At 39.4% G+C, this 207416-nt stretch overlaps 2 protein-coding genes across 2 annotated transcripts; both read left to right on the top strand.

Annotated features, from left to right (window-relative positions):
- The first annotated feature begins 4497 nt into the window (after positions 1-4497).
- Positions 4498-164452, top strand: CHN2 (chimerin 2). The gene is made up of 13 exons (XM_071561008.1): positions 4498-4636; positions 70683-70721; positions 78050-78105; positions 93188-93219; positions 96331-96444; positions 97953-98238; positions 140632-140709; positions 146804-146888; positions 149231-149404; positions 151251-151328; positions 158013-158150; positions 159116-159221; positions 162615-164452. Exons 1-13 carry the CDS (start codon positions 4588-4590, stop codon positions 162784-162786), a joined length of 1407 nt encoding a protein of 468 aa, XP_071417109.1. The 5' UTR covers positions 4498-4587; the 3' UTR covers positions 162787-164452.
- An 8247-nt stretch (positions 164453-172699) lies between these two features.
- On the top strand, positions 172700-176933 carry PRR15 (proline rich 15). Its single transcript, XM_071561009.1, has 2 exons — positions 172700-172970; positions 173282-176933. The coding sequence occupies exon 2, from the start codon at positions 173291-173293 to the stop codon at positions 173654-173656; it is 366 nt and encodes a 121-aa protein (XP_071417110.1). The 5' UTR covers positions 172700-172970; positions 173282-173290; the 3' UTR covers positions 173657-176933.
- The last annotated feature ends 30483 nt before the right edge of the window (positions 176934-207416 follow it).

Here is a 207416-nt window from a genome sequence, read left to right on the forward strand (position 1 = left end):
TATGTCTAAAGTTGAATGAGAGGAAACCAGGACGTTAAATGTGTGGATACTTAGCTATGCATTCAACCATTTGGTCAATAGGGGAAAATCTGTCTTCTTGAAGGAAAGAAGTGCAGTTCTGCCTGCTTTCCTTTATTTGTTATTTTTTGGTTTTCGTGGTGCTGTCCAGGGAAAGGGTGACTTTCTGCTTGCTTTTATCACACGGGAACATTAAAAACTATTCATAAGCTAGGACTTGCCTTCACACAGTTATTACAAGTTAGCTATAATATTAATGAACATGCAGCAGGCAGGTGGCCTACCTAATCTACAGAGCCTTTGTGTTGAAATAAGGACACAAACCAGTACATACCAGTTTTTTGGGGAACCAAGGTTCTTCCAGAGGCCACGCCATAACACAAAAGCAGCACAGTCACCTCATCAGCTGTCAAAGTCACTGTGTTTTGCACTGATGGCTCTCCAAATGCAGGTCTCATCCTGCTTACACTTATAATTTTACCAAAATACATTGTTCCAGCTGAGTTTGTGTGATAATGAAATTGTGCATGTACCTACATGTCAACAAATTCAGACTTACACTGTGAAGGAAAGTTACTTCCAAAGGTAATTATACTTATTTTTGTGTCAGGTTTGCTAGTTCTTGGGCTGCAACATTTATTATATGAAGTAATTCCATGATATTTACTCATTTTCAGTTACTGGAGAACAAAATGTGTGTAACCTCTAGCTTGAACAGGAGTTCTACCATGCAGAAGTATGAGAGTGGGTAATTAGGGTATAGAAATGACCTTTTAGAGTGGAGGCCAGTTCTGTGCACGCTGTGCCTCACCGAAAAAATCTGCTGCACAGGCTTGAAGGGTTCACCCACGTGGGTAGAGCCCTTCCCAAAAATTTTTATTCATGAAGCCTAGCCATGCTGAGCTGGGCTTTCACGTTAGGCAGGCATTCACTTCTTTGCAATTTAGGTATATGCTGAGGACTAGCTTGTTAAATCTTTGGTCTTTGACAAACTTCTTAATCTTTTAATTAAAAAAAGGCAAAGAAACAGCCTCAAAAAAACCCCAAATATTGAACCTCTGACATTAAAAACTGCATTGAACCAATCTAGAAGCAAATAAATCTTCAAGGAATCTTCCCCAGGAATGAAAAACAGAAAACCTTTCAGATCTTTCTCATAAGTAATGCAAAGCATACAGTTTGGTATTTTTTCTTTTCAAGTCACTGTTAATGTCAAATGCAGTGTTCTAAGTTCAAACAGAGGGAAATGTGGTTTTTCTGAGTTCCTCAAAACTTTTAGAAGCTGGGACTTCTCATCAAAATGCAGATGTCCTGGAAGTATTTGGTTCTATATGGAGTGTAAAGTGGAAGACTTTTATCAGATTTATATGAGCAGACACTTGTGGAAAGCCCAGGAGCAGTTTACATCACAATATCTAGTTTATAATTTAAAGTTTATTCTTGACATCTGGGTATTTCTGCCATTACTAAGGGATAAATCTGGGCTCTGTACAAATTAGACTAGGACAAGATCCATTCACAGTTTCTACAAAATTGCACTGTCTTTACTTTGCACTTTTTAGACATAACAAGGCTTTTTTTGTGTCCCTTAAATTTGCTTCCCCTTTGATCTTGTAATTTCCCCTCTAATTTCATGGCTTTTATGTTCTTTGCTCCTAACAAGAAAAAGGCATTCTGTCTTCAAATGTGAAAGAATTTTTTTTAATCTACAGTACATTTCACTTAAATCTATTAATTGACCTTTGTTGTAGAAATCGAGGTTACACAACCTTATACCTGCAGTTACCACAAAATTATAAACAGTTGCCTGTCCTTCAAAGGTACACACATTCAAAACCAGACATGTACAGACTCACTAGCTTTGAACAGAAAATATTCCATTTACAATTATTGGAATACTCGGAGCAGTCACTCTTTGAAGAAATTCCTCTCTTGATTTATCCAGATTTATGGCTGGAAAGATAATTTATAATTAATTATGAAATTTTTTCTGTGTGCAGAGTCTCAGCAGAGTAAGGAGGTTTTCTCTCTTTCAGGTTATTTGCCCCTTTCGCTGCAGATGCTGCCAGTGTTGCTAATACCACCATGTTTCACCAATCACATGAGACATGTTTCTGACAGTCGCTGGAGAGACATGAGGGCTAGACAGAGACAGATTATTGAGGGAGAAATGAAGACATAATGGACTACAAGGAGGCGAAAGAAAAAAAGAAAGAAAAGAAAAGAAAAGAAAAGAAAAGAAAGAAAGAAAGAAAGAAAGAAAGAAAGAAAGAAAGAAAGAAAGAAAGAAAGAAAGAAAGAAAGAAAGAAAGAAAGAAAGAAAGAAAGAAAGAAAGAAAGAAAGAAAGAAAGAAAGAAAGAAAGAAAGAAAGAAAGAAAGAAAGAAAGAAAGAAAGAAAGAAAGAAAGAAAGAAAGAAAGAAAGAAAGAAAGAAAGAAAGAAAGAAAGAAAGAAAGAAAGAAAGAAAGAAAGAAAGAAAGAAAGAAAGAAAGAAAGAAAGAAAGAAAGAAAGAAAGAAAGAAAGAAAGAAAGAAAAGGGAGGAGGAGCAGAAAAAATGACCATGTAAGAGACAACTGTTCAAAACATCACAAGCACTGTGAGTTAACAATTTGCTACTACAGTCCTGATGTTTACCATATTAATATTTTCCTACATCCTAGGTATCAACCTAGCTTTATGACCCACCTGCCTTTCTCATTTTGTCCTCAATATTCAAGCTTGAAAACGCATGGCACAAAATATTTGGCCAAAGACCAAAAAGCAGTGACATGCCTGTCCTGTTTTTATCCCTATACGGGGCAATTTACAGATTAATAGTGCTAAAGCCTGGTTTGAAGCTCGTTCCTTCTCACACGGAACAAGGTGTCATGACAAAACCGAACCTGGGAAACCAAGCTGGCCGCAGCCGCGTTCCCAGCACGCCGGCAGGAACCCCGCGGGGGTGCGGGACCGACGCCCCGCTGCCTCGGCGACAGGATCGCTGCTGGCGGTGTCCCTACCGCTAGAGGGGGTTCGCGATCTGTTTTCCCAAGCTAAAAATGCGAACGGACTGCAAGATCTGGGAAGCTCGGGCTGTGTTTTGGCTGCGAAAGAAAAGGGAAGCGGCTGGGCGCGGGTCAGAGAGCGGGCAGGCGGTTTCCATGCGCCTCTGAGACGCGGTGTAGCTGGGTGGGTGAGGCTTAGATTGCCAAAGAAACTTTAATGCGCTTCCTCGCTCCCGAAGTAACTTTGTGTTACAGACTCCCTGTTACGAAACATGGAAGGCTTTCATAAATCAGCGTCATGGCAAATAGGTTGTAAGCTTCTTACAGATCCCGTGCCAGCAAGCCTGTGCCATGCCACGCCACTCCAGTGCCCACCTTCCTGTAGTCCTCGCACCCTCATTTTACAAAGTGAGACGGAAGCTTTGGCTGGAGATAAAGCACTGCAAAGGGAACAAGAAGGGTAGTCAACAGGAGGAAGCCTCCAAGCGATGCTTTCTTGGCTTTTTCTCTTTCCCACTGGCACACTAAGACACAGGCAGTGGCCCAGGCTGGTTGGCCGCAGACTCGACACGTATCCCCGTTGGATGCCTGGCCCCAGCCCCCCGCGTACCCCCAGAGCTGCCGGGACAGCGACCGCTCGGCAGTGATGGGGAGGGACAGATCTTAACTGTGACCGGCCCGGGACCCCGCAGTACCCGCTGTGCACCTGGCGGGGAAAATCCGATGTCGGTCTGGGATTTTTGTCCCTAAGAAAACGGATGCCAGGAGGGAGGAAAAAAATAAAATAAAAAGGGAAAAAAGTGAGAGTGGGAGCGTGCCAAGTGGAAGGGGTAGAGCCGCGAGAACAGAGGTTAGCCCGCGGGGGAAAGAGGCGGACGAAGGGCGGCGGGGGCGAGCGCCAGGGGTGGGGGCGCGGAGCCCACACTGCGGCATCGCCGAGTTGGGCGCGGGCCGAGGCACTCAACAGGCGCTGCCGCCCCGCCGGGACGGGCGCCGGCACATGGCACGAGCCGCGCTCGCCGCCAGCCCCGTGCCAGGCGGCGGCGGCGGCCAAGAAGGGGCTTGGCTGCCGCTTGCCGGGGCTGCCGCGCCGCCGGGGCTCGCCCGCCCGGGACCCACCCTGCCCGCTCAGCCGGGCCAGGCAGCCCGGCCGGCAGCGCCGCCGCTTTCTTTGTGTGCGCGAGGGGAGTGCGGCGGGTCCCCGCGGCAGGCTGTCAGCGCTGCCCGCGAGGAGGCGGGGAAGGGAAGGGACGGGAAGGGAAGGGAGGAGGCGAGGGAAGGCGCTGGCAGGGCGGCCCTCCCGTCCCCGTCACAAGGTAAGCCCTGCTCCCCAGGGCGGAGAGAGGCGCTGCAAGCGCCGCGGGGCCCTTTCCCTGACCTGCCGAGCGGCTTCGCCCAGCCCCGGAGAGCGGCCGGCAGCGCCCCGGCGTGTCACCGCCGCCTCCTGCTCCCCGGCGGCGCGGGGAGTCGAGCGCGGGCTGCGGCGGCGGCTCCGGCACTTTGCGATGGGCAGGCGGCAGCGGCTGCCGGACAGCAGCGGGGGTCGACGCGGGGCTCGCAGCTAAGGGGCACGGAGGAGCGACCATGGCCGCATCCAGCAACTCCAGTTTGTCCGGCTCGTCTGTTTCCTCCGGTAAGTTTCTCCGGCGAGCGCCGCATTTCTCCGCTCCCTCCATTTTAGCAGGGAGCTACCTGTCTGAAGAGCGCCTCCCGTACCGCCCGCCCCGAGCGCCCCCGGCCCCGCGGTGCTCCGCGAACGCCGGGCGGGCGCTGACCCCGGGAGCGGCGATACCTCTGCCCGGGGTCGCATCTTCCTTCAGGCGGCGCCGAGAGGGGAAGCCAGGACAGGCGGGGCGCGGCGCGACCCGTCTCGCCTCCCCGCCCTGTCTTTGTGTGGGGCGAGGGACAGGGGAACCCCACGCCCGGCTCCCTCGCCGGGGGAGCCGCATCCCTCCTATGTCGGGAAGGGGCGCGCCCGCGGCCCCCCGCGCCTCCACACGTTACCGCGAGCTCCCGCCTCTGGGTTTGAGTGGGCAAGGGTATTCAAAGACCACCGCGCCCCGCTGACGGGCATCCTCTGCCGTGGTCCCCGCGGGGCGGGACCGGGCCCGTATCGCGCCCCAGCCCGTGATGGTGCACGAGGTCGGGCGGGTCGGCGCTTCCAGACGTGCCCCTTGGCGGTCATCGTGGCACACCTTATGTTTTGAGTACTTTTACAAGGCCACGAACAGTTAAATTCCCGATACCGATAAAAATGCTCCAGGTGGCGGATCGCCCCAGGGTTTCGGCCGCGGGGCCGTGCCGCGGGTGTGAGGAGCCTTGTGGCTACTCTGCGTTTTAGGGTGCTGCGGCGGCGCGGTGTGGCTCGGCTCGGCTCGGCTCGCTGCCCCGCGGACCGGCAGGGCTCGCTCAGCTGAAGACCCGCAGGAAGGCAGAAAAGTTACGATGCGTTTTTAAGCGAAGCAACCTGAAATTGAAAGTAGTGGTATAACAATACCACTGCCTGCAGCTTAGCTCACGAGCTGTTCATATGTAAGTTACAAGAAACTGGCTGAGAGTAGCATCCTGGCGTTTTAGTGAGCTGAAGAAGTAAAGAGAAGCATGAACAACTTTAGGGTTCAAAGGACTTGTGACTCAGTGTTTTATTTGTGGTGCCAGATTGAGAATTTGAAAGAGTGCTTCTTAAACCTAGCAATATGTGCTGTGAAAAACAGGCAAGCTCCTTTGACTATCAGTACAACTCTAGGAAAATATAAATAAATCCAAAAGGCAACTATGTTTTTTTTAAAAGAAAGATGATGTATGTAACCTACACAACATATTCTATATTACTGTTCCAGCCTGCAACACTTTCAGCCAGCTCCCAAGAAAGAACTAGGTCCTAAAAATAAATATTTATTCCAACACTTTTAACAAAAACCCACAAATACTGCAAGCCCTGATTACCTTAACTAGAAAGCACCTGAAAGAAATTGGCAGGAGAAATTCTGCCTTGTGTTCACTTCCGCAATGCAAGAGTTGCAAGAGCAGAATGAAAATGAGCAAGAGTCAAGCCAACTTCATAGTTTGTTAGTTAAAATATTTATTTGGACAATGTGATTTTATACAGAATTTGTATATTTTTACATCTAAGTTATGTGATAAAACCAGAAACAACTTTAAAAGCCCACATTGGAACCTGTGAACCTCTTTCTTGATTCTTAAACCAAAAAACTGCGGAAGGGTGTCCCCAGCCTGGAACAAGTGTGTAGCTTCCTTACTTCATGAATCTCAAGGTCTGTCTTGCATACTGTAAGGATGCTGAGTGCATACCTCTGGGTCCCCTCTGGCTTTACTGATTCTAGGCTCCAGGACCTGTCTCATGAATTGAGAGATGGGTCTCCCTTGCAGTCTTGGTTTGAATGCCTCAACTGCAGGGAAGAGTGGGAGTTCAGCCACATCCTTGGTCTGAGCAGTTGAAGTCGTCCAACTCCAGGTGGCCTGCTGCTCAGCAGGTAAATCTAGCAGCAGCTTAGCATCTAGCCAAGGAACTGAGCTCTGGGTTTTGGATGTAGATCACTAAAAGTCAGCAGGTTTGACACTTTACAGTACCCTGCTTTTGTATGAACTCCCAGCTATGGTCTACAACAATTTATGGTTTATATTTTGTTTTGTATTTTTACAAGGATGAGCACAGCTGAGCCTTGGCCCATGCTTGGGGCTCTTAGATGCCACAGTAGTGCAACTAATAAATACTGTGAAATACTCCATAAAATAACTGAGTACCTTGGCTTTCATAACTTACGACCTTGGAGTGATTTTTGGTTTTTTTTCAGTAGATTCGGTCTGTATTTCTTCTGTGCATATATTAATCAGTAGTTAAATTTGCTGCTGCATGATAAAGTTTCCAGTATTAGCAGACAAACCATATCTGACTGCATGCAGCTGTATTTTGGCTTTCTGTGGTTTCAGTTCTCAGAACTCAGCAAGTCTTACAGCATACTGTTTACATGATCTAACCAAACAGTCTTGCTTTAAAATTTAATTTGGTAGAATTTATATGTATATTTAACTTGGCAATATGAAGATTTACAAACAGTATCATTATTTCTATCCACAGAGGAGGGAAGGTTATACTACCACAATGTATTTTGCTAATAGAAAAACGAAGTGAAGTTTGAGGTTGATAGCAGAATACCATGCTGCAGAACTCACCTGTACTGCTGACTTGATGCTTGGCCTTGATCAAACCGTGTAATGCATTGCCATCTTTAAGAACAGCTCAGTATTTGTCCATCTCATAGGGAACTTCTGAAGCCAAATAAAAGCATAACTGATATAATTCTTCCAGATCTTTAAATAATCTAGAAATGATTAACATATTTGCAAATCATTTTTAGTTTCAGCAAAAAATGACTGGTTTTTTTCAGAAATAAACCTGCTTGTGTACAAACATTCTGACAACTAATAAACCTGTTCATCTTGAGACCATACAAATAATTCAAGTTTGAGATCACTGTTAGGTTTTGCTGGTTTTTTGAGGTAGCAACAGAAATTATGCCTCATTTCTATCCTTATATTAGTGTCTATAACATCCAAATATGTGGTTAGGTTTGAGCACTAGGATCTGGTACTTGAAAAGTTATAGGTGTTTGTTTTAAGAACTTCTGGGGTTAATAGCTGACCTCTGTATGCATGAGTTAAAGTTGAATTGGTTGACAGCCAGATTCTGGCCCATCTGAACACAGTGCAACTCAGAGCACCTCCAGATTCCTTCCCTAGTCTCATCAAGCATTGGGTCAACTTCTGTTGCCTATATGAAAAGAGGGAAGGGCTAGCTAGAATCTGTCTTAATAGGAATAAAAAAATTATTGTCTGGATGCTAGTAGTGGAAATTACAGTTGAGTGGCAGGTGGCAATTCTCATTCACTTTTTAAAAGGGGTAATTTTCTCTGTCTTCAACCCACCTCTTAAAATACAGATGGTTCTTCTTTAGCCAGTGGCTATCTCTAATATTCTTTGTAGGTGAGCACAGATGTGTTGTAGGAACAAAGTAGTCACAGTAGGCCTGGGGAGGGAGGAAGTTCACCTGTGAATGCTGACTGCCAAAACCTGAGAATGTGTTACTCCATTTATGATGTAACATTTCTGCTTCAATACCTACCAATTCATGTCAATGAGAAAAAAAAAGTTTATCTAATGTGAGAAAGCTGCCCAAAAAATTCGTGGTGTAGATATTCCACTTACCTACTTAATGTTTCCATAAATGTGCAAGGGGGATTTATAGTCTTCACTTGAACTTCTGTCTACAGATTTTGGTTCTGTTCTGGAGTGGTCATTTATGAGCACTGCCTACACAGTGGCATGACAGGGTGGTTAGCTATAGCTCTTGTACAGCTTCAGAGCTAATATGCATGGAGAGCTATTATTTCAGCTATCAACTAATGGTAAAGCAAGTATTTTTACGTTAGGAGTATATTGCTCTTTTGATTTCACAGCTGGAGGACCAGTCCCTCCTTCAAAGCTCATGTCTGTGGTCTGTATGCTTGTCTCAACAGCCACTGTGAGGCTGCTAATTATAGGTTCAGTGGTATTAGGTTCTTGTCACAGACCCCATCTGAGAGAAGCCTATGAACTTTTTCAGTAAGCTATCATTCACTGGTAACAAAATCTACAGGAGAGCCATGGGTATTTGTATTGTATTTCTTCAAATACTGCTCTTTGCTTTTGGTAACAGAACTTAAGCTGCTTTGGCTATCAACAGTCATGTCTGAAGGTGTCTGGCGGAGAAAGAGATGTAATATACGGAGGGAAGGAAGTGGGCATGATATGCAATTAAACTAAGTATTCTTCTTTGGACCTTGGGTAAATCTGCACACCACAAGCTGAAATTAATTACTTGCACTGGGAATTCCACTTTACTTTCCTGTAATCTCTTCTTTAGCACATGCCCAGGTGATCTATGAGCTGTATTCTTTGCAAACCCCTAAGTTTTGCTCTTTTCCCTAGGTGGAGTGGTGATTTAACCACAAGCAGCATCTTTTCTTTGTCTCCTATCCTCTAAGGAGAAATGTCCATGTTTCTATGCTTTCTTTCGTGCTGTGATCTCCTTAAAATAGACATTTTCTTGCCATTCCCCGTCTTACTATTGGCCTTTACTCTCATTCATCTCAACTTTTTTTTTTGTTTTTGAAACTTTTCAGCTTTTTCCTGGTGAACAATTCACTTCTCCCGCTTTGTCACCAGCTGCCTCCAGTTTCCTCCACCCAGTAGCCAAATACTGATTGTACACGATTGATGAACTTGAGACTCAAATTTCTGAAATGTAAATAGAAGCTTGAGTGAAGAGACCTTTGTGGCTGAGCCTGCTCTGCTTCTCAAATAAGCAACAAATCCAGCATAATTCCTACCTAGGCTCCATGCAGTGGTATTCCTAAGCATTAGACATCTTGGCCTTTGCACAGTTGTGCCATCCAAAGGTAGTAAGTATGAAGTTGCTGTAAGTCCCAGCTGCCTTTAAGGCTTCAGTTTTGCTTGAAAAGTCTTATGCCAGATACCCTCCCTGTAACAGGTGGCTAGGTTAAATTGCTTGAGCTATCTGTCAGGTAAGGGTCCACACTGAAGGTGAATGAAAATACAAGTCTGCTAAATGATAGTGTGTGTTCACACTTCCTCTGACAGCAGGACTCAGACTGTGCCAAAATCTGTACCTGAGTCTGAGCCTGTCTGCGAGACTGGTGACACTGCAAGAATTTGGATGATGACCCAGACCCAAGGCAAATATGTAAATGTATGTGCCAATGTACCTATTATTTTGGGTTTTTTCTGTGAGCTCCAAAGACAAATTTGCAGGTGTTAGGCTGGCAGACTATTTCAGCACCTTTCTGCTTCCCAGCTGAATTGACACTTCTTCCTGTGCTGTAAGCATTTTCAGTAATACCTGTCGTCAGACCAGGTGGTCGAGTTGCAATAAACAGGCAAGCTTTCTGCTACAGGCTTGGAGAAGGGGTTGTGTGTTTTGTTGGGGTGTTTTTACTTTTCAGCTGTGTCTGCTGCTTTAATAAAAGACAGCTTCTTCTCCCCTTAACCCCCTGCTTTTGTAAATTCAGATACCTGTGTAGAAGGCTGCTTTAAAGTCTCTTAAAATCACCAATTATTGTTTTGGGGGGTTTTAATTGAAAATCGAATACTTTTTTTGTCTTGAAGCTCGGAGTTTCGCTTTTAAGTGTCCTCAATTAATACTGAAGTTTATGGTTCATAAACTAATACTTGTAAGAAATTGAAAGGCAACAAATTAGTTTGGTTTTTTTAATAAATGAACATATGTTGTTTAAAGGAAACATAGTTCTCAACTCTGTATTTTCACACACACTCTACATTTTAAGAGGTTTACAAAATTGCATAACAAGGGAAGAAGAAAAATCTTTGATGGTTCCAGTAACTTAATGAGGTCAAAATAAAATATTAAAGGCTCTCGGGGTCATGAAGGTGCTATGATGTGAAATAGGCAGATATATTATAAAAATGAAAGTCAACATAGACTGATTTTAATTAAGATGCAAGCAAGTGAGAAGAAATGAAATTACTATTGTAAAGAGATTCAGAGAGATTCTAATTGGGGAAAAAAGATTAGTAAATGAAAATAGATGTTTATTCTCAATCATTTAATAGAAATAGTGTTGTGAAAATGGCACATGAAAGCTATTTAAATAATGCTGTCATTATGCTGATAAGGTACTACTTTTGATTTTTAAAAGGGCAGTAAGAGTTCTTTTTATTTCTATTCCTTGTGCCAGGCTTCTGCTAGCCAGGGTGTTCTTGCTCTAAATTAAAACTGAAGTCTTTTGTATTTGATGCTTATAAAGGGCTCACCATTCTTATTAAAAATTATAAAAATTCAAAAGGGAAAAATGCCAACGTACCCCATTCTGATGTAGTGATTGGTTCAACAGTTAGTTTCTGAATGTATAGTCTCTGATTACTGAGAGTAAAATAGCCTGGAAACTGGTACAATGCATGTCTTCTTCACAATTAAGATTATATTGGTACACTGTAAAGCAAAAGTCTTATTCTTTGTAGAGATCTGCTTGTCTCAAAGACATATGTGGGGCATCAGGCAAACAGTCTTTCATGCTGTCATGCTGATGACCTTTTTGGATATCTGTTGTGTTGATGAGCGACTTCTTGCCTTCTGTTTGATGGTTCTAAGGAGGCTTAGTTATGCCAAATGCTGAGTGATTGTAGTCAGAATATTTTACATTAGTGAGTGTTACACTGAGTACTTGTATCCCTATGCCTGCAATGTTGTATCCCTATGCCTGCAATGTTTTACATGTTTGAGGGGATAATAATTTGGCTATTATGGTGCACAGATAAGTCTTAAACCTGGTATTTTAGACAAATAATATATTTTTTCTGTTACTTTTTTATATACATACCTTTGGCTAAAGGGCAGGAGTGGCTGGATTGGCTTTGCTTGCAACATTGAATGCTGGCAGAAGGTGTTCCCATGCTGGGGAGCCAGTCTGTTGTCCCTTGTTATTCTCTTCTACAAAAGGAGAAGATACTTAGGAGATTAAATATTTTGAAAATTTTGTCTTAGGGAATGACACATTAATATTGCATAAAAAGGCTTTTGTTACAGGGAAATGTAGCAGGATTTATACAACCTATAAACCTGTAATTCTGTATATGTCACATTTTTTACAGGTGTAGTCACAGTTCATCTAAGAATTACATACAGTATCTAGTGTAAATGTATATTTTTTAACTGCTATGAATAATGACCCCTTCTTGCTGCCTTTTTCTGACCTTTGATTATGAGAATGTAATTTGGAATTTTGCATTTGGAGGTGGTTATTACCAGCAATGAATCATGCAGAATTCAGCAACAATAGTTTCATCACTCTGTTTTACTCAGCAGTAGTCCAAATCCCAGGGCTGGAGGGTGAGTGTATCCTAGCAGAAGGAAACTGATGTTGCGATAATGTTCTTGTAACATTAACGATCTTTAAAGTTTGTGGATGAAACTTGACAGCACAAGCTGATGTGTATGGTAACGTAGAGGAGAGGTTAGAAGGTTCTTAAAATGCAGAAGAGTACACGAGTGTCACACGCCTTACTTCTGGTGTTATTGATCAAGGTCATCACAAAAGAATTAGATCAGTAAACAAGACATCTGTTCTGAGGATATCTTTATCAGGCAGTCCAGAGACAAAGTGTTTCCAGTATGGTGTTATTACTGACAGTGTAGGAAGTACTAGGTGGGCCCTTTCTTATCATCAGTGTCACCTGCTGTGACCTGTGTGTCAAGTCAGATTTCTCAGTTTCTTCTTACAAGCTTGTCATATAGCCGTTCCTCTCCTTCCTTTTCACCTTCTTCACTGTTTAAACATTACTTGTAGCTTTTGGAAAAAAGCATTATGAAGTGCATTTGTGGTGTTACACTGTTTATTAAATCAAAGAAGAAAAATGAATGTTAGAAGGAAGATGGAGATCTCAGTTTGTAAATGAGGCTTAGTTGTTGAGCAGATGATTAATTGTTAATTTTTTTTTTATCTTGACACATTGATTGGTTAAATGTTTGGCTTTGTGTATGGCAAAGAAGTAAAATGGCAAGTACACCTAATGTACAGGTATACTGGGCACAACCACTGCAAAGGCAGGCAGAAGTTCCTGTGAGAAGGTAGCTCTTCTCCAGCAATGTGCTGTGTGTCAGAGGACCTATGCAACCTATGCTGTGGTCAAAAGAAGTGTAAGAGCTCTTTCAAGATTAGGTCTGCCATCAAAAGTCGTGGAGTATCTGTTGTAATATTTTTCTGCTGTGTGATGCTGCACTGATTCCACCTTAATTCTGTAATAAACCGGATAAGAGTGCCCCAAAGGAGAGAGAAAAGGATGAGGGGATCATGAGAAACCCAGAAAAATTCTCAATTTTCAGCTTTTCCAAAACATCTGTGTGGTTGCTTTTAAAGTCAGTTGTGTGGGGTTTTTTTGTGTGGCTGAACCCTGCCTTTCTGTGCATGTAGCACTGTAATATTTTGGCATGTGGCCCCACAGACCATGCCGGCCCTGTATCTTCCGCTTTTAAGCAGTTACATTGCATATATGCATGTGTAGCTTAATAGCAAACCATACCCTGCCCTGGCTAGGAGCTCAGAGTTAAGTACTTCCTAGCACAGAGACATACATAAACTGTATATCTCTTTGGCATGGAAAATTAGAGATCCTAGTGGCTGACCTGGGCTGTTAGCACATTTAGATAACTTTACAGAAGAAAGATCCATCTACTGCTGTTAAACACAATGATAATACCTCTGCCTAAAGTCCCTGAGCTGTAATTAAGCAGGGAAACTGGTGAAATATATATGCTATATAGCTACTGTATCCTTTAACACCTCCTTATGCATCCACTGATTGTCACTGTGGGAGATACACTGATCTGACCTGTTGTTGCCATTCTTACGTATATAGCTGGTAGTTGGCTGAGTCAGCAAACCTTCTATGTCCTGCTTTCTAAAGCCAAGAGCTTCTAAAAGAGAGGAAAAATTCAGGGTGAGTTTGAAATAGGAGATATTTACATTCTATATTGCAGGTTAAGAACAAAACCAAAACCTGCACCTATGTTACAAGTAGATCTGATAGGAAAATTTTGCTAATAGTGTGCTGTATTGAGCAGTATATAAATTTGTCTCAACCCCCCTTTTTTCCTGTGATTGAAAAGCTTTTTCCCTTTTATCTTTTGCATTATGGATACAAGACCCAGCTGGATTTATTATCTAGCTACAGCTGGATCACATTTCATTCTTTTTGATTCTAGTGTTAAGGCTAGCAATTAATGAACTTTCAAGAGCTAGAACAGAATTTTTGATATAAGGTTCCTCAAAGCTCCAAGATTAGGGCTTTACAAAAAGCCTGAATGTTGTATTCAAATTTCTGTAGTGCACAGAAGTGTCATAAAGCTGAATTACTGATTTATAAAATATTTTTGGGTGTTTAAATGAAAACCTCTTTATGAACACAAGGTGTAAGTCGTGGCCCTTCAAGGTGCCTGGTACCTTCTGTTCCCATTACACTGAGTTAGGAAATCAGCAGCTACTGGACTGGGTAGTTGCTTATCTGAGTATTTTTATGCAGTTTCCATTAAAGAAGCATCTGCTGTTATGATGGGGCAAATTATTATAAGCTATGCAGTAAACTTCTCCTCCTACAAGTACATAACACATTTAATATTCAGTGGACTTACATCATATATACATTAGAACATGTCAGTTCACTGGTGATGAATTTCCAAGGATTCTATACAAGATTTAAATTATGTGTAATTTGTATAAATACCTGTTTCTTGAGAGCACATACTCTCCAGAACTCCTGATCTCCTGCCAGGCAGGCCAAGATGATGGACGGCTTTTAGCATCATGCTGTGATAGCTCTCTATTTGTTTTATTTTGCAATCTGAAGCATGTAGTTAGAATGTTCCATGTTGACAAACTTATTTTCTGAAAGAATATCGAACCCTTTGATGTCTTAAAAAAAATGGATAGACAAATTTCAATTCTAGGCTTCCTCATACTCATTTGTGTCCGAAATACTGGTGGATGTTAGAAATTTTGCTTAAGTTTAGAGAATAATAGTAAATAATGAAATATAACAGGCTGTTGTGGGTGAAACCTATGGCTGGAAGATAAATTAAACCATGGAAATAGTGATTGACAAGCATGGGGGGTTTTTTCCTGTTCCATTCTGACACTAAAAACAGGATTAAATAAGTAAGTCATTGATAAATAAAGTTAACAGGAGGATGGAGGTAAGCAGATGTCAGCTTGATGATAATTTACAAAGTGATGTAGACAAAAAAACCCCAGATGTTTTTATTTAGGTTGTACAGAGAGAAGAATCAGGATCCTGAACTCTTCTCACAAAGCATGTTGCTGTATCAGACCATGTTATTTAACAGGGGGAGAATTTTGTAGATTTTTAATGTCAAACGTCTGGTCATTTTGGTAGTAGATATGTACATCTAAGAATGGGAAAGAGAAAAGGCTTAGATCTGATACAGAATGTTGAACATTGTGTTCAGGCCTTGTCTGGTGTTTCGGAGGGAATACATGAGCAGACAAGCTCTATGTCACTGGCCATAAGAAATTAAGTTATAACCCCTTTTCTTACAATTGAACCAACAGATGACTGTCAAAGTGGAGAATCATCCTATGCTGCAGTAGCATTTGAGGTATGGATGTGATACAATAGGATTTCTAGGATAGGAAGTTTCAGGGGTTTATGGAACTCTCCAAGAGCTGTTTCCATTGATGCAGTGCCTGGTGTGACCACTGCAGTGGCTTTCCATATTGCAGTTTGAGTGATTTCTCCTGCAATTTGAAAAAGTATTGAATATAAGAGGTTTGCTGGGCATGCTGGTAGGTAACATGGCTGTGTAGTGCTATTGCACATTGCTAAACAGTTGTTTTATTTCCTTTCAGAATTGATGGATTAGCTCATTCAGTAAGCCCCAAGGGAGAAAACACAAAAGAAAGAAAGAAATTCTCTCAAATCCATTAAATTGCCTTATACCATTGATTTTAAAAATAAGCCTAAAATAATGATGTGCAAGTGCAAAACTAGATTGAAGTTTATTATTTTTAATTATTAATGTAACAGTTATTCTTTAAGCACTACAACTTAAAAAATCAACACATAATGTGTGATTTCTTCTAGGACTACAAAATACAGTGGATGTTTATAGGTTATATATTGCTGTGTTTGCACATAAAAAATATTTCAAAAAAAGGTTGTTAGAGTTGTAATGAAAAAAAATGTTCATGGAAATATTATGGAATAGTTATTCTGGAACAGCTATTCCTGTTCAGTTAAATTACAGTTAAGTAGATCATTGACTTGAAAGGGTAGAAATACAGCATTAATTGTACTCATTTGTCGAGTAACACTAACCTTTTCTTTTTTCTTTTTCATTTCTGCTGGATGTATTCTTGAAAGTTGATTGCTGGTTTTTTTCAGAGACAGAATATGTTCTTGACATCAGAAATTTAAAACTGAACCTATATTTTTCAAGTTTTTTGCCTTCTTTTATTTAGTTTTGTGTTGTTTAGGCCAGGAGCTGAACACATGATGGTTTAAGTATAAGAGGATAAAATGATGTGAAGATAAAGATGACTAATTTCAGAGTAAAATTTTGTTAAACAAAACAGGTCATTAGTAGTTAGAAATGTTCATATCATACATGTGAGAGATGCAGTCAGGACTGGAGGTCTACTTTGCTGAATGTTGTTGAACAGGATATTATAATTACTTCTGTATCATTTATCCTGACAATAGATTTATAGAGAGATTGGGTGAAAAGGCCACAGGGAATTTGGTAGCTGTATAAATATGGAGTACATGACAACTGGGTGCCCAAAATCTTGTAACTTGAAAAATGCTAAAAGCATGAGAGTAGTGGGAGTAAACTACAGTAGAAATGGTGAGGAATTGGCACACTATTGCTAATTGCATGTATCAGAATGTGTGTATATGTTTGAGAAAATAAAAGGAATGAGAATGTTTAGGAAAATAACAGGAATTTGGTCCCCACCCCAATGAGCTGTTTCTTCTTTAAAATCTGTTAACTATGAAGAAGGAGACACATTGTCTTTAAAGAATCACTGCAGAGGGCTTTGCTCTTGAAAACCTTTTTTGTCTTGTATTTGTTTTAGATCCTTTCATCTCTGTTGATTTGATGAGTATGTGTCATCACTTGGTATTAAAATTGTTTCTTCTTGCTTAGATATGACAGTAATAAATATATTCACTGAAATGTGCAATTTAAAATTTGTATTAATCACAGTGATTGCCAAGTACTGTAGCCTTAATGGTGAAAATGAGGGAGAGTCTGGTTCAGGTTGATCTTTTTAAAAATAACTTATTTGGCTTATCAGTATGCATAATAAGCTTGTGAAAATAGACTTTTCAAAAATTAAAAAAGAAAACACTCAATATAAAATGATTGTAAGTGTAATTGAGTAGTGTAATTTACTTTCACTTTACAGGAAAAGGCTTTCAGCTCCACCTTTTAAGCACTTTAGAAAACTGCACACTGACTCCTGGCAGTAGTGTATTGATTGAAAGGGTCCAAAGCATCTAGAAAGCATAAGTGTACATAAATTTATTTGAAAGAGATGTATTTTATAGAAAGAAACTCTATCACTGTGTAGGGTTTGTAAGAAATATATTAACTTCAAAAGTACCAGATACGCTATAATATATAATAAAAACCTTAAAAATAGCAGGATTTCTTTAAAAACTCTGTTTTTCATCACCCTGTAAATACTTAACTAATCTTCACAGCACCTCTTTCACAACTGGGAAGAAATTATGCAGAAAAATGGAACCACTCAGCTACTGTCATAGAATAAAATTAAAATCAACATGGAATAAAATAGAAGATTTTTCAGGAAACATTCTCAGTTCATTAGAGAATTCATTAGAGAATGAATTGAGATTCCCCCCTAGGACCTCAGTGGAAACTTTGGCTCATATAAGGGATGTATTTCTGCCCCCCCTTGGTATAGTTTACCTTAACTTATTGTAGTTTTGTGTAATAGTGTGTCACGAATTTGTCTGATACATTTTTGATTCTTTTTATTAAATCAGTTTAGGACATGCTTTGTCTCAGTAAAGTTTAGATATATTTCTTTTTGTTTATCCCTCCTTTATCTTATGTACTCTCCCTCCAAATGTGAAGCTTTACTATGCTTAGGCTTCAGGTTATGTAGACTTAATGCTTAAACCAGTTAAATAACTGCAGGAAATGTCAATTACATGAACAGTGTTATCCTGGATTTATGTTCTAATGGTTACTTAGTCTGATACTGACTTTCCCCATCCTTGATGATCAGATTGTTCTCTAGTAAACATTTCAGAACAGATTTATTCACTGCTATGTACTTAAAGAATTTGGTGCTGTTCATTTCTGAGGCTGTGGAGCACCATTTGGAACAGCAGCTGCTGAGGTAACGATTTGGATGTGTCCCCTACCATCCTTGAAAGGAGAAACATTGTGGGCGTACAAAACCTTTCCAAAATATCAACGACATGCAAGTCTGAAAGCATTTGCATATTTTATTTTAACAGATTTTATCCTACCCTGAATACATTTATCTTGCTTGCAGATACTGCGTGTAATTGTGTGATGTCAAGCAGGAATGACTTCAGGTCTTTTTTGTATATCTAAGGCTCCCATAAGCCCATGAACAAGGGCATTTTCTTTCTGATTACCTGCCAGGTTGTGACAAACTTAAAGAAATACGGTTTTATGGGTAAGACTCAGTAGTCAGCTCAGTTTACTGTATCCTGTGATTTACTAGAGCCTGCAGTCCATGTAATGGGGGATGCCAGATCTCATTTGAGGGAACTCTAGGAAGGAATGAGAAGCCTCCTTTCAGGCCCAGACCAGCTTTTAAAATACTGAGAAAAAAGAGAGCTTTGTAGTGAGATTATTAGTTGAAACCAAACCAAATTTTAGGCCATTCTGTCTTTGTCCCACTGCTCCTCTCAAAACAACCCAAACCTTTACCTTTCTACCTAGTGAACACACCAGTCTTTAATCTGTAATCCTAAGGAATGAAAGTTTAGGGAAATTCAGCTGAGTCCTACCATCAGAAAATCTGTACGTTTTCTATGAGAAGTTAATTCTAGGGCTAGCTGACCTGTGAGCAATGTAAAGTTCACATAAGTACAGATGTGCTACTAAATGTCTGAATCTGTGGTACTGTTGTTGGGTTCAGATTTGCAGGGATTTTTCCTTGGACGGGCTTAGTAAGAGGAATATTAAAATCAGCTTTACAATGACACAAGTATGAGGAGACTATCTCCAACTCTTCACACCACTTTGTCAAAATGTCTTGCTTATGATGGTCTCTTCCACTCCTTGCCTTTGGAAATAGAATAAATGTAGCAGAAGGTTGGTGAGCTGAAAAAGTATGAAATCTGTGGCTTGGGAACTTCCTGAGACAAAGAACTGGACTTTTAAATTTAGTATAATCCTTTTATTCTTATATTGGATTCCATGAATTTGGTAAGTTGTTCTGTGGACCCATGTAAACTTTGGACATCCTGTATGGAAGAGCTCCAGACTTTGAATGTGTTATGCAAAGAGATGCCTTTTTCAGTTGCTTCTGAACTTCTCATCAGCCCTACCTCTTTTGTTGGAATAAACAGTGAAAATCAAGTTTTTACGTGTGTGGAATCTGAAGTGGCATAAAGCCCTTTATCATTCTGCCAGTCAACTCTTTTTCAGCCTGAAGAGTCAGAGAGTAGTTGGCCAATCCTTATATGGAATAGCCTACCTGTCTTCAGTCATTCACATTGTCTTTTATTACTCTTTTCCAGTCCTCTGGTAGTCTTATGAAAATGGACCAGAAATCAAAACAGTTGTCAAGGGATGGATACATTTTATATTTATTTCAGTGAAATTAGTAGGTGTTCTCAATTCCTTAATACTTGTTTTTCATTCATGGTATTTTCATGCTTTTCTGAGAGTTGTGTTGACTCACCCAATATAACATTATCGTATGTCTGCCAATGTAGTTCTTTTTAATAGTTTCTACCAATTTGCCTAGTGCAGATATCAGACTACCTGAATTTTTTTGGCTTTCTCCTAGAGACCTTTATAAAACTGGTGTGGTGTAAGCCATTTTGCAGTCCTGTGATTCTGAGGCGGTTTTAAGAGACAGTTACTCATACTGCTGTTTCATCCATGAGTTCTTTAAGAATGCTTTCATAGTATCTTTGACCTGTGCAAATTGTTATTGTTCATGTGTTCGTTCTGTAGCTTCTTCTACTGAAATCTCCATTTGAAATGGATGATCCAACCAGTACCTCATAAAGAGATGGCAGGTTCTCCAGGTTCTGGGTCCTCTCTTTGCAGAGCTCAAAATACTTGATTATTTTCTGCTGTGAGTCTATTGGCCAGACTGGCAGGCGTTGCATTCATGTGAAAAAGGGGCTGTGGTTAGTTCTGGTGTCTTCTGATAGTCATTTCTAAGGCTGTCTATTGGCTTGTCTAATTGAGGTTTGTTTGCTTTCATTTTGTGTTGCCTTTTTTTTTTAACTTATTTAACCCACATCTTATGACTCTTTCTACTTCCTTCATTTTTGGACATGGCTCCAGCTTTCAGAGGGATGTTTTCTTGATTCTTAAGGCCTTTCTACCCTGTTGTTCAGCTATACTGGCTTTCTTTTCCTTTTTCTTAAGTCTTTGCTCTGTGTCATGTATTTGCACTCAGCCTCCACCATGGTATCTCTGTTTACCATATTGCCTGGGAAGGCTTAATTTCTTCTAGCTTTCCCATGTAGCTAGTTTCCTTTTAGCAAGATTTAATGTATCCTCCAGGATGACTTAAAAATCAGATTTTGAAGGTTTTATCAGCCCTGTCAAAATTTCCTTGTATGTGTATATCAACACTACCTACAGTTACAAACCCATTAGAAAAGATCAAACTGTAAAAACTGAAAGTGAATGTATAAGCATGTGTGTCTGTTCGTCATAGATAGGGAGCAGATAATCATTTCTGACAAGAAGAATAATTGTTAAGTGTAGAATCTAGGCAGTCAAAGCTGGTTTTTGTTTGCTTTTATCAGGCTCTAAACTAGCAGAAACTGTCCCTTTAGATGTGATGCTGCTGGCTCCACCACCTGTGGCTGCCTGAGGGTCAGCCAAGCTGCCTTTACACCCAGTGAGTCTGGGAAATGAGGTCTCAGGTTTGAGTTGCTGCAGTTTGGAATTTGGATGGAGATGTTTTAGCAAGACAACTTGTATAATTAGACTTTTTTTTTTTTTTTTTGGAACCAAAGTGGGAAAACTTAATTCCTGGAAAGATCTGGAGCACTCCTCTAAAATGGCATGTATTTGGCACAGCTGACTGTGATAGATCCAGCCGAGGAGTCAGTAAGTGTTAGTGAAGGGCTTTAGTAAGTGCGGACTGATGTGGTCTACACAAGCTTAGTAAAGTCCTGTCACTTATCTGTGTTGTTGTTTTTAATGAAAACGATTTTTAGAGAGTCAAAAATGTAATGGTAATTGGATTGCATCATGAGACATCACTGACACACTGCTGCTCAAAGAAAAGAAAAACTGTGCAGGATTAGTGACTTGTAAACATTTTAATAAAAGAAGGTAGAAGAATTTCAGAAAATATGAAACAATGAGCAGACATTCTGTCTTTAAACCAAAATTATGCAGTTCATTTAAATTTAATAGCAGACTACATATACATGTACTCAGAAAATGTCACATTACCCAACCATTAATCTTGATCTGACCTGTTCCAGACAAGAAATGCTTGTTCTGTGAACTTTTTTCTTTACACTTCAAATGTGAGCTCTCTTTATTATAATATAGTATTTTCCATGTTGTCTTTCTGAGCCATCCCCTATTGTTTGAAATTTACAACATTGAGATCTGTCTGAAAGTGAATTTATTTTTAGATCTTTCAAGAGAATAGTTCAAGTGTGTAAGGAACATACAGAGACTGAACAGCCTGGAAATATCTCTCTTTGAGAACCACCTCTTCTCAGCAGGTCACACTTGCTTTCAGTTTGCTGATGACATGAATAACTATATGGTATATGCCAAAGTACTTATTTGGTTTCAGGTTGCTTATTTATAGTTTATTAATATTTTTTCATATGATTTTAAGGAGTGGGGCTCTATGTTAATTAAGGAAAAGCTTATACTGAGAAGTGCTCCTGTTAATGGCTAGAGAAGTCTGTTCGAGAAGCAACACAGGTACCACGCCAGAGGCTTTCATCTGGCTGGATGATGTGTCCTCACCTCTCCCTTTCCAGAGGTAACTCTCTGGGGATTGTGTTCATCCTGAGGGCACCTGCCCTACTTTGTGTGGCTCCCCTTCTCCTTAACAAGCCCTGTGCCCTTGCTCCCTATTTTTACTTTGATTTTGGTAAATCTTTTCACCTTGCTCAGAGTAATCCCTAGTGCTAGAGAAGATGTGTAGGAAAACAGAGGGGGGTGGTTTAAGCCTAATTTAGAGTGGAGTCACAGTGTGAAGATCCAGGAGGCAGCTTGAACAGACTGAACATCTTGATGCTGCCATAGAGAGGGGGTGTCCCAGCCTGCTGCCTGCTCCTGGTATCTGCTCTTCCTGCTGCCATGCAAGGCTCTGGCACTCGTCTTGTCCTTCTGTGAGCTGGCAGCCAGTGCCGTTTCAGAAGCAGGGCTGACAGTGAAAAGCAGAACTCTCGCTCTAGCATTTGCTTAGCAATGGTCTCCTCTCCTTAAATATGCTTTTTTCTTTCTCTTCATACACTTTATGTGGCGTGTTGATAATTTCTAACAGCTTTACTTTTCAGAGGCTTTCCAAAATGCCCATGCCTTTCTCTTCACTTCCTCCCTTGCCCCTCCTCCTCACCTCTGCCCCTCATTCATAACTGTAAAATCTTTTGGTACCTGTATCATTCCTTTCATGTAAGAAGCAATATTAACCTTATTAATTGTACATGGATTTTGCCAATTCCTTAATATCTGAGCCAATTCTGGATTTTAATAGAGCATCTTTGGATATTTTTTTGAATTTTGCCACAGCTGATCCTACTGGGAGCTTCCTGAGGGAAAAAAAAGGAAAATATTCTGTATTACAGAGCAGAAATGATGCTAAGGAAATAATGGTAAGCCATAAAATTCCAAAGCTGAGAGTCTAGGTGCACATTTTCATGGGCTACTGTCAACATCAATATTAAAATGTAATTATCAACCATATGATGTAATGCTACTTTGCAAAAAATAAAATACACAGTTTGTGCTTGGAATATTGCCACATCTCTGAAACACTGCATTTTATTAGGTGGGTGAGCTGGAACTCAAGAAAACTATTTAAATGAAGTGTGCTTATTAAACAGAGATAGGAGTACTCCTATAGCACCAAAGGATTAAAAAAAAAAAAAAGGAAAGAAGGGAGAAGTGTACTCTCATATGAACATTTTAGAGTCATGTTTTGCTGTCTACATGAAAAGACTTACTTTTTTTTCTTCTTCTAAGGATGCAATCTTTTTTTCTATCATTTTTCCCCTGTTCCTTTGAAATAATGAACTGGAAACAATGATGTTCTGTGACCTATTGTATTAACTTAGGCTAGTGCCAGGAAAACTTTTCTGCCTGGAGAAATAGTGCCAATTTTCAGGTTCAATATTTCATACTACCTGCGTGATAAAAATACTGTGAATTTCTGTGCAGCTGACAGTTTTTCTTTCCAATTCAATAAAGCTGTTACTAGCAACTGGTTAATTATTAATCATTGCATCATTGCTTTCTTTTTTTAACCCAGACTTTCTCTTGAGCAGCTTTAGGTAAATAACATGGGGGTAAATAAATAGGGGTATATTTTGCTCTAAGATTTTTTTAAACTGCAGATTTTAAATGCTGAATGAATAACTTCTTTCATACATAAAACACTTCACAACTGAGACTTAGATTAGTTTAAAAGCAGAGAGAATATCAGAGTCATGTAATGTTAGGAAACAGGTTTCTCTAACTTAAACACATTCTATAAACTTTTTTTTTAATCTGTCAGTAACAGAATCATAGAATATGGTGAGTTGGAAGAGACCCATTGGGATCATCAAGTCCAACTCCTGGCCCTGTGCAGGACACTCCAAGGATCACACCATGTGCCTGAGAGAATTGTCCAAGTGCTTGTTGAACTCAGACAGGCATGGTGCTTCTTTCCAGCCTCTCATTCCCCAGTCTGTACACACAACCAGGGTTGCCCCAGCCCAGGTGCAGAATCCAGCCCTTTCCCTTGTTAAGCTTCATATAGTTGGTGATTGCCCATCTCTGTAATTTGTTGAGGTCTCTCTGCCCTCAAGGGAGTCAACAGCTCCTCCCAATTTAGTGTCATTGGCAAACTTACTTTGTATTCCTTTGAGTCCATTGTCCCAAGTTGTTAATGAAGATGTTGAACAGGGCTGGGCCGAGAATGGAACCCCGTGGAATCCCAGTAGTGACCAGATGCCAGTCTGATGTCTCCCCATTCACTATAGCTCTTTGTGCCCAACCTGAAAGCCAGTTGCTCACCCATCATGTAACTTGGTAAGTTTCAATTTTTAGATGCACAATGATCTTAGGTGACATGATAATAAAATATGGAACATAAAATCTTTATTTACATGTAACAATTTTGTCCCATTGAATCTTGGGAAACAACTCATTATACATCAAATAAACTATGTAGGGAATTTGAGAGATGATGCAGATGTTAAACTTTTGGAAAATAGTTTGAAAAAAACATAAAACTTCTAAATTTGTTCAAAAGGGACTAAGTGCCACTTAGAGTTAAATCTCTGAAATATCTTCAGTGAAGCAGTAGAAATGCTTTGGAGAGCAGTGAAAGTGGAATTGGCTCCATTGTTCTGAATATTAGAACCCTGCAAATGCTCAATAACAGATAATGAGGATATGTGAAAAATTCAAGCAGGAGTGTAAAGAGAGGCTCGTTCTTGCAATGAGCTCCATATGGCTACACATTTCTGCCTTTGCAGAACATCACTTTAATCAGCAGGTCTCCACATAATACATGGATCAACTGTGTAGAGCTGGTTGCATCATCAAAATGAAGTGACAGTGTGTCTCAACTGGTCAGCTAAATGCTGTGTGATATTCTTGATCATGGGGATAAAACCTGTGATTATTTTTTTCCCTTAACTGTTTCAATAGTGTGTTTCATCCATTTATTCTTGCAGTCTTTGTTTACTGTCTGGGGTAACACAGGCCTAGGCTTTAATTTGGGTTGAAACTGTTTAGTCCTAACAGCAATTTCTGGGGAATTTCTAGAGAGCAACTTGGGGAATGGGGGCTAAAATAAGGAATTATGTGAATAGATGAGCATCTTAACCCTCCTTATCCCAAGTCCTCTAAACTACCCACTGCCATGACACTAGGTCCCATTTAGATACTATGTGAGACTCCAGCTGTAACACTCCAGGCACTATCCCTATATGCCTTCCCGTCACTTGTACTCATCTTTTCCCCTCCATTCATCTCCCTACAGCTGTTGCTGGTTTCTTCCACCTTCTACTAAATCTGTAAGCTCCTTCTTGCAGTACCCTCTATATTTTTGAGTTTGGTTCAGCAAAAGTCACCCTGTCCTTTTGTTAGTCTCTAGTTATACATGTACTTAATCATCAGGAAATGTGTGCTTACCCATCAGGTGAGCAGCAAAGGGGTTGTCTGTCTGCAGAATGATGTCCCCAGTGGGGTTCTGCCCTCTAACACTATCAGTGGTGTTGAAGTGTTTGAGTTCTCCCATCTTCTGCAGAATCGCTGTCCAGGTGTCATTAAACCTACAGACACTACATGTCTTGAAGATCTGTCACTCTCTTTTAAATTGAGTAGTAACTGGGTGATGAGTTACAGTGAGTGAGTAAGTCTCATTTGCTTGTGGGAAAAACAGGGACTGTAATTTTGGAAGTGATATTAAGTCGAAACTAACTTTCTAGAGAAATGAAAGCTGGTTCATTGTGTCTGTACGAGTGACTGAATATGATTCCTTTCAGTCTGATTAGTTACATACATTAAAAAAGGAAAAATGCATTTGGTACAGTTTGAAATCTGGATGAAACAATATCAGTATTAATAAACCTTGTGATTAATTAAAACACTGAGAAACTTTAGTTTTCTGTGACTTCAAATCAGAATTTTTTTCCTTTCATCTTGTGACTTACCCTAGCAATAATATTAGATAGATCTAAATTAAAGTATCTATCATTCAAATGATCTGTAAATTGTATCTATTTAGAAAAGTGATTTGTTGTCCACGAGAGTGCCAATTTTGGGGTCAGGTAAGACACTATCAGCTGGTTTCATTGATGATGCTGATACATTATGTTCATGGAAGACATTTAATCAGTTGGGAAATTAAAGTACTTCACTTCCTCTTTCAATAGAAGAAGCATTTGGGGTTTAACTGCTGCCATAGTCTTCCAGCACAGCAAAGTTAACAGGTTAGTGGTGGAAGTTAAAAAGCATCTGCTGCTGCAGAAGAGTTTGCAGGGCAGTGGACTGCAAGCATCCCAAAGGGGAACTTAGCACCAATACTGAAGTCATTGCCACCGCATGAAACAAACAATTCAGTGTGTTGGTTTGTCTCTAAAAACTGACACTGCAGGCAACACATGTTGTACATGTAGTTTGTGCTGGGAGATCAGGCCACTGCAAATCCAAAGGATGACATTGTCATCACCTTCAGACTGAAGACACAGACTTGGCACTTCCCACTCCAGATGTTTCATAAGCAGCTGTGATTATCATCAAAGTATATCACACAGTAGTAACATTTTAAGATGTAAGAATGCACTGACTTAAACAGCAGAAGTAGAATCTGCCACGTTTTTCTGTCTAGACGTGCTTTTAGCTGCAGCATCTTGAAATAAGAGCACACAGATTTGTAAGAATTGAAATACAGGAGACAGTGTCTTGATATCATGATTGGAAGGCACTGCATAACCATTTGATCATAATGGGAGACACATCAAAACAGAACAGTCCTGGCTCTCTGGGGAGGTCCCAGATGATTGGAGGTTGGCCAATGTCACCCCAATCCACAAAAAGGTCTGCAAGCAGGACCCTGGCAACTACAGGCCTGTCAGCCTGACCTCTGTGCCTGGCAGGGTTATGGAGCAGTTCATCCTGAGTGCAATTACACAGCACCTTCAGGGTGGACAAGGGATTAGACCCAGCCAGCATGGATTTAGGAGGGGCAGGTCCTGTCTGACCAACCTGATCTCTTTTTATGATCTGGTGGATGAGGGGAAGGCTGTGGATGTGGTCTGTCTGGACTTCAGCAAGGCCTTTGACACTGTCTCCCATAATATACTCCTGGAAAAGCTGGTAGCCCATGGCCTGGACAAGTGTACCCTCTCCTGGATTAAGAGCTGGCTGGAGGGTCGGGCCCAGAGAGTGCTGGTGAACGGAGCTGCATCCAGCTGGTGGACAGTCACCAGTGGTGTTCCCCAGGGGTCTGTATTGGGTCCAGTCCTGTTTAACACCTTTATTGATGATTTAGATGATGGGATTGAGTCCATCATCAGCAATTTTGCTGATGACACCAAGCTGGGAGGGAGTGTCGATCTGCTGGAAGGCAGGAGGGCTCTGCAGAGGATCTGGATAGACTTGAGAGATGGGCTGATTCCAATGGGATGAAGTTCAATAAGGCCAAGTGCCGGGTCCTGCACTTTGGCCACAACAACCCCCTGCAGCGCTACAGGCTGGGCACAGAGTGGCTGGAGAGCAGCCAGGCAGAAAGGGACCTTGGAGTACTAATTGACAGAAAGCTCAGCATGAGCCAACAGTGTGCCCAGGTGGCCAAGAAGGCCAATGGGATCCTGTCCTGTATCAAAAATAGCGTCGCCAGCAGGACCAAGGAAGTGATCCTTCCCCTGTACTCTGTGTTGGTGAGGCCACACCTTGAGTACTGTGTTCAGTTCTGGGCCTCTCAGTTCAGAAAGGATATTGAGGTGCTGGAGCGAGTCCAGAGAAGAGCAACAAGGCTGGTGAAGGGACTGGAGCACAAGCCCTATGGGGAGAGGCTGAGGGAGCTGGAGTTGTTTAGCCTGGAGAAGAGGAGGCTCAGAGGTGACCTCAGCACTGTCTATACCTACCTGAAGGGAAGTTCTAGCCAGGTAGGGGCTGGTCTCTTCTCCCAGGCACTCAGCAATGGGACAAGGGGACACGGGCTTAAGCTCTGCCAGGGGAAATTTAAGTTGGATATCAGAAAAAAATTCTTTACAGAGAGAGTAATCAGGCATTGGAATGGGCTGCCCAGAGAGGTGGTGGATTCACCATCCCTGGAGATTTTTAAACGCAGATTGGATGTGGCGCTGAGTGCCATGATCTAGTAAATGGACTAGAGTTGGACCAAGGGTTGGACTCGATGATCTTGGAGGTCTTTTCCAACCCAATCAATTCTATGATTCTATGATTCTGTGTTAGTGCATGGGCCGGCACCTTTTTTCTGTACAGCAAAACTATGCTTTTACTTCTTGTTGAATGATAAATGCTGTTACTGAAGCTCCTGGTTACTTTTTGACATAGATTTCTGAACTCTTTCTTAATAGTTGACAAACACATTCAAAGCATGAAGGGTGATTTATAAACTGGTAGCCTTTGACCATTGTAAAATCCAAATTCAAAACAAATAACATTCAGTTTCCAAGCTAAATAAGATATAAAGGAATGATAGCTGCATTGCACTACAAAGTTTATTTGCACTCCATTGCAGTGATTGTTGCAAGGCTGAGGTAGTTCTCTATTTTAGTTTTTCCTGCAAATAATGCAACTGTTGAGGGCACCATATCTGACAAGCACAGGTTCAAACTGGTAATAACTGCATTCAGTCTTGAGGAAGAACATCTGTCATGAACCAGGATTCCTACAAATTCTGGGTGAGACACTCTTGAGGCTTTTGCACTGGAGATGTTAGAATCAAAGTGTGATCAGACAGTAGGGAGATAAATCCTTTCAAGGGATGAAAATTGTCATTATCTTTTCATAAGGAACAAATAATAGGACAAGTGGAAATGGTCTCAAGTTGCACCAGGGATGGTTTAGATGGGATATCAGGAAAAGTTTCTTCACTGAAGGGGTTGTCAAGCCATGGAACAGGCTGTCCAGGAAAGTGGTAGAGTCACCATCTGTGGAGGTATTAAAAACATTTGCAGTTCTGTCACTTAAGTTGACCTGGCAGTGCTGGGTTAATGGTTGGACTTGATGATCCTAGGTGTCTTTTTCAAACTAAACAATTCTATGATTTTATGTAATATATTCCAGAGAAATATTATTTATTCTGAAAGGAATTTGGCACACATTAGGATTTTTCCTTCCTTTTTTCCCACCCCTAGTTTCTGTAAAGCACTCTGGAAGTTTTCACTAACAACTTCTGTCTTCTTAACTGACATATGGAGAAGCCACAATGTTGGCATGAAGTTATCTCCTGGTAACAGTGCCAGGAGAGTGCTATTTTGCGGCATTGTTTAATACAGGAAACTGCTTTGCCTTTTGTCTGTAATTTCAGTTTTTATGAGTGTTTGTTTTTATATTCATAATGTTAATATTGACAGCTTCTTCTGCATTTTGAAATGTCTAATAAAAGGGATAATAGTATCAGGAAATACTTTTGTTGATCTTGTATTTCTTTTTTATTTCCCTCTCCTTTATGTGTCTTTAATGAGTTTGCTGGGGCAGATATTGAAGAATAGCTGTTCTAGGAAAAATTGCAATATAGAAATGCCAACTTTTAATGTCTGAAAACCTTCTCAGTGCTAACATTAAGATCCATCTTAGCTGTGTAACAATGAACTGGGTGCTTTGCTGTTAACACAGAAGGCAAAACTGTCAGTTCAGGTCAAATCCTGATTCTTTGCTCATGGCAGCAATAGGCAAGTCAGGAAGGTGGGAGTGGGTTTTCCACATTCCTGCTTGTTTCCTGACCTACAGACTGAGCAATTTTGATTTGGAAAGTAACTGAGACTAAGTATAAAGGCTTCAAAGTCCTTTTAAATAATAATAGCCAACATTTTTGAGAGCAAATTTCAGATAAAAATCCTGACCCTGTTGAATTCAGCATTAAAAAGTCACACTGGCTTAAGCAGAGCTGGATTTCACATGCAGTGTTTGAAGCACCGTGAGGACATTGATTGATTCTCTCTTGCCCTGTCGAGGAGGTGGGTTGCATTTCATTTGCAGACCAACATAGTAAGGTGAAATAACTTGGTCCTTCCTTCACAGAGAGTCGGTAAGTTCCAGGATAGGAATTTGGAGTTTCCTTGACCTCAGCAGTCAGTTCATGTCTGACACCATCTTTTTTGGAGCATTTTTGCATGGTATTCCTGTGTATTACGTTGATATTCAATTTTTTGACCTTGTTTTTACTTGACCATCTTTTTACTGACCATTTCATTTATCATGTGCTTCTCTGGTGTTTTTTTTCCCCTAGTTAATTTACAGTGGTTCTATTTCTGGCCATTAGATTTCCTCTCCTCCTTTTATGGTTATAACACAGCACACATGTAAATCATCCTTCAGCCTGCACGCACTGGCTGCCTTCTTGCTGCAAAATATGAGCAACTTTACCCTGCTCTACCCTGTCACAGTTATGCACTGACATGTAGCAGATGTATTACCCTTGTTCCAAAAGTAGTATTTTCTTACCATTTTGAAATGATAAGAAAATAATTTTACTAGCCTTCAGTCTCTCTTCATGAACTTAATAGATGCGTTCTAAAATGTGCAAATACTAGTTGAAGTAGTTGGAAGTATTCTGTACAAGTTTCATTTTTATACTGCTGCCAGTTGCAGACTATTCAGCTGGGTGATGTGAAATTCATTTATCTGTCCTGGTTGTACATTGTATTCTACACAAAATCTGAAATTACTTTCATAACAAAGACATCATGTGAACAATGGTGGACATGCCTGCTGTATCCAACATCTTATGCTGTGCTTCTGGGAACAACTAATACATCATCTTTTTAAATTTCCTATTCATTTCCCCAGTCCATTCCTTGTTGTACTTGTTCTTAGTTCAATGTTGGCTTCTTTCCTCTATCAGATGAGATCTTTTGGAGTACCTTGGCATGTATTGTGATTTAATAGTCATTAACTGGGTTTTCTCTATGGACAAAGAAAGGCAGGCACAGCCAGAACTCCCTGGGTCCCTCCCTCCTTTCTTTTCTACCCTGGAGCCTTGAGCTCAAGCTTGTTAACAGCTGAGGTCTTGCCTGTGTTCCTTGGTATTTGACATGATGGTTCATCGCTTGGTAAAAGACAGTACTCAGTTTTTTAAGAGTTGTGATCAATGATTTTGTAAGTGTCAGATGGTTCAGAGTAAGTGAGCTGAGTCTGAGTGTGAACACAAATTTTCTATGGTTGATAGTCCTTATACTTTTGTTTTTCACTTGCAGAGTAAAGTCGTGCTGAAATTTGCAAGTTTAATTCTTTATAGCAAATGTTGAAATGTGGCAGCTTGGTAATTGATTTGCCACTTGCTTTTGGCTAAGTATTATAATCATATTTGGCTCCAAACTGAAACCTGTTCTCAAGTACTTCTACATTTTGATCTGGGACAAATCCAAAATCTACCGAATATTTCTCTCTTGGTTCTGGTTGGGAAGGCATCAGGCTTTGCCAAGAGCAGTGATTTTTACCAGATCTCAATGTAAGAAGGAATGATGTCTTTATAACAAATAATTCTGTGACATTTCTGGTAATTTGGTGTAGCTATTTTTGACTTACTGCCTATTTTTGACTTACTGCTTTTTCCATCACCTTGGCTTGCTTTTGCTGCTAAAGCAGTTGCTTGATCTGGGCCTAAACTCTAGTGTAAAACCCACCGAAGTCTATCCAAACTGGTGCTTGTCAGTATACCTTTGTCTCTGTTACCACAACATTATTGATACAATATATTTCCAAAGTGGAAATGGGGAAAGGACAGAGGAGAAACTGCCATCTGTGTGACCAGCTTCATTCATTATATGCTCATAATGCATTCTGTGACTGTAGTGGCCTATTCATTTTAAATGGTATTATTGCTGTTCATGGAGGCATAGCTGAAATGCTAGCATGAGCATTAGATCATGTATATATTTAAATGTTAACAGTTGTAAAAAATGGTGGGCACTTCCTAGTTGTGTAATTTTTTACTGAAATGTTCATATGGATTGGTACTATTTTCTTATGTGTTTGAATAATCCATAGGTTGCTTTGACTCAAAAATAGGAATATATATTTGTATGTATATACCTGAATATGCCAAGGAGAATGCAAGTCATGTATTTCTCTAGAAATTTTGGAAATCCATCCAGATAGATACAAACTCTAATATTCAGTGACTCTTCAGGTCCCTGAAATATTGACTGATATGTAACAGAAGATGATAGCAGGGTTCATTCAAAAATTTTTGAGTATTCATTGACATCTAGGAGTGCTTGATTCTGTAATTATTGAAATACAAGTGTACTTGCTTTTTATGGAGGAATTCAGTATTACTGAAAATCCATTTACATCAGCACTCACTCTTCCTGCGTTGTGCCTGCATTGTGAACAGGCCAGATGGTGCTTTGCTGCATGTGAGCACAGTAATAATTGCAGTTCTCAAAGTGAATGACTACGTTTTGCAGCATGACACCAATTTCAGATGAAAATGAGGCCTGGTGTATTGACAGGCACAAGCAGAGTGAAGCCATGGCCCACAGAGGGGGAGTGGACTTGCTTTCTGGCTATTCCCCTCCTGTTATTCCTTATGTACATTAACAAATGTCTATGTTAAATTAGGGCTATTTGAAGATGTGTTTGAGTGGGGGGAAGTTTCAGAAATTATTCCTTGTCTTCCCCAAGGCTGTATGTTTCAGGATCCTGACAAATTTCTTACAATGTTCTTTAAAGGAATTAAGTATTTTGAAATCAAAGATTTGATTGGTAGAGCTGGTGAATATTTTGCTGCCAGTCGCGTATTATCTATCACCTACTCAAATCCATTTGTTTCTTAACTCCACACCAAGGTTTTTTCAGTCTTCAAATAATTTGACCAACTTAACTGACAAGTGCATTTTTACTCTCCTATTCTGCCTGAAGTGTCATCAGTAGGCTCCTGGTCTGCTCAGAAACTAGTAAGCATCCATCCTCGCCTCCTGTTCCTGCTCTTCTCTTTTCACATTATCCCTCCTGCCAGGACACCTTTTCTCCTCTTTCCCTTCTGTTTGAAGCTGCAGTGTTCAGCTACATTGGCCTTCTGCTTCCAATATCCTCTTTTGAGGTCTCAGCCTGGTCTTTTGGAGTGGGAGGGGAGGAGATGCTGGAGGCAAGTTGTCAGCTTCAGCAGGTCTTAATAGGAGAGAGGGGTGGGGAACTGGGGAGGGGAGGGGGGGTGGGGTGTGGGAAGGTTGCTAGGGATTAGGTTTCCATCTGCCAGTCTCTCATCTGTCCTTACCCTGGTCCTGGACTGCCAGAACTCCCCTCCTTTGCTGCTGTTGAAAAGAAGCAAGAAAGCATGGGCTTTTGTTTGATTAAAAGCATAAAAGAAAGAGGGAATTAAGCTCATTAGTCCTTCCTTATTAGTCACCATTGAATGCAGAGAGTAAGCTTGAGTAAATGCAGGCTTGAAAAAGTGGTGTAAAATCATTCAATAGCAGCAGTTAAGGGGAAGCTGAAAGTCTTTTTTTTTCCCCTGAAAATCTGAAAAATACTTAAAGTAGATGATTTTACATCAGAGTACAAAAATGAAATTCTGACATATGAACAATTATTTGTATCACCAGTTGCTTGTTTCCCTCTTTTGATTGTCAAAAGAATCTAAATACTTTTAAAGCAAGAATTTTAATTCATACTGCGATTGTCTCTGCAGTACATGCTGTAAACTTGGATTGTGTATTGCTGTATGAATTCTAAGCAAATTTTTTACTTTAAATGAGTGCTCTGAGGTAATGTATGTGGACACATATGTCTAAAGTACATGAATATTCTCAGGTAACTATTTGTGCTTAGTAGGATGTTGTTTTACTTGCAAGACAAGTTTTGGTTTTCCTGCTCTTGGCTTTATCTTTGATCGATGCTGTGCTAGAAAATAGACCAAATTTTCTGTTATCTCCTCTGATAAAAATTGTTTTCTTGATTTTAATCATTGGAAGAGAATTCCTGTTGACAAGTTACTGGGTTTACGGTAATCAGATATTGGCTGGGTGCTGAGAGAGTGCTCAGTTAACTTTATGATACGGAATGTCAAAATGTGGGATGCAAGTAATATGCTAAGATATTTTGAATGTACCAAATAGTCAGCATTTGACAGTGAAATAGTACAAATTTGCAGGAAAATGTAAAAGTCAGGTGTTGGTAGCCTAAAAATTCACAAGTAAACTCCTAATGCCTGTTACTGCTGCTACTGAAAGTATTAACAGAAAAATTATCTTGGGAAAGTAGTAATTAGTCCATTCTTAGCACATTTACATGTTTGATGAGCAGAAGTGGTGTAGCAACCAGAGTGATGTATTATTAGTATTACTAGTGGCTTAGTACTATGCCCCCCTTTGCCCCTCAGCATGGCCACATGCTCTTGCAGAGAGCAAGAAGCCCTGGAGCTTTTGGAGTGGTAGGACCACCTTCTTCAAACCACAACCAATCTCTTTGCACGTTAGATTAGGAAAGCAATTGTGCAACTTCAGTGAAGTGCTGTGTGCTTGTAGCTTCAGCAGTGTCACTGCCCTGGGGCTTTAGCACCTGTGTAGGCCTGATGTGATGAACAGTGAGTACAAGAGCTGGGATGCTGGGTCATCATCTTGGAGAGTTCCAGTGCTGCCATTCCATGTCTGAGGGTGTCTTCCAAGCTGCTGACAAGGTTTTTCTCTGGTGTGTGCGTAGGGGAATCCAGTTTACATCAAAAATTCTGTGAGCTTTAGATGGCGGTGATCTCTGGTAAGTAGGACATGTAGAAAAGAAAAATGGGCACTATATTTCACCTCATAGACAGAACTACTATTTTCCTCTTGTTTTGTTTTGAAAACAGTCACTTTTAAAGATTCAGTATAAATGCGGTAGTTGCTCCTGACGTTCTTTGAAATTCTGAGCGTGTGTGGGTCATTCTCCATGAGCTACATCTCCATTGTATTTTACATGATTTGTGTGCTCTTGAAGGAACCAATTTCAATGAAAACATTTTCACACAGGGCTCTAAGACAATAAGAGAAAACAGACGGCTGTTTACAGAACTTTTAGCAACACCTTCATTGATGTGTCTTATTTTTTAGTATCCTTTTATCTCCATGTCTAAAATTAAATTAGGTCTCCATTACTAAAATTAGAAGAGTCATTGGATTAGGAGTGCTTTCTTTCTGATCTTTAACTGAATGAAAGGAGCTACTTTTGATAAAACCATAATACAATTAAATGCTCTACATCTCATGTCCTGAAATCTTATGGATGGAGTATTAAGTTTATTATATCCATCAGACTAAAAACACCTTAAAAGGTGGGACAGAACTCTCTGATCAGGGAAATAAGGTTTATGTGGGTAAGAGAGATTAGTCATTTAGCCCCACTATTATCCTTACATACCGGGTTGTTGTTCAGAGTAGCCTTTCTACCTTGCACAAACAGAACTCCTGTTGTATTCAGTGTAAGTTTGCTTGTTTGAGGCAGCATGCTTTTCATAAACTTCATTGCATTACACTGATGCTTAATGCGAAACTTGTGCATAAATATTTGATTATATGATTAAGTATTTGCATGTTTCTAAAATACTTTCTTTTCCACTTCATCCATAGCTGAATCCCAACCAGGTTCTTTTCTGCTAAAGTTTGTGGCTCAGAGGCATTGAGTGGATCTTCAGTAAAAGTGGTGTAAAGGAAGAGCAACAATCCTAAAAGCATCTATGCCTTTAACAGGTCTGAGCTTGAGGACTGAATGGAAACATAAGAAAATAGGTTCCAAACTTCACATTTCTCAATGAGGTATGTCCTGTTAGCTGACTGGAAATTATTCTAGTATTAAAAGCCAGTATTATCTTTCAATGCATGGCTACATTTTTCCATGATTTAATAGTAGCAAGATCAAACACCTCCAGAGCAGTTTAGCATGGCTTGCCTTTAGGGAGATGTGATCCTTCAAGGTTTTTTGGGGACTGTGGGTTTCTTTGGTGTGAAATGGTCTCTGGACAAGTACCTGCTGCCTAGAGGCCCCCAGCGGATGAGACTGAGGTGAATGATTGAAAACTGACCTTCTTTCAAGGACTTTGACTCACAATCTTTGCCAGTCCCACACTGAGGTTATTGGTGAGCTGAGATGGTGCAGCAGGATATAGGATAGGAAAGAGTTCTCTTTGTAAACAGTCTAGTTCCTTACCTATGGGAAATGGCATGGGACCACTGTTGGGCCCAGCTAAGTTTCACCTGGACAAGGTATTTTCAAGAGGTGCCTGAGTTCTCCACAGTTTTGCAAACAGTACTGTAGTGGAGTGAAAAGTCTCATTTCAAAACTTTAAAGAAAATAAAAAGCTATTTTGTTGACACTATTTCAATTGTTGAATGTTTGTTGGGGTGTGAAATTTATATATCTTTGAATTTATCAATGAACTTGGCTTTGAGATATATGAGCATAATCAGCATTTGCTCTTCTTCTTACAAACTAAGTGGCATGGGAGGGAAAGCTGATGTTTAAATTTCTTTCCTGTAATTGGGTCATTCTCCATGAAGAAATTTTCTTACTGCATATATATTATTTTAGTATGATGCAATGTATTCTGTAACGTGAGCGAGTCTCTTTCATGTCTGATGTGTCACTTTTATGAACAAAACTGTAGAGGAGTATCTTTGAAAATTGCTAAGGCAATATTTGCAGTTTCTGTGACCTTCTTTAATTAGTACCTGTTCAAGCTGATACATCTTTCATGTGAGCAGTTCCCAAACTTGTCTGCTTTGGACTCTTTCCTGCCTTCCAGCCTTGAAACACCATTCCAGATGCAAGTTGCACTGCTTTTCTGTAGTTGAGACATCGCTTGAAACCCTGTTTCTGTGTGTTGGGGTCCCACCTGAGCTTGTGGACCCACATTCAGACCTGACACTTTGTTCTGTAGTGTTAAAGCCTGGCTCGCCTTGCTTTTAAGCTGCTGTGACAGACTGTTGCATTTGTCACAACAGGTGAGAAATGTGAGATTTATCCAGCAGGAGAAGGCCCAGGCCTCCATGAAGAAGGCACTTAGTTGTCATTAAGAGAAAAACTAGGAATCCACTAGGAAGAGCAAGAACCTCTAAGGAAAGGTGCATTGGGAGGTCCTGACTGTGGAATGGTGTCAGCTTCACAGTTCACATAAAGAGTTTATTCAGACGAGTTGGTAAGAACATACTTATGGTGGGAAATGTGCTTAATAAGAAAAGCAGGCAGACCTAAACATAGGTTGAGCAAGTGTAGTGCCCAGGTTATGTAAGTGTAGTCTTAGACTGAGTCTATCTCATTCTAATTTTACTTTTGGTTTTAAGAAATAATGTCGGTTAGGGCTTAAATCTTAGGCATACTGCTAATTAGAGAAAGTGAACTTGCGCCTATTGTTTCTTTTCAGGTTGGAAGAATCTTGAAGTGGTAAAGGCTAGTCAAGTTCACAGAGGGGCAGGATGTAACTGGAAACATTTCCTTGTGTACAGTGAAGCACTGATCTGAAGAGGAAGTGTTTGAAGGGTGGATAAATGCCTGTGTGTATATTTAGTCAAAACCTCTGTGACAAAGGGCAGCCGGGACTGGAAGGATTGCCAGGACCTTGGTGTGCAGCAATGGTGGTGGAGGAGCCAACTATCTGGAACAGGCAGCTCCCAACCTTCTGTCCAGGCTAGGTGCTGGCAGCAGGATCTAACCTCTCAAAATTTCTCTTACATGCCCAATATAATTTCATCATCAATATAAAATAACAGTTTAAAGAGTACTATCCTTTTACATATATTTCAGTGAAAGCTGTGAAAAACTTTGGAAATACAACATCTTAACTAATTTGCAAAATCTGTAAGGTGTGTACCAATATACCTGCTTTACTGAGTTGCTGAGAGAAACAATTGTTTTGATGTTGTGATCAATTTTTTGAAGAAAATGAGTGTTGCAACTGCAGGAGGATCTAAAAATCCAAATTCAGTTTTGTTAATTCAGATGTATAAATAGGTCATTGCAAGACAAAGGGGTTGAAAAAGATAGTCTGTGAAATAAAAACTCTGTTTACACATATAATGTTTATTATATATGAAATATATATTTTAAAAAAACTTTCCGGCTTGGGGATTGTTTATTTGAGGGGAGGAAAGCTAACTCCTTAACTTTTTAGAAAATGCAGTGTTTTCTGGAATGCTTGGTTCAGCAAATATAAAACTATGTTTTGAGAAATTTATTCCACTTAGCTCCATTAAAAGAAACCTGAGCATCTGGCAGTGTAATAATAAAATCTGCACTGTGTTTGTCTTCAAAATGCAGCTGAATGCAATCTTCCCTCTGATATTTCTGATGAGTATGTGGTATCTATATCAGCTATTTCTATGTTACTTATTTTGACAGATTAACATTTTGATGGGAATTTTCTGTGAAGTGAATCTTTTTGTAAACATGTACTTAATAAATTAGAAGTTGACTAAGAGGCAGTGATGGCTAAATTATAAGGTAGGAACTATTAATATGACAAAAATTCAGGTATTTTAAGAATTATTTGAGTTTGTGGTCTATTTGCATATGTTGCTGTTAGCAGCAAACTAGTCAAAGAACAAACAATCCATCCGGTCGGTATATTTTTTGTAGTTTCCTGAATATTGTGAGGTAAAAAACTGCACACTTTTCTAAAAGCAGCTTTGCCATCCCATAGGAAAATAAAAATTGGAAAAATTCTCATTTAATGTAATTGATATATCACAAAAGACCAACAGAAAAGTTATAACCATCAGTATTTCTGCCAGTTCTTCTATTTGGGTCTTTAGTCTTTTGTTCATTTTCACGTATCATTTTCCCATATATAGATCATTTCTCCTCTTAGAGCACCAAGAACATACATATGCTGAAGGCAATATTTGACATATGAAAGTCATATAACAATAAAAGCCTTAGGAAATTAAACTAAGGACCAAAAGTGCTAAGATGTGATAAGATGTTGCATTGCACTTCAAAAAGGAAAGAGGTTGGTGTTGGGGTTTTTTTAATAATTAGCATATGTTGGACAAGGCATTTTTCCTGTTAAAATGCATAGTTGGATTAGCAGAAAAGTTGGTGCCATATACTAATTTCTGAACATTTGAAGTTTATTCCTTTTTCCTTCTGATATGCCTTCTCCGTTGATGAGTAATAAAGCACTTTTAACCCAGCGCACAGGGGATTATGGGACAGAAGAAAATGCAAGGATGACAGGCTCATTTACTGGCTTAGCACACAAACATGTTGGGCATATTGCCATTACTCATGTTGAGTTTGGAGTTCAGTTCAAAGAGATGCTTGTGAATGCATTTCCAAAAGGATATATCATTTCCATAATGATGCTGGTGGTGACTGCACGCTCAGTAGAAGCTGTGAAGAAACTGGAACTTCCTCTTCGTTCTTGTTTTGACATGGCATGTCTGGTTTATACAAACTAGGTTATAGGGTATTAAAATTAATGAATAATTGTACATTGTTTTCTGGCTAGAAGAAAGTTGAACGTACACTTTTCAGAACACCAAGCTTTGCCCACACTTTGTCTGGTATATTACCAAGGAGAACATGCCCAGATTTGTTGGGTGGATAGCCCTCATCCAAATGGACTTTCTGAGGCCACAGTTGGTCAGAATACACTGAGGAAACAAGGATGCCGACAAAGCCCTCGTAGGTGCCACAGGCCCTGTCATGTCTGTCCACCATCCTTTTGGCTCTCCTGTTAAAAGAAAGGAAATGTCGATAAACTGTCATTGAATGATGGCTCTAAGGAACTTTGGGTGACAGCTCCAGAGAGGTTCTAAAAGAAGTTTAAAAATATATGTAAATGCATGTCATAGGGAAAAATAATTAAACTCCAGAAAATTAGTTTTATCCCATGCCCCTCTAAGGAGAAAGTTTTCTAACTTCTTTTCTGTCCTGCTTGCCAGCATAAGGTGTTCTGGTCAACCCTGCAGGAGAATTTTTAAAGAGTTGTTATGCTCAGTGTCAGGATATGGTGATGCCATCAGAAAATCTTTAGTACATATTTCTTCAGGAAGAAATTACAGCTTTAATTTCTCAGACAAAACATTACTTGCCAGGCAAAAGGAAGATGTAGCTATAGACTGAGGGAAAATTCTTATAAAATCTTCACTGTGTTTTGTTAAAGGACATTTTGACAGGTCTGATTCAGCACCTTCTCAGTGGCCATAATGCTTACCCGAAGTTTAGGTGTGGAGCCCTGAGTATTGCCATGATTTAGAATGGAGCAGGCCTATCTATGCACTTTACCTGACCCATGTAGCATAGATTATACTGTAAAAGTTTTATTGTACTTGCAAAAAAATCTTCCTAAATGACTTAAACTTTCTAATACTTTTTCAAATGTATAAAGTGAATCAAACTCCTTTAGCTAAAATTTTATGTATACAAAATCTTTCTTCCAAAGTGTTTGAAAAAATTCTGACTTCTTCTAATCTTCATATTTAATAGTTTGTATTTATCCCTTTGCATCTAAGTTAATTTGTTTTGACATGAACATTTTAGTACCTACCACTGAGCCCACAAACATCTATAACTTCCCAAACAAAATTAATTTTTCTATTAACAAAAAGGGTGGGGTTTTTTTCCATGTAGAAGCACATAATCAAAAAACTGATTATACCAAACCAACAAAACATTTCCATGGGAGCCTGAATGTGAAGAATTCCCAATACAGAGAATAGAAACAAAGTGCAGCTAGATCAATGTGACTCCTGTTCATAGATTCTTACAAATAACAGGAACTAGGCTATGCTAATAAGCAAGTCAGCCTTTGAAGTACAAAGCATATGCAAATGTGTTAGCCAAAATTTCAAGTTTGGAATGTAATTAAGTGAGCAGAAGAAACACTGAGGGTGCAGAAAAGTTACAGGACTATGGCCCACTTTGCAAGTGTAATTTTCTGAATTTTGTGAAGTTTTTCATCATGTTCCAAATACTTTTCATTCTTCTAATTGTAATTTCAGGTGATAAGTAATATTGTAAGCTGTTGCAGTTTGTGCATACATGTTTTGTAGTTCATGTTCATACATTCTTCCTGCTGTTTATGTAAATAAGGGATTTGCGCATTTACCTTTGCATTACTTAGATCTTAGCAAGCACAAGCATTTTTGAGAATGCTCAGATTTAGGTATTTTTGCTCCTTAATTTCTTTTAGCTTCATTCCCGCAGCAGCATTGACCTGATATGCTCACCAACTCAAAGGGAAATTTAAAGGGAAAGGCTGGCCCAGGTCTAGGGGAATGAATAGAAAGGTGAAATACGAACATATGGAGTTTGAATATCAGGAGAATGAACAAACTTTACTTGTGAATGGTTATAACTACTTGCAAAGAAAAAGAATAGAGAGATTATAGAAAAAGGAGAAATAGCAGGTCAATGAACACTTGAATAGTTGTAGAAAGGAGTAAATGAATGTAAAGAAGGAACTTACCATGTTATTGATAGGAAGCTGGTGTACACTTTCAGAGCAGCCCACTGCCTCCTTAAAGGCATTTCCTATTTCTGATTGTTGATTAGTGTGGGTCACAGAAGTAGCTGGTGAAGCCCAACACGTCATGTGCAGCCCCACACGCTTTCACTCGCTTTTTGAAATGATTGTATCCTGTTTTTTAAACAGGTAATGATTAAATGTCTCACAGAGAAAACACAACTTGGAAGGTGGTAGGTGGTGTATTTTAGCTTTGTTTAAAAATATTTTAACACACATGTCTCTTTTCTGGGACTGGCAAAGGTTTTGACTAGCCATGTTTATAGTTTGGTGTTTTGTTGCTATACTGCCCCATAATGTTCAAGCTGAGATTCGGAACCTTATGGGATAATCACTGCATGAAACACCATTTACTACTTCAGGAAACCTTATTCTTTGTCTATGTCTTATATAGCACAGAATACTTTTGTTGGCAGAAGTGATGGTCAAGCTTCAGAATGTTATAACACCATCTTTAAAGATTATGCTTTTTATGAAATTTCTTATTCCCATTTGCCCTCTGCTCAGCAAAAACACCTGGGCATCAACTGTACAATATGACTTCAGAATCATAATTTTTCTGCTGAGGAGAGAGATTATTTACCAAATGCTTTCGGCTTTTCAAGAATGTGAGTGAAACCAAAGAATAGGTTGAGATTTCTGTTCAGATGAACAAACTGTGTGTTATTTTCCCATGGAAAATATGATTTTTTTGTGCTATAAATATTATTTAGAAATGGCTCCTGTGTTGCCTGTACTCCAGGAGTAACTGTGAGTGGCAGCATGAGGTTTGGGAGTGCAAGGAATACACATCAAAACTATTCTGCACAGATCTTATTACAAACCAAGTACATATAACATTGAATCAGATCTCCACTGAGACAAAACACGTTGAAGGTCTGTGGAAAGCTGCCGTCATCCTCACTGTCCTCAGAATTAGAATGAGGTTGGAGATCTACTGGCTTAGGCAAGCTGTCTAGTCCACATGAATGGTATTTAGGTTCTGGACTTAGCATTTTTTGACAAATTTACTTTGGGGAAAAATCGTAGATGGGCCTGTTGTAATTAGGTGATTTCTGAGAACTTTTATCCAACAGCAAGTTTACATGCTGTTAGAAGTCAAAAGAAGTTGATATGACTGTCCAGCCAGAGGTTCTTAGAGACCCCAGGGCACTTCAGAAATCTTTATGCTGAAGCAGCCTTCCCTCATATGGTCTAGGTAGACCAATATCTATTGTTGAATAGATCAGCAATCCAAACAGGATCTGGTGGTGTCTGAAGGACAATTTTTGTCTTATTTTGGAAAGGAAATAACTCTAGAGATGTTGTGAAGAAGTAGCACTGCTTGAACACTGCTTGGAGAGGAAAAAACAGAAAGTGCCTCCAACTTTTTGAACTTAATTGATAGAGTGGTGGGTTACACCAGGAAATGGCAAAAGGTATAGAGCAGAAAGAGTTTCAAATATAAAGGAGTTTTACATTTTAAAATTGAAAGGTCCTTTCTGAAGATTAGTTGTCTTTTAGTGCCTATTAGAACTGGCTGCATTAGACTATCTTTCTTTTAACAAAATAAGGCCTGAATATTTTATACCATAGCATACATTTGCATGCTGTGGAAAGTGATTTTTATGTTAAATGTATTTATTGTATGAGTTCAGACAAATTCCTTAAGGAATTAAGTAGGTATAATCTACTTAAATATTTTAAAAATTTCATCAGGGAGAGTTACTGCAAGCTTAAAATTAAAATTTTGAACTTTATTAAGAATTCAGAATTCATTGCATGTCTCATACTGTAAATGTTGCTTGAAAGATACTTCATATATACTGTTGTACTTAAAAATTGCACAGAAAGGAATCAGTGGTTTCCCATCTCTGGGCATAAGGCTCAGCACCACTCCCATTTTAATCAAGTATTCCAGATTCAATGGCCCAGCTCAAAATAGTTTGGCACAGCCACATCCTGTGTTCAGGGATGATTTATTGAAGGACTCGCTTGCTATTTTGGGGTAGTTTGTGAAGCCACAACAGTATGACTACCATGAGTCTCTTGCACAAGGTGACAAGCTCATGACAAATCCCCAAGTTTTCTTAAGTAATTTTCTTTTTTGGACATGAGGAGATGCTTCATTCTTTGTTTAAAATCTGGGTAATCTATATAATAATAATAATAATACACTGAATATTTGGTCCCGCAAATTCTGGTTTCCTCCTTTATTTGGTGTTAAGGGAATAGTGAAATTTTTGTTTCCCACCCTACTTGCAACGCAGTCAGGAGAACACTTTTTGTAACAGACTAACTTCTAGTTCCATGACCCAATGCTCATTTCATTTACCTGTAAGTCTATAATTTGTTCTTTAATGTCTCTTATAAGGAAGCAAAACAGGACTAGATGCCTTTGAGAAATCAGATGTGTAAAGTGTTGTGAAATAACCAACCCAGAACTATTAATTGCATTTTTTAATATAATGCTTCATATATTTTTTGTACACATGAGAATATTTAACAGGAGGTATGATTCTGAAAGCCATGGAGTGTATCAACAATGAAATAATTGTTTTAAGAGACACCGTAAAGCTGATAATCCCAAATTTTACCTACATGTTTCTTGTTTACTTTATGGGCTTGATGCTGGTCTAGACCTGCCAGTAATGCTGCCAGCTTCAAAGCTTCTTTAGTACAAAAGGAGCCTCCCTCTGCCTTTTTTACCTCCGGCAGTGCGGTTGTTTGAAGCTGGTTTTTGTTTTCAGTCTGCACATTGTAATGTTAGTCTGCATATAACACAGGCATTGAAATTCTTTCCATTCTGTGTAGTAATCAGGTTTATAAGAATGTTGTTAGGGTTGCAGTCAAAATCTTCATTGACAGTATAAAAGCATGTTGTTACCTTACCTGTAACTTTCAAATCACCTCACTGCAAGAGAGTGACCCCAGTAATTAAAAATTACTGAAATACTAAGTTAAAAAGAGTCAAAGCCAAATAAAGAATACATTTTGAAGACTGTAAGTATACTTTTGTGGAGCCTCCTGGGTGAGGCAGTTGGCAAGCCTGTAGTCATTCTGTTGCATGAGTATTTAGAATAACTAAGCAGTTGAACTTTTACGGTCATAAGCATGCAACAGAGAACTTCAGTCCTAAGTATTGAATATACATGGAGATTTTCCCTTGACAAAAAGGAGGTGAAAATTTGACATTAGGCAGTGACTTCAGTAACAACTGATGATTAGTGTATGCAAATTTTAGGTGAGCAGTTTGGTAGTCTGACAGCAGCTGGTTGAAAGTTTCTAAGGCTGAATCTCTTGAAAACAGGGCCAATGTCCCAGGTAACCTCAAATCTGCAGTGCTAAGTTCTTAGTATTTGAAAAGTATGAGCAGTTGGCATTGTGCTGAGTCTGATAGAAAGACAGACTTGAAGAAGACCTCATTTTTGATACTTGGTACCTGAAAACAAATATTTACATGTATTTTGCTAAGTAAATATTCTTTGTAACACAGACTTCTTGGTGATAGATGTGCGTGTTGTTTTTCCTTTTATTTGGTTCCAATGTTTAATATGTCCTTAAATGTCTTTTAGTATCTGATTCAGATATGATGTTCTCACAGGATGTTGATTTTGTATCCGAGTGTGGAAGGAGTCATTTTCTCCTTCTAATCCGGTGTAGGCTAGAGAGTATATAGAATACCATTTAAATTCATATGTATTTGCTGTTATCTTCATTGCTCAAACAAAAATAAATAATTAATCAGAAAGGAACCTGGCAATTTCTACCCATGAGTTAACATGGTTGGCAGGTTAATTGCAGGCTTAGGCATGAATATGCAAAGGCAGCAATGATTCACAATTGCAGGAATTAAAGGACAACAAATGAAGTCTTTGGCTAGATGTGTGGTTGTGCCTGGCACTAGAGAGTATGAATATAATATTTCCTCAATTGGGCAATCATCATAATCAAGTTGTTCCATGAACAGAACAGCAATGAAACCTGGTTTCCTATGGGTTCATAACATACCCACTGCACTGCATGACTTCACCTTCTCACCCTGTGCTTCACCACCAAATCAGCAGCTGCAGTTATCATGGTCTTCAGTGCTCCCTTTCCTCAAAGTAGTCCCCTGTACTCTTTCCCTGGTCATATTTTCTCCTCCCCTCATTCTCCCTTGACTTGTCAGCTATGCAGCTATGCATTCTTTTAAATTTAACAAACCAAACTCTTAAATCCCTGCTGTGGCCATTCTTGCGTTGGTAAGTCACAAATTTTAAGCTTTGTTTTTTGAGAATGCAGCTGATAAAATGTAAGCCTTAAGACACCTGTAGCCTTAAGATACTATTTAGTTGGGAAAGACAAATTTGAGATGTTCAAAGTCTGAAATTCTGTTGAACTGTGGGGTCGCAGAGGCTTTTAAAAATCTCTAGTCCTTAACATGCAGAGAAGAACTTACCTAACTCCTAATTAACTCTCACCAACTTAAGTCATACATTTGTTTATGGGCTTAAAAGTTTTGCCACTTCTTTGGTAACTTGTTTCCTGTACTACACATTGGATTAGAAAAGTTCTTTTAATATGCATGTGTTGGATTATATGAGTGATGCACTCTTGTGGCTTTGTGACCATAAGGATGTGCAAAATGCTCCTTTGCAAGGTGAAAGAATACTAAGATGAATCTGGACAGTCTTTCCACACAAACATGCTTTTAGCTGCAGTAACACTTAACAGTTAATCTATCATGAAGGCTATGGCACTGGCAGTTTTAGCTGTTGTTTCGGTGCACCACGGATGAATTTCTCTTCCCCCTGGTTTTGTTTTATGCCCTGTGACAGTTGATACACTTGGTGAATGTCCATGACCTCTGCTTTTTTTTGTTTTTCAAATAGGCCGAGTTATGAAAAGAGCTGGAATGAAACAGGACGTTGACCCTATCTATGCTTCCTTTCTTATTTTCTGACGAATTTTTTCACTGTCATTTCAGTGTGAAACAGAAGGCAGTGGGATCATCCAAATAGGTTAGAAAAGTAACCTGACATTTACCAGAAAGTATTTGGAAGAAATAAAAACTGAATTGGGTTTGTGACTGTTTGGTTTGTAGAGGAATGCAGCTTTGATCAATAGTCTTTAAGTACACAAAATTGCTGCTGATGTCTTTAGTGGATGGAGATAATAGAAGGAGAACAAGGTGGTTGTATGGAACAGTATGATGATCGGGACAAGCTGAGCCAATCCAAATAAACCCTAATATAGTTTCTGCTTTACAGAGTGACATCCGTTTGATTATGTCAGAATGGGGCTATAGTGTCCCAGCGAGCAGAGTGGTATTTTTTTGAAGAGTGATAGTGAAAACATAACTTGAGAGAAGCTGTGACAAAGTGATCTCATAATCTCTGAAAACATGTAAGTAGGGCAGTAACTATCAGAAGCAAACTGATGACTTACTGTATGCATGTCACTGGTGCAACTGGTACTAGATTACTGAGTCAGTCCTCCTCATCTCCTTCCAAAAGGAAGTTGTAAAAGTTAACAGCAAACAAGACAAACACCAGATATAGGGCCTGAGTAATGAATGAGTCTTTTACAATAAATGTGAAAAATACATCAGGCTCATGTTTTCATAAAGGAGTTTGAGGGATAGCTAGATTACAGCATACAAAGTCCTCCACAGAGGAGATAGGGCATGCTAAAGGCTTTTTTAATTTAGTGGAAAATGAGTCATAGTCATAAATAGAAACCAGATAAAGTTGAAGTAGAAATTAGGTACTCGATTAAACATGGGAAAGGATGAATGAGTGAGGGAGATGGTGCAGTGTCTGTCCCTTGATTTCTTCCAGTCAACACTGAACACTTTTCAAGAAAACATCACTAAAAATAAGGGCATGATATATAGGACATTATATAGTCTCAGGCCTGGTGTTCTATGAAACTTAATAAAATGACCAGATCACTTTGACTAAAGGTAGTAATATAGCAGTTAATCCACAAGAAGTCTCTGCTCAATTAAAGTAATCCGGCCTGTTCTACACACTGACCTGTTTCAGTGCTCAAGTACTTCAGTGCTTCAGTTCACGGTGAGAATTAATCACAAACTTATTTCAGTCTAACAATTTCTAACACTTTAATTTGTTAAGCAACATTACTACTTAGTATACACATGATACTGAAAGCGCTGGTAGGCAAACAGTGCTGAAAAGCCAAGAGAGGAAAGGTAAAAGATTGTTTTATTTGCAATTCACAATAATTACTTACTTTTCTGAAATTGAATGAATGGCAGTGTCCTTGTGGATGCAACGCAAAGTACATCATGCCATTTTTCTAAAAGTTTATGGCTTTCGAAGTATCTGAGGATTGGAGAAGGGGAAGCAGGAGTGAGATGGGCTTTTTCAAAGCATTAGACAAAAATGTTTCAAGAGACATTTGAAGGTTAGATGATTATAGAATTAATACTGATAGTTGTTAGAGCAACTGCAAGAACTTTTTAAAATATTTTTTCTGAGTTCATTTTCTTCTGAATGAGGCTTTTAGGAAAGATTATAAGGCTTTAAGGTGTAAATTCATAAAATATACTGCACTAATTTTAGGAGTGAGGAAGAATTCAGTAGCAGTGCAACAGATTTTTAAAATATAATTCGATGTTTGGTTATTGTTATGAGGGGTTTTTTTTCTTGGCTCTATGGCCTTTTCATTTCTTTAAAAGTAGCTGCAAGGAAAGGTCAGTTGGGGGAGTACAGCTGATGGCTGCTGGGAGAGGGACATAGCTTGAAGTACAAAATACCTGGTCATTAGCTCCCTCCCTAGAAGGATTTGAGTGCTGTGGTTAAAAGCACTGCTATATTTTTGTATTCAGATTCAATTTTGGTAAGTGCTAAGTACCCTGAATTTAAATGTACTGATTTGAAAATGGTCAGTTGCAGGAGCTATTCATGATCTTAAACATTCTGTGCCTTGTCACTCTTTGTGACATCAACCCTGCATGTTGACCTCTACCCCTTGCACACTGATCTCTACAAAAAGAAGAATAGAAGACTGTTATATTTAACAGAAAGGGCATAGCAAGAAACACTAGATGGGTCTGGAAGAAGAGAGCTGTCTGTAATACATGGGATTTGATTCCAGATCAGGTACAGTACTCTAGTATTTTATTTTCTGTATTTCTTTCTTGCTCCAGAAGTTGTACTGTGTTAAGTGCCAAGTGAAGCAGCAAGTCATTGTTCTATTTTTGCCATCCTAACCATTTAAATCTAAGTTTGGGTCATGAATTAGAATAATCTTCTCTTTCCTTCCCTATCGTTAGCAGGGCTTTGAGTGCTGGAATGGCTTTTTAGGAGAGTTATGCATTTCCTTTTATTTTCCTCCCTGGCAGAGTGGACTAAGCTACAGGTGGGTGACTTTTATTTCACTGAAGCATTCCTCTTGAAAAATAAAATGAAAACTGTGCCAAAAATCCAGCCCCGAGTATCCAGTCTGGGGCAAGGCCAACATTTGGTAATTACTTTATGGCTTCTACTGGGTTGTGTGACAGTTCCTATTTGCTAGAGCCACCTTTGTAAAGGAAGCCCAACCTTCTGTAGACCTGGGAATGGGGAGGAGAGCATCTTCAGTAAATGAGTATCCCATGAGAGGGGAAAGTAAAACTTCATTATTGTCACTGTTCAGTTCATTTGAGGGAAAAACATGTTCTGATATCAAACTTAGTGTTGATAATTGTCATTTGTTGTCACAGTTTTCCAAGTTCTTTGTTGAAGCATGTGCCCACTGAAAAATGAGTAAAGGTTCCTCATGAGGGAAACTCCTTAAACTCAGGATTTAGAAACTAAAACAGTGATTTCCTGTCTCTCTGTCAGAAGAAATAATTTTAATTATTTACAATTCTGTTCCCATTTCCTATCTTTGTTTTAAAAATGGTCAAAAGAATTCTTAGGTGAAATAAGTACAGATAGAGATAATTTTTTAAGCAGAGCTGCACAGCAGCCAACATCTAATTTTAAAATACAGATAGTGGGTCTGAGCTGCAGGAGGCATTTGAGGAGTCTTCTTTCCATTGAGTACATTCAGTTTCTTTGGCATGTTTTCTAGAGGTCCTAATGTTAATAGGAACTTTGACTACATAGCAACAGCAGAATATGAAGCAAAAATTTATATTATGGATTGGAAATTATTTTCCTGTGGTGGTTTCACATAAATTAAAACTCTTGAGGGGCAAACTTTACGCTCCCTGAAATCAGTAAGTGTATATGTATTCATCCAGGGATTGGAACTCATCTCATGAGATCTTTTCTCTATCAGCATTCTCTTAATTCACGTGGACAACAGCATTTCAGTTCAACAACTGAAAGCACAACCTTGCTCAGAGCTATATAAGGTCATGCATACACATGTGTGTGTTGTGCATATCTTTTATGCATGGACATGTTCAGGATCTCTTCATAAGCTTGGATGAGAAATTCTTGACTACAGAATAATTGCCCTTTCAAAAGTCTGAATTTAGTTAAACAATATTTTTGTTTAGTATTTATCTTTTATCTTCTCTTCCAGCATGCAGTCACATAAGCAGGTTCTGTACAGTAGAGGTAGAATTAAAATCCTCTCAAAACCCCCCCCATGATGGACCACTGTCATAGTGTTCTGAAATGGCGTCTCCCTGTGGCAGAAGGGAGGAGATGTAGCTGCCTTGGTGGGAGGAGAAGGGAGCGAAGAAGTGATTTATTCCATCCATCCGGGACTCAAACATACCTGGAAGCTTCTCTCTAGACTGATATGACTAGCCTAAATGACTAGCTGAGACCTAGATGCACAACTTCTACATAGCTAAGTTGAGAAAAACCCCTAGAAATATTTTGCTATGCTCACTCTGTTCAGACATAGTCTTTGGGCAATCTGAGGCCTGACAGAGGGACCAAACCAGTTTGTCTCTGCAGCTTATTAGTAACTAGTGGGTTTGTGTCCAGGTGTCTCAATGCACAGGTATGTCTTAAGTGTGACAGGGAGTAGATCAGATTAATCTGTTTTCAGTAAGTACAAATGACATGCCAGTCAGACCCATCATTTCATTGGCAGATTCAGGCAAAAGGTAATGTTGATTTTATCTTCTTTGGAAAGAGTATACCAAGCACAGCATCCCTATGTTGTTCCTGACTTATTTGTGACTTTTGACAGGGTTTCAGCCACTGGATTATCTCTGCCAGTGCCGCACCATCAGAAGCTATTAGCTAAAGTTCCAGCTGTTCTTACTCTTCATCCACTATCATGACACTGATTTACTAGCTTTGCAGTCTGTATACCTATGTGCATTGGATCTTGACTAATCAGCTAAATGGATTGTGTTAATCATCTTTTAAACTGCTTTTATTGAAGACCTTTGGGTGAGATGTTGAGACAGTGTCAGCATGGTTGGCATTTCTGCTTGGATGTAGCATAATAAATTTTAAATTCCAGATCTAATTAGTTTCACTATTTGAGTGAGCTGAGCCTGCCTCTTTGGTTGGAAATCAGGAAAAAAGAGAACACAACATGAAAGTTCTGTTTGTAGAGCCACTGCTGGGTGATAAGGAAGGTACAGAATTCTTGGTGTATAGAGAGCAGTCCTGGCAGAAGCTAAGAAGTGTACAGCTACTTACATAGCAGCTGTTGACAACTCTGAAACATCTATGATTCTATATTGTAGCTTTTTTCCCAACTCATCCTCAATTGCTTATGGTGGCTGTAGTGCTCTAAGTAACTGTTTTCTCAGATTTTCCCAAAGATATGCTTATTTAAGATGTTTCCTAACCTTGTTCGATCCAAAACAAGCTTGGTTAATTTATGCAGCCTGGAAAAACGTGGCTTTGTTTAATGCTACCTGCTGCACTTTCATGAGCTGAGACATCTCAAGTTGGACTTGATGATCTTGGAGGTCTTTCTAACCTTCATACTTCTATGATTGTATGGTCTGGCAGGAGCGCTGTGCGAGGGAGTTTGCCACAGTATTTTCATTGAATCAGAGAAAAGCTGGTTTGGAAGGGGCCTTTGGAGGTCTTGAATCAAAACCATTTCCAGCACTACATCTGTTGAACCTGGGCTTTGTCCATCTTAGTCTTGAAAACCTCCAAGAATAGATGTTGCACCATCTCACTGGACAACTTGTTCCACTGCTGCCCAGAATTTTGTTAATCGCATTTTATCAAATCTGAAGCATCTAAGCTGTAGTTTGTGATTTTGCCACTTGTTGCATTGTCTGCTACTACCGAAGTGAGTTTGTCTGCACTCCAGATGCTCTTTAAACCATTGTGGGCTGCTGTTAGATTGCCTCCTGACCTCCCTTTTACCACTCTAATGAAGCCCAGCTGCCTTAACCTTTTGTTGTGGGAAATATGCCTTGTGTATGGTGTTTGTATTATTTCTGAAGAAAGTGCACTGTTGGTTCGTATTCTGTTTGGAGTGCACCATGACCTCCAGGTCATTTCAGCAAGGCTGCTATGCAAGCAGTCAATTCCCAGCCTTCAGTGATGTATGGAGTTAGTCTGCTTGGAGATGGAACTTTGCACTTCTAGTTGAATATGATGAAGTTTCTGTTGTCCCAGTCCTCAGTTTAAGGAGCACTGGGAACTCATTGGATTCTCCACTTAATCTTGCAGGGAGAGATTAAGCTAAAAAGTCATTGACTATTGTCCACAAATTTATTGAGGGATCTGTTTTATCACTCGAGTAGTTGAGGAAGATACTGAACAATATCAGCTTGCTATTGATATTACTCTGCTGATTACCAGCTGCAGAGCAGTTGTAAAATCCCTTCAGTACTGTCAGTCCAACCAGTTTTCAACAAACCTAAGAGTCTAGTCTTCTAGACGTTCTAGCCCTTACTTCCTCAACACCAAAATGAGTATGGAAGAGTCACAGTGTCAAAAACCTTAATAAGTCAATGTATATTGCATCTACCTCTCCTCATCTGCAGGGCAGGTAATTTTTATTACAGAAATAAGTTAGCTCGATGAAGCATGGTCTGCCAGTGTTGAATGTTTTTGATTGCCTTATTCTCTTTAATATGCCTGGAGGTAGACTCCAAGGAACATGTTCCCTGCCCTGTCCAGGGACTGAGGTGAGGCTGACCAGCCTGTTGTTCTCTTGGTCCTCCTTTTTGCCTTTCTTAAAATAGGCATATCAGCATTTTCTAATGCTGGGGGCTGTGATCATGGGCTTTTTCTCAGACATAGTGGCCACACAATCACATCAGCCAACTCTTTTGCAACCTTGGATGAATCCTATTCAGTTCCAGATATTTGAATAAATACAACAAAATTGGTGATGAGTCCCTAACCAGTTACTTCCCCACCATCAACTGCCCAAAGTTCCCCAAACTGAAGGGGTCTGGAAGCAAGCTTTTCCATATTGCTTTTCTGTTCCATTTATACCTCCATTTTCCCTGGACTTCCTTTTGCTGCTGGTGTTGCTTGAGGAAGCCCTTCTAGTTTCCCTTTGCCTAGCTGGCTAATACAGCTGTAGCTGGCCTCTGACCTTCCTGATGTTACCTCCTAGTGACCGAGTACTGTGTTTATACTCCTATTTTAACCAGCAGAAATCCTTCTTGGAGAGGATGTGTGTCTGCAGCTTGAGTGTTCGTTAAATCACAGGGAAACTGTGAGTGCACAGACGGTGTTCTGTCGCTCTCCCTCCAGGGCAGAAGAGTGCTTGCTAAGTATATCATCTTAATATTTACATCATTTCAGTCATTTGCTTTTGTACACATGTAACAGGTCATGAGAAGCTATTACTTTTCATATCCCTGATGGCTATTTGCAGTATGCCTAATTTATCTCAGCAGGCACTCTATTATAAATACGTATTATATTAGGATACTGGTGTAAATGGCCGTGTTGTTCAGAGGAATTGCTCTGGTTCAACATAATACTTTTAGAATTACACTACAGTGTTACTGGTTTTGAATTCAGTGCAGTTAAAGTGTCATAAAATTGAAATATAGAAGTGAACTTGTCTACAGTTTGCGTATTTTTTACTTCAGAGACCAAATAATGGGATCTGGCTAAAATCCATATTTTATAGTTGAGATAAAGTAACGCATACATAAAACTTTGCCCGTGTTTTTTCTGTATGTATAATGATGTCTGCCATGGAATTGTTTATGTCCAAAGCACTTCAGAGTGAGTGGGTATGGGGTAGCTGTGATGGTGTCATGTGGGGAGGAACCTCCTTCAGTTTGGTTGTCCTGCTCTCAAATTCTGTTGGATGAGAGGGGGATTTTGTCTTCCCTTGGTATTGCCAATTTTTACTTCTCATGAGCTTTATGTATTGATACTTTTAACTTTCTCCTATATGTATTTAGTTCAAGGGAATGTGTTTTCTAGTACATTTTATTAGTAACTAAAATTTGTCAGTAGGATGGATAAATAAATAATGTTGTGAAAGCTCTTCATGTCAAACTTCCAGTGCATGTGTTTATTTTGTTACACATTAATGGCAGCACAAATATCTGCCATTTCACTAATTGTATTCTTATTCAAGCTGAAATTACTAATTCCTGGGTTAGTTTCTAGTACCAGAGTAAGAAAATAACAGTTGACTTTGACCTTAATTAAGTTTACTCAGTGAGACATAAGTGTGCAAGGTCAGTTGCACAATTATGTTTCAAAATTATGTTTCTTTTAAGAAGACATGTCAAAGGTCACAAGAGACACTTCTCCAGAGATTTTCAAATAACAGCTTGTTTGCAAGATGAAATGCCAAATCTGTAAATGAATAATCACTTGAGTTGGAATTGGATATATAGCAATAACTTTTAGAAATGGGTAAGGTAAATATGGCTTTGTCTAGGTTAAACGGGGTGGGGGGGAAGTACATGACTTGAAAGAAAAGACATATGAGCTATACAGCTATTTGAGATTTTTTTTTCCTGGATAATTCTGTCTGTCCCACCATACTTGGGTTTTCTTTTTTTTTGTTTGTTTGGTGACAACTTTTGTCTCAGTACTTCACTTACTTCCTGCACTTCACTGCTTTTTCATAGAATTAGGCAGGCCTTTGTTATTCATAAGGAACTAAATCAATCATCACTTTCTCATGTCATCTTGCATTGCATCAGCTTCCTTTTTTGAGATGAAATGGATGGGTGTAGCTCCTATGGAGTTTAGCAGTGCAGTTTGCTGGCTTGGTTTTGGGTAGGGGTTACTCAATAATAGCCTAAGCATTTAAACATTGCAGTTAATTTATGTTTATCCATGCCAGTGCAAGGCTTGGAGTTTAAGTACAATTCAGGTAAATAGGCATTTTTACTGCAATAATGTTATACCATTATCCCTACACTCATAATTGTAAAGATTTGCATTTTCAGTGGAAGTGGGTAAGGATTAAGAGCACAAGCAGGAGAGAGGTGGGTTGTAGAGATATAACAGAGTATAATTTGTCCTGCCAGCATCCCATAATTGCTAATGATGCCTTAGAAGAAATAAAAGAACTTGGGAATGTTGTTTGCAAGATTGCCAATTAATTTGTTTACTGGGGTTTGATGGAATATTTTATGGGGTATGAGAGCTGCCAGGTAACAAAAATTATCTTATCATTTCAAGTTTACTTTTCAGTCTGGAATTGCATTTAGGTTTGAATAGAATTGAAATTCTATTGAAACAGAGAAACTGAGATTTTCTTCAGTGCATTGTATGGTCTGCTCCACTCTGATTTAGTTTCCTGATGGCATAAGACTCTGCTGCCTAAGTTATTACATTAATATTCATTGGATGGATCATTATTGCACTGTTGGACCCAATAAATTTTGGTTTAGTTTAAAATCAGAGATGATATTTTATACATTATGTTAGCATACAATTTTTATTAGCATATCAGACTGTGGAAGAGTGATGCATTGCAGTAAAAAGCCAAGAATTGCAAGTTAATTGCTGTTCTATTAAGTAGAAATGGTGGTTTCATCTTAAAAGAGTGTAGAGAAATGTTTGGCTAATGAATGGAGTGCTCAGAGTGATAACTATTTGATGTAGTGAAGCTGCTGGCTGAATATACTCCCCTCAGTGGTCAGAACTGAAGGCTGTCAGAAGAAAATGGTGAGATTGGACTAATCCAGCGTGTAGAAGCACTTATGGGATGAGCCCAAGAAGCTGCAGTACCCACCAAACCCCCATCGTGCTACTAAAAATAAATAAAGAAATAAAGAGCTGCCAAGATAAACATTCAGAAGCAAGTTTGTCTGACTTGACCTCCTTTTTTTTGTCCAGAACAAGTTGTGTGAGAGTCTAAGCCACATTAAAGCACTTGGTTAGAGGGTAGCTGGTAGATGAAGGCATTATCCAGCAAATTCTTCTTCATCATACGGTGCTGGTGCACTGCCAGCCCACAAAGCCAAGCAGCTCCTCTTGCATGGCCACAGTGAGGGGAGGGAATGAAGGCAGGTGGTTTGCTTAACCACTTTCCTTCTGTCCTGATCACCCTCCTGCTGTACTTTGGGCAGATGTGGAGCCTCACTTTTTGGGATGTTTCCAGTCATTGGCAGCTCCCGGCCAGTCCTTCCTCGTTTACACACTGGGCATGATGTTCTGTTGCATAGAATATTCCTTTGGCCAGTTCATGTCAGCTGGTCTGACCCTGCTCCCTTCCAGCTCGAGTGTCTCCTCACTGGCAGAGCATGAGACACTGAAAAGTCCTTGACTTGGAGTAAGCACTGTGTAGCAACAACTAAAACATCGGTGTGTTACCAGCATTATTCTCATGCTGAATCCAAAACACAGCACTGTACAAAGCTAATAAGGAAGAAAATTAGCTCTATCCCAGCTCAAGCTTGTTCTTCGTTTCCTTCCACATCCACACCCTACAGCTTCTTACTTCCTCTACCATGGCAGGGCGGGGTTGCAGCTAAAACCAGAGTGGAGGGAGGACATTCAGCTTTTGCTGTCTGCTATGAAGATCTCTGTTTGGAAATGGGACACATTTTGACTCAGCATGCAACAGCAGTTTCCTTCCCTGTACCTCTCTTCAGTGATGCTCTCAACAGCTACCATGGGTATCTGTGCCCCAGCTGAAGCACTGCAGCACCACCAGACTGGTTTTGTCCGATTAGAAACATTCAATCCACTGAACTTTGCATTGAAGACTAGATTTGTTTACTTCAACCTTCCTCTGTAGAGCTGCTTGTTTTTGAAACATGCCCTGTTATTTGAGGCAGCAGGTGTATTGGTGGCTCATTTTATGATGATGTCTAAAGGCCAGATTTGAACAGGGATTCTGTTGCTGCATAAGGCTTGGGGTAAAGGGGTTCCATCCCCAGGAAAGCACAGAGAGGTAGTTTTTCTCTCTCTTATAGGGATGGAGCATAACTCAGAGCATTTGGAAGAGTTAGAAATTAAACTCAATATCTGAAGATTCAGGACTGTCCTTTAATTGCAAATCCATTCCTTATAATTTCTAGATGTCAGGGTGTGTCATCCTGTTATGTCTCTGAGCTGTGTCACTGGTTTGTCTTTTATCTAGCTGGACCTGTGAAATCTGAATAAAAAATTGGCAAAACCACCAAATTTATTTTGGAATTCAGTGCAAAGAGGAAAGAAAACTGTGTGATTGTTCCATATATTAAGAAAAAATCCACTGAAGCCATAAGAATCAAGATATATCGAGAAAAAAATTGGACTTTGATAAACTTTTTCCAATTAGCATACAGTAATTGGAATGCATCCAGTTTTAAATCTGATTGGACAGTACTGGTGCTTGGTCAGGACTCTGTAATTTACTTTGGTTATAGGTAAAGATTCATCTTTCAGGCCTAAAATCAGGTTATCTTCCCAATATGTAAGGAAGAAGGAATTGGATTTAATTAAATTTGAATTAAAAAGTGATACTGCTTCTATTTTGGGATTGTTTTAGTTTCACTTTTAAAGAGTTTAGTTTTTAAATTTTTTTTTATCAGGCTAGATACTACTTTCAGTGATCAGCAGAATCTGTATTCATGCCGTGGATAGTTTGAAGAACATGCTTCTGTGGTTCCATATGTCATTTTAATCTTCACGGCTTTGGTGGATCATGCAAATTCCATCATAGAAGAGCACTTTTGTAGATGTGGACATGGATGCAAAGTCAAGTGCCCTTTCAGTGGCAAAAATTCTGGACTGTAAGGGATAAATTAGAGAGTAACAGGTTCTTGTTAGTATATTGTACATGAATAAAATTATTATAATTGATAAACGTAAGTTCTTGGTACTTCAGTGTGAAGCAGGATACGGATACATTGCAGCCACTGGTACTGAGCTTACTGAGAAGACTGTGAGAACCATCTACAGTTACAACTACTGAGATTTCTGAGCTCGCAATTCTTATATATAACTCTAGACAGCTCTTTGGCTGAAATAAATCACTCTCACTCTATTGAAATCAATGGAGAAGTTGTAGGTTTTATAAATCAAAGTTTGATGATCTCTTATGTAAACATTTTTACTGAGTTGAAACATCATGTGAGTCTCAGTTGTAGTCTGCATTAATTTTTGACCTCCTAGGAGATGTTTCTTTAGTACCAATTATGCTACTTTATTCTCAATTAAATTCACTTTTTGATAAAATAAAAGATAATACATATTTTTGGCACTTTTTAATTAAAATATAGTAAAGATAATCAGGTGCAGAGTAGGTAGTGTAGCAATGTAATGCACTGGTCTAGGATATACAAAAAATAGTGTGCTTGCTAGGCTGATGCTTCTGTACAGCAGCAGGAGCAGGCATGGCACAGCTCTGGAATCCTGTTGCAACTAATACAAAAGACATTTGTACTTTGAAGGACATTGCAACTTAAAGTTGAATCTTGTAAAAGAAATCATAAAATCTGCAAAGCCTTTCTTCAGAGATGGCATCAAACCATTTTGGCACCTAATCAGTTGTTCGTTTCATTGTTACTGAAATACTGAAGCATTTTCAAGTGCATATTTTGAGATTAGCATTTGTACAAGGCTCTCCTGCTGCTCTCCATTAAAAGTGCCTGCAATGTGTTTCTTGGGGAGGTGTGATTTGCAGCTAATGATCATGAAGCACCACTGCATGTTAATATTCCTCTAGTACTTTTGCACACAACCAGTGGGTTGTTAGATGGAAGCTCACATTTCCTGACTCCTTTCATCCAAGGGTTATGTCATCGCAAATTGCCTGTGGCAGAACTTGGCGTTCTCCTGAATTTCACTGTCTAATGGCACCAATCGGGTGCCTCCTGGACCTCATCAGTTATACATGACTGCTCTCAAATCTGGCCTCCTCATTCCGCCGGGGACTGAGTTTTGGACCCTAATGAGTGAGACGCTGGGAGGAAATGTAGTTCTTCTAGACAATAAATTACGCTCAGAAAAGAAGCATTTATCTGTTGAAAATGTTTACTATTTGGGGACTCTAGATCAGACTTTGCACTGCAGCAGTGTAAGTAAATTGACTGGCATCAGATTAAATTCTGCACTGAAATCAAACTGCTGAGCAATAGGCGTATCTTTGAAAATACAATGCAGTCTACTGCTGTTCTCTGATGCACCTTAAGCAGGGAAAGATGAGCTGCAGTTTGCTTTGAAATAATTCATTCTTCACTAGAAATAAATTATTATAAACCCTCGATCCAGAATAATTTTATTATTTATGTGATATGTCACTTCAGTAAAAATATAACATAAATGTATTGAGGTTGTTTTTTCTTATGCTCTCAGAAGGAACCAGATCTCCACCATTTTTCTTAACATTTATAAGCAAACCTCCCTCATACAATAACAAAACAGCTTATCCTAAGTTATCCCTAGTGTATTTATATGATGCTTTGTGCTGCTTAATGAATTTTTTAATGCCACCTTCTTTTGTTTTCTAGTTACCTTTTCCTTGCATTCAGATGAAACTATTCTTGTAATAGTTAGGGGAGGATGCCGTGACTGGTACTCACGATTCTGACATGGATAGCAGTCTTGTTGCTCTATTCCTTTTTCCTCTCTTTTCCTTTTTTCTGTTGGATGCTTTCCACGCACTGTAATCACAAGCACTTTCAGGTCAGCAACTGCTGTGCTTTATTTTTAAACTATACTTGTTCGCAGTTGGACATAACACCAAATCTGATTTTGGGTTCCAAATGCTGCCATAGTGAGAATATTTAATGATAATAAAAAGCTTTGCTTCTCTCTCATTTAGAGAGTTCCACCTAATCTGACTAAGCAATCAGCAGTTAGTAGACAGATCTAAATGAAATATTATTACTCTATAAAGCTGTTTAAATTTGAATGACCTTTTATTTAAGATGCATAAGCATTTTTCCAGCATTTGGACTGCTAAGCAAAGTAAATGCTGTAAAAAAGAAGCATTTATTGCTTGCTTGTAAAAATAAAATACAATATTGGTAAGTTAGCTGGAAGCTTGCAGATATCCTGAAAAGATGACAAGGTAAGATAAGCAGTAGAGCTAAGCCAAAATTGCTTTGGAGGTCTTTCTGAATAGCTGTCAGTTTTATGTTCTCCTAGCACAATAATGGGCACTCCCAGGAGGTGGGAGTCTCATGGGATAATTATTCTTCTGAGGTTTAGACTGGTTTTGCTATGTCTTTTCCACAGATTGGTAAGACTGCCTTATAATTATTCCTGTCCTCTTTCCCTAGATTTTTCTAATGTAGAAATTAATAGAATTAATTTTGTATACATGCACTGTACTTACATTACCTATCCTATTAATGAATTTCAAGCAATATTGAATGCTATCAGATGGCAGTAGTAAGTGGTCTGGTTAGCTTTTATCTTGTAAATTGGATTTAAGTCTCACTGCCCTTGCCTCTTGAGATGTGTTTCTTTTTAATATTCAGGTCTATTTTCTGCTGTCATAAGCAGGCATATTTACTCTCTCACACTGGTTTACCTTTAACTATCCTTGAAAATAACAAGAACAAGAAATAAAAGTTTAAAATAAATGTATATCTTATAGCTGTTGAATATTTTTATAGTTCCTGTTGCACAAAGCTGACACAGTTACTATCTCTCTGTGAGCATCAAATAATGTTGACAAAATGAAGCAAAAACCTGGTGAAACTTCAGTTTCATTTAGGGTAGCTTGTAGGGCAGCACACTGTCTCAGTCCATAGTTACAAACCTTGCATATTGCCAATAAACCCACAGAGAACTAGCAACCTCAGCCTCTGGATTCTCAAGTAAATCTGTATTTTTGGAGGTTTTGCTACTAGGATGATCTAACAAGCTCTGACAGGCTTTCCTGTGTGATAAAGCAAACATATAGGCAAAACAGGAAAAACCTTTTTTAAAATACTATGACACATGGATTGGTGTCTTTACAAGTTGAAATACCCATTCCAGCTGTGGTGGTGTTGGACACGAGTGAATTATATAATCTTTTTACCCAGCTTTCCCATCTCCCAGGATGAGAGCAGAACTGCAAAGTTGTGGTTGTTACTCAGACTTGCAGTTCTTGCTTGGCACCAACCCTTCCCCTTAGCTTAAAAAACTTGCATCATTTTGCCTTGGAGATTTGCCAGATCTTCCCAAACCAAGGGCTTGAATTCGTTTTGTTCTCCCCTCTCTGTGCTCCAGAACAACATTAGTCAGTTCTGAGTCTCTGAGCGTGTAGACACATGTTTGTCCTTTGGGAATAACAAAATGCTTGAACATGAATCTTGTTTTGTTTGATGAAGGTCTGTATGTTCTCAGAACAAAGCTCTCCTTGGTTTCATTCCCAGGAAGCAATTGTTGGAAAACATCTTTTTTGTGTCGATAGCTATTGATCTGCCAAAGTACTGGTACCTCCATTTGAGCCCTGGGAGCTTAAACACAGGGATGAAACAGCTCCTGAAATTCTGCCTTGGCGTTTAGCCAGGTTTCATCATCACGGCTGTGGTTATGTTATGGCATTTAAAGAATTCTGACTCATTTGATGTTTAAAGGGAACACTGGGCTGGATCATATAGATCAGCTGCTGATTTTGGCCAACAGAAAAAAAAATGAGGCTATCTGATGTCTAAACTTTACCCTTCAGAATATAAATCATAGAAAGTGTACTTGCTTAATGGTATTGTATTGAATATTGTTTATGATTTAGCTGCTGGAAGCTTACAGCAAATACATTTGCAAAACTTCTGATGACTGTTGCTTCTTTTCCCTGCACCACTGCCATGAAATTAAATTTTATTGTGCCAAAGCCATAAGCTTATTCATAATTAAGTGCCCCTGCACAAAGTGTTTCAGTGGGATGAGTTAGAGGGTTTGTTCAAAATTGTGGTACTTGGGTGTACGTTTAAAAATAAGAGGCAAGAAAAGTGTATTTTTTTTCTTACTGGTTGATTTTATTACCAAAGCTATGATGGATGTGCTTTTTAAGAACTAGCTTGACTGTCTTCTCAGTCTTTCTGAAAGATAAGTGGGATAAGAAACAAATGTTATTTCTTTGTTATTTTTGCAAGGGTGGAGAACAATTCCAGAAATGTTACTGAGAAAAATTGTGCTTTCTCCTTCCTTTGTAATTTTTTATGAAAAAATAACCAGCCTATCTCTCATTACGCAAAAGCAAAATCCATTTTTAAATGGGAATTGCTGTTACTGAAGTATATAATATACTTACGACACATAAAGAAACTTTATATATTCTAAGACACTTAGCTACAGTATTCTTATGTTCTATGCATCTTTAAAATTTGCAAAGTAGGAAACTGGGCTATTAGCAGGCTTCAGTTGTGTTTTCCTTTATACATTTATGGGTGGCTGAATTCTGTCCTCCGTGCGACTGGAGGCACTCGGACAGCTCTCTCATGAGCACCAGTTCGGAATTGCTTTGACAACGAAAATGTTAGAGAGACATGGGGTTGACCTCATACAACATGCCATTAGCCAGTGTTTCTCTAGGGAAAATTCTGTCAACACTGCAAGTTGCAAAGAAAAACGCCCAAGCATCAGTATATTTTGCACAGCTCTGTTGATTAGTTTGATAACACTTGTGGAAGGCCTAAGTGTATTTAAAATTTCATACTGTTTCATATGAGGTATTTTGTAAATATATGATACATAAGAACTCATTATCAACTGTAAAAGTGCCAGGCTGTAGTAAAAAGCTCTTAGAAGAATTATAGACTTTCACAAGGTAATTAAAATTTCTCACAAATAAGGAAACAATACATAGACCATATTCTTCTGAGGGGATATAATTCATGATAGCTTTCTGGCATTTTGAAATACTGGTAGTCATTCTTTTATGGCTAAGATTGCTAGGAGGAAAGTGTAGTTACATAGATCTTTCTGAGCCATAAGACTGTTGTCAGCATAAACATATTATGGAACTGAATTTTAAGAAAATTAACATTTCTCTAGTATTTAGATTCAAGTAGTAAGTGGAGAAACAGCTGTACTGGGAGAGCAGTTAAATGGTGGATGATGATATAAGAGAACAGACTTGGGAAGTGCCCATTTGTACAACAAACTTTAAGAGAGCATACTTTAATAGCTGACATTTACCCAAGTTATTTTTAGAAGAGATAAATTAAAGATTCAGAGACTAACTTCACATAAAGTAATAATTCAATTGACCTTGAATGTGTAGTTGACACACTTAGATAAAACTGTCCACCAAAGAATGCAAGTAAAAGAAAAAGAAAACTTTTGTAACAGGTGAAGTAGACAGCTATAGTGTTGCTTCTTATCCAAGGAGCCCTGATTATTTAGTTTTATCCAAGAGCAGTGGGAATGATAAATATGCTTTGCAGGTGATTATCTGGTTCTGATTTTTAGCCAGGAACTAACTGGTCATTAGTTAGAAGCTAAAGTATATTGTATAAGATAGGAGGTCTGCTAATGTGATGTGATTTAATTTATGTGTTTATTCCTACCAACTATTGTCCAATCTCTCAGCCAGGCAGAGCCCTGATTGTTCCATTTTAATGTCTTGATCGCTCTGGTTTACAGGTTAAAAGTGTGAAAATGTGAAAATAATTGTGTTATATCTTAATTACATTGGCCTCAGTGTTAAAACAGAGAATGGTAACAATGATTGGGGTGTAACTTTTAGTGACCAGATTAAATTTAATGGCAGATGATAACTTAAACAGATTTTTTTATGATGGAAGGATGGAGATATTTTGTGATTTTTTTTAATTGTCTGTCTTTCTAGTTTCTGGACACAAACTTTTAATGACTTGCATAAAGAAATTCTTCATTGTTGTTCTGTGAAAAAAAATAAACATGCATTTCAGAGCACTTAAATCATGGAGGCTCTTAAATGCTATCCAAGGGCAAATAGATCCAGTGTGATTCAGCATTAAAAAGGAGCTACCTGAAAAAGTTAGGCAGTGTGAATACCCCTCTACACTTTTAAATCTTGCACAATTCCCAGGAAATATTTAAAGCATTGGGAATATTTTCATTAGTTTCCTAAGAACCCTGTCAAGTTGTTGGATTTGCACTCTGGAAAAACCTGTTGAATTCTATTTCTTGGGCTATAAGAAAGACTAGTCTCCTAAAGACAGTTACAAAACTAGAACTGTACAAGTACCCTTCCTTTTTACACATCTCCTGTTACTGTTGAGAACTCTGGTTATTCTTTCTCTCAATTTCCAAATTTAAAATTATATTTTCAGTGCTTTTAATTATCTTTAAATCTGTGCAGAATAGAAAAGCAGATTTTTTAATTAAATGGGATATTGCTCCAATCTGATGGTCATAGCTGGCTGAACACCATTCACCAACTGCAGAACATGGCTCCTTATGCTTTTGTTCTACAAGTTTAGCTGTGCTTTCGAAAAATTTGAATCTCCTGTGATCTATTGGAGTAGGTGCCTAATAATTCACTTACTTCACAGTCTGATACTTGATAACTCTTCTAAATTATTAAATTTTCATGATCTTCCATCTGCATTTTAGTAAAACAGATATGCACATTAAACAAAATTAACCATGAACCGACCACCTGTCTATTAGTGGAAAGATATTGTTTTGAAATCCGAAGCAAAAGCAGAAAAGAGCACAATTTGGAATGACCCTGATTCGTAGATCGGGCTGAATGAGCTACCTTTACAGTAGTGGCTTCTAATAGCAAGTTTGTGGTAGGCAAAAGGAAAAGATACAAAATAGCTGTCAATTTATATCGTGGTTATTAAAAGCTTACTGTTTCCGCCTAATTGCTCTGAAAGACAGAACTCCACCCCTTTTGTGAGCATTTTTTGACATTTAAATTACACACTATCGCAGGTTTTTTTTGTTTTGTTTTTTTTTTAAGAGAGAACAGCGCAGTGGGAAGCTCCCATCATCTGAATTAATACACCAATTATAAACTGTGTTGCAAGTAAACAATTTGATCATTTCTGTGCCTTTATGCTGAAAGCTGAAGTGCCTCATTAAGACAAGAGCTGAAGCTTCATTCCATATTTCAGCTGTCCGGGTACTGATGATGAGAAAGTTCATCGATAAAGCTGGCAACTGCTCGCTCCTCCACCAGCAACTGTGCATTCTGAATGAAACATTAAACAGAGTTTTTGACATACTGAAATGTTTCAACAGCTACATCTCTAATTATTAACTTCAACAGAGTTAATTTTGCTCTTCAAAGGAGCAGTGACTTTTCAGGAGGTAAAAAGCGAGACTCATTTGAGAGTACGATTATTTGCAGCTTAAAAAATAAGAATGTTCTTTCTCAAAGTATAATCAGATGTGCCTACAAGGGCAGTTACTGTGTGTAATAGAAGTAATCATAATGCCCAAAGTATATGCCAAATGACTGCAATCAAACAGAAAAAAGTGCCAATTTAAAATAATTTGTCAGATTACTTCAATGTGACATAGTTCTATAGTTCATAGTTCTATAGTGTATATATTAATCGGTGAGAGGGCAAAATAAATGAAAGTAGCCCTTCACCAGCCACAAGATTAGCCATTAGGGGATCAGGTAAGATGAAAATGAGCTTCTACAACTGATATTTTTTAATCACAGAGTGGAACTTAAATAATGCACTGATGTTTTACATATAGAAGAACTGACTGTACCAAAGAAGCCCCTTACTATTCTTTCACTTCAGTTTCCATCCACCAATATATGCAGAGGACTAGCCAGCTAAAGAGCAGCTTGATGGAAAACAACCTGAGGGTCCTGGTGAGAACCAAGTAGAAAATGAACCAGCAAGGAATCCTTCCCTTGAAAAAGAAGATTGGATGCTGAGTTGCATTAGGAAGATTATTACTAGCAGGTTGAAGGAGAGGTGATTGTTCCCCTCTGCTCAGCACTGGTGAGGCCACACCTGGAGTGCTCTGTCCAGTGCACGGTGTCCTGGTATGAGAGAGATACGGACATGCTGGAGAGATTCCTACAAAGAGCCACAAAGGCAATGCAGGACTGGAGGATCTCTCCTATGAGCAAAGGCTGAGAGAGCTGGGACTGTTCAGCCTGGAGGAGAGAAGGCTCAGAGGAATCTTACTAAACTGTATAAATGTCTAAAGGGAGGATGCCAGGAGGACAAACTGAGCTCTTTTCAGTGGTGCCCAGTGACATTACCAATGGCAACGGGCACAAAAGTGAAACACAGGAGGCTCTGTCAGAGTATCAGGAAACACCTTTTCACTGTGAGGGTGACCGAACGTTGGTACAGGTTGCCCAGGGAGGCTGTGGGGTCTCCATCTTTAGGGACCCTCAGAAACTGTCTGGACATGATAGTAGGTGACTGTGCTTGAGATGGACCACATGACCTCCACAGGTACCTTCCAACCTCAAACATTCTGTGATTCTGTCATGGCCATCTGCATTACAGTTAACTGAATAATATAGTCTTGTCTGTATGAAGGAAAAAAATACATATTTAAAAGCATAAATAGTGCAAACACTGTTTATCGTATTTTTATATATTACATATATATGTATATTAATTATATATTGCATATATAAAAATAAGAAAAATGTATTTAACAATATATGCTAACTTATTGTTTTGGAAACAAAGCAATAAATATGAAAGTGTACATGGTAAACTTGTGAAAAAACTCTTTAAAGAAAATACACAAAGGGCATTGAAATACTAATAACTATTAGTCTTGATCCTAAAATAACAATAGAAGATTAAAAAAATACGTAACTAGACTTGTTTGTTCAGGGAATTATTTATCTGCACACTGCCAGTAAGACAGTGGTTTCCAGTTTGGCTCTTCCTCACACACAAGTGTCTTTCCTTGCACATGCAGGTCATAGTTTTAAAATTAGTTGTTACTGGAAAGGAAGTCCAAAATTCAGACAATGGTGGCAGAAAATCTAGGCTGAGAAAGTTCTTCCAAGGTGAACTGCAAAATACTTTTTATAATCCTTTAGTAAGGACAAAGGAAAGAAAATCTTCCCTACTTTTTCATACTGACTATGAAGAAATGAGCAAATAATGATAATTCCCCTTTGGTAACTGTCCTGCTTCTAGTCTGCAAAATTCTTTACTGTCATAGGATTCATTAATACTTTTTAGCATATCTAGAACTGGGCATGGCATATAAATACAGTATGGGTATTTGTTACTGCTCTCCTTAGGATTAGAAATGCAAGTCAGAAATACTTGATTCATGACCCATAATTTGTGGTCTTTCCTACTAAAGAATTTACTCTTTCCAATGCACTTACCAGTCTTGGTAGTCAGAAGAATCGGTTTGAACTTAGTTTCTTATTTGACCTGCTTTAGCCAAGTCACGGCCAGTGCTCATAGCACAGAACCACATATTTTGGCATTACATCATCACCTTCAGAAAGTACAAGGAAGTAGTAAAAAGCAATTCACTTATTCCAGTGTCTTTCACAATTACATCTAGAAAGGTGTCACTTTGGTACAGAGCCAGGCTCAGTGAAGAACAAGGGCTGAAGTCCATGGATAACTTTACTTACTATGTAATTACCGTAAGCTCATTTCCCAGAAATTGCTTAAGAATACCTCTGAGTAATGTATTAACCCTTTACTGCCCATTATTGGCAGTAATACTGTATTCTGATATCATGTTTATTTGAAAAAAGAAATCTTGTCTGGTTTTACTTTGTCTGCTTAAAGCTTTGCCAGCTTTGCAGTACTCCCTTTACTGTAGTCTTTGTACACTTACTCAGCTGTAAGTGTTCCATCAGCTTTATGAAATTACTTTATTCCTAAGATCCTTTTCATCCTCTCTGCTCTGTGAAGAGGAAAGCAAATAAAGTGGAGAACTAACCTGTTTTACCTTACTCCCACCTTCCAATTCCACAGTATCATTTTAGGTTTGACAGTTTTCTCCCGTATCTTTTTTGTATCAATTATGCATTATGAGAAATATTCTTGTAGCTGTAACATTTCTCAAGAGTCAGCATTCAGCATTCCTTTTTCCCTTCTGTTTAGTATACAACTAACTTCTAGTACTTTTTAAGGTCTAATAAATATTAACTTTCTCAACTGGTACGTTTCAAAATTTTAATTAACAATATTGCCTGTAATCATGGAAATCTCTCATGCTTTTTTGCCAGTTCTAGTCTTTCCAGTGAGTACTCAGGTTTTCTGGTTTTGCCAAGGTCATTTATGACACAGTTTTGGTAAGATTCAAAATAATTTTAAAAATACCTAAATGAGACATTCTGTAACTCTTTTACAGTGAGTCTCTTTTATAGTGAGAGTCAGAAAGGTGAGTCACAGCTGACCCTGGGACATTTTGTTGAGTTTTTCAGAACTGATACTCATCTTGTGATCTGAGTTTCCTCTGTGACAACTGCTTTCAGCCTTATCTGGTGCAGTTGCTGAATCTAGACAAGAAGTCACTACTGAAAATATGAACCTTTCAAGAAAACAGACCCTGTCTTATCACCTGATAGTACCTCAGTGAACCCTTTTTCGAGTGCTGCCAGTCACAGTTCTGATAAGCATTAAGATCAAAGTTCATATTAGGAATATCATTTATTGAGAGATCAGTGTAGGACATTTGTCATTTGTGCCAAGTCTGATTGATTGATTAATAGACTTTTGCTAAGTGGCTCAACACTGAGGTCTGTTGTCCTTGCTGAGACCATTACCCTGTGCAGAACTGAAAGAAGAAGCTGTGTTGAGTTGAAATGTCATATAGTAACTGAGTTGAGCACTCAAACTAGTATTGACAATTTCTGTGAACCAGAACTGCTATATTAAATCTAGTGATGGAGAGTGGAGAACGATTTAATGAGCAGAGCTTCTGTTTAATAAACAGGACTAATAAAAATAGCAGAACAGAAATTTCAAAAAGGGCAAATGGTAGTAATCAAATTTGCTCCAGCAGGATTTGCCTCATTTGGCCCCTGACTTAAGAAGGCTTGAAGTTGAGTCTGATCCTGCCAACCAGGATGGGAGTCCTAAGATGTTATTCGTGCAAGGATGAGAGCATGAACAGGCCCAGCAGACTCTCCACAAAGGGAGTGAGAGGTTTCTATCTGGGTTTCATTAACCATCTCCCAGATCCTCAACCATGACCCTTGCCTCCAGATTGTATTTAAGCTATTTGGTTTTTATTTCCCTACAAATGGATGCCATCAAATGCATGATAGCTTGACAATAAGCTCTTTTCATACTATCACCTCTGGCATTTTGTTCTCTGTGATTTAGGGACGTGCTTTCAGCTGAAGGGATCACAGAGGTTGTTGCAGTACCTCATAAGGGTGAATGTGGAACTGGTGACATGTGGTTTTCCTCCAAGTGCACTTAAGAATTATTTTAGCTATTGAGGAGTGGTGCTGCCCACTCTTTCCTGGGCAGACAGATTCATAACTGTGACAAATCAAATGTAATCATTGAGGCTTCTGTTTTATGACTCTATCTCCTGGATGATGGCTCTCCACCTGGGCTGCAGTGTTTCCTCACCATCAGTCTGTCTCCAGCTAATGAAGCACTTTACAGCCACTTGTAGATCAGCTTTCACTGCTGAGTTTACGGTGCGCTTTCTAATTAATTTGAAAAACTAAAGCAACAACTGATACTTGTTGGTTTTTCATTATCTCTCCCCCTACTGTTTCCTTATCTGAAGTCACAGGTATAGTTAATAAGATACTTGCATTATCTCAATGTTTTTTCTACTGGAAAAGTACAGTTAGTGAAGAAGGAAATTCAGAAATTCTCTTGTAGTGCAGAAGTATGACAGAGGAATTTAATACACAAAATTATGGTGTTATGGTAAACTATATGTGAAACAACAGATGTATAGGAAAAAAAGGAGTGATATATTACTAGTATAATGTGAGAAGAGAAAAAATTAGTCAGCTCTTATATAATAATTTTCACTGGTCTCATGAATAGCTTCATACAATTCAAAATAAGTCGTCTGCATAATGAACTTGCAAGCTGATTATTCTTGGATTGCCACAGCATGGTGTAACTCTGTCAGTCTGGGAGCATTTTGAATTTTGCCAAATTTGTGGGGGGGGATACATTCAAAACTGAGACTGAATGGGTTTCCCGACCAATATATCTACAAATTGTTGCAGGTTATTATTCCAGGGAGTAACTGTGATCATTGCTAGATTTATCCTCTTTTAAAACAATGGCGTTAAAAGCGGCAGATGGTAGTTAATGATTAACATTCCTAGTAAACAGACTTTTGCAGGGATATATTTAAAGTGGTTGTGTGAATGTAAATAGACAAGGAGCATGAGCTATGCAACTATAATTGAATTATATTAGCATAACTTAAGTAGAAGTTTAGTAAATAACAAACACATTAATTAAGTTGCATGGTACTGGGAGGTTAATGACATATCGTCAGTAAATGACTCTTCAAAGTGTTTGGCAACATGACAGGTCAAAGCCAAACCAGTACGCCATGCCCTACCCTCTGTGGCTGGTGTATGGTAACTTGCTTAACTCCTACTATGAAGCTTGGCCTTGGTTGAGATTTCTGGAAGTTACAGCAAATTGCTTTCTTACAGAGAGCTGGAAACCTCCCTATGGAGTGGGACCATACACTTATGCTGGAAACTTTCCTATGGAGTGGGCATTAAGAGTAGATACCAACTCTTCATGCCCCTTCAGTCAGTAAGGTTAATAATTGTCTGCTTTTTCTATATTTTGCTTATTAGTTTTGTTGATGCTGTTTCTGGAAAATACACCAAGTGCATATTCTGGTGGGTTCAAGAAGTGTAATTGAATCTCATTGAAACTATCAGATCTGTGCATCTTTGTAGCCCAGATGTGTGTTACTCATTGATGCTCATTCTCAAATGTTACTTAGTGGGGTTAGAAGCTTGATTGAAAACTGATAATGATTTGTCTGTTTATCATGCCAAGTAAAGTAAATAAATTAGTTACCAGTCTAGTTAATTATTTTTAAAATACCGTTGAGTCAGGAAATTATATGCAAATTAGTAAAAAATTAATTTCGGTTGCATTTGAATAAGTTGGAAAAGCACATTGGATTCACAAGTGGTGGAAATTTATATTCTTCTCTCACATAGGAAACTGTATTGTAAATAGGCCAGCATCTCTCTGGGGAAAGAAATGTGAATTTTGCTGACAAGTAGAGGTCTCTCAGCAGAAAAATGCATGCTGACAGTTTGACTCAGTGGCCAATTGACTGATATCTTTTCTCCTTTTTGTTTCTATTTTAGATGCTGAAGAATACCAGCCTCCAATATGGAAATCATACTGTGAGTATTCAAGAAATTTGAATAATCTTAGTACCTTAGCAAAGTGTTAGTCACTGTTAAGTCTTTTCCTTGTCTTTGTTTAGAAGAAAGATGTAAATGTACTAGATGCTTGTAGAAATTACTGTATGGGACAGGAGCAAAACCTGAACTTCTTTGGATATCCATGGAGCAAGGACAGCAGGACTATGCATGCCAGACTCCCTGGGTTGCCTGACAAGTGTGCAAATCCTGGGTTTCATTGTTTCTCTGCTGAGATTTTCAGGAAGGATTTCAGAGGTAGAGGTTAATGCTTCGTGGGTTTACTAAAGGTCAGGCTTGAGTATACTTGTCTTTTTATATGGGTCACCAAATCACTTTAAGATAATAATATTTTTGATCCTTAGCAACAGGCGCTAATTTTTGAAGTGGTGGTTTAGAAGTTGGAAACAGCACTATCATTTCTTTGAACCTTTCTGTCTGCCTTTAGAAAAATCATTTACATAGAAAGCAGAAGTGCATATTTTATGCTCTTTTGCTTTGTTCCAAATGTACTTTCTAATAGAGTAGCACAGATCTAAAACAAAATACTGTCTTTTAAATCCCTTGTGAAAGATGATCTTTAAATTTAATATTTTTTATTTTAAACCCTTCCTAGAACTTTAATAAAGTGTAGCTTTGAGTCTAGAGGGTTGTTTTATTCTTTTGTTTTCAGATACTGAACTATCCTAAGTCGTCTCTTTTATTGTGGCAACTTTAAATTCAGCACAGTGCCATTACCAAAATGGAACTATAAAAGACAAGAATCACAGTAGTTACATGCTTGCACATGTATAATTTTAAAGACTGAAATAAACTTGCTAACTTCACTTATATTCACATTAAAGTACCTTGCTGACTTTAAAGACATCACCTCTATGTTATATGAGAATGACATTCTCCCCCAGAATGGACTGGGATTTTTTCAACCAAAGTTTGAATATGCCATTAAATTACAAAAATCACTTCTCAGAACACTGTTTTCTAGAGACTCTATTGTTGTAATGTTTTGTATGTATGAGAGAAACCTCCTAAAAAGTCATCAAGAGTTTATCTATTTGAGTTAGACCATTCCAGGATACTTTGCTGAGTACTTGGAAACAAGCAGACAGTTGAGTGATTCTTTTTAAAAGACGTACCTGGCTTACTCAAAATCAATGAAAAAGCTCCCATTGACTCTGACAAGACCAGCATTTGAAATGACAGATGTTTCCTATCTAGCAGGAAGTTTTAATTAAAAAGTCAGGATATAAGCATATACCTTTACTTATCCACTCTTAGTTGCTCTAATATTACCTGTAGCAGAAAGATCACTGCATTCAGTGAAAAAGATTCATTACTTTTACCTGATAGTTTACACACAGTCAAAGGGAACGTAAGAAAGAAAGAAAGAAAGAAAGAAAGAAAGAAAGAAAGAAAGAAAGAAAGAAAGAAAGAAAGAAAGAAAGAAAGAAAGAAAGAAAGAAAGAAAGAAAGAAAGAAAGAAAGAAAGAAAGAAAGAAAGAAAGAAAAGAAGTCATAGTCTGTGAATATATAATTTCCTATTCTGTTATATGTATGATGCCAATATTGTGATAATGACAAAGTCAAGGCCTCAGTATCTGAACTCCATGCATGAATGACTTCGAAAAAAGTTACACAGCTACAAAATGCAGAAAATAGTTTAAGGTTACACAGATTTACTGCTGGGACTGCTTAGCCACAGATACACATTTTTCATTGCAATATTAGGTTATGTATGCTTCTTTACTCAGCTAGAAAAATTCTTCCCTGATAAATGAATTATAGAGGTTATGTCCAGCAATAGTGTAAGTCTATGAATCAATCTACTGTCCTGTCTCATCACAGTTTTTTTAATTTAGTGTATGTATTCATGCTTAGCATTTGGTGTTTACTGCCTTTTTAACAATTATTTTTGCTCTGTATAGCTAGTAACTTTTAAAGTTTGCTAACATACTAGTAAGATACTTTGCATACAGTTTTTATTTCTAAGTACTGGATAAATTTAGGTGCATTGTGTTGCCTTTTATTGACATCATGTTCAAGGCTTCAATCTTTTAGCTTCTCAACAAAGGCAGATTTTCCTGTTTATGCAGACAAAGTAATGAATAAACAGTATTGCACGTGTCTGTGAACAAATTCTGATCAAAGTGGAACAGTTTTCAGAATTCAAACCTTCTTGTTTTGACATAATGTACGAGTTTGTTTCAGCTGTAATTGGAAAAGATGAATCCTTCTAATGCAGAAGATCCTCACTTATTTATGAATAATTTTTAGAATTTCACATAGATTTCACAGGTTACAAAGTTTTTCAGGCTTTTTCTGATAGCCCTGGGACACAGAGAATAAAAGAAATGGCAAGAATAATTTCATAATACCAGGAAGGGACTTGAGGAAAAAAACCTGGAAAGTTTCTAGCAGCCAGCAGGCTCTAGGCAGTGGATTTGATTGCATTTATACCTGAGTAGCAGATCAGCAATAAATATCAGATAACATATTTCTTTTTGTAGTCTGTTGTGTGTTAGGAATATTATAAGAAATGGCATTTTGCATCTTTGCCATCATTGAGGTAGTAAAGAAAGGAAGATAAGAATCACAGAATATGGGTTGAAAGGGCTTCTGGAATGAGTTGATCCAGCTTCCCACTAAAAGCATGACTCTTGTCAGTTCTGGAGCAGAACAGCCATGACTTTACCTAACTGAGTCCTGTAAACCTTCAGAGATGGAACCTCTGCCACCTTTGTGGGTAACCTGCTCCAGTGCTGCACTGTCCTCTTAGAGCAGGACCAGTGATCTTACCTGCTTCATGGGATGAGTAGGCAATTTGACTGTTGAAACAGGGTAATCATTGTTGGTTTCCAGCTACAGCATGTATGTGCTTGAATTTTGAAGAGATACAAAACCACTCTTTTTCTCCTTTTACCATAACTGAGATTGACATGTGCTAAATCAGTCATGTCAATGCCACTTCAGTGTCTATTTACATTACATAAGATCGGTATGCTGGTGTGAACCAGTGTGGCACAGCACAGAGCATCAGCTGATGCTGTGCTTCAGCTCCTCACGAAGTTTCCCTGCCTTCTGCCCTTCATCAAATAATAAGCACAGTGTCCGAGACTCATTTTTGCTAGAAATTAAGTCTTTGTTTCAGCCAAGCACTTAGGTTCCTAATTAAGCATGTGAGTAATCCTGCAGAAATAGGACAGCTCATATTGTTCAAGCTCAGCCCATGGATAAATGCCTGACTGAGATGAGGCCGAGGAGGTAAAACTAAGGAACTCTGCGAAACATTTTCACACAGAAGGCAGTATGTTTCCTTGCTGCTTTATAAAAATGATGATAAGAAATTTTCCTCTCCGCTGGAGTATCACTGAACACTCGTCATAGGTGAGTTAAAGGAGAAAACTTGAGGTCCTGACACACTGCAGAATGAAAAAAATACATGAAGAAATTGGTGATAGATCTTCCTTCATAGCAGAAAAGGAGTAAGTGTTGGGGGGATTGTGCCATTCCTTTGTTTCCTAGATTGGATTTTGGAATTAGACAGTTCTTCCTAAAACATATTGTAGAATTTCCCTTTTTCATCCCCTGAGACAACTTGTGCTGTATCAGGAACAAAAGAGAGAAGGATTTATTCTAACCAGCTACTTTACATCTCAAAGAAATGTTCCTGTAGAAATTCAATAATTAATTAGAGTTTTGTTAACACTGTAAGTTTGGACGCGATTATGATACTAGGAATGCTTTCAAACTATCTGAAGAATGGAACTGATAAAGATGTTCAAGGGTCAGTTAAAAGCTACTGCATTTTTCTGTTGCAGTGCTGCATTTTTGTCTAATATTTAGTGTGTATTATTACTGTACGTTTCATTTGCATCTGATGCTGAATAAAAAGCCACTCCCAGTCTGATGCTCTTCTCTGAGCAGTAATAATACATTTTCTTTTTGCATGAAATTGACTTTTTAGAAGATTGATTTTCTCAGGGCTGAAATAATAATACATCACTATGTTCCAGTATCATCTTTTTTTATGATCACAGTGAGTTTGTCTATAACCTGCCTGTCAGTTCCAAATGCTGGAATAGACTGGGTCAGATGTCAATCACTGCTTACCCCTGTATTAAATAAGTGTGTTTTTTCTGTTATTTCAGTTAACCATATTCTTGTACACTGGTTTCTGTTTTTAAGATTTTCAGATGGGGAGATGGGAAAATGAGGCTGAAAGACAAGGCTTGTTTGGCATGTGCCTTGTGAACCTCTGACCATCCCCTGGACTGTGCTGGGGTCTCAGCACTGTCAGCTGCAGTGTGAGTGCCCAGCACTTTGGAAAATGTTTATAATGAAATCGGGCAGAGCTGCAGGATGTTCAGCACTTCTGAAAATGAGGTCACTTAATGAGGTGCCTGTGCTCATTGGAACTTAGCTGTAGGGCACGTTTTTCTCGAGTCACCTTAGCCATAATATTGCACTTGTATTCAAAGCCCATTAGGATGCTTTCACATAGCAATCATTTGAAGCAGAAACGGAAGAGAACTTTACTAAAAGAGAACACAGCTTTTGGTAGGGTCACACTGGCTTTGCTCCTTAATACCTTAGTCTGTGAGAAACTGCCTTTCCTTGTTTTCCACTTAACTGAACTTCCACTGTTATTTTACCTTCTCCACCCTTGCCTTGCTATGTGTCTTTTCTGAGCATCCTTGGCAGCTCTGTGTCTGTCTGTGTCTCTCTGGTGTTTGTCTCCCACTGAACTGCTTGGTGTCCCTTACCATAATGCCATTGGTGGTTCTCAGTTCCTGCTTCATTCCTGATGTCTATTCTCCCTCCATCTAATGGTTCTATATTTCTCTCCTGTTGTTCCACTGGTTTGTCTTCCTGTCAGTTTAATGTCTATCAATTTAAAGCTAATATGGCCAAATCTGAATTCTTTATCCTTCACATTAAACCACTTCCCATTCATGACATTTTCAGTGATTACCCCCATTCACAATCTCAATCGTGCTTGGGCCATTTTCTTATCTTGCACATTTAGTGTATAATTTCTTATTATTTATTTGTATAGTCATAATCTTACCACCTTTTCTTCTGATGTATTTCTATATCAGATATATTTCTCAGTTCATATTATTGTGCAGATTAATTACCCATGCCTCTGAGAATGACAGCAACCTTTTCCAATCTATTCAAAATATAGTTGTTAAGATGATTTGTCTTCCTTGCGTTCATCATGAATCCCTGCACTGATTCATCCCACAACATCCAATCAGCATCCAGTTTTTTGTGTTTGCTTTCAAGATTTTCATGTATCTGCCTTTTCCTGTTAATCATTCCTTCCTTTGTTTTATGAAATGGTGAGTCTTCTCCTCACCATTGCTTCTCCAGTGTTATCAGCCTCAGAGATCCTTTTGGTTATTTTAGAGAACTCTGGTTTTTTCATTTTTCTTACAAATGCAGCACTTCACAAGATGGGCTTCCTATGTGTTCTTCAGACCAACTTGTTTTTCACCACTGTTACCAAATTGTCTTAGAAACAGTTCCACTAGCTTAGTTTTCTGTGTGAGTTAATATTTAACAGATTAGATTATTGAAAATGGGATTTTTATGAAGTATGATTTTTCAGTTAAAATTCAAATTAATTAATTGGGGAAAGAGATAATTTACTTTAAATGAGAAGCAATCGTATTCTTGCAATGTTTTGAGTCCTTAGAATTCCTTCTCTCTGCTTAAAATGTATGAGGGAAGGAAAAAGTTGCTATTTACCTCTTGGATATGTTTAATATTAAGCATCAGTAACTTGCTGCAGTGCTGATTTCAGACATTCAGAAATTAGCTCTAAAATTGGGCTTGAGAATAATCAGTTTTAAAAAATGATGCATGATTTTTGAACAAACTTTTCACGCTTTCTTTGACAGTTTATTTGGATACACAAGTAATTTGATCACAAAAGAGTAGAAGTAAGTCTTTGAATCTTAGTCACATAATTGCAGGAAGTAAGAAAGACCAGAAGTTATCAAGAATCATGTGCAAAAGTAGTGGAAGATCTGACAGTGCTGAATGATGCAGGGTATGTCCAAAGCCTGAGCGCAAATTCTGAGCTAGATCACATAATGGGTAGGGAATATGAGAAATCATGAACTCTCTTTCTGTGCCCTTCCAAGGAACCAGGGACGAAGGTTGAGTTGGGAAAAGAAGGGGTTAGGGGTTTTTCCACTTTGACATGAGCAGAAAGCAGAAGCCCTCAAAGATTTCACATCCCCTGTGTGACAAACTTGGGTGCAAGCTGAACGAAGTCTCCACTTTACAACTTTCATCACTTCTAGCCTCATTTCAGGAGAAGGTGCGTAAGATGAGAAAAGGTGCTGAGGGCCAACACCTACCATTGCCATTCACTTTCTGCGACAGCGCTTCTGTGTATCAAACTTACAGGCATTTCTATTCCTCCCATAATATACCACCTTTCAGGGCATAATTCTGAGCTTCACTAACACTATGAAGAAACCCGTCCTAGAAACTCAGTCTTTTAAAAAAATTCATAGGCACGACATGATCTTTCCAAATACAAGGAGGTCAGCATACAGAAAGTTTCTCAAGGGAGAGAATACAGACCTCTGGGATTTTTACTGCAGTTATGGAGAGACAGTCTGTCTGTGCAGGAATTGATTACTGTCATTGCATGTCAGCTTCTTCTCACGACTCCAGAGTGGAAGGGAGGGAGAGGATCTCATTAAATACATGCAGTAGAGAGGCTGGGGCCAGGCAGCAACTAGCCCTACCCTCAGGTCTCCCTCCTCCAGCCCTCAGAAGATTTGCAAAATTGATCCAGGGCCATTTGAATAGGGCATAATGTCTCTGAAAGAAATGTTTGCTTGCTCTTCAGTAATTGCCAGCAAATCTTTAAATAAACTATGAGATTGTGATGAACCCTTTCAAAGGCACTATACTTTTTCTTGGCCTATCCAAAAAACCACCATTGTTACTGGTTAGCAGTCTGTTCTTGGTATATGCAAAAGTGGGATTCTGTCCTGAGATACACCTAATAAGTCTTTCTGACCAGTCTTCCCTGTATAAAAATATAAAAAAAAAATACAAAAGGAGATAATATTCTAAAATTTAAAGCACTAATCACTTTAGTTAGTTTGCAGGTCAACAACTGATTTTCATATAAATTACTTAGACGCACTGAAATACCTCATTTTGCTGTCATTTTCTTTACATTTGCATTTTTCTCTGCAGCCTCTGGCTAAAAAGACTCATCTGAATAAAAGTTTGTGTATGTTGCCATCTTCTAATGATCTGTACATTTTTGTGTTTGACAGTGTATCAATTGCAACAAGAGGCACCACGTCCCAAGAGAATCATCTGTCCTCGGGAGGTCGGTTTTTTTTGCTCTATCTTGTATCTGATGAATTGTCAGCAGCATATGATTCCCAAAAAGTGTTTTTTATAGTCTGTGGGTAGTATTTCCTTTAATTTTTCTATGTCATTCTTGTATATAATAATTTTTCTTAAGGTTGAGAAATTAAAGCAGATTAATATTTGCTAATTAGCCATGGCAGCCTCATTCTACCACTGGAAGCATCTTCATTAGACAAATACTTATTAATTATTGCATAGTGTGTTTCTCTGTATACTACCTGAAGCTTTGTGTTTTCTTGTCAAAGTGAAGATGTGTTTTTCTTCCTGCATCTACATAATAACATCTGTCTGATATGTTTCCAGATGATACAAGTAGCTTTAGTTTGCTAAATGCTTCCTGCCAAGTGTTATGTTCAAGTTAAAATACTGAAGTGATAGCTAGAGAGCTCTATTCTGTCACAGAAACTTTAAAGATTATAAGATATTTAGAAATCTGCAGCACTGCAGGTTTGGTTCAGTCATCTTGTGCCCCTATTTTATTTTTTTATATTTCTCCATATCTACTTGCTTTAATATGTCTGTTCCTGAACCCGCATGGTAATGCGCAATAGTAGCGGAACACACATCTAGATGTCTCTGCTCAATCAATAAGGCAGTGATAGCTTTATCTTCTGTAATCTCAGGGATTAATTTTGTGCAAATAGACATGTAATACTAGTAACAGAAATATTAAATGTGTGAAGTGATTGCACAAGGTATAAAAGATGACTTGCAAAAAGACAGAAACTGCGTCTCCTTGGCATTCTACATAGGTCTTCTTCCCAACAGCATCCAGAGCTCTGTCCTGCTTCCCACACTGTGTAGCCATGAAAGTAGAGTCCTAACATATGTTAATATTAAGATACTGTCTCAAAACACTTTTGCGTGGGGCAGGAGGCTTTGTATCAAGGCACAGGTACTTGCCTGGGTTTGTGAAGAAAATCCACTGCAAAGCCAGGAATTAAGTACAGTCCCATCTACTAGTTTCAGGGCAGGGAGAGCAGGGTCATGGCCTCAGTCTGAAAGTCTTCAAGCCCTGTCAGTCTGGGCAACATATACACAGGGTGCTAAGAAGGGCGAGCAAAACATCAGACTGGGTGAACCCTCATATCATCCTTTTTTCCCTGTAAAAGACAAGGCTTGAGGAGCAGGAACACGTACTGGCACTGTGGGACTTCAGTGCACATGTGCTGAAGAGTTTTATCAAGACCTCCCCCCCTGATGAAATCCTTATGCAAACCAAAAGCAAATTAGATCTCTGTGGCTGGTATTCTTTAAAGGAAAGGGCATTAGGGATTTTACTGAATGAATATCATATAACAGATATCAAACTAGTTGTATTATAGTTGAAATTATTTCAGGTGAACTATTTGTTTACTTCTGGCATCTATTTCATACTGGAACTACTTTGAGAAAGAACTTTGCTCAATGAAATCTGATTAAAAATTGTGGGGCTACAAGTTAATCTGAGTAAGTTTAATCCAAAATTTATTACACTACGCATTGTCTAGTTTGCCTCCATGAGTTAAAATTTGAATCAAGGTAAAATAGTCTTTTAAAGTGGAATATCAATTGTATTCTTGTTCTAGAAACAAGATTATCTACACAAGTGGAGTAAAGGTGCAGCAGTGAACTCTTGACCAGTGTGCTACATTGAACTCATTTCCTTGAACTCAAGAACATGTTATGTACAACTGAAGTCATTCTTTTGCCTGATGTTTAAAGACCATATACATATCTAATACTTCTTCAGGTCACTTCCAGAGATTTGCAGAAAGAAGCTAAGATCATAATAATTAATATATCATTGACAAAGCAGTACATAACAAAATAAGTAAAAAATGTCTGTTTCAGATGATCTGATTTTGGTTCTGACTAATGAGCCATTTTTAGCAGCTCACTTCATGGACTGCAGAGTTCTATTTTGAGTTGTTTTGATTTTTTTTTTAAATTTAGTCAGCTGAAAATACAGAGATTCTATTTAGGGATAGGTATATAAAGCAGTGTGAATTCCCACAAAGGTGATCTTTGGTTCCTCTTACTTAGATTTTGAATCTTTGTGTAGCTCAACTGTAGGTGTTCACAGACGGATTGCTAGAAACACAGATTCTCTGACCCAAGAGCCAAAAAGTCACTACAACACTGCTGATGTGCTTTACTTTTGCATATAGTTGGAGAATTAGGACAAATGGCATGTCCTGATACTTAGATTGCTCCTTATGGTTCATATTACCAGTTTATTAGAAAGTAGAACTACATAATGGTTTTATAGAGCATCACAGATTATTTTAGAGAGACAATTTGGTACTATGTTCCTGTGGCACCTAATAGTTTTTTCTTAGCATACAGTCTATAAAGTGGGTGCTTTGGGGTTGTTTTTCTTGATTCTAGTTTGACTTCAGTGTAATCTGATGCTTGTAAAGGCTTGCGTCACTGAAGATGATATCTTATTGATCCTGAATTTCTCAGTTACACAGAAAGATCTCAAAATCTAATTTTGTGCTGTGTGTGAAAATATATTAAATGAAAATATGGTAGTTATTTAGTATGCAACGTGGCGCTCATCCAACATCTGAGAGCAGGTGTCAGCAGGATATGTGACTGATGGGAAAGATTTATCTCTTCATGTGCCTGTCATAGGAACTGGACCTTGTTGAGGGTGTTCTCTTGTGTAATTTAGTATTCATACTGCTTTAGACAAATCTAAAATTTGCAAATAATTTCAAATCCTTCATTCTTATGGAAGGATGTCCTTCCTTAATAATTGCTAAATTCAACACTGTTTGCAGGGAAATTGAAGCATCTGCTGCAAACAAAATCTGTAACACCAACACATAAACAAGGGTTGGAGGGGTTTTTCTCTTACTACTTGGCATTTTCATTATTCCTTCTCCTTTCCCGTTGCCATCTTTCACATTCTTTGCATTTATTTGCTCTTCCATTACCTCTCTATTGCTCTATAGTCACAGGGATTTTTAGGCTCAGATCTCTGCAGTTCTATCATCTACTTTGCGTAGATTTCTTGATTAAGTATCCTACGGAGACAGAAATCACCTCTCCTGATATGCAAACCACTAGACTAAAAGCTGGGACTGTAAATAAAACATGAACATTTATATCTTTGGGTCTTTGAGCTTTGCTATCATGACTTTCCTCTATTGTTTTTTTGGGTTTTTTTGCTTGCATAAATATCTTGTCAGCAAAAGCAGGTCATTCCTGCAGTGGGAATCCTACTGAATTAACTGTTTGGGCTTCAGGTATCTAATGCCTTTTAATTAATCACCACTGGAAGTGGGACTGGTGTGAAAATCCTACCTTCCCAATAATATTGCATTTCTGCTAATATCCTCATTTGTAACCATATTCCTTCCAGCAGTGTTTTAGTGATTTATCTTTTAAGTAGAAAAAGTTCAGTTTAAAAGCTCTATTCAGGTGAAGGAGTAGCTTTTAAATACAGAGCAACTGTGATGGTAAGCACCAAAAAATCAGATTTGCATTGTGAGGAAGTTGTATTATAAAGCATCTTTTAGGTTTTATTCTGCAGAAATCCTGGTGAAAATTTATATTCTCGGAAAATGACTAAAGCATTCAACTTCCTTGTTTCATTCAAAAGGAACATTTCAAATAATTATTAATTTTAATAAGGCTTCAATAAAGTAAAAGAATTAGGGATGGTGACATCACTTTGGACTATTTTTGTTTAAACCATGGGCACATTACAGATTTTCTTCAAAGAGGGAATGAGTCTTACCAGTGAATTTTTGGATTATTTGTGTAGAAATATTCATACATGTGAATGCTTTTCCCATTCTATTCCAAGAAAGCCTTAATTGCTGCCAGCAATTTTTGAGGCTGGTGAATTTGTCTGCATTAGACCTTCCACATTCCTAACAGTGTCTTGGCCAAGCCAGTGTCAGCAACACTGAGAAAGTCGTCTAAATTTCCCTAGTGTAGACAAAGCCTTAGAGCCCTAACTTATATTATTATGTAGAAAAATGTCAGTTAATTGCCTTCCTCATCATTCTGAATTCCAAATAGGTTGTGTCAGAAGCGGTAGAAATTATTATCTCTGCCTTTAAAATACAAAAATTATGGTTTCTTGACTGAAAGCAAATATGATTACAAAAGGGAGAATTTTAACTGGAAAAAATCCCTTTTTCTTTTTGCTTAAGTGATTGTAAGAGATGAAAGTAATGATGGCATATTAGACTTCACTGCTGGGAGTTTTTCCCTCTAACCATCCGGAGGGTCTGGAACTGTTTTGACCCTCTGGGTATCCATTACCTAGATTTATCAAAACAAGTGTATAGATAGTGGCATTTCATAGAGCATAACTGTTGAAATTGTCACTAGCAGGTTTATAATGCTATTGCCACCTCATACATTACTAGCTGCAAGTATGCAGGATTATGGCACATGTCCAAAACTAAACTGCTGCAAGTTAGTCTTTTCTCGGTTATCCTCAAAGTTTCTTCTGAAGCATGGGTTTCAAGTTAAGAATAATGCAATTAGAAGAGTATAATTTAAACAACAGCAATATTTAAAAACACTAGTTACTTTTGACATTCCTTCTTTCAGATACAATAATATTTTACATTTGTATGTACGAAAAAGCTTGTGATTAGGTAAGCTTGAGCAAGGTTGTTAGAATTCAGCCTTAGTGAAATGTTTGCATAGTATATCTGACTGGATAATAAGTATTTAATCATTGTAATAAGTCTTCCATGAATTCCCTTATTCTGTTCCCTTACTGACCTTTACAAGCTGAATATTTCCTCTTTCCCTCTGTCCTTGTCTTTCTAAGAGCAATGTCTATACGGTAGTAAAGTACCAGAGAGCTGTAATAGGGCATGGAAATTGGCCATAAAATTGGTGGTAAATAATGGGAGTAAATGCACATTTTCATGACACTTGTTCAAATCACTCTACTGCAAAAAGTCAGACACTGCCATGAAGTATCTCTTACTGTCAATCCAGAGAGCTTATCTGATATAATTCAGAATTATTATATTATCTCTCCCTTAGAAAGAAACCTCAGAACACACACAGTGACACACCAAGAGATCCCATTAGCCAGCAATTAAGTGAAAATGAGCCAAATTGTGCTGGAAACTATTTTCATTAATGAAAATGTTTGCACATGTAAGACTTAATGGAGCCTATATTTTCAAATTCTTATAATATTGCTGATGCTTTAATTGTGTTTTTATAATCCTCTTTATGATAGAAACAAAAACAAACCGGGAGGACACAGCAGTAGTCTGTTGGTTGCAAATGAAGCTAAAGAGCAATTTTGAATAGACATTGACAAAAAGCGGAAAATTCTTGAACTGAAATTCATCGCAAAATTAGAAAGCCTGGCTGCACTAGTGGTGGGTGAGAGCAACTGAAAGCCAGGGAGTATTTTCAGGTAAAGTGGTGCAGAGGACCCATGGAATGAATGCCAAAATGTATGGTATGCAGCATCCCTCTAAACCGACTACATGCAAGTTTTCCTATATAAATTTAAAATGTGGTACCTAATGTCATTTTTCTGTAGTATCTCCATAGTCAATTTTGTCCTGCAAAACACCTGCAATTTGCAGCAGTGGAGAAAAGAAAGAAGGAAGGCTGGAAAATTGCTTGCCAAAAATTTCCCTGTATTTGTTATGTCAGAGAAATTTGCTGGTATTTTTATCCAAGGTACTTTAATGACTGACAGGAAATCTCATCTCTCCTAGTCTCTGTCTTTCAGTCTCACTCCCGCAATAGTAAAATGGTGGAGTGCTGAAATAAAGCCACATCATTCTCAGTTTAACGGCCCATTGACTACTGAACGGAGGAGAAAGCTTTCTAATTATTCTGCAGATGTGATAGTAAATATTTAAGTAGTTACAGCTAAGCAAAACTAGAAGAGGTTTGTCTGTTTCACTTGAATTTCCTCAGATTTGATTTGTCAGGTTTGACAAATGTTAAGATTTGCAAATTAGATGAGTGCTCATCTTCATCAGAGGAAGACGATATGAACCTGTCAGTGTGCTTATTGATCACTGTAAAATGGAAAAGTTAAAGCCATCTTTTTGGAAGATAGGATGGCAAGCTCTGAGTTTTTTGATAGTTTGATGAGTACAAACTGTAGGTAGTTGTCTTTATGGACTGATGAACTTGCTAATTATCCCTCTGTCTTTGCTTGAAATCTTTGCAAAGTTTCACCCTTACTTCCATCTCTCCTCGGAAGTGGATGATGTGTGTATGTGTGTCTGGTTTTGTGATTTTGTTATTCCCTAGTTTCCTTTTATCCTTGTTACATACCTCTCTCTTCATCTAGTTCTTTTTATTTAGACCTGGCATTTAATGTAAGCAGTTTTCAAGCCAAAATAAATGAAAGCCTCTTTCATATCTCCACCTAGATAAAGTTTATCTTTAAGACTACGTGTAGGTAAAGTGCTATGTGCTTGTACATATGTGCATACCTGTTCCCATTCAGGCCAGTATTCCTTGTGTCTGGTTAAATAATATATAGAATGGGATCTCTGTGTCTTTCCTCCCTGACTGATACTTCCTATATGGTATCTTTTTTCAAGTTTCAAGATGAGGAACTGTTGTGGTTTAACTACAGCCATCAGCCAAGTGCCATGCAGCCACTGTCACTCTCCCATCTGCAGGATCGGGGAGAGAATTGGAGTGGTAAAAGGTAGAAAGCTCATGGGTTGAGATAAAGACAGTTTAATAGGGGCAGCAAAAGCCACACACGTAAGCAAAGCAAAACAGGACTTTGTTCACTGCTTCCCATGGGCAGACAGGTGTTCATCCATCCCCAGAAGAGCAGGGCCCCATCACATGTAATGGTTACTTGGGAAGGCAAATGGCATCACTCCAAATGTCCCTCCGTTCCTCATTCTTCTGCCTCAGCTTTATATAATGAGCATGATGTCATATGGTATAGAATAGCCCTTTGGCTAGTTTGGATCACTTGTCCCAGCTGTCTCCTCCCAACCTCCCATGCACCCTGAACTTCTCGCCAGTGTGGCCGTACAAAAAGCAGAAGGCCTTGCCTCTGTGTAAGCCCTGCTCAGCAATAACAAACACATTTCTGTATTATCAGATCTGTGTTCAGCACAGATCCAAAACATAGCTTCATATTAGCAACTGCAAAGAAAATTAACTCTTCCCTACACAGAAACAGCACAGGAACACAAGAGTACTGAGCACTTGATGAATTTGTATTTCCTAATATGGATAAATATAGAAACATTACACATCTCTCTATTGTCCTTCCTCTACTTCCTGTACATGTATGTATATAGCTACACACACAAAATTATCAAATCAGCCAGTTACACACATCTTTTTGGAACTGTGGACTGTTGTGTTCTGTCATAGGAATGTTTTAGTGTTTCTCACTTGTTACAGAAGAATTCAGAGCATTAATGTGGCTTACCGCATTTATCTGCTGCTGGAGGGATTTTTCCTCCTATTTAACAACTCAACACATCAGTCTTCTTAAAAGGAGAACAGTTTAAATGCTATATTCAGATTTTCATCTTGTATTCAGGGTAACAAATATTTCTTTTACATTTAGTGATGCCCTTACTGTGTGAATGAAGGCTTCATAACAAAATAGATGACTCCCACTTTCGCTGTTGAAATTGTCTGAACCTGATTCTGTCTCCTCCGACTGTTTAGCAGCAGCCTTCTTGATTAAGATTTATTTCAGTTTATTTTAGCTCATGTTCAGGAGCCCTTTATTTTCCTTAGTAGGTGAGAAAATACTTGGATTTTCTTCTCTTGTTCAATCTTGCTGTTTTCAGTTAGAGGTAACTATATACAGAAATATATTTTGGTTTTGTAGCAATAGCAGATGTCCATATTGGGGAAGATTTTTGTTACCTTCTGGTGTTTATGGTGTTTTGTCTGGTATATTGATTACTGGCTGCTGGACAGTTTGCTTAAGGTCATAGAAAGGAAATAAACCAGAGTTAAAAATACCCTTATAAAGGATGGCTTAAAGCAGCTTGTTTGCAAGTTTGGTATAAGTAAGCAAATAAGCACAGTAAGTTATTTTAAAATTATCCGTGTTTAAAAATGACAGAAATAACCTTCACTGGGTGGAAATCATCCTGCAGTAAGTGCCACAGTAACAGTCAGAGTTGCTGAGCTCCCTGTGTTTCTTTGTAACGCATTATCCTTCTGTAAAAGGGTCATTATACATTTTATTTTTTCCATATGTTACAGCATGTCACCAAAGCAGACAAGTTGTGCAGCTTTGAACAGCAGTTAATAAAAGCATTCTTTGTGTTCTTCCCTTTTGTCTTATATTCATTTACATTCTTCCTAGTGGTGAAGAACACTCCTACCTTCTCCCTGGCACTCTGAATTTTTCCACAGAGTATTTTGTTAAAAGATACCAAAAAGGATTTGGTACTTTGTTATGCTGATGGATTTAAACCGAAATTTGTCATTTAATTAAGTGGTGATAAGTTTATCACTTGAAAGTTTGGCTTTCTCCTCTCGAACAGTTAACTCAGTCCACTGCCTTCCTGGTGCTCTCCTGAGAGCGTCATAAAGGTGGGCAGAGTATTATTGTGGTTTTACAGGTGATTTATATGGCCTATTCAAGTCTGCTCACTGCTAATCCTTATCTCCTGAGAGCAGTCCAGGCAGATGTGAGGAATGGGCTGGACTGTAGTATCTCGGGACCAGAAGAAACAAGAGGTTGTCATTTCTGTGTCAAGAAGAGGTGTTTGCGTATCCACTTCTTAAAGCCTTGAAAAAGGCTTCATGAAGATTTCTTGACTGCCTCTGCTTATTTATTTACTGTTTAATTATTTGTAAAATTTTTCTAAGTTCTATCTCCTTTTTTGCAGTTCAAGCCTATTTTTTCTTGTCATGTCTAGTAGGTGCACAGAGAACAAATTTATTTCCTCTGGAAAGCAACCTTTTTAATACCTGTCTGATACAGCCCCTCTCTGTGTTCATTTCTTGAGGCCAATCTCTTTTCATGTCTTTTCATGGTTGCTAAGGCCCTGCTCGCCCCAGTTGTTTGCTCCAGTCCTGCTCGAGATGTGATGCCCCAACCCACAGTCAGTATTACATCTAGAGGCTTTCTGAGCGAACATTGCAAGGAGAGGATTACTCTAAGGTGTCTTCTTGGCTTGCATTCTTGGATTTATATCTCAGTATGACATTCTGGTTTGGGCAGGTTTTGATACAGACAGCATCAGTGATCCAGGTTCATTTATTGATCTGTAACAATGACAGGATCTTTTTGTGCAGAGACCTATCTAGTCATTGCCCCTCGGGTATTTTGAATGATTTTAACATCTTGCCCCCAGCTACTTTCTTGGAGGCACTATAATCCCTCACTGAATGTTCATCCCTTGAGTGGCCATAACTCTGGCATTTCCATGGCTCTGTGACTGAATGACAAAAGGAGATGCACAATTCCAAAACTATTGATGTCACCTTTCACTCTGGATAGCCTCTGAAAAATGGGCAGAGCAGGTGGATTATGTTGTGGAGACTTGGGCATTGAAAGATCAGGAACACACTTAAGTTACATGTGCTGGATAGGCTTGTTATATGAAGCCTGTCGGATCAGTCATGCTGAATGCCATTGACTGAAAATCTTAGGGGAGAAGATCATCTTTTCATTATGTATGTACATAGTAAGTGCCTATAATTGGCCTGTCCTTGGCTGAGGACTAGAGATGTTGCTTTGCTGCTCTTCCTTCTAACAAAATTAGCAACAGACTTTATGATGTGACATACTTTGCAAAACCAAGAGTTGTTTCTCTTTGAAAATACTGGTGCCAGAGAGTCTGATAAGGTAATAGAAAGAAAGTGGTAAAGAGGTAAAGAAAGGTAGATAAATATTTCCTATGGAAAAGAATGTCCTCCCCGTTTAAATTGCTTAAGAGTCATTGATGTGAAATAATTTGTCCTATTTGGAGGAAATGTTAGACATGCTAATAGATCTAAGTAGAATTTTCTTCAAGGAAAATTTGGAGGCAAAAAAAATGTTTTACAGAAATAATGAAATACAGTGTAGTTTTTCTTCATTCCATTTAATGGGGGCTTATAACTTCTCTTAATCCTTTTTGGTTGTTTATTGTAAGTGTAAAGTTTGCAGTGGGCTTATGGTAAGTCTGCTAGAAGTTGAACAATACAGAAAATAAGCTCCTTTTCTCTACAGTTTGTTTTTACTGGGCTTGTCTTGAAAGCTTCACTTCCAACTCTTCTATTTCTCTTTATGTCAAACTGAGCTGAAAAACGTATTTATATCCAGTCAACCAGAGTTACTGAAAAATAATTAGGATTGTTCCAAACAGAAAATATATCAGATTAAAATTCCTTTGGGAAAATGCCTCACTGCCTGGTCTGAGTAAACACATCACCATTATTAACTTGTGGATCTTGTTTCTCTGTTCTTTCTGTGTATTGAAGAACAGAGAGCCAGGTGAAGCTTCCCACCTTATTGTTTCCCTTCTCCTTTTATATTTTTGTCATGGATGTATTAAGGCAGTGGCTGCAATAGGTCCACAGTACACAATGTTATGCTGTGCTGGCCCTTCTGAATTAGAGACAGATTTCTGTCCTGGAGGGATTTCTAAATTTTCATTCCAGCATTTCTAGATTTCAGCTTTGGCCACTGAATAAGGAAATATGTCTTGTGCAGTGAAGCTGAAGAGAAATGAAATTTTTCTCAAATAAGGGTTATCCTATTTCTGTGGTAGTACTTTTACGCAAAAAGAGTTTTCCAGGGTATCTTCAAATCTTCAGTGCAGTGTGGCTTTGATGTCAATGCTGGCAACAAAAATCTGTCACGTTAGGGGATGGTCAGCTCCTTCCTGCATAATTCCCTGCAGTTTTGTGATGAGTTATTTTACAGAGTGGTATAGACTTCTAATACAATAATTTGTATATTAGCAGAAGTATGTCATGCCAGGGCTAAACCATTCTGGCCAAAACAAAAGCCACAAGTCCCAGTGCATTAAAATTCAATAAACTTCAAAATTATGTAAACATAGTATATTGAATTAGCTCAGATAGCTAGTTTATTAAGACTTATTTTCTTCTTGGTGTTGACATCAAACTGAAGTACAACTAACTCCACACCTTGAAAAATATGCTATAACATTGTAAAAAATCTTGTAAAACTAGACTAAAGAGTACAAGTAAGGGTTTTTATTTTGGAGTTGGGAGAGGCAATCAGGTTTGGCAGGCTGGGAGTTAAGGCTGGAGTATGCAATGTCTCAAACATGAGCTTCCAAAGGCCTTTGTAGTGTCAGGAGGGTTGTGCTGGGTTTTGTTACTCTTTGAGCGTGCATCAGGATTAGATGTCATTGAAAGTTGCTGGCTTTGTAAGATTACTGGATTAGTAGTGATTTAGGTTGTTTTACCATATGTCTTATTTCCTGATCAATGTAACTTTAAACAATTTTGGCATTCACTGCTATTTCACTATTTATGCAACTATGAATTTCAGTAGTGATTTTCAGCATTTTCCCTGTGGTTTCTGGAACAACATGCAGAAATGCCTGCTCTGCAACAACATTTTTGGTTTGAAATTGGCAATAATACCTTTTTCTAAGCCAGAAAATTACCATTTTAGTCGAGAGGGAGAAACCATTTAATTTATCCTCAGTGTGGGAGAAGTAAAGGCAAGTCCTGTAGTGTTCTTTAAGGCAAAATATATTTTCGCTAGTGAAGACCTGTAATTTGCCTTATGCAATTTTCCTTACTTTTGTACTTTGGTTTTTTCTGTTAGCGTAAGAGTCCAAAGTGACTCAAATTGTCTGACCTCTCCCCTTGCTCAGTGTCTAGGAAGATGGGCCAGTGATGCATAAAACCAACTTGTCACCTGGGAAAGGTGGCTCTTTTTTCAGCAAGGAAATAGTGAGGGCTATATCGAAAATGATGAAAGTGTTCTTCATAGGCATTACCTATGCAAAAAAACCCCAAGTGTGTGTCCTCAGAGTAAGTGTGATTGTTCTGGGCTCCTACGACCAGGAAACAATCATTTTCCTACCTATGGATTTTCTTTCCAGCAGTAAGAATTCTCTTAGGTGGATCTGTTTGACTTTGTGTGTGCAAACCCATTTATAGCAGGAGAGGGAAAGTTAATCCCTACTGAATTTCAGTTACCTTTGCCTTCTGGAATATATAGAACTTTCCTTGAAGTTTTTACAGAGTCTGCAGTGGGCGCAAAACAGACCTACTGGCTCCTTTGATATTTTTAAGCCACTGCTTTATCAATTGTGCAGGCTTTTGGTTTATGTCCAAGTTCAGTCCAACATTCTGGTTTTGATCTAGAGACCCTGGTGGTATTTTTGATCTTTTATTGTGCTTTAACTTTGTTTCCTTGTGTTTTCCTAGTGGCAAAGTTGGTTAGGAGAGAAATTATTTTTCAGGTTGCATTGAGAACACAGGGGGATTATTAGTTTCTGGGGCACTTGGATGGTCTCACAGATCTGGAGCTTCATTTCAGGAAATACTACAGTATCTTTCCTATTCAAAGACAGATACTGAAGTTGTGGCTGTTGTAGACATATGGATGCTAAAATATATTGGAGCGAAGGTTCCTGTTTTATGGAATAGGAGGAAGAATAGAGGAGTAAATGGACTCTGTGTGGATTCTTGGAGAGCAAATGTTTTAGCTCATAAACAGCAAGAGAAGTGGAAATCAAATTATGGTGGGTGGTTCAGTCAGTTGCTAGTTAAATTATAAAAATTTCACAGATAAATTTGTTTTTATATAAATGATATGAGAAAGATAAAAAATGTGTCTCCATTTGTTCAAGGACTTATTTCTAGATTCCTTTTATACTTTATGTATATAGCAATTTATATGTATATTTATATTGGGGGGGAATTTGTGCTTAAAGCTAATTTTGGGATTGGGTGTTAGTACTGTTAATTCATTTTTCTGAAGTAGATTGAAACTCTTGGGGTGTATTCTGTATATAAATGCAGTCAAGGCAAATCTGTATTTTTAAATAGAAGCAGATTCTGACTACTATATGAAAGTCATGCTTTATCTTCTGTAGTCTAAAGGTTTTATCTGGCTTTCTGTGTGAATGAAAGAACAATGTGTTTGTTCCTTGTCACATATTTCAGCGTACTGAGTGGCCTTTGTTTCCATGAAAGAGGAGATTGCATGTGGTGGTTTTACCTAACCCAGCTTCTGATACTCATTTTTTAATTGAGTTGCCAGCTAAATATATGCTTTCAAGGGTTATTAAGGTCCATGAGGATGACAGGAAAGCTGCACATTTCCAAGATAATAAAGTCATATAGTGCTATTGAAGATGAACATACAAAACACCTCCTTTCAGAGGTAGTATGTCTTTTTCTTGATACTATTTTTTACTTACAAAAATAGAAAGTTAAAAAAAATGAATTCATACACTTTCTCCTCTGAGTTCCCACATATGCACATAGAAACACAGCACCTGCACTTGGCAATTCCTTTGATTTTGCTCTCTCTTCACTTCTGTGTTTGCTTCTCCCTCTTATGCCTGCCCCTCAGAGCTCAAAAATGTTTGCATCAAGGTATTATTCCTAGGCAGGTGTTTCAAGGGTATGATACTGCTATTGTTAGTGCCATGCTAGAAAAGAAATGCCGAGCTGGGAAAGAAGCACAGTGAGGACTTGATTGAATTCCCATAAGTCTTCCATTGAAGATTCTCATTATCTTGTACAGACTTTTGTTCATCTTGTGCTGTGTTGTAGCCTTAGTGACTGCAGGGTGGAAATTCAGCTACTTCACTTTAGTGTGTGGCGTGTAGATTTATTGAATCAAAAATGTGACAGTTATGGATTTGCTATTCAGGGGAAAGAATTTAAAGGGATCAATTTTATAAGTGAAATAATGAGATATCATGAAAACAAGAGCAACAGATCTTGTTTCCAGTCAGATAAAATAGGGGGAAATCACCTAAACACGTTTTATGCTAAAAGATGAAATAGTCTTGAAACCAAAATTTATCTAGGTGTGTGTTAACACACATGAAGTAGTAGTTACATTGATATGGACTTCTTTAGGGAGATACACAGGCACTCAGATAATATTTTTTAATAATTTGGAGAATTTATGTGTATCTTCTGTGAAGTTCTGTCATGCTTGTAGAATAAAAGCACTGACTGAGCTGCAGCACGGTGAGATGGCACTGTTGGTAGGTGCTATAGCTGGAGAGGGAGCAGCTCTTCATAAGGGCACTAATATGTGAATACGCCTGAAATCTCCCCCACCCCCCACCCCCGCCACTTAATTAGCGCTGGCCGGGTGTGTGTTAATTGGCCGGGCCCGCGCGAAGGTGGGGGAGCGGCGCCCCCTGCCGGCCCCGCCCGCCGCGGGGACCCGGCCATGAATGGGAGCACAGGGAGCTGCTTTTGGGAGCGACTCCCAGTGCCAGGCCTGCCCAGAGCTGCTGGGGGAGGACGTGGCACTCTTACTATTGCTCCAAAGATCTTTGAAATAACTGTGATTCTTTCCAGGAACTTTGACTTTACTTAGGGCCTTGCCCGCAAATTGCGGAGACTTCAAGGAATTTGAGACTTAGGGTCTTAAATCCAGAAAACTTGTTTTCCCCAGGAATATTAAACTTTTTATCTCTGTCTGTTGCCATATATGGGCAAAAAATTACACGAAGGGCATATAAAAGTATATCAATGCATATAGTATATGTACATAATGTATATATAATGGATAAAAAATATATAAATATATACAAAGGGTATATAACAAAAATAGTTTTACTTTATATTTTAAATGCTAGATTGGCAAAACTGCAGTAAAATATTCTTTATATGCTTGGTCAAATTTTATACAATTATGTGTAGTTCTATTTTTTTACCACTGATACATCTCCCAGAATTCCATCAATAAACCCATCTCTTCTGTTTTCATTTTTGTCTTCTTTGTAGTTGTGTTCCAGTCACAGTTTTGAAACTGCAGAATTTCCTCACTTAGATGGGTCTAGTAGTCCTCATTAATAATCCAGCATAATTTATTTTTGTGTAGCTTATTTAAAATTGAGTATGTTTTTAATACATTTTTCCTTTCTTTCAAAATTTAGGTGGAGAACAGGCCAAAGTATTATGGAAGAGAGTAAGTATTTTCCTCTGAGGTGTATTGTTTTACAACTGAAAAAGAAAGACACAGTGGAGGTCTAATGAAATATTTTAACTTTCACTTCAACTAGGAGCCAAATATATTGAAAGCCTACTAATTTAGCTATGTTACAATCTAGTACTGCTGCTTACAATCCATGAATTATGCTGCTGTGTGAGCCTGCATGTTTATTTTGCTTTTCTCATGAGAGTTTGGGGGAAAAATTACTGTCTGGAGTACATCTTCCTTTTTTTTTTTTGGTTGTCACTTTTACGCCCCAGTGGTCCTGCAGTGGCTTAGGGAGGAGAGAAGCAGCTTATCTCTCTTACTGCCTTTTTGTGTGTGTTCCTGTGCTTTCACCACCCTACATGGCTGTGTGTACCTTTATCCTACTGCATGTGTAATTTCTGTTCTCCCTGCTGGAGTTACGGGGTTTGAATTACCCAACGAAGAGGTGTATTTTTGTTGTATGGAAAATACCAAACCACTAGAGTATATCATTCCTTTGAGCTCAGTGGTCTTCTTGCTGATAAGTAGCTTGGAAGGGGCTGGATTGTGCATTGGCATGGAGATTTGGGCATATTAAGTTGAAGGTATAGCCACTGTAGCAGCCACCCAGACCTGGCATTTGCCCTTTCCTCTAGAGTGATTTGCTGAGACCCCCAGCCCTTATCACTAGCTAAATTACTTAGTTCCCATGTTCTGTTTTTTCTTCCATCCTAGAGAGACCATCTGTGTCTAATGATCCTTTTCTACCATCAGAAGCCTCAAGAGCCAGTAGCTATATCCCTAATTACTGAAGTTGCATTTTTTAAATATTATCTTTGACAACAAGGAATTCAGATCCAACTGCTAGAGTACAATAGAGCTGAAGACTGTACCTGGTTGAGTAACACATCACACTTCCTACATCAAGACTTGTAAAACCATTGCTACAGTCTTGTATCCAGGGATCTACCTGGGTTTGTGGAGCAGCAGGGCTGGCACAAACTGTAAGATGTCACCTTGGTGAACCTACCCAGGCAAGATCACATTAATTATTATTATGCAGAAAGAAGACTTCAGAAGCACTGGGGAAGTCCTATAAATCAATTGACTCAGTGTTCATTGGTACTGGAAAGAGAAACAGGAATTTTTATGTAAAGAAACTGAAAAAAAAAACTTATTACTATATAAATCTGTGATGTGGCTGCATTTTAAATAGGGCACAAAGTTCTGGTCCCTCTCTACCCCTTTCTCATCCATCCTTTTTACAAAGGTTGTAGAATAAGTGGAAGTTGCGGCAAAGGGCAACAATGGTGGTAAGTAAAGGGATGCAAGTAAGGATGCAGCTCCTACCACAGTATAAAAATGAACTGGTCTTCCTCAGTGGCTGTCCAGGAGAGGGGCACATGCAGTGTTCTTCATGGGCAGCTTGAGAGCCCAAAAGGACCAAGATTTTAAAGGGCTTACAACTGAGATTCTCAAATTCATGAAGGGTAAGGTCACAACTGATCAGACGCAATTGTGGCTAAACCAGTGATGGATGGACAGGGATGTGAAGTGAAAGAAATATGTCACTGGTTCCTGTACCCTTTCTGTAAGCATTTCTTGTCAGCTACTGTCAGAAGCAGACATCGGAATTCAGGGGAACTTGTACCATGTACAGGCTGTTTTCATGCTATTATATAAATGTACTAAAATACCCATGAGAAAGCTTGGATTACACAGTGCTTGCCACCCATGAACAAAGCAATTTCACAGGTGCTCCGAGTATCCCAGTGATTTGTTAAATTGATCACAGGGAGAGTTTTTGTTCTAATATCTAACCTATAGCCTGCTATGTTTTATGATACATTCTTTTGGGGGGTAGCTTATGCTCATTATTTGTAACTAGATTTATGAATTGCCCTGAGTTTACTTGTGAAGTCATGCATAAATTGTGTCATTTAGGGGATGCTCATTTCAGTTTGGATAGAGCAATAAGTTAGCATGTTGCCCACCTGTACAGACAGAAAAGATTAATCCATTTTCATTACTTTTATTAAAAAGTCACCCTGGAAAGGTCACCTAAACCTAATATTTTCAACATACATTAGTTATGAAAGGACAACATAAAGAGAATGGAACAACAATTGCATTTGCATCCAATGTGTTTTTCTTCTCTTTCACTTCCTACCCAGAGGCAGTGTTAGGGATGTGCCACTTCATATGTATTGTCAGAAAAGAGAAAATGCTGAAGGCCAGTACATTTTAGTGCCTTTTTTTCAAACAGAAGCAAAAAATAGAAACTTTTAAAACCTCTGAAGAGACCCTCAGAGACTTATCAGCTAGCAAAATGTGTGTAGGAGTTAAGACTCAAACTGCTGTCAAGACTGGATTTGTACTTACAGAGAAATCACTGCTATATGTTGATTATCATCAGGTTAATTGTGCATCCTAGGCCCTCTTTCTTTCTTAAAATAGCAATGACAAAAGAATAAGAGAAGTATTGCTTTTTTCCACCCCTGAATGAGGAACTCATTGAAATGAAGAAAACAGTATTTTTCTCAAGACTATTCTGTACCTTCCTCCTCTTTAATGTATGCAAAATAGAATTTTGAATAATTGTTTTCATTTCTTGTCTCAGTTTCCCTTGCAAATATGAGGAAGCAATGTTAATATAAAAATGAAACAAACTGATAATAAGGAAGACCTACCATTTTAATTATATTTAAATATGTATGTATGTATGTATATATTTAAATAACTACATACTTTAATATAATAATTCAAAATGCCTTTGTGCCTAGTTTTCAATTCTGTTGTAAGGCCTCTAGAGAGGAAACAAGTCATAGGGTTACAGAGTCATAGAAGAGAAAAGTTGTGAAGAGGCAGGGCATTAACAGACAATAATCTTTGGCTGCCATTGATTGTTAACTGTCTGAAACTGCATTTACAGTGTAATTTTTGTTCTGTCTCTATGCTGCACTTGTCTGGGCTGGATGACTGTTAGGATGCTTGGACACTCTCCTGATGGCTTGGACCACAATGCTCTAGAGTGCTGAAGTTTTCAAATGGTTTCTGGGGTTCAGGAGAAGGTGTTTCTGCTTGGATTGTTGTGTAAGTCACTGAAATGTCTTCCCTTAGGTTTCATGGGATCATTTCTCGGGAGCAAGCAGATGAAATACTTGCTGGCATAGAAGGAGCATATATCCTTAGAGAAAGCCAGCGGCAACCCGGCTGCTATACTCTTGCTCTCAGGTAAGTGCTGTTTTAATTAAGGCTTATAGTTCAAATGTAAATGTATTTAATGGAGGGGATTATATCAGCTTGTTGTAGAAATACATTGTGAAGCATGGGATGCTGCTGCCCAAAGGAGTAAGAGTCTTCTCTTCAACTGAATGAAAAATTAAGTGGAAACCCAATCTACAAACTCACTGCCCCTCACAGATGTGTTTCCTTGAAAACACATCCACTCCTGGCTTAGCTGTGTCATTCAAAACCTGCCCACACGAATCTTAAAGACGCTGTGGGTTAGTGGCAAGAGGACAAGATACTCAGTTGGGTTTTGACAAATCAAACTCCTTGCCAATACCTTAAAATTTTTATAGCGTTTTTACTTCTGTGAGACACGCACAAACTAAAAGTCTGCACTTTTACACTTCTGCTGGTAAACCAGGAGGAAATATCCTATAAGGAGTTACCCCAAGTAGCTGTGATACAGTGCTGAAATCGTGCTTAGAATTTGTATTCATGTACAGATGGTAAAGCTGGAAAAGTGTGTGAGTCATGCCAACTAAAAAGTGGTGTAAATTAAAACCAACTTCTGTCAGCTGAAAAAGAACAAACACAATTTTTTAGGGTTTTGGAGAAAGATTTCAAAGTAAAGTATTAAAAAATTACTAAAGGATGAGAATGATGGCAAAATGCCTATTGTTTTGATGCAACAACACGATTTCTGAATCCATCTGGATAATTATTTGTAGAATCAAAAGCTGAATTTGATTATAAATTGGGAATTCATATGAAAAATGTGGGTGAAAAATAATAGGGTTAAACACTTTGATTTGAATGCCTAATAAAGTATGCAATTTTGATGCAATATAAGGACTATTTAACCTGATATAGTAGCTTTCAACCCTTTAGTCAATAGTAGGATTTTAACCTCAGTGTTGCAAACTGAATGTGCTTTTGTGCTACTACAGCACTTTGATTTTTAAAACACTTTTAAAAAACCCAGTAGATTACACCTGCCATAAGTGAGATCAGAGTTTTTCCATATGACTTTGGGTATTTAATTGGGACCTGAATTAGGAGCCTGATCTCCCTAGTTTCCTAACAGAGCATGATTCAGGCCCTTAGGATTTGAATTATTTGCTAGAGATCCCCATCTCTCTTCGTTGACTGTAAATATGCTCATAGGCATTAAGCACCTGCTTTCCACACCTCAAATATGCTTCAGGGTGGAAGAGCCTTTTACACAGTTCTGAGTCCCAGTATAAAGCCTTGTCAATGTAAACATGCCTTTCCAATTGCTGTGCTAGTTCCTTTAGTATTTAGATATAAACCTCATACAGTGGGTTGCATAGCTTGTTGTAGAGACTTTGCCTCAATTCTGTCATCCAGTACATGTGATGCAGTCAAGTTTGAGTTCAAACTTGGATTGGTATCTCCAAAGAGGTCCAGTTGCAGCTGGTGAAATTACTGTCTGGGTGTTTTGTCAGTCTGAATTCCTCTCTTCTCTCCCTCCATTTTTCTGGTGTTTGCAGATTTGGTAATCAGACCCTAAACTACAGGTTGTTCTATGATGGGAAGCACTTCGTTGGGGAGAAAAGGTTCGAATCAATCCATGATCTGGTTACAGATGGCTTGATAACATTGTATATAGAAACAAAGGCTTCTGAGTATATTTCCAAAATGACAACAAACCCCATATATGAGCACATTGGATATGCCACTTTGCTTAGAGAAAAAGTGTCCCGGAGACTGAGCAGAACGAAAAATGAATCGAGAAAAGCAAGTGTAACAAGTGAAGAAAATACTCCAGTTGAAAAGGTAAGTATTCAGTTCAAAAATCAGATAATTAATATCAGTCTTTATATCAGATCTGAGAGGAATACTTTAATAAGTATTGCTACCCCACTGAAAATTTCGCATTCTGTTAATCTGATACTGGCTCCAAACTAATATTTGATTGGAGCTCGTGGTACCACTTACCTTTGGTACTAATAAGGACCAAATGCAAATGCCTTCACTGTGTAAATATATACCATTTAACTGAGGAACTGCATCTAAAATTGGTCACCAGTTGTATTTGTCCATGTATACTCATGCATTTTCCGCAGTAGGATTGTGAATCTGGTTCCCACTGACCCTTCACCACAGCTCAAGTTTGGTATCTTTCTGTATAAGGTCCAAAGCTCCTCTTCTCTGCCAAGCCTTTGGTGGATGGGTCTCAAATTGGAATATTGTGTGTTTCTTCCCTTTCTTCTCATGGATCTGAAATTGGGATGTTGTCTGCCTCCATTTCTTCTGGCTCTTCTCATTTGAAGTGGGCTTTCCTTGATCTTCTCTCATGCACCTGTATCCCATAGCATTATATGGACAAGGACTTACTTATATGATTATAAATTGAGAACTTTGCACGGTTAGCAACCATCTGAAGATGTAGAATTAGAAATTATTTTACACTTGAGAAGCAGTCTTGTACACAGTGACATGTGGATATTTTCATTTGCCAGGTGGTAAGGCCGTAAGAACTGTCAAACAAAACTTTTGAGTCTGGTCCTTGTGCTAAATTGACTTACTGACTTTTGTTTAGTGCACTTCTGCAGCATGACTGTTGATTTTAGTGTTCAGTATGCCGGCTAGCTAGTTGGGAACTAGAGCCAGTTTGTATTTGGGAAGCAGGGAGTCAATTTACTGTCATACAGTCCGGATGAACATGAAAAGCAATCAGGTTTTTTGTATGTATCCTTGTCTCTCTTGGATATTTCTAGCAGAATTATCTGTTGGGTTCACATATCTGCATCGGCTCATTATATGCTGGTTTGGATTTCTCAGTAATAATAATTGCTTGAATAACTGACCTGACATGTAAGCCTATTCATCATCTATAACAAGTTCGGTCCATTAACAATACATTTTTAGGGAAGGTGTCCTGACACAGGGAAGGCCTCTGAAGAATGGTACAAGAAGTTCTCCATTCAGGTTTTATTTCAAAATTAATCTACTGATGACAATAGTTTTTGGTTCAATTGAATGGTATTTTGGTATCTAGGAGTAGTAGGTGCTGTTGAGATAACCAATACTCCCTCAGTTGATTCCTGTGATTGGACACTGGTTGATTTTGAATTCTGTAACAGGCATAAGAAAGTAAATTTTATTTAAGGCAAAGTAAGAAACAGACAATAGTGCAGTGTGCCAAACTGTGTTTGTGTAAATGTTTTTGTGTAAGAGAATGGTCCAGAGGGTGTTCTGGAAGTGGACCATCACTGGGATGATTGTAAACATTATTACATTACTGCACTGTAATAAAGCAATCATGGCAGTTGAAGATCATGCTACATTCTCTAGGAAATCAGGAGAATTTCTTTAGTGCAAGGAAAAGTACAGTTTCAAAACTGTGCCAGGTTTTACTTACAGTTCTTGCAATTGAGGGGCAAGTCTTGTAATTCTCAAAGTGCTCTCAAAGGCTTCAGAGGGGTCTGCTATAGTACCATATATTTCTCAACAGATTGTATTTTCTGTTGTCCTTGGGGTTGGATGTCATTCTTAAGGCTGAGCAGTTTAGAGTAGATAGTGTAAAAACTCTTTTAGACCAACAGAAGGCAAACTGTTGCAGAAGAGACCTTTGCCCTCTCTCCTTCACCAGTGCCTTTTTGCTGACCTACGGTTTTATGCATCTACACAATAGGTGACACTAGAAACGGCTCCAGATTAAAATTGATTCAGACAGAAGAAAAAAATGCATTAATTTTCAGCCAGATCTGCTAACTGATCCACCTCATACGAGTGGAAATGCAGCACAGAGTAGAGTGCAAGACTGTTCTCTGATGACAACTCAGAAAATTATTATATTGGCTTAAAGTGAGTAGAGTGCTGCATTCTTAGTTCCATGTACCTGTGCTTTAAATGTTTGGATATGTACCACACTGTCAATACTGAAAACACACCTCTGGACCTCATTAGTCATTGTATTAAGTCTTCTTTTGTATTGCAGCTGAATGAAATTAAAGTATTTAGAGCATTATTTACCTCCAAGATGGTTCATGATGTGAAATGCAGTACCGCAGGTCCTTACCCTACAAAGGCTGGTGCTCATCTAGATTCTGTACCTGCAGGCAGTAGCAGTGTACAAGGCTGGACTCTGTGACTGTGCTGCCACGTAAAAATTACTGTCTTCAGCCATTGTTGGCAACACTCTGTGCCTTCTTCCCACTGAGAGGTAGAGTAGAAGGAGGAACAGGAGCTGTCTTTAACATATTTTCCTTGCCAGGAGAACTAGAAGCAATCACAACTCTAAGAGGAGTGGCCTAAATAGGCAAGGGGATCTGCTCAGAAGCTGAAGACCTGATGCAACAGCTGAAACCTCAGTATTGGTGATTAAAACTCCGAATGGTCTTCTCTACTGCTACCAGTAATTTTCCATCATCTCATGCAAATCCATGTGAAAAAAGATCGCATCAACTAAATTATTAGCAACTGAAGTTATTAGGTAACAGAAGTCTGTATGGCAAAGCCTACCACGGCTGCTTTTGATTTATATGTTCCTGGGGAAGCTCAGGAGAGGTTTGATAGCAGACTCAGGAGTCTTCTTCCCATTTGTTCTTCACTGTAGCCTCAGATAAAGTATGGACAGGACTTTGAAATAAATCGGTGAATTATTGAGCATTTGTCAGTACTAACATATAGGGACAAAGGAGAATAAAGAGAATGTAATTTTTTTTTATATAAACTTTAGAAGTCATCTAAGGCACAAGAATATTATGAGGAAGTAGTATTTCAGTGAGAGCTGTATCAGACGTTTTGCTTGAGGCTACCATGTGTTCTGCAGCATTTTAGACAAAGGCCATGGTTTGCCCGCAAATCACAACCTTCATTCACTTCAATTACTGCGATAAATTTCAGACCCCTCGAAATAAGTGAATGAATATTCAGTATGACATTCTTCTGCAAAGTAAATTCTTTGCTGCATGTGTGAAAATTCATTGTTTGTTTGGGGTTTTTTTGCTGGCCAGATGAACAGATAAAATGTTATTTTTTTTATTGCTAACCAGATTTATTTGAAAGTGCTGCCTAAAGTATTTTGAATGTTTCAGAAACGGGAGAAAGCCATATATGCAGAACAGAAACTTTCATTATTTCTCAGGTAGATGAAAATTCAGTGCTCTAAGATTAAGCATCAGTACTCCTTTTACAGATTAGGCTCTTTACAAGTGAGATTTTGTTTTATACTGAAACCGATTCCAGAGTGTGAAAGTGCAGCTAAAGGCATTCGTCTCCTTAATCGGTTTGTTAGTGCAGTCCGGGGAGTCTGTTTGTTCTGTCGCCTCCCTCGTTGACAGTGGAGATTATTCGATGTCTCAGTCACTCCAGCACCACCACTCCCTGTGGGGTAGGTCGGTGGAGGGGAGGTCACCAAGGCACAGGCTGGCAGGAGGAGCCAGCATTCAGATGAAATGTCTTGGTACTGTCTGGGGTACCTGTCTGTTCCCATAATGATAATTTCTTTGAGGTTGTAATTAGTGGAGTCATACCTATTCCAGGAGGGTGATGTGATAATTGGGCTGGATTAAGCTGTTCATGTCTTTTTATCCAACACTTTTTGTAACAGGCCTAAGAAAATATTTATGCTTTAAGGTACTTAATGTGGGTGTTTCATCCAAAAGTTATTTCTGTCTGACTTTGAGGAGCTGCTTGATTTTTAGACACAGATTCCAAATTTTGGTCTGAATAGTTTAACAGATCTTCGATCTGAAAGGAGCTGTGATGATTTTTAAGAATGAAGTGTTGTGGGAGAACAGCATGCTGCAAATAGTTTTTTGCTGTTGTAGACAACTGTCATTTTAATGGGATCCAGATTCAATGAGTATTTTGGATAGAGAAACAGGTTTTTTGTACAAAGAACATTTGAAGATCACATGTTGTCTGTTTAGAGTTATGATTTAAACTTGGGGAAGTTGTGATCACATGCTTTATGTTTGCTCTGCTTATGGAATGCTGTACTTCAGGCAAATGAACACATACTAGAAGATGGAGGGCAGATAAGTACCTGGTACTGGTACACACTGTAATTAATTGCCAGTAGTTCAAGTGAATGGTGAATGTAGGAGAAGGGTAACTTGCTGCAAGCAATTAATCTTCATATTTAGGAGAGAAAAAATTGCAGTAGACTGTCCGTAAAATATGTAGTTCTGAAACATTTATCACTATTGTATTTTCCTGCTGCTCTTACTGTGTCAGCGGTCTTTATGTCCCAGACAAGGGGGAAAAAATCTTCCTTTCTAATCCTACCTCAGCAAGTGTAATTTGGGAAAATATATTCAAATAATTGAAACACTTGAAGTAAATGCAAGCTGGAGTTTTATGAATGCTCTGATCAGGTAAAATCTGTTGCAGTTACTGCTGAGAAACCTGCCTGATTCCCTGCTCTTGCACTTTCAATCCCACTCCTGTGACCTGCCCTGTGCACTACCACTGCAGCCAACCCCGTGCCTTGGGTGGGAGCAGGACACTGGCACAGGCTGTGCCCCACACCTTGTTTCTTTGCTATGCTGGTCTGATGAGAACACCAGGCTGGAGTTAAAGAAAACCTTTGCCAGCATTTGAACTTAAAGTGTTTGCAGAAAGAATGATCTTAACCTATCTGACAGAAGACAAACTCTTGGTAAATGCAGTAGAGATTAAGGAAGGTTTTTTCAGTGCCAGGTCTTTACTTACGTGGATCCTGGCAATGCTCCCATCAACTTCTCTCCTAGTCAGATCTGGCTCAGTCAGTTCAAACATACTGGTTGTACATGAAATAGGAGTTTGCGTGGAGCCTGGTCTGGAGTGCTTGTTCTGCTCTCTGATTGCAAGTACATGCCAGAAGCAGCATGAGGCATTTAATGATGATGGTCTGTACAGAACAATGAAGCAGTTTGAGTTAAACCAAGAGCAAGCTGTATGTGGAATTTATACTTGACAGCAGGACAGTGCATAAAACTGTGTTGCTGTTTGACATGGTAACCTCTCTATATCTGTTATGCTGGAACTCATAACTGGACATTGAAGTGCCAATGACAAAGCCCATAATTAATACTGCAGCTAGAACTAAAGAGCTGAAGTGATAAGCATATTTTCCTTGCCAGAAAATCCCACACCACTAATAGAAAAATAATAAAGCTATTTCTATTAAGGCAAAGGTGACAGAAAAGGAAAAATAACTTTGCTAGAAGTTGTAGTTGATATTACTGTCCTCATTAGTTATGTTGCTCACACACAGTTTCCCACCGAAGAAAATGCAAGACTTCCAGGAAAGACTGTTTTCAAGAAACATCCCTTAATTGGAGGTGTAATCTGGTTTTGGAACTATTTTTTTAGGGGCAGTGCAGGTTTTCTTACATGAAAACTGCACAAGAGACAGTCAATTTTAAGACAACTTCTGGTTTCATTCAATTTTTGTAAGTATTTGCACTTCTACATTGTTATTCACACCATGTCTCTTTCTGAGCAGTTTTTAGCCTTATACTTGCCACTCCAATTTTGTCTCTTCATTGAATTTTCTACAGGTACTGCTGTTAGCCAATAATAAAGAAATCTTTTCAGTCTTCCATTTATTCATTATTCTTCCCATTCTTCAGCTCCTCTAAACCTCTACAGGTTGCTAGATAGTATTCAATTCTCTGCTGGGATGTCTATCCAGATGTTGAGCATTTCCTTCCACAGGGGGTCTGCAGGGTACTGTGCTGTCCCAGCAGCACATCCTGGGGTTAAGGAGATAATGAGCAGAAACATCTGTTCCTGTAGACTCTGGGCTAGAAACACAGTGATAATTTGACATAGTGTGTTTTACATTGCCTTCAACTCCCTGCTTTTTGCAGTGTGCTTGGTCAGAACAAATTAAAATGCTCAGTTCTGCATGATCATTAACAATGCATCATCATCTTTTATTAGAGGCTACAGTCTCACTCCTACATGCATAGTTACAGAATTCACAAGGGACTTCTCCTTGGTAGTACTGCTTTTGCTTAGAAGATGCTCAGACACCACACTGATAAAAAGCAACATAAAGCGTATACACAAAGGTGGCCTTTATCTGCAGAGTTAAGTAATACATGCAGTGATAAAAGACATGTCATTTTTGCTGCTAGAAACAACAAACTAATACATCAAAATGACTTTGGGGGTAATGAGTCCTATCATCAGTCACTCAGGCTTGTCCTGCAAGAGTAGTATTCTATTCACAGGTTACTTACATGTACATACTTAATTGTAGCGTGCCCTGACATGAGTACTTAACTGCATACCTGACTATCTTCTAGCAATTCAGTAGTGATTCTATCCAGAATATTCTTTGTTACTATACCACAGCGAGGAGGAGTGTATATTATTACAGGAGATCTACTAGCATATGTATTTTAGTAAACAGTTTTGTATTTCAAATGACAGATGTCATCATACTGAAAATATAGTCAGCTGATCATTTTCTTTGCCCTTCAGTAGTGGCCTTCCTTTGTATTTTCCAGCTGTGTCTCTTTACAGCTTTTTGTTTGTTTAAAGCATCATAAATATAAAATAGGTAATGTATAGGAAATAAAAATAAGAAAGCTACCAAAGTAAAATCATGGAAAGTGTCTTTCAATTCCTTCCCTCTAGCTGTCTATGTTTCTACACAGTATAAGGAACACTGCTTTGTAGTTGACTGTGGCACTCCTAACTATTACCTAATATTTTGCCTCATTAAGCAAGGTTTTTTGAAAGGAACAATTTGGATTAATTTTAACAGTAGTGGAAATTGAGGGAATCAAGAGAGAGGTTCCATTGCAACGTATTTGCTTACTTTGCTTCCCTGAACTGTTAACATCTCTCCAGGTTCCTGGTTTATGTTATATTATTACTGTCAGCTTAGAATTCATTTTTGCCTTAAGCATAAAAGTGATATAATTATGCCTGAAGAGAGCTTGTAAGTTGGAGGCAATACTGATTTACTCAAATGACATGATGCAATGGGTATAATCTGATCCAAATGTTACTGAATTAAGGGGAAGACCCCCAAGGATTTCACTGAGTCTTGGAGCAGTTCAGGGTGTTGCTAAGCATATGGTACAAAGGTAAATATGAAGTTTTTTGCCACCAAAGTGCTTTCCAATTCAGAGTTTTTGAAAGGCAGCCAAATGGAAGTGATGTGAAACCTTAGTATCCTTGAATACCACAACTGTAGATTGAAATTTTCTAAAATGAGAATGTCAGTTTAGTACTAAAAATTATTTGATAAACCGGAAGTGCTGATAGTAGTCCTAAGGCAAATGCCACTAGACTCTTCAAGTACAATACTATATCAGCAGCTAGACTCTGCTGAATACATAAATTAATCCTTTTCTCTTGGGTAATTTCATGTTATACGCATGTTCATAATTCTACCACAGCTAAATGTTTGTTGTATAAAAACCATGCTGAGTTCACTGTATTAAAAATAAAACCTTACATGAGGGTATTCTATTTTGGCTTTTATACTCTTTACACAGTTTGATGGCATTAAATTCATATAAACAAACTTCCATAGGGATTGGTATGGAGCCTTTAGAATAAACATTTCATTTGTCTAGCCACTGGAAAATGAAAAGGCATTTTTTAAGTAAAAATCTATACTTGATTATCTTGCATGAATCTTGAGACACTGTATAGAATTAGACACTAAAATTTTTCAAGCACCTTTAAACTGTCATGTTTTGATCTTTGAAGGCAAGTGTTCCACTCTTAAGTATAAGAGAGACATCAGTTTCTGTTACTGGAGGACTTGAAATTCATGTCAAAAGAAAAGTATTTAAATAGTGACTAGTATTTTTTCTTTACATTTTGATTAGAAAATTTTTAGTGATGTGATGTTTAGGTCATGCTTGGCTATTTATAAGGAAAAAAAAGCCCTGTTCTCTATGTTCATGTGGGACATGACAAGATACAATAGAACTAAAATACAGTGATGAACACTGCAAGTTAGCTGTTAAGGGGGGAAAAAAAAACAGTGAAATGCTGAGATAGAGTGCTTGGTGGGAGGGTCACAAAATCTCCCTCATCATAAGGCATAGAGAAATGTTAGAGAACATCTGGGTGAAATGGCCTGGATAACAGGCAGGCAGGAGAAAAACTTCCTACAGTGCCTTCTAGTCCTTTTTTCTGTGGTTTTCTGGGTCTAAAAGTATAATATTTAGACTCTTATTCATCTTGGCTAAATGAAGACATCTTACTAATGTAGCCAAGGAGCAGTTATTTGATTCCTCCCAATGCAAGGAGGGTACATTCCACCTTCAATTCAGAATTGCCACTGCACTAGAGGGGAATTAACTGCAGCCATGATCCTAATGTCCAAGGCTTCCATAAAATACTTAATGCTAGCCATCATACACTTAAGTTCTTTGTCATCTGTATCCTCTGCGGACCTGCCAAGAAATGCCTGGGGGTTTTGGGCCTTATCGGCTGACCAGCACTTGTTCTGTCATGCTCTTGATATTTTCTGACCATGAAATGTGTATGTCATATCCACTGAGTGTCTTCTTCCATATCCCAGGTGCAGTAGGTTTCACCCCTGAGGCATGTGGCCACTTTATTGAAGTCAGGTGCAGAGTCCCAGAAGATGCCCTCTTTTCATCTGGGCACTCAGCACAGAGAGCCAGGTTAGCAGCCTGTACCCACAGCGTGCAGTTGGGATACTGGGATTCCAGGTGCAGGTATCTCCCGGGTTGCCTTTGGGCTGGGTCAGCAGCTGTCAGTTGGGCACAGTCTCAGCTAGTAGAGCTTGACAGCACTGCCACGCTGGAGAAGGCAGCAGCCTGGGCAGAATGACAGCTGGTACTGGCCACAGTGAAGCACGTGCTGTTGACTGTTCTCAGCTGACTTTTGGCTACAAAGGTCAGGAACCAGTAGTTTTTATAACTGCTTGTATTTGGAAAAGAGAACGCTGTTGTAGTCTCTTTCTTGTACTGTGTTCTCAGCCCTGGAGAACAGTGGGACTGCACACAGTTATCCCCATGGGTTATGAATACTGCCAGTTGAGCTTGATTGCCTTTTTGGTAGATTTACAAAAGTACTGAATGAAAAGAATACAGCAGATGCAGAATAATTGGATTTGTAGCAAAGGACTACAAATCACACTCTTGACATTAATTCAAATTGGTTGGCTCATGAACGTGGTTTCATGGACCAAAAATAGGTAGAGGAATTTCAAGCAAAGAATAGACAGCAACTTGATAAGCTGGGGAAAGGTGGCTGATGAAGTACTGCAGGGACAGGAGTTTCATTTAAGATTTGTATTGATCTGGAAAAAGTGCAAACAAGACATTACCAAAACTTAGGATGGTTTCGGCTCTGATATCACTTAATAGAAGAATTTAATCCCTGGGAACATAATGAGCATCTATGACAGAAAGATCAAGAGAATCTCAATTAGAATTTCTAAGACAACAATTTAGCATGTTTTGAACACATAGAAAGGAGCCAAGCCACCTATCTGCAGTAGTGCCTCTTTGGGGAGGGTTGTTTGTATTTAAGCCAGGTTTGCCACTGTTAATGCAGGAGCTGGAGGTGACAAAGGAGAATATGGCCGTAGCTTCAGGAGGAATTGTCTTCACTGCTTGTGGAGATGTTAGACTTTGAAAGCCTGTGTCCCTGATTTTCTGCTTATTCATCCATCAATCAAAACAGTACCTATGGCTGTCATAACTCATCCCCTTTGGCAAGCTGTAAGTCATAAACAGTATTTCACCTGTCCAGATAATTTGTGCTCAGTACTGGTAGGCAGGAAGATGTGGAAGGTCCAGGCCAGGTACCATTTGGCTGGTGGTACAAGATGGCTTTTTTGAAGTCTTGTTTGAGACTCAACAGCAGGGGTTACTCTCCAAGGTCAGTTTCCAGTTCCTTCTGCATTTCTCATGGCAGTCTGAGCTGTGGGCTGCTCAAAAAAGAGAGATGGGCTGGGAGTGTAGCTTGGCCCTTTGTCAGAGTCCATCAGGAGCAAAATATTACCTCAAGAAGAAGTTGAGATGGGGCTCTTGGGGAGAGGAGTGAGGGGACAAATCAGGAGAAGACATCTTCAGAGAGCTTCTAAACTCTATACAACCTAGACTTGCAGGGAACAGCTTGGAAGGAATCAATCGAGATGATTTATGAATGAAAATGTCCCAGTTAAACACTAGGTGGCATGTTTACTTAAGAGTTTCTGGGGACTGAATTAGGATATCTACACTGCTGACACCCATTTGTTCTTGTGCAATGAGTGGTTTCATGGGAACATGACTGCCTGATGCCATTTTTAACAGCAAGCATTCATCTTGTTCTTAAAAAATGTGACACAAAGACACCATTTCTTGCTTCAGCCTTAGAATTAGTCTTTAGGTTCTCAAAGTCACTTTTGTTTTAAAAGACAGATTATGAATTGTGTGGTAGGCAATAGGTGTGTACATGGCAACATTCTGACAGAAGGGTCCAGTCTGAAAGGGCTTGTGTAAACAGTGAGAAGTGTTAATATGCAAAGACATAGGATGATTTACTTGTTTGGCTTGTCTGAAAGGCTGAGTGTAAGAATATATAACACATTTAAAAACTCAAATGAAGGAAACCTAACATTTATCCTTATGTGAATAAAAAGCACAGGTTTTGGCAGAATATTTTATTTTGTGTGTCTGTATGTCTGTGTGACACTTGCTACATCAGCCAGGCTGCAATTTTATGTATACTGTTGCCCCTCTATTGGTGAAAGAATAAATGCAACTATATTTTGTTGTGTTAAGAAATGCCTTTTCACACAGTTCATTCTTGAGCAAAGCCAGTACCACAGCCATCACCGGGACACAGAGCACTTAAACTCTACCAAAAAAATCCCATGTTTAGTATGTCTGCTCTAAAAATTGTTATTTTTTGCTGTCTATATTTTAAGAAGACAAATAGATTCTTTGGACTAACTGCAGATAGTGTGAAGATAAACTTCCTTAGTGCAGGAGATAGTCATATTGCTGGTTGCACTCTCTGGAATGGAGTTGTTGTCACTGACCCACATCCCCCATCAGCTGTAATTCTGGGATGAATCCTGCTGTCTGTCAGTCTGCTCTGCCATAACTCATGTATGGACCTCTGAGCTGACAGAACTAGTTATAGCTGTTCAGTGTGAGCTCCTGCACAGTTGACCATGTAAAGGGAACTAAATATATAGGTCTGAACTGGGGTGTGCTCATTATGCCAGTAGTGAGGAGTTGTTTTGGTTTGAAACCTTGGCAAAATGCCAAGTGTTCAGCCAAAACAGTGTAGCCTTCTTTTTCCCCTCACCAATGGAAAAGGGAAAAAAACCCAGAAAACTTAGACTTGAAACAGAAACTGGGTTATATATTTACACAAAAAAGGAAAACTTAAAAGCAATATAATACACATATACAAAGGTAAAAGGAAGCAAGAATAACTCTACACCTAGTTGCTCACTCAATAATACAGATTTCACCACTCCATCAACAAAACACCCTAAAAGACACTTCCCAAGGGAGACTTGGCAAGAGAGGAGGAAAAACCGACAATAAAAATGTTTACTTCCTGAACCAAAGCAGCTGCGAAGCAGTGGCAAGGCTTATTGCTCCCAGCACAGTGATGGCATGTCCACTCAGCACCCAGCCATGAAGGAAAAGGGCAGGGACACCTCCCTCACTTGCTTTTATACTTGTTTTGACATCAGAAGATAGGAAATATCTCTTTGGTTGCTTAAGTCAGGTGATATATGTCCTTTCTAATCTACGTAAAACTATCTGGGCTTGTTAAAACTGAGGCTTACTAAAATTAAGGCCTCATCTAGGCTTAGCTAAACCTAAGGCCAAAACTGCCACAGGAGCGTAGAAAATAGATGTTACCATGAGAACAGGATTAGGGGGATAGATCATTTCCTTGCCAACACTAGTTGTGCCCCAGACATGCCTGTCCTCTTCAAAGGAAAATTTTTTCCATCCTCTCCTCACCGACAATGAGCAGTCTGTAGCTATTGCAGTATGTGATGGCAGGGAATTGGTAGGCAAAATCTGGACCTGACTGCAGCCTCCCGATACCTGAAGAGAGCCTCCAAGAAAGATGGAGAGAGACTATTTATTTACAAGGGCACGTAGTGACAAGACAAGGGGGAATGGCAGAAAGAAAGTAGGGTTAGATTAGATTAGATATTAGGAAGAAATTCTTTACTGTGAGGGTGTTGAGACACTGATAGAGGTTGCCAAGAGTTGTGGCTGCTGCATGCCTTGAAGTGTTTGAGGCCAGGTTGGATGCAGCTCTCTGAGCAACATGGACTAGATGTCCCTGCCCATGGCAGGGGGCTTGGAACTAGATGGTTTTTAAGGTCCCCTCCAACCCAAACCAGTCTATGATTCTGTGATTCTATGATTTAAACAGCTTGCCGTAGGACATCAAAACTGTGTCCAAATCATCTGTGCTCTGGCATTAGGAGAGTCTGGTCAGGTTTGTACCACCGCAAAGATGAATTTATGCCTGTTTTAATTTTCAGTAGTTTTGATGCCCATACTCTCTAAGGTTTTTACGCCCATTACTTTTGCAGCTCTTAGAAAAATACTAGTAAACCAGCACATAGTTTGGACAGTGAACAGCTGCCCTGCATGCAGGTGCTGAATCCCTGGTTGCTGCAGTCACAGAGATGTGATTTACAACCTAAGTACATGGAGAGACACCTGGGGAAGTCTTTCAAGTAAATTAACTCTATTTATTGATATATTTTAGGAAGTACAGGAAAAAACATTTTCCTTTATTTCCCTCTTTCCCTCTCTTTAATTTCATCAGTCCAATCAGTGCACTATCCTAAATCCATCTGGTCTATAATGCATTGCCAAATGTGAGGCCAAGTGAATTTACTGACAGAGCTTAAGGCCCTTCCAGAATGGCTGAAAATGAAGTATACTGCCAAAAATTGGACTAAAGAGAGTGTATTTTGAAGGACATTGTTCATATGATTTGGTTTCTTTTAGACCTCAAAGTACTAAGAATTAAGGGTAAAGTCTGAATTGTGGTTTCTTTATGGGCTGGCAGAATCCCAGTTGAATGAAGTCAAGTCATCATGTGATATAACTTGCTTTTTATGAGACACTGCATGCAATGCAGTGTTTCATATAAATTCAACATGATACTTTGTAGGGAATTTTTCCATGTGTGGTTTTTTAATGAGCTCTCAGTTTAGTGGCTTGTTTCCTTCTCCACACTGCAAGCGTGCACAAGCTCTGTATCATCCACCTACAGACAATGAGTTTTGTGAGAAAATACAAAACCTTCTGTAATTTCCTTTGTTCTATTTCTCACAAAATTTTATGTTGCAAATTTTAAAAAGAAAAAAGGTAACTAGGGTACATGTAGCATTTTGTTCCTTTGCAGGTCACATGTATGCTCTCCAACAAAGGTGTGATACTTTCCCAGCTGAAATGAGAGCAAGCTGCATTGCTATGGGTCATGGCCCATTGCTGTCCCATCAGAGCTGCCCAGAACTAGAAATGTGGACAAGTATGTTGTGATATAGATCCACAGAGTCCAGTGCCATGGGGCTGTGGTGACAACCAGCTGAGCAGCTACAGTGTAGGCAGCTCCTACAGCCGTTCCAGGCAGCTTGTTCAATACGTCAGCTCAAGTGCAGTTCACAGAGCACCTGGGTTAGTGCTTTGACCAGGTTACCTGAAGATCTTGGCACATGCATTTTACTGGATGACAGTAATGGAGAGATTAAAGCAATGCACATGAGAGCAGTGATAGAGTTCAGACATCTACCTTCTGAGTGTCTTTTAAGTAGAATTTTGTAATGGGAATAAATCAGTCCATTTAGTTGAATTTAGTAGTTAGAGTTTCTACTATACAAGCAGAACATCTCACTTGCTGCAAAATTCAAGACTGAACTTGGGAATGAACTACTGATTCCGCTAGTGCCTGAACTATGGAGTAATAAATACTTATATCTTTTCAAACTCAGAAGAAACCTCTTTGGTGCTAACAGATGGAGATGGTGAGCCTGATTCTTCTGCACATTATATTTGAGGTAGAAGACTGCAGATAAAGGGACAGTGACTGAAATGTTAATAATTTTCCATTTTATTGCCTATTTTCCTTTTAAAACATGAGTTCAAATACTTTAATAAAGGTAAGAATCATGACATAAGAAAGTGAAGGTTAAAAATTTCAGCCATCAACAGCCTTTCTGAGTGTATGTAAATTGAGTTAACAGTTGTGGAGGTTTGCACTCAATAACAACACCACAACCTCGTACTTTATCTTGTCAGGTGCTGCTGAGAATAATTTCATTTTTTAAATAGTTGTATTTTTAGAGATGTGTGCGAGAATCCAGGAAATGTCCTTGAATATTTAATATTCAAATAAACAGATGAAAAAACAAGTAAATTCAGTATCTGATAGCACTGAATCATAATATACTCAGAGCTAATTCAGAAAAGTATATATTCCTATAGATTTTTGATAATTTTGTCTTTGATAAAATTTTAGCAGATGAACTTGTGCATAGAAAATAAGACCTGATATTCTAATCTTCATATTACTTTAAAGAATGCAAGTTCTTCATCATCTTCAGGAAAAAAAAGACAAATACGGTAGAAATCAGTACAGTAGAACTGATTATTTATTGCAACAGGGAAGATGTATTTTTCACAAGACTTTAGAAAGGTCCAAGGAAATGGTGTGGGGGGGAAGTTACTTGTCTCCCTGCAAGAGAGAAATTAGCAAATAGGAAACAGTTCTATAATAACTCATGTGGGACTGTGGAGCATTTTGGGTTAGCTATGCACCACAGGTAATACTGGTTTATCTTTTTATTATTGTTGTTCTGTTCACAATTCATTGTATTTCAAGATACTATCCATGGCTTTCTGGGGTGTAATTACATTTTTCACTTGATCTGTAGTTTAGTAGCTGGAACAAGAAGACAAAAGTTTATTTGGAATCAGACCTGACAGCCAGGAGGCCGAAGTGCTGACATTAGTCTGCCATCTGACAGGTATATGCCTCATGTTTTGCCTATGTGTATATTGGCAATATATTTGAAAAGCATGAGACTTAGTACAGAGGATTCGCAGCCCACACATAGGTGCAGGCAAAACACACAATAACGAGCATTGAACTCTCTGGTTTGTTTTCAGCAAGATACCATTTTTTTTATGGCTTGCTTTCCCTGAACCTAATAAAAATAACTGTCACACAGGGCATCCGAGGATGCTTTTTTTCTTCCACTACATAGTGGTACATATTCTTTTGAACTTGAATCCATATTATTGAGCTTGTTGTCTGCCTCACCATTTTTTATAAAGCCTAGTTGGTCCATCAGTGGTCCTGTTGCTTGGTGTTTTGAAAATCTATTGTGTTCTTCATTTGCTGGGCAAAATAGTGGAAGTTCTTTACTATCTGCCCTTCACCACTGTCGGGTCAAATGCTGTACCCAGATGGATTCATGTTTTTATCTCAGCAGTTGGTGAGATCCCTACTTCTGGCTTCCACTGAGTTCTCATCTGCCATTGCACAAATGGCTTCACATGTGGACACTCTTTAGTTCACAGAAAGGAAGGCAAAGATGCACCAACAGTGACTTTAGGACAGAAATGCGGATCTGTCTTGTTCGAGAGTGATGTGTCAGTGGCTGTGGCAATTAGGGTTGTTTTGTAAATGTGGTCTCATGATGGCTTATCTGAAATAGTAATATTGATGCACAATGTATTTTGTATACCTGACTGCCCTCAGAAGTCAGCTTGTAGAGGAGGGGGCTTGGTGGGAGGATGTTAAGGAGGCACAATTGTGCTAGTGGAACTGTCACTGAAGGTCAAGGTTGTGCCCAAGCATGACAAGATAAGACCAGGTAAGATCAGGCCCATTTTGGCATAGTAGTCAGGGCCAGTGAGGTGTTGCAGCCAAAGCTTGGGATAAATCCCAACAGAAAAATACAATTTCCAGCAGATTTTCCTTTAATTAACATCTCTTTATTGATCTCAGTGGCAAACACAGAAAAGACAGCTATTGGGAAGAAACTACACAGCCATGAGAGATAGAAACAATAGCAGAAATGGCATTTAAAAGCTTTGAAAAAATTGCTTACTATTCTTCATCATCAGCCTTTTTTGCTTGAATATTCTTCTGTGGCACAATGTCAAAGTCAAAACATTTTTCCTTAATTACAGTTTTATAGAGGTCTTCACAGTTGAGACTTCTGGATCGAAAACCTACAGGATTTTTAAAACATCTGTATAGGTAGGAGTAAAACAAATACAGAAAAGATAGTGCTGGACATTTCATCAGATGTAGTTGCCAAAACCTAAATTTCCAGTTTCCCTTGACTTCTATGAATCTTCATTAATTAATAATGAAGTAGATCAGTATGTAATTTGCATCTAAATGTAGCAACACAGGGATGTGGTGAGCCATTGACTGTGGACGGTGAGATAGAAGCAAAGCATAGGCTTGAACGTAGCAGCTTTTGTCTCTTAGTTGATCCCTTGATTCAACAGGTCCTGCTACCTCAGCTTTGCAACTCTGAGTAGGATTTCACAGTGTGTGCTTAGGAGGGACTTATTAAGTAAAGTGTACTTATCTAGTTACATATTTTGCATCTTTCTCATCTATGACTTTGCAAAGGCCTTATGGGTGTATCTCTGGCAATGGTTCTTTGAGCTTTACCTTCCTTAGCTTTGGGCCCTTCTGTTCAGTCTAATTACTTGCTTTTACAGGGCTTTACCTTTTTCTCTCAAAATCAAGCTTGAGAACTTCTGGTGGTGTAATAAAGGAGTCCAGGGAACTTGTTCTGGCAAAGGAGACTGTCCAAGCCAGAAGCTGGGGAGTGGTTTTGAAATACAGTCTTTAAAACAAAATGAAAAACAAGAATGTCATTAGGTTCCACATCTTTTGAAGGAGACTCTTCAAAACAAGGAACTATTGTTGAATCTGAACATGTGGTCCCACCTCAGTAATCAATTTTTTTCTACTTTAAATTTTCTTGAAAATGCAAGTGCTGTACTCTCGCTTCAGAGGAAGTTCTGCTGCTCTGTAACCAGCCTGTCTGCACTCCTGAGCTGATGAGCAACAGGAATATTAAACAATTGAGTTTTTAGGAAGCGCCATATACTAACTGCTACAGTCACCATCAGTTTGCCCCAGGATACGGGATATTAAGTTACTTCCATTGCCACCCTTTTGTGATGAGGAAGCTCCAGCAATTGGCCATTGCTGATAGAAATAAAAATTCACGTATTTGGACCTTGGGAAGAGGCAACACAGAGCTCTGACATACTGTCCCATCCTTTGCTTGGCCATGGGATGACCGAACTTGATAAAAATCATGGCTGTGATGTGGTGTCTAGCCTAACCCCACAGAAGTAAGAGGGTGTTGCACCAGCTCTTACTTATCCCTCTTTCCATTGGATATTTTCAAATCTTTCTCACTGTTAAGGTAGTACCATGAAGGGCGGGAAGTCACCCTCAGTCTGTCTTCTGCAACGTGAACATCACATGGGATGAAATGACACATAAGTTTGGCATGAATGGGACTTGAGGTTTATCCAGTTTCTGTTGCAAACAGAAGCACATGATCAGAAATGTGACTTCCTGTTGCTGCTACTAAGGAACAGAGCATTAATAATTTCTTCTGACAAGTGACATCACTTCCAGAGAAGCAATGAGAGAAAAAGTAAACATCAGAAATATGAAATAAATATCTGGCCATTGGCAGATCTTAGTATCCATTGACTTTTCTGTTTGTTTAAACAAAGTAGTCACATTTCTAAACAAACCATCAAGGAACAAGTGTGAATTATGGGTGGATTTACAGAAATTGCCTTCTTATCTGTCTTTAGTCTTAAGTGATATTGAAGGCACAGCAAAAAATGGAAAGAAGTCTTCCAAATTCAAAAGAAAATGGCCTTATTTTACAGATATATATATATATAAAACATATAATAAGGGTTGGATCCAGCTAATATGTAATACTAGGCTACAGTATTTATTTTCAGGAGCAGCCCTTTAAAATATCTGGGAATGCTGATAAATGCTGTGCTTACCATCATTTAAAGAAACAAGATTATTAAGAAATAAAACTAATTTTGGCCCCAAATATATACCACAATTATTATGTGTATATTGAATATCACTAATATGTGAATGTGAAAATTATTGGAAGCAAAAGAAATTGAAGCTTGTTCTCCAACAGCTTCCATCAGCTAGTGGCTGGTGTATGATTTGCCTGGCAAAAACAGACATTCTAGAATTGGAAGCGTTATTTTTTGTGGTATATATACAATTATTTTTACTTCTTACAATAACTTTTAAGGAGTTCTACGTCCATAACATTTCCCTTTTTTCTAGAAAAACAACACTTTTTTTTTTTACTCTGTGTGTTCATGTACACAAATAGGGAAAAAGGCATTGGCACTGGCATCACTGCCCCTTTTTAACTTCCTTAACAAGGTTACCCAGCCTCATTGTGGAAAACCCTCACTGGGGAGTATTTTAATATCTTACATTAGGTGTGTGGCAATCTCAGCTTTTCCCTTATTAACCAAGGGAATTATGGGCATGACAATGTGTTGGTCATAGCAGGATTAATCAGAGCAACATCAGAACAGATAGTCTCTGCAAGGTTGCTCAGCCCTTGCTGCCTTGTTTCAGAAGTCAAAGTGGAAATGGGGGCACTCCTGAGAATACAGAGAGAAGGATGCCCGGGAAAGGCACATGAAAGGCTTTTTAGCACAGTACATCACTGAGTCTCCCTTCCTGAAGCAGATGCTTATGAAGAGGCATGATCTTTTATGTGTAACTTTTTTGGAAGAGAATCATGGAAAGGAGAGGAGAAAGACTGGTGACAGCACGGATCCAGCAGGCAAATCAGAGCTGCTTCATGTAAAAAAAAATGCACCTTTTCTTTGGGAGCTGAAAAAAATCAGAGAGTGACTGAAAATACAAATTTTTTTGTGTTTTCTCTCTTCACTCACTGACAACAAGCAAACATGTTGAGCCTCAAGATTTCAGGTCTTGGATTGGGATTCTGTGCTGGGATGGTGTTGCTCTGAGTAATCTTGGAGTAAATTACATTGAAGACAACTTTTGCCCCAGTCATGTGATAAAGTGCAGCAAAGTTTGCAAATTAAATTTCAATATAAAATTGTCTCTCGAAAGCATCCCCCAGTAGGGATTTTGCCTTCACACTCTAAGAATTTAAAAACAGAGATTTTCTTGGTAAAAATGTCACTTGAGAAACCAACAGGCTTGTCTCCAATCTGAGGCACTGAAATGTCTCTCCCCTTATCTTGTAGATTTTCCTTTGATCATTTTTATTTTTTTTTATTTAAGCTATCACCATAAAAACCACTCTATACCACCTTTAGTTTTCCTCATTATTTCCCCTCTTGCCTTCCCAGGACAAGAAAAAGTCTTTCTTTTGGCTTTTTCCCACTTTATGCTTCAGAAACCCCAACACAGATACCCTGACTTCTACCTATGGAGCACCGGCACAACAAAGGAAAACAGTCACCTTCTGCCGCAGCACAGAAGATGCAAGAAGAACCAGCAGCAAAGGGGTTAAAGGGAGTCCCATAGCAAAGATATGCAATGCTTTGAAATTTTAAACACTAAAATCTATAAATACAGAAAAGAATAAATCTCTAAAATTCCAGATATTTCTGGTTGACACAAAACACTTGGAGCCAGTTATATAGACAGTTTTTTCTGTGAGCCCTGGAATTGGTGGTGCCTAGTTCCCTATTCACTTGCGCTCTGACTTTCTGCACAGCTTACTCTCACTTCAGTAAGCCCAGCCGTCCTTCCAGACCTTTCACATATCAATCCCTCACCTCCATTTCTCCTCCTTTAGCCTCTTCTCCCCTTATTTCCTTTTCACTACCTGCAAAGGAGGCAGAAGACATTGCTGCGAAACTGGTGAGGGGAGAGAGAGAAAAGCAGCTCAGACTGCATCTCTCACCTCAGTCCAGCTACCAAATTTCATGGTACTTAACACTTTTGCTCCATCAATTTCAGCTAGAGTCAGCCAGCAGGTTCAAAAGATAGAGCAAGTAGCAAGAGAGATTGACATACACTGCAATTACACTTCTAAGGCAACCTGGCTAATTTGAGGCTGATACTACTTTTTAGTTTTAATAGTAATTTTTTAAGCACCACAGGTACAGTTTCCAGGCATATTTTTTACTTTCCTGAAAGTAAAAATTGTAGTCATAGAATACACCTCTACCTCTTTTCCCGCCCTATCTTTGTAAACATACTCCTATCTGCAAAGTACCTGGCTGCAGGGGCTCCACTGGTTTCTACGAGTGCCACACAGCCTGCTTCTGGGTGTTTGTGACTTGCCAAGTTATTGTATCCCACAAATTGGCTTCAGATGGCTTAAAAAGAAAAAAAATCCAAATTTTGCCTTTCCCTTAATACCACAGCCATAGCTGACTGCAGTTTTCACTACTTGATAGCTGCAGAGAGAAAATGTGCCTGCTGGTGAGCTGAGCACTTCACCAGCTGACTGAGACCTGCTCATTTGAAATTGTGAGGTGGGTGATTCCTTCTTCTCCAAAAAGTGGCTGGCGATTTTATATGAGATAGAGAGAAAAAAAGAGTTTTATATCTTAGCTGTTCTTCATACTGTTGGGTAATATCAGGCTCCCAGACTCCACCTCTCTTTGCTGGTGGATCATATGAAAGAGAACAATTGCTCTTGTCTTTAGCACCTGGGAATAGCAGCTTGGGAAGGGACAAAGAGCCCTTCTGTTTAGCAACAGAAAATAAAATGGAGGGAATCTCTTTCCTTTTCCTTCTCTACCAGAGATCTCTGAGAAACTTCTCATTTTTACCTCCCTCCCTCAAAGTGGAGGCTCTGGGTAGAAGAGGCATCACCCTTCTGTGATGGAGTTAGGTCACTAGCTAAGGAGCACACAGTGCATCCTTCTAACAATGGTAAGAAGAGGCTCCAGAGTAGGACTTGTCTTTGTACCTGAGTAGACACTAACATTCAGGACAATCTGTTCTGAAGCAGTTTGCAACATCGGGTTCCCCTAATTGTGCTTGGAATTCCATGTGCTCAGTGATACAAAAAAAAGTCTCTCACAAAAATATGTGTCAAGTGCTTCTAGGTTGGTTTGATTTAAATTTCCAATTAGGCAGCTTCTAAAACTTGTTTTCCATTTTTCTGACTGCTCTGATTCCAAGATAGATTGAGCTTCCTCCTCTTCTTTAATGAGACTGTTCTCCCAGTCAGTTACCATCTTGGTTGTGCAGAGAAATAAATGCTTGATTTTCTCCATTTGAAAAATGCTTCTGCTCAGCCTCAGCCATTTGGCTGGGTGGTTTCTACATCATGTGTCAAGCTGGCTTTTATTCTCTGACTGCAGAAGACTGCACAGATGAGGTTGAGGGAAAGCACAAGTTTTTGACAGCACATAGAAGAATCCAGCTAATTTAGTTCATTGGGAATTTTTCTATGCAGCATTTTTCTGTTGGAAAAGGCCAACTCCTTGTGGAAGAGTTTCAGCTCCAACAAATTGCTCACTTTAACAGAAATAGCCTGAACAAACACAAAGTCAAAGAGACCAGACTCAAGCTGATGGCCAACTGGGTGGTATTTGCACCCCACAACTCTTACATAACTCTTTCAAGCTTAAAGTTTAAAAGCTTAAAAATTCTGGATCCTAGAGTCTCATCATTGCCCTGCTGTCAGCAAAAAAATAATGAAAAGTCATTGATGCCTTCATGCTGTTCCAATGATTCACCCATCCACAAAGTTATTACCTGCTCCTTGCTGAGCTTTGCTGGCTAATGCTACAGGTGTCTGTCCTTGTTCTTTTAAGCTTTGGTCCAGTCTGGACAATTAACCATATTGGGGTTCCCTAGTTCATATTTTCAGCTCGGTAAAGGGGTTCACATTGTTGTAGCAGTCCAAAGAAATGAGATAAAAGAGAAAACATTAGAATAGCTTTGAAGGCATAAAATTAAGAAGTGCCAGAGGGTCACCAGTACAACCTTAGGTGTATGTTTACATGATGGTAGAGGTTTGCTACAGGATCTCATTTCTTTCATGTGCGGTCCCTACACTGGATAACCTTTGCTCAGCTAAAGCAGCATGGTTATATAGTTAAACATGCTGTAGTCCTTGGGTCAGATGCAAGTACTTTAAAAGCAAGAAGCATTTCCAAATTTTGCCATCCTCTGAATGCCACAGCTATAGCTGACTGCTATTTCTACTGTTTCCACTTCTTGATGACTGTAGAGTCATGGCTGTGAGTGAGTGGGTGGCTGTGGGTGAGCAGCTTTGCACTGCTATTTATGGAAGTGAAAGGCATGTGATGAAAAGGAAAAAAAGTCTACTGCAGTGATGAAACTGGTTGAAAGTTCCACAATGGGCTGCATTACATCCCTGCCCAGAGCCCTCATTTTGTGTTGGCAAGTAGCTTGAACATGTTCAGAGGCTAATGAGGCTACTTCTGCTACTGAGTGCACAAATTAGATTCTGCAGAAGTATTGAGTAAATGCAGGTGAAACTAATGGGATCTGTTATCTAAATATAGAAAATAATATACCCTATTAAATGTTATTTAAAAAATGCAAGCTGCAACTTCAATTAGGTGCCAAAAATGAGAAAAGATTATTATAATGAGTCGGGCTCTTGTCAATGCTACTGGAATAATACCAGCCTTTTTATGAAAACTGTTGTGCAGCATCCAGACTCCACGGCTTCCCAATTCCCTATCGAGACAGGCGGCAAGGGAGGGTCATCGGCATTCGGGATTCAGAAGAGTTTGAGAGGAATGTGCATGATGTGACCTAGCTTGGAAAACAGTAGTCTGTCCTCGTGTAAACACAGGCAGCATCATAAGACTTCAAGGGTCGTAACTCGGCTTGAATTAAGACAGATCTCTCTTATTTAATATTTAGTATTGGGAGGATGAAAGAAGAATTGCCCTAGAAAAATCAGTTTTAAAATTCTGCTGGATGATAAGGTTTCACTTTAGAGATCAATAGGGATGTTCCTTTCTTTGCTTTGCACTTCAAAGATTTACATACATGACAGGGAGCTGTTTGCTGATTGGAAGTCAATGTGGTGGAAAAATTGCCACTGGTTTGCTCCAGAAAGTCATGGGAAGAAACAAATAAATGACACAGGGAATGTTTGATATTTTTTAAGGACACAACGTGGCTGAGTACCCATTAAGAGTAAGGCAGTGGGTCTACTAGCTTTATGGTTGCTATATGCAAATTTTTTTGTCAGAATATTGTAAAGAAAAGTGAGGAAAACAAACCAGTGTTTTCAGAAAATGCTTTGGAGGGTTTATCCCTAGACCATGCTCACTGCTATGTCACTTATTTCCTATCACCCAGAAGCAAGTACCTGCTTTATCTCATAGATAACCTGAGGATTACTATTAGTATTTTTTCTTCTAATATCTCTTTTCTATGAAAGCACTGATGTGTACTGGGCACTTTACATACAAACAAGAAAGCCAGTTACTTTTCCTAGAAACTTGCAATCTATTGGGGTTTGCCTGAAGTAGTGTAAAATGAATCTCTCTGGGCTGTACTTATTTATCTATTACTTGTAACAATTTATCTTTCATGCCCAGCTGTGACAGGTCTTGTTTTACAAAAACGAAAAAATGTAGTAGGTGATCCACAGCAGAATCTAAGCATGACCTGCAGCTGGAATGGTGTATTTTGGGGGAAAACAAAATGACTAAACAAACAAGAGAATGCAAAGAAGAAAAAAAGAAAAAAAAAGGTTGTTAGATCAGTCTTGCATGGTACTTTTTCTTGCCATTCACCCTCCAAAATCTGGCCATCTCAGAAACCTGTCCAAGTAGATGTTTCGATAGCCTGCCAAATGCTTATGTTAGAAGGAAGTGGAAGAAGGAAATGTCCCAGTGCTGATGGAGAACCACTGGGAAGGAGCGAATCACAGAGAGCCCTGCACATATGCTGGATCCTTTGAGCGTCCCATCCCCACCAAGAATATTGGTGGCTACAGCCTGTCATGCAGAGCCTGTGGTGGGTGCTCCAGGTTTGCATAAACAAATGATGTGGAAGTTTCTTCACCCTGAAGGTGGTAAAATAAGGAAGTTTCTTACAAATTTTTTTCTTATAAGAGAAAAAAATTCACATCCTCACTGGCATTTTAAATTATGTAAGGGTCTACTCTTCCCTGATGGCTGAGAAGGAATACTAACTCTGATAAATTCTGCTAATTGCTGATACCATTTTAGGGAAAGATAGTTATCTTCCTTGGGTAGACAGCTTAGGTTCTTTTTTACTGAACACATTCACTGACACAGCTGCTTGAGATAGCTATTTTAATAGTACACTTCCTAGCATAGTCTTTTAAACAGTAACATTTGAAAAGTATGCACGAAGAAGAATAGGTGACATGTTTTGCTAAAAAAAAAGAGCTTTCTTTTGATTTGGCTGTGAACTTAGATCCATATGAAAAAACTGTGTTCAGTCTTTCTAATTGCTGTACTTTTTCCCTGTATATCCACTGCTTCAGAATACAGTTTTGCAAGACTGTGATATCAAAAACTGGGAGTCCAAAAGTCTAAATATATGCATATTTCTGATGAAACATCCTGATAATTGTATTTTACCTGCACACAATTTAGCACAATAATATCTGTTTTAGAGACAGACTGTGGGTATGTGAGGGTGGTATTTGCTGTGTATGGGTCCAGTTGACCTGCCAAGTCTTTCATTTGTCTTTAATACATTTTTCAGGTATGGACAACTAATTAAATTTAGATATAGAGATTTTTCTATATTGATATTCATATTAGCTGCATATATTGTATGTGCATAACATTTCAAAAGATAGATACATATGCACATACTAAAGACAAATAGTTAATGTAATATTACATGTACATAATAGATTCATTAATATAAAATACTCTCACTGTTTTTTGGTTTCCATACAGATTTATGGTCAATCAAATGGATTACATCCTGTGGCTGCTGCATAGAGAAGTAGGCAGCTGCTCAATATTTATTTTTATCTTCATTGCTGAAAAAGTTGACCCACTGCTCATTAAATTAGTCCTCTTTCTTCCAGTAAGCACAGTCTATCTCCTTCGGCAGGAGTTCAGGTTAGAGATATTTGGAAGTTTTCCAGCAACACCCAGGTTTTTTTTTTCTTTTTTATTTTTCAGGAAATGTAAGTATGAGCCTGAAATGTTTCATTCAAAAGAAAAAACAGTATTTTACTGAATCCAAGTGACCATATGTATTCACACCTCACACCTCCACCCTCAGCATTCACACCTCACCACTTCCTTGGATTTCTTTGAGTGTCCTCAGCCTCAGTTTAATCTGCCTGATACATGGGCTAATTATATTGAAAGCTAATGATCCCTGTGCCTTAGGCAGTCTGCCATTAAGCTGAGAACCCAAACCACAGTCTGGCTGGCAGATCTTCCCCAGGAACACCAGACCTGAAACTAGACCATTCTTGCCAGAAAACTCCTTCCATCAAAAGCCCATCATTTCCCCAAGGGTTTGAAATTTTGAAAAAAGAGACAAGAAATTTTACACAGAACAAATCTCTTGATTTTTAGTCAAGTCTAGTCCACTCACACTCTGATAAATCATCATGTTAACCCACAACTTTATATTAATATTTGCCTTTTTCTATTATGTTCATGGAATGACTGACTCTATGAATACATAAATATATATATGTGTGTGTGCGTGTGTGTGTGTATGTAGATGCGCACACAAATTAGATAAAACATGTTGTCTGTGATTAGGTAGATTTCAGTTGTGCCTAGAAGGGCAGGGATGGAATCCTTCAGATAGTTCTTGGCTTTGGTATTTCTTGGCTCCTAAATGTTTTAGTTTGCAGTCTATTTATAAAGTTAAAAAGTTATTTTAAAGATGTGTTTTAGTGGAAAGTCTAACAACTAAACTACTTGTAATTTTTCAGGAGATGTTCTAAAAATATCGTAGTTGTGTATGTGATGTGGACTGCAGAGTTTTGCAATAGCAAGAGTTAGTTCTTGGGTAGATTGGAGTTTGTTAGGAATTACCAAATGCAGTATCAGGTTATAAAATAATCTGCATCCTATGATAATACTGAAGGACAACTTTAGATTCCTTTAAAAACTGAATACATTGACTGGCCTTCATTGTATGCATTTCTCTCTTGAATATGTGCTCCTTTATTCTCTGAAGTAATAAGGGGTCTGGTTATTCTGGGCAAAACAGGGACAGCAATGAGAAAAACCTTTGAATTAATATGGGACTGGTACTTCTGTTCTCTGCTTCATTTGCATGTTAATTGGGAATGCAACAATTAAGCAGAGACAGGAACTTCATTACTTGGGGTATTACATATAGTTCACTGTTAAAATACTGTAGTTCTTTACTGTTGGGTCCTTGCTCTGATATTTGAAAAGTCTTCTTTACATCCTTAAATCTGTTGTGATTATGTTTCATTTCATATTTTTTCTTTTGTGAAAAAGTCCTTGTTATGAAGGCTCTAGAGTGTAAGCTCTTCAGGGCAGGGAATGGTCTCTTACTCCACATTGGTACATCGCTGTTGCCTTGACCTGGTCAAAAGCTCAAGATCCTGTGCACTATTACAATGCAAATAATAAACACTGCTGAAAAATAAAGAGTCTGTTCAGTCAATTGGAGTCTTACCCACGTATGAACAGAGGGAAATTAGGTGTCAAAGTCAATGCTCTCCGTTATGGGTTCTTTAGCACAAAGTGACAATTTAAAAAAGAATGAGTTTTATAAATTAGCCGTGCAGCTACTTGATAATTTGCAGACTTTAGAAAATGTGCTGATGATAAATATGATGACATGTCTTGTTAACAGTAAATAGTGAGACTGTACAGATTTACCAAACAAAGGAAAATTCCTACTCTCTGACTCTGCCCTAAAGGGCTTCTGTAAACTGCAGATTTGCTAAAGCATACAGTGTAGTACTTCTGTAAATGGAGAGCATCTAATAATTCAATTCACTACATGAATTAACATATAGGTGAATGTAGAGGGCATTGGTCTTTTTTTCTTAAAAAATAAGTTTTTCTAAGCAGAGAGTTCATGCATAGTAGTGATTCCAGACATCTTAGAAAATAAAAATGGAACTTTATGAGCTGAATCAGCTCACTGAGTATTTATTTTTTTGTCTTTTGATGCTTCTTGTGGTTATGGGACCAGAGTCATCTCAGCTGAATATGAATTGTGGGTATATTGATAGTATGGATAGCATATGTCAAACTGCATTGAGAACAGTGTTCTAAATGCATTCAGTAGGATGGATGGCCCATTTCTGAAGTGAGACAGACAATTACACAAGGGCAGGAAGCAGAAGAGGAAAAATATACAAGGTAGAAGTCTGTTGTAATGAGATGGTAGAGGTCGCTGTTCAGAGCTGGTGCCGAACAACAGGAGAGTCTCGACTGAACATTCACTGAATTCTTCTTCCTTCCAAATGGAACTTTTTATCATTAAAAAGTAAGAAATAGAAGAACTGCTGTAAGTTGTCTTTGACATTCTACTTTTGGAGGAGGAGTGGTTTAGACATTGCTGTGCCTACTCAGAACAACTTTCTGATTGCCTAGATGATCTTTTTCTGATATGGAAAAATCTTCTAGGATCACTGTTGTTCTCCTTCACTTGCAGGTTGAACTTCTTGTAACAGTAGTCCGTATGAAGCCAAGGAGCTAACCTCCTTATAGCTGATTGCTTTTTAAGTGATGCTTCCCCACTCCCATCCCTTTTCTTTGGACATGATATACCAAGACCTGGTATGTGGCCTTTACTGTCTGGGTGTAAAGAGGTGCTACCTGGGTGGTTCCTAACTCTTCCCCTTATCAGTAAACATGTTTGTTTTTCACACTGCCGAGTCCATCATTGCTTAGACTATCAGTGTAAGCAGCTGGAGGAACAGCTATAATTGCTTTTTAGTGTCTTTGTTGTTAGCTGAGAGGAACTACTTGTTCATTTGCAGGTGTTGGTTCTTTGTCCCAGGGGCTCCCTGGGACAGATGTTCCCCCTCGTCTCTGCTCTGCAGAGCCCATGCAGCTGCAGCAGTACAGAGGTGCAGGGCTTTATTTCACTCAAAACTGGTTGATTTGGATCTTCTAGATGGAGGCAGTGATGTGAAATTCGATGGTACAGGCACAGTTGTAGATAACTTGGAGCTGAATCTGGAGGATGTGCTGAGGCCACCTGAAAGTCTATTGGGGATTACAGCAGCATGTTTAAGTCCCTGTAGTGTGTTACTAGGGCCTGCAGCTGGGGGTATTGCTACACCCTCCACTGTTCTTCAGCATTTATAGGCAGGTAAGGCACTTGTTTGTTTAACCTGCATCTACCTGGGGATTGCAATGGTTCCCTTTGGAAACGCTCGTTGCCACCACAACCTGTCCCATTGCTACTGCCAGATGCTTGTTCCTAAAAACCAAGCTAGAAACTGGTGTTAAAGCAACAGCCTCCTTCAGTGGCTCATGCATTGCAGAGCCAAGTGGTACACGTGCTGTAAGACATGTTTTGCCTGTTGGTTTGCAAACAAATTTAGAATGTTAAGGCTTAAAAGGCTTAAACATATAAAGGTTGAGGTAATTTGTGAGTTTTTGCCTATGGAGGTAACCTTTCTCTTTGCAATGTTTTGCCACTGCTGAATTTAATGAAGAATATTAGTAAGAAAGAAAAAAAAATCCCAACTGAGAAGAGCTCATTCTACACATCAGGAAAGTCTTCAGCTCTGGTGTCATGCAAGTACAATGCAGCACAGAAGGATGGGATGCAAATGAAATGTGGAGCACAGGGAAATGGAAGCAACTAGCTTGCTTCTCATGCCATTCCTATAATTCTGTGAAATGACTGAAAATCCATCTTGGCAAGTAGCAAAAAATTGCTATAAATTAAAATAAAACAAGGGCAGCATGCAATCATGCTGATGCTGATAGAAGTTGGCAGGTCATTTAATGAAATCTCCCCGTATTACAGCAATAGTAAACCAACTTGTTAAACTTTTGTAAGCAAATTGGATGGTTTTTAAATGAAGTGAAAATGCATTTAAGTGATGAATTAACTTACTTTGTTTGAATGGACAGTACAGTGCTCAGGTTATTTTTCAAAATGCAGAACCAACAAGCTGTTATGTTTAGTGTTGCAATAAAAAAAATGTTCAAGTTTTGTCTAATTTGGAAATTGTTGTAATATAAATGGAGGCAATTAGTGTGGTGGGAAAATGTACCACCCAAAAGGACATGCATGGAGCTATGGTTTTCTCTCAGTGCAATGAAGTCTGATTTTAGTGTTGTCTTGTGCTCTGGCAAGTTTTTGACTGGTTTGTGTAAACACAAGGTTTAAAATACTTCAGTGTCTGGTCCTGGCTGAGTAAATTCTTCATTAATGCCTTCTATATTAAGTGTGTCTGGCCCCCCACCATGGGGGCTGAAGTGCGATACTTTGCAAACAGCTGAGAGCCTTTCTAAGACATTCCTTCAGGGACACTTCTCGTCCATCAGCCTTCACAAGGGCATGGCTGTGGTGTGGCTCCTTCCCTTGCTGGCTAGGTTAAGTCCAAATTTCAGTTAAAGTCCCAAGAGAGCAAAACTTAAACCAGAAAATGGCCATGATTCACATCAGTCTTCTAGGACACAACTCTTTTGTTATACTTTTTTCAACCAGGAGAAGGAGATTGTTCTCTGCTTTAAATTACAAAGTATTTAGAGATGTGTCTTTTGTTTTAATAGCAGAAAAGGCAATCCCAGTGGGACTGAGGCTGCTGTGGCAGATTAAAAGAGCCCAGGAGAACAACTGATGAATGGAAAGAAAATAATGTAAAGCCCTTGTGGCTCTGTATTGAGCTTGTACAGGGGAACACAACTTGCTCAGCAGTCAGCGTTAGAAGATCACCTCCAAACCTAACATTTTATCAAAGCACCATAGTGGAGGGCTATAACAGTAAAGGGTAATTTCTCTCTTTTGTTTTCACTTTCTTCTGAATTGTGATGAAAACACTCAACCTTTCAGGACCAAACACTGAGGAAACCAGATAAAAGGCAGAAAAAGTTTTAAGTTAGATTGACTGAAACTGTTCCAACTACTTCTAATGTTTTATTAACTGCTTTAACAAAATATTTCAAACTGGAAGCAGAAAATTGCTTTATAAAGTAATTCAGACTTGAATGTTTCCACTTTTTTTTTTTTTAAGTAATTTGGTCGGAACTTCCCTGTGCAAAGTTCCCAGTCTGATGAGTCACATACTCTGCAACAAAGTATTTCCCTGAAAAATCCAACCCCAGGTTCAAGCACACTGACTGATAAGATGTTCTACTCTTCAGATTAGCAAATAAAACATGATAGTACTTTATAAAGCAAATGAGTCATCACTCCTTTTAATCATCACGTCTGATCTGACTCTGTGGTTTGCTGAATGCCCTCAGCTCTGAGTCAGTTACAGTGGAAGATGTGCAGCACATTCTTGGGGGTTCAAGGCCTTCCACTTCATGCTGGTGTGGCCATCATCATTGCTGAGACAGTAAAACTGTTCGCTGGCCACAGCTGTACAGACCAACTGAAAGCCACAGATTTGTTCCAGAAGTCTCACAGATAGAACTAGTTTGTACAGCTGTGCCTGAGGGAATAATCTGAACCTTACTCTGCGTGGTTTTATGCCAGAAGAAAAGGGTCCACTTGGCTCTTTGGGCAAAACCACAGACAGTGACATCGCCCACGGCTGCTAATGTACACTTAAGAGTAAATCCATCCTCAGGTCTGAGCCTGGTTCAGCTGCTGGGGCTGGGGCGGGAGCTGCACTGAGGCACTATCAGGTGGCAGGTCTCAGCCCTGGCTCAGGCTGTGTGGAGTGCAACTTTGCTCTTCCCAGATATGAAAGGAAAGAAGAAATTGCTTGCTTTTTTCCTTTCAGGGAAAAAAAATACACCTGGAAGGAGCTTTTTATTTTTTATATTTTTCTTTGTGGAATGGCTTCATCTTCACATGGCAGCATTCCTGCACTTCTAGTGCCTGCCAGTACTATAAAGAGGGTGGTAGCAGTTACATGGCTACTTTGATGAGCGTCTTAAATGTTGCAAAGCAACATCTGTTGCAAAGCAAAAATCTCTGCTCTGCAAAAAAGCATTGGTGCAGATGACACCATGTACCACATGTACACAGAGGTCTAATTCCCCTGTCCCAAACAGTAACCAGGTAAGGTATTTAAGGTACTATATAAGTTCAGATAAACACCTTTGGTGTCCAATAATCACAGAATGAAGAATTCAGTGATTTCACAGATCTGGAGCTGAATTCAAAGCAGGAAATTGACGATAAAGCTAAATACTTCCAGAACTAAAATTTTGTGAATTTTTTTTTTGTTTTTTGTTCAGTTAACTTAAGTGGGGCTGTGAGATTTGGGTGAAATCTTTTACCTACAAGATGTCATAACAGGATTGGTCCTAGTTATTTACTCTGTTTTATGTTTCCCCACCTATATTTTGTGAATTCTTCATCACAAGTGAAACAAAATGAATAAGCTTTAAACCAAGTTACTGCAGTTGAACAGCAGGCATGGATAGAGGTAGAGTACAGCTTTTAGAGTACTCTAGATGTGCTGCTGGTCCTAGGAAAATATCTATTCAGATTAACTAAACAGCTGTTAAAGAATATAAGTATTAGATTGATGGCAACTATATATTTCAAAAGAAATGTCTTTCACTCTGCAAAACAAACTTTTTCTTTTCCATGGGCTGAGTCAACTGCAGTCTGAGTTAATGCCAGTGGTAGCCATGCAGGTCCTGTGAATTAAATCCCAGGCTGAGGAGTGATGTCATTCCCTCAGTTCGTTTTTAATCTCCTTTTTGTCCTGAGAGCAGCCATCTGTCCCCCTCCAGACAATGACGGAAGCAGCTGTGCATGATGTGCCATCAGGAACAAAAGCCTCTGCTTCATACCAGAGAGCACTGGGCTGGAGGTCAAAGGGAGTTATAAGGATATCAGGGACAAATGACACCTGTACAGAAAAATAAAACTAGGATTATGTGGCCTTTATTCACTAGCAGAGAAGTGAGGGGTCAGTCTTTGTCTGAGTGTTTCTCTAATGGCCATGGAAATTTGTGTGTGTTTTCAAGGATAGCCGCACCGCTACTTACCCCTAATCGAGGAATGAAGCCAGCTTCAAGCAGAGGGCAAAGTAAACATGACACAAAACAATTATTTTGAAGGGAAGATAAAACAGCTTGGATACATTATGGTAGTTTATGCAAGTTCAAAGACCGTGATCTCAAGTGGTTTGCATGTCCTGTAACATGCCCTTATAAAAGCACAGTGAACCATGCTTTTCATGTACAGCCTGCAGCACAGTAGTTCCCTTGCTGCTTTGTGGGAAAAGGGAAGCTGAGTGAGGGCCAAGCTGCCAAGAAGCCTTATTCAGGAGAAGAAGAAGTTGATTATGTTTTGAGCGGCCTTTTCTGCAGGGTGAGCTGGAAGGAGCTAGAGTAGGGTACATAGTCCATAGAATGAAATGGCCCATTCCTGCACATGCCTTTCTAATTTTCAATATGTGGTGCTAGTCCTAATCCTGTCCCAACTATTCTGTCTCTGTGCTGGGTCCATGTCAGAACAGAAGCTGATACAGGTGTAAACTAAAAGAACCTTGTTAAGATAACAAGGAGAAATGTAAAAATGGGGTAAAGTCCTGGCATGTAATGAAATAGGTAAATGAGCCTAGCAGAGTACAGAGCCTTCTGTCCTTTCTTTAACCCCTCGTCACTTTTGTCTGCATGGATTCCTGCTCTGTTTCTAAGCAAACATGCTGTTTGAAGTCAGAGATATACCAGGGGTCATACACTTCTTTTGGGATGACAGTCCAGGATTTGACCCTGTCTGTTATTAACAGGGTGACATTCCTTGAAGTTGATGGGATAGAAGCATGTATTTCACAAATGGGTAAACTGTAAACACTATATGCGCTCATCTCAGGAGAACATGTCCTGGGATGTTCATGGATATGCATCTGAGCTCAGACAAGCTGTAAGACAACTGTGGCTGGTCCATCACCAAAAGCAGTGATCCCTTCCATGCCACAGTTCCACTTACAGACATGGAAAATAGTTCCCTATTGCCCTCTTTGTCTTTTTCGTAATGCATTTCATTAAGGATACTAAAATAAAGGTTCACAGCTGTAAAACACAGCATTTTTATAAAACCAGCATTTCTCCCTGTTTTTTCTAGTTGGTTCAGGCTTATTAAAAAGTATTCTTTCAACCTGAAAACATCTTGTGTTCTTATTTGCTAATTGCCTACTTTGTTTCCTAAATGGCATGAATAAGTCCTTTCACCTTACATTGTCTACCTAGTTTATGCCTTTTATGGAAAAAGATCACAAGATGCTACAGTAGAACAGGACAGAAATATTACTAATTGAAAACACATGACTACATTTCTAGATCATTGTACTGTGTAGTTTATTTGAAGGTGTTGTGACTGCTGAGCAGCAGTGTAATTTGGTCACGCAAATTATGTTTAAGACTGAAGCTTTAGAGTTCTTTTGTGCCACCAAGAAACTGCTACAACTAGAGAAAAATCCTGTTTGCCACTTCCAATGTTGGTACTGTCCTCCCTACAAATTGCTTATCATTCCTGTCTCCCTGTGAGTGCTAAATGAACAGAGCAATACACCACTGAGAATCCACTCCTGAACTGTTACTGTCCCGGAAGAATTTTCTAGATTGACAGTTTTTTAGACAAGATGATCACCAGTTCATGAATCACTGTTTCACAACTTGTTCCCTTTCAACTTTAGATAAATCTCTATTTAACTCACAATAAAGTCTCTTACTTTAAGCTATCTTAAGCTAGGGCAAAACTTAGGGTGCTGCTGTTGATTTCCAAGACTGCCACAGCATACTTTACATTCTGGCAGCTCTGTTGACGTCGCTTTACAGCTTCTCCAGAGATCAGCTGGCTCTGCCGAGCAGTTAGTGGCTCCGGACATAAATGCCTTTGCTGTCTGACTCTGATCTTTCTGGGAAACTTTCCTGAAGGCTGTTTTCCTCCACATTTTATCATAATCCCAGGAGGAGCAGATTTTTCTTTCTCTATATGAACAATTGCTTTGACTGCAGTCTATACAACCCAGCCTAGAGTGTGTGCTGCGAGGCTGAGTTGGTCTTACTCTGAGAGAAGCTTATTCTCACCAACATCTAGTATCAGAACTCAAAGTGAGAAACAGAAGAACTTTCTGACTTTTATTTTTTATATTGTGTTTATTTTTGTTGTGTTAGGTTTTACTGTGTGTGGAGATCATAGCCAGTTATCGTGCTGCCCTGAGATAACACCTGGCTGTAGGGTGTAGTAGCCAAAGGAATTACAATTATCCCAAAAGTGAGGATATAGCTGTTTGTGTATAGTGCTGTGTACACATTTGAGCATGTAATGAGGCATATGGTCAAACATCCATACAGCATAGTAGCTGTATAGCATGAGGATTTATTATCAAGCTGACATTAAACAGATTTAATGCAGTCTCACAAAACATGGTCCTCAATGTAACCCTGTGATTGAGCATGACATCCAACCTGCTCCTTTGAGCAGTTTTGGTTAATAACAAGCAGTTATGGTTAATGACAACCCCACAGGAGCAAGCCAAATGGGCCCCAAGGGAAGCACCACTGTTTCCTCTAGTGCCTCCAGCCCTTTTGCCATATTTTCCTTTTCCTCTAATCACATAATTTCAAGGGCACTGTGCCACACTCACAGGAGTCACCTTTCTCAAAAAGGTTTTTGCCTGTCTCTCTCTCCCCAGACAGAGAAGTAAGTGCGTTAACTTCTCCACTTCTCTTTGTGGCAGCTCAGTGGGTTTGGCTCTGGGTCAGGCTCTGCAGTCTCCTTGGAGACAGTGACGGTTTTAATCAATGGTAAGCTGGCTTTCCTAAATAAAATGCTATTTTTTCAGAAAGCAAGAGCTTCATAGTGAAAATATGAGCAGGTTATATAGGTGTGTAGTTTACATGGTGCTGAGCCACCATCCACTGGCTGTCTGGATAAAAACTTTAGTGTTTAGGCTATTTTTTTAAATCTCTGTCTCTTGACTAATAGTCCCATATATTGCAGACAGCATGAGTCACTTCCTTCTTAACTCTTAGATGCCATTATATGTCATATTAAGTTGATTATGTTGCTAGGCTGTTTCCTCTGTGGGTGAGATGTCAAAATACTGGCTACCTATATAGCCAGCATTAGGCATCAGTTACAGACTGATCTCTCTACAGTTATGCTTCTTGAAAAAGTTTATTCAGTGAGCCCAGATAAATCTATAAAGATGCATGCGGCTTTGTAACAAATGATATGATTCCAGAGCATTAGTCTTAGCCAAACTAAAGTATGGGAAGTATTGATAGCCACACAAAGTACAGTTATTGTTTTATAATTAGTTATAGATATGATTTAGGCTGGTAAAATAAATTATTCCTTATTTAGTTTATTCTAAATTTGAATAGCTGACAGAAGAATCGATACAAAAAGTAGTTGAAAGATAAAATAATTTTAGCTAATTTTGACTATCTTAAAGTAAAACTATCTGTTTCTACCTGAGACACCAAATTTTCTTCTATGGTCCATAAATGTGCTGCAAAAAGGCAGTTCAAGCTTACCCATATTAGACTTGTCCTGTCATAGAAGAGGGTTTCTGGAGGCTTCTATTTTTCTCCTTTGGTTATAAAGCAAGAACAGGTTACTGTTTTAGATTAGATGCCTGCCATCCATCCATCCATCCATCCATCCATCCATCCATCCATCCATCCATCCTATTTGTCAGAAAAATACTCTGTTAGTTACGTTGTCCAAAAACCCCATCATCACTGACAGAATGAGAGGATCCCTGCAGATTTTTTACAGAAGTCAGGTTTAATATTATATTTGAATTTTTGTTTGCCTACAGACCAGATGTTATCATAAAGACACATTAATATATAGGTGTGATAACAACTCAGTCATGTACATTGCAGGCAGCCAAATTCAGTCAGTTACATGTGTTGTATCCACACAGTGAACAAGAAGTAATTCAGAAATCAATTCAGTGCAGTTTCCCTGAGAAAGCCCTGTTTGCAGATGAAGTGGCTCCTGCCAGCCCCATTGTGGGGGACCTGGTGTTCCTCTTCCTCCATGGCAGCAGCAATGGCAGTGGTGTCCAGCTCTGCTCTTATCTGCCCCACTTAGCCCTCATGCCTCCTCTCATTCATCCCCCTGCTACCGTTTTGGTCATGAATATTAAGCACAGAGGAGAGAATCATGAACTTGGCCAGAAAAGCGTCATTAATGACCTTGACAAGTATGGAGATGGATTGGGAAGGATAAAGGAGAGAGTGGGAGGAGAGGAAGTTGAGACAATAAATAGGCTAGACCTGCTGTTACCATGTTAATCTCTAAAGGGTTATTCAAGGGAATTGCTGTATTAGTTCATACTATACCTCAATCCTTTCCTTATTTCTGTGCTATTTTATCTTTGATACTGACATTATAACATTTTGTATATTTTTATAGTTACAAAAATAAGAAATCAAAATACAATTTCAGATATATTCAATATGATGGTGGACGGGAAATACACAACTCATTAAGTAATACACTTGCCGATAATATAAAAGCTTTTAGTTCACTCACTATTTTTTAATTGAAGATGACTATGTAATTGTGTATCACTTAATGTGACCTCCAGTTGTTGTTCCAAAATAGGCAATAGTTTATTATATTACTGCTCTATAAGCTGCTTACAGCAGCTATTATTTTTAATAATAGTCTCATTAGATGCCCTCCTGGTTCTACAATATTTCACCTTTGGCTGTTGTATTGCTTTGTTGACTATATTGTTTTGAGAAAAATAATCATGAGGCATACAGAAGAATCTGTTTGAAGAGGATTTAAAAGGGGATCTGAAGTTTAGGGAAGATTGTATTTCCATTTGTTGTAGATAAATTGTCTTTTATCTGTGGTGTAGGGGATTGAATATCCTGAGAAAGAAGTGCATATAAATGACAACTGGTTGCAGCAATGCTAATAAATAATCACATTAATTTAGAAGAAGTGTAAATACTACAGTTTTAATATTTTAACATCAGAGCATGCAGGAGTCCTCCTAAATAAGCAGTACCTTTTCTCCTGAAGTGGGTTATCTGCAAAAAATAGGTGTGATTGGTGGTGATGGAAATTCAACGAGGCTCTCTAGAACAGGAGACCAGTGTGGATAATCCGCTGCCATAAACACTTACACATATTGTTGACAGCTGCTCAGAGTCGTAATTTGCAGAGTTACTGGTGGTTATTAATAAAAGAAAAAAAGAAAGTTGAGATTCCAAATAGTAAAAAGCAAAACTATGGATAAATCTTAATCCTTAAAAAAAAAAAAAAAGTGGTGCTTTTTTTTTTGTAACAGTGTCCAGTTTATTGAATGACAGCTCACCTGAAGGGAAGTTTTATGTTGGAAACAAGGGACTCTTGAGTTTTAGGTGGGGAAGAGGCGCCCTTGAGGAGTCCCAACAGATCTGCACTTGAGGGGAAACTCTCAGCAGTTGCTTTAGAACCCTGTTGAACAGAGGAGTTTGGCAGCCAATTAATTCTAATTTATTTTTTCTATTTTTGATTCCCTGGGAGCAAGTTGCTGGTGTTTCCCCCAAAAGCAAAGTGGAGAGTAGCAGCAGTTCAGTTGCAGTGTGGTCTGACCCACTCCCTAGCTACTGGCCTCATGCTGTGAGTGTTTCCAGCCCTACTCACCTCTGCAGCCTCTGCTCACCTAACAGCCATCCCATCCCTTTTTACGAAAGTGGGTTTTACAAGATCAGGTTGGTAGGCACCACTCTGCAGGCATTGTGCTTGGCTTTGTGTTCAGCATGTTTTCTGCTTGAAGCCTATTTCCTCCCACTGCTTCAGCACCACAGAAGCCTTTTAATAGCAGTTCACAGTGCCATGGCAATGGGAAGCATGGACTTGGCAGCACTGTGGTATGGCAAAGGCCTTTGGCTGACTGGCCTCCACCACCATTTCCCCTCTGTGCCCTGTGTCTTGCTAAGAGATGGCTTCTTTGACGTGTTCTGAGCACGCTGTGGGAAGAGTTCTGTGGGAGAAAACTAGGAAAAACCCAATAGCTGCAAGATTCTTGCACTGCGTGTCATCTCCACCACGTGTTCACAATTGAGCAAACATAATCTGGCAGATTACCCAGGATGCTGTGCCTGAAAGGAAACGGGCCTCTCCTTGGCCTATGACTGTATTTATGTGCAGTGTTAAGTGTATTTAGTTAGAGATCCGTCATGGATTTGTCATAGTTCCTCATCAGGGAACAATATCCTTTTCACTTGTGGTGTCACCCAAGGAGACATGCCCATGCTTCTCCTCTCCTCACCACAGTTGTGTACATCAGCAGGCAGAGCAGCAAGCCAAGGACCTGCCACTTGTTATCACCTCCCGTGCCAGCCATGGGCAGGCATGGTGGCAGCCCAGGGAGAGGAGCCATCACTCCCACCACATCTCTTCCCACCGTACTGGAGCTGGCACAAAGGAGCCAGGCAACATGCAGAGTTCCCCCCTGCTTGCTTCCAGCAAGTCCTCTGCACTGCCCACGTGACTACAGCAGAAATCATGCCACATATACAAAACCAAAAACTTTTCATACTGCAATTTGTTCTTTCCTACCCCTGAGGCACTTGTTAGCAAACAAGACGCCAGTCTTTCAGTGGAGAGACAATGGTGTGGTTCAGCTCCTGCTGTGGAGGCGCACTAAAAATGGCACAACAGCTGGGGCTCCCTGTACCCCCCCTAGACCCTCCCTTAATTTTATTATTCTGCTTCAGTGACATTTATTTTGCTGTTAATTCCCAATTTCCTATATGATACATGTTTTCTACAAAGGGACAAGTAAGCTAGAATTACGTACTGTGCAGAAATTCTTTGGTCTGAAAACACAGATAACCCATATTTGCCTTTCAGCCTTCACTAGCTTTAGACATTCCATGACAACCAGCAATAATATTTTTAGCCGCTGGCATTCACATCTTCAGCTGGAGGCTAACTCACTAATTTGATCAAGAGATGCTCCTTAAATAAGTTGACACCATGTGCAGTAAATTATGTATAAAGGCAAAGAAAACAGATAAAAGAGAGCACTGGAGGGAGTCTGCGGTACCAGTATATTGAAACTGACTGCTGTTGAGAATTTGTCATTGCTGAAGTTTGCATTATATTTAATGAGCGAAGAGGTGGTATATGTTGTCCAGCTCATCTCAGTTTTACACAGCCATTTTAGACACCAAACCTGTGAGGGCTTTGTATTATTAAGCTTCTTAAGAGGATGCACTCTCTGTTGAGCTTCTGTACACATTCTGTGTTTGCAAGGGATCCCGCTAAACACCTGTCTAAACAGGGCCCAGGCAAGGTAGATACCCAGGGCATAAATAAAATTTCATTTATGATAAGCTGTAAATACTGCTCTGACTTAGTGATATGAACTGGTTTGACTGAGTTGTTCTGCCCCAAGTCTATTAAGTTTAATGCCTCTGTGTGAACACTCAGAGTTTCCATTAAATATGTGTATATGTCTGATCCCAGGCTGACACTCTTGATATTCCAAAAATAGTTTAATAAATTGAAATTCCAAGATGTATCATCATGAGCCTGTCACTTGAGTGTCAAATCTGCCACGTTATGTAAAAAATATTGGTTATATAATGGGATTTTTACCAGTCTAGTGACATAAATGCAAATATTAGAACATTATTAGGAAACTGACCTCTCTCTGTCTTTGGATCTGTTATGCTGGGAGTCAGAGAAAAAGTGGCTTATGTATATATGGAGATTTAGATGCTGTAGCTTCAGAGGTGTCTAATAACTCAGAGTTAGTTTGGGGGGTTTCTTCCAGATAAATGTCAATACACTTTAAATGCCACTGAGGAAAGAAACTAGAGTATGATAAGAACTTTGAGCCACTCCAAAGTTTCCTTCATGATGGCCCAAACTTAAGTCATTGCTGCTGGTGGGGTTGGAGATATCCCAAAACCCAGTGCTTCTTACTTCTTGAAATAGGTGGAGAGAGATCTGGGGAGCTGTAGTCCATCTGTCTGCTGGAAAGCAGATTATGGTTCTGGGCTAACAGAAAGTAAGACTCACTAGCAAGAAGACATACGGAAGAGCAGCAGGCATTTCCTGCAGGCAGAGCAGTGTTCATACATGCATCACAGCCAGTTGTCACCAGTGGTCGGGTAACAGTGCCAGGGAAAGGCTGAATGGGCGGTAACTGCTCAAGGAGTAAAGAATTTGTGTGGAAATCCTCCCTGCTGGGGACCAGAAGCTGTAAAGTATGGGAGCATGTAAAAAGTGGTGTTGTGAGTTACCTGGAAAAGAAAGGAATGAAGTATGATATACACAGAATTAAGTGCATTGTTTTATAACTGAGAAGCTGATTTTGAGGTTGCACAGCTTTCCGAGTACCCTAAGTAGGGTACTATCTGAAATTGCACGGCCTGATGTTACTGATGGATGACCATCTGTCCCCATGGGCTTTCACATAAGAAGAGCATCACTTTTGCTAAGAGCAGGCATCTGTATGGTGCAGGATTTAGTAAGTGAATTAGGTGAACCTTCTGACTTTGAGCCTGAGGTAAAGGCAACTGAGAAAATAGATGCAAGGTCAACTTCACAAGTTAATATAAGTGAATTAAATACTTTAATTTCACATATTTTCTGGGTTAGTTGAAGTGGGGCAGACTGTAAAAAGCTGATGTGCTCTTTAGTGTCTCTGGTTCAAAGAGGCAGTTTTCCCAGTAGCACTGGCATCCCTCCAGTTTGCCCTGTCACAGCACCTTGGGTGTTAGGCACACCTTAGAGAATTAAATCTCGCAGTGCTCTGCCGAGCAGGTAACTCCTATCCTCCTCTTATGGATGGAGAATTGGCATATTCAGTAAAGGAGCAGAAGGTGGAAGCTGGAGAGAAAGAAACCAATAGGGAGGGAGTACTGAATGTGCTTCGCAGGGAATTCTCAATATTGCACATATGTGTCCTGGGACAGAGAACTACCTGCCTGTAAGGAAGTGGATCATATGTCCAAAGTAACACTGAAAGCTGTAGCACAGACTGGTCAGGGTCACAATACCTCCTGTCCCTGGGCTTTAATTAGAAATCAGTTCCCCCCAAAATCTATAGATGCAGGTAACCAGAGAAAAGGATGACTGTTCTTGCTACCTTGCAGACCTTGTTCTGCAAACAGGGCTATGTGTATGGGCTTCCTACATCTATGTGAAGTTTCCCTGCTGCCTTCACTCAAGCCAGAGGGCTCCGGGAATTCCAAGCCTGCGTAGTCCCAAATGGGCTTTCAGCTTTCCCTGGCAGTGAGCTACCTCAGTGCTATGATGTGCATAACAAAATGCTTAGTTTAAAACATGGCATAAAAGTGCTATTAATGCTTGGAGCACTGCTGGATTTTTTTCCCCTTGTACAGGATATGAAAAGGAAAAAAAAATTTTGCCCTGTAAGATTAAACAATCATCATGGTTTTAAGGGCTTAATCTGCTGGCATGCAGACTGCTGGCTGATAAATCTCTGAGGGTAATTGGATGCAGCATCGGATTCAGTTGTGTGGGCTTTCCAGGCGCTTTTTGTTTATTTGTTCATTTCTTAACACACTGCAGCACTGAATTGATCTGTCTCTGGAAATGCCTTTGGGGGTGAAGCTGTAGCACTGTGTGCTCCCGGGTGGGTATTCTGGCAGCACCTAGCTGGAGACCCCCGCGCGGGGAAGGGCAGCGGGAGAGGCTGCTCGTGTATGAATCCGTGCTATTGTTTGAGGCACACATCTGCCTTAAGAAATCGCACGGCACAGGCCGTTACTTATTCAGATGCAGAAGCTCCTTCCGTCCCACAAGACGGCCCATTCAAGTCACATGCCAGAGGTCTCAGCAGAATGGGCTGCAGCTGCTTCAAATCTGCTGTCTAACATCAGAAGCAGTTGGACAAACTGTACCGTGCTGACTACAGTCAGGCTCCCCGGCACCAAGGAAGACAGGGAGAAGATTTGGGATCCCAGCGCTATGTTCTCAGAGGATCTGTGGCTGGAAAATGAGAAAAACTGTGCTGTTGTTCACAAATCGAAGCGAGGAAGGAAACGCCAAGAGCTCCTGGCCGTGGCCCTGGGAGTGAAGGTGGGAGTAAAGGGGGCACTTTTGTGGCAACCTCTGAAACTCTTTGCCTATTCACAGATCACTTCCTTGGTCAGAAGAGCAGCCTTAACTCAAAATGACAACCACTTCAACTATGAAAAAGCACACAATTTTAAGGTAAGCATGACTTCCTATTATTTTCGGCTAAAAGCTTCTGTTGAGATGCCTCATGTTTTGTTTTTTGCTATGATGAGGTTTCCATGCACCTATTTATACTAGCTCTAAGAAAAGTGTTGAAAAATATGTTTTACTTTCTATTTTAAGTTCCCTTAACGGCATTTGCAGTATGCTGTTACATAGGGACTTAATTCGAATAATGGGTTTGCTGCTCACTGCACTACTTGACTGGCAGTTTAGCTCTTTTCACAGATTCAGTTTTCCTTTTTATTCAGAAACAAAGTACTTCATGTGAATTGTCTTTATCTAAAGTGTAGGTACTTTTAAATATGAAAACGGCCCCTTTTCAAAATCTAACTATTATCAGAAGTCAGTAGCATTTTACCAAAAAACATTTTGGACCATTTCTGTTTTCAGAAGTTGAGGGAGCTTGGGTGCTCCTAACAATGAAGCAAAACACAGCAGTGGATATTGTCTCCCAGCTTTTGTTCCACTACCATATGCTTAGGAAATGCTCTCAGAGTCCCACTGAGCTATAGGATGTGAGCTTGTGTTTTCTTGTCAAACTAAAACAAGTTGCTGGACAAACACAGGGATGTTTAAATGGATCGTCTTTTTGCTGTCTCACACATACAAAATAAGATTCTAAGGGATTTTTTCCCCCAAGTGCTGTCTCTGGCAAACTGCAGCAGGGAAGTGACTCAGCTTTGGAAACGGACCTTCCAGGCAGCTTGTATTAAAATGTTTTGCCAAAGGGAATGTGCTGGTTTCAGAGTGTGCCAGCCAGTTACCGTATCTAATGCTGTCAAATTACGGTTTGATGCTTATCAGGATAAGCATTGAGAAGAAGAGGCAATAACAAGTCAAGAAAGGAATGTATCTCAGCTTTGAAACCTCAGTTTAGTTAAAGGTCCTTGAGGATACTGATCTGGGTCACTGTCAGAATAGTTCAACTCATTAGCTGAACAAGAATTTTCTGATATTCATCTAGGGCTTGTCAAAAAAGGAGAAACACTGATTAAAATTATTTCAGTTAGCAAAAAAAGTTTCACTTCTTATTTTTCTATATATTCTGCTGTGCAGATATTGCTCTTCTCTGCAGTGCTTCTGCTATAGTTGGCAAATCAATAATTTAATATTAGTGAGCAAAGCAAATAATAGCATCCCTTTTCTCCTTCCTATTCCTTGACCCAGGCTACAGAAAAGTCAATATTTATCTCTGATTCACACTGAAATAAATGGGGAAAATACTCTGTGTTTTCTTGATTGATTAAGCTAGCTTTCATTCTTTATGGATTTTGCCCTCATTATCCTTTTAATATCAAAACTATTTTAGTTTGACTAGAAAATATTTTCTCATGACTGAGACTTTTTTTCACTTTGACCCATGCATTCTTTCCTTTTCAAAATTTCCCTTGTTTTGGCTTTGATTTACAATTGGACATATGCCCAGTTAACTTTGCATTTGCACAATCTAACTGTTGTACAGTCTCTGTTCCTTTCTGTTTCAAAAGAGTCATAGTTTAACTGGAAAATCACATGATTAAAATAGTTGTTTATTCAAAGGCTTGACAGCAGAAAATTACTGTTTTATCCTATTAAAGGCAATAACAAACCTTTGGGAACATTTTTAAAATAATTGTTCAGAAAAGTCAATCAAAAGTGTTACATTTGCTTAATGAACAAATATGTTCACTATGCAAATACAGTTAGTTTTCCAAAGGAATGTATTAGAACATTGCTGGTTGTTGAACAAAAAATGCGCATAGTATACCCAGACTAGAATATTTAGATTTAAAACATGTCTAAATTCAAGACTAAGATCTTTCATATCTTCCATATTCCTTACATAAAAGAGTTAAGAAATTATTTGAAAAATAATAACTTTATGGGTCTTGGCTCAAAATTCTTAATGACTTTTGACAGCACTCAGGCTATGATGATATGGGATTTATCTGAAGGCCAACGCTGTTTTGCAGACATTCAAAAAGTTGTCTTTCTCATTTTTAGGTGAATACTGAAACGTATCATTCATCTCAGTTCCTAGCGATAAAATTTACATATTACACTGTCCCTTATAATCTTGTCATAGGCAATTCTTCATGACCAAACAGGCACTCTTTAGTTCCTGTCCATTAGCTGTGAAGAATCCTAAAAATCAAGGGCACATTTTCAGCAAAACTGATGAGATTTTTGTAGATCTTACACCAGAGATCTTACTGGAAGAGAGAAGGAACAAAAGGAATAAACAGACTCAAGGAATAAATTCAGAGCAAGGATGACTCTCCCTCCATCCTTGCCAAGCTAATACAAAAATTAAAAAGCAGTGTTGAAGTTTGGAGCATGAGGGCACCAGGTTTTGCCCTTCTGAGCATCCGTACTTTCTCATTCAACCTCTCTTCCAAATTTCAAGACACTCAAGGCAAATGAACAAAAAAGATTTAGTATCCAGGCTGATTTGTTAAGCTGGGTTCATTCTGAGCACACCACGCAATCACATGGATTTAGGTTTGGAACTGGCGTCTGTCTGGCGGGACAACTTTGCATAAGCCAGAGTAGACATACTGTAATTCAGGAAAGAGAATAAATCTCTGAAGCCCTGTTTAGAAAAACACAGAGGTATTTCTCTAGCTATGTGAGCGGCAGCGTAACTGGATCACAAAGTCCTCTTGGGTTAGGATCCAGGAGGCTCTTTCAGATGCACTTAACCTGCCAACTTCAGTGGGGTCCCAGCCGGTGGTGAGGTCAACCTCGTGCCTGAGGGCAGCAGTGTAGAGTTTGGGGACACTCCATGCTCTTTGTTCTAGGCTGGGAATTCATGAGAGGGCTTCTGTGCTGCTTAAAGTGAGCAAATACAGCTGAATAATGTGTATTTACCACAATACTGTGCCTGTTTGCCACCACAGCATGGGCAAATTCCATTTGTAGGCAGGCTAGTGGAGTAAAGGCAGTGATTAACAGACAAGTCAGATCTGCTGGGAGAGAGGAGGCTCTGGAATAAATTCCCACTTGTGTTAAGCACTGCAGATAATACTGCTTCTGAGAGACAAAGGGCTTGGGGGAGAGATTTTTTACAGACATCATGAAGATTATGTATATACATTTAAACAAAAATAACAGCAGAGTCAGCTTTATTTCCCTGGAAATGGCTCAGGTTCAGCAGGAGTCCACAGGAGCGTACAAATGTGCCTGTATTCAGGCGAAAGTGTTAAAAAGAATTATTTTCTTTGGAGTCCAATAGAAAAGTCTTCAAACCCAGTCACATAAACAACAAAATTGTCTCAGAAACAACACTATATAATGCCAATAAAAACCCATGCATTTCAATTCAAAGCATTTTTTTTTGTCTCTTTCTGCAATATTGCTTAAGGCATTGTTTTGTTTTGACACTATAGTGGCTCTCCTTAAATTTGGTCTCACTTTCTCCCTCTGTGAAGATCACTCAGAAACAAACTAAAAGTGAATAAGGTAGCACCCACGGGAGAATGCTACCATTGGACAGAAAAGGGCACCAAAGGGGCCAAGGTGAGAGCAGAAGGCAACAAGAAGAGATGCAGTCTAGTGTTGTATGAGACTGTCCAGCAGAGGAAAGACAATGAATGTTACATTTTCTTGTTACATCTTTCAGCCTCATTGAAAGAGGCTGAAAGATGTAACAAGAAAATTGCATTATATAGTCTGAAACATCATAGTTTTGTCTTATTTAAATAAATAGTTTCTTGTAAATTCTTTTAAAAGTTGGAATTATGTGTCAACTCTAGCCCAAGCAGCCCATGCCTATGCTGTGTATACACAGAGAGGTCTTGTAGGGACCAGCAATAAAGAGCTTCTGATCATATTTCCAGAAAATCTAAGTCCATTCGTAATGATGCAGTTACAAAGAATGGGGCAAAACCTAAAACCCCAGCTCAAAAACCCAAGACCGGCTGTTACCTTTCCCTATTTATACAGATATAAGGCCAACCTTGCAGGCAAAATTTCCATTTACCATTCAAAATTGTTCTTAAGAACAGAATTCCTCTGTTAATTCTTTAAAATAAATGTCAAGCCATGAGAGACTTACTTCAAAACAGCACCTTAAGAGACTTTTTGCACCTTCATCTAGAAACTTTTGAAGATCTCCTTTTTTTCAGTTAATTTTCCTGTTTCAACTTGGCCAGAAACCACCAAGACTAGCTTTTCACAGGGTATTTCAGCTGGAGACTTGCCATTTGAGCTAAAATGCAGATCTGTGAAAAATTGAAGTGAGTGAATAAAGATAGCTCAACCTTTGAGGGCCACCAAGCTGAATGGGATAAGGGAAGGGTGCGCTGTCACCACTTCTCAAATGAGGCCCTCGGCCAGCATTAATGGCTTTCCAATTAATGGCAGGAGAGATCAAGGAACAATCAGCTACCATTTTCAAAATACACCACAGCAAGATCAGCTGAAATAAGCTTTATGTAAAGTGAGCAAGGAGGCCCCAAATACCCTAGCAACTGTGATGGACTTTATATGTGAAATGGTGTGGTTTAAAAGGCCTGACTGAGCTTTTACAGCCCCTTCTCATGAGGTTAGCTTTTGTAAACTGCTGCAAAGCAGAAGACACAGTTAGCTGTCTTTCCACAGCAGATGATTTTCACCCACAATTAAGTGCAGGTGCAGACCTACCCAATTATGTGGCTTTCAGTCTAAAAATGGTAAAGATGCAGGCATAATTAGTTGTATCTGTAGTTTTGTATCCACCGAAGGTCACACAGTGCATATGACTGAAACTCAGGTCACCAGCTGACATTCCATACAGCTGTTTCCCCCCACGAAGAGCCATGTCTGAAATTCATCTTACTCACTCTGCAAAATAAAACAAAATGAAATGAGAAAGAAGTATGTGGCTATATCTGTTAATGTATCTATCTCAAACTTTATTGCAGTGTCTTGTTTCACAGAGATACACATTTTTCTGAGAGGTAAAATACCATTTCAAAAAATAATTATGACCAGTCAGACATTCCAGTTTTGACCTTTCACTGTCAAAAGGGAGGAAAAATCACTATTGCTTTAAGCTTCTTCACACAACCATTTGACTAACTAGCTAGTCAGGAGCCATTTGTAATCAGGCTCACATTTTTATCTCAAAATCAGAAAGAGATGTGTTTATTAAAATCACAATACTTTATCTTCCTGGAATCAAGAGTACAGGCTTGTGTAAGTGTGATCCTGCAGACAAATGGGGCAAATGCTTAGTGAAAAACTTCATGGTTTATCTGAAAAGGGCAACGTCCATTTTGTCACTGTATGAAAAGCAAAGAGCAGCTTTCCCCATCCCAGTGGGTGGAAGTAGCCTTTCAGGCATCCACCCAATGGGTAAACCAGAGCAGAGAGAAGGAAAAGGACACATTAGCAGTGACAGTGTGCATGATTTATATTTTGTTAGGCTTAACTGAGTCTGGCCAAAACTAGCTTATACCATGTCCATTCACACAGGCATAGACCTCATTATTTCAATGAAAATGAAATGCATACTTTACCAGAACACATATTTTAAATAAAAAGGTCTTCCAGTGTAGCCTTTAGCAAAGTAGTGTTGGAAGCAGCGGTGGTGTGCAAAACCTGGCTGTGGGCTGTCAGCACACAGGTCATTTCATTCCTCCCTATTTACTGACATGTGGACTGTAGCAAAATGAAGTTTGGTCTGCTGAAAAAGAGTCTACTGACATCTTTTCCCTATGTGAGTTCAGTTTACTTACTGGAGTGGGGAAGGGTGCTGTTTGCTTTTATCTACAGTTCCTTGGATTATTAGTTTTACTTTTTTATTCCTGGGTTCCTCCCCTTCATTATAGCTAGAATGTCAGCTAGCAAAAATTATTTGTTTTCAGTGTAGTACACAGACCAGTTCTTTTTAATGTTAAGCCTATTGAAAGATAAACTACAAGATCAAAGCAAATTTCTGTTCCCATGGTTTATTTCATCTAGATTTCGGAAGGTTGTGGGCACTGTGCTAAAGATTTACTCCTACTGAGTCTTCTGTTGTTTATCCATTTCAGTTGTTCCATCTGTCAGACCATCTGCCTCCCAGTGACCCCATTTCTTTCTCCCACCCCCATTTGTATTACAGGTCCATACATTTCGAGGTCCACACTGGTGTGAATACTGCGCCAACTTCATGTGGGGTCTCATCGCTCAGGGAGTGAGATGCTCAGGTAGCCTTCTCTGTCATTCTCTTTAAATGCTCAGACAGTTGTCCCACCCCAGCCTGCACTCTGCAGGAGTGGGGGCCAGGATGTCTTTACAGAACAAGGCAAGAAATTCTCCTGCAGAAGTTAGTGCGTTTTAGTTTGCCTCGTTAGCTAGTTTAGAAATGAAGCCATCAGCCGTTGGTTGCTAAGAGTGACATTCTTTTGGTAGCACCTTGGTCCTGTCTATGCCTTTGTGTGTACACTAAAACTTGTTATTTATGGTAAAGTTATCCCTGAATGTTTTTATGTCTTAGGAAACAAACACTGGAAATGGCAAATCAAGCCAGCACCTAGGTTTCATAACTCCTCTTTCTGCCACCAATTGCTGATAAGTGCCCTTGTCTGCAAAAAAGACTGCCACCTGTTTCCCACAAAAAAGTGTCATGTATTGCTGCAAGTCTGAAGTATCTCACCTCAAGATAAAACAAAAAAATATAACCTTCATTTTTCAAGAAGGATTATGTTTCTGGTGCCTCTATAGCTAAATTGGCATTTTAATAATGCAGTAATTCTTTTAAATTTATTTGTTCTTTTGTGGGGAAAAGTGATCTTGGAAAAATGCAACAATCATCACATCATGAGCTTTTATAGTAGCAGTAGTATTTGGTGCATTGAAAATGGGTTTTCATAACGTCTTTCTCCAGATCTGCAATCAGTTCCAAGAGTTGTTTGTCTTATCTGTGTCTTACCTCTTCCTGCCCTGACATCCAGTCATTCCTGATCTCTGCCAAACACATCCAACCCTGACATCTGCCTTCCATGGATGGAGGAAGTGGTTGTTACCTAAAATATCTGCAGTTTGAAGGATCAAAATACCTTTCAAGAATGCAGTTTTAATAATTGCAGTCTCAGCTACTGCTGCATTTTGTCTGCCTGCAGATGAATAAGGGTATCACAAAGAACATGAGGAGGATATTAAAAGAGGAATAGTAGTTTGCTTTTCAAGCTATTTGTTCTTAAACACAAGTGTGCAAAACCTGACCTCACTAATGCATAGTGCTATATTTGTTCACATGCATAAAATATTAAACTTATGAAAAGGCTTATTTATTTCGTATGAAATCTAATACACCCCCTCATTAAATTACCAACATTTAACTCTAAGGTGACAGATGCATTTGGATTTAACTTCACATGTTTGGAGAACAGCACTGTAACCAATGCAGAGAAGATTCTAACTATAGCTGCTCACATTTGTTTAAATTTCACAGAACAACAAGGTATTATGCATTAATAACTATATGGAGAAACACACAAACCCCACCCAATTCCATTAAATGTTTAGCTGTGTTTGTATATGATTTTGCTTGATTAGTATTTTATAGAGTATAATTCTGAAGCACGGTGCAAGTTAATAAAGTCGTGTTTACATTTTTAATAGCTTAATGTTAAATTAACTCAAAGGTGATGGGCATGACTGGAAAAGCATTAAAACAGGAATCAGAGTTATATGAGATAATGCAACTCATGATGGTGATGTTTACTTTACTGAAGCTTATAAATTAATTTGGCTGAATATTTGAGTCTATTAGAAAAATTCAATTTTTGGAGATGAAGCAGTGATGGTTAAGTTAATAGAAACTCATCCATTCAACAGAGGGTAGTATTTGACGCTGGAATAAGACACCAAGAGTTATTTGCAAAATTAATCACTTTTTTGTATCATGCCTTTCACAGCATTTTTTTATGCCTAAACTGACTTGCAGACTAAACACAGGGGAGACTTTAGTCACCAATGAAGTGATGAGCCAGGGATGGGAGTCTGCTAATGTGACAGAGTGAGCCAAAATGTGACACTGTAGGAATGTGGAAGGGGGAGTGAGGCATGCTAGCTCAAAGCACTGTCCCAGTTTCAGTGCTCAGGTGAATCTTAGGTTATTCAACCATGACCAGTGCTAAGCCACAAGACAACCAGCAGAAGATAGTCATTACTGTGCCAATTTTATTTGAGACTCATCTAAAATACCAGAAATTAAGTCTCATGTGTTCAAATGCAACACCTTGAGCTATGTGCCCAGTAGTGGACCCATCCAGACTGCACCAGCAGTCCCCTACGGCTCAGAGGGATATGAGGGACATCCAGAGTTTTTATAGCTTTTTAACAGCTCTGATGGAGTTCAGTTTTCCTACTGTCAGGTTTTTACACATTTCCATGCTCATCTTTCTCATCTCCGTCCTATTCATTCTATCTTCACTGACTGATGGGGAAGTTGTGCCCCTTGCTTGACATGGACCAAGGAAATAAATTGTTAGACAAAACCTATCAGCATTAGTATTAATTAATAACCTGGCTAACTTGCTTACAGACTGTGGGTTGAACGTGCATAAGCAGTGCTCCAAATATGTGCCCAACGACTGCCAACCAGACCTCAAGAGGATAAAGCGAGTCTACTGCTGTGATCTCACCACACTCGTGAAAGCCCACAATACCCAGAGGCCCATGGTTGTGGATTCATGCATTCGGGAGATCGAAGCAAGAGGTTTGTGTGCTTAGGAAAGCAGCAGATACAATGAAATGATGACTTGAAATATGTGCTAAGCACAAACAGGGTAGTATACTCATGCACACTGAGGACAGGATGAGAGGAGGGTTTTTTAATGTAGGTGATACATTGCTTTGCATTAGCCAGTAAAATTAAATCATGGCATTTCTTAATGCAATTTCCTGAAATGCTTTCGGAAAACATGTCAAAACATGTATTGTGTTACACTTCTGAAAGGGTGAACTTTAAAGTGAACTTTAAGTTCATGTTTATGTGTCTTTTTTCATTACTTTATTTTAACATACCTAGGGACACATCCAATTCTGAAGTAATCAGTTTAAATCAAATCCATTATTAATAACCTTTCTGGACATTGTGGGCAAGAGAACACAAGTGACTGAAAGTGACTCAGACAAGTGAGGTCACAGGCTGTGGTGTTTTGTGGGAGGACAAACTGCACAGGGTTTCACATGATGCTCAGTTACTGACTGATGGATCCTGTGGCACAGGCAGCATGTCACAGCCAAAACTCGAAGCTTCTGACAGGTTTTTGGTAAACAGACATGTACCAGATTGAAGGAAAACATGTTCCCTCCAATAATCACGTATCCCCTCTGTAATAATCATGTCCTTTCACTTTGGATAGCAAATGTGTATGTTGTGCTGCCCAATAAGCCAAATTTTTCTGTTAGTCACAGCTTCAGCACAGGAATCTCATAATGTTGAATTCATGGCATCCCAGTAATCTGCATAGCAACACACTGATACTAACCATAGGGATTTCAAAGCCATGCATCATCTACCGAATTGAATCAAAGACTTACTAGTAAATCCCCTGCACTGGTCTGTAAAGCTCTACCAGGATTATATCATCATTGCAGGGACAAATAGAAAGAATAGTATGGACTAAGACAGAAGAGCTTTACTCCAGTGATATAGTAGGAAGCTACATTGCATTTGAGATCTAATCACTTACTTGCACATTTATTGATTAAGATAAAATCTGCTGCCTGTTCTGTTTTTTTCAACATCTTTATATTTCTTTCTTTAATTGCCAAAGATTCTGATTTTGTTCTTAAGAAACAAAGTGATCGGATTTGATACAAAGTGTATCGGAATTTATAAGTAGGTTAACATGGTCCATAGTTACAATAAGGAATTCTAGGATTAAAATAAATAATGTGTCACTCGGCATGCTCTGCTGGGCTGCCCTTCATTTCATGCTGGTGTGGAGCAACATGGGGAGGGTTGTGCAAGTGAACAGATCTCTTGTGTGAAAGAACTATAGAAGGGACGTACTGATGTGGAGAACAACTGTATCCATTGCGGTTTTCGCTTATATAAGTAAAAGCTGACAGCAAACAGGAAAGAAATGTGCTCGTAGGGAAGGGCAGTCTTTTACTTGAATTCCTTTTACTTGATTTACTTGAGTTGCTCATAGGGAAGGGCAGTCTTTTACTTGAATTTATCATTAAGCAAGTGGTAAAAGGAAGAGAGACCTCTAAAGCTTTATTAATCATAGTGAAATCCAGGAAAATCTCCCACATAAAATGAATAAATCATAATAACATCACATGCCTCACCATTAGCAAATTGCAGTATTTTCCTCTAACATAATGAAATCAACCATGTACCGAACAAAATCAGAAAGTATAAATTCTAAAATTCTTTAATCCTTTAAAAAAACAATATCATCTTGATCTTTCCTTAAATGGTCCAGAGTTTCACATTGTAAGTAAAATTTTGCTACATTTAGTAGGTCTGTTGTTCTTGCTTTATTGTTTTTAAGCCTAAGTGTTGTTGGTTATTGAAGCTAAGTTAAACAAGAATTTTTTTGTTTCAGGTTTGAAGTCCGAGGGCCTCTACAGAGTCTCAGGCTTCACTGAGCACATTGAAGATGTGAAGATGGCCTTTGATCGAGGTACACCATTTTTTAGTCTTGTACAATTTTAATCTAAGCTTTCAGTTCTAGGACCTTTCAGTTCTTTTGGGGTTTACATAGGTACCACAGTAATGACACTGACATATAAACAGAAGTACAGAAAGCAGTCTTTCTGAGTCCTTAAATTGATCTGTAGTTTCATAGTTGGAAGGAATAATTAAACTGTAAGAATTGGTGGGTAGAAGACTAAGCGGATGACTGGATGATTGTTCAACCTCGTGCACAGGCCCCTGCTTCAAGTACAAGCCTAGATGGTACCAGGGGAAAGTTCTGTCTTTAACAGACTCAGTGCTTAATCTATTTATGAGTTTAAGGACCAGGAACTCCAACTGGAAAGTCATTCAGCATGTATCCTTGTAGAGAGCATTGCACCACTGTGCACATGATTGCATCTGCACAACAGATGAGAGGAGCATTGAGGAGATTGGTTGTACAGCATATTGAAAAAATAATAATTAAAACACTGCCTGATTACCATCCTTGTAGCCCTTCTGAATTGATTGAGCTGATTACCCTGGTTCTGGTTGTGCACCCAGTCTTTTTGCACACAGGACTAAGTGTTATGTAAGTGCAGGATAGGGCCTTCACAATAAAAAATACCTTTCAAGTACATTTATTCTTCTCCTTTCATATAAACAGTGTTTTCCTTCCTAATTAATTTTTTCAGGTATTACCTCTGCCGTGTTAGGAAATAGGGTCAGACACAGCCCAGTGATCACAAGCCCATGGGGGACAAGGCGGGTCCCAGTTAAGCCAGAAAGTCAGCCTGTGGTCAGGGTAGCAACCAGAAGGGTGCATGGGCACACACTGGCATGGCCATGACACAGCTGGAGACACCTAGAACATCACTCAGGCAGGGACTGAGGGCCCTGGGGGCCCACAGGCAGGAGTTGTGGGGGCTCCAGGGGAGGCTGTGCAGGCCAGCAAGGTCTGTGGGTGGCAGGTCTTAGTGTGCCTGAACACTTCTTGTTTGGAGGCAGTTTGTCATGCAGATCCCACTGTAAAGGAAGTCCAAATACCAATTTCCAAACTGACTGTTTTCATGCTGAAATATCATTTAAAAAATAATACAATATGTTGGATTCTGCAGTTGGGAACCTATGCATATAGAGACATAGGTCAGCCATTATTTGAGCAAGAGACATGCACAGTGGTATGATTGCTGTCACAGGAAGATAGCGTTGCAGATGTGTCACAGGAAGCAATGCAACTGAGAGGATGACAGTCCTCACAAGTCCCATTCTGCTCCCTGCAGGTAGATCTGGCCTGGCAAATCCTTTTGTTCTCTGTGTTAATTTTCATCTAAGTGTACCAACCTGAATGAAACTCAAAAGGAGAGGCTTCTAGAGTTGGAAGAAAGCAGATTTAAATTTATGTCTGAGCATGACTTCAACACTGCAGCAGCTACAGTTCCTTTACAAAAGCTTTGAACCACTGGAGCCACTTCAGTTTATTGCCTATTTATTGCCTATATTCACAGCATAATTGATGGCAACACACACTTGAATTAGAAAGGAAGAAAGTGTGATTTACTGGCAAAGGCAGTAGCACCTAGAAACAGCAGGAGTAAGGTGGCACGCCATTTTAGATTTCCAAAGGTAAAAAAACATGGAGAAACCTGGAAGCAGAGAAGGCAAGACCAGTTTGTATACAAAGGCTATGGGGAAGACCACTGGGTATAAATTGATAAAAATCTGTGTCTACACTTTTTAACAGTTTCATGAGGGGAAAGGGCAAGAAAGGAAAGAGGAAATGTTGCCATGAGTAAAAAAAGCATGATTAAAAGCAGCAGAACAATGAACAAAACCTTGTTATAAGAATTGTAGGACTAGAGTATTTTGAAGACCAGAAGCTAAGAACTTTCAAAATTTTCTAGGTTTGAAAATGTTTTCTCCCTGAACTGAGATGGAAAAACAGGAGGAGTTGAGGGTTTTTTTCAGGAAAGTATTTAAAGAAAAACAAAATAGATTTTTTTTGTTCCGACTTGTGGGCTGTGCAGCTAGAAGGTGGTTGTCAGCTGGCAGAAGTTTAAATTGGCAAGACGCTTCCAACCTGACTGGTCAGGGCTTACTTCCCTGTCAGATTGAAGTTTACAGAGACAGGGACATGACCTTCTCTTTTGTATCCAGTCCCATAGGTGAGAACATTGCTTTTCTGATGCCCTGTTATCCCTGCTTAGCAGTAGAAGCCAGAGCAGCATGAAGTATCCCAAGGATGAGGAATATCCCAGGTGACAGAGCTGGGAGAGAAAGGAGCTGAGAGCCAGATGGCATGTCTTGCCTCCAACACCACCTGGAAATTTTTTATTCAAATTTAACTTTTTGCCCAGAAAGCAAAGTTTATGGGAGTTTGACAGAATTTGTATTTCTACATTCACTACAGGAAGTAACTTTTTCTTTTTTGAGTAAAAAAAAAATAAAAAGGAAAACTTGGTGTCTGAAGTATAAAATGGAGAATTCCTGATCTGTCCTGGTGAATAGATAGGTGTTGCAGCAGAAACAGCCATATCTGGTAACATCACTACCTCAGACATCTCTGGAGCAGACTGCACAGCAGAAGGTAAATGTGTTTTAAAGTAGTTTGGGATAGTCAGAGGAGATGCTGAGAGCAGAGGTATGAACCAGAGAACAGAACTCTCAATTCTTGACACATACTAGAGGATGTATGCTGGCCAGAAATAAAGTTTGTTTGCCAATTTAAAGACCACTTTTTAACCATCTGAAAGCAAGGCTTTTAAACAACCTTCTCGTAAGAGCAGGGATAAAAAACCTTAACTAGTTTTAAAAGTAGAAGTTGCAGGGTTTACCGGAAGGGTTATGTGGCTTGGTGCCTGCAGTAGCAGAACACTGCACTCAGTCATTACAGAGGTCACTGCCTGCCCATCATTTCTGAGTCAGTCCCCAGGCACCTGGCTAAAATGCCAGTACACTTTTGCATCTCCAAAAACACAGCTTTTAATAAACAGGTTTTTAAACAGACAAGCCATTCTAATGTGCTGGATACATCCTTGAAATAATGCCATCAGGCTTTCTGGTTCCCAAGCTCTTTGTTGAGCCACAGGGGCCAGAAGACAATATGACAGAGAGATGAGGCAGGAGGGCTGACTTGGCTGTGTGGGATATCTCTCCTGCTGATCTCTTGTGCGATGAAGGGGTGCAATGATGAAAAGCCAGCCCTCCCTCTGACTAATTCTGCTTTGACAAAGAGACACTCACTTGTTGCTTCCAAGGAATTAAGAACAGAAAAGCAAAGGCAAGTTTGCAATGTTAACATCTTAGGAAGAGAATAGGATCCCACATAATATTACTTGGGCCCAATGAAACAGTGATAGTTGATTTTAAAACAGGGCAAAACTGGTCCTCATCTGATTTAAAGTAAGACTGCCTTCCAAAGCCAAAGCAGTGTAAATACCCCTACTGTAAATTAGCATTAGGCTCTCTGAGGCACTGACAATGTTCCATTTTAGTGATTTTTGTAACGAGAAGGAGGGGAATAATGTGGATTTATTTAATCTGGTGAATGTTGGTGCTATAGAATGACAGTTGCTCTCTGTCAGCATTGTTGAGCTGTGGCGTTGTGGCACCCAGAAAACACCCATTGTGCATTTTATCCACAGAGCTGCCATTGTCACCACTGCATTCTGTCCTCCCACTTGTTTGTATGACTGACTGGTATGCTACACTTGCTAAAAATATTATGCTGTTAAATATTACATGAGTACTTAGAGGCATCCTAATTCATACTCACTGTTTTGCCAGCATAGATGAAAACCTGTCAAATGCCAAATCAAACAAAAACCACAAAGAAGCATGTTAGCACGGTAAAGGTTGTGCAATAAAAACAAAGCATTTAGGAAAAAGGAACTTAAGAAAAATCTAATTCAGTATTCAGAGGGCATAGCTGAGGCTTTAAGAATATAATGCTTATTCTATTTCATTCTGTAATAAACTATTGATATATTTCTATGGCATCCAAAGTCAGCTGAAACTTTTAAGAAAAGGAATAAAACTTTCTTTGTCTTGAGATATTCAAACTTCAACATAATGCAACAAAATACATTAAGAGTCAAGGTAACAAGGAAAGATGAATTATGGGGTTTGGCTAGGGTTAGGTTTGTACAGCTGAAATGAATTATGTGTTTGTAATTCAAGATTTATTAAAAAATACCCTATTAACATATGGCCACTGCAATCTGATGAAAATTCCTGAAGAGTGGAAAAAAATTATTGTGGTAATGCAGAAGGTAACATAAGCCACATGTAGTTCATACAGTGTGCTACTGCAGCAGATCCTGTGTGAAATACGTGTCATGACTCTTCCATAAGTGAATTAACTTCTCTTTCTTAATGCTTTGAATTTTAAGTGTGTTTAAAAAAAACACAAATCCAGGAGTTTGATGAGAATAAGAAATAAGTGCAGCCTGCCAAGAGCCTTCAGTTGCTGAAACTGAAAGAGGAAAAGAAATCCAAAATCTATGAAAGGAAAATAAAAATCCACCTCCCCCTACACATCCACTGCAGACGTGTGTCGGGTGTATTGTAACAGATGTATTGTTGTGCTCACTTTAAAATAAACTTCAGTGCATTTCTAATGGATGTGTATTTCTCTCTGAAGTGAATAGAAAAATCTTTGACTCAGGAATTCATGCATTTTTCCTACAGTAGGCAAATATGGAAATAAGAGGTATGTTTGAAGTACATTGTAGTTTGAAATGCCTCAAGCTGAAGGGCCCCTTTAAGGAAGTTTGCTGGACTCCTTTGTAAAACTACTAAATAAATAACACTTCCATTTAATGTACTGGTGACCTGGATAATAGATGTAAGCTTCTGCTTTGCTGTATCTGTTCTGATGCAGCTGCTGGCTCCTTGGAGGTATCCATTTTCAGTGGAGCATTTTGAGTGTTCAGTGTCCATCAATTAAATAGAGCTCTCCACACAAAGCTTTACAAGACTAATGCTACCGTGCCTGGAACGTGTGGATTAAACAAAAGATTGGGGCAGTGTAAACATCCTCCAAGGGCTTATTGATGCTGTATTAAATTAAATGCTGATGGATGTATTCAGACTGTTCAGCTGCATCAAGAAAGGCTGTTTGTTTTAAACACTTAAGTATATAATCTCCTCTTGATGAGAACATATAGTGCCATTAGTCTTAATGAGAATTATGTGCATACATTGGACAGGACGTATCCCAGCAATATTAATACCATAGTTTTGTATAAAATGTCTACTATCAATATAAACTCTTTTACTCTGCTGTGAAAGCCTTTATCTCCATCTTAGATGCCATGTATCAAGCACACCCACTCATCTGTCTGTATCAGGACATGTCTACAAGTACTTATTGGTGTGAGACAAGCAAGGCAATGGCTTTACAACATGTCAGCACCTCAGTGGTAACAGCCCAAGCTTGTGCTTTCACCTCCTGGCAGACACAAGTAAACTCTTCTCTGCTGTTGAAGGAAGCACAACCCTGCATCGCCACACTCACTGTATGGTCCTGATCTTCACCACCTGCTGTGAGGGAGCACTAGTATCCTGAGTTGAATGGTGAAAAAGAAGGACTACGGGTTATAGCTAATCTCAAAGAAGCCTAAGGTGAAGCTGGGGGTTAAACCCAGACAGTCCACGGCTACTTGACCAGTGTCCTACCCTACCCATCCTTGTACTAGAAGACTACCAAAGACAGGTCTCAGGAAGGAAGGCAAGCAGAATTTCTTGACGTGGATTAAAATGTGTGTATGAGGGTACTAGGTAGTACAGAACAGATGTAGTCATTTAAGTTGAAAAATTATAGTGATCTAGCCTTGCTGCTAGTTCTTACAATTTCACTCATTGCAAGGCATGCATTAGACAAGGACTTCCCAGCAATGCTTGTAAACTTTAAGCTCATGTGTTTGGAAGGGCTCTGTAATAGAGTTCTGACTAACTGTGTTAAAATGTGGCAAACAAAGTATATGTCATTTCAGTTGCATAAATTCATCTGTTTTAGCTGTTCATTCATTACAAGTATCCATATTCATTTAACAAATTGTGATCTGTGTTTCAGAATAAATTGTGTAGCTAAATGCCTTAGCATGCCTATTTAAATTCAGATCTTTGCTATAAATAAAAGTCAAATATTGAGACTAATTAGAGGTTATCCAGCTTCCTTACTTGCTAATTACTATAGATACATTTGGATGTTTACTCTGATTTTTCCTGCTGGTCTCCTGATTGTCACTGGATATTTATGTTATTTCTCTGTGCCTTTATTTCCCCAAGTAGAGGTGAAAAAAATGGTTCATACTCCTGGGCACTCATCTGCGGATAGAAAAAACATCACAAGTTATTAATAGCTTTTTTTAGTGAATAAATGGCCAGGTGCAAGAAATATTTATATGGTTTTTTATCCAACATTAAAACAGTATGTTTGAGATGATACACTGCAGATATGGATGATGTAGTCATCAGTCCCTCCAAAAGATGTAAGCAAATAAATTGTGTACTAAAACATATAGAAACTCATTCATATATTGTAAAGTTGGTAGAAATATATTCTCATTTAAGCCTTTCAAATGTTTTTAGGTTGTTTTTTTCTTGTCAGGTTGCACTCAGTAAATCTGAAGTCTAACCTTGCTTCAAAATTAGCATGATTTCAAAAAGGTTCATCTTCCTTTTCTAGATGGTGACAAGGCTGATATTTCTGCCAGTATTTATCCAGACATAAACATCATTGCCGGAGCACTGAAGCTGTACTTCAGAGACTTACCGATTCCCGTGATCACATATGACACCTATTCCAAGTTCATAGAGGCAGCAAGTAAGTATTACCTAGTAATGTGAACCAATCTTTAATTACATTTCACATCCATAATATATATTGATAAGCAGAAGGAAGAGTGATCTGCCTGTGTGATTGTGCTGCCTTCCCTTTCCCTCTGGCTTACCCCAGTTTGTACTCCCCATGCAACTGCAGATACCTCTCTCCTGCATTCTCCTCTTCATCCTTGGCAGAGAAATTTTCCTTGCTTGTAAAGAACATGCCCAGAGGAAGCAGTTCCAATCCATGCACCAATCTCTTAAAAGCAGGATGTGGAGATTCTTAATCTTCTAATATTGTGGACTTCTGGTGCCATTTGAATGAAAAAGTCATGCAGCAAATATGACTGACTTAGTTCACAGCTTGGGAATCTATACTTTTCAAGTAAAATACGTGTTAATCCTGCTCAGACTTTTAGAGAGATTGCCAAAACTTTTAAATGAGTGAGGATACTCAGTATATGTAGGTATCACTGATACCTACATATTTAAATATGTTCAGAAATGTTGAAGTAATTCCATGCCACTTCAACCTCTAGGTAAACTTACATATTCAAGCATAGTCTCTAAAGGCATATATCCACATTCCCATCTGGTTTTGAAGGCTAATGAAAGTAATCTTACGTAAGATTTTAGTAAGACAGTCCTGGGTAGAATAATATTATGAAGCACTTAACAAAGCTCAGGTACTGTACTGTACCTATACAGACCTGTAGATAGAGCTACACACCATGGAGATAACTCCTGGATGGTCTTTGCTGCTGATTTTTTGTAGAGCCAGTTTTTTCATGCAGAAAAAATGCAGAAGTTTCTGATAAACTCCACATTTATGAGTTTAATATTTATCTCTCCAAGCACAGTCAGTGGCTTGTAAACAATTCCATAATAATAAGTTATCTTGCTGATTTATTGCTGTTTACACATGGAAAGCCCTAGTAACATTAATCCTGTTTGGTGTTTTTACAGAAATCTCCAATCCTGATGAACGACTAGAAGCAATACATGAAGTGTTGATGTTACTCCCTGCTGCTCACTACGAGACACTTAGATACCTAATGATTCATCTCAAAAAGTGAGTTAATTGATATGCAGGATAATTCTTGAAGAGCTTAACAATTTTCTGCTTTGAAAGAGAAATACTACACAAAGTACCAATAAAGCTTCCATTAAGGCACTGCAATAAACCAGTAATGTTACAGATAAGCAAACAAGCTCTTTGTGTAAGTGCATTATAAGCTATGCACATACATAGCATAGACTCTTTTGCTGGCATATTATTGCAAACCTTTGAAGAATTAATTGAAATTCATCACGCTTCCCTGAAGCAGATAATATCTGAAAAATCCTGAATGGTAGGTACTTCAGAGATGTGCTAGATGTGCTAGATGTGCTGCTGCTCTAAGGCACTGGATCCTGCTTTGCCTCTGTCTTCCCTGACCTCCTGATCTGTCTTCTTGAACAATAACCCTAAAAGGAAAGAGCTGTCTCTTACAAGTTGTTCGCTTATATCTGAGTAAGCCAAGAATCAAGTAGGGCCTATTTTTATATGACTAGTAAAAGCAATACAGGCCCCAGTTATATCTCTTTTGGTTTTAAACACACTCTGCCTCATTTGTTTTCCAAAGCTTCTTTTGGCATACATAAGGCATACATAGGGGGCTTCATAAGGCAAACATAAAGCCTCATAAGCATAAGGCACACAAAATTTTCAAAAGTGCCTACATTTCATTTTTGAAAGTTACTTGGGAGTGTACTGCCAAGTTTTCCAAGTTTTCATCTATATATCTAGGAAAACTAAGTGCTCCAGAGAGGGATGCCTTACTTCCACTGATTTCAAGCAAAACTTCATTTACGGATATGTTGCCCAAGATATTCTTTTTCTGTGGTTAACGTTTGCTGCTTGGAAGCAACAGAAAAGGGGATAAAGGAGGAATAAAGCTACAAACCTTTTATAAAGCAAAACTTTCATCTCTTCTTAGTTATTTCACTTCTTGCAACACAGTTACAAATATGGAGTATTTTCTCAATTTGATCTGCACTATTAATGCCAACCAAAAAAGAAAAAGACTTCAACTCACATAAAATTGCATCAGAGAAGATGTATGGAATGCATTTGACACTCAGTCAGGTTCCAATTATGCAGAGACTTTTTCTTCATTTTGATTCAGCTGAGGTCATTACAAATGAATAATTTTTCCTTTTGATGAGACATTACATGGGCATGCAAGAGCTTCTTTGAACTCTGCAGAAGTGAGATGCATAAATATCCACCCTTGTCAGCGCATATGCATGGACAACTCACAATGAACCATGCTGGCTTTTAAGAAGGCCTGTGGAGGCTATGGGCAAGTGAGCTGCAAGCAGAATCAGTACTTCCATGTCCTGGCAGCAAATTTTTAATAGACATGTATTGACTTGCCTTCCTTCTTCTGAATTGCAGTTCAGGCTTTGGTTCAGCTGTTGAGGTGAACTACAATGAGACAAAAATAGTCCAAAGAGCTGATTAAGCTTTCTCTCTCAAATACCTGCAAGTCACGCAACAAATTTCATCTTCTTTCCCAAATCATAGCTTTTGGCACCTGCACGGAAATCAAGTTCATCTGTTCCTATGGAGAATCCACTAGAGAGATCTGAATGTGAAAGAGGAAAAAATCCTTTAGGTTCAGACTCTGCTGTTCTGTAGATTAAACACAAGAATTCCAAATTCAGCCCTCTGGGACTCTTCCCTTAAAATACACCAGTATAAGGGAGTCTATGTGAAGACTGCAGGATCACAGCCTCTACACCACTGCTGTTTCTCAACAGAAAAAAAACCCTGCACTGAGCTGTTCTTAAAAGTACAGGAAAATCCAGAAAAGGCCCATATCAGCAACGAAAAATGACTTTGTTGGTCAATTAATTGTTTTTTTCAGTTATCTTTCTGATAACTTTTTGCTCAAAATTGGAGGAAATGCAGTAGCTTGAGCAGTCCCTCCTGTGGTGAAATACATACAATTCCATCCATGCTGACATTGCAGTGAAGCTGTGAATCTTCTTTGTGTTCAGCCCAGGCTGTGCAGCATATATGCACAGTGAAAAAGCATAGTGAGAAACATGCACAGTGAGAGAGCAGTGTTAGACTACACTTGCACAGAGGTGGCTTGGGTTACAGAGCTTGGTATGCAGCATATCTGCACTAGAAGATGAGGATGTATCTGAGCAGGAGCACTGAAAGCAAAGAGGAACAGAATTTTTCTATGAGAGGGTCATTCTTTGCAGAGAGACAACGAGCAGACGCAACACCAAGTCATACGAGTACCTCACAAACAACGGAAGACCAAACCACTTCCGTTTTCAGCCACTTTGTGCTCCCTTGGTGGCATAAATTAATCCACTCACAATGCCCAGCTGGGAATTGCCATGGCTAGAGAAGGTCTCAGCTGTTGCCAGGAGACCTCTCTCCAAGACCAGATGTGCTCCACCCTACCAGAGGATTTGTATGGAGATGCGAAACTTCATCCATGCTGTACTTACCACAGCAAATGTCTGGTCCATGAGTCACCGATCAAGGAAGGGATTGTGGCTGTCCTACACTGCAAGAGCACTCTCAGGGCTGAACTCAATATGCCACTCAAACAGAACAACACCTGTGTGATCCAGCTCTATTAGCTGGAGGGAAACCTTGAGCACAGCTTGCATTTTCCAGTCAAGGCTGACTTCTCTGCAGCTTGGCTAATCCTTGGTGGTCTTTGCTCCAGCCACAAATAGTCCATCTCCTCTTGTATTTCTATTATATGAACTGTATCAGTGAACAAAACAGCCTCTACTCCTTACTAGAAGTGACTCTGTTCTCTGTCAAGGGTAGATGGCCTATATAGCAACCTGATTTTAGCAAGCTGCCTCTCCAGGCTGCTCCAGGATTCAGTCTGCTTCTCTGAAGTATAAGAAGTAATCAGAATCACTGAGCTGTTGGTTGGCCTGAGGCTCCCAGCAAGTCAGATATAGGTGAAGAAGTGAGTTCCTGTACACTGGAAGCATCTCTGGGAGCATCAGTAGTCTAAAGAAAATCCAGGTTTGGATTTGTGGAGCACACGCCCACTGCCGATGTGATGCACACCAAGCACAATGTGTCAGAGAACTGTAGTTACTGTAGCATAGAGGACTGTTCCATACATCACCATTTAATTCATGATTGTGCTTTTATAAAAGCAATTGCCACTAATTCTTATACCCTAATAGACAGCCATGTGGAAAAATCACTGACAAGTCATGGGAAAGTTGTTCAAAGGTGCTGGGAATCACAGCCCCACCATAGTTGCATTGTACTTGTTGTGGAAACAGTTACTATATTGAGTGAAAGTAAAAGTCATTACTGAAAAATGTCATTATCCACCAATGCTTGAAGTGAAGCAAGACTACAGTTAAAGATGCAGATATTCTCTTCTTCTGGGAAGTAAACAACTAATTACCTTTTTTTTTTTTTTAGGGTTACCTTGCATGAAAAGGAGAATTTTATGAATGCTGAAAACCTAGGAATAGTGTTTGGACCTACTTTAATGAGACCTCCAGAGGACAGTACCCTTGCTACACTGAATGACATGCGGTACCAGAAGTTAATTGTGCAGATTTTAATAGAAAATGAAGATGTTCTCTTTTAGACAGAAAGGCATATCTTCAAAGTCACTTGTTTTTAAACAATTAGTTTGAAGAAAAAACAACATTTAAGTTTTTTTACACAGAAAGGAAGAATTCCTTGACTGCACTTCAATTTCTGCAAAGTTGCAGATGGATGCCAAAATGTTTAGGGAAAGCCTATGTCTCATAGACATATGCCTCTTTGTAGAAGGGAAAAAGAAGGTCAGAAAAAAATCCTCTTACCTTGTGTCTTTTGCCTTGCCTCAGATGTATATTTGTTTCAAGAAGTTTCAAACAATTTTATTGTTAACTTATTAAGAAACACAAAATGTATTTTAATATGGCTAGAAAAGCGAAAAGGTACTTAATCAGTGTTACTTGTATAGGCCTATACATTTCCTTCTTCATGAGACATAATTATATATGTCAATTGTGAAACAGAACCTATATTAAAAAGATATTTTTACTTTACCTAGCTGAAAGAATGGCATTTTATTTTAGCAAACTATAAATCAATGCGGTGCATTGATTATTTTCCACATAATTCTTTCCTGCATTTTTGCTATGATATATTGAAAACAACTGCCACTGCAGTATTATCCTGACATACCTCTTTCATTGCAAGTGTTTGAAAGGAGAATAATTTTCATTTGTGTATTTCAGCTTTCCTTAGATTTCTTTGCATTTAGGCACTAGCATCCTTAGATTGTACACGTTTAGCTATTTGCATTTCCCAAAACATAGTATATTCTATTTTTTTTTCCTCCCATGTAAAATACTGTCTTCAGAATTTTTCAAAAGTCCTGGTGGTAGTATCAATTTCACATGCCAGATTTTTCTTTGATTACAGTAATATGTAAGTTAAGTGAAGCTGGGACACTGGATATTTTCTGGCCTTGTTGAAAAGTCAGCACTTTTTTCGGCGAATGATGAAGGATTTGGTTTTTCTGTAAAAACTGAGTTATGTTTTGTCATGTTTCTGTATTTATAAATGTACAGTAAATCTGCTAAAAATGTAGGTATTTATCTTGAATGTGTTTCCTGATGGTTTGTTAAAAAAAAATAAAAAGAAAAAAGAATGTGTAGGACATGTGGGAGCTGGTAAATTTAATTATTACCAAATTTTAATATTTTTCTCCCATCACAAACATTGACCTACAGTTCATAGTCTAATTGCAACTTATTCCTAATGTTAAAACTGTTTCTCAGCATGAGATGTTTCTGCAAGCATAGAAAATGAGCATACTTTACTACCAAACTCAGTTTTCAATAAAAAAAATTCTAATACTCTTCTCATCTTGATCATTTGTAGCATATACTTGGTAACTTAGTGATGCAGTTTCCTGAATTATTTCAGGGAGCACATGTTTCTATTCAAATTGAAAAATAGTGTAACTATGATAATGAAGGGCAGTAGAGGGGTATGACTGTAAATTTGTTGTCTTCTAGAGAAATAACTAAGGGCTAGATAGAATAACCCAGATTGCAGAGCAAATGCTAAATAGTTGGAGTTCCCAATACTTCCATAGATCCTCCTGCCTTGTACAGGATTATTTGTTGTAGGTTATGTACTACTTAATACTGTCATAAAAATTATCTGGAAATGGTTTTATTTTGTGAAGTGAAACATGCTTTGTAATTTATGATAGTGTAAATGGAAGGAAAAATCCCATTAAATGTGTTAAAAGAGTTCTGGTGTCTGTCACTGACTGTGTGGCAAGCTGCCAAGTGAAAATCAATCGCTAATTGCCATCCTGACATTGTTGGAAACTTTCCTACTCAAAAATTTAAAACAGTTTTACTGAATGTCAGCAGTTTCGTGTTGGCACTTGGATGCCCATACTACCCAGCCAAGCCCATGCAAACATTTCTTTTCTGAGACTGCCCTGAGCCACCTCTGTGCAAAACTTCAAGTAAGCAATGAATCACAATATCAATCCAATCAATATCCAAGAATCAATGCCATCAAAGCACTTCTCCTCACTCTTGAACACAGACATTTGACTAACAGTGAATTTCTTTATATTTTTCTGGTCAGTTATGAGTTATTTTTTTAAGGCAGAATGCTCACAGCTTTAGCATGTCTCAACTGCCTGGAGTCTTCAGCACATGTTCCATCTGAAGGATTTGATGACAGTACAAGGCAATGTGCTTAGAAAGACCCATGCTTAGTGTCTGGAAAGCTAAAGGTTCCAATCTGTTGAATAGAGGGATGAGTATGATTCTGCATCTTCAAACACAAATGTCTAGTGAATTGCCCACGTGTCACTTGTCCAAGTGGTCACCTGACATCCAGCATCCCCAGGGCCATGTTGAGCACGCAGGTAAAAGGGCCCCGTCCCCTCCGCGCCTCACTAGCGCCACCTGGTGCTGCGCCTGCTTCATCTGCTACGTCTGACTGGCCGTGGCCATCACTGCTGCACCTGCGGCTGAGCTGCACCACTGAGATCAGATGGTTCATGTTTCAGATTCACCGTTCGAGGAAGTAAAAAGGAAGCAGACTTTCCTCTGCAAAACTGACTGCTAACACAGTAGAAAAATCATATTTACCTTTAATGGAAACCAATACCCCAGTACATAGACAAAAATGGATTTAACTGGATTACACGAAATCCTTCCCTTTGCTTCAAGAGCACGGTGGCTCATCTCACATGAGGCACTACTAGAGAGTAGTAGGAGTCATCTGAAAGATGCTTCATGAGACTGTATTTGAGCTGATGTAACTTCCCTGGTTGGTCATTTCATCTCGAGTGGAATCCAGTTCTTCACCTCTGGAAGCAGGTGAGATACCAGTGTCTGCCTGCAGCCACGTGTTCAGCTTTGGTGAAGCAGCAGTCCCCTCCTGTGGCCATCCACTCCTGATTCCTGTATGCCATTCATCTTCTGGTGTAACAGATGCCACTCTGTACCCCCTCACAGCTGCTGGGGTGAGACAACATGCCTTCCATAAAGCAGAAGTCTTAGCCACAATCAGTAAAATATTACATCAAGTTATGTTAATGGTGTAAGGTGGTAGCTTTTCAAAGTGCTGTGGAACAGTTGAAATCTCTTCCTTATACCACTGTTTTTTCAAGACTCATTGCTGTCAGGTTTAAATATTTGGAACCTGCCAGGGCAACTGAGGAAAAGAATTGTTTTCTGGTAACACTGCACTGGAGACAAGGCCACATGATCTGTGTCTGACTCCAGAACACATATGTACTGAAAGGGCATTGGACAGGGAACTGCTGAAGGGTTCCTCAATGGAGACAAAGATTTGGAGGTCCTCTACTCAGAGACTAGTTGTCTTGAACTTCTTTATCTCATTCACACAGTCAAATACCACTGGAATTGGACAACGTATGTAGAAGTTACTAAGGAAGAAGAATTTGCAGGGTCAAAGAAAGAGAAAGTGTATAAAGAAAACTTTTCTTAAGTTACAAAGAAGACAGAGCTTTGTGCTAACCCTCCTCTCTGTGAGCTGAGGTAAGTTTAAGCTACATAATGGATCTAACAGAGCACAAAGTGACCTGAATTGGTACCACATTACCACATTCATGTTATTTCTAAAGAAGAGGTAAAACTACACTTTCCTCCACACTTAGCCTTCTCAAAACTCACACAACACTTGAGCTTAATTGACAGAGACAGCGCTTCAGGGGCACTTGGCTTAAGACTCTGCGGAGGAAAGTATCAGGTTTGAGATCTCTTCTGAAACAAGATTTTTGAAAGACCTGACCTGTGTATACTGTCAAATTTGGTACACAGGAGGGAGGAGGGATTGCAGGTGTGGTATTGGGCTAAACTCTGATCTTATGAAGATGTTGGAGAGATGCTGGGAATGCCTGGGGTAATAAAATAGTTGGGCTGAATCACATAATCATAGAGTCATTTGGATTGGAAGGTTACCTTGTCCAACTCCCCAGCAATAAGCAGAGACATCTTCAACTAGGTCAGGTTGCTCAGAGCCCAGTCCAACCTGACCTTGAACATTTCCAGGGATGGGGAGGCTTTAAGTCCCGTTTTAAAGATGCAAAAGTGAAGGTGGGTGCTGAAAGCAGTTTGCAGAGCACACAGAGCAACTGTGTCATTCATGATAAGCTCAAACACTGCACAATGCACATCTGTGAAAATAAGACACTGTGAAATTATTAACTGTTTGCAGAAGGCTCAGCCTGGACTCACATGTCTGGAGGGAGCATTTTCCTAGCACAGCTAGGTTGCTGCTGTCTCCCCTTCTTCCCACGTGGAGATGTAGACAGCAACAGCCTCTTCAGCTCCTGTATCATGTTCCCTAACACAGAGTACTGATCAGAGCCTGATCCTGCTAATGGCTGTGTTGTGTTGCCCTGCTGTGTGAGAAGGGGCTGGAGAGAGGGCAGAAAAAGAGACTGGGAGGAAGATGTGAGAGGGGATCCACAAGTGGGCACTGCTCTAGCTGTTCAAGCTTCCCAAAATGGCAGCAGCTGGAGAGACTATGACATTTGACCTTGATGCTGTACTCTCCCAAAACCTTGCTCAAAGGCACAAGCTGCAGGAGCCTGTCTGGACATATTATTTCTTTATTGACTAGTACAGGGTCAAAGCCTTCAATGAAGAGAGGAAGAAGGTTCCGGTGCCAACAGACCCCAGGGGACTGAAAGCATGAAAACTCTTGAGTAGGAAGGTAATTCACAAACACACAAGAATGCCATCTGACTGGATCTTCAAAGCAGAATTATATTGCTATGTCCCCTACAGCTATCTAGAGGGAATGAAGAGACTGTAGGGCTCATGGAGATAAGAGTGAGAGCATCAATACAATTTATGTTCTTTAGCTGTTGAGATTAATTCCTTGATTAAAGTAAAGATAATGGTTAAGATTCAGAAATCTGAACCTTAGGGAACTATGATTATTGCTGAATGCTCTAGGGCTTGCAGATTCAGGTCATCAATGAGGGGCATACTTTACATTATCTTTCTCTGAAGGCATGGTACTCTGGATATAATTATACTGATGCTACAGCTAGAGCCAGGACTGGGAGTTCAAAGTCTGAAGGACATGGATTATTGCAGGATGTTGTAAGGACTGCAGTTAGAAAGAAACCTTGTGTCAGTTGGAGCAAGTGCTTTGTACAGTACAACAGAAATGAACAGCATGTTATAAGTAGAGAAACTGTCATGGTTTAGTTTGCAGTGAACTTGGGGATGGCACAAACCAGGACTGAATTGCAGGGCTCTGCAGGGCCTGACAAAGTGGTGGGTCAAAGTATTCTTTTCTCTTGGAAGCATGAGCCATTTGTTAGCAATAAAATGAAGGATGGAATGAGAAGTAGGGTTAGCCATATGGTTTGGAACTGTAGATCTTGAAGAAGATGCCTTATTTTCTGTTCCACTGTAGGGCACATGGGTATGGCCAATGTGCAGGAAGATCCATATTATTTACCACACGCTGCTACCTGAGAACTTTAGGAGACTGGAGTGCAAAGTCATTCATAAAAAGGTGATACTTTAGGCTGAGTGAGGAGTCCAAATACTGAGGAACTCGTATTGTTACTGCATGCTGCACAGCCCTCAGTATTATAATGTCAATAAGGGACTGTTATTTATTGGGTAGGGGGTGTTCTATAGACATGAGTCTCACAGTTGCAATTTAAGTAGGAATTAGAGACAGACTTTGGAAATCTAAAACCTGAAGAACTGAGTTGTTACTGAAGTTGCAAAAACTGCAGCATGTTGCTAACAATCACCTCTGTCTTTCTATTTGATTTTCTGGTTAAGAACAGGGATATTGGATTAACAGATTTTTTTGCAAGGCCGGAAGAGCTAGGAAGAGTCCTGGTGTCAATAGTCATAAATACGTGCATTTTTCTGTTCTGATGTAGGAACAGGACCTTGGTTTTATCTTCAGATACTCAGTTGGTTCAAACACAGTGCTAATAATGCCAAGGTTGTGGGTTCGATCCCATGTTACCCATTTATTTAAGAGTTAGACTTGATGATTCTTTTAGGTCCTTTACAATTCAGAATATTCTAATTCTGTGATTCTTTGAAGGGTGGAAGAGAACACAAGTTTTAGAGTTTCAGATTCAAAGAATCAGAGTTTGCTGCTGGATGTACAAACATAAGGAAAGGACTGGTGTCAGAGACCTACACTTTTCTGTTTGCTTCTGCTGTGGTGAATAATTCATGGCATACAAAGAAGGGCTGGCAACTGACTGGGAACTGAAAGTTTGAGAAGCTGTGTTTACAGTCTGTTTTAACGACGTTTTTGGCCTTCCTTATAGTTATGGGGGGTTTAGCTAAAATTTCAGAATCTGTTGTGTTCTGAGACAGATTTATTCATGCAGCTGAACTTCCCATTTAAGAAGGATGAGCACTAGCACCTAGGTAATATCTTGCATTCCACTACAGAACTGGTTTCCTTCATAGATCTACTGTGAAGGCCCATGTAAGTAAAGATTCTGTCCATGCTAGTGATGGACGTAAGGTTTGGAAATTTAAGACTACATCTATGTCAGTCAATAACATGGAGTCAACGCAGTCTTGTCCTGCCCATGTAACATTGTACTTAACTGAGGTCCTCTCAGAGACCCACCTGTGGCCTTTGAGAGTAATTTTTCTAGAGCCACTGTTTCAAAAATTCTGCAAGGGCTGTGTTTCAGCCCATCAGAGTGGTGTTTCATACTTAGAGGCTGAGATGGTGCGATGCATGACTGTTACATGAGGAGTGGCTGTGTACTGAAGTGTTTGAGAGCTCAAAGCCTGTTGCAATGAAGCTGAACAACTATGGGGGGTGGGGGACAAACTTGTGTGCTTTCATCTGTTCGGCCTAAGGGAAATAATCCTTTGCTCTCACTGCCTTGAAACCATGCCTTACCAGTGCACTGACAGAGGCCAGAATTCAATATTGTGCCAGGGAGTCACCACTAATGGGTTAATTCACCAGGTGCAGGGTTCAAACCTATGTCCCAGGTGGGTTTTTTGGCAAGACAGATTTAGCCTGGGAATGGAGGCTGCAGTCCCATAGTCTTGAGCAGCAGCCTGGTGTCAAGAAAAATGTTCTTCTCCATTATAAAAGGTTTGAGTCCTTCCTGTGGTTATTATGGTAAAGGCTAAGATTGGACATGCTGCTAGTACTTGAAAATCTAAATCTAGAATTGATGTTACTCCTGGCTTCTTCTGAAGAGACAGCCTGATGCAGATGGGAACCAATTCTTTGTGTGGTCTTTCCCTGTACAGAGATCCCTTGGTTTAAATTAACATGACTTTTAGGCTCTGAGATCTAAGAGTTCTAAGACCTGCTGAATGCTAAAGGGCCAACTTGTGCCAGCAGGTATCCATGTTGCAATTTTCTATAAGCCAATTGTTTAATTTTACGTCAGGGCAGGAGTTTAAGGATTGAAACTTGAAGAACCAAACATGTTGAATTTTGCTGGGAATATAGACCTAAGCAGAGGTCTGCTCTTTATAGGTGCCAGTGCCGTATGCTCTTTTCTACATTTGGCTTGAACATGTCCCTGGCCTTAAGGTTGGCATTTGAGAAACCCAAGTTTCAAACATCCAATATATTTGCTGGATGGTCTGGGGTTTTGAGATAAGTAAGAGATCTGAAAGTAGTATTCACTAGCATACTTTATGCTTCTGAGGGCATCCTATACCTGCCCTCAGAATATATCAGAGTTTTGAAAATCAAAAGGTTCCACAGTGTTGGGAAGGACAGTGTCACTCTTCTCCTGCCAGTAGAGAGTGGTCCTCTCAACACAGTTAGGTAAGGATGTGGTTTGGCAATCTAAAGTTTCCAGAACCTGGTTTCAGCTACAGCACAGTAAGGTCTGCAAAGTTTGGTAAAAGGACAATGGGAACTGCAACAAGCCCTATTTTTTTTCTTTCATTGCAGTAATAATTAAGGGTTGTAAGTAAGATTAGTTTGAGAGCTGACATTAAAGTTAGTTTTTGAGAATCTAAGTCTTGAAAATACCAAGGTAGTTCTGAATTTTGGAGAGCCTGCTGGATTATGAATAAACCTGATGTCAATATAATCCAATTGTACACAAAAGGATCATTTACATGATGGAGGAAAGGCCCTACAGTTTTATTTTGCAGTGTACTGGGGCATCTGCAAGAATCCTGTACATTGACCCTATTTGGAACTCCAACTCCAAGCCCACTACAAGCCCAGCCTCCTGCAAACACAGGACAGAATTTAACTGAAGCAGTCTTATTAAGTGAGTATACTATCTAATTTCCATGCATTGAAAGAGGCAGTAGGGTATTTTACTTTCCCTTTTAAATCAGTGCTGTAAATACCGAAGAAATGCAACAAGTACTGTTGCACCAAGAAAGGGAGAGAGCATACATTTTCACTGTCAGAATTGTTTTTATATAAACACTAAACCTTAGTGACAATCTTGTGGAACAGCATGTTGTGATTTTCAAAATCAGAGCAGGTTTTGCTGTCCTCGTGTGCCACCACATACCTATGCCAGCAGCACCTTCCCATTTGCATGTCTCTTACAAAGCTTTCCAACCTGCCTCTCTCTTTTCAGTAGACCTGGCTTTCAGTACAGTGTCAAAAAGGACAAATCTCTTCCTTTGTAGGATTCTTTGAAATGGGTTTAACTGAAAAAACCCACACTGATTTAAGTTTGGCATTTTGTGAGCTCAGAGGTCAGGTAACCAAAAGAATATATACAAATACTAAATGGTTTGTACAAACTTATTTGCAGAGTGGAAGCTATAAATGACAACCAATAATATTTTTATGAAAAGGGCTTTTAAAAGTAAAACCTTTCTTTTTTTCAGGCACTTCCCTGAGACACAAGATGAGGAAAGACACTGGTGTTCTCTTTCTGTACAGATACAAGTGAGTAGCAAAGCAGTAGGTTATATTCACACAGGGAAACTTGACCCTATGGTCTGTTTCTGTCCTTGGCCCAAGAGAGCCCAATGCCCTGGTGCTATGCATCTTAGAAAATGTTAGTTGCTTACTTGTTAGAAAGGAATGTAAAGGCCATCTTTTGTTACTGTTTTATTCTATAGGAGAATTTTTTGTTGCTGATATTAGTATGATAGACAGTTTGGAGTACTTTCAACTGAATGTGCATGCATGCTTTCCTTCCCAAAAGCCTTTGGGTTTGAAGAGGGCAATCCACAGAGTAAAGCGCATGCCCCAGGCTCCTCTCCCTCAGTAACCTTCATTCAACAATTTTCATACCTCTTATCTTTATAGGCTTTTCAGGGAAGCTGCAAGTAGCAGAAGTTGGTCTGCAAAAGAAGATGGGGCTGAACTACGATGCTTTCATGAACTACTCCACATCATCACAGTCAGCCTTGAGTAACTGACAGTGTAGTTGATGGAAACAGTATTAGGGATCAAATGCATATTACATGGCATACTTCTCCAAAGAACAAATCATCACTTTTAACACATGAAGTGGCACAAGCAAATCTATCCCTCCTTTTCTACTTTGTATGGCAAAGCTGTTTGTATGGCCATATATCCATCATCACAAAGAAATTCAAAATCCCCATACTAAAACAGTTCAAATATAAATATCAGACTGCATGGTCTAACCTGGAGCTTCGTTCTTTTTTTTTAAAGACGGGCAGTTAAACACAATTCTGTTTTCTTCAAGGCTACACACCCACGCACATCCATCACGTCCACAAACAAAAAGCAGTGATATTTTGTTTCAGCCATGCACAGTGGCAACACCGCAGCCATCCACGCTCGGCAGCCCCGGATTTCCTTACGCGTTCACTGTGTTGCCTCACCTGCGCCGAGGCTCCTGCCTCCTCCTCTTTCCCCCCGCGTCTCTCCACTCCTGCAGGGAACACGGACTTTTCCCCGCCCCACGGACTCAGGGCCGGCCCCCGCCCCCCCCCGGACGCTGTCCGCCCCGCCGGGCGGGAGCCGGCCAGGTGAGCCGGAGCCGCCCGGCTCCGGGGCTGGCCGGGGCGCTGCCCCGCCCACGGGGCCGAGCCGCGGGGCCGGCCGGCACCTGCCGCCGCTCCGCACACCGCTGTGCTCCTCGCCTGCCGCGCCGGTGGGGTCGGCCGCGTTTGCCCGTGGGGCAGCAGAGCGCTCCGGCAGCGGCGGGCGAGCGCCGCAGGTCAGTGTCGCTTCCCGTACCTGTTGCGCCGGGAGCCGGCGGGACGGGAGGAGGAGGGCGCGGCGCCCCATCGCAGAAGCGCCAGGACGCGCCAGGCTGCCGGCCCCGTCCGGCGAGGAGGCAGCAGCCCCAAGGTACCGGGCCTCGCGTCAGCTTCTGGGGATGGGGGTGGCGGGTGCAGGGAGCGGGTCCCGCTGCTCGGCTGCCGTGACTCTGCCAGCCGCGCACGGAGGCGGTCGGCGCAAAGCGCTCCCCCCGCGCCCGCCCGGCTGCCCGCGCAGGACGCGTCCCTCCCTCCGCGCCGGGGTGCTGGAGGGATGCCGGCCATTCCTCTCCGGCAGCGCTGCCAGCCCCCGGGTGCTGGGGAAGGGTGTCCCGGCCCCGCCCGAGCGGGGTGGCGGCGTGCCCGGCTACCAACCCACCCTCGCCCGCTTCCTCCCCGCAGGAGCCCGAGATGGCGGACAGCGCCGCGGCCACCGCCGCTCCCCGCACAGCTGTGAAGGGCGGCTCGGCGGGGCCCTGGTGGAAATCGCTGACCAGCAAGAAGAAGCATAAGGAAGCGGCGGCAGCCCCGCCAGCCCCGGCCGCCAGTGAGACCCCCGCCGACCCTGCCAGCCCCGACGGCCGGGAGGAGCAGCCGCCCCCGTTCGGCAGCGGCGACGCCGCGGGAACGGGCGTCGGCAACCGGCGAAGCCTCCGAGTGTCACACTCGGGCCGCTTTAAGGAGAGGCGGAAGGTGCGCACCTCGCTGCTTGGCGACAGCCCCGAGGTCTTCGACGGCGGCGGCGCCCCAGGCCATGCCGCCCAAGCGGGCGAGTAGCCCAGCAGGCCCTTGCCGAGGAGCTGCCACTGCACGAGTGGCCGGAGGACTCGCGGGACAGGTAGCTGGAGTCAGTGACTGCCCCATAGCTTGGGTTTGGTTCCATGGGCGACATGGGGGTGGTGTGGCAGCGGCCTCCCCGGCTCCGACCGGACACTGGGGGATCCGACATCCCTGCCAAACCAGGGAATCATGTGCTGTGTTACATGAACACCGCCAAGACCAAACCCTTAGATGATGGGACGATGTGATTGTCTTTAAAAAATTAACACAAATAAACACCCCACTCTCTCTACTGTGATGAACGGACTCAAAGGTGCTATCCCAGGCCTGACGCTGGGGTCTCTGAACCTTCCCCCAGCCCTTGCCAGGAGCCAACACACTGACTTTTCAGGCCTATGACCCAGCTCCTTTCGGCTCTTAAGCCGAGGAGGTGCCTTGCTGCTTTCATCTCATGCACTGCCTTATCGAAGGAAGGAGGGAACAAAGTGCTCTTATCTAATTTCGGGGCCAAGGACCTCCAGCAGTGCTGTAAGTGCTCCTGCCCTGCACTAGCTGGCACGCCGTGGACCCATCCTTCACCTGTGGGGGTCAAAAGAGGCATTGCAAGGGGCCGGCTCTTGCAATCGCCCATGCTCCACATCACATTGTGTTTAAATATGCAAAAGACAGGACCATGCTGGTTTGCTCCCTCTTCTTACTGTGTAATGATAAGCAAGTGTTTCACAGGCTGATCTCCCGTAGTTCTGTTACAGAGGGAGGCCTGTGTGGGCTAGCTATTCGCACTATTTACCCAGGGAATGCATGATTTTTGCATAATTGGTGATAACTGGCATAATGAAGCTCCAGTGAAGAAATTGTGTAATAAAATATAAACACTTTTGGGAGATGAGACCAGCCCTGGAGAGCACAGGCAGGGTTGCATTCCTAACGTGAAATAAGCTTGGGCATCACTGGAAATCTTCTTCACTGTTTACCATGTCCAAGGCTTGTGAAGCAAGGTTAAGTGTCCCGGAGGTTTTTTTTTGGTAGCAAGATAATGTGCTTTAACTTGAACAGCTAGCTGCTTCCTCTAACAGCTACTGGATTTCTGGACAAAGTAAATATAAGCCAGATTTGTACCGGTGGTGTGCCTTACAGAGCAAACTCAGCTAAAAATAGTTGGCAATTTCACATTTCTTCATAGTAGATGATGTAGCAACAACTGATTTATTTATTTTAAATGCATTTGCAATATACTTTATATTGTTAAAATGGTTTTAGACTTTTTCTGAATGTGAGATATTACATAGTGGTAGGGACTGAAAATTATTTTCTAGCAATTAAGTATTAATAGTTATGATTTTGTTTGGTTGAAACTAATCATTTAAAGTCAATTAAAAATAAAAAGTGACTGGAAAGGAAACAAGAGCTGAGGTCCGGGTGAATATATGGATTAAACCAGTCACTGACAATTGCTGAAATGATGCACCAGTTGCTGGGCAAGTGCCCCATTGTCTAATGTGTGTAATAATATATAATGAACTTTGAAAGCTCCTATGCAATAAAGGCAGACAACATAGTGCTGAGGTACTCAGTAGTTCTTCACTCAGCTACTTTCCTTCAGACTCTGAAACTCAAGGACAAAGGGACTGTAGCATCAAATCTATTTCCATAAAAGCTTTTTTTCCCACCCAGTGTTTGGATATATGCCTTTTTTAATTTCATTTAGTAAAACTATAGGATACTGGGTTTGGACTGTTGCTGACTATATGCTGACCAACCAAAGAGCTGGGAGGGTGGTGAGGCAAGCACTGAAAAGTTTCTCCTCAAAAATGCTTTTCTTAAGTGAGGCCTCTTCATTCAAGGGGCATCTGAAATCCTTTGTTCAAGAAGAAACAATTGGAAGAAAACTCGCCTTGGAAAAAGGGTGTGAGAACAAAGGAGGAATGTTTAAAGGCTGGGAATGGAGAAATAGATGAACTGCACTTCAGCTACAATTAGCCTGGGATGTGGGGAAGGGTGGCTTTTTGGCCAGAGTTGTACTACCTTTGGAAGGCAACATGTTCATGTTTATTATAAGCTAAAATTGTCTGTCTGTATTTATGTATTCTCGGGTCCAAAGAAACTTTTTTTGTAATAGTATGTCCAAAATGGAAGAACAAGTAAGCAGATATTGCACTGGTGCATTTCTTACTCATGTATCTGGTTTAGTGTGAGTGCTGTGAGAGTCAGATCCTCAGAATTGTCCAAAGGCTGGAGAATGAATGCAGACTAGTGTTTTATACATCTTATGCAGATGCTTTTCTGCATTTTTAATCTTTACACCTTTGTGAAAATACAGTTCTGTCCTCTCCTCTGTATCTCCAAGCTGCCTCCAAATTGTAAGTCTTTACCTAGACTTAAGAAATCTCAAATTTGGATTTTGAGAAGTCTGGTATGCTGTTCAGATGGCTGCAGCTAAGATTTAGTATCAATGCTGGTTAATATGTGACTAAATATTAGCCATGTCTTAATCCTTGTGTACGGTACTTTCAGCTTGAAAATTTAGTCAGAATGCAAAGTCAATAAATGCACATTAAAGGCCTCGCAGCCCTCCTCCATCTTTATCCTGACCTTGAGCTGCGAGAAGGAGATGTAATTCTATCTTCCTGCTCAGTCAAATCCTTGCTTCAATGAATTTGATAGCAGCCACTGAAAAACTAGATCCATGAGAAAACGGGCTGCCTCGTCTCGCTTTCCCCGCCCTCCGTGCACCGGCCACACAGCCATATCTTCAGTTTAGTTCTGACCTGTGTACTGTGGTGAGACGGGAGAAGTCCTGTGGCCTTAACCAACCCTTAGCACAGAAATGGTCCTCTTGTTTCTCTGCTGAGCATCAGATAAAGCTCAAGTAATCTATACACATGTAAATGAATTTCAGTTGGTACAGAAAAAAACCTGGCATTTTATGGAGCACTTGAATTATTGTTTTTAACCCTTGAAGTGGTGAAAGTTCAATTTTTCTTACGTATTGGACAATACTTGCTCTGTTATAACAGTAGTGGATTTCTGTGCATTGGATTATTAAAAGGCAATCTGCATTCTTAATATAGGTATTTTCCTCATCTTCTTTGTAAAGATCATGCATCAGAAATTAAGTTTAGGAAACAGAGTGACTGAAAAAATACTTGCTCTTTATTTTTAAAAGCAAACCGTGACATATTGACATAGTAAATGGAAATAAGCTTGTAGCACGATTTTCTTCTTATTGTCGCAGATAGTAAGTGTTGCAGATTTGGGGAAAAATATTTAGCAAATAGAGTGAACTTTTCAAATAAACATGCAAGTACATGCTTGCTTATTCTTGTTTTGCCAAAAGTAAAAATAAATTTCTGAGTCCTTGCCTGGTAATCATTCCCTGCTCTTGTAGGCTGGTCAGTCTGGACTTCAACAAAGATTTCAGGGAGCACCTGAAGAAAACAATCCTAAATTGGAAACACTGGAATAAATGCATTGAAAGCCTCAAGACTTCAAACCTCAGATGTTATGTCAGGGTATGACTTTAACTAAATGGAAATAATGGAGAGGGAGCCTTACTTTTGAGGGGTTTGGGTTTTTTTTGCTTGCTTGTTTGTTTGTTTGTTGGGGGGCTTGTTGTTTTTTAGTTCTCTCTTCACTGTAGTATCAGCAATGATAATTTTATATTTGAAATATCAAGTCTGCTGTCCATTAGCAAGATAACCGCATATGAAGGCTAAAATCTGAAGGACAGAACTCCCAGCCTTGGCCTGGCCAGTGCAGCTTGATGCTCCACCTTAAAGCCCATGTTTAATTTGGCTTATTTAAACAGCTGATACCTAATTGGAAGACAAGCTGTTTCAAGTCCAGGCACAAACTGGAAGCTCATTTTGCTGCCTTTTAGGATTCTATCTGGAACAGCGAAACAAAGAAACACAAACCTGATATTTTCTAAGATGTCTTTTAAAGGCTGAGGTGAGAGAGGGTTGATTATAGAATGATATTTGAGACCATATAATTACACCCTTTTGAAAAATAAACCTTTCCTCTTCATCACTAATTTTTTGTAAATAAGATGGGTGCCCTGCTGGCTGTGATTTTTCATTTCAGAATAAAACAAGAGATAAATTTGCTCAATTTTATGGACATCAGAAATAGCAATATAGTTTATTCATTTTATCCTTAATGACACATCTGAAATTCACAAAGAGCTCTAAGAATTGGTAGTTGGATGTAGTCTTCAATGAAAGCATATTGATTAGCAGCTGCAGCTTATGAATTGATTTAATGTTCACTTTAGGTAAAGCAATATAACATCAGATAATACATGTTTTGGGATTAGCAAATAGCTTTCCTTGATAGCTGTAAGGCATGATTTTAAATGAAAAATTTACTCTGGTGAGTAATCCTCATCAGATCTAAACATGATGTTTCATATGACTAAAATGAGTTAGAATGGGGTTTTTTTCAGGATATTAGTTACCAGATTATCAGATGTTTTGGAATGTGTAAAACAGGCTTTATTGTCAGGACTAGCCTGCATGTACTCTAAATCTTCTGTTGCCTGTTTGCAATACTTCATGTCTTTTCCCTGATACAAAGTTACTGCTCATCATGTTAGTTTCTCTTACACTGTGGAGTGAAAAAGCTTGACTCTCCCTGTTAGTGGAAGTAAGAACCATACATTTTTATGTCTGTTGAAGTGAAAATTAGAGATACTGTGCATTTGAACTTTGGTGACTCACTTGGGGTTTTTTTGCAGTTGACTTAAGTTCATTTTACTTTCCAGGTCTTTGTTTTATCCTTACTGTGTAAATGTTTGAGCAGATAAACCCATCCGCTGACTCACCAGAGCTGTTCAGTGACAGGACAGTGGGCAGCACTTCAGTGGCCAAGGGAAAATGAAAGACCCATTTCTGGACTCATTCCCACTCACTTTTATGAACAGGAGCAGAACAGAGCTTTAGCCTTGATGCTGGAACTATGACTACATGGGAAAAAGAAGGAGATTCAGAGTCTGTGCATTCTGGGTTGTGTGTATCTTGGCATGTGCTTTCAGAGACAGAAGTCTCCAAACGTCAGAGTTGGTTTACCAGTCCTATTTAACATTGTTAGGTTCAGGTCTAGGACATGGTGTAAACTTCAAAGAGGAATCCTGCCAACTGTACTTCCTCAAAATGCTCTATCTCAGACCTCTGCAAGGAGGAGAAGAAAAAAACCCATTTTCTGGCTTCTCTATTCTTGAGTTCTTTTTTGGTATACCAGTGCTAAAACAATCTCCTTGCTGGAGCCTGAAATGGCTAGGGAAGTAGAATTTATGAAAAAGGCAGATGTACAGAATATATAAAGACAGCATTTTGCACTATCATACACTTGAGGAAGAGACACACCAACAACTAGATATTACACTGGGTTATTTTTTTCCTGCAAGACTGGAAGCTGTGGTTTGTTCCTGGCTCAGTTCTCAATTGGCTAAAAGTAGATATGAAAATGCCTCTAGGTAATATATTAGCTATCACAGATGTTAATTAACATCTACTGAATTGAATCTGAAATGGAAAACAGCAAGAAAGCGAGGAATCACATTAGAACAGCAAACATTGCTGACCATGATTGAAATCACATAAGCTTTAGAAAGCTGAGGCCCCATTTTAAATGATCAGTTGAAGCACATAAAGTATCACCTGTTTTTGTTGACAGCTATTCTTCCTTAATCCATAATTTTTTATTTTTCTGCTGTAATAATTACTATAGAATTACCCTTTTAACAAGTATTCTTATACACTATATGTTACCTCTCTAGTTTTATTTTCTGGTTTTCACTTTTTGGTGCTGGAACAGAAATTTGGCTGAGCTTGTCCCCTGCAAACCCTTTCCACAAAATTTAAAGATTTACCTATGGCTTATGGCTAAATCTAAACTCAAATTCACAACAACACTCTGCAGTTGTGGAGAGCTCTGGAGAAGTGAGTTTACCTGAAGAGTGATTGTTTCATCTTCATGAGAAAAGCATACATGTTGCCTACTTTAAAGAAAGAAAATTGAAGATATAGGGCTAAACTAAAGTTTTTAAGTACCTGAGCAAAATTATGCATCTAAGCCAAGACCAGAAATCAGGCTATGCTGAAACTGCCTAATAAAACCAAGGTGTAATAAGTGGTGGCAAGAGGTTCGAATGGACTTTCTAAAGTTTTAGATCCATGAGAGGAACTTTTGGATGTGTGGGAGTTTTAGCATGACTTAAGCTTTATACATCATTTTGCATTGACTTCTAGACAGTTACTGATGCAGTGCATTGTAATCTATCTTCAGTGAGAACCTCAGACATAAGCTGAACTGTAATTGTATTTGTCGCATTGGCATCCCACTTGCACATGTAGGAAAACCAATTTAATTATATCCTAATGTGTGTATTTAAACTAACACAATTGTGTGAAGATGTCTCTCTCCTCGTGCAGATGCAGGTTTCTAGTGTGGTCACAGGGGCACATTGACAAAAGTGTGGAGGTGTCTGATTCCATTTACTTCAGTGGTGTCTCAGTACTCTCATGGATCTAAGCTTCAGTAACACCTCATAAGAGAGGGAGTGCAGTTATACAAATTGTCAAAATTGTACTAAGATGAGAAAGTTAGGAAGGAAAATCTCTTGTTTATTTACCAATGCAATGGAGTTAACAATGCAAAAGAGCTGCCTAGTAACACATGTATTTTTCATTCTGTATTTTCATCTCTGCTGAAGCACTATAGCTCCTTTCTCCCCTCCTTGGTATATTCTTGCTTTCCAGCTGCTATTTGATCTTTTCCAGTCTTGACTTGAAATTATTCCTTACAGAACCTCAGCCCCGTGTAGCATTTCAGCAGAGCTATTGTCCTTTTGTCTGCTGCCTGTAGATCAGCTTTTAATGCTAAACAGCTTCTTTGTAAACCCCAATGAAACCTTCTCTCTTGCTTTTTATTTGTGTTGGGAACAAGACCAAAGGTTGAAGAGAGTTTTAAGTCCTGAGGTATGCAGAGCCCCCCCATCCCTCCCTGTGTTCAGTGCTAGTTACTGCTTTGGCCTTTACCTGTTTAATTTTGCTTTGCCAGCCAGGATGAGGCACACCCTCACACAGCACAATAAAAACCCATGTAATCAGGAGCTATTCAAGCTCCTTTTTAAAATATTTGTTTCTATAAATGCCCAAGCAGCAGTCATACGACACCTTTTGAAACCCTGCAATCCAAAACAGAAACCAGTAGTACAACTTTAAGTTGCTTTTGGGTCTGCACAATCAGTGTAAAGATTTTCAACTTGTTCCCAAGGCTGGGGAAAGGTCAGTTGCCAAGGCTTTGCTGGTCCTTTATAGCATTTGTATGCTCTATAACAATTTCTGTAAGTGATACCAAAAACTGTCTCCTATTTGAGGCAAAAATGGCAGCACAAATATGACTTCCTGAGATTCATAACTTCTGCATGCGAATACCCAGTGTGCACAGCAAGTGGGATGTTTTCAGGATGTATGTGACACCCAGCCTTTGGTACCTGCACATAAGATGCCACCTGCCAGTACGTGTGAAAGTTTTGCTTTTAAACATGGACCTGTTCAAATCAGCTTGCAGGAAGCATTTGCAAAATGTCCTTCCTACCTTCCTTGGGGATTGCAGCATTGGCTGGAGGATCCCCTGCACACCCCATGTGACTCGTCAGTGGCACTGGACCTGAGGAGGCTCTGAGTATAGCACTCCTCTTCTAGAGCACTTGGTAGTCCCTTGAGAGGAAGGAGGGCTTGCTCAACCAGCAAAATGAAAAATAAAAGCTACTCCCAGTGGCACTAATGATATGGGGATCCTGGAGAAGCTCATCTTGATCTTTGCCAAATCGAAGCTACTTGTTGGAGATGTGTTGTTGCTGTGTATTGCAGTAACAGCTCTAGCAGCTGCCATCATCTGCCTTTAAGTAGCATGGTAATATCATTTGGTATTTTTGACAGATTTGAGAAGGGATGTGGTTCACCGAAGGCTTGACTAGGGGAAGAACCTGGAGAAAAGTCATTTTTATGTGGTAAAAGAGAGCTAAATTTTTGGGGAGGGATCCTCCTGTCTACAGTCCATCTGTTGATGAACACAACGATGAAATTCTTATGAATGTGAGTAGCAGGATCTTATCTGAAGATGCAGCTGACTAAGGGAGATGGATCTAGGCATCCTTACGCTCCAGTAGGAAAACGCACATGCTCTGAAGGAGTTTAAACCAGAGGCTCATCATCCTTTCTGATGGATTAGATCCCAACATGTAGAAAATGTGCAGACTTTTCACTCATATAATTGGTTTAAGAAAGGCACATTGACAGTCCTTTTTTTATGCTGATCACAGTGTATCATCACTGTGTCATTTTAATCAGTCTTACTTACAGGTATACTCTGTTAATCTGCACTGTTAATCTTCACTTTGTACCTGCCCAGAGGCTTTAAAAAATATGTCTGAAGATAAACATGCCTTGAGGTATCAGGTAGTTAGAGAAATATACCCATCCAATAGACTGGAAAAATTAGTGGCCCTAAGTCTCTCTCCTGACAGAGGTGGATCTGAGTCCCCTCAGATATGAGGGAAACAAAACTGAGGGAGCCTCTTTCCTTCAAGTGCTTTAAATGTTAGGTTAGGTATCTCAGTGCTGCTGATTGGGCTCGAAAACTATCAGGCAAATTTCAGTGAGAAAAGTCCATGGAGAACTATTAACCAAGAGATGGGATTAAAAGTCCCCAATGGGTATTTCTCAAACAGTCAGTATTGATTTCTTGTCAGAAGTGGAAGAGTATAGCACCAGAGTTCTCCCCCACCATGGTCATCCTATTTAGAAGATGAGAAAAGGGAATATTTGCTATCAGTTGCTGTCGGAGGGTGCTGGACTAGGTGAATGTTTGGTCTGATCTGGTAAAAACCTGTATCTTGTTAGGAAAAAATAAGAGCAAGCCCTATGCGGCTTTGTGGAAGAAATTGCGCTGGCAGTTGAGCTCCAGAGGGTATCCTAGGCTCCAGAGGTAGCCTTGATGAAAGCATGTCCCAGCAGAAAGATAGGACACAAAGTACTCGTGATTGTCCTCAGACTTTGACCTGATCCCAGCACCTGAGCTTTGAGGAGTCTCAGTTTGGAGTGGAGTCCAAAAACTGAAGCTCCTTAGTGAACCTGGCTTTGCTATCATGCCAAACATAATTTGCACCTGAGCAGTGAGTGACCCTTTACAAAAAAGTACTGTAAAGACTAAATTTGTCAGTTCTGGTTTCTCTGTGATTCAAACCTAACATGCACCTTTTGCAACTGCTACAGCAAGCTATAACTTTGCTATATTTCATCTAATTGGGGAGGTACTTTTGCACATCATGTACTCATTTATAGGCAGATAGTAATTGTTAAATGCTTTTGAATTCCTTTGCATGGGAGCTGCATGAACAGGAAGGATAACTTTCTGCTCCTAGTGGTGAACAAGTAATTGGCAGGAGTTCCTGTGCCTGCACTAGAACATACAGTATCTTTAAAATGCCTCGTCATATTCAGCATTAAAAAAAAAAAAAAACAAAAACAAACCACCAACAAACACAAAAGACAGCTCCAGGCATGTGCAGGGTGACACGACATGTTGGGATTTATAGCAGTTAAACTGTTCAAACAATAAAATATTCAGAATTACACGGTAATAGACAATGTCCTTCTTGCTACAGGGAGGAGATGATGTGGAGAACTTTTCACCCACATCCTTTGGCAGGAACTCACCTCCTTCCCAATGGAAACACCCAAGTCTGCTTTCTCTTTGCAGTAGATGACAGCTTTTACACTCAGGTACTCTTTTTAGTGACTTCAGATTTTAAACTTACCTACCAAGGGAAATATTTTTTTAGATCAGTTATGTTGTAACCTTAAGATGAACTAGAGTGCCCTGGTAAAAGTTTAATCTGCGAGAGCGAGAATTTTACCTGTCCAACTCCAGCTGTGTGAGGCAGACCCTTTTGTGTGTGCATAAAATTGCTTAACATTGATCATTTCCTGAGCTGCCACATAGTAGCTTCCTATAGTTTATGTTCTTAGATTAGCTCAGTTGATTCAACCATGGTGCTAATAATGCCAAAATTGTGATTTTGATCTCCCCATATGAGCCATTCACTTAAGAGTTGGACTTGGTGATCCTTGTGGGTCCCTTACAACTCAGGATATTCTGTGATTCTGTGTCATTCTTCAGCAACAGCCTCAGTCTCACAGAGACTAGCTGTCTTTTTACACATTGTAATAAGCCCAAGGAAAAAATCACTACAAATACTTTCTTATTCATAGGTACTTCACAAACTGTTTAAAAAGCGGGGAAAAAAATCCAAGGATTTTTTCTTAAGGGAACTCTAAGTTCCTCTGAAGCAGGGGCTATTGCAAATTGTATCACCAACTTGAGACAAGGAAATCAGACAACTACTGAGATTTTTACCTGTAGGAATTGTGAATCCCAGGCATAATCTACTGCTCACACAAGTGATTTCTCACCCTCCCATGAGTTTGAAAACATGCAGTTTACAAGCTGTGTTTGTTGGGTACTAACAGGTATCTGCTGTTATTGATTCTGATTCTCTGTCAGAAGTGATCCTTTTTGGAGGATTTAAGATTCCCATAACACTTAAACCTTTTGCTCTTTGATGCATCAGTCTTACCACTCACTTTGCCCTCTGAGGTATCAAGAGAAGCTGAAATTGCAGATTGGCACTTTAAGAGAAAGCACAACCATAAGATTCCAAACGGTTTTAATCAGGCTTTTAATTATGTCAAACATAAATATCCTAAAGCTTTATTCATTAGGAACAAGGGCATAAATGTTAATTTTTGTATTTGCAGGCCCTCCTCTTGACACTGATGACCCAGCTAAGGACAGAGCTTTCACAGGTTTTCTAAAACTGTCTCCTATCCACAACCAATAACACACTGTAAGAATAGCTTAATTTTGCTTAAATTTAAGAATACTGTATATAGCTAAATCAGGAGTAAGACAGTCCTATAATTTTATTAGATTCCTTGTGTAGGGAGAGTTAATCTATGTTCTTAACATTCATGCAAAAGTATGTTTGTGTGCTTAAGGCATTACAAAGGATCAATGGTTTGCTCTACCAGAAGTGGTGGAGAGCTTTAAGAAATAGCATATAGGCGTCTCTCCAGTTCATTATATCAGCATTGTTTTGTCTTGGGCCTGGAGCAATCTAGGTAGGCACCAAAATAGTTTTTAGTCTCTTCCCTGTCGCCTTCCTTAGTAACTCCATTCACATGGTGTGGTTGCTGCTGTCCTCTGCTCAGCTGTGTGTAGCTGCTAAGCCCTAGGTGAAAGGTCCTTGCTCTGAATTGTCTGTGTGAGGCTTTTGAATTTCCCATCTGCATGTGCTAAATAGCTCGGCTTTTTGGTGGCTCACAAAACCTGAACAATGGGTGTTTCCCACACTGCATTCATGAACACTGCCAGCTCCACAGAAAGCGGTGGGATGCTGCACAAGACCCATACCCGGTCAACAATCTGGTTCTGAAAAGGTCCAAGAAGGAACATGAAGAGGGAGCCAGAAATCTGTAGGGAAAAGTCTCTCCCACATCCAGAGCATGAGGACACAGTTCATTCTTCATGCTTTTGCCGCGACAGCTATAAATGCATTTGGGTCTGAACTGTAAATTGTGCCAGGGCTGAAAGGTTAAAGGAGTAGGAAGACCCACAGCTGAGGAGTAGGATATCATGTGCTCTGTGTTGGTTACAGATGCAGCAGGGTGACTTGACAGAAAGGAAAAAGGCGTGACAGTATGTCTGCAGAAGCACCATCCATTATAAAACAGGTTTGGATGTAAATATTTATGCATGTTGTGTGCTCTTTGATGGGCAAGCAGTCTGCTTGGGTCCAGTCAGAAAAAGAGCCCACTAGCAAACTGGGGGCAGGGTTGACACTCATTCTGTATTTTATTGGTATTTATTATGAGCATGACTCAATGCCTATTCATAAGTCCTGTATTGACATTTTAAGTAGTAAAGTACTGAGTCTGATCCTGATCCATGGCTGGTGGATGAAAGGACATTTAATTTCCCAATTTAGAAAATTTGCTAAGGACAGAAAAGCTTTCCTATTCTCTAAGGCAACAAACAGTAGGATAAGAGGGCATGGGCTTAAGCTCTGCCAGGGGAGGTTTAGGTTGGATATCATGAAGAAGTTCTTTGCAAACAGAGTGGTCAGGCATTGGAATGGCCTGCCCAGGGAGGTGGTGGATTCTCCGACCCTGGAGGTTTTTAAGGTGAGACTGGACGTGGCACTAAGTGCCATGATCTAGTAATCAAAGTGGGGTTGGATTAAGGGTTGGACTTGATGATCTTGGAGGTTTCTTCCAACCCAACTGATTCTATGATTGTATGATTCTACTGATCTACAGTGGAGTATACTAACAGTCCCTGCTGACCTCAGCATCAAGAGAACTGTTCTGAGATTTTTCTGCTCTTATTGTCCAAGTTTTATATGCAGAAACATCTTTATTTCCTGCCACTTTGGAAAACAAATAATTACTGCTATATACATGGAGAGTTTTACTGGACCATAGGACTAAATGGCCAAACCAGTGTTTTAACTTGAGTGTCCAGCAACCACCATATGTATTGTAAAATGATATGTATTTGACTGCAGCATACAGAGCTGTTACGTATAAAGACAGACATTTTCTTTTAATTCTCAAGTGTGAAGACTGAGGCTGTAAATATATAAAGGGCATGGATTTGAAAAGTTGTGTCTTGCACAGCAATCAGAATTGAGTGGAATGACTCCCTTGTTACTTGGGTAGTAAATTATTTAATTGCATAAGAGAAATAGTTTTCTCCTTAATCAATAATAGTTTTAAAGAAAGAAAAAACATTCAAAGGGCAATAAACGTTCAAGTGCAGGAAGCATCTCTTGGTGAAAAGGCAGTGGAAGGGCAAGGTGACAAGACTATTGATTATTCAGAAAAGTCAGAGTTTAAACTACAGTCTCAAGACTTGGCAAATAAAATGAGAGACAGTGATAGTCAGTACAGTAATGGGTCCAGGGAAAATAATCCTTACTATGGTAAACTCTCAAGAAGTTATTACTATTCAGTAAAGAGAGCTTGAAACTCTTGTGTTGGCTATTTCAGCAAGAACACCAGCTTACTACCCTCTGGTAGTTCAGAAAAGTAAATCAAATGTAAAGATTTATCAGTAAAGGAACAGACAGCGAATCCAAAAATTGCAATTTCATGATGTGACCACAATGTGACTGTTAAAGGCAGTTCTGGTCCTTATTTCAGTGAAAATATGATAGAGTTAGAATAGGTGTACAGAGAGGTGAAAAGACAGTTATAGATTTGGAAAGGTTTTGTTCAAGATGAGATTAGACAGATTTGCTTTGGGGAAAAAATGTGTAGTAGAGAAAAGACATAACACAGCTATACAAAATCACAAACAGCAAAGGTGAGCAGAACACCAGTATTTTCTCTCTATGCAAAAGCTTGAGAAAGCTGGTTTAGAGCAATCAGGAAATATTCTTCACAGTCAATGAATTAAACTGTGCAACTCACCATAGGGTGTTGTGGAGACAAAAAGTATAAGTAGGTTGAAGGAAGTGTTTTGAATAAATTTGCATATGAAAAAGCCATCAAAAGTATTAAATACAAAGATATGGATTAAATCCCTATCTCAGGTAGTCACTGGCTAAACTCTTAGGATCTGTGACAATACATCAAAGTATAATTGTGCATTTGCTTTTTTCTTGCACTCTTTGCCTGAACATTTCCTACTGACTGCTACAGAAGCCAACTGCTGGCCTGGGCAGACCTTTGCTCAGATCCAGTGTGACTGCACTTGGGCAACATAAATCTGTTTGTTTGAGAGACAAATACTAAAATAAAGTTTATGCATCAGATAGGGCTGGAAGATATGCACTGTCTTATGAGTCCCATAAACAATATACAAGCCATCTATCATTCCCTTGTAAATATATGCTAGGGAGCTACTATAAAACAGCATGATGTGCTCGTTATCTATTCTCTGTCAGGCTACTGATACTAACTCAGTACTGTTGTATTGCCACAGATTATGTTGTTTTCATAACACAGGTCATGGCAGAATCTTGGCGCCAGAACTTCCTATAGTTTATAAGGTTATTTCTCTGTTGAAGTCAAATGCCTGCTTTGAGATTAAGGTCTTGCTACCAATTGGGCTGGTTTAACAAATTCTTAAATAAAATCTTAAAAATTAAAATATGCCTAAACTGCAGGTCTGAGGTACATTAGAGTTCATAGTTTTAGATGAATTTCTGAAAATAAAACATGACTCCAAAGAACTGAGAGTTTACCAATATTGCAAGCCTGAATGAATTATCAACCCTAACCCTTGTGTCAGAGAGGGCTGAGAAAATGATGTTTTTTCATGATTAGAGAGAGATCCAGACTAAAGAGTGGTTTATCTTTAACAGGGATCAACCACATTTTCCCATTTATGTAGTAACATTCATTAGCTGAGGAACTCAAACTGCTTTACAAACATGAGTTAGCTAAGGGCTGTGAAGTAGACAGACCCTAGAGTAACCCTTTTTAGAATGAAAAGACTTCCCTGAAGAAAATTCACATGGTTTAAAAAATGCTCCCTGGCAAAAGGCACCCAAAAAGTGAATTTTGTGAGGACAGTTTTCTTCTATATCCATGTCGGCTGTGTTGTATTTTCATATTATTTTTATATGTTGCACTTGGAATTCGGGAAAGACCAAATATTTACTAAAGGGACAGCTGACAGTCCAGTAGTTATTAAAAACACCCACCTTCTTTTAGCTGTGATTGAGTTGAACTGAACTTCACTTTTTATAATCCTGTTTCTGTTGGCAAACTTCACTTTTCCAGCTGAACTTCCCATGAGCTCATGACTCACAACAATGCCACCTTCTGAAATCCTAAACGCTGGCTTAGAAATCACTCCTTTCTCTGACAAAGTCCCTGTAGGTTAAGCTCACATACTTGCAACAGCAAAGCCATTAATCACTGATCAACTTACATTCCCTTTTTGAAAGGGGAGAGAGAAAGGCATCTTGGAGAAGCTGGAAGCTGGCAATTCAGGTGGAGCAAAGCTGATGCCCTTTACTATGAGCTACTGGAAATGAATGTTTGGGTTCAGCTGGAGGATCAGTAACTGAAGATGTTTTAGCAAACAGACTTTGGGGGTAAAGACAATGAATCACTTCACTTTAAACAGCAACAAAAAATAAACCAACAAAAAAAACCAAACCAAAAGCCCCCGAAACACCAACCAAAAAACCAAACAAGCCCAAACCAAACAAAATAATGCCTTGGCCAAACTTTCAGTTGAAGAGTCTGTGTCCCTGTGAAATGGCTTGTGAATGTAAACAGTGAATGCAAAAGAATGGGAAGAAGGGAAAGCTGGAAGAGAGCGTGGAGGTAAGGCCAGCCCTGGTCAGCCATGTAACTTCACTTGCGATCCACTGAGTTTTGAAAAGTAGGTGGGAAATTTGGCTTCCTAGTAAACGGATGGGATATTTCCAAGAGAAATTAAAAGGCAGGTAAAACAATCCTGGAACATAACATTGCCAAGCTCAGAGCTGGTGACATTGGCTAAAATGTTAAATTCTGCCTCTCTTTTGGCAGTTCTTGTTTACACTGCTTCTTACACTAGTTAGTGGTCAACTCATGTTCATATATCTGTTTAAATGCTTTGGTGCTTTCTGTGGAATATTTTCCACAAAGTACCAAGATATTTTTCAATGTTTTCTATTTTAAATGAAGAACATTTCAATGAAGAAAAGCAATGAAAAAAGGCTCTCAGGGTGAGACAGAACAAGCTGTGAAACTATCCCTCTTTAAAATCCTTTCTCTTTCATGGTGTGACTGCTGTATGCTCTCTGTTAAATGCAATGTGGAATTACTTGTGTGAGTAGGCAAAATGTTTAGAATCGAGTCACAGTATTTTCAAGGAGTTACAAACAGCACCTTTTAGGATTAAAAATCTTTAATAACAATGCTTAAAACCTTTCACAAAATCCAGAGGCCAAGGGGTTCTTCACAACTGAGCTTTATAGAATTCTTAATTTTTTTTTTTAAATGCCAGTAGGTTTTTATCACCCAACTTCAGCTGCCTTCCAGTAGGAAAAAAACCATGAAATTCCCCTGGCCATTCTTGAAATGTCTCTTCTAGGTTCCATCTGGCTTCAGATGAAGGAGCCTACTGATTTTAAGAAACTGAAGAAAGGCAGGGAGGAGGTTAGTCATCAGTTGAAAGGGAAATCACCACTAAGAACCATGGGAATATGGCTGTTAGGAAGAGCTTTGCATTAGTATGGAATTTACCAGGAAAGAAGTGCAAAGATAGCATACAAAGGCAGGTTGTGGTAGCAGAACAACTAGGGCAGCAAGCATTGCTGCAGTCTGGATGAGCTGAATCACAGAACGATGAAATGAAGAATGACAGTAATTTACCAGTGAGTCTATATTCTTAATGAGTATAAGATCCCTATAATTTTACTGACAAGGCATTTGATGTACTGTTCTCCAGTTTATTGCAGTAACAGCAGGAAGTGTCTTTGAAAGCAAAACAACATCAACATGAAAAAACCCCTATAGAAAAGTAATGTGTCATGTGTCCAGGCCTCTGAGTCCTCTTCTTCCTGAAGTTGCATTCTGACCCCTGTGATCAAGAATGCCATACTGATACTTGGAGTCCCTTAAACACTGCAAATAATTTTTTCCCCACCAGGGTAGCATGGCTGGGGAAAGAATGCTTCAAGTCTGTTCTGTGTTGACGAGGTTGCAGCTGGAGCATGCATCCAAGTTTGAATCCTTCAGGCATTAAGAAAGAGGGAGGGTAAGTAAAAAGAATTTATGAGAGGTACTTAATATGCATGAGCAGAAGCCTAGAAAGCATGATATATGCGAACAGACAAGAGAAATTAGAGGGGTTTAAACTGGAAAGGAAAAGAAAGAGGAGGAAACATAATGGTTTTGAAACACCTATCAAATTGCTGTAAGAAAGAATAATCTGCTTCCCAGGTGCTTGATAGATAACACAAGGAGTAACAGGTCTTGGCTACAGAGAGGAAGCTTAGATTTGACATTTGAGAAAGCTTGGAAGGGCTGCCTTTGCCATACAAAGCTTTAAGATAAGGGCATCTCTGAAATATCACTGACATTGCCTTGGGGCAGGAGGCTGGAGCCAGGGATCTCTTCAAATTCCTTCCAGCCTTCCAAGAAGTTGGTTGTAAAGGGAGAAATAATAATAGCTGTCTGTCTCTGTTGGCTGTTTTAGACACAAGAGAAGCATTCCCATCAAGGAAAGAAATATATACTAAGCTGATCCTGTGTGAAAACTTTGTTTGGTTCTGGGAAACATGCTTAATGATTGCAATTCTTGTATAGACCTAGGATAGTTTTGACACCAGCAAAGACCGTAACCACCTTCACAATACCTGACATGTAGTATGGGAAGGTAGAGTAATATAAAGGAAAGCCTCTTACTGGGGAAAATATACAATCTTTCTCAGTAGTAAGATTTATAAGAGGTTGTAAATGCTAAAACTTGGCCCATTCCACAATGACTCAGGATTGCAGCCATTTGGCCTTGGAGAGGATAAATGACTTCTGCAAAATGCATGTTAAAAGGAATGACTGCTCTGATGAAGAAGCAGGAGATAAAATCTCTGCAAGAACCAGTGAGCGCAGGTGCTTTCAGGGTCCAGAGCAAACCAGTGTAGGAGAATTCCAAGTTTTATGCCAACATTTGTGCTTTACGCTCCCAGCATTTTTGCACTGTGCCCGCCAGCATTTACCTTCTCTGGCATGAGCTGGAGCCAATCATTTCCTAACCAAGCAAAAATGTTTAGATAATTTGGTCTGCATCTGGAGAACCCTAAAACAGTCATGAATCAACATAAGGGAATGTTTCAGCTCAGTCCCCTGCAGCAGTCCCTGGATATTTCTTTTAAACAGGGGTGACACAGTGCCCACCCTGGAGCTGCACAAATCCAAGGAGACAGCAAATATTCACTTTCCCATCTGTCAGCAGCAAGCACAGCCTTGGAGCAGTAAATGTGCCGACTAGCGATTAGCAATAAAAATCCAATTATTATATAGCAGCAAAAGTCTTTGGCTGGGAAGTTTTAGAGCACGAAGCAAGAACTTGCATTTTCTGGCCACCTATTCAGTTCAGTGGGAGGCTTATCTGTTCACGTAAGGTGACTGGGTCTCCTGGCAAGCTAGAAGAGGAGAGTCTCTCACTGCTTCCTTTTAAACAGATTTCACAGACTTCTCACATTTTTGTAGGAGAAGGAGAGGAGGTTAAAAGTTCTCTGGGTGACCTGTGCCAAAAATGTGAAGTGGGAAGGAGACTGCAGAAAAGCATGTCCTTGAAGCAGGGAGATCTGGGTGCAGATAGGTGCTCCTTTGGGAGCACAACCTTTGCAAGAAGAGCCTGCACCCAGCTGCCCTCAGTGCTGCTGATTGGGAGTTGGTCTGGCTTCCTTCTAGACAGAAGGATTTGGACACTGTCCTGGTGTTTACTGACCTTATCACCTCTACAACTACCTCAAGGGAAGCTGTAGCCACATGGGGTTCAGCCTCTTCTCCCAGGCAAGAAGTGACAGGATGCCAGTACATAGTCTTAAGCTGTGGCATCAGAGATTTAGGTTGGAGATCAGGATAAAAGGGTGATTAGACATTGGAATAGGCTGCCCAGGAAGGTGGCAGAGTCACCATCCCTGGAGTTGGGTAAGGAAAGACTGGACATGCCACTCAGTGCCATGTTCTAGTTGACATGGTGGTGTTTGATCAAAGGTTGGACTTGATGATCTCAGAGGTGTTTTCCAACATAATTGGTTCTATGATTCTGAGCTATCTGCTACTGTCTCACTACTCCCTGCCCTTGACAGGGCAATGAAGATGGGAATAGTCTCTCCCTTCACAGGCATTGAGATTTCAGCTCTAAACACCGGATGGAGAAATTGCAAGGAAAAAAAAATGATCCTTAAGTACCTTGACTATAAGTACAGCCTGTAAGGTACAGAAAAACCATTATGTGCAGAAATACTCATGGAAAGGCATTAATTATTTTATTAAGAGTCAAAAGAATAACAATTTTTTAAAAGTACATACTTTTAATAGTTACTACTTGACAGATCCAAAATTTCACTGTTAGTGGGAAATTATCATGGTTGTGTTGCCAGTAAAATCTCACATGAATTGGCTCTTATTTTCATGTCATTTAACATTTTTCATCAGTGACATGGAAAATAAAATAATTCCCAGTCTTAACAGTTATTAAAGCTTCATCTGACACAAAGATTTGAGATAGTGGGTTTAAAATGAAGAAGAGATGTCATGGACCAATCTGGGTCTTCTTGTCACATCAAACAAACAAAAATCAACTCCTACAGAGACCATAGGGCAATCAGACCATGAAGGGCGAGCCCTCTTTCCAAGCTTCCAGTGGCCAAAATATGTGCTATAAATCTTGATGTGTGAGTAGGAGAATGGTGAGAATGAGAGGCAAAGGCATATTGCTTCCATCATTCCACTGGTGTAGCCACTTCTAAAGGAACATCTGGTTCATTTATCTGGGAATGATTAGAGAGAAGACTGATCATATAAGATCATACGAGAATGATTAAAGCACTGGAAAATATACTTCAGTGTGAGACAAGAAGAGTTCAATCTATTCTGCTTAACAAAGAAGCCACAGCATGACAAAACTTTGATCTCAGACTCCTTCATCTAGCAGACAAAGATATAACAAGATCTGGGACAGAATGACAGCAAACCCAGATTATAAATAAGATGTAATTTTTTATAAAATCACAGCAATTTTAAGCTAGTAATAGAATTATTTATAGGAAAGAAGCTTTAGTTCAAGGAAGAAAATGTTCATGAAAACCTCCTAATTCATGGTATATGTGATGTCAAATTCAATAACTAAAGTAATCCCTCAAACCAGATAATCTATGGGTTACTAAGAAAATATCCCACAACTGCTACATTATTATTTCATTATATGTTACAAGCATGTCAACAGACATATCAATAAAATCCACATTTCTTTTCAGACAATACTATGCATCTATGTCTGAGAAAGTCTCTTCCCCAAATGGGTTCTAAAAGAAATTATTCTATGCCCTATTTTGCAGATTAACTTATTTAACTAAAATCAGACTGGAAGCTTGTGGCAGAAAATGGATTCGAATCTACATAGTTCTTAGTGCTTCCTTAACCAAAGTGTCATGCACACCTCACTGGGACATCTGCCAATGTTCTGTGCTTACAGAGTGAGTGCCCTTCTTAAGGCTTTTGCAGTGCCCACATACTGGTGGGCACTGTGCCATGAAATGGTAATGGAGGAGGCAGAAGGAAGGGGCATTTTTACAGAGTTAATAGGGAAAACACCTCAGCTGTTGCTGATGGGACAATACTGAAGGGATTTCTGGATCAGTGTTCCTTCCTTTTATTATAGCCTGTAGAGGACAATAAAGTAAGTCTCACATAATGTGAATTAGCTATTAACCTGTCAGTGCCAGACACAGAGATATAGAGTGCAATGTCCGGAGAACGCAGGCCCACACTCCTGATGTGCACAAAGCTGAGAAGACTTTCAGATTTGTATTGCTGTGAAAGCACTTGAAATGCAGCCCAGCATCTACATCTCAGCTCACTGTAACCACAGCCAGACTTTGCTCATGGGAAGCCATTGCCTCTGATGGACTGGCTTTGGATGCACACTGCAGGGTGCCTATGGTCTTAGTCCCATTGCCTCACCCAGCATCCTCTGAGTGTTTTTATTCCCTGTGCATTGACAGCAATGCGCAGGGATGGGAGCAGAGGGGTTGGTACAGAGGGAGGACTTGCACCAGTTTTCCCCCAGCCCAGAACATCCAACACATTCCCAAAGCACAGCCTTTGCAAGAGTCTTTAACCCATCCTGAGATTATAGCTGTTCCAGGTCTGTCCTGTTTGTGTAGGAGGCCTGGCACTTATCAGTCCTGAACAAGGCAGGCAGCAATACAGGGACAGGAAGAAATTTTCATGGAAAATGGAGCATTCTTCAAGAGCTGAGGGAAACTGGTTTTTGTTGACAGTTTTGCCTAAAAATATTTAATATTTTTAGGATTGAATTAATTACCTGCCTTTTGTCTTCTCGTTTAGAGAAGAAGAGGGAATTATTCTTCTCTGCTTCTGTTTTAATTCTCGTTTTTCATCCTGCATTTTCAGACTGCATTTCTATTGAAGCTCAGTGTTTTGAGAGGGATGTTTCTAAACTCGGGTGGAAGCAAAAAAACAGGATTTTCATTCGAAAAATGGAGGCCCATCATCAAAGAGCTCTGGTGTTGGAATGTATCTACATCTTCAGGGACATTAGGTCTATAAGAATCACCTGGACTCAGTGGCTGTTCCTTTGGTAGAGATAACCATATCCTTTATGGCTATGTGTCATTTGGAGTAGGATAGAGAAGCCATTTCCTGTCTAGTGCCTCCAACTTGCACATGAACACACATACACAGGCAGTCAGACACACTGTGCCTTTCCCTGCACCCTGAAGAGTCAGCTTGTGGTTTCAGGTGTTTATGTATCTGTCATCATTAGTTAATGCATTGGAAATGCTGAGCAGCGATTAAATAGCAATTAGTAAGCTTAATGCTTTATTATGGTCATTATTCCTTCCCAGTTTGCTCCATGACAGCAAGAATGGCTTGGCTACAAGCCAAGTGATTGCTCATAAGGGTGATTATGCATTTCCATGGCAGTCAGAGAGTTATTCTCTGAAGAAATCCAAAAACCATCAATGAAGAAGTAAGTCTGTGAGATGCATAGCAGGAGTGACTACTACTATAACAACATTACATATCTTCAGACATTTTGGAAACAGTCCTTTGGCAGAGGAGCTGCACTCCTCCCATCCATGCTACGGGCTTTTTCTTCACTTTTATGATACTGCTTTTTTATTGTTTCAGACTTTGAGCACTGTCATATGAACTCTAAAATTATGACATTCATTTTCTTATCTCATTAGGATAAGCAACAGATGAAAGATTGTGGAGATCCAAAGACCCTTGTCCATTTGGTTCTGTTGGTCTCTCCAGCATGCCCTGTGACTGCAAGAAGGCATATCTCAAGTTATTCAGCTGTAACTAAGCTGACTAAATGAAAACAAAAGAGCTAAGAGTAGCCAGGTGTGGTGCCAACCTTTGCTCATATGCTTTTGTTTGCAGTTGGCAGAGTCCAGGCTCAACTTATTTATTTTATTACCTGAAAACCATATCTCTATATTTAATTGGTCAAAAGGAAATGAGCATGTCTTGTGGCTCCTGACTGAGCTGGGAAAAGGTAGTGGTCAATTTATATTACATCTAAATTTTTTGCTACAGAACTGCAGTGCTATCCAGCTCGTTGTCACTGGAGTCTTTAAACAGCTGTTAAAAACTTTAACAGAAGTATAGCTATATATAAAAAACTTCTTCAGTCATATCCCAACATTAAGCAGAATTATCCTTAAACTACAAGTACCTTTTCGAACAGATGCAGTAAAATAACATATTCATCCAAGAGGTATCACTTTTGTAAACCTTCTCAAACCTGGGAGATTCTTTGTCTAGGGCTGCAGGACTGGCTGCTTGTTTTGTATCTAAGCTATATCTAATTCTCATTTGAAAAACTTGCTAGCTTAACTAGTTAAAAGAAATTGGAGCATGCAGCAGGGGTTCTATGGAGACAGTGATATTTTAAGGCTATGTGATAAATCCATTTAGAAATAATGTCTATGAACAATACACACCCTCAGTATGTTAAAAGACTAATTTCTAGCCTCAAAAAAATATTTTTCTTTGTCCTGTTGCTCACATTGTCTCCTCCACTTTCAGATCTGAGGGTAGGACAAATGAATTACTGTATCTGCAAAACTGCAGTTGGTAGGTCTTCATTGAAGGTAAAGCCTTCCTGGTGGCTTCCTGATCTGGACAATAATCAAAGAATGAGCAGAAAATGTATTTTGAGCACCTTCTCCACTCTGGCTGTTGAATGTAGAGAAGAATAAAGAACGAACACAGCAGCATAACATGTACTGAAAGTACGCTAAAAATCAGGAGGCCTTTGAATTTAGGAAGCTGCACTGTTTTGCTAGAGAATTGTCACCATTCACTCTCAGTATTGTAACATTTGCAAAACTCTCTAAAATCTAGTGTAACATTGCATTTCTAGAGAACTACGTGAGTCTAAGCCTTTATTAATTCTTAGACTAAACAGGTATACATGTGGGACTTGCTGACATGACAAAGTCCCTTCAGGCTGCAAGCAGAAAAGATTTGCTCATGTGTAAATATGTCAGGAACAACAAAATCCTGAACAACAATTCACTTTGAAATACAGGTCAGTGAGAGAGGATTTACAGCTAAGACTTTTCTTCAAAGCTGTGATTTACATCTCTTTCTATATCTGTAGAAAGCCCTTTGTTTTTCTGAGAAATCATGATAAACTCTGCCAGACTTGAATACTTTGTCAAAGGTGATACTATAAAATTACGGTGTGGTTTTCAGCATAGCCAGATCAGCTAGGATGTTTCATGCCTAGAAAGCAGACACTGGGGTATTGTTTTCCTTTGGATAGATTTTATGACTGCTATTCTGAGGTATTAAAGTCTTATCTCTGAGCCTAATGCCAAAATTAAAAGAACGGCCAAGATACTGTTAGCTTCCATAATTTTTAAAATATCGCCACCAAGTGGTGAAAGGGAATTAATACCATTTTCCAGGTCCTGTAGGCTGCAGGTGGATGGCAGTACTTAGAAATGACAGTGCAGATCAAAATATCGGCATAATAACACATGCAAAGCAAATATTAAAGATCATGCAATCAAATTAAGTTCTTATTTTAGGGTAGATTAATCAAGGAGGTAAACCAGCTGAAATGTAGATGACATAGCTTTTACTACCATGCCCTGCTGTAAAAGAAACAGCCCTAAGTAGGCAACTTTTTATTTGAACCACTGACATTGATGGTTATGAAGAAAAGAACCACTTGAACTGCACAACTCTGACATTCCACCATTCAGAAAACTCACTAGAAATGAATGCTTTAATGCATCTACTTATTTAACTGGCTGGGTTACAAAGAGTTAAGTCGATTAAAAATTAGCGTGCTATTATTTAGTTACAATTTTTCTCGATTAATAAATGTTGCTTGTAAACTGTATGATTGCAGTAGAAACAGAGTTCTCATAGTGGGCCCTGAACAACAAGCTGGACATTGAGTCAGCAGAGTGCCTTTGTAGCAAAATCCAACAGTATCCTGGGCTGGAGCATATGGGGAAAGCCTGAGAGAGCCAGGACTGTTCAGCCAGGAGAAGAGAAGGCTCGGAGGGTGTTTCTCATCGATGTGTACAAATATCTTAATGAAGAGTATACAGAGACGGATCTCTTTTCAGTGGTGTTCAGTGACATGACAATGGACATAAACTGAAACACAGGAAACTCTGTCTGAACATCAGGAAGCACTTTTCATAGTATCATAGAATGGTCTGGGTTGGAAGGGACCTTTAAAGATCTTCTAGTCCAGCCATTACTGTGATGATGACCTGCACTGGCACAGGTCACCTGGAGAAGTTGTGGATTTGCCATTCTTTGGAGGTGTTCAAAAGTCATCTAGGCACTAGCTCTGTTTCCATTCACCACATCAAGTTTACCAAAAGGTACTACTTAAAAGTGAAGCTCCTTATTCACAAAAGGAGACTGTTGACTTAAAAGTTCTAAAAGGGAGAACAGGAACTTCATGTGCTACATCTCTGTAGTGATCAATGTGTTGAGTTCACTAAATATGACTTTGCAATTACTTTATCTGTTCTTATTTGCTTTCCAATTCAAAACTATTTTCTGTATTTTATGACAGAAGCCAGAAAAACACACAAAATTACCATCATTGGTTCTTCTGCAGAACCAACATATTTTTATGTCTCTTTTAGATTTTCTTAATTCTTGGCATCACAATTAGCATTTTCTTTAAAGAAAAATCATCTTTTAATAGAATTTTGAGATCACCTTCATTCTGTGTTCCACATCATGATTGCCAGGCTCTGCAATCATAAGGCCTTCTTTGGCCCCATATTATTTACCATTTATAAAAGCTAACTATGCAGAAGGAAAATATGGTCTTTAGGAAATTTGTGTTCAGGTGCAGGCACAGAATCTGCCATTAGAGGTGGCCAGCTCCTGGCCCATGGCCCCTGTGATGTTCCTAGATATCCTAAGAAACCATTTCATCTGGAATTTCTGCTCTTTCACCTAACAAAAGCAAGCACATTTGGCATCCTGCCCTTTGTGAAATTCAGTGCTTACATAGTCATTAATCCTATCCTGTATATTCCAGATTTTTAAATGGCTCTCACAAGCCAGGGGACAAGGCTCTAGTTTCATGTGATTTATTTAAGTTTTGAAAAAATGCAAAAGAGCAACTTCTTCTGGGCACTTAAACAAAGAAAGTCTTCCACATCTCCAGTCATCCATGAACGTTATCATCATGAAATGTCCATTTGGTAATTCATTGTGTTGTGATCAACCACAAACATCACCTAATACAACCAGCTCCAAAGACAAAAAAACCACACACATACAACAAGACAACTTTTCACTCATTCTCTGGAATAAAGAGCCTCCTGCAACTGTATTATACTCTGTTTTGAGCCAGTGATCCAACACAGACAACCTTGCCTTGGGAATCTTGTCTTGTGTTTCATCAAAGACCTTTCTCCAAACCACTGACACTAAGAGGCTCTCTGTTGAGCAGCAACATGGTGTCAGAAAAAGACTCAAAGGAAATTTTACATAAAGATTGCTGCTTTATAAAATAACTTTATTTTTCCAGATCAATTACATGCTCAAGTCCAGCTTTTGGAATTGAAAGTCAAACCTGAAAGCAAGCTCCAGCTCATCACTCCATGGGTATCAGAGGAGACTGTGCACGATATGGCCACTACCAGTGTCACAGTCATACTGTTACAGCATTCCTGTTCTGGAAATACTGCTACAAAACTAAAATACTCAATTCTTTATTGTGCATTTAGTTGCACAAATGTTACTCATAAGTGGAATATGTTCATAAAACCATGTAGCTAGGTATGTGTTTGTTTAAAACCTTGGAGGAATGCCAGACCTATATTTTCCTGCTTCCTGTTACTTAGAGGAACAGGGTGCAGTGGAAATTTGTTGTGTAGTGGGCACAATACACTCCTAAAGAGTGGAGAAAATGAAGGTGCCATCCGTTGCACACAAATCTGTAAGAATTATATTGGTTTATGACAGTGACCTTGGTGCAAATGAACACTGGTAAGGAATAAATTCTAAATTCAAGAGGCTAGGTCAGCCTTGTTTTAGCAGGATGATGGTTAGCTTGTTAATTGTATATGGTTTTAAGCTGATATAGCTTAAACAGTACAAAAGCTAGAGGTTAACTGGTCAGCAGTAGGGAATAAAGATGCAAAGCACCTCAATATCAGTGTATTATCTGTCCTCTACTCATGTAGCTGTTGCTGGATTAAACTGCCTGATTAATGCACCTTATAATAATTATGTCTACAAATCAATCGCACAATTTCAATTACTTGATTAGTATAAAGCTTTATGTGGTGAAGGCACCATTCAAAGTTAATGCCCCAGTCTACTACAACTTATACATGAAAAGGTGCTGATGCCACTGTGGCATTGTGGATGTGGCATTGTCTAATTACATTTACTAGGCCGTCTTCTCAATCATATCAAGGTCTCACATGCAATTTCTGTTTTGCAATGGAAGCTTGTGTGCAGGTTGCTGCATTGACAGACAGACTAAGGAATGAACCAGGGACCCTGAAGGAAACAAAAACCTCGAGGATCTGTGTGGTGCTACAGTTTGAGCTGAAGAGTTTTTGACACCATAGCTATGTGCTGTAACACATCTCTGTGAATCAGCACAGATGGGACCTGTACCACATACCACAAGGGGTTTGCCCTTCAGTTCACCTGAGTTTGGCTACCTCGAGCAGATGAAATTTGGCCAGGGGGCTAACAATGAACTGGCATGTTTAAACTTCAACTTGGTTAATGAATAAATACCTATGAACACCACTTCAAAATGGTCTCTTAGACTCTCTGCCTTTATTCAGTCTTACAGTTACTGCAATAAAAGTTGTGTCAGTTTCTGACTTGTAACCTCAGTGATGTGACAAGGTTATTAATCCTTTTGTCAGATTAAGCCATGTTGAGAGACCAAAGCAGAAAACAAGGATCAGCTTAGTTTACCAGCATCCTCCTGTGTTTGGGTATGTGTATATCTTGCTACAGCAATGACAATTCTGTTCAAGTTAAGCCAAACTCTTTTTCTTTTTACATATACATATTCATGTTTAGCATAGATTTTGATTTTCTGTGTAGGAAAGTATGATGAAAATAGTCCCAATTTTGGCAACTGTCTCAGACTATAGGGATCTAAGGCAATGTTTAGTTGCTTCCATTTAATCTGTGCAACTCCCCTGATTATAGTGTTTATACAATTTCGTTAACATTAAAGTGATGAAATGGTGAACTAGGCCAACTGTCTTCTCTTCACAGACCCAACACTGCAATGAACAATCTGTCGAAGACATAAAAGCTCTTAGAGAAAGTAATCACCTGACTGCAGACACTCAGGGCAGACTTTGTAGGTGTCCCATGGTTTCCCTAACCTCTTCTGAATATGTGGCGACCTTCTGGTGACTTGGCAGGATGATTTTGCTGCACCCAGTCCCACCAGCCATTGACAGATGGTCTCGTTCTTCTTTTTAGAGTAGGCTACTAAATAACTGCTCATTTTTTGAAAGAGGGTTGAGCTTGGGCACTAGTGAGGTTTGAATATCAGGGTTGCTTTAGTTGCAACTTCTGTGTGTCAGCAGAGTAAGCCAAAGCCCCAAAGGCTGAGAATGTGGATAAGACAACATCTGTTCAAAACCAGTTCTATTAATTTGATTCAGACCTTTTATGTTTCATGACACGTGAACAGAGCACTCTCAATTGAATTCTTCCCACAGGTCCAGTCTGCACTGACTGCTCCCCCAAGGTAAACCTCACTCCAGCTCCTGGCCCCCAAGAGTGCAGCTGTTAAGCCACAACTGCCTGCTCCTAAACTGATTTCAAATCCTGTTTTCCCCAGGAACCTAATTCATTCACAGCCTTGCTCAGCCACAGAGCTGAAGCTGACACCAGATTTATGACTAGCCTTACTTTAATTATGATGGGATAACAAACGCCAGTGGTTTCTGTCAATCAAGCAGCGGTCAGTTGTCCAGCTCCCGGAATCCCATATCCCTCAAGCTGCAAGTGTCTTCTGTATACATTTATTTAGTTTCTTATATCTTGTAGCATACTGCTGGGTATTAAGCTTTATTATTCTCTTCCTAAATAGTTACATACTTACCCCAACCCTCAGGGGCGCACACAACCTCCAAGACTCAGCAATGACGGGTGTTCAGATCAGGGTATTTCTTTTAATGGTTTAGCTGGGCTTGTCCCAGTCTGCAGACACAATACCACAGGTGTCATTTGTAAACCATTCTTAGTCCCTGGAAGGACAACAGATGTTTTGGCCATTTGTCTGGTATCTGAGCCTTTAGCAGTCAGTCTCCTCTTTACTTCAGTAGCGCAAATGTAATAATTAGACTTGCAGTTTTCCAGGCCCTTGTTACATTGCCTTAACCTCTGCCTCACTACAGTCTGCATCTCTAGCATTTGCAATACAAATGCACCTGACAAGTGGCCTGCAGTCCTGGCAGTGCCTGTCAGAGTTGCCCCATAATCAAAGAAGGACTGCACTAAGGTCACCCCCAAGCAGCAGATGCAGGCCCCAGTCCTGTATCTGCCAGGCTGCCTCGTGCTCTTGGATGCACTGATCATACTTCATCCATCATTTTTGATCAGACCTTTGTAGTCTCGTGCATCAGTGGGCAGGTAAGATGGGAAGTCTCTTATACAGCAGCCATTTGTTTGGAAAGGGATTCTCTGCCTTTGTGTACAGACTTCTTTGCATCCACTCTTGTTCTTTCTCTTCTTCATACTGTAAACCTTCCTCTAACCAGCCTGCAATGTTTAGTGCAGCTTTCACATAAAAGCAAAGTATGATAAGGTATCTGTAGCAACAGCCAGTTAAAGTGAAGTAAAAAAGGAAAGATTTTCAAGGTTAAATATATAGTAGGAGGTGATTTAATTACTTACAGGATAGGAGGATAGAGAGCCCAAACAGACAAATCAGTGCAGCTGGAATAATGACTCCCAGCAGCCTTCCAGGAAAGTACAGAGGAAAGATAAGTCCATCATGAAAGAGGCTTAAGATAACTCATATTATATTGCATTTGCTGTGGGCTAAGCCTGAATACAGGATAGTTGCCATGGCTTAGCTGATGTGCAGTAACTTCTTAAGCTCTCATACCTCCACCACGTGTGTGAGCCTTAAGGTTGCAGAAATACATTCTAGATCAGATTGGCATAGTTCCATAAGAACACATGGAACTTAAAAAACTAGGAAAAGAAAACAGAATTTTATTCAGGAACAGAGAGAAAACCACTTCCCTCTGGAATTTTTTTCTTTTTTTTTTTTTTTGCTTCCATTCAAATTTATGTAACAACTTGCAGCATACAACTTGTAGTAGTGTGACATATAAGAAGGGAACTGCTACAAGAAGAGTGAAAGTCAATGATGTGAAAGCATGTTGTTGTTAAAATAATGGAAAATGAAACATAAATTTCAGTTGTGTGCTGAACTGGGTGAAAAACGGAGCGGAGAAATGCATGTTTTGGTGAGAATTCCATGCTTTGGGAACCAGGATCAACATCCAGGTTTAGTGCCGGAGTCACAGAAACAAGACTTTTTCTCACAGTCTTTCCTGCTGGAGCTGTTCATACCCTTCAACTGTTCTTTGGTTTAGAGAGCAATGTTGCAGTTCAAGGTACTCATGTGTGACTTCCAGGGCCACCTCGGATGACCAGAGTTAAACAAAGTGTACAGTTTGAAAAGCAGAAGTTCAAACACTCTCTGAGTCAATGACCAAGGTACTCTCCTACAATATCAGACCTAAACATAATTTCTTGCTCCAAATCAGACAAGGAAATGATCTGAACATTGTCTTCATGTACCACAAGTGAAAGCTGTATATGTACCTAGATCAACTATAAGCAGCAGAGACGATGACAAGAGTTATGAGGGCAGCATATATCCATGGTCCTGCTTTCCACTTAGTCAGTCAGAGCCTGAAAACCTAGTCAAGGCTGTTGGCTAGGGAAAGGAATGAGCCATTTCAGAATAAGCAGTTGTCATCCTTACCCCTTCCACTGGCAGCAGAAAGTCTGGCTCCTCTGAACTGTGCTCCACACTTTCATCATAGCTCTGTCCTTCCCCTCATTCCCTTCCTCTTTTCCTGTACTAGGAAGAACCCAGACTTTTTCTCCAGGCAGCAAAATTCATTTTTGCTGATACTGCTAATATGCCTTAAGCTGAATCTGGTGTAAAACCAACACTTAACTAACACTTTTGACTAATAAATCTCATTTTATTCCAAACTCTCTATACTTTTATCAAAACTCACAAAGAAATGTAACAACCTGCAAAAAAAGGAAAAGAGTTTTGTCTCAGTCACAAGATATTTAGGAACTGTATACTAAAGTTTTCCACTCCAACCAAAAGGATTTTTTTCTGTCATTTCCTTAAAAAACAAACTGAAAACTTGAAAATCTTAGAAAGATGTGAAAGATAGGGGCAATCCATTTTAAATCAGAATGAAAGAGATGTTGATGACCTCAAAGACAAGTAGAGGAAAAAAGATCTGTAAAAGACAGATCACTAAGTACATTAAAAGCAGTAGCTGTGGTAGAAGCCACTTGGTGTGAAATCTCTGATTTCAGCAAATTCTACATCAAAATCCCTCCTTTTTCAGTGCACTCTCCAAAACTGTCCCCCAGTTGGAGAAAAGGGTGGTATTCAATACACTGGAGAGTACTAGAAGGCAAAGAAAAAGCCGAAATTAGCTCTTAAGACAAAGTGGCTGTCTGTTGGGTAAAAAGAAAATGGCATAGCTGATGAAGACATGGTGACCTTGTTGCCTGGAAACATTTGAAGTGTGGTTTGTTAGTGACTTCCAGTTGGCTGGGATAGCCTGGTACCACACAGAGGTGTTGGCTGATTGCTAGCAATGTGCAAGCAGCTCCTTTTCTGCAGGGTCATTCTGCCCTTTGGAACAAGACTAATTCAGCTGGTGAAATGTCTGCATGAGGTTTACTGCTCCAGAGCACCTGACACCTGCAACCATAAACAGCACACTCCAGACTCAGAATATAAATGTAAATCTTGGCCTTGATACATTTCATCTCTCAGTATTTTCTAAGAATGTGTTCAGCTTTGGCCTGTTTTACCTCACGTTCAGGTAATTTTTTTTATGAGAGTTTATTTGAGGATTAACGTAGTGACTTGTTAAATACATGATCAAAATCAAATGACAAAGCACAGTAATAGTACCAAATTAAAGGGAATTTGATAGCAAATTTCTAATAGAGAAAGTGTAAAAAAGATCTTGTCCCAAATTCTGTTCATAGGTTTTCCACTTGTGGAATTTCTTCATTTTTATAAATTACCATCTCCTCTGCAAAAGATTATTGATCTTATTTTTCCTAAGTAGTGATGAAATTTGTGGTGTTAATCATGTTGCCTTCTACTGAGAAGCACAAATGCTCGTGCTTGTGGACTAAGTTGCCACAGGTGGAGAAACCAGAGAATGAGAGCTGGGTTATTTTCTTTGCATTTTCTGATCTCAAACCAGATGGTAGAAAACCTTGCAACAGTGGTTTTCACTTGCCAAAGAAGGTGAGGAATCTTTTTCTGCATCAATAAGAACTGTAGTGGGTCTCTCTCAAAGTCACAGAAACTCAAAGCAATCCTGCGGCTTTAGTAACCACACTCCATTTGCCCTTCAATCCTTTAACATCGTTCACATCACGACTAGACAAAACCCACAATTTTATTTTCATCTTAGTATCTACAACAGATGAGTTAGCAATTAAGCCTTTTCTATGCCCTAAAGGGGAAGTGGATGCAAACAAGAAGATGAAAAAGAATGTTTTGAAACACCATGCCGTTTGCAACATTTGCAGGACAGCTACTGCAAGGCAATCGAATTGTTTTGCTGGGGAGTTTTATCCCAGACACTTACACATCTGGCTTTTAATGCAGAATTCATTAGCACTTTAATATTAATAACTTTCCATAATAATGGAAAATGCATTGAGATCCTGAAACAAAACCAGATGTTGTTACAAACACTGAGTAAAAGAAGCAGCTCCTCGATGGCACGTAACAGTTACAGCTCTTATTCCACAAATCACTTAAAGCCACTTTTCACTACTATTATTAGCTATAAAAGCCTGCTTGGGTTTTATGAATGCTAAAGAACTGAGACAAAAAGATTGCTTCAAACAGAACAGTGTCTTGATCCTCATAAGTCTTCTGGCCCCTGCACAGACGTGGTCATAAGAAAATGGAGATTATACCAGTCCAATTACATAGAAAAAAATGTCTGAAGATTTAAATACAGTGTATCTACATAGATTTTGTTTTAATTAGAACATAGCAGAATAACAGTCGCAACTTGCAGTGATAGCATCAAATCAAGGCTGTTTCTATGGGAACACCACCAATTCCCAGGAATTATCGTGTCAGTTTGCCATAAATAGATAAAAAAATGGAGGTGGAAAAAAAAAAGAAAAGGGGAAAAAATATTACAGAAGAAAGAGAATGAAGAGGAGAATCCAGTCCTCTCCTTTTGATGGTTAGTGCCAATATATTGTCAAGTTTTAATCTAAATAAAAGTAGTGAGATAAAAATGTCAGTTGCACTGCTTCTGCCATACACTGAGGCCTTGAACACGTTTTATGAAGACTTTCTAAAGCATTTTATGGAAAGAAAACACATGCAATGCATTTTTCTATACTGATCTTCCTACTTCCTGCATTTTCTACAGTGTGAGTGAGCTCAAGGTTGATATGGGAGAGAGAAATACCTTTGATCATATTTGATCATAGACATTTGCTATATAACCTCATTTCAATTTTTCTGCTAGCTCTGTAATTTTTAAGTCTGGTCTGAAAGGGATACAACTCCAGAGAAACAAAAGTAAGCAATGAACATCACAAACAGAAGTCATTATTTCCCTACATCTGCTTATCTGATTGTCTCTCTTTCCCAGCAATCTTCTTCCCAATAGCTACCTCCATCCTGGTGCCTTCAGTAACCACATAAAAAAAAGGGAAACCACTAAAGTTCCTCCCATGAATATCTGGATATGTTCTATTCCTTTGAGACTCCAGTCTAGCAGCATTTCTGCACTCTGAGGCTCAGCAGGCTTGTTTCTCTGGCTTTCCTCACCACTGCAACAGACTCCCTTCTGCGGAGCCAGTGCCCTTCTGATGAGCTGCCCAGTCCAGCAGGAATAGATTCCTGGCACTGTATTCCCAGCTATGAAATTCTCTCTTGCTCATGGTTTGTGACTATTATTTTTTTCCACTTCCAAGATGCGCGTTCTATTCTCAATGATTCTCATTTATTTAACCCCCTCCAGCCATTCCTCCTGCAATTATCCTTTGTAATCTTTTAAGCCCTGCCATATTGTGGTTAGTAGTAGTATTTCCTGAATGACACACCATAACTGTATCATTTGCTTCATATGAGAAAAAATTCTCCTCTTAGAAATAGTCAATGATAATAAATTATTATT

This window comes from Pithys albifrons, chromosome 7 (assembly GCF_047495875.1).
Source record: "Pithys albifrons albifrons isolate INPA30051 chromosome 7, PitAlb_v1, whole genome shotgun sequence".
NCBI lineage: Eukaryota > Metazoa > Chordata > Aves > Passeriformes > Thamnophilidae > Pithys > Pithys albifrons.

Excerpts from the sequence above, each read along its gene's own strand:
- CHN2 (XM_071561008.1), top strand. The coding sequence starts at position 4,588 with ATGGCCGCATCCAGCAACTCCAGTTTGTCCGGCTCGTCTGTTTCCTCC. Across the intron at positions 70,722-78,049 it reads TCCAATATGGAAATCATACT|TGTATCAATTGCAACAAGAG; the intron begins GTGAGTATTCAA and ends TGTGTTTGACAG. Across the intron at positions 140,710-146,803 it reads AAAAAGCACACAATTTTAAG|GTCCATACATTTCGAGGTCC; the intron begins GTAAGCATGACT and ends TTTGTATTACAG.
- PRR15 (XM_071561009.1), top strand. The coding sequence starts at position 173,291 with ATGGCGGACAGCGCCGCGGCCACCGCCGCTCCCCGCACAGCTGTGAAG.